Source organism: Strix aluco, chromosome 8, assembly GCF_031877795.1.
Source record: "Strix aluco isolate bStrAlu1 chromosome 8, bStrAlu1.hap1, whole genome shotgun sequence".
In the NCBI taxonomy this organism is placed as follows: Eukaryota; Metazoa; Chordata; class Aves; order Strigiformes; family Strigidae; genus Strix; species Strix aluco.
In genome coordinates, this window is record NC_133938.1 from 33559122 (window position 1) to 33831779 (window position 272658).

Sequence of the window (272658 nt, forward strand, 5' to 3'; positions counted from 1 at the left end):
AAGATGTTCTCGTTGTAAAATTTTTGGGAACAAAGATACTTTTAAGGCAAACTATACCAGAGGTGTATTTAATTAAGAATGAAACTAATCTTATTTTCTTCTTGTTAAAATGGAGATTTATCACATTGTATCTGGATGAAAACCATTTCTAGTAGTTTCAGTAAAAAATGGGGACACAAGGTGGTAAGTGTGCACCACCTGATGAGATACAGCTTGAAGTATCTTGGCTAGTAGAAAGGTATTATTTTTTCAACCTATGCATTTGAGACAGAATCAACCTGCTAAATTCTGAAGTTCACTTAGGATTGAATTTTCAGATGAATTTGGATTGAAGGTCTAGAAGCAGTTGGCTGAGAAACTTGCCAAGCCTTCCAGATCAACTCCACTTTGTCATCGGGCTGCTTTTGACTTGCCTCACTTCTGTGTACCCCAAACAGTGCTGTTTGCTGCTCCTGGTTTTGTGTATAAACCTTGGGACATGGTGGTGTTGGTTCAGTGCTGTGACTAGTCTATGATGTTCTCTGAAAGGCTTGTGTGGGTTTTTTTTTTTCATTTTCTCTTGACTTATTTGTCTTTTCCTCTCTCATCGAGGTTCACTCTTCTTCTCTCCTACTAGAGATGAACTAGTAGTCAAACATAGGGCAGATTTAAGCCTTCCTGCTGCTTGGATAGAGCCCAACTCATTTTTCTTTGAGAAACATTAAAAATTAATTTTAATTCTCACAGAAGGAATAAAAATGTCACTGGATTGCCTCTCTTTAAAACTGCCTCACTCTCCCTCTCTCTCTCTGCTTCTCTTCCTCCCCCCATTACTTTCTTTTCAAAGCATAATAAATTCCTTTCCTTGTTCTGGGTGTTTTCATTCACTTGTAAAATTCACTAATGAATCCTTTGTATAAGTATTAGCCTGATCTTTCAAGCAATAAAGGAAAATAGAAAAAATGACAAAGCCAGAGTTCAGGTTTCTGTATTTCATACAAACCAGTTAATAACATAATATTTAAAGCACAGCATTTTCCTGCATCTGCTTTGTTGTTACTTTAGGTGTTGCCGATCAGCTCTTTGAAACCACAGCTTTGTATTAAGCTGTTGGCAGACATGGGTCTCTCCAGCAGGAGGTTCAGACAGGAGGGAGGTGTAATGTAACAAAAGATGAAGTAATGGCTCATTTTTAACCATCTCAAAACCTTAGTGCATGTTGATGGTCTGTCCCTTTGGGCGAGGAATTTTCTGCTGTCTTGTGTCCTTCCGTTCAAGCCACACAGGGTAAACACGTTTCCCACTCGCATGGATTTTAAACTGTAAGATTTGATGAAGTAATCCTTTACTTACCAGATGGATACTATAACAGGATCCTGTTATACAGATGGTACAGTGCTGTCATAGTTACAAAATTTCTAGTCACAGCAAGAATTAAAGAAAAATTTTTAAAAGGTGGTTTCTTCCAGAAACCCCAGAAAGGGTCTCACATTCAGCGAGTTGGCCATTCTCTCAAAATCAGTGCCTCAGCACTTCATCATTTTGATAGTCCTCTTAGAAATAAAACAATGACCACAAACCCCACTTCCCCTTTAGGAAGCTTTTTTATAAATGACTTCTTTTAATCCCTAGAAAGCACATTTTTCCTGTTTGAGGTATGGGAAATAGAGTCCCTTCTAAATAATAACATCATGTGTGTTTAACGTTCTGGTGTAAAGGCAGCAGTTATGTTTGAGAAAGGACCGAATGCCCAAATCAGACCTGGACATCCAGGGCTAATACATGTGCTCCTGTGGTTTCTCAGACGTTGGTACCAATGGCTGGCTAAATACAGATCAGATAGTCTACACATGCAACAGTCACACAACTATTTGCAGCACACGTATAGGCCAGAGGTGGGAAACAGAAGTAAAAGGTGTAACAGCAAAGGGGAGGAGTTTGGCAACGTTGGTCTGTGTAGTGGGTAAAATCCAGTCACTCTGGAGCTCCAACAATTATCCAATGCAAATTACAAAAAAGTTCGAGTGGCCTTAAAATGGTCATCACACAGCAAAACAAATAGTCTCATTGCACAACAGAAGAAATCATTTTCCCCTGTAAATATTGCCTGTTGATAATATAATTGCTTCTTCTTAAGAAAATCATGAGAAGACTAGGTTTCTTCTGCAATACAAAAGACTTATAGAGTCACTTTGTAAAATATTTCCTAAATATTTGCTGAAAGACACTAAATTGTACCAGTGAATTTCCTTGGTATTGAAAGGCAAATTTCCTTTAGAAGTCCCTTAAGAAGAATATCTTCTGGATTGTTCTTGTAATCTAAATCAAGTTAGAGTTCAAAGCAAAACAAAAAAACAAAAACAACAAGAAACCCCACTTGAGAGCAGCATAAACACACTTGCTTAGTTTCTAAGAGTTATTTTATACAAAAGATAGGCACAATAGAAGACAGTGGTGTTTGATTTTCAGCAGTTTTTGCACAGTCGCTGAATGTTTCATTCCCTGCTTCCCTGGGTATGCCATGAAGGATCAGTTCCCAGAGAGAGTTCAGTTCCTGTTTGGCCCCTATTTCATTAATATTTATGTACACAAACATACTGACATGTAAAACAATGGATTTTCGTACGGTGCACTAACACAGATAGGCATACGTGCCACCAGCAGATTGTTTTCTATATGGCAGGAAACAATTCCTAAGTTTACTTTGCAGTTAGCTGGGAAGAAATGAAGAGTTATATTTTCTTCTGCTTCAAACCTCATCCCTAGATGGAGTCCAGAAGATATTTCTTACTTGTTTAATTGGACAAGTTCATCAGTGAGCATGGGGATTGTGGGGGAACGGTGGGACTTTGCTACTTCTAGGACTGGCTACTAAAAGAAATAGACTTTCTAATAGGATTGAGGGCTGACCTATTTCCATGTTTTGACAGCCTACATTTCCTCCTGGTAACAACTTCTCACTTGAACAACTGGAGTCGCAGCAGCCAGATTCCCCTCTGGTTTTCTCCCAGTGGTGTAAGTGTAGCTTTTCTTAAGACAGTATTCTCTTTTTTTAATACAAAAGTTAAATTCAGAATTGTGACAACTAACTGTCATTCTGTCTTTGAGCCGTTAAAGGTTGAAGTTTCACAGATGAAGTGATCTGGTCAACTTCTATTAGGACTGATGTAGCTGCCTTCCCTCTGTAAACAGCACAAGTTTCTTCAGAAACTTTGGGACATAGATCAGTTTTTGTGGAGTCCTGGTGTCTCTGTTGACTTTCCACTAATCTGCCTGTGCTAAAGAGCTTGTGGAATGGGAACATACTGGCTTCTTTGAGAGCTTCCCATGCCACATACCTTCTGCTTAGAGGACAGATCCCCACTGCTAGATGAGAAAAATAATAAAGTAAAATAAAAGGCTGGATAATCCCCTAAAGTTTCTCACAGGTCTTGGAAAAGTTTCTTGCAGGTCTTAGAAGTGGTGAAGAGTGAAATGCTTTTATCATGATCCAGGTGTCTTCCTACAGGTGGAAAAGCTCTTATAGCCCCACAACACACGTTGCTTTTCCTGAGTTCCTGGGAGCTGGACCTTGGGTTCAACTCACTGCTGATGTTACCTTCCAACAAGCAGGTGAAAGGCTTCGTCTTTCTGTCCTTCATAACAGAGTTTAGTCCTCATTCCTTTTTTATCTCTATTTGTTCACTGTTCAAGATTTTAAAAACCTCGTGGAACTTTTCTATAAGTGTGGACAGGGGAGGAAAGAAAGGAATGTGTTGACCCCCAATGTCTCTGCTAACAAGACAGTCAGGTTTGTAAGCAAGCTGGTGCTTGGCGTATAAGAGCAGTTCTGCTGTCTGTTGTATGTGGCTACTGCACCGTGGGAGATTGAGAAATGCAACAGAAAAAGAAATTTTGAGGGCTTTGAAAGAACAACAAGGTTAGTTAAGTCCATGAAGGTAGTGGGAAGAGGCCCCTCCCAAGAGGTAGGTGGGAGGTTATTAGAAAGAGACTCTCCATCATTACATTAGACTGTCAGCGGTGCCTAAGGACCAGCAACCCTGTGGAGAGGTTTCTCATGGTGACTCTGCCCCACCAGTTACCAACATTGGGATCCTTGTTAGTATTCACAGCACATGGGGTATGTGGTGAGCCATTTCAACTTGAATCCTTCCACTTCAGTGAAAGAGGCTCTAGAGCAAGATACAGACCCATTTTAAATGGGGAGAGTTAGGGGCTGTCATGTGTGATTGAGAAGTTCACACTATGCTGTGGTATGGCTCAAGTTTTCCTCTCTTGGAGCATCCTGATTAGAAGTGTGGGTGTCTCCTGCATTGCTGGAGATACTGCATTTGCTCGGGAGAACCACTGTGGTGTGCACCATGACCATTCGTTTGGGACTTCCAGAAAACAATGCTGGATAGAGAAAGATGGCAGAGACCTCTTGGTGCTGAGAAGGCCAGTTGTATTAGAAGGCCTCTTTTTTACCTTCCCTCTCCCTCTATTTCTCATTCTTGTTCACTAAACCCATGCCTGGTTGGTTCATTCATTTCAGAGTGGATGTGCAGTAGCATTAGTGCGGAGGAAGTCTGCGTTTCAGTTTGACCTGCTGTGTCAATGGGACAACTTTATCATCTGGGACTATCAAGCTAGTACCTTTTAACAGGAGCTCTGAAGTAATTTAAGGAGTAAAAAAAACCCAAAACTATGTCACTTAATTGTGAGCCCATCTTCCTACAAAACTAAGCTAAATTACTCAAGTACCATCTAACCTTGGAAAAAATAACTTTAACAGCAGAGTGAGCTTGAAAGGATGGAGAAGCACAAACAGAAATTGGAGAGAGGGAATGTCTCTGTTAAGCCCCCACATGTTTGCCCTCAATGTTTCTTGTCTCACACTTTAATGACTTGGCACAAATCGGAAGAAAAACTTTGCTGGGCATGTTGATGATCATGGAAAGCAGAGTTGTGTCCTTTCTGTATACAGAGCTCACGATGTAGATATGCATGCAAAATGTATCTCATTTTGTAATGAAAAGGATTTAGTGAACTTTTGGGAACATTCCCAGTTCTTTCTCTTCCTTAATACTCATAATGCTGCTTTGAATATAGAAGTGTAATGCTGCTTTGAATATAGAAGTGCAGATAATCTAACTGTCTTTATTAGCTGCTGGTGATGGGCTCTTTGTTTTCAAAATCATTTGAATTTCACTGAGTTTCTCTTCCATTTGTTTAAGCAAGAACTATTTGCTACTTTACAATATTTCTAGATGTGCAGCGTGTTTCAGTGTACAGCACACTTTGCTGTTGTAAAGAGATACAAACCAAATTTTGACCTTAGCAGTTAGAGTGGCGTAGGCAGGCTGTGAAAGGATATGTCCCCCGGGATAGTTTTGGAAAACGTTCTGCCTACAGATGAGAAGGGATGGCAAGAACACTTCTAGAGGAGAGCAGCAGGAGGAAAGCTGCTCCACTGATGGGATAACATTAACATTTTCTGAGACTGCAGTATGGAAAGCTGCATGACCTCTTGGTCACTGAGAAGGTTTGCTTGTACTCCACTTGGGTTCCACATCAACAGCCATCCAAAAGTTTTCCCCTACTGCTGAGGCGGGTACTTGTATAAGAGGAAGAGTGGGCTGATTAGCAGTGAATTGGATGTACCGAGTTCTGTTTTAACAATGAACTGCAAATTATGACTCTGGCAAGTTCTTTGACTGCTATTTTATTCAGTATCTTCATGAATAAAATGTGCTTTGAGATCTCTAAATGAAACAAGTTACATAATAGACAAAAGTTCTAGAAAGTGAGACACAATGGAGACTATTTTAATGTAAATGTATCATCTGAAAGCACTGAAACTGTTAGGAAAGGAAACGAACAGTGCACCTTAATCCAAGCAAATGAACAAGCCTGTCTTCTGTTTAATGAGGTGGATCTTTTTTATTATTATTATTATTATAGTTATTGTTTAACCAGGTTTGAAAGCTATTTAAAAGACCTCTACTAGTAAATAACACCTAAAACACATACAGTAAAAATAGGTGAGTTGGGACTTCTTGCCAGAAACTAGCATAATTCCAATGTAAAAACACAAAATAGCCTAGCTCACAAAATTTAGTACTGTATTTGGAGATCATCCAATGAGTATCCTTGGGCCTATGGCTTTCATTTGGGCTGTTTGCAGAAAGTCTGGATTCCCACTTAACTTTATGTTCAGCGTACTACCTGATGACATGAAGTGGGAAAACAAACTATGGTATTCAACAGGTAATGAATTAATCACTGTTAGAGTAGAAAAGTTGAAGTTACCTTGGAGGTGTTCCAGGAGAAGTTTGAGTTTGACACTTGGCAAAAATATAGGAAAAAGGCCTGGGGACAGGCAAGAGGTGGTATGTTGGCACAAACTACCTTTTCCTGATCTTTTGGTTCCTGGAATATTCGTCTAAGAATAAAGAAATAACTGTCATTGAATCACAGAATAATTTAGACTGGAAGGGACCTCTGGAGGCCATCTAAGTCTAACCTCCTGCTCAAAGAAGATTCAATTAGATCTGCTTACTCCAGGTCTCGTCCAGTTTAGGTCTGATTGTCTCCAGTAATAGGGATTTCACACACACTGGACATTTTTGACAACCTTCATTGTGAAAAAGACTTTGTACGTAACTGCAATTTCTCATGTTCCAACTTGTGTCCATTGCCATATTGTTGTGCACTTCCAAGAAAGTCTGGCTTTATCATCTCTACACTTTCCCATGAGGTGTTTGTAGACATCTCCCCTTACTCTTCTCCTCGTAAGGCTGAACAAACCCAACAGGTTCAACCTCTCCTCATGTGTCATCGGTTCTGTTCAGGGGAATGTGGTATTTGGAAACTCATTGCTGAATTACTTCATGGGCATTTGCTTGGAGATATAAGACAGTAGGCTTTGTTTTTGAGGTACCTTAAAAATACTGATTAAAATTTCAAGTTGTTTTCACCATCTTCAGCAAAGCAACCTGGGTCACAAAGGAGTTAAGTACCTTCCCCAAGGACCAAGGCTGAGACCAGTATGCAGAAATCTTGAATTTCAGCTGTTGTCCTGTCCTAGTTAATACTTCACAAACTAAGCTTTTAATAGAGGTGGTCACTTGTTTTTACAGTGCTGGATCAGTTTTTAGGTCTGTCCTTACCAAAAGGTGGCCATGTGGATTGATAAGATTAACATGCTAATGCTTTGCAAAGAAAATAATCTTCTTTAAACAATGAAAGTTGTAAAAGTGAATGATACACAGAGGCTGGCCATAGTGTAATGCCCAGGTACCAGCTGCGGCCAGTGAACAGGTACCTTGTTAACTTGAACATATCTTTGGTTAGAGCAGCTTGATGCTCCTGCTTTGACAAATGTATCTGTTCTCGATCAGTGTGTACCATGAAAAGAACTGCTATGTTGTGTAATAAGCTTTTGTAACAAGATGAGCCATGCAAAAATCAGAAGCTTTATAGATTTAACAGCCTCTATGGGTATTAAAGTGGGCTGACTGACAAAGCAGAGGAACAAAAGATAGCTCTGAATGGAATTATTAAAATTTGAACAATGAGGTTACATACCATTGGGTTTAGTGCACAGTAGATGGGTATGAGTCACTGTTTTCAGATTTATTTAGATTTGTGTTGCATAAGGGAGATATCTGGGTAAAAGAGGAAAGTTGTTTGGTTGTAATTATTCATACTTAATATCTAATCCTGGTGATGCTTAAGTCATATGGCAGGCCATTGCTCTTGCCAGTGGAATAACTCTTGCAGTGGAAATTTTTAAGGTAGTTCCTGAAGGAAAAAAAAGTATATGGAAATGTCTTTGAGCCTTTCTGAAAATGCCTGAAATGTTCTACCTGGCAGAACCTAGAAAAGGAGAACTGAGAACAAAAAATTCAAATATTTTTTGCTGATTTTTTTTGGTTCTGTTGCAGTGTCTGAATGTGGTCTCCTGACACTGATTCTGAGTGAGTGGGGGGATATCTCCTCCTGGTCTCTCATGTGTACTGGGTAAAACCTATGCTATAGAAATTCTCTTTTTGCTGAAATGGTTGAAGTCTACAGGTTTGAGTTGTGTGTTCACGACTTCCAGTCCAGATGTCCACGGTATGTGACACTTGTCTTGTCAGGCTATATAGATTTGTTTTGAAAGTAACTTCACGAGGGATGAATCTGAAGCTTGGATATTGTGCTAATATTCATCATCAGTGAGTCAGAAAGAAATCAAATGTCCCTTTTTGTTTTAGGCAAAAACATATCCATATTCATGCCAAGGCTCTTTTCTAAATGGATCTTTCTTTGACTCCCTTCATTACCTGTCAATATTTTTAATACCCTAAAGAAGCATTTTTCTCCTTCAGTCCAGTAGTTCTACATCTGGCAATACGCAAGAGCAATCTGTGGATTTTTTGCTGTTCAGATTCATTTGTTTCTTACAGGTTTGGGCATAAACTTAAAAAAAAAAATATTCCAGGAATTACCTGCAGAGCTAAGAAGTCCATCTGTCTACTGAATGACCAGCTCAGAGCCGAGTTAATACCCACTCGTACTTAACTGGGACCAGCTAATTGGCTTCCTGCATATTTTGTTTGGTTTTACATTTTTACATTTTTTCCAATGTAAATAAACTGACTCCTCTTGTGATCTTTCTTGAAGCCTTCCCCTGTACTTGCTTTCACTTGGAATATTTTTTGTAAGTTTATATGATCAAAATTATATACAAATGAAGTCTCACAGTGTCAGCAAAATGGTACTCGTGCTTCCATGGTTTTAATGGAAAGCTGCTTCTAAGATGCCAATGTTTGGATTTGCTTTTCTTCTTTTCTTTTGTTGCACCACATTAGCAATTTATAGACATCTTTTTTTTTTTTTTTTTTTTTTTTTTCAGATTAATACATTCAAATACATTTTTTCTTTCTTTCTTTTTTATTTCCAGCTGGAAATTTATAGCTGGAAGTTTTGTAAGTGCTCCTCAAGTGTGTGTGCATGACTTTGTATTGTGAAATGTCATTTCATTTCTACCATAATATCCTGAGCCATCCAGTTCTTTCTGGGGATACAGTGATCCTCCCCAGTCCTAGAAATTTACTGCACCTTTACTTCATCTACATCATTACTCTCTTTATTGCTAATGGAGAAAAATGTTCAGTTACTTTAGGGGAATATATCTATATCACATTTAACCTCAATTCCATCCTTGCTGCACAGTGGAAAGAAATTCTCAATCTTTTAAAATCAGCTACTTATTCTTTTTTTGGAAAAAACCCGATATGAATACAGTAGATACTGTATTTTTGCATTTACAACCAGTTAAAATTAGCCTGAATGGTTCCATTTGTTCCTCTGCTTTCCTCTGTTTTACTTGTTTGTTTGCTTACAAGTGTGGGAATGTATAAGTGAGTTTGTTTTCCTGTGTAGTGGTTTTGAGACTACTTGCTGATAACCTGGGGACCACTAATGGACCACAGGTTGAGCAACAGTGATAGAGCAGGTCTGTATTTCCTTTAACCAGTATTTTCGTATGTTTATTTTTATGGATTTTTATTTTAAAACTTCTATTTTAAATATTTCACTTTCATTTCATTTGCAAGGTCTAACTCAACCTCACATAAGCAATTTGTAATTTACCATACATCTGGCCTCCAAGACATGTTTATCATCCCTGTTCATTTATTTTATGTTTCCATTTAAAATTATGCAGTCTTTTGCTCCTTTGATTAAAATAAACCATAAGCCTTGTCATTAAAGATCCTAACCTTATCAGTTTCTGATTTCAATGTGTGGTGTGTGTGTATGAAACCAGTTATTGAGAAAGATCCACTGTGTGTTTAGAACACGAAAGTGTGTTGTACATAAAACTAATTGTAAAGGGAGGTGAATTAGTTGTGTGGAAACATCTGCTTTGATGCTGTTGCAAGACAGGCTCTTGTGGAGTAAGGTTTGCCTTTGGTTTATTAACTGTATACACCTGGCTTTCAAGAAAGTAATACTCTACCTAGTGCAGAAGACCACCTGCTTAGTGACACAAGCAGCTTTGTATATGGCCACCCATTATTTCCTTATTAACCATTTTCCCATCCATTTTTGTTAATATTTATGTAATAAAAGAAGATATTGTACATGGTGAAAGCTCAAGAATCCAAAAACTATACAGCATCCAACACATGTCATCTTATTTTGTAAAATGTCAAAAGGTAGTACTAGAACTGAAAGCCTTTCTCTGTGGGATGTGTTTGGTCTAGGCAACATCTACACAAGCAGACTGCACGTTGGCTCGCTCTGTCTTAGATAGCTTTAGTGTCTTTCAAGCTGGTTCTGGTAGAGACAAACACAAAGTTGAGATATTCCAGATCAACCAGTCATTGAATACTTTATGAAGGCCATTTGGTTTTTGATGCAAAACATGCGCCTCCGGAGCTAGGCTGAATTCATGGATTCCTCTGCTGCTTGCTAGGGAAATAGTCCTTGCTTTTTATAGCAAGTAGGTGAAGACTTGTGCATTCATGAATATAGATCTAATGTAACTTCTGTTAAGAGTCTGATATTTTGCATTTATTATAATGATCATATAGCAATGTAGATTGCAATTGCTGGTCAAAGAGTTACAGAATTACCACGCCTCACATTCTGTTTTATAACTAGTCCCAGATCTCAGATTTAGATGATCACGTAAGAATCAAAATATTCATAAATAAAAAAGGAGTCAATACTATGAAGACCACCCACCCTGGAAGCATCTATATGGTTCCAAAAAAGCCAGTCCTACAGAAATGCCCTCCCCAGCCAGCTAAGAAAAAAGTGAAAAAAAGCAATCACAAATTTTAAGACAATTTAAATATTTGTGTCTCTTACTTGTTTCTTTCATACTTAAAATTGGTAAGTCATGGGACGCAAATGCAACCACTCCCTCTCCAAGGCACAGTCCTTCCAGATCATCCTGAAGGCACCTGCAGCAGAAAGCAATAGAGAATGTTCCATTTCCATTCATTGTCTTATATTACCCTAGCTGATAAATCAAAGGCTGTAATGTCTATTTTTTAACCAAGCCAAATGTGCTCATAAAGAGTAGTGTTGAGATTATATTTTAAAGTTTAAAATCTTACACTACAACTATAGTAATTACACACTTAATTGATGGAAAATCTTATGTCATTTAAAGGCACAAACCTTTCTGTAATGCTGAGTATTATGATAAGAACTGCAAGAAACAGCTACTCAACTCCTAACAGAAGCTATTTTGGATTTATGTCTTGGGTTTACTTAGCTTAAGTGTTTTTCAACACAAAATATTCATTCTTATAAATCATTCATTGACCTCCAATAAAGTGCATCTACGGACCTAGACAGGGATATAAAAGTAATATTTTCACTTTAAAGACAATGTAAAAATATGTCCGTAGGAAAAGCATATCATAGCCTGGTACTTCCTATATATAGACTACTTATAATCCCAGTTAGTGAAATGACAGTTGCTTCACTGTCAAAGCAAAAAGTCAAACACAAGTGTATTAAATCCAATTTTCTGCTCTTCTGCTAAGACAAAAATACAGTGTAATTCAAAATACAAGCAAAAATGTAGGGGAAGTTGAAACAATTCAGTCTAGCTCAGCTGTTTTTAATTTAACCAATTACCTTTGAAATTGCTCAGAACTGTTAGTGTTAACTTTTAAAAAGCCTGAAGAAAATACTAATGGTTTGAAGGTTTGCCATATACTTTCAATATTTAAAAAGAGTAAAAAGGTGACCCAGAAAATAACTGGACCGTTTGCTTTGTGTCAGTTCTGGTAGAAGTCATAGAACAGTTAATTCAAGACTGTATCAGCAAAGAATTAGAGGCTAAAAATACAGTTACTGCCAGTCAGTGGGTTTTGTGGAAGGTAAGTTTTGTTGAAGAAACATAATGCCCTTGTTTGGTAGAACAATGGGACTGGTTGACTAAATGTCATATGGCATTGTGAGTGAGAAAACCTGCACTGGGCAGAATAAAGAGATTGAGTATTAGATGAACTAAAAGCTGCCTTACTGCGAGTGTTTGATTATTATCAAGGCGGGGAGCGAGGCAGAGTCCCTTGGGATCACATTGCTTCCCTGCATTCTGCAATCTCCTGCTGACATCATCAAAAATCAAAAAGCATCTCTACGGTCCCTACCCTGAGCAAAGACCTGGGTAGGGTTTCCTCAAATTCTGGTGATGCCCTCAGTGATGACAGCCACTCAAAACCAGAAGCCTGATGCCTAGCTGGTCATTTAGCTCTTCCTCCAAACCCAAGCAGTCAGGCATCGCTGACTGGAGCTGCTGGTACTTGTTCAGACCTGAAGGGTCTCTGTTAATGCCAGCTGTGGGATGAACAGGGGCGTGCCAGTTTGGCATCTCCCATGAGCATTAAATTTATATTTTTCCATACAATATTGCTAATATTGTTTTCACATTTGGTCATGTCGGTGTACCTTTTAGGTTTGTCTATACAAGATAATGAAGAATTTGACTAACCTTGTCGTTATACTGAGTATTTTTGCCAGTCTTGGGTTAGGAACAGTATCAACCTCATACCTTCCACAAAACTTGTTCTGCCCATAGTCAGGCACTCCCTTGGCTTATTGCTGCCTATCTACCTTAGAGAGTTCAAGGGGGGCAGAAGAAAGAAGTTTGGACAGAGTTGACATCTTGTAGTATGTCCTGTTGTTTCTATTTAAGAGTAGGTGAAGTAAATAGCAATATTAATCATTATAATTTCTAAGCCTTGAAGAAAAAATGAAACACCTTCAAAATAATCTGTAAAGTAGCAAAGTGTAGTATCATAGGTATTTTAATGTTGGAGAAACACAGGTTTAAGTATTTTTTTCAAAGCCACAAAATGAATCTGTTTTGGAAGCAGGGGTTTCTAGCTAATGATTCTGTTTTCTATTCATTTGTTCCCTCCCTCACCCTTTTTTATTAATTAAGGGAAAAGAATAGGAATAGGAACCTATAAAATAGTATAAATGGATATTTTCAAAAGCAAATCTTTCAGCCCCAAGCCACCAATCTCTGACTAAGAATCTCAGTCAAAAAATATAAATGGATTCCAGAAACACACATGAGTTTCTGAACACAAACTAAAGTCCCCTCTACCAGTCAGGTTAGTCTTTGTGGCACTGAATGTCCCTTTCAAGCCAGCAATTACTTGCAGGAAAGCACCGTTCTCATACGCTTCATGTACTGTGTGTGACTCTTAATTGGAGAGAGCAGCACCTGACAGAGCATTTCCCTCTAACACCAGTATTACAGGAGAAATCGTTTATAGGTACAGGTGGTAGCAACCCCAGCCTCTGATCTGCAGGTGGGCATGTGCACAGCAGCCATTACTTTTTGGACTAATCTGTTGTAAAGATCTCCACCTTGTGGCTGCTGCTGTAAAACGTGTAGCCTTTTGAACTGTACGCACCATTAAAATCTTTAAAAAACTTAAAGTCAAGCTGTATGCTTTGCAGTTGGATTCTTACTTTGCTAAGCAGCCTTTTGTGGATTCCTTAAACACATTCAGTAATGTGAAAGATGGCTTGAAAGTGGTGTCTCCTGGGCTCTCTGGGACTCAGTCCTAACATTTATCTGAGTAACAAAATTATGGTGTCCAGATGGGACGTGCTAGAGCTTTACACCATGCCATGTATCAAAACCAAATTTTCAGACTGTGCTCTATTTGCAGGGCAAATTAGTTTCACATCTGCTGATTACCCTAAACCAGTAGAGACTAATTGAGATGTAACGAGACCTCCAAGCCCTTAATTCTGGGATGATTTGCAAAAAGTAAACATCCCGTGTTTAAGTTTTAGAGCTGACAAGTAACAAAGTTGTCTGTGAGTGTATTTGGGATCCAGTTAGGGACAATACCCAAGCTGTGTATAATGCTATTGATACAGTCACTTTTCTGAGTGGATCCTGAGTGAACAATTATGCACAAAAGGAGCACCCATCCACACAGAAATTGTCACTGAAATAGCCAATTTTATTTCGCATTAATGCTTTGTTGGTATAGAGCAAGCCTGTATTTGGTTGCTATTGGTGGGTACTGAGACACAGACTCACACCAAGCGGATGCTGAACCAGAATTATTTCCAGGATGGTGTGCGTAGAGCTGCGCTCAGAGGACGCTATAATCCAAACAGCCTGGTGTTGGTGATCAAATCTGCTATCATGTGCTTGTTCTTCAGAGGTTAGGATAGGAGTGAGTTCAGTTAGAGCAATACTAACCTACTTGATGGCAAGCCAGGTCACTGCACATACCAGGCAGACAGGTCATGCACCCTCATGAGTAAGAAAATAAAAATATCCACCGTATAACATGAGGCAATCTCCTTTTGACTTTCTAATTGGCTGCATATGTCACTCACCATCAGTAGGTTTTAGAAGCCATTATTATAACACTTTATTTTTAGTTTGCCACTAAATGCTGATGGGGGATGCTATAAAAGACTACAGTTTCAGATAGACCTAAGCTTTTGTCTCCCATTATTGTGTGTCATATGGAATGCTTTATTCATGGTGATAGGTTTTTGTTAGAGATAACCTCATAAAAATTTTTGCCAGCCCTGTTAAGGGGAAAAAAGTCAGTGTCTTTAAGAGAGAGCAACTGTCTTCAAAGGTAGCACATCATTTCACACCAGCCTTTTCAGTGGTATTCCTACTGAGAGTTAAAGATGCACCACAATGTTGGTTGCTCACTTGAGAGCAGAAAGAAGCTATTGTGTTGCTGTTCAATGGACAATGCAGTGCTGGCTATAAGCAGTGGATTGTCAAAGCACTTGGTGTGCAATGAAATGCTGCAGACTGGAAGCTCCACTGAACATTTTGCTGAAAAATAATGTCACTGTGATATTTTGACATTTGGAGTCTCCAGACACAACGTGCACATCTGCCAGTGACTCAGTTCTCTGTCATGTTTCTAAAGGAGATTGAAAAGAGGAGAATGCTGTTTGCATTCCTTTCATTGTTGTGCACGCTTTGCTTAACCTTTAGCAGAGTTATGGAGACATCAGTCTGGACTGGCCATGCCAATGTGCTGTGTGATCCTGTATCTACACCCAATTAGGCATCCTACAAGTGCAGATCAGGACTGCAAATCACCAACTGCAGAAAAGAAGAATTCATGGTGGGGGAGAAAAGAAAAGCAGCTGAGGAGTACTGCAGAAAAATACCTCAGATGGCAGAAGAGAGCTAAGATACAAGGACAGATTTTGTATATGGATGTTGGCTAAGAGATGACACTGGAAACTGTTTGTAGAAACCTTTTGACTAGATATAGTTGATCAAGTTTAGAAGAGAAGAATAGAATAGAATAGAATAGAATAGAATAGAATAGAATAGAATAGAATAGAATAGAATAGGAATAGAATAGAATAGTTCAGTTGTAAGGGACCTCCAACGATCCTCTAGTCCGACTGCCTGACCACTTCAGGGCTGACCAAAAGTTACAGCACGTTGTTAAGGGCGTTGTCCAAATGCCTCTCAAACACTGACAGCCTTGGGGCATCGACCACCTCTCTGGGAAGGCTGTTCCAGGGTCTGACCACCCTCTCAGTAAAGAAATGCTTCCTAATGCCCAGCCTGACCCTCCCCCAGCACAGCCTTGAACCATTCCCACACACCCTGTCCCTGGATCCCAGGGAGAAGAGCTCAGCACCTCCCTCTCCACGTCCCCTCCTCAGGAAGCTGCAGAGAGCCATGAGGTCGCCCCTCAGCCTCCTTTTCTCCAAACCAGACAAGCCCAAAGTCCTCAGCCGCTCCTCACAGGACATGCCTCCAGCCCTGCCACCACCTTAGCTGCCCTCTTCTGGATGCATTCAAGGACCTTCCCATCCTTCTTAAATGGTGGGGCCCAGAACTGCACACAGGGCTCCAGGTGAGGCTGCACCAACGCTGAACACAGCGGGACAATCCCCTCTCTTGACCAGGTGGCCACGCTGGGTTTGATGCTCCCCAGGATGTGGTTTGCCCTCTTGGCTGCCAGGGCACGGTGCTGGCTCCTATTGAGCTGCTGCCAACCAGCACCCCTGATCCCTTTCTGCAGGGCTGCTCTCCAGACACTCCTCTCCCAGTTTAGACTTGTAACTGGTTATAATACCTGACGGAAGGACAGCAGAAACTCTGGTAGCATTAGAGAATTATTTTCAAGTTGTCATATCATATAATTATTAGTGTAATATATAAGAGGAACAAAAGTGATAAATGTAAAGTTCTACATGCCTTCATAATACACATACTATTGTTTGACTTTGGAACAGTCTTCTCTCCAGTATTTTTAGCAAGATTATGGCCATCTCATGTGACAGAGAGAGCAGCCTGAGCCAGAGGATGATTGAATCTCTGTTTTCTCTCCCAACCCTGACTAGCCTGACCTTCTGAAGCAGCTATGCTGTGTCCCAAACATGCTGTTTCCAAGAGAGAGACAAACACAACTGCAGTGCATTAGGCCATCCCTTTTAAGCAGAACCTGTTCTTTCATTCTCACCTCCTCCATCTCTGGCTCCTGTCCCCAAGGAAATATGAAGTGATTCTCAGTATAGGACTGTACACGGCTGTGTTTTAAACAGTTGTGTTTGATCATGAAAGTTGGTATTCTGCTGCTGTGTTTGATCATGAGAGCTGGTATTCTGCTGAGATTTGTACTAATTCTAGCTCCCCACTTAATAAGGTCTTTGAATATATCCTGAAAATAGAGCTTTGTTTAAAAAAATTGAATAAAATTGATTTTTGGAAGTCCCAAGGAACTCTGATCACATGAATATTCTCAACTTGTAGGCATTTTCTTGCTCTCTAAAAGAAAAAACCAAACTTCATCAAGGACTCTAACTAGATTTAGCTACATCAAAACCAAATAGATCCTCCTTCTTTGCCAAGTCAATTTTAAAAGAATGTGACAAATCTAAATTCTATAATTATTGATATCAATTAAAAATAAACAGTGGGTAACTTCTTGTTTTCATCCATCTAAACTTATTTGTTTCAATATTATCTTTCTGCAGAAATCCAGTGAGAATGTAAACAACGTAGATATGTATCTAAGTTTCATTTTTGTAGAGATAACCCCCTTTTTCTTCCTGGACCTGAATTCTCTGGCAAAATTGCCCTGGATTGAAGATGGTCACACCACATTCTTTACCTACTGTTTCCATTTCAATGCTCAGAGGATTACAAGTCCCAGTATCTTGATAATTGAGTTGTTGTTGTCCATTCAATATATAGAGAAACCAGCCCTAATCACTAAAACAAAAGTTTTTAGTGGTACTAGTGCAGTTTATATCTGATGGCTTGCCCTGAAAGCAACATCTTATTTCCTGGATATTTCTGAAAGCTGTTTTGTTAGTTAAATAGTTAAAAATGCTGCAGAACAAACTCAGAAGCAGTGATATGAAATGCCTGTGTTTAAAACCAGTTGCTGAAACCTTTGAATATTTTATTTTGCAAGAAATGGTAAACCTGTTTCTAGATGGACTTTTAAATTGAAGACATGTAAGAATAGTCTTTTGATGAGGCCATCTACAGTAGAGCTTATTCTAAAATATGTTTTAGATATTGCATACTAGTATTTATTAATCCAGAAAAAAGATCCCTTCCCAGGTCCTGGAATTACTGAGCCTATGCTGGAAAAGTTACATTATGCACATTGTAGTGTGGCAAATAACAGATTAACTGGATGCTGAATGTTGCAGTTTAGTTCTATATTCTCTCTGTTATACTTGAAAATAATCTGTCATCAAGGTAGACTGCCTTCCCAAAGACAAGTGTGTGTCCCTGCTCAGGTGTCCTGCTGTCATCTGAATGTGTGGACAGCAGGAACTTGGCCTTGGACCTCAGCCTGAAAGAGTCCACAGGCCCTGACCTCTGTCACTGCCTAGGTGCTTCATGAGATGGCCCCACTCTCCCCATCCCACCCTCATGCCACTCTGCCGGAGGGAAACTAAAGCTTGACTCCCCCTTAGATCTCTGGGGGTGAAGTCAACACTTTTTTATACAGGGGAGTAGGGAAAAATGGAAGTTCTTAATCAAGTACTGTGCTTGGGGTCTCCACATTTCTTGGGACTGTGCTCTCTGCTTGTGCCGAGGAGGTTACAGTCATGTGAGAAAGATTTCACTACTTTATTATGTCGTCACTGCCGGATGGGTGTAGGCCATGGAAAACAGCAGTGTGGCCTTTTGGCTGTGTTTGTAAGCATGTATGACCTTCTTCACCATCCTGTGTACATTTGTCCTGGACATAACGCATATTTTCATCTTCTCCCGTTTATATGGTTCCTTAAAAAAAAAAATCTCTGGTAGTTTAAACAGCACATGAAAAAGGAAAGTGTCATTCAAGAAATAACAGCTGAAAATCAAATAGAATTAGTATAGTTACACTGAAAGAAACGTTAAGAAACACAAGATAACAGGGTGTATTTTTGCCCCTCTTTTGTGTCAAGATCCTTCTCTGAATGGAGAGATCGTCCATTAGATGGAGATCTTTCTTGAAGGGTCCACATGCAATCAGAAGACAACTCCTGAAGGTAGTATTTCTCTGCAGTCAATGCATTTACCGTTGTTTTAACCAGTGGATTTAGAAACACTTTAGCAAGAACAAAAGATGCAGCAATAAAAACTTAGTAACTGCAAGAAACAGTAACTTCAATGACTGAAATAAGCATCCCAAAAAGGCTGCAGAGATACTCTGAGCACAAGGAAATTCACAACCCCTGCAGTATTACTATTAAGCAGCAATAAATCTGCTGCATTACATTCCCCTGAATAATTTTATTGTACACACATAAGTTTATATTTGAAGTTATTAAATTGTAAAGATCTTAAAAATCTTTACAACAGCTCAGGAAGGCTGGGCAAATAGAATATTTGTATTACAGACACTTGAAATATACTGTAGGCAGCAATTAAACCATGTTCCCTAGATTAAAAAAAAAAAAAAAAAAAAAAGTTTAGTAGCAATAGTGACTTTTTTTTTTAAAGTAAAATCCTTTTTGTAACTGTTAAAACTCACTTTCATTTAGACAAAATGTAGCTGACACATGTAAAGGACATTTTCCTTCAGCTTCTGCTAGTCTTCAGGTCTTGCAAAGGAGAGGTTTCTCTATATTTTTGTGACTGGATTCCAAAAGTCCTGAAAATGATCATGCTTATTAGTGGGCACAGAGAGAGGTTGAAAGAAGCCATGCAGAACTCTACCAGTGCAGCTACAGACTTAAGCAGCTGTCCTGCTAGTCTAGTCCCTACATTTTTTGAATGACATGACATGACAATATACATGGCATCCTAATCAGTGAATTCAGAAACCCTCACAATGGAAATTAAGTGCACAAATAGGAGAAATGAGGAAGCTGATCAGACTACTTCTAGGCTGCAGTGTAGCCTCTCGTGCAGTCTCTCGTACCAAGGTAGCAGCTTATTCTGGATGCGATCACATTGCCTGTATAAAAAGCAATGGTCTGATCCAAAGATGGCTGAAAATGAAGTGAAGAAGCTCGTTAATCTCAGTGAGCTTCAGTTCTGGCCAGTAATGAGATATTGTATATATTTAACTGCAATCAACATTATTTCTGACACCTTTCTACATAACAGACAACCTTTTGCTTTTAGACTCTTAGACCCAGGAACTTGAAGATGGGAGGTAAAGCTAACACATCAAGAATGGAGCATTTAAATAGGAATTTGTCTTTTTAAGCATTGCCATGATTGTTTTCTTACAGAAACTCAGAAACTTGTTTTGTGTATAAGCCAGCAACTGTAGTTGCAGGAACAATTAGTTCTCCCAGCTCAGCTAATGTTAGTTATTCAGGATGTAAACTTACAAAGATCTGCTGGGGTTCTTCAGAAAGGGCTTGTCATCAAGTTATACAAAGTAAGGACAACATGCAGCTAACTCTTTTGGACCAGAGACAAACCACAGGCAATGACCAAAGCGTCACTTGATGCTCTACTGAGTTAGAGTAGAATGGGCTTGCTTGTCTCACAGGCCACTGTGGTTTGGCTCCAAACCAAGTTTCTCTCTTGCAAGTTAGACTTTATAAGAGAATTTTAGCCTATGACATGGCACTGGCAAATCTCATTTTAAACTGAGGTCTTGAACTAGTGACAGCAACCACTGCTGTGCTGTGACAGCGGCCGAGGGATTCAGTGACCATAGGAAAATCACCGCTGCTGCTTATAACTGGGTTTAACCACTACACTGCTAGCACGTGGGGGCTTTTGCCATGCTGCATCAACCTCGTGAGGTCCATACAGGAACTCATCTTACACCCACTAGAGCTGCAGACAAGCTTGTTGGCTTCAGTATGTAGTTTGTAAAGTAAAGCTGAAAAGCCTGCAAGGGCTGTGTAGAGCAGCTGCAGCTGTGGGTATTTATGCAAACAATTAGATTTTCTCAAGTCTCAGAAAATGAACTTGAAATCTTGCCAACATAAATTGGTTTATAACTTCTCAGATAACGCCTGCTTTTAGTTAGTGTGGAAAGATTATATGAACGGAGCTTTTTAAGGGTACCAGGGTTAGAGTTCAGTTCTGCTCAGTTGCAGGAGCTGGCAAAGCGTGCAGAGAGCAGGAGGAATGGAGGGAAGAGCTGCCTGACAGCTCCGAGCTGCTCGGAGAAGTCTGGCTTCTGCATGTCACAGCATGCTACTGAGTGGGTATGGGTACAAACCAAATGGAGAGTTTGACATTCAATTAATTTTCATTCATCTGGAGTTTTATGTGGCAAACCAGGTCCATTGTTTTAGTTTTTACTTGGGAAATATCATATCCTTTCCCCTGAGTCCTTTCTATAGTCTCTCTGAGGGACTGACAGACTCACAGCCTGAGCATCCTTATCTCTGGAGTGGTAAAAAGAAAACAAACAAACAATTAACCCCCTTTCTCATACCAACAGCTTTTGCAATTACAGATTTAGTCACTAAACACAATACACCATACCATTCTTTCTTTTCTATCCTTGCCTGTTTAAACAGCTGTGTATCATGAAAAGAACACTGTATTCTTCTACAGGAGGAATATAGGGGGAAAGGTTTCTCTACAGAGTGGTAGACTACTAGGTGACTACAAAATAGTATAATCTGATCCTTAATGCATCAGAGTATGTGCTTTAAAGGACACTTGCACACTGAAATAGCACAGATCTGATAAGGATAGTTGTGTATATGCATCGTAGCACCCCAGTAAAGATGCTGAGTGGTATTTGTCGCACATGAAGAATCAAGAGTATGAAATGATTTGTGTCAGAAAGTATGTCGTATGCAGGGAGACCTGTGGCTCATGGTCTCCAACTTTTATAGCTGGAGGGCTGTATGCCACTCTGGCTTTTTTTGGTCAAGCAGACATTTCTCCTGCTTCTCACAGTGCCTCAATAAGAGAAAATCTGAGGCACAGTTCTGAGGGGCAAGACATATTTGTAGTGGGACGGACTGAACTGTCTGACTGGTGGCAAATCCAGAACCTTGTAGGACATACTAAATTTAAAGATTTTAGTCTGACTAAAGCAATTCAGTTTTCAACAAAATAAAAGAATGCAGCTCTTAATAACAGGGACCTGATTGCTTAAGACTGCTCAGCCGATTGAAAGAGGTCAGGATGAAGGGCTGTGTGCTTGGACATACCCCTGCAGCCTGGATGGTGCTGTCAACACCAGGCTAAGCACCTCACCCCACTCCCATCTCCAAGTCCCGCTCTGCGGAGCATGGCTTGGGTTCTCCACTGGGTCTACCCTGCGGCCAAACAGCAGCCATCATCAGAGTGGTATCGGTCCACTTGTGCTGACTCCCTACAGAGACTGTAATCTTTCCTTCTTGGATGCAGAGCTGCCGGTACCGGTGCTTCCAACTCAGGCACCATTTCGCTCCCTGCGTTGGGCTCTGCACTTTTAAACATCCACTCTTTTTAAAATCCGTTCAAGGAAAGGATAAACATGGTCTTATCTGGGGCAATGAGTGCTCTTGGAAACATCTGACTTCTTTTGGTCAACAACAAAATTACCTCAAAGCAGACGTTTTATCCGGAAAATTTCAGACCAGACCATAAGTCTAACAAAACAGAGGTCTGAAAACAGGGTTGTAATGGAAACTGCCAGGTAACTTGATGAAAAATGATGAATGAGCCTAGCCATTTGTGTATGTAACGTGTGCACGCATATAACAACTATATGTTGTAAGGGGAAGCCTTTTTTATCACTGTTCCTTATGAAAGGCTTTTTATTCTTATTATGAATAAAAGCTCAAGTCCATTCGTATTTAACTCATCCCTTTAACCCTAGAAAATTCTATGCCTGACAGAAGTCTCCCATTTCCCAGTAGAAGGAGCATCAGACTATAATGAAAAAAATTATGTGAAAAACATTCCAAGTTTTAAGAACATCTCCATCATGCCAAGAAGAGTGTGACTGTGGAGAATATAGCCCATTTTGGTAGTAAAACTAGCTCTCCACTACTTAGAGGTCTTGGAAAGTTACACTTGGTAACTACTGGTGAGGTGCTAACTTACAGTCTGGCAGGATTTTAAAGGATGCTTTGGTCTTTATTGGCTTACATGTAGAAACTGAAACTGCAGACAAAAAAATCACTCAAAAATGATTAACTTATAAATTGGGTGACCTTGGTTTCTTCAAATGCCAGGAAAACACACTTTATGTGCCTGAAGATATCTGGTACTGTCTTGCTGAAGAAATTTAAAGCAAGATATTTAATAATGTGAGAAATATTTAAATCAGCCAAGTCTACACAAAATAAAAAAAAATTGAGATCGGAACTGTGAGCTAATTCTTGTAACACTTTCATGGGGATGAGGATAGGCAGTGGGATAAGTGCCATGTAGTTTTCATCATAGTCTTAGCCTGTATAGACAGATGCCTGGAATTTGGACTTACATTTGTTTTTAAACAAAATAAATTTCTGACAGGCTTAAAAGGAGTGAAGCATATAACTCTGGAGAATTAAACATTTCTTATTTTCTTCTCTGTTATGCAAAAGGCACAAACACTCAAACTCATCTGTTGTTTAAGGCAATAGTTTTATTTCATGGTTTATGATCAAGGAAGTCTAGATCTCTTTTACTACAGCTTCGTTAGAATCCACCTGTAGGGCAGCTCTGTTAACTGGAAGGCCTTTCTGTCATGAAGTGTTAATACGATGCTGTACCCTAACGAGCTCCTCCTGAGAAATTAAAAATAGAAGAGTTCATTCCAAGGCATGAGGTGCAGTAATTAAGCTCATGGGCTTTAATCTGCCAACTGCATTCCAGCGGATAGCTCCTGGTATGAGAGGAATGGGATGCTTTTTGATGTTATCTATTATTTGAGTATCTATCATTGATTCCAAAACAAGCTTGAGTCTGTGAACCAAAGTGGCAATGCAGCTGCCCTTTGTAACAGAGGATTATGATACTTGAAGTAATTTCCTCTTCTTTCGGGAACTTATTCTGGTTGTCAGCCAGGAAATATTGCTGCTTGCCTGCAAGATAAGAGATTGAAGAGCTATGTTGCTAGACTCATTCTGTGAGAACTACATCAAATATCTAATTTAAGATTCTTCTTCCGTGTATAGGACTTGCTTAAAATATTAAGATGATCAAGAATAGCTCTTCATACTGAAAGTTGCTGTTTGCATGTTGTAGACTATAAAGTGATGGAAGTTTGGTAGATTTTCAGAGTTTCAAGAGTCCATTGTAAATAATTCAAAAGTATTAATGAGACAACATAAAACTACTCACAAATGCTAGATTTTCTCTGGTCAAATTAATTAAACACACGTATCATCGGGCCAGTTTTGAAAAAATATGCTTTAAATAATTTTTCTCTTTTTTTCTAAAATGTAAAAAGTAGACTTGCTTGTTGAATTCTCATATCACTAGAATGTCTCTGTGCAATTAAACTTACTTTCCAGAAAAACTTTCCTGTAGAAGACCTGTGTAGATGTTGTGTACAAAACATTTGGATACAGGGATGGTGTCTGTGTGTTTCTGTGAAATTCTGCTGACATTTTAAGGTTGTTTTCAACCTTAACTGTGAAAAAATAATGTCATATTATATTCTCTAATTTTATTAAAAATTAGAGTAAAAATCCGTGCTTTTTGTAATCCATTTTCAAAACATTTCATTCTGATTTACCAGTAGAGGGAGATAGTGTTCTTGAAGCTCAACTTTAAACTTGTTATTTTCATAATACAGTGTGGTTGCCTAATTGTTTGTAAAGTCTATTAAAAATCCTGACTGGGCCAATAGAATATCTTGAAATTCTTGAGAATACAATCATTGTCAACGACAAAATTTTAAGAATCCTTTATAATAGTGCTGTAGGAGTTCTGCAAAAATTCCTGTATCCAACAGGCAATTACTCAAGCAGTGAAAGCAGTAACTCTGTTGTAGCATTATCTTATCTCTTTTGTTACATCTCTACATCTAAATGTAATTTGATGAAAAGTTCATGAGTACAATTCAATGTACATACATGGGCATTTCTTGGAGAAATCAAATGGGTGACTTGTTGATTCTCCTCGTTGATGCGGGAGATCTCTACTGTATTCTGTCACATACCTCAGTTCTGTCAGTCTCTGCTATCTCTTACAGTTGCAGTGAAACCATCTAGTACTGCTTTATGGAAACCCAACTTCAAAAAGTCTTGGACAGGTTATTTCAAAAAAGACTTCCAGGCAACAATACTGAAATTCTTTATAAAATCCCGCCTTGAAAGTTTAGATTAAACTTCAGAAGTGAAGAGATCTGTAGGTAAAACAGTAAGGACACACACACAGTTGCACAGAACTGTTACTGTACAGGGGGCATTCATCCATCACCCATAGGCTAGATGTAGGTATCTGCTGTGTAATGTCCCTATCTGAACTGGTCACCTCTGACTCTCTTTATTAACCATAAATTAAGGCCTATCTGCCATTCACTATATTGATCTGATCTCCACAGACAAGGAAAGGAGCTTAAGATGCTTAGGTGGATGTGGACATCTCCGGACAGTGGAGATAGTTCCATTTTAGGTGTGACGAAGCCCACACTGCCTCATGCACCTTATTTAATATATGACCACAAGTAAGGTTTGCATGATGACACGACTGTGGGTAAAAACAGTTTGGAATTGTGGATAATTGGCATGTACTTCCCATGTGCAGTAATTTAAAAATTGAAGTATAGGATTTATTGATCTTCATGGAGCTGATCTTGAAAAATAACCTTTATGACATGGTGGTTCTTTTGCTTTCAGTGTATGATACTACTCCCATTGTTTTTATAAGGGAATGCATTAACTTTCTCATTAGATATTTAATACCCTGAAACAGCACTCTAGTATAGATTAAAAAGAAGTATATTCCTTAGTAGCTGTTCAGACATGGCATAGATATTTCTAAAACTGGCAACATTTGGACTGCAATTAAAAACCAGAAGTGATTGTGAGTACAGGTTCTTTTTAGTCAAGAGAATGCCAACAAAACATCTTGCAAATAATACGGAAAAATTTAGTCGGTGGTAGAAACCAAGCTATAAAACCTGTTGAAAGAGACTAGCAAAACTTGTGAAACTTTGCAGTGGAAAAATTTTACTGAACTACAAAATATTTTCACTTTCAAGGCTATCTCTACAGCAGATAACAGGTGGTTTGTATTTTGCTGGTGTTTCCCTCCCTACAAACATTCAAGGGAGAAAGAGATGCATAATCCCCTTTTAGTGCCAAAGAATCCTGAGGTACAGAGAAAGGAGGATAACGATCTTAAGTGAGGTGAGATTTAGGTCTGTGTTCCTCATTATTTCTGCTACAGATTTCCTGTGTGACTTTCAGCAAGTCATTTAGTCCCTTCTCTGCTTTCGTTCCTCATTTGTATGATGGGAACTATAGAGCTCAAAGTTATGGAGCCTACAGATTTTGTAAGGACATGTTGATTAGAAATGTGTTTGTACTTTGTGCTAAGAAGTGCTTAGGCTATAATGCAGAGAACAAAGATCGATAAAGAGATCAAGACTGCTTTGTCCAGTAGGTACAGGCCCCATGACTTTTGATTATTCTGCTTCTCCATCCATAATTTTATCTACTCTTTTTTTTTTTTTTCAAGTAAGCAAGGATGTAGCAGAGCAGGTCCTAACCTGGTCCTGGTCTTGATACATAATTGTATTAACAAAGGCAGCAAGTCTGCTTCTAAGCCAGAAACAAAACTTTTGGCTCCTGACTTTTACTTCTATGTCCTGATCACAGGGTGACCTGTTTTATAGAACAAATGTTTTATAACCAAAAGCAAAGTGATTTCATCTTGCAGATGAGAGATGATTCAGTGCTATAGCAGGGTGAAACGGTCTCTTGGCTCAGGCACATGGTTTATTAAACAAACTACTCTAGTTGCTACAGCTACTTACTGCTTGTGTCTAGCTCTTTTTCACTATTATGCGATATTTTGAAATGTGTTGAACTGTGAATCAAACTGACATTTATATTTAGGCAAACCTCTGTGAAGCAGAGAAGGAAGATTGAAAATGGCAAAAGATTATCTCCGTGGGACTTCAAGATTCTTTACAATGTAAAACACACGGCATCTTAAAAATGTCTCATTTTTACAACCTTTACATTAAGAGCTCTCTGTTGTCTAGAAATGTTTGCAGAACACACAGAATTGATAGCATTCACCTGTCTGCTCTGATTTTGCTGTAAAGAATTAATTGTCAAAGCCATGAAAAATTCCAGCATCGCTGGGCTCATGATGCAGACTGAGTTTAAAAAGAAAGCAGTAACCATAAAATGCAGGATGGTCAGAATTTGGCCAGACATTAGAGGTGTGAACAGTTCAAAATACAATTCTGTCTCCAGTTTATCTCTTTACGCTGATACCTGAAGGGTAGGAGTAGGGAATATAGCTCGTTGCTTGATTTCAGATTCAAACAAACCTTTTGGAAAAGTGGAGATCAGAAACTTGCAGTTCTTCAGAATCTGGATTATCTAATGAAAGCATCCATTCCTACAGAGAGGTGATCATGCTAGAATCCCAGGGTTTGCTTTCCTAACAAAAGCAGGTGGTTTCTAGTCATGTGGATTTGGGAGAAAACTTACAATATATTGAAGATTCAGAAGCCAGAAGTCAAACAAAAGTTACATACATGCCATTTTTATATTAAATCATAGTTTTTGTATTGCTGGCAAAGATAATGTATCTCACAGAAAGATGTGAATCTACTGTGGCTAAAACACTAAGGCATTGAAATTATTGGGTATAAAGGCTATTGTTCTCTCTGCAGAAGAGCTTTTAACTGTATCAGGCAGAACGCTTTGGTCACGGAGAGGAAAGACGAGTACTACAAGCATACTGTCAAATGTGAGACCAGCTGCACAGCTGAAAACTGGAAGTCACTGGCTAGAAAAAGGTCAGTGTTTACTTGATGACTTTGGCGTTTGAACTCTCATCATATAATGGCATTCATGTGACAAAAATCTCCCCCCAAAAGTACTGCTGGCCTTTTCATGGTCTTTGTAGATGAATGTGAAGGTTTTGCCACATATAACCAAAGATTAATCTATCAATCAGTTCTTTCTCTTTTCTACTCCTTGTTTATCTGTCCTTGCAGATCTGTTAGCAGCAGCTCTAGGGAGCTGCCTTACCTGGTTTCAGGCTCTTCAGCATACCTGCTAATTCCTGTTGTAGCATTCCTCTCCTAGGATGGCATTTTAACTCTATCCTTCCCAAAACCAGCACAGGCTCTGCCTGCACACTACTTCAAAGCACAGAATTTGAGACCCAAAGCATTATTTTCACTTTTAGAGTCGCGAATGGCTTTAATAAATACAAAGTTGTACCTCTCATGTGCAGGACTATAGTGTCTATATACATAAAGTACAAAGACGGGATAAAGACTGGCTAAGAAAACTGTCTGTGAACTGGAGAGATCTTATTATACAATACATACACTTCTCTCAGAGAGAGCCAAAGCCAGATACCCAAAACAAACAGCAATGATTCCCTCCGTTTCCACAACAGTTAATCAAGTTCAAACAAAGTAAAGAAAAAAAAGGATGAGACTTTGAGGAGTGGGAATAAAAGCTTTAAATGTGTATGGAGTTCCAGAAGAAAAAAATATTGTCAAAAGTCTGTGACAAAGCAGTTCAGAGTATCTGGTATACGTGCAGAACTTGCTGACCAGAAAAGAGGTGTCGTGAGAAAGAGCTCTGGTAGATGCAGCCTGCTGAGAGTGGTCCATGGGATCCCAGGAGGAGAATCTGTTTTGGTATCAGCAGTTTGCTCTGTAATTAGAGAGCAGCATCAGCTTTAAAAACAATCATTTTGATATTCTCCTTCAGATGGAAACTTCAGTTTTTGAAGTGGATGCTTGTTTACTATGAACAAGAATGAAACCATCAGCTCTTTCTTCATTAGCAGCCATTGGATAGTAATAATTTTTAGCTGCAAATTGCAAAATGGAGAAGATTCAGACACACGCCCAAAGGGCAAAAAGTACTGTAGCTCCTTCCCAATCTTCTAAACTAGCATATTTTCCACACAGCATAAAAATTTTATGCTTTTTATATTTGACACAAGCTAGGAAGAGAGATGGAGTTAAATGACTTAACTCTTTACTCCACCTCATCTAATAATTTACAATTATCCAGGATAAATATATAGTCATAGAATCAGAATCATTTGGGTTGGAAGGGACCTTTGAAGGTCATCTAGTCTGGACGGGTAACACTTTGCTCACACTCAAAGCAGCTGTATGAGTGTGGTGGGAAGGAATTAGACAAGTCCACATCTGTTGAATTGTTCTATGCTACCGAATTGCATAAACAAAATGTCAAATTCCAGCCCCAAAACAGGCATGAAAACAATATCAAGGTTAAGTCAGAAACACTCAAAACTAGGAAGTAAGTCTCAAAACCAACTATAATATCTGTGCGTACAAAAGAGCCGCTGAAACTCGGGAAGGTGGTAGCCTGCTGCGGCAAGGCTAGGTCTGCGGGGAGGTGGGGGACCTCTCCCCCTGGGTGTACCCCGACCTGGCTCCCCTCCCTCTGTCTGCCCCCACTTCCCCATCCTGATAATCTCCAGGTGTTTCTGCTGCAGCATGCTTTGACAGTGGCATGGGCCTGACCTCAGAGTGTTTGTGCTTAGTTATTATTCTGGCATGCTGTCAAAACTTTACTGTAGAGCATGTCAGAAGGAACACAGCAATTTATTTTTTTTTTTCAATAGATGATTCTTTGGCAAACTATGAAAATAATTTCATTGGAGAAGAAGAAAAATTGTTCTTCTTGCTACAGGGCTTTCCTCCTGCAAATTTCAAAGGCCTGCTGTGAATAATAGTGTTAGAGCTTCCAAGCTTCAAGGATATTTTATAGTGGAAAGTGTTAGGCAACCAAAATAAATATCAATTCCCACTGTTATGAAATAAAGATTTGTCTTTATGCTGTACCTTAAAACCCATGCTAAATGACACTTTTTTAGAGATGAAGCAGTATGTATCCAAAAGGGTTATTTTTTCATAGAGACACTAGATTTGTTCTAGCTTGTTTACATCTAAATGAGAAATAATTTAAGACAGAAAGAATGCAATGGCTTTCTTTGTGAGGAAAAATGCAACAGGAATTCATCTTCATAAAGAACTGAAGGAAATCCTTAAATCCCAGTGCTGCCAGTCTGTTGGGTGTTCAAAATACATATTCCTATTTTATGGCTTGAATGCATCTCTACTTACAAGATTTGTGAATATTTTTGACAAACCTGGTCCGAGTTTTCTGCTCGCAGAGTTACAGATGAGGCAAGTTTTCCATGGTTTGGGGTTTTATTGCGAATGCTTTGCACAGCTCTGGTTATGTGCTTCCTTCTCATGACATCAGTGCTGAAGGGGAGAAAGAATGTAAACATCTGTTTTTTATAATTCAATTCCAGGCTTATAACTTGATTAGGATAAGCAATGTTTCTACATGATTAATTTTCCAGTCACAATAATGCACAGTTTTAGCACCAATTTTAAGATTAGTAAAATAAGGAGGGAAACTAATGAGGTAAATTCTGCTTCCTGGTCTACCTTTCGGAGCTGCACCAAATGCTGTGTGCCTCATCCACCTCACTCATCCCACTGGAAACAAAGGATGTGATTTCCCTCCCTCTTGGTGTTTAAAATGATGCCCCGTTGCTCCCCGCAGCGCATGATGCAGCCGATGGGAAGGGAGGCTTGCGATGGCAGAACCTAGGTGGGCTGGAGCAACGTGGATTTGGCTCCTGGCTCTCCCCCAAGTCCTTCCGTGTGGCGCTGGGTCAGCCACCTAGGATTGGGTTTTCAAAAGGTGCCTGCTGGGATGTAGCTGCATCCTTGAACAACTCAGGAGCTCTGAAATATATGGCCTTTAATCTCTTCCATCGCCCAAGCAGGGTTAAAACCCCCCTCTGGCCACTTTCTTTTCTTCATTGTCCAGTCTTTTTCTTGCACTGGAGACTGCCAGTGCCTGGAGCCATGGTCTTGATCACATTTTGGGGTCTTGACTACCCACTTCCACAGTCACTGTAAAAGTATGTTCATAGGAGCTGAAGAAAACTGAGGCTGGAAGGGGCCTCGGGAGGTCTGGCCTCTGGTTTTCAGTTAGTTGTTGTGGAAGTGTAACAGAAGCGAGAGGAGACCCAGGGCAGCAGTGTTTATAGTCGCGCTGTATGCACCAGTGTTTGTATTGTGTGTTTATAGTAATAAACCAGTAACTACACAGATCTACACTGCTCGGGATGAGCTCAAGCCAGCATGGCCCTCCTCACCTCCGCAGCAGGTCTGTGGGAGGCAGAATCACAGAATCATCTCGGTCGGAAAAGCCCTTGAAGCTCCTCCAGTCCAACCATGAACCTCACCCTGACCGTTCCCAACTCCACCAGATCCCTCAGCGCTGGGTCAACCCAACTCTTCAACCCCTCCAGGGATGGGGACTCCCCCCCTGCCCTGGGCAGCCCATTCCAACGCCCAACAACCCCTTCTGCAAAGAAATCCTTCCTAAGAGCCAGTCTGACCCTGCCCTGGCACAGCTTGAGGTCATTCCCTCTTGTCCTGGTGCTTGTTCCTTGGTTCAAGAGACTCATCCCCCCTCTCTGCACCCTCCTTTCAGGGAGTTGCAGAGGGCCATGAGGTCTCCCCTCAGCCTCCTCTTCTCCAGACTAAACCCCCCCAGTTCCCTCAGCCGCTCCCCATCAGACCTGTGCTCCAGACCCTGCACCAGCTCCGTTGCCCTTCTCTGGACACGCTCGAGTCATTCAACGGCCTTTTTGGGGTGAGGGGCCCCAAACCGAACCCAGTTATCGAGGCGCAGCCTCAAATCGAGGTGCCTCAGGGCAGGTCTGTACCTCACCCTCCGGCGCCCCGTTCCCGTCAGGGAGCTTCCCCGCGGGGATCGGCGGCCGCCGGGGCCGGGGCGGCTGCAGGCGGCCAGGTGCGAGGGGCGATCCCGCCCCGGGCGGGGCCCTGAGGTGAGGGCAGGGGCCGCGGGAGGCGGGGCCGGGGCGGGCACCGCCTCAGCCGGCAGCCGGGGCTCCTGAGGCGGCAGCCGTAGCCCCCCCGGCCGTGGCGGCAGCAGCTCCCGCGGCATGGCCGGGGCTCAGCCTTCTCCCTCGGGGCGGCGCTGCCCCAGCCCTGCCCGATAAGAAAGGCGGAGCGGGGCCGCAGCCGCGCGCAGACAAAAGCGGCGGCGCTTCCTGCGCTCCGCGCTGAGGGGAGCGGGCGGGCGCCGGTCTCGGGCGGTGAGTGGCCTCTCTCGGCCGCCGCGGGAGCCGCGCGGGCTGCGGGGGGACATGGCTCCCCGCGGGGCGTGGGCAGCGGGCCTGGGCGCGCTGCTGCTGCTCGCCCTGTGCCGCCGCGCTGCGCCCGAGCCCGGCGGCGAGGCGGTGCCGGAGGGAGCCTCCACCCTGGCGTTCGTGTTTGATGTGACCGGCTCCATGTACGACGATCTGGTGCAAGTTATCGAGGGGGCATCCAAGATCCTGGAAACGTCGCTGAAAAGACCCAAGAGGCCGCTTTACAACTTCGCCTTGGTGCCTTTCCACGACCCAGGTAGGGATTCCTCGCCGGGGGGTCCCCGACGGGGCTCCGAGGCGCGGCACAGGGCGAGCCGGGGAGCGCAGAGCAGGTCCCGCTCAGGGCTGGCTTTCCTAAACGCTGGCTTTTTACAAACGCTGGCTTTTCCAAACGCTTCCCGGGGGCTGGAGCCTGAGCGGGTCTGTCCCGTCCCAGCCGTGCTTGCCGCTGCGGACACTTGCCGGGAGCGAGTAACGTTTTCGGAACCCCCTCCCTGTCTCCGTGCAGGCAAGTACCAGCAGACAGACCTTCAGGACAGGCTGGAGTGGACGCCAAGGGCACTGTATGCGCCGAAGAGTAGTTCAGGGGATCACATACTCTTACTAATTCTGTTATGAGCTGAAGTGGCTTCAGTGACCTTCTCTCCGAAAACTACTAAGTTTTTTTTTCAATGCCCTCCGCTGGGAATACACATGAACACACATAATACAGTCGCACTTTTCTTCCAGTCTTCTCCCGTGTTTAAGTTCAGAAACCTGCGCTGAAACGATCTAGAAGCTTTACATCATGTGGGGTTTGGTTTGGGTTCTTATTTCCCTTATTTTACCTTTTTTTTTTTTTCCTTTCTGCTGTACATCATGCGTTCCTCTCTTTCAGCATCTGTTTTCTATTCCCTTTCTATCCCTTTTCTCTGGCTTTCTTCCTCTTTCCTTGTCAAATATCTTCTGGTGACTTGAAGAGGAAATAGCAACAGGATGCCCCAGGCTGGTGATGTGTGCTGTACTATGCAGTAAAAACTTTTTTTTTTTTTTTAAGAAAATAAGAAAAAAAATATCAAAGAGTGGGAAAAAGCCCTTGAGAATTATCTCTCTGGTTCTAGTTTCCATGGAGTATCTCAGAATACAGTATTCCAGGTCAACTCTTAAGAGTTCAATTTTTGCAGGAATGTCATCAAGTAAAAACAGACCCCCCCCTTCTGTTTCCCCCCAGTCATAGCTAACTTCTGTTAACAAGATATGTGTTTGCTATTCTTATAAATACCTTAAACCAAATGCTTGGAAAATTAGAGAAAACCTTGTGTTTGCAAATTTTGCTGTTTTGTTATCAATAAGCTTGTATAGGTTGTCTGTTTGGTTTTTTTTTTTTTTCCTTATAAAGAGTCCATTGTTGTATCAGAGGGTCCTATCACAAGTGTGTTTATGTACCTTACTGGTTTCACCTTGGTGTCACTTTTTTTCACCCCTCTTTACCTTTCTGTTATTTTATGGGGCAAACACATATATGGGACTTAAAGCATCATGACACAGAAGTAAGCAAGAAGGAGAATATTTTGGTCAAGTGTAGAGCCTAGAACTCTTCTATCCTTTTGGAAAATCCAGCTGATAGTTCTCCTTGGAGCTCTTTTTTCCTTCGATGAGGCAAAAAACCAACATGATGGGTTGTGAGTGTTTTGGTTTTATCTTCTTTCCATAATTACACTGTATATATCTTCCCTTTCCACTCACTGAAGTGATTCACGATAAGAATTGATAGTTCTCTTTTTCAGGGGGCTTGGGTATCTATACCAACCATGAGAGCAAGAAGATCTTGCATGGTGCACTTTCAGTTTGCACGTTTGTGCAGATGGTCCTTTTTTCTTGTGCGTTCCTGGTAGAAAGAAGTTCCAGCTTTTATATCACGGGTAGTTCCAATGCTTAGCTTTCATCGCAGGACGCTGTCAGATCCTTTGTTTGAATAGCTACGTTCTTCTTTCTCATCCCACATGTTTTTTCTTCCTCATTTGGTTTTTCTTCTGTACATTTTCTCCTTTTTATTCCTTTTCTCCCATCTCCCTGATCCTCTTCCTTCTACTGGTTCTTCAGGGTCTTTGCATGTGTTACAGACCAATTCTTTTAAGCACACCTTGCAGTGCCACCACCTTCTTGCTCTGTGCATACCTCACTAGCAACAAATCCACTGCCACCTTCCCCTGCTTGATTCATGTTTTTTCCCCTCACAGACTTCTTGTTTCCTTGCCTCTTCCCCCATTACCTCTTCTTCCACAGGAGATCCCTTTCTTTGGCAAACGTTAGATTTCATTCAGTAGAGTAACTGAAACTTAAACTTGCAGAGAGCTGACCTGTACAACAAAGAACTGCTGGCAAACATAGGTTGGTGTATCCTGTTACATGTCTCTATGTGGAGGTCTGACTTCCCTGCACAGCCAGAGGGGGCCTTACTTTTTAGCATGATGGATAACTTGTGAGGTCGTAAAGCTGTTTGAAAGTGGAGAATGTATAATTTTAAACTTAATTTTGCCTCAGTTTCTGAAGCTTATTTCTCTCTGTATTTCTTAGAAAAACACACCACAGTCCAGTGTCTTGAATTTTATGGATGTAGCAGTTCAGACTGCTGGTAATCTGGTGTCTTGCATATGATGATGACCAAGCCTAGGCACTTGCAAAGAAAATGCAAGAAATACTGTTGTGACCAGTTCTTCAACATCTTTTTTGAATCTGTAGAGAAGTAACTTTTCTCATAAATCTAATAAAAATATTGCTTGGATTGTATTTCACAGTGTCCCATTCACTTACTTAGTGGTGTTCTTTCTGAAGACTACTCAACTAAATTGATGAGCATGAGATTATTTCTTTTTTTTCCCCCAAGCTGTCTGGTTATTTGCTTAACTGATAATTTTTCTTCAAAAAGAACTGCTTCACAGACAAATTTTCTTGATATTTTTGTGAGGTACTGTGGTCCATGAGGCAAATGGGACTCTACAGGGAGTGCAGTGTATAGCTGGACCTCAGATCCGAGGAACTTCTCTTTGTATAAAGCTGTCCTGATCCAGATACACTCTTTATTGATAGGTAATTACAGTTTAAAGTTGGTGTAGATCTGACTTAACTCCACTGTTTTCCTAATTTATGTTGCACAATGTATGCTGAACAGTGCCCCAGTCACTCACTTTGCAGTACTGCTTGATTCCTACTGATTAGTGAAACAGCTCGAGTGCTTTTTAAGCACATAAAGAAAGAGTTGACAAGGAGAGTGTATTCAGCAGAACCATACAAGAATCTGCCTTGGAAGGGTACTTAACATCACACAAGGTATGAATGATAAATAATTCGAGTTATTTACAAATCCTCCTATATTCTACTGGACTACACTGTTGCCAAAGTGCTGCATATTAATGCTGTATTGTGATATGCTCACACATTGTGGTCTTTGATGGTAGATTTAAATGTAGTGTTACTAGTATTGCAATGGTATTTTGCTCAGGCTATGGTATTTTGGTAAAACAGTAATTAACAAGTATATTTTTTAGTATCAAACCTTAGGTTTTTGACATAGAATTATGGCCTACAGAAAAAAATTTGTAAAGTGTTTTACATTCTGATACCACTGTAACCATCTGGTGGTATGCTGAGATCTCCATTTTGAAAAAGCCTTTTTTTGGATTCTGTTTCATATATAAGCATGTGCAATGCTTCAACGGATTACAGGACTCTTTCTACTGTGGTTTTTCAGTGCCTAAACATGATCACAGAAGTTTTGTAGATAGTGGAAAGGGCTGTTGACATAGAAATCTCTTGCCAGACTTGTGTTCCATGGAAACATGGAAGGGGGGGAAAAAAAAAGTCCCAAATTAAGAAGAGTTGGCACAGGAAAATTTTGAATTGGAGCTAAAGCTTAAGATCAGCAAATGCTTTTGTAGTTGCGTGTTGTGGGTCCTGATCTCCTACTAACTCCCATTGTATCCTGTGGAAATGGGATTGGACTCAGAATGTCTTTATTTAACATCTGTGGCCAGCTTTTCTATTTTTTTTATGCCATTAAGGAATTTTGGAATGGAAAATAAGCCTAAGAGGACAAATTCATCCCTAGTATTTTTCTGTAAAGCTAATGGAATTATACCAGTAATAACTCTGACTCGGAGTGATTTAATCAAGTATTCCTTTAGTGTGGATGACTACTTTATAGACCAAACTCTAGTAATTAATTTTAATTGCAAGACAAATGAAGGGAATATATAACCTCTGGACTTCTAATGCACAGGGTGATATTTGCCTGTTAATGCTCTGCATGTCTACAAATCTCTGGTATGACCATCTCCCAACCCTTTTTCTTACAAATCAGATAGGCAACATATTACCTATGTGAGAAAAGGGAAAACATTAATACTGCTTTGTTCAGATGGGAAAATAGTATTGAACTTAAGTCATCCACCTAGGGTCACATAGTAAATGTGTAGGAGAACTAGAAATAATTCCCCCCCCCCCCCCCCCCGGGATCCCACTCCTCTTTTTTTTTGAAAATAAAACTCTGATTATATCATGGAGTAAAGGCACATAATTATGTTTAACTATATAACCTGGAGTCTCCTTTATTTAACAGACTTGCAGTGCTATATCCATAACAACGGTTAGGCTGCTGAGCCACATACTAGCTTGGAACAAGTTCAGAGGGTCATATGAAGGGTCTGAGAATTTTGGTTTTTGCAGGTTTGATAGTTTTTTTGGGTTTTTTTTTTTTTTTTAGAGGTTATAAAGAAGAAGAAATAATGTATTTTCCAGAGGAGGAACATAAGAAATTAAAATTAAGCTATTAATGGAATTAAAATTTTTCATACTTCCTGATATAAGAAGTATTGTGGTTTTACAAATGGATAATAAAGGGAGATGGAAAACTGTGCTGAAATGAGAAGTATAAGCTTTCTTTTACATGTTAACTTTTGCCTTGAAAAAGGCACTGTGAGTGATGAAGAATAAATTGTCCTCTGAGTGTAGCAATAAAACTTCCACCCTGCTCAGCTGAAATTCTTCCTGTTTTTAACTTAATTGCAGTGGCTGCGTGGCCAGCCTTCCCAGTATGAGCCACCACTTTGTTTCTGCATCTCCAGGTACAGTATCTCTGCCTCTTTGCTGCCCAGCAGGTTTCTTACATCGGACTCTGCTGCTAGCTTTTCTCCAACGTGTGGCCCTGCACTTAGCCTTTTGCATTCTTCTGTCACTTGAGGGGTCTTTGGCCTCAGGCTTTACTCTCAGATTTATGGGTGTCTATTTAAGTTTTCAGCTAAAGGCTGAATGTATATAAATCAGTTGTCCGAAACCTTTTCCCATTTGGGAGAAGTTGAATGGTCCTTCTGGTGTAGCCTGAAGAAGGCAGTCATTGTCTTCAGGATTCCTTCTGCTTCCTTTGGCTGGGGGAAGAGATGCTTCCAGACTTGGTATGAGTTTCACTAAAGAACAGGAACACAGCTGTGGAAAAACTGTATGGCAGTAGCTTTCAAAGCAGGGAGGACAAGTTTAAGGGAAATGCAGTTATTTTATACTGGTATGTGAGTTTGCCAGCACCACAGAAGTGGCGTGTGTACAAGGGATGGGGGCAGCACGAGGAAAGTCTGGGAGCTCTTCCCTTGCAGTTCTCCTTCCAGGGGTCACGTAGACCTGTTGGTGTCATTGTGTTTGTGGGTAAGGAATAGCACTTATTTGAGGTTGGTCTGTTATAGGCCATGCTGTGGTGTGGTATAAACATCCTTAGTACTTCAGCAGGTGACATTCAACACTGTGTGGGTGTAATACAGTGGTTATTAATTGTTTTGTGAAGTAACTAGAGGGGTTAGAGAGGAGGTGGAGAAGGGATATTGACAATGTTTTACAGTATATCTTTTGCTTAAAGAGAAAGAATCAGTGGGTCGCCGCTGTGTGCGTGTGTTCTGGGCAAACCTCACATCAGTCTGTTGTATTCTGCAAACCACACAGTGAGATGGAAATGGGAATCTCTGCTCCTCAGGAACCGAGGACTTGGTGGGTCCTGGTAGGTCTGCTTGGGCAGGGGCTCTTCCTGGCCACATTCAGTGGGTCTCCTTACCTTCCTCAGTATGTAAAAGTGTTTGAAAGCTGTCTAGTATTTGACCTAGACAAATTATTAGGTTGTTAAGGAGGAATAAACTGCTTGCCATTGAAGTTCCTGGGGGCAAATGTTTTGCAAAAACTGCATACTTATCAAAATCCTGTAGTTTTTATAGGAAGGAAAGAGAAAAGTTACCCCACTCTGCTTGGTAAGAGTAAGGTCAGAGGCAAAGAAAATTATTTTCTGCACTTAATTCAAATAGTCATCTTATTTTGAGAGTTGAATGGGTTTCATATCATTCCCAAAATCCAAAGTCGGGGAGAAAAGTGTGCTAATTTAACAAGTCCAATCTCCCTGTTCTGGTGCTGCAGCTCTACTGATGCATCACAGAATATCAGGTTAAAGTTGTCATGCTCATCTTCCAGAGCAGTGTGCTTTGGTGGCCTCAAATTTCTGACCATCCTATCTGGAAAACTCCAGGTTATGTAAGGTTTGGGCTTTTTTGGGACTTGGTTTATTCTGGACTTCCTTAGATATGTAGTGACAGCAATAATGAGTGCATGTCCAAGTTTTGAGTTTTTGTTTCACTTTTTAGGAGACACAGTGTAAATTTACAACTGTTCAGTGCTGTCTTGGCACATCTGAAGACAAACGATAACCAGAACTGGGCATAATAACTGTTAAATCTGCCCTTTTTTACTATAAATGTTGAAGTGTTACTTATTATTTCACCATTGACAATTTCAGCAGGAAATACTGTTTCCTTAAAGCTCAGATACTGCTTCTACATTGTTGTCACTACTACTAAGTTTTATCATTACTGTTGTCAGTTGAATGACAGCAGTACTATGTAACAGTGAATGACTCGGAGCTGATAGTCTAAAGCACCTACAGATATTTTCCATCTCTGCTGAGACTTCTATGATAACCATACTGACCGTATGTGAAATAAGTGTTTTGAAAACTTATTGTTACCTTTAACAGAGACATTGTGATATCTATAAAATCAATTCTGTGTGATTATATGGCTGCTTTCTTGATCTTCTGGAAGGATTTATCTGGGATCCCTCTAAAAGTAGCTGTTGATGTGGATTACAGAAGACAGTATTGCCAGTGCTAGAAGCTCCAAAATCTGTAAAACAGCCAAAATGTGCCATCATCCAAAAGCCTGCTAGAGCATCACTTACACCTTATTTTTCCACTGTCTTAACTCTGCCTGTCCAGCCCTGAAGGTATGCACCATGGTGAATTTTGACTTCTTGAATCTTTTTTGAAGGGAAAGGTTTTTTATCCCTGTTTTTACTTGAAGATACACTGGAGAATGTCTTTTCCTTAGGAAAAAAGTGATAATGCCTCAAATATGTCATTCTCTTCTGCTTTGCATTATGAATGATTTGTCATGTTACATTTGAAATTGTTTCCTACTGAACTTACACAGAAGCTACTTGTATTTTGCTGTGCTATCCCCAGCTCCAAGTGGTGACGATTACATGAGAAGCTCATGCATCCCAATGTTATTCTGTCCCAATAATTGTTACTGATGTAGTATAGCAAGTGAAGCTTGCTGCTCAGAACTGTATGCTTGCTCTCTATAGTTTCTGGAGTTCAGGTGGAGGATACTTTCTCCGGATCAAATCCTTCAACGTGTTGCTGTTTCTCAAACAGCAGTAACTATTAAAGTGCCATTGCAAACTCAGCCATCAGGTATGCAACAATGCAGCAAGTAACTGTACAGAGTTTTAAATTCACTCCCAAATACAGTGGTTTTTAACATGAGAGCTTTCTACCGCTTGCCTTAGAATCTTTACATTACTGTTATCCTTAAATGCACCGAAAAAACCTCTTTCACTTCCCAGTGTAGTAGGTTTTCCTTCATATCACTTATACTATTGTATTTTCTGAAGACTAGTAGATAGCAAAAAGTAGACTTTGCTGGAGGGTCACATGCCTTTCTGAGTGATCACACACCACTGCTGGTGATGTGTAGGTTCTGTAACTTCCACTCCAGATTGTGTCTTTAGATCATCTGCAGTGAACTGAAGCTGTTGAGAAGCCACTCATCACTGTTCTTGGGGACATCAGTGCAGAACTGTAGGCGTACATCACAAAATACACATTTAAAGAGCAGCACAAATCCACACAGTGACAGTGTGAAGCTCTGCTTGGTCTTTCAGATGCTGCTGTTATGCACAAAGATTCGTCTCTGCCTTCCCATTAGAGGTTGCTGCCCCATTATTTCTGCCACTTTAACTATTTGCCAACTGATCTTGAAGTAAGTATCATGCAATACTGAACCAGATTAGAAGGTGATCAAGCTGGTACCAGTTAAACTGAAAAACCAGTGGACCCTTGCCCCAGACAAAAAGTGGCTGTTCAGCTGAACATGTGGCTGTGAAGCCGAACATGGCGTACTCCCTCTGAAACGCGGTGTGGACGGAGCATCTGTTGAAGCTGTATTCTCTGCCCACTGGGACAGCTGAGGACTGCACTTTCTCCTCCTTGTGAAGCAGGGAATGGCAGTTACTCTCATCTAAGGTAGCAATCTGATAACTGGGAGCAGTGGGGAGAAGGTAGATACCAACAACGTAAGAGCTGAATTTGTAGTCTTCTGCGTTCCACCATTCTCTCTCCCCTCTTCTTCCTGTTTTCCATTTATTTCTCAAAAGTTACCGTAGCTTGTGTTTCCAGAGTCATGTATAGAAGCCAAGTTAATCCTATTCATGGCAATAATTGTTTAACAGTAGGCCCCCTTGGCTGTGAGTCTTGGTGGGAGCATTATAGTGTGGAAAGAAAAGAGAAATTTCTGATGATGTATGCATCTACTGAATTGGTTTAAATGCCCACATATCAAATTTCTAATGATTTGCAAAGAGGAGGTATTTGATGCAGATCCTCAAGTGCTTTTAAGCAGTGACTAAGGTGTCCTTCCCCGAGATTGACATGTTCTTTCTCATCTGGAAAAAACAGTTATTTTCTGAGAATGCACAGTGATGAAATGAATAAGGAGGAGTAAATATTATATATATCTTTATCTCACTTTAAGTGAGGCAATAGTGTTCATTGTAAGATGAATTGTTAGTGAAATACATAGAGGGAAGTCAATAAGGAAGCTAACCAGAGAATGCTTGCCTCTTGAAATGCCAACCTTGCCTTTTTAAAGTGGTAATGCTAGAAGATAACTATGAAAAACAATGCCTTCTGTGGTGGGCAATTAATAGCGAAAGCCTTTACTGAAGAGAGGAGCTTGAGTTCTCAGAGGAAAATGAAGGAAAAAAACCCAACAACTGAAGACTGCTGGAACTGGGACTGTGATTCTTAATCCTTGCCTCATGTGCTGTGCTACCATCCAGCAGTGCCAGCTTGATTTGGCTCAGGCTCGAGGACATGTTCACATGCCTTCTGAAAGCTCTAGATTGCGTGATACAGAGCTGGGCTGTGTGTTAACTGCAGGAGGGTAAACAATACTTGTCCTGTGTAGGGGGGCATGGAGTGATGGGACTCCATTTGCTGGCACAAATTGTGCTTGAACTTTTCTTAACCAACGGTGAGCAAAATGAGTTTATATTGGGTCAGTGTTTTGTTATGTGTCTGTGACGTTCTTCATCCTGCTGTACCAACTTGTTAGGAACCTCAGAGCGATTTCCGTTATGCTGTGTGCACTTGAGGTATGTGTCTCTAGTCTTTTTCTGACGTGTGCTTTATACTTCTTGTGTATTTTGTGTGTATTGGAGGCTGCTTGGAATTTATACTAGAGTGGCTTCAATTCAGTCAGTTGAGGATCTGGATGAGCTGGATTAAGGAGTATGGAAAAGGAGCAGATACACTTAATTTAGTTAATGGGCTTTGAATGTGGCCTAAAGAATGACAGGAGGAACCCGTTAGACAGAGAAGGCCCTCAGATGCCAGTTGGTATATATTTTCCAATCAATTATTTGATTTTTGGCATATGCTGTGGACTTTGCTTTTGAAGGAGATGCATACATCAGAGAAAATATTGAGAACATATGTTTTTCAGTTTGCAAATGGCAAAACAATTTCTCTGTTGAAAGAGACTGATGGTGTTGCTTGATTGGCTCACCATGCCTTGATAATCAATGGTTTTGTTAGAAATAGGATGGACTTAATGAAACGTGCTCTGGGCGGGCTGCTTCACAGGCTTTCTTTACTACTGCCAGGGAGAATGTGGTTTACCCCTCAATTACATTGTTGAGTATAATTAGCTTTTTATAACTGTTGCCAGTGTTTCGGATTTCCTGGTTTAGGTGTGTTGTGCTCAGGTCTGATTTATGAGACCCTTCAGTTATTCCTGTTGTGAATTCATGCTCTGCAGTTGTTGGGTGAACTCTGGGTCCAAGATCAGCATTTTGTATAGGGATAGCTTACAGTGTTATATTTTTTAAGTGGGATGAGAGTGATTTAGGTCATGCATATCCCCTTGTGGTCTATGGTTAAACTTCTCTTGTTGCCTTTTGAAGAACATATGCAACCTATTCTTTGGTAACTGTAGATGTGAGCTGAGCTTTTCTGTGCTTTTGCCAGAGGAGAAGCACAATGACTTCACGTTCCTGAGGGACTGGAATGGGATCATATTATGTCAAGATACATGAAGCCATGACACTGAGGACAGGATTAATCCCATTTCACTTTAGGCACTTAACTGAAGAATCTCAGCTGAGAGACTAGCTACCCAAAGGCTCTTTCTGTAATTCACAAAAAGAAACTGGCACCTTTATGGAGCAGTTCATTGCTTGTGAATTTTTAAATACTTTGGAGGTCTCATTTGCTTTCATTGGCTGCAGAGGGAGCAAAGGTTAGTTCAGTTGAAGCCCTGAATTTAGCAGGTATGAAGTCAGGTGAGAGGTTTTCTGCTTTCTAGCTTTTTCCCGCTCTGGAGCTGAATGTCCAGATAATAGTCCCTGAGATTTGTTTCATTGTGTTTTTCAACCTACCATATGGATACTGGGTGCTCAGATGAGCCTAGGCTCACACGGGGGAATAGGTTGTGCCCATACAGTGATGTGCTCCCTGGTTCTGATCTTACCCCTGGCCTTCAGCCCTGCTGAAGACCTTCCCCTGGCAGGGCATTTTGAGCTAAAATTGAGTAAACGCTCAGAGGCAGACTGCAGGCAGCTCCAGCATAAACTGAGGGACTTCTGTGAGTCTGCTTTGCAGAGGGTGTTGGTTGATGCCCACTGATGTGGCTAATCAGAATGTCTTGCATCTCATTTGCCCTTACCTCAGGTTGTCAGCAGGGTTTGAACCTTGGGTGTTCAGCAGAGACCATTCTGTATAAGCTGAAGGAGTAATACTGGCAGCTACGAGGCTGATAATCTCGGTGGGGATAAGCCACAAATGGGGGCTGTGATGCACATTGTTAATGTGTATTGCAAATGTAAACAGGCTGTGTGTATTTATGAAGGTATGTTACCTTATTGTTCTGTATCCCATGTACTCTTCCATCTTGATTTTCTTTGGCATCCGTGGTACTCCTCCTCACAGAGGAGCTCCAGTTGTAGCCCTTTTCCTAAAATATCCTTAGCCACAGATTTCAGTCTGTAAAACATTACCGGTAAAATATATACATATTTGAAAATGACATGTTCCCAGACACCAAGCCAACAAGCTGCATACATCACATGCAACAAAAGATAATTGGAAGTGTTGAATTTATTTTCTGTAATGTATCCCTATTAGCAGTCTCATCTGTTCACTCTGGAATAGTGGCTTCCTTACCATATGCTCTTGGTAATGTGACAGTTAGTGTGTGATATTAGGTACAATGAATCAACCACATAAGTGTTCAGAGCCTGTGTATAACATAATGGGACTCCCAAAATAAACTTGAATGCGCGAGCGTTGTGCAGAGAGGATTTTAAATTATTCTTTCGAGGTGCCTGCGTGAGCCGGCTCTTACAGAAGACAGCTGGCCCCCTCACGGCACAGAGCCTGTTGCAGAATTGCAATTGAAAGGGAGTGAGCTTTGTCTCTATATTTCAGTGCTTCAGTGTTTTCAGGGCATCTGTAATGCCTCCTTTCTCTGCTGTTTGTTCCCAGCCATAGGACTACAAAATATAAAGAGAGCTTTAAAAGACAATTTTGTGTAGCCTGACACATAGTTGAGCCAAATTCCCAATATCAACTTTATAACTATGGGATAAATTACCACCAGTGGAGCTGTTGTGCAGTGAGATGTTACCAAAAGCAGAATGGGACCTCAGGTTTTCAGACTGGAAAAACTCTGCTGAAGTGGAGTGAGTGGGGGTGGGTTTGCATAATTAAATGAAAATGAAGGAATGTCTTGTGTTGCTATAGTCCCAGCTAAATGTCTGGTCTGTTTGCTCAGGATAGCAGCTCTAATCTATGACTATAGGTTACTGCTGGATTCCTGCCATCTTGTTTAAATTAGATTCATAGCCTGGGGGGGTTGGGGGGTGTAAGCAGGAAGCCATTGTAATTTTCATGCTTTGGACACCAGTGTATTTTCATGAGCTGAAGTTAAGTGTCTCTGGGGATGCTGAATATCACTGAAACATTTCCTGAGTTCTCTTAAGCTGTACAATGGTATGTCCGAGTCTGTTTTCCAAAGGACAGAGCTTTTTGTTTAGTTAGTGAGGTCTTAGTTAGTTCACCGAACTAGTATGCTTTTGCACGTATAATTTATTGAGGAACAGAAGAAGAGGAGGAAAGTTGTGCAGGCAAAATGAAGTCCTCTGCCTTAAAAGAGCTAGGAATACTGTGGTTTCATTTAGGCCCCCATATTAATTTATGTTTCTATTTACTAAAATCCTCAAGAGATGGTGACTTCACAGCTACTGTGTCAGAGCTATTTTTTTAGGCTGTGAATAGGTGACAGGGTTAGACAAGCACATGGTTTTAGGTAAAAGAGTAATAGCTGGAGAACCCACAGACTGATTGCTGCCAATCTTTGGGCAAATTACTTTGCATTGTGGCACTTTTCCATTTTATGTCGCTTAGCTTGTACAGCACCAACACAATAGTAGTGTGGTTTAATTAGAGATCTTTAGCATCACTGCGCACACACTAGTACAGTCTTTTACCAGAGGTTGTCCCCAGCGAGTGGCACAGGCAAAACCAAGCCCCAGTGTCAGCCCTGGTAGACGAATGAAGCGAGACATGGTGTGCGCTGGTTGGGATAACATTTGGACTGCTTTCCTACAGCATTTGGAGATCAGAACATGGTGCTTAGGCAGTGGTGCGTGTCCAGGAGTGTTGCCTCCTCATTTAGCAAGATATTACTTAAAAACCTACTTCTTGGTGTCATGACTTTTCAGATGAGTGGGTTTTTTGGTGTTTTGGGTTTTTTGTTTTGGTCATGTCTTCCTCTTCTTCTTTTTTTTTTTTTAAATTTTACATAGACTGAATCAAAGCACAGGGAATTCATGTGACTTACTCCTGAGTCACAGTCCTCTGTGTTAACCATAAATGCACAAATCACTTATTTGTCCCTGAAATGTTTATTCCTCGTTTTCCTTTCTTTCCTAATCTGTCAGACTCCCACATCTTTTTATCTTTGTTGTCTCTGCCTTCAGCCCATCCCTTCCTCAAAATTTCCATTGACCCTTTTCACCGAGAGGTTCAGTGTCCCTTCTCAGCACTCCCCTCCTTTATCTCAAGATTTCTTGGCAGTCTGGAGTATATTTTGCATACACAGACTGGATGCTGGTGATGAAATGTGTACTGCTGAAGGCAACATATTCTTGCTCTGAAATAAGTGCTGTGTTAGCCACTAATAAGTTTGTGCAGGAGATGATGGAGAAATCTTTTCCTCGTTGCTTTCAGTGTGTCTGATGGCTGATATTTGCCTTAGCGTGAATGAGGGTGGTAGCAAGGACAGATATCATTCTCACTTTGCATGTTGGCCGTGTGAATGAGTGTGTTTCTAGAGTTTATTCTGGGTCTGAATTGGACCAACTGACTTTAATATTTTGTTCTCTGTAATTCTGGCTGAATCTGTGGATTTACATTTTCTTAAAGGTGTAGCTGTATTGCATGAAAAAATTACTGCTCTGCACTGCTGTCTGGTTTCTTCTTCTTTGCGGTTCTGATCCCTTTTCTGATTCCCAGCCACGAGGATTCCAGGTTCACAATTCCAGGTTCATTCCACAGTGATCCAGATTAGCAGCAACTGCTGAAACACTTTGTGCTTGCTAGCTTGGTTAAAGTGTTCATGACCCATTTTGGTGCTGAGTAGAGGTGGTGATGACTTGTGTTAGGGCAGATCTGGAGAGCGTGGCTGGCTGTTGGTTGGGCTGGCATAGCTGCGGTGGGAAGGGAATGAGTGTCCCCAGCGCTAATGAACTGAATCGAACTGGAAAGATTGAGCTACCCAGGGTCTGTGTGTGTGCAAATCTAGGCAGACTCTGTGAATGCTGACAATGGGAGGAAAAAAATGTGGCTGCTTTGTGTTTCGAGCTTTGTTGTAAATATTACTGTTGTTGCTCATGCTTAGGGTGTGAAAAGTGGAGATCATGTCATTATTGTAAAAACTCAGCCCTTTCCCCACCCCTGAAAGTGTAATTGAATATCGTTCACTTACCTAAAGTGAGTCATGGTATATGAAGATAAAATCATGTGTGTTGGCTAAATTGCATTTTGAAGAATTTGGCAATTTGATCACTTCAAGCAAATCTTTTAAGCTCCTGGTGGTTCGGCGTAGCCACCTATACTGATACATACCTGTGTTTTTTCTTTTAGGGGGAAGGCACAGAAATACTCTACAGTGTAGAGGTGTGTGGTAGCTTATGGAGATGGAGCTCTCTTTTAGCAAGTGGTATGAGAGGATGAATTTGCTTCTGTAAAGGGCATGAGGGAAGTAGCTTAAGAGATGCTGTTGCATGCCTACTTCATAGGGATGAGTTCTGTTTTGTAAAGAGATGAAACAAGCAAACAAGAAAAGCCCTAAATAAGTGAAGCATGTTTTGAAGTAACTCTTTAATTTGCATAAAGCTTGTTTAGAGGCAGATTTGAAGTGCATAAAACCTTTCAAACTTTAGAAATTTTGGCTGTGGGTGTTTGTGTGATGGCTCAAGCCCATCTCACCTTTTGTGTTGTAGCTACATAGCATTAAACAGTTTCTTAGTTACTTGCAATGAAATGTCCCATTGTGTAGATATAAAAGCCATTTTTTCCACTTTGATATTCTGTCTGATTGAATGGGTTTTGATCTCAGTTAACATGGAGTAAATCCAGAGTAATTCCATTACAGCCAGTGATGTTAGTTTGGATTTACACCAGCATAACTGAAGTCAGAGTCTAGCTTTGGTTGTCTGCTTTCTTAATTTGCTGAATATTACATATTTCCCAAATACCCTTTCACATCTCCTCTTCAGACCTTGCTCAGTCCTCTTACTTTCCCAAATTCCAAGAGTAACAATGTAGGTGAAATTTACTTGATGAAAGATTGTTTAAGCAGGGTCTGTTTTTTATTAACTCAGCTGTTTTTCATTTTTTCAGCACTGTTTGAAGTTTCATTGTACTCAGGGTAGGATCTGAATTCATCATGCCTTTCCTACTTGACTCAATTTTGTCAATTAGAAGTGAGGTGTTTTAAATTATAGGTTGCTCTCCGACATTATCAGTGAGTAAGAATTGTATGCCTTGGTGATATTTCAAAGCAGTTTTTAACTCTGAAGATCAGAAGAAGGAAAAAGGTTGTGCCTTAAGGCACTACTGTTAATCAGCAACACGACGTGTTTGAAAGAGCTTAGTAAATGTGAGATGTGACTTTGGAGAATGGGGTGAATTAAATTTTTCCTGTTTTTGTTTATATTTCCTGACATTACGCTAGCTTTGTAGAAGTGTACTCTGAACTTTATTGCAGAGTATTTTAATTTACCATGTGTGAGAGACATCTGGAATTTCATCTGAGTTATTCTGTTAGTTAAATTGGGTTTATTATTAAGGTTAGATGTTTGGACAATTTTATCTGTGTTTATATAGTTTAGTTGGTATGCTGAGGGCTTGGTCCAGATAATCATATCAGAAATGAATCCATAACATTTGTATTAATGTTTTTACAGTTGGATCTCTACTGTTACAGTATCTCTACCTTCATATGATGATAAATAATTCTGCCTGGAATATTCAGCTCTTAGTCTAGGGATAAAGAAAGGATGGGATATGGGGAAACACCACCACCTTCACAGAGACTTTGAGCACAAGCTCTGACTAGTTAAACAAAACACTTAAGAATGTTTTTGTATATATTCTCTTGATTTTGATATGATTTTCACTATGCTTAAGCGTTTTCCTGAGTGAGGCCCTGAAGATTTGCCTAGGGCAACAAAGAGAATCTTTGACAGAACTAGTGACTTAAACTTGAGTGATACAGTCTTAATAATTTAGATGCCATTTTGTACTGCAGACACCTGAACAAGAGCTTTACAGAAAGACTGAATCACTGTTCATGTCTGTACCTGAATCTCTCCGAAACTCCACATAGTGATAGTCTTCACCATGACTATACCAGTGGGCAGTTTGTAAAAACAGATGGTTCCCTGATCCTGCAGAACGGACTGTAGTTTAAAGAGTTAGTCATGCACTTATGGTCTTTGTTCCTTGGCATTAGTGTTCAAGAAAGGTAGCCTGGCTATTAATATACGTAGGAATTTCGTGTTGGTTTGTGAATGCCATTAAGAACTGCATATTTTTGTGGTGGTTTTAAGCCTTCTTTTGGATGCAAGAAATAAGGCATAAACGAGAAGCTCTGAGCAGCTGTAGCACAGCCATCAGTTCATATACCTGTGCTTTCTTCTTAGAAAAGATTGTGCTATGGGCTGGGCAACTGCTCTGGTTTCTCAGGCAGTCAGTGGTGGAAGCTTCATGGCTGGAAGTTCTTGAGAGGATGTTCAAAAGCAGAAAGGAAGTTGGCAGAGGCCACCTTTGAAGAGACTGCTCTTTGAGGAAGAGAAGCTATTCCATTATGTGCTATCCTGAGGCCTGAGACTTGCAGGAGGCAGTGACATCCCCCTGAAGGGGGTGGCATGCAGAAGTATGTTTTCTTCAGATCTGGACTGCTAATGCTGTTTAAAAGTGTCTAGTTAAGACATTCCTTTTCTAGGACTGCACTTCCTTGCTTTATGACTAGGCCATGCCTGGACAGCATAACTAGCAAACCAGAGCTCTCATCACTAGCAGACCTTTTTTTGGAAAAGTGTGTAAGTGGAGGTGAAATGGGCAGTTGGAGATTCAGTGTTGAGTGGCTGGATGGCCGGGCTATAGTCTTGTTGCCTATGGAGGACATCAGGCATGATTTGGCACTGGAGGTCGTGCCAGAGAGACCTTGCAGCAGGAGCACTAAGCAACCCACACCAGAACGGAGACAAAATCCAATCTTTGAGGGCAAGATCAATCTATTTTAAGGTTAACTTCAGCTGGAAGAATATATTCTGAGATGTATAACTAGTGCTCTTGTTCTTTAAAGAAGGATGAGTGACATGCACTGTGTGACAGTTTTGGGCCACTTAAGTTATTAATTCATACAGTCTATGAAAATTATTCTTTTTCCATTCTACTTTTAAGGTGTAGAGTTTTTAGATGAGTGTTATTTTTTAGCACTGATGGAATCTTATCAAGCTCTCATAACTTTTAAAAAAAATTCCATATTATATGCTAAGCCACTTTGCTCTGAAGAGGCTGAGGAGTGCTCACTTGCCAACTCTGATACGATGATAGTGGTGAACTACTTGAGGGTGGACATTGCTATAGGAACATCTAGAACAACTGCTGCTGTTTAAGTCTTAAGTCTTGATGATGTTAAAAGACTAGATGTGTTGTGTCAGTCTGACAAAAAAATATGAGACATGAGAAGCCCATGGAAAATGTAAAATAAAGAAAGCATGCCCTTACCCATTCAATTCTTTGCTAGCACAGACAGGGTGGGAAACTGATAACAGGGCAGCTGAAAAGACCATCAGTTGAGAGCAAACTGCAGCTGATGAGATCAGCCTGTGAGCCCCTTTATTTCTACTCAACAATGGTGAGTGCCAAAAAAAAATCTCGGACTGCACAGTTCTGATGTTCACGGGTGGCATCCTCAGTTGATGTACCTGACTGCCAGCTGCAGCAACTAAGAAATTAGCACACACCTTTCACTTGTGTTGACTCACAAGGGGAGTGGTTACCACTTAAAATATCCCAGCATGAATTCTCAGAGTGTGTTTGAAAGCACCTGCATATTCAGAGAGTGAGTGTCTGCATTGTGTCTGGAAGAAAATATGCTTTTGATTGACCTACATAAACAGTACAAGTCAGGTTGTAGCATTCATTTTTTGGAGCTTGATGGGTTCATGACCACAGATCCAAATTCTCCAAAGAAGAAAGCTTTGTGCTCTGTTTTTCTAGTAGGCAGCTGAGTATGTCGTCTTGGACCAGGCCAGGCAGAAGGTGAAATTGGGAAATACAGGGATCAAGGCAAATGAGTTAGTCTAAGCTAATTTCTGCCTAAACATAAATAATGGCTTTATTGTGAAAATTTTAAAAGATGAGCAAACAGAAAGCAAGGTTTCTGTGTAATGTATTCCTGTTTAACCTATTTAAGTCATCCTCATGTGAGAAGAAAAAGATTGTTTTGTTTAGGGTAAAAAAGTTAATGTTCTCATCTTTTTTTCCTCCTCTCTCCCTCCTCACATCTGCTTTTTGAATTAGTTTGGAGCATGCTTGCATTTTTACACTAGTAAAACTCAGTGGAATTTTATAATCCACAGATAATATTTAATGTTTCCCTCTCTTCCACAGCTTCCTAAAAACTACCGAACACTCAAACCTGCATCAAGAGCAGAAATATTCTCATGATTTTCCTTTTTCTTCTTCCAAAGTCATGAAACAGCTTTCCTACAGCCATTAACCTCGTGGTCTGTTGAGGCATCCCACCGCACATTTGGATACGCAATGTCATGTTCTCTGCGGTCAGTGCCAGGGCAACGAGCCCTCGCACAGGGGCGATAGAAATCTGCACAGAATGTGCTTCTGCTCCTGCCGACGCTGCTAACTGCAGCCAGTTGTGCTGAACTGTGGTGTGTAGATAAGCGTGGGTAAATCTGGATGGATTAGTAGCTACTCAGTTAAGCTGTCATGAATCTTGCTGTAATGAGCTGCCTAGAGTTATTGCTTGTGTAGAAGAGTTGGCAAAAAGGCAGTGTATTTGTAAGCAAGCTGCCAGTGAAAAGGAAACAAATGCTGCTTCTGGGACTCGTAGATGGCATCTCAGCACTACCGTAGGCCAAGTGGCAGTAACCTAGATGTATCTGTTATTTTTGTGAGCTGTGCTTTGTGGCCTTAAAATTAGTTTCTTGTAAAACACTTCTGGTGGCTTAATTTTTGGCTGCCTTCTCACGTTGGTAGCTGCTTACACAGGGAGTGAAGACACTGCACTGTAGTGCAAGTGGTTAGCAAAGGCTCTTGCTTTACCTGCTCAGAGGGTGGCAAGGGGTAACAGGTAAAGCTGAGGGTGTTTATTTTTTAGCTGTGGAGTCCAATAGTCTATTCAGCTTTAATCCATACAATTTATGAAAGTCTTGTGTTTGTATCTCTTCTGTGGAGACACCAACAATGTCCTTCAGCTTGTCTACTTTGAATACTAATCATGCCCAAGAGATTTTAGGCAGAGTCTGAAGGATGATGATGACTGATCAGTGACTTCTAGGATGCTGGCTCCTGAGTGGAGCTCCCTCACGCTGAGATGGTGACATGCTCTGTGTGCATGGCTGAGCTATTGGTGATGAAACCCCAGAGCTGCTGTTTCACAGCTGGAGAAGCAAACTGAAATAGGGGCTTTCTGAACAAGTGCACGACTTTCTTCCTGCCTTGGTTCTCTTCTAGTCTTTTCTCAGGTGATTTTTAAAATCATGTTGTTGTATTATGTGTTTTGCTAGCTGAGATCTCAGTTTTACACACCAAACGACTGTTAGCAGAAATGATGCTTAGACATGAATTGGGGGATTGTTTACGTACCATGGAGCTTACATGAGGTCAGTGAATTTGCAGATTTTCTTTACAAAGTGGTGAGTAAACATGTCTGGCTTGCAACCAAATTCATAGCAACAGAGTCAGAATCAGAGACTTCTGCGCAACAGGATTTATTTAACAAATATTCTCAGAGATTGTGTGCCTACTGTGGGGGCAACTCCTGGTTTTTGATTGTTCCACCAGATTGAAAGGATGAAGTAGGTGCAATGCTACAGAGGGGGGACGAAGAATGTTTTCTTACTTCCCGTGTGGTTGTTAAGTGGCTCCCAGCAGCTAAACTTTTGGGGACTGCAGTGTGCTGGTTGGGAGAGGTGGCTATGTGGCTGATCCTCCTCTGTGCAGCCTGTGCTGCTGTTCCAGGGGGAGAGCTGGGAAGAACCAGGAGCCACACCGCAAGGCATTTTCACTGGTTTGGCTCACAGAAAGGAAGGAGACATGTAAGACTGTTGTCACCACCAAGCTATTCTGGCAGGAGATGCTCCTCAGCCTGGCCGCGTGACTCCTCTCCCCTCTCCTTGGGGTTCTGGTGGCCGTTTGAGTCTCTCAGGCTTGGTTCCCTATAGTTCTGCAATAAGTTTATCCCTTACTGGATCATTTCTGCTGCTTAAAAATGTTTTTGTTGGTGCCTTTTAGAAAATTACACAATTACAAGTGATACAGGCAAAAGTTAAGGGATGGGAGAGAGCTGCTTCCAAATGCCTTACAAGTTACCAAAGTAAACAGTGCTCTCTAATGAAGGTTTTGAGAGGCTTATCTAGCCATGAAAAACTTGCTATATCTTTCTTTTTAAATTGACATTTAAATCCAAACCATATTTTTTTAAAAATAGAACTAAAATGTTTCCGTATCCTCTTCTGCCCGTATTGGCTCTGTCAGATAAGCAATTTTGCAGTTGTGTTTTCTGCAGTTTTTCCCCATTGTTTTCTTGTGCAATACAATCCTACAAGAGGCCAGGTTGGAAGGGACCTCAAAATCATCTGGTCCAACCTGTCAAACAGAGCCTCACCAGGAGTAAGAAATGTGTCTAAGTGGAAATAGAAAATGAACAATTTGCAAAGTCTTCCCTGTTAAAATTAATAATTTTTAAAAGGACGAAAAAGTTCACTTTAACCTGGTACACCGGTAACTGACCTTCTTCTAGTATCTTTAAATAGATGCTTTAACTGATGCTTCTTTATTCACAGCACTCTTTGAGGCACTATTGAACCATTGTTAGAGCTCTGGGGGTAATATTCAAAACAGTATTATCAGAGTGAATAATCAGTGTACACAGACAATGTTAGAAGCTGTAAAGTTCTGTCAGCTGTGTATGGACTAGTTTTGTGAAGTGGACACTTATTTAGAATGATGCATAGAGATTTGAATTTGCAGTTATAATGGCTAAAAGGAAACGGTTTGGGTTGTTAATGGCTTTACGGTGGTAATCCTTTAGCAATTCATTTTATAGTGTAAGACTTGGAGGGGAGCTGGGGCCTGTTCTAACAGAAATCAATAAAAGCTCTGTCATTGGCTTAAAAAGAAAGCAGATGCATTTTTAATAGTAAAAAGAAAGAATTTTTGGTGCAGAATACTGGGAATTTTATACCGAATGTGACACAACTTCCTTCTCTTAGCAGCTGGTCTCAGATTGCTTTATTTTTATTATGCTTGGAAATCTCCATCCTCAAAGGATGGCAACTGGATACATCATAAAGTATTTTATAGTATTGAAATGATGATGTTCGTGTATGTGTATACATGTGTGCACACACACACAGAGAAGATGTCATCTCATAGAAGCCTGTTTTTATTCTCCTAGAATCTCCTAAAAGAAATATCTTTTTTTTGTCTTCTTTTGAGAGACAGGTGGCTTGGCATGCAAACTGAGGAAAATTTAGTTGTGTTTTAATTCTGCAAGTGTAGGTAGGTCTGTAGTTAGAATGTTATCTCTTTCTCTTTGTTTAGGGCTAATTGATTAACTATGTGGTTTGCTGATAATTTTCAGAGCAAAACTCATTTAAATAACTTTTCAAGGATTGTGTCTGGCATCTGAAGGAATTTTAGGTCAGTCTTTTTACTTTTCTGTGTTTCTTCTATCCTCTATGGAGGAAAAAACCCTAAAACTTACCACACTGTGTATGAGCTTTGTATCTAACAGTTGTGCTGTTCTGCTTTGCCCTAGGTCGGGTAACTCGCTCTTGCCAGAGAAACCCCAACAGACCCATTTAAATATGATACACAATATTCCATTTATGATTTAAAAAAAATTCTTTCACCATGTGAAGGTATTACTGGAACATAAGCCTGTTAAAGAACAGCATAGGATTAATATGGTAACTTATTCTGGAAAGTCCTTGTTTCCATGGTCTCTTGAGAGTTTTAAGCACCAGTTGATTAGTGCTGTGGTCTCCAGAAAGCTTGTTAGGAGAATGGCTCCTTCAAGAAAACATTGACTCCTGGTTTATTAATAACTGGGTAGTAATGACACACATTAAGTACTCTTCCTGACGTGGGATATTGCTATATGCTACATAGCGTGAATGGAGAGTATTTCTCATCATCAGGGACTGAGCAGTACTGGGTTGTCCTGCTCTCAGGATGCTCAAGTTACTGTTGGTAACTTTATTTGCTTACGTGGTCTGTTTTTATGTAGATGTGGGTGCTGAGTGCATTAGTAATTCCATACCCTTCATGAAAGCAATGTGGCTGCAGTTTTGGCGGGACAGAGCCAGTTGCTTTTTCAGTTTTGATTATGTCTCATGATCAAAAAGCTGACTTGGCTTGAGTAAGGTAGCCCTCTCCAACGATCTTCCAAGTCTCTTTGAAGGAAGTGATCTGTGAATATAATCTTCCAAGCAGCATACGATTTTAATTAGACTTTGTAATTGAATTCATCTATTCTGGAAAAATAAAAAGCTGTGATTATTTACTTTTTTTTTTTCCCCATGGTGAGATATGTATGGGGACACGGTGGGAACCAGAGTCCAGTGAAGAAAGAGAAGGAGCCTTATGGGTGAGCTTGTGGTAACCTGCAGTGCCAAGAGGCTCCCGACGGTGGAGCTCGGCTGTTCCCAGCCCGCAGCAGCGCAGCAGCAGTGTGGGCAGCAGCTCGAACTGGATCTTCGCTAGATGATGCAGTAAATAAGTTCATTTTGTAATGCAATAGCAAGTATAAATTAAAAATTGGGTTATAAACAGTGTTTGATTCAACTTCAATGTGTTAAGGTTATTAATCACAAAACAGCACTGTGAAATTTGTAGTTGCATTCCTTCCTGCCCTAGTCTTCAGTGTAAGTTGTATCCAGCCCTGTTACAAGTGTTGAAGGAGTGTTGCCAAAATACACAGAGCAAGAGATGAGACAGAAATAGACCTGGACTGGAGTTCAGTCTGGAGAAAGAATTTAAAGAGCATTGTAAATTGAATTTTACTCAGTTCAGATTGTTGTTAACAAGGAGAAATAAACAAAAACAGAAAGTAATCTGATGACCTTTTCAGATGTTTGGCGTGAGCTAGGAGTGTGGGCCAGCTTCAGTAACTGCCTGCTGCTCCCATGCTGTACAGTAAGGAAGCCATGGCTCTAGTTCTTATCAGCTGTTTAGTCTTTAGACTGAGGGAAGTGAATTAGTCAAAGCTTGCATGCTGTATAGCATCAACAAATGATGATTTTTTAATTTTTTTTTTTCCCCCCTTGTGTCTGCTGGTGCTTTGTCTTGTCAGAAAAGAAAAGAAGCAGTGTGAACGTCTGTGCTCTTGGCAGTACTGGAGTGACAAGCATAAAACCAAAACCCACTGGGTGCAGAAGAGATGCATAAGAGCATGGGCAGCAGTTCTGTATGTACTTCATTCACCGGGATGGCTCAAGGCTCGAATGTAGGGGACCACCTGGTTGTAAGAGACTTGTGTAATCTCCATGACCCTTCCAGTCCTTTGGCCTCTCTTAGGGACTGTCAGCCGAGTTGCCAGCTGTGGCTGTTTTTTTTGTGATTTGGGCAATCATCCATTGAGAGCTGGCTAGAGGCAGCCAAAGTCATTTCAGAAATGATGGCTGCTGGCCCCCTGATGAGAACAGACCTCCGGGGTTGGTCAAAGAACCAAGGGGAGGGAGGAAGAAGATGGGTCTCCTGCAGATGCCAGGATTCAGGATGTTTGCTTGTCCCCAGAAAGGAAAAAAAAAAAAAAAAAAACAAACCCAAACAAAAACCGAACTTGTTTTGTGTCAGTCTTTTTAAATTTGGGATATTTAATGGCCACTGGCATTACTTTACATTTTAACCACATGAGTCAAGTTTTTTTGACTCTTTGCCTCTTATCTGTGCACCAGCAATAAACAATCTTCTGATGTATCAGTGGAACCAGAGTGGATGTTCAAGTGAATTATTTTTTCAGAACAAAAATCAACCTGCTTTTTCTTATTTCCAGCCTGAGGGAGTAGACTTTCTATCAGTGGTTCCATGGCATGTGTGATGTTTGTGCCACCCATGCTAGGGGCTCCAGAAGCTCTGAGTCTGTTTTGTGCGTCACTCATTTAAGAGAGAATTTGTAGCTAATCTAGGTTTATTCTAATGGTCTCTGGGTAGAAGAGGTTACTCTGCATGTCCTGTGGCTTATGGCTGTAGCTCTTAGAAGGAAGAGTTAACAGTGTGCTAGTTGTTGCTGTGCTGGGCAAATCAGCACTTGATTTTTATTATTTGCTATTGCATTTGGTTAATAACTTTTAGACAACTGCACTTGAGGTCCTCAAGCTAAACATAGTGCTGGTTGCAGTAGACAAAAGATGATAATATTAGATTTTATCCACTGTGGGTCTCCAAGCTAGCTTTTCCTTTCCAAGAAATGTAAACTTATGTAATGCCCTTTTTTTACCATTGTTATTTTCCTTTTTAAAAAGGCTCATAAATGTTATAACAATGGGTAATAACAATGCAAACATGCCACTTACTAAGGCACATTTTTAGTAAAACTTCTGTTAAATCTTTGATCTCTGAGTTTCATTCAGGCTTCGGCTGCTGCCCTGAGGTGGCTGGTGAAGAATTTGATGTACAGGGGTGATGACCATTGCCACCCATGAGGACGGAGCTTCAGTAGGTTAGGCACCTGAGCAGTGCTTTGCAGTTTGCACAGACTATCTGTTTATTTGAATAGCCAACTAAAGAAAAGCTCTGTTTGCAGTCTGACTCCTTCCAGTCAGTTGTTGTCTTAAGCTAAAGTTTGCATATTAAAGTTAATAGTCATAAGTCATGCGACTGAAAAGCTATTTAAAACAAGAAAGAAAAAAAGTGACTGCATTAAGGAAACATGTGAACTTGCTGGGTTGGTTTGGCTTTTTTCTGTCTGGTTAAGAATCTGGTAAAAGTTGTTCACTGCAGTTCTTGAGCTGTTTAAAAAATTTAATTATACCCAGGTTAGAGTCTGAAAGCTAAAAGTCACAAGGGGATATCATCTGGGAAGAAACTTTAAATAGCTTATTACATCTTCTAGTGCTAAGCACCTTGGCTTACTCCAGTGCTCCCTGAGTCCGTTGGGAGGGTCTTCCCAGTGGGGTGTGTGTTGGCCTTGGGGGACTCATTGTGATTGTAGGCAGCATCTCCAGTGCTACTTGCACTTCTGGAAAAATTCACACAGCTCCCATCACCTTTAATACAAGCTGAGGGTGTCCTTCACTTCAGAGCATGAAGCAGAAGTTTGTCGGGTTTTTTTGTAGGTGGTGGTAAGTAATACTTACTAGCTTATATTTTCAGAGTCAGCTACTTGGGTTTAGTAGTCTACTAGAGAAATTTGCAATCAGTTAAAAGTGGAGCAGCATTTTAATTGCATTAATGGTTAAAACATAATCATAAAAACTTTCTGTTTCTATGTACGTATGTTTGTCAGCTGTTTGAGGAATAAAAATGTTCACTATAACTTGAGATGACAATTAAAGGTATTTTTATTTAGTTGCACCTGTGATGTTATAATCTGGTGTTGGAAGGGACAAGGGAGCACTGTGACACAGTTCTAATGGCAGCTCATGAGTGATCTGTAGTGAGGTGAAGTTCAGATGTGTAGGACCCAATTTGCTGTTAGGAAATTAAAGGTTTCTGCTTATGTGCCCTTAGCACAGAAATCTGGCTGGAGGCTGGTTAAGAGTAACTCTATCATTATTGTTATTTTCTTAATCCTTGGCAGGTAGCTATTCCTAAAGGTCTTCAGAAGAATTCTAAGCAGAGCTTTACAATTAATTGGATACAAAGAAGGAAGCTTGAGAAGAGAGCATTAAATCAGATGAAGCTCGGTGCTCAGCACTGTTAGTAAACAGTTCTTATGGAATAATTGTATACCAGTTTCTTTTGGCAGCAATCCTGGCTTAGGCATTTTAGCTGTCCCAGCTGATCATTCCCAATCTTTTATCATCTCTTCACTTGTGGTGGTAGAAGTACTTGAGAGCATGTGCAGGAAACAAGACTAGAAGACAGATCTGATAAGAAAAATTATTTTTGTATATATAAATAAAATATGGGCAGGCAGGGGTGTGTATGTATAGATGAAACCCACATTAGTCTTCTGATCTCAAAAATTGTCAAAATTGCCATAGCTAGGAAGCAGCACTCAGATGGAAAGGCAAGATGGGAACTGCTTAAACTGGCACTACTCATGAAATGAACGTATGTAACCATACCCAGTGTGCGATTTTTATTTCTTCTTCACCATCAGACGTACATGTCAAGAAGTAAGTCTTGGCATGTGTTAGAAATGTATGCTAGGGTGCCTCCACTGGCTTACCTAATTCCCATTTGCATCACTGAAAAATCTTTCCTTCCCCCACCACACCCTGAGCCTTTTGCCATATGTGTATTTTCAATGATCCCAGTAAATCAGAATCTGCCAAAATTGTGTAAAAAGAAGACATTTATTTGACAGCCTGAAGATACAAATAACTCATTTGCATAGTTTAACCTATACGTTCTTATACTATCTCACTTGAATTATGATACTTACAGTGGATGGTGAAAATTTTCTGATGCCTAGTGCTAAACTTGTGAATCCACTCTATCGATCAAAAAGAAATGTGGAAGATAATTGCCACTCAGGTATTCTTTGTGTTATACAGTGGGGAAACTATATATTCCTTGAGCTGTATACTATGTAATGAAGAAATAACTAAATATACTTTGATCTGTTCAGTTCCAGGCCAGAGGGCTACACTTTCACTCCATTGCAAAGATCTGGCACTGGTAAAAATCTGCACAACTCTGACATTATACCAGTAAAGTAGTAGAATTGGGATGACGCATCATTGTGCGTGATGAAACAGGAATTTTGTAAAAAGCTGTTGTAATTACCTTTGCTATTAAAATATCATTTTTTTCTTACTGTTCAGTGCTTTTTGGGTTTTTTGGGTGTCTTTTTTTTTTTTTCACTTGTAGTGTACTGGTTCTGATGTTTGTTTTCTTTGGAAGTATCCAAAGGTGTGGGAGCTTTTTGGGGGGATGTTTTGTTTTTAATCCTGGATATAGTTTTGCATCAGGGAAACATCCTTGTTCTGAATTAGGAGAAGGAATTCTGTGGGTGAGAGTGCTCCACGGGACTTTGCATCTCTGCCGAAATTCCTTCACCTAGCAAGTACCAATTAGAGCTTTTTTTTTCCTTCCAGAACAAACAAATTCAGTGTTCTGAGTTGATGAGAAAAATAGGCAAATGGCTTCCATATTCCTTTGCTAGATCTCCTAAAACATCCAGCTGTCCAAACCAGATATTTGGTGCAGATGTTTTACATGGTCAGGATTAAGGGAGTGCCAAATTTGCAATCACCCTTGGCAGTAATTATGTATGATTGTGTGTCATTGGGTAATTTGTGGTTTTCCCAATGTGCTTGCTGTTCAGCTTGTATATAAACATGTAGCCATTTGAGGTGTGGCAGAAAGTCATGGAAAAACATCAGGGCCTTGAAGAATGTCCAGTTTCCTAGGTAACTAGGGACTTTTCTCCTTATTTACAAAGGAGATGGGTTTTATCAAATTTGCCCCAGAAAGGAAGTATCAAGAGTCTTAGTCTCTGTCAGATGGACTGGTACTCGCTTTTAAGTTGTCATATTTAAGTGCTTAGGTATGAGCTCAAATATCATAGTGGTTACATTGAGTTTTATGATTTTAGGAAGTCAGGGCTTTGTTCAGTGATGTGCAACCATTCCTTTAAAATCCTTCCTTGCCTATGTTATCAGTTTTAGGTGGGTGTGCAATATTAAGTCTTGGATCGCCAAGTCGTCCTGCAAGAACTGATGTTTAACGTTGTACTTCAGCTGCTGCCTAGCAAGGCACACTGTCTTGCTGTGTCTGTGTTGGGTTTTTCACCTCTTGCACAATCACCTCTAGAGGGCCCGGACAGCTTTGGAGTGATGAGCAATGGGGAGACAGACCTCCATAGCAATCTAGTCCCAAATACTCCCAATATTGGTGCCTAAAAATGGATTCATATTTCAGTATCAGAACAGACATGCTCTGCTAGAGTATTTCATGTGTCAATCCTTGCCTAAAGAACTAAGGAAGTTTAAAAAAAGTATTTTTTTTCTTCTGCTTCACCTGGTGTGTTTGCAGGACCTAGTTTCTGAGTAAATAATCTGTAGTTAGAATGATACATTTGTAACTATGCTTGATTTGAGGAATGTCTGATTTATGTGCTTGACCTCTGCATGCAGTTACTGAGAGTTCAGGCAATTTTGCATGTGGCTAAATGTTCAGTTGGACCTATGAGTTGACTGGCTATATGCGTACCATTAAAGATGAGCAAAAGAACAAAGTTGTGCCTTCACTGCTTTTCTTGGACACCAAAAACTATTTTGAGCACTGACACGCTGGTCTTTTTCTTTTTGCAATGTCTACTATTTTCTGTTAACTTGACTGTATGCTTGTTTGATGTCTTACCTTGGTTTAATGCCACAAAGCTTTTCAGCATTGTTTAGATGAACGCTCTTACACGAGATTAACTTGTACAGTGTGGTACTGTAAAACTGTTCAACCCTTTAAGTTCCTCAGAAACTCTGCCTGAACTGATGCTTCACAGCTAGCATCTTCAAAGTGCTAAGAACAATTCTCCATCACAGTCTATATAACTCTTTTTAACAGCGCTGTAGTTTAGCGTTGCACAGGCCTTGGTGTCTCAACTGCACTGAGTCTCAGACCTGCTTCTGTGCATTCATTCTACGGAGCCACGTCCAGATTGATGACTGCAACTTGATTTAGACTTTACAGTTTTTGAGGTTCTTACTGTATCAGTAAACTAACCTTCTACAAGAACTTCCTGTGGTGCTTTGTGAGAGAACTTGCCATTCTTTCTCAAAATCGTTTTTGGAAATGGTTCGGAGCTGGCAAGTAAACTTAAAGTACTTCTGGTAATGTCTTCTCACTTTTATCTATCCTGAATGCTTTGAAGGCCTGTGTTTACCTACACCGATGAAACAGCCTTGCTTGGGGTTGTGGTTTGAGGTAGCAGAATGAGGATAAAAGAAAATGAACTTGAAGGTTATTACAGCGTTTTTGCAAGCGGGTCACATCAGCTGGTGGCACAACAGCATGTGAAAGACAGTAGATACTGTTTTTTTTGGTACAAGTTGGTGAGTGTTCAGATGGTGAGAATTGGTCACGTCACTATTTAGACCTAGAATGATGGGTTTGTAAGTGACGTGAGATACTGAATAACCTTCATACAAGTGAGAGGAGATCTGATCGTGCAGATGGGGGGAGCAGTGCCAGCCCAGAGCTGGATGGTTATTGCCATTCCAGACACCTTCTATATCAGTAATTGATTAGTTTAGTGTTGGCAAACGGACTGTAGCTGTAGGTTTACATGAAATACTAGCATCATTGCTTGCAACTGGAAGTACTCCTGATGTCCCTCAGATGGGGGTGCTCCTGACACTCCTCTGTCCTGGAAGTACTCCTGACATCCCTCTGGGAGTGCTGGTGTCATTCGTGTTGCCCCTGTTTGTCCCTGAGAGGAGAAGATTATTCCTGAAGATGTGAATGATCTTATTCACTCCTTTCTGGGGCCTTGCTTGACCTCTGGGGAGGTGGGTGAACTCTGGCCTTTGTTGCAGAATTGCCTGGGGAGATCTGCCCTCTGTACAGCTCCTGCGAAGTTCTCAGTGCTGTCCTGACAACAGATAACTCTCTACTTGATGCTGACTAGGCCATACCCCCTCTCTAACTTCTAATCTAGGTGCCATTTCAAAGATCTGCTCTTTACCGAGCTCACACCAGAGAGTGGCCAGAGCCTTGGCATGATCCTGCGGCGCGCTGGCCAGGGCTGGGGCTTGGCATCCGCGTGCGCTGCTGGAGCGAGCCCTTGCTGCCTGCTGAGAAACAAGGCAAAATTCTCATCTGATCTCAACTGCATGTGCTGTTTTAGCTTAGCTGGAGTAATATTGCTTTTCAGATCTTTATTTTATATGGAAAGAAAGCCTTTCCAAAGGATTTAATGTTCTAGAATTGATAAATGTAATCCCTCAACTGACAGGGAACAATAGAGCTAGTGGTTTTACTGTATGTTTAAAACCCGTTCTATTATATTCTTTAGAACAATGGTTGGCAGGGGATAGATTTGAAGCAAAACAATTTGGAGATAGCTTTATTACAGGCATTTGCTTTAAAGAATACCCAAAGGAGGATGATACCAGGTAGGAGCGGGAGCATGGCAGGATGAAATATATGGATGAATATTGAGTCCTTATAATGGCTCTTTGGATGATAGTGTAGCATTTTAGTAAATAACCTTCACAGATAAATGACTCAAAGCCATACAAAAAAAACCCCCTTAAGACCATTTAATATTCTAGGAAAGGTTTTGTGTAATCTCTTGGGTGACTTTCAAACAAATTAAAACCTACACTTAGCAAAAGGCACTCATAAATAGAGCCCCCCAAGCAAACGTGTGTGTGATATAGTAGACTTTAGTGATGGCTGTTGTTGAAACTCCCATGAAATAAAACTTTGGACAGTTTAAAAAAGAAAAATGTCTCGATTATATGGAAGATAAGTACATATTAACTTTTACAGAGCTTGGAAAGCACTATATGGTCTGCTGAGGCAGCACTTCCATGTAAGCTACAGCTGTATTAAATTGGCACCACTCCAGTTCCATGCTTTTCTTTTACCCTGACAGCATAATTGTACTCCATCTTGTATGATAGTACTCAGCTGATCTCTTTGAGTTGTTTGGGGCACTAAACTGGCAGAAATCTATTCACTTTTTTCTTTTTCTATTTATTTATTTTTGGCTTAGGACCCTGACCCAGCTGGCTGAGCTAAATGAATGCCATTACTGGCACAAGGACAGGGCAGGAATGCCTGCCCAGGGCAGGGAAAGAATGAAGTGCATGAGTGCCAAGACAGCTTAAGGTGAACCATCAGGAAATCACAGCTATAGGAAAACAGCTGGTTAGAATCACATTTGATACCAATTAGGAAAGCAATTGTTGAGGGGGCAGAGAGAGGCCTGTGGTACAGCTAGTGTGATTGGGAAATGCTCAAATGTGTGCTGCCATTGCTCCCACACCCCAGTCCACAGCCCAGTTGACTTCAATTTGATGTCCTGCTGTTTCTCAGTATACAAAGACATGGCAAAAACCACAAATAAAGTTGATTCTGCTTCAGTTCTTTCTGGCAACTGCTGCTAGATACACTGAGGTTGAGCACGCTCACATCAGGCTTTTCCAGCTAGAGGGTATATATATTCTTTCAGGCAAGAGATTTTTTTTTTTCATCAGTTAGTGAGGTTAGTGTGTGTATTCTGTTCAGAGGCACCTTTCCTTCACATTTATCTACAACTGTTTCTGGAAAAATACATTATTTTTTGCAGCCACATTTGTTTTGGGGATGTTTATTCTCTTCTGATTACTAAGAGCAGTTAATGATTGGTCAAAATCGAATGTGAGAGAAACAGACCACAGAATGCTCTATGTGCCTATAAGTGTTTAAGACACCCAGAAGTTGGTAGTACCAGAATGGTGAGTTACTAGATTTGGAATCACAGATTTCAGTGCTGGGTATATCAGTCCTAATGATTCCTTTCTGTTAAATGCTTTTAGTTTCATTTTTACCATTTTTACTACTTTTATGAATCTGAAACAGTTAGCTCTTCACTTGAAGTTGTCTTTTGATAACTTTGTGTTTTCCTCATGTCTTCCAATTTTTTTTATCCTAGAAATTGGTCCAGTGACAATAACAACAGATCCCAAGAAATTTCAATTTGAACTCAGGGAACTTTATGTTCAGGTGAGTAACTTGTTGGTTGTCTGTGTGGTTCTGGCAAAAGCCCTGTTCCCTCCCTCCAATCTTTCCTCTCATGTTGATGTTTCTCTTACAATGCCTCATCAGGATGTAGGCCGTTTATCTCCGTCATTTTATCTGCACAAACTGTCATTGTCCTGTCCTCTGGTCATCTTAATTTATGATTAATTACTTTGTCTTAGTTTACATCATTGTATGGGGAGTCAGTTCAACAACACAAGAAAGAATAGTTAGATAATGCTAACGTTTATTTTGCATTTTAATTAGTCCTGCCACTTGTTCACAGACACTTTTATGAACTGTTTACTGTGTTTTTCATTAGCTTTAACTAGGTACGAAAGGACTGTAAGACCCATTAAGTATTACTTAAATATTGTCTTCACTGCCATGTGTTCCTTAGCACTGACTGATTCAAAGGCATCAGGTAGACTCAGGTACTCTTGTCTTATGCAAACCCTGTGAGTTGCTCAAGAGACAAGTGGCAGTTTTTGAACTCACACACCAGTATGTCTCCCTTGGTGATCTTCCCCTGGGTGAGGATGAACCACAAATGAGATCTGGATTGGGTGATGGAAAGAAAGCGAAGCATTGGAATGGAGTTACCCTTACTGAAAGAAAATATGATCCTATTGTCTTGTCTTTTAATCAAGCAAAATGCTTCTGATCTGTGGAGAACCTTGCTGGAGAGTCAATAGTGCCAGACAGACACTCCCTTATAAACTGGCACATGGTGTAATCCCTGTATAATAAAGATTGTTTGAAAGCCAATAGTGCTAGCTTGGGAAGAATAAGTAGCTTAAAAGTTGGCAGAAAGATTGAAATTCAGAGAAAACAATAGTAAATTTTCAAGGAGGCAGAAAATGCCAGCTGTTATGCTTTTCTCCATCATAGGGAAATTTAAACTTTAATAAACCTTTTACTCTTCAGTTTTTGTTTTCCAAATAGCTATACTGGAAAATAATTGCAGATATTTCTGAAAGGTATATGATGAAGCTTTTAGGAATTTAAAACTCCTAATTTACAAACAAGTTGTTTAAAAGTTACTGTCTAATGAATTTAAGATTTCTTTAATCCTGATTGATTGCATATTTCATAATTACTTTCAAGATGTGCTCATTCAGCTGAATTAAGACTTCCACTGATTTGCATTCATTCATTATATTGGTGAAGGGCCAAAATATAAATTAAAGTGATTAGAACAGGACTGATAGGTCATCTTGCAGTAGTTCTCCCAGAAAATGTGAACACTTACTACGTGTTTGTTATTAGCATTTTTCCTAGAAAGACAGTTAAAAAGTGCAAGAATAAATAGTGTGGAGGTAGGGGAAACTTTAAGGGTGGTTCATTTTGAAAAAATGGTGTAGAGCAAATAGGCTCCTTAATGAACAAAGTTAAAATGAAGGTGGAGATAAATTATTTTAAGGAGTCTTAGGTATAAAACGTATTAGACCAAAATATGCTCTCCAGGAACACTGCAAAACTTGTTCCCCCTGGACGTCAGGATAAGCCCGATCTTGTTTTGCAACAAAATTAATTTGGTCACAGAATGATTGGAGGGTCTGTACATGACACTAGAAATAGGCTTTTGGCTGGAATTTGACATCAGGCAAAAATTAGTCTGTATACATTTCACTGAAGAAACCAGGCCCTGTTCCTTTTACACTCAAAGTGATAAAGGAAGTGTTCCTTTGACACCTCATAAGTTGATCCTATATTGCCTGTGTTTCATCTGTAATTAATTGTGTATCATTCTTATGGACAATAGGATGATAACTTGTACTTGGGCAGCAGTGGTTTCTTTTTTTTTTTAATGAGTTAAGCAGTTTTTTTTGTGTATTCTCATATTAAATACAGTTTTCACAACTGACACTTATTTGCATAAGCAATATACTTAAATCTTGTCTATATAAAAACCTTTTAAAGTGTATTTCCATAGTTTGAGTGTTATATGATTCTATAATACAAATGCCAATACACTCGCATCAATAGTTATGAAAAGGCCTTATTTGAGTATTTCTCAGTGTAAAAATGACAACTTAACGAAAGTAGTGTTCTGCAAGAGTTGATAACACTTTTTAAATCGGATACTAAATTTATCTGCTTGTAAGTGGGTGCAATGCCATTTAAGTAAATAGTTATATAGATTTTAAATTTAGGCCTACAAAATGCCATATGAGCTGAGCTAACAACCTAAATTTCTATGTCCTGTCCAAACTGAATGGAAAATGAGATTTGTTGAGCTTTACTTACCTATGTCTTCCCAGAAAATTTCACAAGGTAATCATAACCATATTTAATTGCAGTTTGGAGAGAAAGGCAGGAAACATTTAAAGGAAAACTTTCTTCTTTATTTTTTAAATTAAGCTAATACGTTTCTGTTTCGTAGTTCTACCTAGTTGCCTTTTGAGAATACATCTCTTCTACATTATGAGAATAATAAAGTTCATGCTTGTTCTCAGAATAACCATTTAGCTGAGCAGTGCTTTTTCTATTATATGTAGAAAATAGATGCTGCCATGTAGAATATTACATGAGACATTCTAGTAGAGATTTTCCTGTTCCAAGTAGGTGTCTGTAGAAATTGGCTATTATCTTGACTTTGCCTATAAATTAAAGCTTTACGTGGAAGAATCTTCCCTGCCCTTGCAAAGTGAATATCATATTCAGCAAAAGAAATAACTGGCCTATACAGATCTGTCCCATAGGATTGTATAAGCACTGTCAAGATAAAGTTCTGACGTGTGTCAAAAATGTTTCAAGAATGGTATCTTGAATTTTAGGCTGTCTGGAGTCTACCACTTGCTTTTCCCACAAAAGTAAGACTATGTTTAGAAAGGACTGACTTACAAAAAGAACAGTGGCGATGTACCTATTCTTTAATGTAGAGGAGTTTATTGATATTCTTGCTTTGAAATTGGATTAAAGATATCGATAGATCAAAAATTATTACTGACATGAAGATTTCATTGGGGATAGCTGAAACTCTTAAGGGCTGGGGGACTGTGGGAGGCAAGGTTTTTTTCAGCTTAGTGTGAATGTTTAACCTCAAAACAATTTTTGATGGCGTCTCGAGAATTAAAAATAGATGCAACAATTGCATTATTTTTTTTCTTCTTTCTTCCCAGTGTGTGGAGATTTGTGTCTAAGTATGTATGAAGGCATGTCAATTATGGAAATAAAAGATATAACTTCTATATTTAATCTTGAAAGTGCAGAGATCTGTTGCTGTTTACAGGGGCAGGTTTTACAGTTTGTATGCAGCTCTCTGGAAAGTTCTGTCTTCAATACGCCAAGTTAATTTTTATATATGTTAAAGTGAACTTTTATTTAAACAGTATTTTCCTCTAATCCTTAATTTAGGAAGAGAAACCGATCCTTTCATATAAAGTTAAATAAAGTCATACTTGGAAGCATTTTGACTGAACGAACACATGGTGTGAAAAACCTCCAGCTGCACAGCTGTCTCCTTAGTACAGGTCACTGGCAACACATCACCTGTGCCCCCTCTGCTCAGCTCCCTGCACTGGCTGCCCTGCAGTGTGAGGTCTAGGTCAAGTTCTTGTTGTTCTGGTATCTAAAGGTCCTCCTGGAGCTCAGCACTGCTTGGCTGAGATCACTTCCCATCTGCATCGATGACCATGACCTCCCATGACTGCTGCATACTACCGGAGCAATTAAATTCTCAGCCAGTGAGGGAGCGTGTGAGTATAGGAAATGGAGCTGCCACAAGAGCTGGAGCTAAACAAAACATGGTGCTCCCAGAAAAGATAAGAGTGACCGTGACACCAACCATTTTCAGGGCTAACCACAACCCTTCCTTTGACGTTATTTTCCCTAAGGAATTGTTGCAGTTGCTGCTTGTGAGTGTGTCTGTGCCAGCACTCTATAGCAACCATACGATGCTTAGGATAAAAAAAATTATTAGAAGCTGAGAAAGTATGTCTTGAATGTGCAAAAAGTAACTTATTTGGTATGTTACTTTTTCTTAGAAAAATGCTTTGTTTTTCTTGATTGCGAACAGGGTGGTGGAGACTGTCCAGAGATGAGCATTGGAGCAATAAAGATCGCTCTAGAAATTTCTCTTCCTGGTTCTTTCATCTATGTATTTACTGATGCACGATCCAAAGATTATAGACTTACCCATGAAGTACTTCAACTCATTCAACAGAAACAATCACAGGTACAGAAGGGATTTACATTCTGAGCTGGTTTATGTATTTAATGCCCTGTTTTCTCAATATTGAAGGGTAAAATTATTCTGTGTGAGGCTCAGTGAAATATTTTTACAGAAGGGACCATAATACTGCTGTTCTAGGGAACTTTTTTAAATAGAGTTAACTGATCTGGTTAAGAAAAAACTTAAAGGAATATCCCTTTTAATATTGTGAATTAAATAGTGCAACTGAACCTTCTACCAGTATATGTATTCTTGATCAGCTTACCACTTACGTGGATGTTTTTATATTGGTTTGAAATAAGTATTCTGTAAAGTACAAGTGCTGATAGATGCGTAACATTTCTAAAGTGATTCTTGTCTGTTTCTTTTCTTCTTCATTACTTTTACCATCAGTAGTAAGTGCAGTACAGCTGTCCTTCATGCAAAGTAATATGAACCCACGCCAACTGAAACAGTTCTTTTGTTGTCATGCATTATGTCTTAATGCTGTCTTTGCAATGTTTTCCTGAAGGTTGCACCATGTACCAAGTGATTTTGTTGTTTTTTGTTTTGGTTTTTTTTTTTTTGTGTTTTTTCTTGTTTTGGTTTTGTTTTTTTTAATGCAGGTAGTATTTGTGTTGACTGGAGACTGTGATGACAGGGACCATATTGGTTACAAGGTCTATGAAGAAATTGCCTCCACGAGTTCTGGTCAAGTTTTTCACTTGGACAAAAAACAAGTTAATGAGGTAACTTTGCTTGAATTTGGCAATATATAGAGAAAACAAGGCAGGGGCTTATACTTTAAATCTTTAAATGGTCTGCTCATGGGTTAGGGAGCATAAGGGGAAATTCTAAATGTTCTACTGTTGGTATGTGGATTCTGCTCTACCTTTCCCTTCCTTGTTTTTCCATCTGCTATATCAGAATGCAATTCTGCAACTTTTATTTATGTTAGGGAAGTGTGAACCGTCATATCTAAACAGAACCTCACCAACTTCTGTCTACCTGTGCCAGGAGGCTTCCAGGAGGAGAGCCTTTAAAATAAGGAGCAGTTCTGTGCTCTGAGTAGCCCAGTGGCTTTCTACTTTGAATGAGAGTGCAGTATCAGCTTTAAATGAGCACTTTGTTAGCAAGCAAAAGATTGCTGATAAGCCTGGACAAAAATGTTTCTTACATTATGGACAGATAAGTGTGAGCTAGCAGGTTTCCATTGTTCACAAAGTAACTGTGGTAACTTTTTAAATGAGGTTATTGTTTCAATACTTTTGACAGCTCTGCTGACCTACTGGTAAATGTGATTGCTGACCCACAGTCTTGAATGACTATTTGATTTGAAAACTCCAGTGAGTCTTAGGCGGAAATGAAATTTCAATAGTGAATGAGAAAATAATTTGGAGAGAGATGAAACCACATGTTCGTTATCTGGGGAGCTGGAATTGTTTATAAATGTTGTAAACACTTCCCTTTGACTTCCTGTTATGGGCAATAACTAGATGAGTTTTTTTTTTTAATAAAAATTTACTTAGGTTTGTTCCTTTTTCTTTCTTTCCTAGAATTTGGACAATGACAGCTGTTGGAAATAAATTGGTTTTCTACTGTTGTTGCCTAGAAAAATTAGAGTTCTTCTTGGGGATGTTATGAGGTATTGGCAATGATGTGAAGGTGATTAAAAGGAGGAACTCCCCAGAGGATTTATCCTCCAAAAGTTAGATAGGTTAAAAGTAATCAGAAAATAAATTAGCTGTTCTGACTGAGCAGTTCCCGACCTACATTTTGCTATTATTTGCATATGAAGGGTAAAATTTGTCTCTGTGAGATGCCATGCAATCCCTTTATACAGAAGGGATCATGGTACTCCTGATGGGAAATGCTCTTTGCCATGACTGAAGTTTTAGGATAGAGTTTTTATTTGATTGTTTTGGGTTTGTTTTCTTCTGCTTTTAGGAGGTAGAAGTGAGCAGAAAAAGCCACTTGTAGGTGCTGAGCAACACCGTGTTCTTAAGTGGAGCTGGTATGCACTGTTCTGTCAGCTGCCTGCCTCTGCTTTCTGAGCTTCTTGGCACTTTCCTGTTTCTAAGAATACCAGCTTCTGCTTGGATGGTTAGTCTGTCTTGGAGTTTTGAGTAAGTTTTGAAGCAGGGGGTTTCAGTAGCCACTTTCACCTCCTTCCTGCTTCATCTCATTTCCTTTGAACAAATAATGGGGTCCTCATCTGTGGGCTAGGCAGCCCATGCCTGCACAAGAGCAAGAGATTGAGATCAACAAGTGATGATATCAGTAGGTGCTATTCTTGCAGGGTTTTTTTGAGGGGGAGGGAAGAGTAGGTGCTTTATGTAACTGCACCTCCTTTCAGTGGCCACAGGCTGTAAGAAATTGCCTAGGTGAAAAACCCCACCTCTAAATCACTTTCAGAAGTCTTCCATGATAATTGCTGAACAATTTGCATTAAAACCAAAAGACTGAAATAATTGTAGTGATCGTTGACCTTACATAAAGCTGTGTCTGGGCTAAGGGACTGTGAAAATAAGTTTACCAAAACACTGTCATCTCAAATAAAACCTTCACTGCAGATTTTGGTTCTGGATCAGAAATCCTGTTTTCAAGGAGCGTATCCACCAGATGCAGATGAACAGGAGATGTAGTAACTTGCATCAGCTGTTTTAAGGTATATCCTTCAGGCAAGATTCAACAGAAATAAAACTTGCCCTCCTTTTTATTTGAGTAGTCAATGGTGTGTAAAGAACAAAGTTTATAAATACTAAAACATAGTCACTGATTTGGGCCCAAGACAGCTAATGCTGAATTGTAGATTAGCAAAGAGCTATAAAGTCACTGACACTGAATACCCTGCCAAACCAATGTCTTGTTTTGTTAAAACATTTTTGATTGTTCTACCCCCAAAAAACCCAAACAAAGCTATTTTTAGTGTATAAAGTTTCAAACCATTACTCTTATGCTTGCTCTTTGTGCATTAAGTGGAGAATGAAGCAATATTACAAGCTAGCTACAGGGAAACAAAACAAAACAATACTTGATACTTATCCAGTGCTTGTGTTATCGAGAAGACTAAGAAAACTTATTGCCTTTTTTTCACTTCTGAAAGAGATGTTATGATCTCAAATACTACAATTAACTTAGTCAAATTTATTGTTGATTGACAAAGTTGTAGTGGGTTCAGTCCAGCAAAGTGTGAAACATATAAGTATCTCCACTTATTTATTGAATGAAGCTCTTCTAACAGTATGAGAGGAAAGTTGTATTTTGACAAATTTGCCATGGTTTCTATGCATTAGATTAATAAGCATAATCTTAAAGTCCCGAGCACAAGTTTTGGTTTTATTATCTAAAACTCTTCTAGATTTTTTTCCTTTATTTGGGGTATCAGCTCTACCGTCATCTCCAGAGGTAACTCTGTACTCAAAAAACATGACAGGTTTCTAATAGTAAGAGCTCAAATACATTTTCATCATATTCAATAAGATTTGATTAATTATCTGATTCCAGACCTATAAGGGAGGAAAAGTATTTTGTGATCAGAGTCCTTAAAAGGGAAAGGTTTGCTGTTCAAATTCTGGTTTTGAAGTTCTACTTCCTTTAACAACTTGTGAATACTACTGTACTTAACTACAAATTAAGTCGTCTTCAGTTTGAAATTTTTCAAACTACTCTCTAGTTTTGAGATTTGTTTTTAATCCTATTGAATCAATTCTAAAATGAATGTCCTTCTGTCCAAAAGAATGGTAGCATTCTCATTTTGTCTCTAATGTCTTGGAAAGGTTATTGTGCTTGTTTTATCAAAGCATTTCAGTCCTAATCTTGAAAGGTGTTTCTCTAGGGTGAGATTTCTTTGGTTGCAGTGAGGTTGCATGCTGCTTTTGTAGGCTCAGGGCTTAATTTGCAGTAATTGCTCAAAATTAAAATGCATTGAGAATACTCCTCAAACATGGGTTAAATTCTCCTGTTACGAACAGGTTCTATGTTTTCATAACTGTATCCAATTTTATTTGTGTCTTTCCAGAAGGTACTAATTGTGACTTGAACTGAGGTTATATTACACCACACTTACTTATTCCCCTCATAATGGAGTACTGTAAGGAAATTCCTGTAAATGATTCTAATGCCCAAAAGTTTGTACTGCTGCCAGAACTGGTGGTAAGATGAACAGTGATGATCAGCAGAGTATGAATATGGCACAGCTTAAAAATAGTGGAGATTAGTTAGTCATTGGTGGTTCAGATCACGCCTCCAGGTCATTTTGATTGTTTGTAGTAAAAATGAGTCATTGCTGTGTCTGAATTGGACTGATTGGTATAGCTAAAGCTGGGAGTTCACAAGACCTAAGCTAGTGAGTAGTAGCTTTCCATTTTTTTTAGTATTGAAACACTTACTTGATTTTTTTCTTATTCCAACCTTCCTGTAAGAATGGAAAATTTTCCCTAGACTGCTTAAAAATACGGCTTTCTTACTGGTTTTTAGAATAAGTAGGAATGGTTATTCCATATACACAACATTGATGGGAGGAGAACTGAGTGACATGGCATTAACTTTGGTGGAAAAAGGGAGTAGTGTTGAGTGACTTGAAAGGTGGATGAGACTAGATGGGGGGGGGGGGGGGGGAAGTTTGAAATTTGGGTGAGAAGCCTGTGAATAAAAGCAATGATGTGAATGAGAGGAGATTGGGAGGGGACTGAAGATAGGGTTAGGACAAGGCTGATAATGGAACACGTTAAAAGGAATGGTGCAAAAGGGGTCATTCTTGTGGAGAAGGTGCAGAAGGTTAATGTCTGTAAGATCGTGTGGATCTGAAATGGAATCCAGTATTCTTCACACTCATGAATGCTTTGCTGTGAACAGAAGTCTCTAAAACCCACTGGAAAAGCATCCTATTTTTCCTGGCTGTTCGTCCTCACAGAGGATGTCAACCTGTCAATCGTGTAGGATTTACACCTACACGACTCAGTGTTAAAGGTCCGTAGTGTGCATGAGTCAAGTGTGTGTTTGGATGATGCTACATGAGGAAGCAATTTTTAAAATTTTGTTTCACTGTTAAAAATGTAAAAGGCTTCTCCACTGCTTTACAAGACTAATGTGGAGGTGACAAAGTTAAAAGCTCAAAATTACAGTTTAGAATTAAGGTTTTTTGCATAGCCCTGTTTCTTGCCTTCTCTTCTCCCTCTGTCCCAAACAGTCAATATCCATTTTCATAGAAAAAAGAAGGAATGGTTTCATGGGAGAGGCAGCTGAATGCTGCCTTGGAGACTATGCTTCTACTCTGAAGATAGGTATCGCACAGTGAGTGCCGAACAAAGAAGGAAAAAAAAATTATAGCTGTCTTTTCTTGTTTTATATGGAACTTGGACTCTCTGCAGTAGACTGTGATCATGTACATAAGGTCTGTCATAAAGCAACTGCAAAAGGATGTTTTAAAGACAGTTGAAAGCAGGCAGGTTTAATTCTTGTGTTTCCTAACTTTGAAGAGCTTGAGATTCAACACGGAGGAATGTTTGTCATGTGTTTTTTATACACGTAATAATTGTTATATGTATAATTTATTATTTTCATAGTATAATCTTCACATGCACTGTCTCAGTCATAATTTTAGATGTCCATTTAAGAGCATTATTAGAATATTTTTCTCTTTGGGTGGAAGTATGAACCTACATATACTTAAGGGATGAAACAGTTAACTTCAAATCCTGTTGCTTTGACTGTTTGAGAAATATTCTTGAGACCCAGAATAAACAAATGGGAATAGAGACCATGCTCTATAGATTTTCCAGGTTTCAGTATGCATTCCAAGAAATGACCTGCCAGCAGGGCAGGTTGCAAGAGCAAATTCTCTGGAGAAGTGTTATAAATTATTTCTGTATTTGCCCTTCCCCCTCTTATAATATTCATCAAGTCACATTTTGGCAGAACAACAAAAGCTGCTGTTGTTTTGGGGGCTTTTTGTAAGGGTCCCAAAGGAAAAAAAATAATCTACTTCCAAACCAGTGTTACAGCAGTTTTGCAAACCTCTTCGGAATGACAGGGTTGGGAAATGGATCTCCCAGAATTGCCTATTGAACTTTGGGGAAAAATTTAACTATACAAGCAAGTTACTGCCAGACTTGAGACAGCTGGGTCATTCTGTTGCCTTCCATTTTCATTTTTGAACTTGAAGAACTCTCAAAAACTGAAGTCGGGTTCCACTCTGAATTTAAGACCCTTACTCTCTCTCAATAACTTTTACTTCTGATACATACTTGGATTGAAAACAAAGTGTTCTTGCTTTCTTTTTTCTGAAACGGCAGTTGCACAACATAATTCTTCCCTGGCATGATGCATTTTATTTTTAAGAGTAATTTCTGCTATAAGAGAACTCCTGGGTAGCCTCAGGGTCATCAGCCAGCCTGTGTACAATTAATAAACTGGAATTTTAGCTGAGGTTTACAGCAGTTGCTGTAGTATATAAGTATGTCATTGCTGTATCTATTTGCATAACACTGTTGAGATAGAAATGTGGTGGCATTCCCCTTTTGGTTAAGGAGTGTGAAGAGATTAAGGTGATGTGGCTAATGTAACAATTTGGCAGTTATACAAAGTAGTTGCACAACTGAAAATACAAGAATGAGGACAGAACCCTTGTCAGCTTAGTCAATGTACAGTTATAGGAACCAAAGGGTCTAAACCTCATACTTTATATAACTAGATCAATATTTATTTATATAAGGAAATACATTTCCATATGCCTAAGGTCAGGCATAGTTGGCATAACGTGTGCTTGAGAGCCCGTGCCTAATGTTTACTATTGATTGGACTTCCCTGAAGATCTTGAGCCAGCCCCACTTTACTTTGTAGTCACAGTAGGGTAAAATATAAAATGTGTTTGCTTGCTCTTCAGAAATACTACACATTTTTGTAGCCCTACTTACTTTTGCTTCATAGATTTTAAAAGTGGAAGAAGATGCAAACTCTTAAGATTTATTTTTTTTTTTCCCCAATGTAACAAATGATGCGAACTACAGAAGTAGGAGGCACTTCTTTTAGAATCCTGGCAGTGATTTGTATTCATGCCCTCATCTGACTACGTAGCTGGTGGAATGAAAGAAGAAAGACCAAACTCCCATTAAAGGTATACCGGGTGGAAGAGTTCAATCCATGAACCACTAGCTCCTTGGGAAAAATCCATGCTGACTGGTCTCTGTCACCTTCCACTTCATGTGCCCAGAAAGATAACAAATAACTGTGCGTCATTAATACTAAAAGATAATCAGAACCAGAAGAACCTCATGGTGTGCTTCAAGAGCAGATAAATGTTCTCATTCCGTCAGATACACAGGTGGAAACCTGTTATACATCTGAGAGAAAACTATGGCAATCCTTGTCTTTTACATCTATTCCATTAGCTGAATTATCAAAGTATAGCAAATGAGTAAAGGTGTTTAGAAAGCTCTTGCATAGTGGAAGACTGTTTTCATTAAGAACAAAAAACCAACTTGGTAAAGATTTAAAAAAGAAAGGTTTCAGCTCAATCTTTGTTCTGGATTTAGATTGGATCTTGGTAAATGTTCAAATATTTTTACATCCCCAGAATTTGTTTTCATTGTCTGCAAATTATCTAGTTCCAGCAGGGACCACAAAACTTAGTGTGTACTCAGCCATCCAGTTGAAAATTCCCTTAATTCAAACTCAGCTGGTTTAAATTGATCTAAAAATCCAAGACTGAATTGTGTTTTTTTTTTTTTTCTTTGAAGCTGACATTTTGAAGCCTTCTGAAAGCTAACTCAAACCTTAAACTAGTCTAGTGGATTTGGATAGTTTTCGAATGAGCATTCTTATTTGTCAGATGAGAGTCAAAGATGGGAGCGGAGGGAGGAGGGTGGAGATAGAGAATTAGCTATGTTCTCTTTCCAAGAGAAGGGAACATTTTCCTCTATGTTGAGATTTCTTAAGGAGTCTAGTGATAACAATTTTGGTGGTCTTCAGTAATGTGAATACTTCTTTGTGTACTAGTAGCTGTATGTTCAAAGCGTTATGTCTCAGATATGTCACCTCTCTGACTTTCTTAAGAAGTAGTTTTATTGACAGACTTTCCCAGCTACACTGGGAAATGCCATAAGGAATCACATTCAGCATGTAATGCTGGAAATCAGTCAAATCACATCACTGATTTACAACTTCTGAAATGTCATTTGTGAATGAGTACAAACTTACTTCTGTTTTTATGCAGACGTCTGGATCATGTAGTGGTAGTTCAAGCTGCACTCTGACAAAGTGTTGTAGAAGCTAACCCCTTGGACCCATGTTTTCCATTATTAACAGATTTGGTGAGACAGCTAAATATGTGCCCTTCAGGTTAGATTTTTGACCCAATTTGATTGTGTACCAATTAAGTATTTACTGGCTTTTATCAGGGATGCATAACTCCCTTTTCTGCTAAGATGTATCCCCAATGTGACCACAACCAGCCTGGTGACATGCACTGAACCCTATGCTAGATTGTCTCAACAAAGAAACCAAAACCTTACAGTTTGTTCCCTTCCACGCCCAAAAATGATTGATGCCTCGTCTCTGCAGAACATGCCAAGAGGTGCTGACAGTCTGTGATGTGGAGAAAGGTGGCCCAGCAGAAGTCAAACCGGTCTTTTTATGCTGTATGTTTTTTTCTGTCTAAAGACCAGCAATTTCCCTTAAAAGAATCAGAGTAGCATCACAGTTGCAGGTACACTGGTTGTTTCAGCAACAGACCTGTGAGGAGTTGAGGTGCGAGGCAGGCTCCTTTTTCCCCAATGCTATTTGAATTGGTGTTGATATTTTTGTGGCAGTGTTGTCTGAATTGACTTTATGGTTAACTGAAACTACTTTTTTGTCATTGACAGGCCAAAGGAGTAAAAGAAGATTGGATTTACTTCAATTTCTTTACTGAAAATTCCTTTTCTAATTTGGATTTGATTTGCTGTGCATCATTAACTATTGCTCGTGTTTCCAGTGATAGGCTACAAGGCCTCATATAATTACCTTTGAAAGAAAGTAAGCTTTTGGAACAATTTCCATGGCTCAGCCTGTCTGCCAGAAAGGGTATCTGGGGCTCACAAAAGTATTTGTTTTGATTAGATTTTTGTTTTGAAATAAATGGTTGCATGCTGATAAACTTTCCACTGGAGAGCCTTCCCACTTGCCTCCCAAGTTTGTTGCCGTGACATGTTCCAGCAGTGGCTTGAAGTGAACTATGCTGTGTGAAAGTGAGATTTGTTGTAAAGGAAGGTAATACGATGTAGTAAACTGAGATGCAGTTAGGGAAAAAGCCCCACAACAAACACAAAAGTTTTAAAGCTGGAAGGACCTGTCTTAAATTCATTTGCTGAAGTTGTGTGCTATGGAGTTTTGGTGACTGTGGCTTAAGACATTTTCCTCCTCTTTGGGTTGTTTTCAATCCAGATCCTTTTAATTAGGATCCTTTTAATTATGATTCTAATGATTGGCTTGCAGCCTGACCCCAGAAACAAATAAGTAGGGGCAGTGAACTTTAGGAAGGAGAATGAGCAATTGCAAGGAGGGAAGAGAGGAATTATTTATGCTGGTTTCACCTCGGAAACAATTCCTTCATGTGCCTGTACATATGAACAACATACAAAACCTGAGCACCCCAAGGAAGTAACCAATGGCAAGATGATAATTTGGCTCCAGGTGCATTTTATGATCAGCATGCCTGATGTTAGGCATTGCTTTATAACTTTTGATAAGAGCTGCTGGAATAGTATTGCCAGTACTCTGATTTTAAGATGCATTTTTCTTGTTGCGGTTGCTGTCAAAGGTCAACAAAGTGCTTTGGGATCACTGAGATCACGTATGCTCTCAATTGGTAGTTTTATCATTAGAATTCTAACAAACTCAAATCCTTTCTCATTCAATGCAGGAGCACCTTAGAGCAATGCTAAACCAGTATCTTGTGTTGGTTTTATAATGCAGAGAGAGAGAAACTGTAGGAGTTTCAATAAGGCCAAATGCCGGGTGCTGCGCTTGGGCCACAACAACCCCCAGCAGCGCTACAGGCTTGGGGAGCAGTGGCTGGAGAGCTGCCAGTCAGAGAGGGACCTGGGGGTGTTGATTGACAGCTGGCTGAACAGTAGCCAGCAATGTGCCCAGGTGGCCAAGAAGGCCAATGGCATCCTGGCTTGTATCAGCAATAGTGTGGCCAGCAGGGACAGGGAAGGGATCTTACCCCTGTACTCGTCACTGGTGAGGCTGCCCCTCAATGAGTGGGTTCAGTTTTGGGCCCCTCACCCCAAAAAGGCCATTGAATGACTCGAGCGTGTCCAGAGAAGGGCAACGGAGCTGGTGCAGGGTCTGGAGCACAGGTCTGATGGGGAGCGGCTGAGGGAACTGGGGGGGTTTAGTCTGGAGAAGAGGAGGCTGAGGGGAGACCTCATTGCCCTCTACAGCTACCTGCAAGGAGGTTGCAGAGAGCTGGGGATGAATCTCTTTAACCAAGTAATAAGTGATAGGACAAGAGGTAATGGCCTCAAGTTGTGCCAGGGAAGGTTTAGACTAGATGTCAGGAAGTATTTCTGTCCAGAAGGGGTTGTTGGGCGTTGGAATGGGCTGCCCAGGGAGGTGGTGGAGTCCCCATCCCTGGAGGTGTTTAAGAGTAAAGTTGACATAGCATTTAGGGATCTGGTGTAGTTGGGATCTGTCAGTGCTGGGTTAACGGTTGGACTGGATGATCTTCAAGGTCCTTTCCAACCTAGACGATTCTGAGATTCTGTGAGATGGTTTGTAAGCTTTAGTAGTGACTAGAGATTGATGTGGGTAGAACTGCATGTTCTTCCCATCTGTGTTTTCTATTGTAGGTTATTTTCATTGTGAAATAAGGGCTTTAATAGAAAACTGGACAAAGGAGAGAATCTTCTCTCATGAGGCTAGAGTATGAGAGTGAGCTAAGTTGCTGAAGGCTTGGATCTTCTCTTTCCAATTGTGAGAACTCTTTCCAGTGCACAGAACTGGTCCAGGAGTGCTGGATGGGTGGGCTCCTGTCTCCACCCTGATGGTTGCTGTGGTTGCTGCTCAGGAAGAGGCATGTCAGGTTGATGGTCATGAGTTGGGAATGAGGTAGTGATGACTAGAAGACCCTAAAAATGTGTCATGGGAATTAAAAATGTTACCTAATTTTGTTGTTGTTGGGTTTTTTCTGAAAAAAGTAATTTAGGAATAAAAGATTTTCCCTCCCCCTTTCATATCTATATTATAATGTCATTTTACCAAATTTTCATCTATGTAATATTAACCCTTCTGAGCTTATGAAAGAATTTTGTGTATAAATACTAATGTGATTCCAATTCTTTTATATATTGGCAGAGCTTCTGCAATGATGCTTTACCTTGTCACTTGATTTATTTTGCTGAAGCCTCTTGAAATCAGTTTAAGCTAGACTGGAAAATTCCTTTCTGCTGAAAATTCACATAGGTTCATTAAGCTTTACAATTTATTTAAAAATTTACCTGCGGAGTTGAGATCCTGGAATTAAATGGAAACTTTTCCATATACCTAGTACAAAAAAAGTGTCATACTCATCTCAATATATGTAAGTAGAACAGATCTGAAATTTCTTTTAGAGCATTTTTGGATCCAAATGTATAATTTCTAAAGGTAAAACTTAAAATTAGTTGGATCTTTTTGAAGCCTTGTGATTTTTATTCCAGACTTGCCTAAAATAAACAGAGCTGCTAAATAGCTGGTGTCACTAGCTGTTGCAGAAACTGTATTTCTCTCTTGGGTCACATTACTTCAGGAATTTTGAGTAGTACAGTTAATTTTACTGTGACTTCTGTATGGTTTTTTGAAAGTATGACTAAGTACCTTGCTTATGCAGACCCTTGTGGAGAGGGCACGTGGCGCTGTTGTTACCTGGTCGATGCTGTTTCACTTCACATTGTGTTGGGAGCATTCAGCATGTCTCAGGTGAGGCATTACTAGTAGTGCAGGGATAAGAACTTATGAAAATGTGCCCTCACCATTTCAAATGCATTTTGAATGATGTCTCCACTTGTTTAAACTTCTTTCACATTCGTACAAAGGTTGCTGGTCGCTCACAGTATAACATACGAGAACAAGTACATTTGTATTTAAAACAGGCTGGAATCTAGTTTCTATCACAAAGTTATCTTGCACAGAAATCTATGGTAGAAGCCATTTTTTTAAATGGGGAGAAAATATGCAAATTACGCCTAAGAAACCAAGGAAGAGGCTCTTTTGGGCTAGTGTGTTGAATTGGGTCCTAGAGCTAAGGACTTACTCTTGGGCCCTCCACTGCTGATGGATGACATGTCCAGGTTATTGTTGGTTTCCAGGTCTTGTATACCAACCAGTTGTACTGGCATAATCGAAAATTCCTTTAAAAGGTGTTTCTGAATGCAGCCATGGTTAACTGTAACGTGAAATCATGGTTGAATAATACTGTGAATCACATTCACAATGTTATACAAAACCCATATTGCTTCAGTGGGATTAACGTACAGAGCCGATGTAGTATATTCCTCCTTCCTCTCCCCAGTGCCACAGGGGTTGTGGTCAGTACACGGGGGTTTCTCTCTGCTGCTCTTTGCTCCTCACACTCTTCTCCTTCACTGTGATCTCTCCCATGGGCTGCAGTCCTGTCAGGAAAAAGCTGGTGTGCAGTCCTCCACATGCTGCAGGGAAATACCCTCAGGCTGCAGGGAGATCTCTGCTCCTCCACCTGCAGCACCACCTCCCCTCCTTCTCTCACCTGGGTCCTGTAGGACTGTCTTTCACACTTCTTTTCCTCACCCCTCACTGCCTAAGCAGCACTTTGCCCTTTCTTCAATACATTTACACAGTGGTGCCACCAGCGTGGCTGAAGGGCTCAGCTGTGGCTGCGGCGGGGCTGTTGCAGAACTGACTGGGGCAGCCCCTGATCTCCTCACAGAGGCCACCCTGATGTCAGCACCTTCCCACTGAGACCAAGTATATGGATAAATCGGGTTTTATAAACAAATTTTGTAGTAGTGTCATCTGCCTATATTATTCTAATTTTATACTTAGGCAAAATATCATCTCATCTTCTCTTGCCTACCACAAACCTGAGGTAAACCCTGTAAAAAGTGCTCTGGGAAATCTGGCATCACTGGTACTGACCCCATTTCTGTCAGTCTGGGTCATGTTACTGGTGCTGGGTGATCTGATAATGCTCAACTCCAGAGTTAGAGGTAGCTGAAAGTGTATAGGAGAGCCCTTAGACTCTGCCTGCGTTTTGGCTATCTTTGGTTTTTTTGTTATTTTCACTTGAAATAGGTGATAATGTAGACCTCTGCTTTCCTCTTTTTTAAAAAAAAAAAAGATAATTATTGCTTAAAAATGTTTAAGGACTATAATTCTGTAAGGCACAAATTTGGTATTGGTCACAAGAATTTCTCTTCTAAAGCATTGTTCCCCTCTCTTCTGACCTGTATGCTCTGCCTAACAGCATTTTGTATTTAGGGGAAAAAAAATTGAAAAAAATCATAGATGGCAATTGTTCAGTACATCTGGATGAGAGAGTTTTCCTTCTTGCTTCAGGCAACTAATAGTTGGCTGATAACCAGAAATACGCATAGATTTGTATCCCTAATGCCTTTTTAAAGGTGTATTTGTGGATGTTGTGTAGAGGTGTATCCAGGTCTGTTTCTGACTCCTCATCATGCTGATCATGGCTTCAGTAATATCTTCTATTAAAATTGCATATTTTTTAGGTATTGTTATAAATGTCTTTGCCCTCATGTGGCAAATAAGCCTATTCACTTCAGAACTGATAACTGCACTGGTAAGACAACTTAGTTTTGGTCCTTGTTTTTTCCAGGCTGTTTTGTCTTATCATGTATATTGATTCTTAAATTGCATGGTAGAAGTTGAAGTATACCTTTGCTTTGATGTTGGTGCGTTGTTTCCTGTATATTCCTGGCATGCTGTTTTTTTTCTTTCTATATTCCTGTGCTCTTGGGTGTTCCTGATACAAGCTGAAATTGTGTTTGTGCTGACTCCAGAGTATCTTTGTTGAAATGGATGCGGTGGGTGATTGTATCAGGGAAGTCCTTTACCCTGCTGTGTGTGTTCAGGGTGATGTGGTAGCTGCATGTCATCAGACACTAGAGTCATAGGTGAAAGTAGTCCTATTATAATAGAAGTTAACATGGAATCTCTACATGACAGTAGAGGCAATATTTCACCAGAAGATATTTCAACAGCAAATACTGTTGACAGTATAATAACAACTGTTATTTTCTCTTCTAGGTATTAAAATGGGTTGAAGAAGCAGTTCAAGCCTCCAAAGTACACCTTTTGTCTACAGACCATTTGACCATGGCTGTAAATACTTGGCAGATCCCTTTTGATCCAAGTCTGAAAGAGGTTACAGTGTCCTTGAGTGGTCCTTCACCAGGAATTGAAATTCACGATCCATTAGGTGAAGTAGTTTATACCTTCTTTTGTGATAGCAAAAAAAAGTGAATGAAAAAGACAAGTCGTCTCTACTGTCTCCGATAAGGAAGGCTGGTTTTGTGATTCATAAATGTCTTTCACATTTTGAAAACAGGTATCAGATTTTCAAGATATTTTTAAATTTTACTTTATTTTTAAAATACAGAATCTTTGGATATATGCACTGCTGATATTTATATTGTTCCAGATGTACCATTTTTTTGACTGAGAGGAAACTGGAAATCCTCCCTATTCTGACCACTTCATCTCACCTCCATCTACTTTCTTACTGTTTGTCCTCACATTCCAAATTTCTGGACATTTTTGTTTTTCATGTATTTATGTAGTTACTGAATCATCAGTTAGGGGTTATAGGTGATGGTTGTTTCTTATTTGTTGAAAGGTAAGCCAAAGTCTGGATTCTTTGAACTGTGAGAGCATTCAGAATCAAACCCTGTCTCATGTGCCCATCTCTAGCTGAACAGTGTGTGATGGGAAGTGCAGTGACAGATTTGGTTGTGAATTTGTAACTCAAGATATTTTGAACAAATCTATTGTTCATGGTTATGCTGATGCCTTAGGAACCTGGAACAGCACTCCAGAAATATATTCAGATCATACTTTGTATTCTCTGAATGACTTTTGGCTAAGGATATAGCTTAAGTTTTAGTATCTTGGAAATATTTTATCCCTGCAATATAATCTGGTCTGTCCTCTACTGAGGCATTCTTCTTTGTTTACAGGAAATTTGCTCAGTGTCTCTCTTCAAACCATGATAACACACAATCCCGGGTGCAGCTGTCAGGCTTAGCTGAAGCTTTGACCCCATCTATGCGTTTTCCTTTCCCATAGGTCAGCTCGGTGCATCTAAATCCACATAGTTTCAGTAATGTCAGTTGAGGCATGTCTAAGGTCTTAAAAATTGACACTGGGGCGTCCCATTCTCAACTTCACCTTTCCTTTTAGTGTTCTGAAAGAGCAAGATGTGTTTTAGTGCTGATGGTGCTTCATAGTCAGCCCTGAGGGAGCAGAATGCCTCCATAGAGAGCCAGTTCCTGCGTACAACCATCCATGTGTTTGCATGCGTAGGTGTACATATCAAGTGTGGTATGGTGCAGTATGAAAACTGGCTCTCTTTTATTGATGTCTAGGATGGCTAACAGCCTAAATTCCCTGTGAGGATCTTGTGTGCGTTACCCCACTTAATCACATGCTAATGCCCATCTGCCAGAAGAACCTGGCTTATCAGTGTTTTTACTTGTGGAGTTTATCTTGCTTGACATAGGTCTAGAGGATGGAAGAGTGAGTGGGCTGGCAGGTAGGTCAGGGTAAGTATGCTCTAGGATCTCCTTTGAGGGAGTTTGCTTCCATGCTGCCTCCTTTCACTGAGAGCAGAGTATTTTCTGTGAAGAGGAGAATTTGTTTTACTTACAGTTTCTGGGTTTCCCACAGCTCTGTATTGTTGTAGGCTGTATTAAATTTCCCAAGTGAATGAAAAGAGGGAAAATAAATGAGCACTTTTAATACTTGGGCAAAGAATTACAGGGAATTTTGACTGTTCTAAATGTCATTGACCACTAAGTAGCCAGTAAGTGAAATATCAAAAATACATCAGTACAGAAGAACAGTATTGTATTTACTCTCTGTGTTGTTTTAAGCAATACTGTATTTACTGGGGTTTTCTTTTTAGGCAAGCAGATCAGTAAAGGATCAGGACTGAATGAGTTGCTAAATATCCACAACTCTGCAAAGGTAGTAAATGTCAAAGATCCAGAGCCTGGAACATGGACAGTTAAGGTAAAGTTACTGCAGAAATCATGTATGACTTGTCCTATAGCTTACAAGGGGGTTGTATAATGATTTACTACATTATTTATCATAGGTATTCATAGAAGAGTTTGTGTTATAATAAATGAACTTTCTGACCTATGTGTTGTGACCTATTCTGAAGGTAGTAGTATAAAATTCTCATCAAGATAACATATTAGACATTATTATCTTAAGTCAAATCCTTAGGTCATCCTTTTCCTTTGGATGGAAAAAGGATGAAGTGAGCACCAAAGTTTTGGAGTGTAGTGAGCAGATACTCTCTGTAGTGAGCATGGGCACAGAGGGGCTGTGCTGTGGAGATGATGTGCACTTTTCAGGCCAGAGATTTCATTAGCACGTTCACAAAGTCGATAAATACACATTTAATTCAAACTCCTTATCAGTAAATTATTTAAATACTACAGCATGTAAATAAATTTGCTCATGTGAGTGCTATCCTAGCACATACAGTTGCAAAATGAACCCCGAAGGATTTGGAAATGCTAAGAAGTTAAGATCAACATGATTAGCAGTAATAACCAAACAAGAAAGGATCATTAAGACTCAGAGGCTAAAATGGTCTTCTTGGAACTGCCTGTAGCAACTTAATGTGACCCCTTGATCAAGCTCCCTAGGCCAAAGGTTGCTGCTCCCACAACAGTCTGTAGGAACGTTCCCCAGGTGTTTGGCTGAAAGCTCCTTACACTGAAGACGATCAGTGTGCACTGCAACAGATGAAGAGCAATCCTTCCTGCTGGTTCTGAGAGTTGTAGCAAGTAGCCAGCTCCTGGGTGAAGATACATTAACATACTTCCTTCTGAAATGAAAGAACAAAATGCCCTAGTGATGAAAGGGCCACTTGGAGCTATGGTTTTACGGGATGGGTGACCATGCTAGTTTCAGCGTTTGCTGTTGGTCACGTGTTCCTGTGGGTGCCATGTCATGGTTGAGGCATGTGGTGAACAACGTGTGTAAGTGCAATAACCTGCAAGAGCACTTATGACCTGTTGCTGCACAAAGAGCTTGGAGCTGTGAATTGAAGCCAGTGTAGCTGAAATCTTTACTCTTTATAGATCAATAAATGTATGTATAAAGTAGATGTAGATTAGGAACAGAAAATAAATTGCTTTGACTAGCCTTAACCCCTAATTTAGCAGAAATTCCAGTTAATACCTTGCTTAGACTAGTGTTAACCTCTAATTTAGCAGAGATTCCACTTAACACAGTGTATCAGGCCAAAAGTTGCTTACCTGCAGCTGTAATAAGGAAAGAGGATAATCAAGAGCACTCTTAGAATAATCCAGTAAACTGGAAGATGAAGCTTGGGACTTGGCTAGACTTAGGCAGCCTAATGTACGTATTAATAATTTTGCTTTATACAGTATTCATTATGTCATTTTAATCAACTGTTCAAAATCTAATTGTACCAAATGTGAATGAACTGTTAAAACTTAAAGGATTGCGTTATGGATAACATGGTATTTACAGAAACTGAAGAACTAGCCCCAACATTGGTTTTATGGCTGGATGCTGATGTTTCAAAACACTGAAATGTATTAGCTAACAAATGACACCCCACTACCACGCCTTAAAATCTGTGCAAGACCTAACGGTGGTTATGTAGAAATCACACTATTTTGTGGACAGACTATCTTCAAACTATTTAAATAAAGTTGAATCTGTACCTTGAGCTGGTTCGTAGGGGGCAGCATGCTGTGACACATGTGCTTAGAGTGGGGGAGAGGAAGGGAGGTGTAATGAACTGTTAAGTTTTACATCATCTTCTCAACTCTGTGATGTAATTGTAGCCTAAACTGACTCATGCTTTGTCTTGCTGTTGTATACTTCTTTACATAGGTAAAGCAGCATGATCCCAGCTATCCTCAATTGATGTGGAAACAATCATACTGGTATAGGTCCCTTCCAGTTGAACTGTTCTATTCTAGAAGTGTAAATACTATATTGTCGTTTTTGGAGGGGAAGTCACCCGTGTAAGATACCTTTATAGCCAATTTCACAATGAGGTGTGCTGAATGGATGCATGCTGTGTATTGTCTCTGCTATATGCACAGACGTAGTTTGTAAAGGGTCACTAATTCGCATACAGCACTGTAGGAAACTATTGATGCTGCTGCAGAACTGGAACTAGAAAAGCATGTTGAGCTCAGCAGCTTTATAGAGAATTGTTTGAATGTCTGTCTATGCTTCCAGGACCAGAAATGCTGAAAAACTTGTTACAGAGACACCCTGATGGTCTGTTAAAAAGATAAAATAAATAAATGGTTTGGGTCCTGCTGGACTTAGTAACTGGACATACTGAGGACTCTTCCTACAGTCAGTGCCTTAGTGTTCAATTCAGTAGCTTGTTGGAGGCTTTTAGGTTAATTGTGCATTCTAGTAAATGTTCAGTGCCCTAGAACACAGAGAAACGGTGCAGAAAAAGCAAAAGCGCTGTGTGCTCTCTCCCTGGCCCTGCATGGCTGTTGCTAAGCCTTTCTGGAGCTGAGCCATGTGGAACCACTTGTGTATGCCTGCACTGCCTTGCCCAAATTTCTGGATTCCAGGAATTGCTGAGAGAAGAGCTTGCCACTCTTATAGGCTCAGTGTGTAACACCCATCAGAGCTAATAAGCTCTCCTAAAGCCGGGACTGGCACTTGGCATGGTGCAAAGTGCCAAATGGCTCTGCTGGAACCAGGCCAGCATGCTCAGCTAGATGCAAGCCAGTCCCAGCCAAAGCATCAGGCTGCTCCTACAGTGAGGGTTTTTAAGGTGTTTGGTTTTTTTTTTTTTCAGAGCTCAGCATAATGCTGTCTCCAATTCTATGGAGAATAAAACAAATATTTTGAGCTTAAAAAAAAATTGTCTTGAATATAGCTGAAATATTTTAATTACTTTAACTTTTATGAGCAAACCAGGTCATATTTAGGCTTGTGCAAACAGCTTATATTGGTGATTGTCATGTGGAAGTGCAAAAAATTGCCCTTTTAGTATGGTAACAAATCATGGTGAGCTAAACAGTATTAGCTGCTACTAAATCAACTGGAGAGTGATCAGTCCAAGAAGATTCCACCTTAATCCGTGAACAAGTGTTAGTGCAGTTTCAGTGCTCAGTGAAGTCTTTTAAATCACAGGTTTGGGTAATATAAAACGCACAGTATGCAGTCCAGTTGCCTACTGTGCTTCAGGAGGCTTCCAGTTGCCTTCGGGTACTTCAGGACATCAAATCTGGGCATGCATGTGTATTTTGTATAAATAAGTTTTCCTTTCAGGTCTGCTATAGTACCCTTGTTTTACAAGGTGACAGGAGCCTTTTCAAAGAGCAATGACATGAGGTGAGCACGTGGATTTTCTCTCCACAGTGGATCAGTGAACAGTACAGGCTTTGTGCAGAGGGAAGCATACTTCTTCAGAAAGATGGTCCTGCTGTTGCATGTGTTTTCTGTGCCTCAGAGCTAGCTGTGAGATTAAATCTACCTGCTGGTCCTACTGCTGAGATACCTACCAAGAGGTGGGCCTCAACAGGAACAGTCTGACTCGTTTAGTAGGTGAAGAAGCATCAGTTTGCTTTTGCTAAATCACTCCTGCAAAGACCTGTCCTATGGACTCCTCGTCAAAGATTTCTCTGGAGCAGTTTGGGAGGTGTCCAACATGTTGCAAATAAGTTACCTGCAAGCCCCAGGACAGCAGCATTAGAAAGCAGTTGTGTTTACTCCTTAAAGGCCTTGCCTGCCCTGCGTTTCCAGCCAAAAAGGCTGGTGAGTGGTGGAGGTGTATCAGTGGGAAGAGGCAGAGGTGAGAAGCCATCAGTCAGCTGCTGGTTTGTTCTGGGGTTAATCAATAGGCTGTAGCTCTTCCAGCTCAGCAATGCCACAAAAACTTCCCTGCTGCACAGAGTTAAATGATGATCTGTGTGATTGAGGAAAGGAGAGGAAGAGCAATGAGAAATCGGCAGAATCACACAGAATCACAGAACTGTCTAGGTTGGAAAAGACCTTGAAGATCATCCAGTCCAACCATTAACCTAACACTGACCGTTCCCAACTACACCATGTCCCTCAGCGCTATGTTGACCTGACTCTTAAACACCTCCAGGGATGTGGACTCCACCACCTCCCTGGGCAGCCCATTCCAACGCCTGACTACCCGTTCTGTAAAGAAATGCTTCCTAATATCCAGTCTAAACCTTCCCTGGTACAACTTGAGGCCATTACCTCTTGTCCTATCACTCATTACTTGGTTAAGAGACTCATCCCCCCTCTCTGCACCCTCCTTTCAGGTAGCTGTAGAGGGCCATGAGGTCTCCCCTCAGCCTCCTCTTCTCCAGACTAAACCCCCCCAGTTCCCTCAGCCGCTCCCCATCAGACCTGTGCTCCAGACCCTGCACCAGCTCCGTTGCCCTTCTCTGGACACACTCGAGTCATTCAATGGCCTTTTTGTAGTGACGGGCCCAAAACTGATCACAAGAACAGCAGGAAGACTTGGCTGTTCTTGTGATCAAGACATGTCTTTAGTGACTGCTGCTGTTACTCCCTTACACCTGTGTAGTGAAATGCAGCTGGTTCCATGGAGTGTAATGACAAGCCAGCCCAGAGTGATTTCCACTGAATAAGAATGTGCTTTAAAGCCTAATTCAGTTATGTATCTCCATCACTGTAAATATATATATAAAAATATAGCTGTTGCAATTAAAAATTATTTAGCCATTGTGGCTGGGTTTTTCTGCTGTGTGAAAATTAAGAGTTTGTTTTACAAAACCCCATGCATTTTGTCATACATTTGTTTATAGAGATCTGCATTTTGAACAATTTTGTGTTGTTTGTAAGACAGGAAAGCATTTTTCTTCCTGACATCTGTGACAAATATACATTTGCTCTTTTTGTCATACTCATCGAGTCTGGGAGGAAAAACACTAATGTACAATACCAGTAATCCATGTTAAACTACAAATAATGAAGAGAGTCTTGACAAAGGTACTAATCAGAAGGCCATCCTTTGGGATGAAATTTTTTCTTTGGTGTTTGCATAAGAGTGCCAGCTCATAGGCATGACAATAATAGCTGCATTTATTGTTACTGTAAATGGTAAAATTTTATAAGACTTATTCTAGCCTTAAGAATTCACAAGTATCCAAAGGTCTGAATAATTAATGAAGAGAAATAACTTCCCATTGTGTTTTTCTATGGAGTGTTTACTTGGCTTTAGTCGCTGGCTTGTTTTGTTTGCACTAAGATTTTAAGGATTTTAATTGTGACTGAACACTTAAAAAAAAAAAATCTTTGAAAAGTTTATCCACACCATAAATTCCTTATACAGATGCACAAGCTATAAAAAGAAGAAACTGTCACTTGGTTTGTCTAATGAAATTTTAACTGCCAATTAACGCTTGATAACATGAGTTGTTTGCCACACTTAAATATTTCTTTGTATTGTTAACAGCTGGTTTATATAAAAAAGGCTTTAGCAGTGATTTTTGAGGTGAAAGGCTAACCAAATAGAAGCACATAGAGGTTGTTTTAATCAGATAGACGTCGATTTGTCAGTGTCTAAATGGCTGTCCCTAGGCAGTTAGTTATAAGAAACAACTGTTTAACATTCATATGCAGCTGTATTAGAGGTGGTTACTGAACTGAAGGAATCATGTATTTGAGAATGGATCAGATAATACTCTATAGATAGATAAAGATCAGTGAAATGATTTTATTTTAACACTTATTCTCTTTCACATTGCAAGTCTTGTGTGCTGCATTGTCTCCCTGAACAAAAACTCAGAGTCAGTTCTACTAACTGCTGATTTGATCTTGGTATGATATAGCTTAGATATCACTCTTTACAGCCTTCTGAATCTTTTTTTTTTTTTCTGCTGTTCTGGCTGAAATTATCCATGGGTTTATCATTAAGTCTGTCAAAATCTACAGAACTCCAGGCTCAGTGTGGTGCAGCAGTGTTTTGCTGTGGGGTTTTTTGTTTGTTTCTAACACCTGAAGGGTTTGGAAGTGGGTGAGGACAAAAAGCCTTGGATTCCTGTGTGCTCTTGGCAAGTAGCGGTCATCCTTTTCTTTCTCAGCACAGAATGATAGAAAGTAACTTAAAGAAGATAAAGTAATTATAAGACTGAGGACTTGCATATAAGCTCCTCTCTATGCTCAACATAAAGTTGAGGGTTTTCAACAGTAGGTGGACAGGTGGAGGTTTTTTGTGATTTATTTTTTGCTGATTCAACCAGACTGACAAGGTGGAGGGGTGGATGGTGGAGAGTAGAGGTGAGAGGTACTTCTGCTTCCTCTGCTTTTCCACTGAGATTTTGGCTGGGAGAGAGAGGAACCTCTAATATACTGTACTGATTGAGGTGGGTCTGTACTTGCCACTTGTTTCTCGATATGCAGTGCCTGTGATGTTTGCATATGCCTCATGGGTCAAATTAGTTTTGTGTGTATTTAAAAAGGGAGCTTACTAAAAAATAAAAAGGTAAGAAATTATTTTAGAACTGGAAGTAAATTGTTTGTACATATCTTAACAGAAAAATCAGTGTAAAATTTTTGCTGATGACTTCTGTTTCATTTACTATTTTGTAGTATACTTTATAATGGTCAAAATCCCAACTTTCAGACAGTCTCCCATTACAGTCACTGGCATGTGACAAGTAGATGTTGATATTGTATGTCTGTGGTGTGATTTACCTCCAAGACAAATTGTCTCTCTTTGCTGACCCCACAATTGTAGGGTCTGGTATCTAAAAGTAAAACTTTGTTAAAGGTGTTTTTACCTACAGCTTTTGACATAGCCCCCCTTTCTGTCTTGGTTTTAATGAAAGCTGAAGTCTGTTTACTGAACTCAATGGGTACATCAGAATCTCTGCAATTCCTGAAATGCTAATTATGCACATGGTCTTTCACTCTTGCTTTTTCAGACCTCGAGCAGTGGAAGGCACTCTGTTCGCATCACAGGTCTCAGCACTATTGACTTCCGAGCTGGATTTTCTAGGAAGCCAACATTAGACTTTAAAAAAACATCCAGCAGACCAGTGCAAGGTTTGTCTCCATTTTAGTCCATACTAAAGAATAACTGACTTGGGGCACCCAGAATCGAGTAGAACTATATGATGATGTGTCTGGTGAAATCTGGGGCTGCTGTTGGTTGGTTCTCGGGCCTTGAAAGTGTGGGAGCAGCCAAGGTTCCTGTTTTATCATACTATGGTGTTATTTTGTATTAGCTTGGCGTTTTTTTTGTGTCACAAATCCAGGTATTTTTAGCTATGAAATGCCTCAAAATTGCAACACTGTTTCTGTTACTTTTGGAGCTTCAGAGAAAGCCTTTGGCTCTGGGGCATGGTGAGGAGTTAATAAAGAGGCTGCTATTTTAGAAACACCTGTTGGACATCAGTAATTTAAACCTGAATCCGTGCTGTGTCTCCTGACAGCTAATAAGCAGAGCACAGCTTAGTACAACTTAGTTTTTTGCTGCTTAGTAAGGGTTGAAACTGAATGGTGCATTCATGGGGTAATAAGCCATACATATGGAATTTAACCTTTCCTTTTTTTAATTATTTATTATTTTTAGCACTTAAAATTGCATGTTTCTGTTTTTCTAGGGATTCCTACCTTTGTGCTGCTAAATACCACGGGGATCTTTCTTCCAGCTAGAGTAGACCGACTGGAACTTCTGAGTATTACAGGGGAACTTCTTAAGACCTTGCCTGTGAAATACTATCCTGACAGAAAGCCCTATGGACTATGGAATATTTCTGACTTCATTCCACCAGATGAAGCTTTTTTTGTTAAAATAATGGGCTATGACAAGGATGATTATATTTTTCAGAGAGTTTCAAGTGTTTCATTTTCTAGTATTACTCCTGGTAAGAGATTTTAACTTGAATGTACATTTGCCATATCTGAATCAGTTAAAATTGATACCTACTATCTTTTTCAATCTTAGACAAGTACTTTCTGTGCTATTGCCTGCTAGAGTTCTATCTCTAGATTGTGATGGACAAGCTAATGTTATTATCTAAGTGTAACTTTATCAGAAGTTGAATTTCCTTTTAATAAAAGGAAGAGATGGAATATATGTTAGTAGCTGTTAATAATCTTTTGGGGAATATTTGCTTTCTTCAGATGCTCCAAAAGTTACAATGCCCACCAAGACTCCAGGGTATTATTTACAGCCAGGGTCTGTTCCTTGCCACGTAGAAAGTCTTATACCTTTTACTCAGCGTTTTACTAAAAATGGAGTAAAGCTAGGAGTGGATCAGTTCTTCAAGTAAGTAGTGACATTTTTTTTCCCAATACTGTTTCATTTCCTAGTTATATCCTGTGATTTCCATTTACTATTTACTATTATATACTGCTTGTACCCCATTACTTGCATTCTGTTACTTTTAGTGATATTCATTAGGGAGTCTGTATTCTGTGGTGAGATTTATAATATATATGCACATTTGAGGAGGGTGTGCACTCTGCATAGATGATGAGATTACATGGTTCTGGCCAAAATCCTCCTCAAATGTGTGCTCTTAAATTGGGTCTAAAAGTCTAGAAGGCAAATGCTTTTAATTTTTTAAAAGTTATGTAAAGTAGATCAGTAACTAGCTTTTCTTCTGGAACACACCCCTCGCACCCTCTCTGCCCCTCTCCTCCCCGTGACACATAGATGATTACATAAATGATTATGTAACATACATTAATTGCTTTCTTTTTAATGGCCTTCCATGGATGCCCTAGAAGTCTGTCTTATGACCTACCCTAGAAAATGTTCTTCTTCGTGAAGTCTCTCAAAATAGGAAAACTTATGCTGAATATACTGGAAGGCTCTTCAGAGTTCTGTGTAGAAAATGGATTGCATGCTCGTTCTCTGTAGAATGAGATAAGAACAGAATAAAGAAAAGAAAGAATTAAAATGCTTATAAAGTCCATCTTGTAATTCTGGTAGCTGAAAACAAAAGGGAAGTATGTATTAGAAAAGTGTTGGCAGCCTCTTGTAAAGCCTGAAGCACTTCAGGAGAAGACTGAAGGCTAAGTTTAATGTTCAATAGCAGGTACATGACTACCAAAATAAATATATTCTGGAGCTCCCTTGTACATTGGCAGTGTGAAGTGCTGCAACTCTTTTTTTTTTTTTTTTTTTCCCCTCTAATGAGGTGCTCTTTACATGTAGTCAACCCTGGCACGTAGTTTAACAGCTGTGTAATTTTTTCTATTCTTTAGTTATCAAACCACACACTGCTACTCCTTACTTTTCACATGTCCAGCACCTTTATGACTTTTCATTTTCATATTACAGACCAGATGAATGAACAGATCGTCCCAGTTAATTTAGCAAAATATATCTCAAGCCAAATATTATTGTTCACAGTTAAATAGGATCTAATTTGGCTTGTCTTGTCTGCATTTTATTAGTAGTGAAGTTCCATACAGGATTTGTCCAGTTTACTAGTTCAATGCAGATTTGAGCTGCATTATTGCTCTGCATTGAAGGAGTTTCGGTTTTGTTTTGGTGACAAGATGTCATCTTTACTCAATTTTTTTTTTTAAATACTTATTTCAAAAAGTAAATGGTTTATAAGCTGAACTTTACAGTTCTATCATGACAGTTGTCTATGTGGAAGTACCATTAGGATTAATCTAGGTTAAGGGTTCTTGAAGTGAACATACTTTAAAAATTTTTTTCTACTTTGATTCCAGAGGTACTATAAGTAATGCGTAGGAAAAAAAAAACAACTTCTCTAAAATTGCAACGCTTTGTTTTTCTAGATTTTGGCATCCTGTGGTGGTCTAGTAAGAAAATTTGGAATTTAATTAATATCCCAGTGCATTTCTGACAAGTCTGATTTAGGAGACCAAGAACAGTAGTTAAACATCTCATTCCAGCGGGAAATCAGTGGGAACTGAGAATAATGTGTCTTTAAAATCCATTCTGTATTGTAGATGGCAGATCCAACCAACACTGCAAAGGTCAGAATCAACAAAAATAATGTGTGACATTCTGACAAGAAATGCAATCCATTTAGTTAATTAAAACAATAATTTTTTTTAAATTACTTTGAATCAACTGATATTTGTGGTTGTCAGTCAAGTCTAGTATCTGATCTGCTAAACCATGCAGATATATATCCCTCCAAACTAGGTGTTAACTAGTGTGGTATGAGTGAATCTTAGGCTTTGGCTCACTCATGTGAGCCACAGCCTGCTGCTGGGAACTCCCCAGGTGAAAATGTGATAATGAGTGTGGTGATTTGTGGTGACCAAGAGGGAAGGTTAGATGCAACATGGATATCACTGTGCTCTCTGCCAGTGTTTCTGCAGTAACTAGTAACGAGGATGTAATTTGGTCTTTGGATTTTGCAACTTGACTAAGGGAGCACGTTTGTATTTTCCAAACCGACTAGATAAGCAGCTTGAACAGCAAATCACATATGTTGTAAAGTGATTTGGGTAAATAAACGACTTGATGCTAAAAGGTGCTGCGTTATCCCAATAACACGTTGCAAAGAGTTGTGTGCAGTTACTGCTTTTTAGAGTCAGTGCCAACGTGTGTAGCAGATGTCTGGAGGTGTGTGTTACTGTTGCCATTGTTGTATTTGATTTTTATTTATTAGACCACTGCAGGTCTGTTTGCCATGCTTTTCCACTCTATAGACACATTTCCTTTTATGCTTCCATTCTCAAGGCTTACATGTTCCACATCTGGGGCATAGCAGAAGTTGGGAATAAAGAAGAATAGGATTGCATAACTTCACTTTTGACATATTTTCCATGAAAAAGAGTTTCTCACTTTTTACTTGGAAGAAACATGACCCTGTTCTTTAGTGTTGGCAGTTATTGCCATGTCCATTTGCCAGCATTGCACTGTAAAATGTCATAGATTTGATGTATGATATATTAGGTTATCTAGAGTAAGTATGAAGTAAAAGAGAATCAGTAGGAAGCCATTTAAGGTCACTCTATACTGTTTTCATTTGTGGTGTAGTTGGATTGTCTGTCTCATGGTGCTCCAGCATTGAACTTTCTTGAATATTCCAAGTCTCTTTTGTTCTTTCTGTACCCTTTAAGAGTTGATAAATCAATCTATTCAGACAAACAAGAGACAGAGGATTCACTTATTTAGTGTTTTCCCATAACATGGCAATTACTTGCCAAAGCTATCGTGGATATTTTAGTGCTCATCAGTTTTGTTTATATGCCATAGCAACAGGCCACAGGGAGCACTGGGACACTGCATAAGAACCACTGTTTTGCTCATTTATGTCATCATCTGTGTGTCTGCACCATTGTATAAAACGTGGGTTTGAATGCTTGAGAAGCTGTAAGAGTGTTCAGTTTTTAAGCACATGTAACCACCAGTCAGTGTAGTTAGACTTTTATTCTCTTCTTGGCTTTAACATTGTATGTGATAGGCAATAATACCATGTGTCTATCAGCTTTGCCCTTGCTGTGATTTACAGAAAAAAATGCAAGTATTTCTCTGGATTCCTGTTATATTATCTTGCATCTCTTCTGTACCCACCCTCCATTTTCTGTCTTGAATCTGTTAATTCTGTCTTTATATGTGTTGCACTGTTTGTTTTTGTATGGCTATGCAACCAATGTGCACAATATTGGGTTATCATACTTATTGCTGGTCATAAGTTCAGAGGTGCAGCCAGCAGAGCAGAAGTCAGTCATCATCTTACTGATACTTCACATTTTGTTGGATTGTAAATGCTTGGGATGGACTACCTGTCCCTGCAGTTTAAAAAGTACAGAGAGCTGCCTGGATGTAGCAGTCATCTTGTAGTAGGGTAGATGCTGCCCTCTGTATGAACCTAATAGTGGATTTGCATATAGAGGGGAGGAAAGTAGATTGTATCTGGTAAAGGATGGGGTCTCCTTTATGTGTAGCCCCTATCTGTACCTGTGAGCTTGAGAGGCTCAGGCTGGGAGGACGAACCCTTGTTGCTCTTGCTGGTAAGACCCACAGGTTTGGTACCACGTACTGGCTCTATGTAGAAACCTGTTGGTATTAAGGAAAGGTATTATCTCGAGTAGTAAAGCTAACAATAGAGTATGAGCAGCTGAGTGAATGACTCCAAATACAGTGGTTTTAGTCATTATGTGACAACTGTTGATATATGCTAAAAGCATATTTGTAGATGTGCAAATGAGACATTCTGCAAAAACTTAGATTTCTGACTTAGCAAAAACTAAGAAGCCTGACAATGTACATATAGTTTCTTTAAATAAAATCCATAAAGCTAGATCCAATGTGATTCATCAGAGAGTCTGTTTTTCCTCTTAATTATTGTGAAAATCTCCTGTATCTGTAGTCAGGAAACCAAGTTCTTGTACCTCTTGATTCCTTCAGGAATTTAGATAGTATGCACTTTTCTTCCTCCAGAGAATCATCTAGTATGAGTTGGGAAATTGCCCAGGTCTCCTTGCCTGATGAAGGCTTTTATGAATGTATGGCAACTAGCAGTGCAGGAACCGGCCGTGCACAGACGTTTCTGGATGTATCAGGTGAGTAGCAGTCCATCCTTCGACACTGAGATGTGGTGACATATTGTGATGGAATGCTTAACAGAGAGCAATGGCACTTGGGGCCAGTAAAATACATTTCCAGTTCTAAATATATTGTGTTTTTTCTCACCCATATACACAAATGTGCTGATGTTGTTTTAAATATTAACATTGAATTTATTCTAATTAGTTCCCACTATCAATTGGGCTTGCAGAATAGATGTGGCCTGTAGAAGCAGAAATAGAAATCTGAGATTTCAGTTGTTCTCATTTTTATTTCAGGCTGTAGCAATTGTATGTTCACTTGATTGAATGTATACATGAGGAATTATGAAAGTTGTATTCAAAAGTTTTCTGCTTTTTTTTTAAACAGTATTCAGTAAATTGTTGGAAATCTCATCTATTACCTTGAATTTTTTAAAAGCGAGTAACTAGGATGAAGGAAGTAAAAATGAGGAATAAATCGGGCTAATCACAAAGATAATTTTGAATAAACAGTAGTGTTTGGTTACTAGCTTCAAAATGGCTAGCAATCTATCCAATAGATAATTTTAATCACTTTTAAAAAAAAAAAATGTAAAATGTTCCTAACTTCATAACTAGTTGTCCTTTAAATTGAGATTTTTATAAATCGGGTCATCCGCTTAGTATGAGTTGTTGTGCCTTATGTGTTAAAGCAGTTTCAAAGCATAAAGCTCAGATACTCCACTTGCTGAGGAAGAGGGAATTTTCCTTATATAAGTTAATGACCTGTTGAGACTTGGGGCACTAAGTTATTATGCCCCATTAATTATTACTGAAAGCTATTTGTAGTAAGAAAATCCTTCTGAAAAGTGAATAGTGTCATCCTGGTTAAACTTTGGACATAGAAATTTGGAGTGGGATAAAGGGAGAGAGTAAAGTTGGCCTTCTGTGAAGGGGAAATACAAGGCTACGCTGCTTGTGTACTTGTGACTGCTGGGCTATGGGGATGTTGTTGCCTGTGGATTATGATGTTGAGAGTTTCCATTGCAGGTCAGTTAGAAATGTTTCCCAAAGTAAAGCAACAGGCTTTACTTCAAAAAGTTAATCCTTTTACTCTGTCAGAAGAATTTAATTTAAGTAACTGTAAACCAAGATACACCCCAAACGCAATTGGGGAAAACATAAAACCAGGCGTGATCTTGAACTGCTTCAGCAGGCAGTAGAGGTCGTCTGCAGGAAGATGACTGGCAGGAAAAATTAAAAGTTTATGCATGTGGGTGGGTGGATGAAAATCCTCTCCATACTATAGCAAACTTTGTCACTTAATTTTTCACAGTTGCAAAGCAGTTTGAGGGAAAGGGAAAAATAATTTCTATTTTGAAACAAAAATCCATTCTACGTAGCCTTCTGTTTGTGTTGCTCAGGTATCTGTCCTGCAGAAGTGTAAGCTGTTGCTCTTGACTAGGGAAAACACTGGAGCTGAGTCAGTTAATTTACAGTGACAGTGAGGATAGAGCTCTGAACAGCAGTTTGAATTCAGCCTCGGGGTTTCATATAATGGCTTGAAATTGAAGTTGTTTTGTCTTTTATCTCCTGTAGTAGCTAATTCAGGTTAGTTAACTTGGTTTACAAATCATGGTATCGCAAAGCAGTTTAGACTGGAGGGACCTTTGGAAGTTACCTAGTCCGGCTGACAGCTCAAGCAGAATTAACTTTCAAGCTTGATTGCATTTATCAGGAACTTGTCCAATCAAACTTTGAATGTCCCCAAGGATAGAGATTTCACAAGTTCCATGGGCAGCCTTTAGTGCTTAACTACCCCCACTAGGAAAATATTTTGCATGTCTAGTCAGAATTTCCCCTGCTGCATATTATGACCACAGAGTCTCATCTTTTTTTTTTTTTTTTTGTGCTCTGAGAAGACTCTAACTCTGTGTTCTCCAAAACAACCCACTCAGTAGTTGAAGAGGGTGACTATATATCCCTTCACCTTCTCTTTTCCAGGCAAAGATGTTCCTCTCACTGCAGTATGAGCAAATCCAAAGAAACCAGTGTGATATCATTGATTCCATGCAAGGCAAAGTTTGTAGAGAAACAGCCTTCTCATACCAAGTGGTAAATTTGAGGACAGAAACATCCTTTTGGTCAGACAAAGTACTTGAGTAGAATAGAACAGTAACATCAATCCTTCCCAATCTCTAGAGCATTGGTTTATATTTTGGTTACAACCAGGTGGATAGGGTATTCCCATGTGCTTTGGAGGACAAGAAGCTGTTGTATTCTGCCCCAGAAATCATGGGCATAAAGATTCTTGGTTGGGAAGTTGCAACCATCCTCCTCCTCACAGAGAAAAGTGAAAGAGAATCTTAACTTTTTACTTGTGATATTGGTAGCACTTGGAAGTCAAGAGTGATGAGGGGAAAAATTCCAGTATCCTCTTATTTACAGAGCACTGAGAGATCGACTGAGACTGACTTACTATGTAAACATGAGCAATTAGCTCTGGTTTGAGCCATGCAGAGGATTAATGTGAGGGAGATGCTTTGAAATCCTTGTGTACAAGTATTTGGAAGAAAATTACTTGAAATTTCTTCTTTAAGCAATGTAAACAATCTTTTCAAGTATTCTTAGTTTGCCCAGCTGACAGATGGTATATCACAGATAGTCCATTTTGTCAACTGCTGGGTGAAAGGTATTGGAACTGTGTCAACATTTTCTAGTTTCAGAAAAAGTAAACACTTGAGTTTGACTTTGTCTTACTACTATTAAATCTTTAAAATGTCAGATGGCTTGTTAGCTTGTGCAGGCACCTTTACTGGCACTTCAGTTAAGAAGTGTTCTGAATGCAGCTTACGGTTTGGCTGGGGGATTGCTGTGTGTGTGCACTGTTGTGGTAAGAGGCTGGTGTAGTCCAAAAGATGTCGTGCCCCACCGGACTGACATTCAAAAGATGTGGATTTTAGTCCTGTATGGGCCTTCATCTCTTTTCTAAGCTTCTTCAAGTAACGTACCGGGGAAAGCACGAGATTTGTCTTTTCTCCCAAAAAACCCAAAACCTAGAGTGCAGGGGAGAAACTTGATTCTCAGTGAGCAAGTCTGGCTTTTCTCTTGACTCCTCTACATGTGTTAAAATACAGAGTTTTGGTAATAAGGGTGCTTGCTGTTAGGGCCTGTGTGTGTTTGTAGGGAAGCAGCACAGCCAGCGTGCAGCGTATGGGCGATTTGTTACTGTGTGGAGATCTAACATAAAGCTTGTGAACCTCATCGGAGACCCCACATGAGATGTAAATGAGGAGGGGGTTATGGCTGGCTGTGATCTTAGGAGTTACTTTCACCCTTGATAAATAAAGACTTTTGTTTTATTCCCTGTTATGCTTGCTTTTCTTAGGATAATTGTTTTTTAGTGTGTACTGATAAAGATTTGGTCTTGCTCTTACAGCTGTCTTATTTCTGCTAAAGCATCCTACTCAGAATATTATTCACTGCAGATCTTTCCTTTTTCAAGAACCAGTCTGGGGGGAAACAGATGGAATATATATATACATGCTTTTAATGGGAATGCATAAAGTGATACATAGTGTGTTTTCTTTCTCGAACGCTTAAATGTTGCCTCCTTTCAGTGATATCTCAAGAAGGATCAGGATGGCTGCTCCTATTTTAAGCATCTGTGGCTTCAAAGTTTAGTTCCAGTATAAAATTATTACAGCTGCTTTCTTCCAGGAGTGTCATAGAAGTGTACAGATGAGTAGAGTGCAAAGCGAGTAATAACAAATAATGGAAGTTACAACATAAAATATGTACAGATAGGAAGGAAAAGATAATGAAATTACCTAAGATATGAGTAGAAACTGTTAAGGGAATGTTGTAAGTGGCTGCTGCTTTGAGCAGCTCCAGCCTAGGAATTCCTCCTGCCTGGCTGCTGGAGCTCAGCCCCGTGTGCCCAGGGACCTGAGGGGGTCTTTCCCAGACGCACAGACGCTGCTGCCGCTCTCCTGTTTGCACATTTATCAGTAGTGAGCTGAGCAGTTGTCACAGACACACAGAGGACACTGGCACAGCTCCACAGACTGCTACAGAGAAGGTGCTACCTTCCACAGCAGCTACATGCAGGACTTGCATAAAGCTTGGGACAGCCAACTCCCCTCCTCCTCCCCACCTAGTGACTGATGGTCACTAGTGAGAGCACGTACGCACCACCCTCTAGAGCCACGTGCACATCTGCAGATCCCTTGAGTGCTGCCATGGCCCCTCTGTGCCCCTGGTACCCCTGCCCACATCCTGGGCCCTTTACCTGCTTCTTGCCGGCTGTTCCAGCTTGAAGTTTGCTAACAAACTGCACCTTCCCCTGCCACGCATGCCTGGTTTGGGAAAGGTACAGAATTGCCTGAGATCCTTGCCTGCTCCAGTCGCTGGTACTCAGACCCCAGTCCCTCTAGTAGCTGATGCCACTGGCCTGGGGTGCCTACACGCCCTGGTCTGACTCCAGTAGCTGGCACCCAGTCCACTCGCACCAGTCCCCCCAGTAGCTGGCACTTAGTCCTTGCAGGACACACACAGAAGGGATAGGGAGTGAGATTACACAGATAGGGAGTTAAGAAAAGATTTAATAAGACAGGACAGACTGGTGATCAGGCTCAGGGCTCAGTCAGGCAAAAGTACTGTCTGGTGGTTTACATGCAACAGGCCCCTTGTATGCCTCTTTCTGCCACCTCCCTTCTTTGCTCCTCTCTGCTTCACTTCCCCTGCATATTCCTTCATCAGTTTGCATAGTTTGACAGCTCCCCCCCCGCCCCCATCTGGGACCCCCAGGCTTGTGTTTTTATCTGTTGCAAAGTCGAGGTTGGCCCCTCTTTGAAATGATGCTTGTAGATGCTTGATAGCCCATCGGTTAGCATGGCCAAGCTTGTATCTTGTCATTGTCTCTGCTGTTGATGTCTGTCAGGGCGATGTCTCTGTATACTATATTTATTGCCTCCTATTTTCCTTATCCCATTTGATAAGGTCCTTAATGAGATAAAACTTAAGGGAACAGATGTTCTCTCCTTCTGTATTCCCTTACAGAAGTGATCATGAAACGAACTTAATGATGCTTAGAGCAGCTGTTGGCTTGGTTTCATTGTTGCTGTAAGAGCTGCTTGCTAGTAATGTGTCTTTTTTTTCATACAAATCCTGTAAAAAATCTAGTGCATAGCCCATATTCCAGCATGCGTGGTCACACCTCAGAGGCCAGACTGAGACCTGGTGGTGGTCCTGTCTCTTCCTTCTGTTGCTGTGGTGCTCTGAGCTCGTGCTGCCTTTCCCCAGTGTGAGATGAGCTCAAAGAGCAGAGTGCTGCGTCCTCTCTCGTACATTATGTGGTCTTTCATTCGATGTGATACAATAGCTTTTGACCTAATCAGGTGTGTTCTTGTGATGCAAGCTCCTGTCAGACAGCTTAGCACCAGGGGGTGAGGATGCTGCCCTGCATCCTGTTTCTTGGCTTCAGCAATGTTAAATTAAACTAAATATTAAACCAATATTACTGTTTTTTTTTTTAACTCTGTAGTGTACTTGAAATTGTTTGTCAAGATCCACAAATGGAGCAAAGATTCCCACATCTTATTTTGTTGTTATTCTGCTCTTTCTACACAGAGCCACCACCCATGATTCAGGTTCCTAATAATGTCACGGTTGTCCCTGGTGAAGGAGCCATCTTGACCTGCTTAACGTTAAGCACAGTGCGTTACAATCTCACCTGGCAGAGAAACGGCAGGGACGTGAGGCTTAAGGAGCCCCTGCGAATAAGGATGATGAGCAACCTGTCTTTAGAGGTGAAGACTGTAAAGCTCACTGATGCTGGCAAGTACAACTGCATCGCTTCTAATGAGGGTGGATCTACCACAGCATCAGTCTTCCTTACAGTGCAAGGTAACAAGGAAACGGAATGTTAAACTTACTCTGTCAAGGTTTAGAACTTCTTTATCATGTGAGCTGTTTGTCTTAGTAACTTTTGTGTTTTATTTATGCCCACTGATAAAACTGCTTGGAGACTGACAGAACATCATGTAGTTCTTGCCTGTTCTAAAACGGCAGTGGGAGTCACCAAACACCACTAGTGCTCCTTTTGCGAGACCGCCTCGTGCTCTGTGTCTCTGAGTTGTGGTTTGATCCTCCTCCTATAGCTGCCAGTTTAATTGCTGAACAAGGGAATGGAGCCTGAGGTAGATCTGTTGTTAGTGTCTCCTGAAGGTAGAGCACAGAAATAGCCACACACACACACGTGCACACCACTCCTCAATATTTGCAGCCAGCCTCTTCTTTGGGAAAATTTGCAGGCTGGCTACGTGGATTATTTTAAATTTTTTTTGCAGTAAAACTATAACTATATATAAAACTAAATTGGTAAAAGTTTCTGTGTTCATGTGGATTATTTTATATCTCTTTATAACAGAATATTACTTCTAAGTTTTTCTGTGTACTATGTTATTGTGTATCTTTTATAGTGCCAATCAATACAAGCTAAGAATTAATCACAATTTTTTGATTTTATGAAGATGAGAACTTGGAAAATATGTCAGAACTGAAAAAGACAGCATGGGTGAGACCAAACAAAGTCTAGATCTGTGCTGTTGCTGCATACCAGAAACAAATTTAAAAAAAAAATGTATAAATGCAGTAATTAAAAGTATTTGCTCCAAGACAAATTACTGCAGGTTTCTCTCTGCCTTGGTCATGTGGACATTTGAACCTTTGGTTCCTAGCTGCCTGTCGGTGGGTAAGAAGAGCCAGAACTCAAAATGTTTTAGTAAGAAAACTATTCTGTCTGCTTGTAGGGGACTTCTGCAGGATTTCTGCTTGCTGATGGTACTGAGACATATTCTGTGCAGAGTGGGTAGCTTCATTAACTTTGCTGATGTAATTGTAGTACTTGGTTAACTGATGGAAAACTTAGAATTATGGAAAAAAGAAAAATCCAATGGAACTGCCTGCCTTAAGGTACTCCAAAACAGAGAAAGGTCAAAAATGGAGTGGTAGCACTTACCAATAGGATGTAGTTTTTCTTACAGGAAGAGCATATTGGTTTGCCAAGGTGTGGAATAAGTAAGTGTTGCAACCAATTATGTAGGACCTATTACAAAATACATCAGAATGGAGTGTTTCTTCATGGATCTGTTCGAATTGCCCTTAGATGGCTACAGCAGAGTTATAACCATTAAATTTCTAGCAAGGCTGAAAGAAAAAAGGCCATGAAAAAAACTCAACCATCATACATTTGGAAAACTTAGTTTTAAATTCTACAAGATTTTTCCATCAAAACACTCATTCAAGCATATCAAAGGCAACAAGAGAAGTGCCCCCCTCCCTCATTCATCTCTTCCTGGGATTTAGATTTTCCTCCCTAATGTCTGTAGACCAGCTGGGAGCTTTAACACAGTGATCAGATTACTTCTGGCAGCTTTTTATAATAAAGCTAAAGAAGTTTTCTGCTGCCACAGCAGCATATTGAGTTTCAAATCACTTATATATGTAGAATGATTATATCAAATAGTTGGAAATTACGTTTTGGCTGGTACTGGTATAGCTAGCAGGTTTAAAACATGTCTGTGAGAACCCTCTTGAACGGTTTGGACAGGCTTAGTTGAGAGTCTGAATTGTGTTTTCTTTAATTTCTGATGAAGGATGCTTAGAACAGAATAAATACATAGAAAATGCTAAGCTGCAGCTGAAAGCAGATTTCTGCAGTAGTGTCTGCCTCTGGAAAAAGTAATCTACTGCCAACCTTTCAAATGGCTATATGCAGAAGCTGAACAGTATCAAGATGGTTTTATGTGCTATTATGTGTGACTATTTTATTTTGCTTGGACAAACTGATTTCTGTCAAGTTTCTGGAGGTACTCTAGTGTGTGATTGTCATGTACAACCCAGAGTGCTTGATAGGGTCTAGAACAGTATTAAAAAGAACAGTTTGTTTGGCAGCAAAAGAGTAAAAGGTGGCTGTATGTAAGAAGCAAAAGCTTTATAGGTTGCCATTATTAACATTCTGAAGAAGGAAATTTGAAGTCTTGTTAATAGATTGAGATGGTTCATGCTTTTGTGGAGTTGCAAGTAACTCAGAATGTCAAATTAAATTCAGATTGAGGACCTTTATTATTGCTGGGACAGTTCCATGTAGATCTCTGCTTTCATCCCCATTTTCTTTCTGGAGTGGGAGTTAAGGCAGAGAACAAATGTTGGTAGCTCTAAAAATAACCCAGCATCTGCTTTACATGCTTTAGTGGATTGTAGTAAACCCTTGTTTTGAAAGCTTTCAGTTTGATGCTGCTGTTTCTGAAAGAGAACATTCATCTGATTTTTTTGTGCCAGCAGCTGTACAAATACAGACTGAAATCTTCAATGAGAGTTGACTTTTTCCCCCAGTTGCGTGTTCTGTGTTAAGAACATCATACTATACCGAGTCATTAATTGTCCCCCACTAATGCTGAGCACAGCAAGGTGAAGATCCCGTTTAAAACTTGTGCCTATATGTGGGGTGGCGGTGTACTGCTCAGAGTAGTCTGGAAGGGCACTGAATGCAGTTTTATACATTTCAAGGAGTATAAGGTCTTGAGCCTTCTAGGATTGTGTTGGTGCTTATTGAGTGCTATGACTAACTTTTAAAGTACATGCTCATCTTTGGAACTCGTTAAATGGTGGCTATGTAATGTGAATTGCTTAAGTCCTCCCAACAGATTGGTTTTATATGGAAACATAAATGAATTTGTAAGGGCATTCATTACTTTTTCAGATGCTTCACCTAATTTATCAGAAGCCTGGAGGGAGCATACTGCAGTCGTGTGAGGCTAGAGATTGGGCAGGAGTGTGAAACATTGATGATCCTATGAACTTTTTAATGAAATTTTCAAAATTTCAATGAAAAATGAAAATTCCCTCACTGATGAGGGAAATTCCGTGAGCATGTCAACTTCTTTCCAGTTTGTTGCAGTCTTGTAGGCAAAATATGAGTTTGCTATGTGCGTATTTATCGGGTGGAATGAATATCACATTTTTTGGTAGCTTGATGTTTTGTTCTTGATGTTTTCATACACATAACTGGTATTGAGTTGGGGCGGATTTTGAGGAACTTATGCCTTTTTTTAATTGAAACAGCGTGTATGCCGAAGAGATTGATTTGTGGTGTTTTTTTTCTTTCTGTCCCCCTCCAAGAATTTCAGATACACAGTTAAAACTCAGATCCCTGAAATTCGGGTGATGCTAAATGTGATTTTTATGGTAGTCTTGGTTTTACATGTTTTCTGGTGTAAGTAAGAGTGGACAACGAAGCACTTCTTTAATGACTGCAACTGCCTTTTGCCTCTACAACACAGCTGTATAGTTTGTAGAAACTTTTATGGCTTTTGCTTGTGTTTATGTTGGCAATTAGTAGAGATGTTTGTGTTTAGTAATCTCAGTGTATGATGAATTCCAGCAGCAGATTAAAAAAGTGAGGCAATACTGAACTTTTGTCTTATTGGGAGCCATCTAAGGTAATCCGGTGCCAGCCGCTGTGCATTGAGCTCATTGATGAACAGCATGCAGGTCAGCATTCTATTCAGGTGTATTTCTTCATCTTGATCTGTTCTAATTGACAAGCAGCTGAACATGAGCCAGCAGTGTGCCCAGTGCCCAGTGTGCCAGCAAGAAAGCCAACGGCATCCTGGCTTGTATTAGAAATAGTGTGACCAGCAGAAGTAGGGAGGTGATAGTCCCCCTGTGCTCTGCACTGGTGAGGCCACACCTGGAGTGTTGTGTCCAGTTTTGGACACCTCAATACGAGAGAGATCTCGAGGTGCTGGAGCGAGTGCAGAGGAGGGCAAGAAGCTGAGGAAGGGCCTGGAGAACAAATCCTGTGAGGAGAGATTGAAGGAGCTGGGGCTGTTTAGTGTGAGGAGGAGAAGGCTGAGGGGAGACCTCATCACTCTCTACAGCTCCCTGAAAGGACATTGTAGAGAGGTTGGTGCTGGTCTCTTCTCACAGGTGATTAGTGACAGAACAAGAGGGAATGGCTTTAAACTCCAACAGGGGAGGTTCAGACTAGACATTAGGGAAAAATTTTTCACAGAAAGAGTGGTCAGAGAGTGGAATAGGCTGCCCAGGGAGGGGGTGGAGTCACCATCCCTGGATGTGTTTAAGGGTCGTTTGGATGAGATGCTGGGGGATATGGTGTAGGGGAGAACTTTGTAGAGTAGGGCTGATGGTTGGACTTGATGATCCCAAGGGTCTTTTCCTACCTGAATGATTCTGTGATTCTGTGAATGTCCAGGTAAAATAAAATTGTACGTGCTGTAGTTACTGCTCTGTCCATAGCATGGTGGGTTTCCTTTACCTGCTTATTTGCTGAACATTTAATGTTTAAACGCTTGTCTAAGATTGCCATCGTGACTGACAGGCATTTTTAGCATCTGCTTACAAGTAGCACTGCTAATTCAGAGTGATCTGTGCTAGCAGCTAAGTGCTAGAAGCACCTAAGCTGCCCCTGCAAGGAATAAGCTTGCATATTATGCATTCCACTTGCCCACATAAGAAATAAAGTGTATGTTTAAATCCGGGCACTGAAGAATTGTCATGGATGTGATAAGTCTAAGTGACCTTTTGTCAAGTCAACACATGCCAAGAGTGCTGTCCTGCTGTATGAACGGAGTCAGCTACGTTCCAGGTGCGATGGGGGAAAGCGAGACCTATGAGCCTGACCAGATGCAACCTCGCTGTCTGCTGTAGGGAACTGATGTGGGCACTTACCAACTAAGAGCTTGAAATCCAGGTTGAAAAAAAAATTGCCCAGGAGATGGTGTATGTGACTTGGCTCAACCAAAGCAACGGTAATACTCGGGTACATCCCAGACAAGGAGCAGAAACCAGAACTGAATGAACACAATAGGACTTTCAGCATGAATGTACTTATAGCTGGAATAATACCAGAAAAGAGACTGGCTAGATGGACAAAAGGTAAATTACCTCCTTGGCATAACCCAGTGCTTTGTTCCCTGAATTTCCTCTGCTCTTTTCTCTGATACAGAAATAAACATCATAGTCTTTGAGATCTCTATAGAACTGATCACGTGAATATCGTTCACTTATCACACGGATATACACGCTGTAATAATGGGGCAAGGAGAAATTTGTTAGACTGTACCGAATTCTTTAAACACAGATAAAACAAGAAAGGGAATAAAATTGAAGTATTACTGCTTTATTTGTGGTTTCAAACTGAATTAAATGCAAGGTATCTGTCCTAAAGAATGAAGGGCAGTTTAGTGCCTTCTGCGTGTCTTTTCTAAGCTGTTATTTGGAACTGTCTGAGAAGATAAGTTGGTATTTTTTTGGGGCTGTGTATTTTAAAGTTACTACCTCAAATCTGTTATCACTGTGGCACTTCGACCCCTGTTAGAGCAGGAAATAAAACAGTTGAACTCTCAGCAACATTCTTTGATGCAAAAGTCAGTATGCTTTGGAAGAAAGAGAGCTGAATCAGTATGTATCCTAGTTGCTAATTATCATTCACAGCAGGCTCAATGATAGTCATTAAGCTGTTTTTCAGAAACTAGCCTCTTGCACAGGAGATGCAGGTTAGCAGAAGGGGCAGGAATTGCCTGAGCAGCCTCTCTGGAGTTCTTTGCTGCTCAAGAAAATTAATGAGCATCCCCAAGTTCATTTGTCTTCTCCACACTGTCGCTGTTTGTAAGAAGTTATTTTCTATATTCGGCGGAAGGGAACTGATAGGGAAAAAATTGTTTGTGTTATTAGACCAATCACTCTTACGGCCTGATTTCGTGAGTTGGCCTGAATTTATTGTTTGGGAGGTTTCTTTTAATAATATTCCCTGAGTGACATTCTCTACAGATCAGTACAAAAGCAGGACAAACAAAGCTCTCTCCAGCTAGAAATATCTTTACGTTTTCTTTGTCTTTAAATTTTCTTTGTCACAAATTCAACGAAATAAGTGATGATTAAGCTTTTGTAATTTTTTATAGTGTTCAGGTTATGCATCGTAGGAAGAGTCCTTACTCCAAAGAATTTAACTCCAAACTTGATGAAGGATAAAAAATTAGGGCATTAAACAAAACAGAAAATTAGTGTCATGCGTCTTAATTTCTGTCATTTGATTTCATGCTCATTATTTTCTTGCTATTTCTTACAGAAAATTTAGGCCTTCAGAAGGATTTCTAAGAGGAGTTTTGGGGGAGTGGAACCATAACATGTTTAGAAATCAGTACTTCTAGATGTCTTCTGACCTATGCAAATCTCTGTTTCAAGGCAAATATACCATGCAGATCTCTTCGAAACTAGCTTCTTGCAGGGTATTTGGTCTCTGTAACAAAAAGCACAAGGAAATCATTAATTAAATTGTGAAGTATTGTACTTGTAAGTATAAGCAAGGTGTTTGACTAGCAACCCTTCCAGGAGGGCTGGGTGCAGTGCTTGGTAATACATAGGAGCATAAACAAGTTGAATTTACATTTCAATAAAGTGAAGTGCCTCTCTGTCATGTGAAGATGGGAACGCATCTCCTGAGAAGAGCCCACTAAGTTCCAGAGGTAGAAGTTCCCTATTTCACTTTGTGAAGTACTGGTTTTCCAAGATGATGTCTCTTTATCTGCAACATGTCAGCACTGCTCTGTTGGAGCAGGAAGCCTGACTTTTTAATTTTCTTTTCTAAAGGTGTTCACCACGTGGTTTTTCCTGAGTCTACCAACTTCTAGGGCTGAGTAGAAACTTGGGACAGGGACACAACAAGGAAGGAACCCATTTCCTTTTCTTCTGCAGGTCTGTCTGCTGCAGGGAGGTCATTGTAAAGGCCAGGTATGTGGTCTGTATAGTGTCAGATGCTTTCTTTATGGCCTCTTGTTCACAGCTGGTGAATACTTACCATGTGCTTAATTTTTTCTGATAGAGTCTGCATATGGTCAGTGAATGCCAAGTTACAGGGAAGTGCAGGGATGTTATGAAAAACAATTTTGGTGAGAAGACTCTTTGTAGTGCATATCTGCATGTCTTTTGGGAAGCAGCAATTTTGCCTATAGAGAGAAAATGGGTGGTCCTTCCCCTGTAGTTTTTCACAGCACAGTGCTGGGGGTGTGTGTGTGTGCTAAATGGTGTATCAGAGCAGAATAACTTGTTCTATCCTGTGGTAGCCAAGGTTGCTGTTGGCATTGGTGAAACTGCAGCTTGCGCATACTTCCCGGCCGAACAACAAGATGATCCCAATAACACTCGCCCTCCACCCTATAGAAGTTAAATTTGTTCTCGGAAGCTTTGTGGAGAGTCTCACAAAAGCAGCCGTGAATGCTCCTGCCGTGTATCTTTTACCTGAGCTAATGGTTCAGCAGTTATGGAAACAGATGTTTCCGCAGAGCGCCAGGGCCCGGGCTGCTGCCGGCCGGCACGCCCTGCGCTGCGGCGGGGCTGAGGGTGTGCGGGGGGGACATCACTGGGAACTTGGCAGCTAAGGGAGACGTTTGGCAACGGAATGAAGCAAGATGATTATGTCCAAAGACAATATTCCTTTTTAATTAGGTTCACTTGGTTGATGCCAAAAGTACAGATGAATGTGACTGGCTGATTAATGCTGAAGGCTACTTTTTGTTTATCCCTATTGAATGTTTTAATCTTTATTTATGCTGTAAGAAATCTGTTCTCAGCTTGCTATTCAAACAGGAGCCTTTGTCAGTTTTTCTGTTTATGTGCAATTTTTCTTCGCTTCTTTCATTTGGCTTGTGAACAAAAGTATAAAATTGAATATTAATTCCAATGCATATTGCTAAAACATGATTTCGACTTAATAGAAATCAGATGAATGGAGAGGATTCCTTTTGCGAATGTAGTGACAGGTTATGTGTATTTGTGTTATTATTTCATAACATAGATATAATGAGAATTCTGTTCTTGGTCTGACATCAAAGTAGAGATCTACGCTCTGGGAGGAATGCTTCATAACCCGTCTTCTGTCTCACTGACGTATCTTAATAGCTATCAAAATAGTAGTTGGATATTTTTCTCCCCCCTGCGCCTTCCCGATGTGCACTCTTGACACTAACATAATGTAAGTTTTTAGATAGTTTGAGATCAAAGCCATTCAATTCCATTTATAAGTTTCCACATGGAAAAACTAAGGCATATCCATAAAACTCACAGTAACACAAGAACTCACAGACATCACTGTGGTTACACAGGACTGAAGAGAATTAATGCTTCACACCAACTCTACAGTTCCTGTATTGCTAAAAGCAGGGCTTTGTGATAAGCATCTGCTCTTGCAGTGTCTTGGTAGTTAGAAGCCCAAGTAGGTCAATTCAGACCCATTTAATTGATGTTAACAAGAATCGGGTTGTAACTATAGAGAACTGCTGATGAACAGACTGGACACAGGGATTGGGGCTTCATCTATTCTCTGCCAGTATCTGTGTATATGTAGGAGGGTCTGGATAATTACTGTACGGTCTTGAAGTGAAATATTATGAAAATCAAATCCTTGTAAAAATTTGCAACAAACGTGTGCAAACTGCTGCAGTGGTTGCATTCTTACATGGTGGTTTTCTTGATATAGATACATTTAAATACCTGTTCTTATTTAGCCTTGTTAATGTCAGGTGAGTAGGTTAAACCATCGAGTTTTCCAAAAAATACTCTTAGTGTAAAAGGCAAGAAAGGATCTTGAGAGTGCTGCACAAAAATATTGATAATTTACAAGTAATGGGTCAGTCAGATACCATCTGCAGGGTGGCTTTTGGGGCAAAGTTTGTGTTTAAAAAAAAAAAAAAGGCAAGCAGAAAGTAGTGAAAAAACATTGGCAAGAAGTCTGGTTTTTACTAATAAAGGGTGAAAAGAGGGTTTTTCTATTGTATGAAATAAAAATTTGGTATTTGCTGTCCCTTTTTCATGCCAAGTTTAACTGCTTCAAAGGGTTTTCATGAATACTAGGGCCAAAGATAGTTACAGGTGTGAATGCTTCAGACCCTGAAATCTTCACACCAACCATTCTCTTAAGAAGCTTTATACATGATCTATGTTGTTTAAAAGGTTTATTCTACAGCCTTGAATGGGATTGGCACTGTAAGGAGCTTGTGCTTCTCCTGCCCACGTACAGTTCTTCTCCCCTATGATACAAGGAACACAGCTAAAGAAATCATATTGACCTGTCACCCAACAAAGCCTGTTCTGTGTGCCTGCCTGGTTGCTGGCCTTTGAGCAAGAAAAGATGGTTAATTAGTTGCAAATGCAGTGTTGCTGATACTCAAGCTGCCACCTAGAATTACGTCTGTGTATATGGACTTTTTCCAATTCATTTAATTGATTATATGTTAAATACAAATATTTTTTCCACCTTCTTCTGCTCACCTGATAATATAATTGTGTGAAAATAACTGCATGGGCAACGGTGTGTTGCTGAAGCATGATGTGTGATTGCCATCTGAGACAAACAATTTCCTAATATCAACATGAGGAGACCTTCCTGAAGACCAGAGCATGCAGAATATCTCCCAGGGTCTCTTGGCAGGATTTAAAACAAAATAAAAATAGCTGAGAAAGCTGTGCACATCATGAATCACGTGAGGACAGCTCTTTAACTTGCATCCATTTCTTGCCTCTCCGTGCCCCTTCGTATCTGGATTTAATCCTAGTGCTTCTGGAACTATGGCTCTGCCTTCCTCTGGTATCTTTCCTCTGAGAGCTCAGAGGTTTCAGAGCTGTTATGAGACACAGGAGGGACTTTTCAGGACTCTGCAGCTTTATTAAATAGTCTACTTTACAACTGAAAGACTAATGAACTGGAGGAAGGTTAATGGACATATATTTAAGAAAGGAAATGCTAAGGCATTATATACATGTATGCTTACAATTTTGCAACTGTGCAAACTAGTTTCTGTTTATTATTTAATTTATTCTTTCTCTGGCAGTGTAGTTGTGTGGTTTTGCACACACTTTTACTTAAAGATCTCAGAATCTTCAGTCATTAACATCTAGTTAATGGCTGAAAAGAGTCATCAAATCCTGGCAATATAGTTCTGTTCCCCAGAGCCTTCCTCAAAACAGCAATTATATTTCTCTTTGAAAGAGATGTTTTATGTCTTTAGTAGGGGCATGCAGATAAGTTTGCGTGAAACACTAACAGATGTGACTTATTCATGAAACTCAAACACAAAACACAGTGCAAATATTTTAAGTAAGTATACTGAAATGGTTAAATCAAAGTTATGTCCATGACTTGTATACTGATGTCACAACTCACTGTATTTCAAAGCTACTCGTTTTGGCAACCTTGGTCTCCTATTCAGTAAGATGTGTTGCAGGACAAATCATTCTATAGTAACTGTGGCTGGCAGACAATAAAAGGTCTCATATCCATGGGACAGTTGTGTCCACCTTACCAATTTGCTTTGGACCTCCAGAGGCACAGATACCTCCTTAAAGTCAGCAGAGTGTGACTCAGGGGATAATATCTAGGCTTGCCAACCTGTATTTCCCAAACCTCTGCTGCTCTTGATAAACTTTTCCATATAAAGAGTAAAGAGGTCTCCTGCTGTTCTTATCTGTGCTCTTAATTTCATGTTTGAGCATTTGAAAACCATTTAATTTCTCTATCTTATTCTCTATCCGTCACTAATCCCTTCTCATCAAGTGTGCTGAGACTGGGGGGAGGAAGATTGTTTTCTAAGTTGTATGTTTTAATGCCATTGGGTTAAAAACCTGCTGACTAAAACCCAGAGAGCTTCTGGCCAGCCAGGAAGCAGAACCTGCCTCATCTCTGTCCTAGAAGCAGCACAATCTTCTGCAGGGAGAGTCTTCTTCCAGGCCTGTGGTTTTTAGTTAACAACTTTTTAAACAAATGGTATTACAACACAGAATTTAGACAGTAATCTTCTTCCCCACAATGATAATGAGAAGGGCAGGGTATTAATTCTTCCAGGAAGGCATTTGTAGTAGCACTCTGAATTGTTTCTGTTTGCATTATGACAGACTGAACTAGAAAGATTTATGCTGTTCATCTGGAAGTTGTACAGCATCACACCTTCGTCTTGTCCTTGATGGATTATGCCACACACACGTAGATTGTGTGTACTTGCTCTTGCACACATTTTTCCTTAGCAGCCATGAAAACATGTCAGACATCACTTGAGTCTATAGGATGGTGTAATTCCCACTGAAGCGAATAAAAGGGCCATGCAGAGCAGCCCTACACTCAAGGTACCTCTGTGTTACACGTATTTAGCCTCTGTTACTCTCCCAAAAGGGACAGTTGGGCTTTTCATTCTATGGTTGCTAGTAAAAAGAGCAGCTGCAGAGGAATATACGTTAATAACTCAGTGTGTGATTAGCAAAAGGCAAAGCTCCTAAGATGAAGATCAATACTACTGATCTAATAGTAGCCAACCTCATGCCATAACTAAGGTGAAGTAGCACCGGTTAGTACTACAAGTTGCTACTATTTCTTCCACTGTGGTGTGGTTCCTTGTCTTGCTCATCGTGGCAAGACAAAATCATGTGTACAACAGAAGAAAATGGCAGTTGCCGCAGTGAATTGTTTTGGTGGTCATCTTTACTGAGGAAATCTGTCTAAGGATAGAAGTGAATGAATTCTGTGAAATTCACCCAATCACCTTTTCAGTGAAATGCAACTGAAATCTATAACATCTACTGCAGATTCAATTGTCTTCAACATGATTTTGCTGTTAATTTCTTTCTCTGTGTATGCAGATATAGTGTGACTCCTGTTTTTATCACTCAGGTTATATTCTTACCCTTGGCCTGCCTGAAGATTTATGGTCATTCACTTTAGTTTTCAGGAGTCTGCACAAATTTGTCTTGTATTTGTCAAAAATAGCTCTGTTGCTGCTTTGAGTTTTAAGCATGCATTTAAAAATGTATGCTTAATTATTACACAATATACAAATTACACAACATAACAGACGTTAATTATTACATAATTATTACATTCAAGTTGAATTTGTGTGAAACCACTAATGTTCTCATAGTTTCTATTCAGAATGATGACCCTGTACAACTTACGCCCATTTCAGCCTGGCTTTGTCACCTTGATGGGTCACGTTGGTGAACTTTGCTTGGTTCTGGCAGCTTTTTGTCAGAATTGGTGCCAACATTTGGGGGCTTCGAATTCTGTGTCTCGGAGAAAAGTAAACTGTGTAGAGGTGTGAATGAATTTAGTCTCTGTACGTTGAATCCAGACTTACTAACTTTTATAAAGGTATGCATGTTTTATGCTGATGAATTGGCAGACTGTGCTAGAGGAAGTGAGGAAACAAGTGGATTTTGACCTTTACTAGGATTGTTTTCTTACTGTAGAGCTGTTTGAAAATGGGAATAAAGTTATTATTGTAATCTGTGTTTTCTAAACAGATATTTTTAATTGCCATTTTTAATTTCTTTTACTAGAACCGCCTAGGGTTGTCATTTCACCTAAGAATCAGACTTTTACAGAAGGCTCTGAAGTGTCTATCAGGTGTTCTGCAACAGGTTATCCAAAGCCGACAGTAGTATGGACACACAACGATATGTTTATTATTGGTTCAAGCAGGTAGGGATTATAGCTTGCTTTATTTATTTTTATTTTTGCCTGTGTGAGAGAGAAGTTTTGAAGGATGCCAGAATACTCTTGACTATTTTTTCTACAGGAGTCTGAGTTTTGGAAATAGTACCTCAACCTTCACTTTTATAACTTTTAATTTCAGTTTCCTCATCTCTAAAATAGAAATACTTTAGTTTTCTTTTTCAGAAGGCTTTTTACAAGATTAATTTAAACACTTTTCACAAAATGCACTGATACTCTCTGATAGATATAATAATACTAATATTGGTGTTTATCTGGAGAAAAAACCAGCAATGTCTGTTTATAAACCATCTGCTCATGCTGCCGCTGTGGCTGCTTGGAGTGTGGGTGTAGCTGTTACTCTCTTTTCTTTAACTAATCATTTTGGTTGGTCTCCTGTGTGTTTCCAGGTATAGATTGACCCCAGAAGGCACCTTAATCATAAGAAAGGCAATTCCAAAAGATGCAGGAATTTATGGTTGCTTGGCAAGTAACTCTGCTGGGACAGAGAGACAGACATCCACCCTTACATATATCGGTAAGTGAAAGAAACAATGTAGTGAAATTAAAAAAGCAAGCTAATACATCATCAGGGAGGAACTGTTCAAATTAGTGGAACCATGCAGAACATACTGGTAGAAATTTCAGAAAACTTGGAAAAGATGTTGAGCAGGTCACAAATGTCCCTTTTGTTTTCTATTCAAATCTGAGTAGTATTGTTGGGTGATATTTGGGGCTTAATGTTTCTTTTTGCACTGTTTTGGAGAAAACAAACTAAAACTGGGTGTGAAAGTGGGGCAAGCTTGCAAACCTGACTAAGCCTTTGGAAAGGAATCATATAAATTCCATCAGTGTGCTTAGCACTCTGGAGTCCTAATCCAAATTGTGTCCTCTAAACACTGTGTTAATATGTTAATAGCAGAGTACTAAAATTCTTGATGACCAACACCAAGCTGGAGAGGGAGAGTAACTCTTAATCTTTTCACTTCCTATGTGATCTGACTTTTCCTATTCTATCCTTAAATTCCCTGTGTATTCTGTGTATGATCTAGGTGCTCTGGACCAGACTTCACTTTTTCATGTTTCCCAGTGTTTATCTGTCACCTTACATGATTTTTTAAGCCTGTTTGGTGTTTAATGCAAATATTCTTCCATATAACAAGAGAAAATTAGAGTCTTTCATGGTTTATGTCTTAAAAATGGTATATGCTTTGGATGGGGAACTCATTTTTTTTTTTTCTATATTGTTTCTTTTTAGAGGGCCCAACATTGACTGTAGTTCAAAGTGAAATTCTGGTTGCTCTTGGAGACACAACCATTATGGAGTGTAAAACAACTGGAATCCCACATCCCCAGGTTAAATGGTTTAAAGGTGCACTTACTACTTTGTGTTTGCTTTATTTACTTTAGTATGAATATTTAGATCAATGATCTTGAAGTGACTTCATTTTCTCAAAAGCTTTATTCAACTAGTGACTGACTTGTGAAATTCTCTAAATCTAGAAGATACAGCAGTTGACTTCTAGGGCGTAAATTCTTGCTCCTGTTTAAATACTGTGAATGTATATACTGTAGCATAATCAATTAAAAAAAAAAAAAAAAGCTGAGCCTCTTGCTTATTTAAATAATGTTCATTCCTCTGTAGAAACTGTTTAGCTATATGGTACAAAAATCACAAAACACTTTTCTGTTTTTCCCATCAGATGTTTGCCTGAATTCCTTTGCAACACCTAGGGAGTTTTTATATGTTCCTTCTTCTGAATCTCAGAGGTGTCTCTGACAGTTTCTTTCATAGTGAGGCAGTATATTGGGTATCAGAACTGTGGGAGCTTTTCTGGAGTTATGTGCAAGTCAGAGAATCCCACGTCTCAAGAGTGAACCTTTGTCCTCAGAAGAAGCAGCTGACTCCTGTATGTGGTTGTATAAACCACCTGCCTGCTGATTTTCTGGAAAACCAATAATCTTGTTAGATAGAGAGTGCCAACAGATAGCTTATCCAGTCCAGTATTTCATCTCTGACAGTGACTGGGGGGAAGCACCAAACTCTTTGTTGTCTGTTTGCAGATAATCTTCCCTCAAAGGAAGCGCGTTCTGAACTCACTGCAGTTAGTGGATGGTTTGTATTTTAAAGCAGGAGTCAACAGGCTTTTTGATATCATCCCAAAGCGTACATGTGGGCCAGTTCTGAATGTTACACATCAGTATTGTGGCTCCCGCTGAGCTTGAGAGGTAGCAGAGCTGTTTTCTAGGTGTTGTGGAGTTCTCAGCTTGGTACAGAGCTGGCAGACAAGTGACCGCCACACGTAGCCTCTAACGTGGGAAGGAGAAATACAGCCTAGCACACTGTCCTAATGCTGGTCTCTGACCAAAGCTACTTGGGTTTGTGTTCCCCTAGTGAAACAACTAAATAAAAAAGATTGTATCTAATGAAGTAATGAATTTTTCCACTCAGTTGAGTAGAAGTCAGAGTACTCATTTGCTAAATGAATACAGCCATGTTGTGAACTACTCTCAAAACTGGACATTGTTTTGTTGGAATAACTTTGATAAATGCCCTGTTATATTTCAGTTGGTTTTTTTTTTTTTCTGTCTGGTCTTAGGTGACTTAGAGTTGAGGGCATCAGCGTTTCTCATTATTGATACTCATCGGGGTCTTCTGAAGATCCAGGAAACACAAGACCTGGATGCTGGTGACTATACCTGTGTGGCTACCAACGATGCAGGCAGAGCTTCTGGAAAGATAACTCTAGATGTTGGCTGTAAGTAGTTTGCAATCTAGACAGTAAATACCCTTAATTTCAGTGTTTCTGTATCAGCTCAATGGTGCCTTGGTTATCTGAATCTTTCTCACAAATACGTGTAAGCCTGTGTGTATGCTGAGAACACCTCTTTGGTGGTGTTCACTAAGCTGTTTCCTTGTCCTATCTGGGCTCCAACTTCCCTTTACACTTCTTTTGCAAAGCATAAAAGTTATGAGGAGGAAGAGAGAGGTAGAGGAGGAGGAAACTGAAATCTCAATGAAGTTCTCAAGTAGAGAATATATTATACTAACTTAAGTTACTAAGTAAGGTTATTGTAACTTAGCCCTTCCTCTTCTCTTTTCCTAATTCTTCTAACTGCTTGTGGCTGACACGTCATGTCTTGTTAAATGCGTGTTCCTGTCAGGCACACGTGCTTTTGGAAGCAATGAGCAGTGCTCTTTGAAGGAGATGAGGAACTTAACAATGCTAACACTTGAGTATGCACGTTTGTCTGATGGGGGTGGCTGTATCTTCATTTTTTTGAGATGTTTAGCCCATTTCTGAGCTCCCCATTGGAAGTACAGAGCATGCGAGGCTGCTTTTGTAAGGTGTTGCTAGTTGGGAATATGTTGTTAGAAGAATAATTGTGTATAAGGAGACATAAATTTAGGTTGTCAATAGTGCAAGCAGAATGCTAATATTACGTTGCAACCCCAATTCACTTTCTGTGTACTCTTTTTTTTTTTTGGTTGGTTGGTTTTTTTCTCTTTCCAGCTCCTCCAGTTTTCACGCAGGAACCCAGTGATGAATCTGTGGATATTGGCTCAAACATCACGCTGCCATGCTATGTTCAGGGTTACCCAGAACCAAAGGTTAAATGGAGGCGGCTAAATGGTGCTTCCCTTTTCTCCAGACCATTTGCAGTTAGTTCCATCAGTCAACTCAGAACGGGAGCTCTATCTATTAATAGTAGGTAGACTGAACTTATTTTCAAAAAAAGATTCCAGAAGGAAATATGACATATGCAATGCATTTAGGTTACTGTACTACTTTATAAAATTGATAATTTTGTAAAAAGACTGGATTTTTATCAGAGAATGTGTTTCTGATAGTGACTTCATTGCTTTTGACATGCAGTTCATTTTCCCATGTGTTTGTGAATTCAGTTGTGTTTGGGCATTGACTTCACTCTTCACAGAAATTATTACACCTTTGTTTAAATATACATGGGTTATGGTCTCTGATACTGAGGAGCCGTGGATTTTCTTCTTTTCTTTTTTTTTTTTTTGAGAACTGTTTCTAAACTCACTGTTTTAGACAAGTCCTAATTTGGGTAATAACCAAAAATTCCATAAGTGGCTTTGCAACTTCATTTACCTGGAACGTTTCGGTCACCCTTGCACTAAGTGAAGTTACTCTGTTTTCTTAATTAGGGTTTTCTAATTCCTTTCTAGACATAAGTTGGGTGAAGTAATTCCTCTCTACTGTACATGCAGTGCAGTAACTCATGTCTTATGTACAGTTTTGTGGGTGTCTGTTCACATACAGACACACATTGCTGTATGCAGTGAGCACTATTCCATAGTAAGGCACTATGTGATAGCATATGTAGATTTATAGTATACTACTGTATATTATTTATGCACATTAGTATATACTGTATTAAAGTATATGCAATATGTACAGTGATGAAAAGTATCATATATATGTAAATAATGCTTTTTTTACTCTGTAAAATAGTCATTGCTTCTGTACTTGGTGACCTGGCCAAAACCAAATATTTGAAACTGAAAGACAAAAGCATCGGGTGTCTGTGTATTGCAAACCTTGCAGTATCATTTCAAATGCTGCAATTGGATCTCTTTTTTTTTTCTCCCCTCTAGATTTGTGGGTTAGTGATGAAGGAACTTATATCTGTGAAGCTGAGAACCAGTTTGGAAGGATTCAGTCACAGCCAGCCACGCTCACAGTAACTGGACTGGGTAAGACTGGTTAATGTCAGTGATGGCAGTGCGAGGGAAGACTGGCAGCATTTCAGTGCCTGGAGTACACTGGAGGAGGTGATAGTTGGTGGTGTTTGTACAACAAATAGGATGTCTGTGGGTTATGTACATACGTGGTGACGTACCTATATGCTGTATTTACACGTATGTAATCCACACAAAGAGAATCAGAAGACATTTGCATGGAATATTGTAATTAATTTCAGTGAATTTTACATGTTAGAGCATTGTGTCTTGACTGGCTACGTTAATTTGAATTAGTTCCATCTACACTTTATAACATGGACCTTAAAGAAGTGATTTATCCTGACTTCTGTTTCTTATTCCGATGTAAATTTATTAAGGAATGAAAAATCACCATAATGATGAATGCTAATGATGGGGTTTCTGCCATTTAATTCATCTTGGGGAAAAAAAAAAAAGAAAAGCAGCAATGAACATGCTTAGGTCAGTGTGTTGATATAACTGGGAAAGAATCTTAGTGATCCAAGAAGACAGTAAATGTCTAGCTTTGACGATAGCTGTGCTATTAAAGAGTTGTTTATTATCTCCATTGGACAATTGGCAGTAAAAGGAAAAATAATGCTATGGAATGTATACATTTGTGAGAGGATAAGGATGGAGTCCATCTGACATCAAAGAAACCAATTGCTAACTTAAAACATTTAGTGGGAATCTGTAATGCTGGTAGTATTTGATAGACATGTTTTTACCTATTTAAAACTGTTATTTAATCCCCATTATTTAAAATTAGTTTACCAAGCATGTGCACAGGAGCACTTTCTGTTGGCTCTTTACAGAGCTTGAAGAATTTTCTGCTGAGCTCTTGACCTCTATTCTAATCTTTTAAAATTTTATGCCCAAAGGAAATTACCACTTATGTTTTTGTCCTCTCCAAACCTGCTACTTTTGTTCTTCAGTATTTTGCCCAAGAAAGGAAAAATAATATATCAACTTGGTATGAAGGGAACGTGAGTTTTCAGGGAAATACTGGATTGGATCCAATTTCAGCTGGACAACATCTTCCATTTGCTGCCATTCCTTAGTCTTAACATCATTGTATGTGTATTCCTCCAGCTTCCTTTCTCTCCTATGTTACCCCACCCCTTCATTTGTTTCGTTCTTTTTTCCTGCCTGCACTGTTGACATTTCAGACACCAGAATCCCATCTGGTATTTTTTGTCATAAAATTAAGTATGTTGGAACTCCTGTGCTGTTTGTTGATGGCAACGTGTATTTCTTCCTTCCCTTTCCTTCTTTCTACTTAAATTGTATAGTTTCCATTGTAGAAAATGTTTCTTGTTCTATATTTGTATAGTACCTTGCAGAAGGTCACCTTGTCTGATGGTGCTGCAAGTAGCATTAGTGACAGGACTAATAATTGAAATTTAAAACTTTACACGAATATATAAAAATTGCTAATAACTTGTTCTAATTCTTTCTTTTGTTCAAGTTACACCTCTGATTGGAGTAAGTCCAGCCACAGCCAATGTAATTGAGGGCCAGCAGCTCACTTTGCCATGTGTGCTGCTTGCTGGAAACCCCATCCCAGACCGGAGGTGGATTAAAAACAGTATGGTGGTAAGACTGTTTTGTTTCCTGTAAGATTTATTGGCAGAGAAAATCTGCAACTGACACTTGAAGCCGTGACGACAACGTGGTTTAATGTACAAAAGTTGATGTACAAATAGACTTTATGCTTACAAATAAAGATGCTTCATGAGATTGGACCGGCTCACTGGAAACGAGGATCCGGTGTCTTTGAGGTGAATTACAGCAGACAGCCACCACTCAGCAGGAGCTGCTGCTGCTTCAGGAGAAGCCGGTTGGCTGTATCTGTAAGGCACTACCTGCTTCTGAGTTTCTGCAGGTGCTGTCATTCATAGTACAGCCATTTATTACTCTTCAAAATACGAAAGCCTCACTGGTCGTGACCCAGGCTAGGAAATTTCTAACTCTGAAGCATAATGAGGGAATAGGAGATGGTAGTGGGGGGTGTGAAGGTCTAGAAAAGAACTTGGAACCAAAGTATTTGTGAATTGTCCTTTTATCTTCTGTTTTACTTACTTTCAAAGCAGTTTTATGCATTCGCATTAGCTCTTGAATTTCAGCCTTGGGCTCTGAATATAGAGGCTAGTGGAATATACCTGCCAGAACGACAAAATTTAAACCCTGGTAACTGAAGAGCATTTCTTTTCCCCTGTTTTTTAAAAATAAAGACACCAGGAAATTTCTGTAGATTAACTTTTTTTTTTTTTTAATGTTATGACTCTTACCGTTGTTGATGGGATGAGATAAATGTCGGTATCCCTGTACCATATACTCCTTTCCTAGTGGTGCACTGCTCAGAGCATGAAAGGGTGTATTTTCTTTCCCCCCGGGAGCATACTGTTGCCAGTTTATAACTCCTGCAGACAGAGAGGTGGTGTTGATACAGTGCCTGGGCTAGTTGTCTGAGTGAAATGTAATTTCTTCGGTAGTAGCTGAATTTCTGACTTTAAGATCCCTATGAAGCTCTGCTTTTTATCTTGCTTGTTAATTTCTCCCTAAAGCCCTTTTTCCACAGCTGTAATTAAAAGAATGATAGCTAATTTTTCTATTTATTATCACCAAGCAGAACCCTGGCACTACCTGACCCTTCAATTGCTAGAGTTTTCAGCTCAATTTTTTTTATCACTGGGAGTCATTGACCTTTTCTTTAGACTGTGTAAGTGCAAGCAGCACAGGCTGTAACTTCTGTATGAAATACTGGCAGAATCCTCCTTGTTGAGTTGCTAATTCCTCTGTACAGTAGTGCTAGTTTCCTGTAATTGTAAGCTTGCGGCAAAAACTACGCTCCAAGGAAAGTGTTGGAGTAAGTTATATTTAGAGAAGAATGCAGCTTTTTCTGAGCACGCCGTGACTGGAACAATTTTGCATTCTAACAGCCTTTCTGTAAGGCAAGTCTGTGTTGCAGAGACGGTGGATTTTTTTGATGTTGCTATAGGGTATATAACTTCTAAAAAAAATTATTCTTTGGTGAAAGTTGTAACTTTTCTTTCACAATGGTATGCTTCAGAGCTGAACTCTTCTATGTGATGCATGTGGCAAGTTAAAAGTTTTTGATAACTGTGGGGGAAAAAAAAAAAGGAAAGGATCTGTTTGTAGGAGAACAAGTCATTGCACTCATCAAGAGCTTGCCTATGGTCAAATTGGGTTACTGGAATAACCAGTAAAAAAATGCAATAAAATAATTCAGCTAAATTTGTGTTGCTTTGCTTCATGATTCTAAGCATGAGTGGCAGTTCTGTATGTGCTGTGGCAGGGCAGAGTTGCTGTTGCAGATCTTAATCTCCCTCCAGCAGTAAATAAGAGGTGCTACCAAAAGTCTTATTTAAAATTAGCTCTTTATGAAAGATGGAAAGTAGGAGAAGCTCTAGTAAAATTCTCCAGGAACATACAATTTTTAAGAATGTGAGGTAGTCAAGTAAAGCCAAGATGCATCCCAAAGTAAATATTATCAACAAGTATTTGCTTCAGTAAACCGTTGCATCGCTCTTTTGGCAGGTGGTTCCCAATCCCTACATTAATGTTCGCAGCGATGGAAGCCTGCACCTGGAAAGAGTTCGGCTGCAGGATGGCGGCGATTACACTTGCATGGCCAGTAATGTTGCTGGGACAAGCAACAAAACTACTGCTGTTAATGTGTATGGTAAGGAACGCTGTCTCGTTGCTTTTGCACTGAATGCAAGATGAGAGTGCATTTCTTACAGCAGATTTCACTACAGCTCTTTTGTTACAGTTATGCTAATTTCTCAGATTTCCTTTTCTGTAATGATGCTACTTCATGAAGTAACGTGGTGGGAAGTTGGATCCACTGCACAGGAAAGAACTGAGTGATTGAGACTGTTTTTAAAATAAAACAAAGTTAACGCCATTCAGTGGTCGTAAAAGATCCTCATTTTAAAACATCTGCAAAGGTTGGGCTGTGCAGTCTTCATCTCTAGCTTTATTAACAAAACAGTGTAAGTTTACTGGAAAACCATGAAAAATGCTGTCTGTGGGTTTCGTAACTGATACAAGGAAGCACAACTCGTGGGAGGATGAGAATTAAAATGTTTGGCAAAATGTGTTTGGGTTTTTTTTTCTGCCTTTTTTTTCCTCTTTAATTAAAACATAACAAAAATTACAGTGACAGCAAGACAAAGCGTTAGCATTGTGGTAACCCATGCATATTTCAGCTGAAGATACTTTTATTAACTCTGTGTGGGGTCACAACCACTTCATGGTTTACAGCCTGAAATTTTCTCATGTGTTATATTAATCATGGGAGATTAATTTTAAGCTTCGCTGAAGATGCTGGGACATCCTTTTATGATAAGAATAGCTATTATTTTTTAACACAGGCAAGTACTCAATGTCTGATAAGGTCTTTGATGTCAACACTAGTTTTTGGAATATTTTGGAACTTGAGAACAGAAAGGAATATATTTGTATGTTTTTAGAAAGATCTAGTTTTTGATATTATAGCCTTAAATCTGATCTTTTTGCTGTTGTTAATTCAAAACCAGCTCAGTTAAGTTGGGGAACTGGGGTTCTTGTTATCTCTCGTTACCGATTTTGTGACGTGATCTTGTATATTTATTCAAGTTCATCTAACAGTCAGTCCCTGCAGAAACCATCACTGCAGCTAGCACAACTCTGTAGTATTTATAACAAAGCCTAAATGAGCTTGGAGTGTGATCAGCTCTTCACTCTCACAACGGCTCTGTTGTAAACGTTGTCCATCGATGGGAATTGATTCAGCACCAAAAATGCTGAACCTGTTCTCATGAAAGGTGCTGTATAGGTCGAATCATGTACAGTATCTTTTCAGGAAGCCTAAAATGTTGTCAGAAGATATTGCAACAATCTTTCTGAAAGGATTGTTGTCAGCTATGTGAAGTACCGCAGTTAGTTTAAAACTATATGTACCTAATCCACTGATCAGCCCGTGGCTGGCATGCTTTGTTATGAACAGGGATTTACTCTGTCATGAAAGACTGGAGAGTGGAGAGGAAAGTGGCTGGTCAGTGTTAGGGTTCAGAGAAGAGGCTGAAAATTCCCAAATCCTGCTGCCTGTATGAAGTAGTAATTGAGTATTTTGTTAAGAATTTTATTGTAAGAGTTATGCCATGGTTTGAAATGTCTCCTACATGTGTTTAGTATTTGCATTTATTTTTAGTTCTGCCTGTTATTCAGCATGGACAGCAGATCTTCAGCACCATTGAAGGAATCCCAGTAACATTACCGTGCAAAGCAAGTGGAGTTCCTAAGCCGGCTATTGTCTGGTCCAAGGTAATTTCTCATCTTTGTGCTGTTCATGGTGAAAGATGAATTGAACACATCATTTAGTTGTCATAAAAACTATTTGCAAGAAACTTGGCCAAAAGCGTCAGTTGTGATGGAAATCTCCATTTATTCATACCTGCTTTTGTTTCTTAGAACAGTGCTTTCTGGCCATGGTCCAGCCATAGGTCAGTGTTCTGTTCTTTGGAGGGGCTTTGGTTATTGCTCTGTCTTTGTTTTTAACACTTTAGAAATTTTTCATGTTCCTGTTGCATGTTGATAATTTGAGATTAGGCAACCTGCCATGGATTGAAAGTTCATTTTTGTTTTGCAGCCTTACTTTAAGATGACTTTTTCCTCTGAGGGCAATGTCTAATATAATGGCATTTTGGGGTTAACTTGTCACTTTTCAATCATGTCCTTGACAAGAGAACCTCAACATTTTTGGGAATTTGTCTGAAAGTCAGGCTTTGGTTTTTTCCCTACTTGAACAGCATGATTTCTGGTAATAACAGTTATTTGGGGTGTGTTACAGCTTGCATGATATTGCTGTGGAGGCACTGCTGTGCCTCAGAAGTTGTTCAGATGTAACTGATTGGGACCTTGTGAACAGCTTTTGTTTAAAAGAAGGAGTAGAACAGAATTAACTCTGTTGGTTTGGTATGGGAGGAAAACATGGGAGGAGTGTTTTTTCTTAATTATCACTTACAATATTCAATACTGTCCATGAAGTGTCTGATGCCTAAGAAACATTTTATATAATATATACAAGATCCATTTTGACACCAGAAATCAATGTCAAAATTAACTCAGTTGAAATCTTGATTTTTTTTTTTTTTTTAAATTTTCTTGTAAGAATGGGGGTCTGTAAAATGTAACAAGTTGTCTGCATAAGAATCCCTGTGCTTCTGCTCTTGTTACTGCTTAGATAGTGACACTCAAGGAGTAAGAAAAGTTAGTTGGTTAGTTAATTTGTATGGATGGAATTTTGGGGCCAGGCTTCTTACTTAATATAAAATATTTTGTCCATCTCAGCCATAAACAATAGAAGCAGTACTGTAATGTAAATTAAAATATTGCTCAACTCAATCAGACTGACTGTAGATAGTTTTGTCTACAGAACTGTATTAAAAAGCACATAGCATATTGCACAGCAAAAAATCAGACCCAGTGTTATATTAATAATACAGTATTCTTTGTATGAAGAATCAGTCTCAGCAATGGGGTAAGCTAGGGGAAATTCTACAGGCACTAAGAATTTTTATATTCCTTTAATTTTAATATTTTCATTAGATGTTATTTTACTGCTGTAAGCTTTAGCTTTTATTGAAAATTATTGTAATTTGGTTTATTTCAGAAAATCCAGATGCTGTGGACAATTTTTTGTTTTTCTTTCCACAGAAAGGAGAAGTAATTCTTGCCAGCAATGTGAAGTTTTCTGCAGGATCTGATGGAAGTCTGTATGTAACTTCACCAGGGGGTGAAGAGACTGGGGAATATGTGTGCACTGCAACAAATGCTGCTGGCTATGCTACACGGAAAGTCCAGCTGACTGTCTATGGTATGTATGAGCTAAAATCAAATACAGTGTCGTCTCTCTCCCCACGTTGCATTCTACTTTAGACTGTAAAACCCACTCAGGTGAACTGTGAACTAGGATACCCACAGTGCAAACGGCATTTAAACTAATCTCTAAGTAGTGCTTTTGACTTTGTCCTAGATCACTGGATCCACATACTAGGTAATTTTACAGATGGCTGATACTGAAAGGCCTATCCTTCAGCCATTATGATTCTCTTGAAATTTCCTGATACCTGTTACCTTGAGTTCATGGACTAGGATCTTGGGCTGATCATAATTTCATCTTTTATGGGAGTGGGTAGGAAGTATCTGTGGAGGAATAGAAATTCCTGCTGATAGAAGAATGAAGATCCATTAACCCCACAGGTCCCAAAGCTTCCTACCATCTCCCAGTAGTATTAAAAAAAAAAAAAAAAAAAAAAATTTAGGTGTAGGCTTGCTTTGCAAGGCTTTTATGGCTTGTAGGCATCGGTGCTGAGGTGTAACATAGTTCAGGTATTGGTTGCAAGCTACCTAGGCAATACAGAGCTCAGCATATGCATGAACTACATATATCTGTCCCTATCCATCTTTTTGGGTAGATAGTGTGGTCTTGCTGGTATTTGTGGTATTGCATGTAGGCATCAGCCTGTGTCTGAGCTACAGGCACTGTACATCAACATTACAGTGATTTATGTCTATTGCAGACATGTCATTAAAAGTAGGATTCTAATGTTACATACCTGATAAAAAAATAGATGTTTAAACTGAAGTAAAATTGTATGGTGTTGCATTTGTACAAATACATATATTCATTGCAGCTTCTTAACGTGTTCCATGTTATAGTGAAACCTAGAGTATCCAGGCCTGGAGACCAGCAAGGAAATGCATATGATAAACCCATAGAGATCTCAGTAATTGCAGGGGAAGATGTCACACTTCCATGTGAAGTAAAGAGCTTGCCACCCCCCATAATTACCTGGGCCAAAGAAATGCAGCTCATATCTCCATTCTCTCCAAGGTAACAATGTTTGAAAACAAAAGAAAAGTGAAATTGCGTCTAAGCTTTCAAGATTTTGGAAGGGTATATAATTTCTAATTGCCACAGGATCAATCAGAAGGTATTAAGTTGTCCCGCATGAGGACCCTGTTTTACTAGGTCTTGATACTCTCTTTCCCAAACCAAGCATATGTCTCTTTCCGAAGGATACCAAGACCATGCATCACTGTACAGCTTCTGTTCCAGTGCGTGTTTATGCGCAGTCTCAGGAGGCCAACATGAAAGAGATCCTGTTATATTTGTACTGTGGTGGTGCCCAGAGACCCACATAATCTGTGCCTGATTATAAATGTTTAAAAACTGTTTTTCTTAAGCACTTCATATTTATGCTCAGGAGATCATTGTCTGTTTATTCATATGAAGTCTGGCGTGCCATTAGAATACAGATGATGATAAATGTTTGTGAGTGCTTACAAAGCTCATTGCTTGCTGTGTTTTGGATCCAAAAACTCTCCAGATATTCTTGAACATGTGAAAACATAGCTAAACACTCATAAAAATGTTGAGTTGACAACCTTAGAGAATGAAGAGTTGGTGACTGTCTTGTATATATCATGGGCCACAATGTTGGAGTTCTTCCTTATTATTTTAGTATGGTATGAAATAAGAGAGGAGAGGAATAGGTAATTATTCTCTGTTCCCAACTGAAGTGCTGGATACTGCCACAAGGTGTACTAGTGCTTTCTAGTCTTCAAGATACCTCAGAAGGGGTAAAGGCTACAGCTGTGTTCATAAACCAGGAAATGGTAACCCTGGCTGAATGCACCCCATAGCGACTGCTCTGCCTGACGTCCAGTGTCTCTCTGTGATCCAAGGGGAAGGAATTGGCCAGTGTCTGAGCTGAGTTAAGGAATCGTGCAGGCCTGAAGGCGAGCCTCTTTCCCTTGTGGCCAAGTCTGCCCCTTGGAGCCACCCCTTCCTGCGAGTCTGCGACAGCCTCAGCCGCTAACAGCTGCTGGGCCAGCATATGTGGTGAAGGAGGCTTGTGCACAGGGAGCTGATTTGTTGTTAGTAATCTTTGTGGAATTTTCTGCTGTGTTCTGTGAGCACGTTGCACGCACTAATGAATCTGCATTCTTGGTCCCTTACTTGTCCTCATTTTACTTCAGGACACGTTGATAAATTAGGCTACTTGTTCATGGCTGTTGTGGAGAGATCCAAGTTGTCCAGAGTAACAGAAGTCCAGCTCAGCCCATTCCATAAAATTGTTTACAGATGACAGCAAAAGTTAAAGAATTAGTCCAAACAAAATTGCTTGAGACCACCCAAAGATGATGTTAGAAACATCACCAGTAAACAAAAGAAGACTGAAGTCAGAATGAAGGAACTTTTATCAAAAAACAAATGTAATTAGTGGACAAAATAATGGAAGATAAGTTGCCTCAACAATCTATCTCTTGGGGTTATTAAAAAAAAAAAAAGGTTTGAGAAGATGTGGGCAGCAGAGGAAGAATCATAATATTTGACAGTTTTGGGTGGCCTGGAGGAAATACACTTCACTTTCTTTCCATTCATTTCTCTGGGCCATTGCAATCCTAAAATTCACCACTTCTGCCCCTATGATGACATTGTCCTAATTAGACAGTGCAGAGAAAGGAGGACAGATGATACCACTGATTCCCACCAACTTTGCCTAAATTCTGTATATAACCTTGAGGGCTAGACTTGAATTTCTTCTTGTCAGTTCTTAGCTGTCATTTTTTTCCTTCCCTCCTCATTTATTTTCCCTATCTCTCTTACTTTTGACTTCTACATAAGATGACTTTGGGTTAGCTGGCCAATGTATCTTGTAATGTTACAGGCCTGTGACCAGAACTGTAGTAAAAATTAATGCTGTGTAGTTAACTATTCACTGATGAATAATGACAATTTCTATGAACACCAGAACTGGCAGTTTTGAATCTGAATACTCTTCAGAATCCTCTCTTCCATCTTGAATCAACATAACATCTTTTTTTTTGTCCAGATGAAGTAGTATCAAAAATTGTTTAACTTTCTGACCCCGCTGACCTGGGCTAAGCAGAAAGTTTTGACAGAAGGTTGAAGAGCTCCATTTCTCTACCTGTTGGGTTTTGGTGGGTGTTTTGTTTGGCTGGTTGTTTTTTTTTTTTTTTCCTAGGTCTAGAAACAAGACAGATTTTTTTAATATGTTCTGTAAGTAGCTAGAACCAAATTTTGTAATTTGGATCTTCTATTTCAGATATTTGCTGTGTATTCTGAATGTAGTAGCTCAGTAAAGAATTATAAAAATGAGTGAATGTAAGTTCTAGTTTAGTAGTATGGCACAGCTCAGTGTGCCCTGTAGAATGGTGATATTCTAGCTCATAGCAATCATTAGCAATGTGTAAGTAGAGGCCATTCACCTTTCAATACATGTTTAGACAGTGCATCTGCTTCTTATTTTTCCAGACACACTTTCCTACCCTCAGGGTCAATGAAGATCAGTGAGACACAAGTTTCAGACAGTGGAATGTATATCTGTGTGGCCACAAATATAGCTGGGAACGTGACTCAGTCAGTGAAGCTAAGTGTACATGGTAAGTTTTAACCTGAGGGATAATCATCTGCAAGTTTTCACATGGAATTTAGCATCATGCAGAGCTTTTCAAATGTTTTTCCGTATGTACATTAAATGCTATTGACCTATATTCTTTCAGGTCGTGTTATCTTCATATGCAAGTTTTTGTTACTGATTATGTGGAAAGGAAATAGTGTATACATATATACACACACTCTCCTTTAATGTTTCATAGACTTGTGGAAGAATTACAGCACAACATGACATTTGACTTTTTTCAAGTCAGCCAGAGGCCTTCTAAGAACTGAAAACTGTTGTTCTAATGCACTTGGATGTTCTCAGCAGTAGGTTTGCAAACAGTGGCTGAGAATAGCAAAGTTGGCTGAGGCTTACAGGTGTCAAGTTTCCACCAATTTGATGGGAATTACATATCCAAATCTTCTGGTAACAAATGTCAAAGTTTGCTTGCACACCTGCGCAGGTGGTGGTGAAACCCGCGTGCAACTCCGTCACTGTGGGTAGGCAGCTCCTGTCTTTGAGCACAGCTGTATGCACGTACATTCTGCTGTACCCACCTTTGAAACTGCTACCTTAACCCGTCTTACTGTGCTTGTGCCCACCTTCCTCTCCCCCTCAGTAAAGGTGTTTAGTCGCTCTTGCTCAAGCCAGGACCCACATCTCCTTTCCTCTCCCTTTTACCATTGATCATCGCATTCTCTCTCCTACTCTTCCCATACTGGGGCCCCAACGACTTACACAATATCACGTCTTGTTAGCTCCATGCTCTCTCATTTATTCCTCCTCACCTGTGTCAGCCAGGAACACAGGTTGTGGCACATGTACCTCCTGCCAGTGCTAAAGCACGTAGGAGAGTGGGTACAGGAGCCGTGGGCCGGCGCAGCCCGGACGAGGCTGATCAATAATAATTGTGGGTGTATAGAAGTTCTCCCGTGGTTCATGCAGAGTTTGGAAGTGTTGCTGCCAGTGCCTGTTGCCAGCCCACATCTTTGAAGTGGATCACATACCATGAATTTACCAGATTGAAACTCCTGCCTCCAGCAGCTCTGAAACCTTCAGACTACGCTAATTCAGTTACAATGGCTATAACAGACTACTGTCTGGCTCTGTGTGTAGAGGAGTCTGCTATCAGTGCACATCTCTGTTTATCTGTAATTGTACATTAACAGCGAGTCTGGAAAAATGGCACTTGTTATTGTTTCAGGCATTCTTTATAAGTCTTTTTATTGTCAATGATCCTTAGAAAGAAAAACATTGTGGCAAAAGAGTTATGTTGGATTTATATTATTCTTCGGGACCAGCAAAATCTTTTCCAGTTATAATTTATCTCCTTGTCCAAACTTGTGTTTGGAGGCATAGAAAGATCAGGGATTAGGGGAAGGAAATTAAAATGTCAAAAGGAAAATTAACTTTATCATAAAAGCTTTTGAATTATTTTCTGTTATCAAGAGCCAGTACCAATAGCTCTTCAAATGTGCTCAGTGTAATACCGTTGCACTACTCATATGGAGGTCATGCGGTGGAGTTTGAAATGTAGCTTCTTCAAATAAGTTAAGCAATAGGGTGTCGTACATCCCTATCCTATGTAAAGAACATGCAGGTCTGCTTCCTCAGTCACCTGAGGGAATTTGGTTTCAGTGAATAAGGAAGGGCATTTTCTAAAATGACTAAAACGGGAAATAATTTTCTTCACATTACTGTGGACTAAACTTGTCTTTCTTAGTTCCTCCAAAGATACAGCGTGGGCCTCGAGTTTTGAAAGTCCAAGCTGGCCACCGAGTTGACATACCCTGCAGCGCCCAGGGGATCCCTCCCCCAGCAGTCACTTGGTTCAAAGGCAGAAGTGCTGTGCCGATAGATGGTGGGCAGTTTATCCACAGCCCCGACGGAGCTCTGGGCATCAGCAACGTTCAGCGTCCTGACGCTGGAACCTACAAGTGTGTCGCTAGTAACGTAGCGGGCAGCGACGCATCAGAGATAACAGTACAAGTTCAAGGTATTTATATTAGGGCTGTAGTCCTGCCTCCTGCCCTGGCTAGGGATGATTTCATGCCAGTGCTGTCTGGTTTATGTTTTGGAGGCAATGGTCTTTGTTGACTGTTGCATGATGCAAAATCCAAATCTGTTTTAGATATTATGTTCTGATGTTAATTAAGGAGAATTAGAATAGGCAAATAGTCTTTGGAGAGTTTGCAGAAATAAGAAAAAGAAACTCAATATATTAATCTTTTAATAAAAAAATCTTCAAACTACTTATGATTTGATTTTGTAGTAGGTAATTAAAATCAGATTCCAGTATGGGAAACCTCTCTTTCAAATATTATCTCCATGTGTTCAGATGTCTCACATTTTCAGAGACTATTTCTGAACCTCAGGCCCTGGTGTCACAGCTTTAAATAGAATTGGAATTTTTCACGAGCTGAAATTGAGCTCTTCAGTCAGTATGCTTTTGAAATTGTGACTGGGCAACAGTGGTCAGTGTGCCAATTTAAATATGTAGTATAACTCCTCACTTGATGGACTGGCATACATCAGCGTAGCATGACTGACTTAAGCTAAGCAGGATCTTTTTCTTCTTTTTAGTAGTCTAAAGGTAACATTCCGATCCCTTTGAATAGAGGTGCTGAGAACTGCTTGTTACAGACAACAAAAAACTATCTGCCAGTAGCTTTACTTAATTATAAATAATATTCTTTGTCTAGATGCAGTCCGCATACAAGTTCCAAATGGGATGCAAGAACAAGGGATGGAAGTAGTACTAATATGTGGTATCAGGAAAATCAGTTTAAATAGTATTTTTCAGATTTTGCAGAAACACTTTGCCTTCAAAACAAATATAGTGGGTTTTAGAGAGAACCAGTTTCAGTCAGATTTGAAAGCCTCTTTGTACTGCTTACTTCCTAAATGTTCCCATTGAAATCAAGACTGCTTGTATAGTACACTTCATCAATGTAAAGAGGGTTATTGGAATCTGACCTTGCATGAATGAGGAAGACTTAGAAGTGTTACGTATTGCCAGACTATATTTTCACATTTGTGAGCAGAGGGCAAGAATTTAGGGCTCTAATTTTCTTTCAGAGTCTCCTACTATCGAGGTTCTGGACCCTCCATACAATAGTCCCTTTCAAGAAAGAGTGGCAAATCAGCGCATTGCATTCCCATGCCCAGCAAAAGGTGTGTATCATTGTTGCCACTTTTAGTGGCAAAAGTATATTTTTCCATTGACCGTTGAAAATTACTAAGTTTCTGTATACTCCTTGTCATGGTAAAAATATACAGTCTGCACAGTATTTTCCATATATACTTTATGTGGAAAAATTCAAACTAACGATGATGTAAATAACCACCACGTGCAGAAGTTCTGTGAAAAGTCATTGCTAGCCAGCAAGGATATTATAATGTTTAGCACTAAGATTTTTAATGTTAAAACAGTCAGGCTTCCTCTAAGTTTGAAAGCTCATGGCCGTCCTGTGCATTGTAGTAAGACTTCCAGAGCAGTGGGAATTGTTTGAATCTTCCTTATTCTGAGCTGAGCGAACTGTTTCTTGAAGTTTCACCTTTTTCTTGCTAGGTATTCCAAAGCCTGTCGTCAAATGGCTACGTAATGGAAGAGAGCTGACAGGCAGCGAACCAGGAATTTCAGTTCTGGAGGATGGGATGCTGCTGATCATCGCTTCTGTTACACCTTCTGATAATGGAGAGTATGTCTGTGTGGCAATCAATGAAGCTGGAAGTACAGAAAGGAAATACAACCTGAAAGTGAACGGTGAATAATAATATTGGGGAACTGTTTTTGAAGAATGTGTCTTTTATTGTTGGAAATTGCATGCCCCAAATCTTCCAATGTGCAGTTAAATTAGAAAAATCTAACCGGAGTACTTGCATTTCTATTATTCTGATACTCTCTGTATTTCTTCTGTTGTTTCTATTCTCTGTGACTATGCGTGACCCATCTTTGTTTTGCTCAGAGCCAGGTGTGTCTCATTTGTAGAGGGCTCTAGTTATACTTGAAAATTTTAATGCAAATAACATATGAAGACTTTTGTACTGTAGAAATTAAAGATTGGTGATAGATCTGCATTTCAAATGTAAGTATGAGAAGTTACTTATCAGAATGAGCATAGGAGAGTCCTTGTTCCTGATCTTCTTTTTCCAGAATCCTAATTGGAAAATAAGAACTCTACAGGTGGCCTTAAGATATGTTTTGATATTTTGCTTCTTAGAGTATTTTTATTCCAGCCTTGTTCGCTTTCCATGATAGTGCTGATGCCTGAGCAGGATTATATCCTTATCTTTATTCTGAGAAAAGCAGGAATTCCATCTTGTGCCAGCAGGGCTGTTTGAACTTTGAACAGCAGTGGGGTTTGAACTTTCTAATCCACCACATAAGGCCATTCTCTTTGGACTCATAGTGGGACAAATGATAGGCAGATGTTCTTGGGCATGACTGAAGCAGTGAAGAGGAAGGATGACTCTCTAGAATCTGCTCCCTTTATGTGCTAGGCAAATAACATGGGATTTTAAGATTAACTAAAATTAAATTTAAAATGAAATTTTAAGATTATTCTCTTAAAATGTTGATGGTGATTGTATTTGAGTGTGTTTCCCTGGGAGTCTGTTTTGGGCAAGAGAAGACTGTTTTTTGACAAAGAGAAGAAAGGACACGGAGGTATGTCCAGATCCAAAAGGCAAATGGAAACATTGGGGAGGGAACGAAAAGGATCTGAGAAGTTTAGGTTACGGAGGTCCTTGACTTGGGGGGGGAAGGAGGAAGTAGGAAATCACTGGAATAGAAGGTTTAATACATGACTTTGAACTTCCTTGTAGTTCCTCCTGAAATTAGAGATCAAGAAAAGGTGACAAATACATCTGTAGTTGTTCATCACCCTGTAAGTCTCTTCTGTGAAGTATCTGGTAACCCCTTCCCAATCATCTCCTGGTATAAAGAAGATATCCAGGTATGTCTGATTAACCTAATTGAAGTAACATAGTCATCATCAGTCAGTTCTGTGTTGAATTTTGAGTGCTTTGGTGTGAGAGCTCATTTAAAGTAAATCATGCATGTGCCTTTATGTATATTTACACTGCACTGAGAACACGCACACAAAGCCAGCTAAATATGGCTAATCCATTAGTTCAGCTGTTCAATAAGTCAAAAGTAAACTCTTTAGTTTCAAGATTCCCCTAGGAATTAGCCTCAGCAGTCTCCCAGTGTTGTAGATGCCAGAGTCCTTGCAGAGGGGACCAATAATGGTATTTTCTTTATTCTATAGATGGAGAAATAAGAACTCTTGGGAGGTGATTTGAATTCCTTGGGATTATCCTTGAGTGCTGTGCTTCTACTTGTAGCTGATAAGTGATGGTTTAAGATGAGGAGAGACCCCTTTATGCACGTTTGTGACCGTTACTGATAGACAAAGAATTTCTTTGGTTTCCCCACTCTATTGTATTTTGAGCTGCAAGTCATATTAAATAGATTGCAGAATCTGAGGAGATTAGTGCTGTAACTGAAAGGGGAAACGCATTATCCTTAGACTAAAACGACCATTTTCTTATAAAAATCCAGCTGTGATACTTGGCTGATGTAACTTGGATCGCATAAGACTAATGTTTCGGGTTCTTTTAAGGTTGTGGAAAGCAGTACTCTCCAGATTTTGCACAATGGGAAGATACTGAAGCTCCTTAAAGCTGCTACTGATGATGCTGGACAATATTCATGCAAAGCCATAAATGTAGCAGGAAGTTCTGAGAAGCTGTTTAACCTAGATATACTAGGTTAGTTCTATATTTTTGTTTGTTTGGTGGTTTTGTGTTGCTGTGTTGTTTTTTTTTTTCAAGATGGTGATCTGAAAAACAGTTGATATTTAAGAAGCCAATAAATTTCAACTCATAAATAGATTCTTCCTCTCACTGCCCATTAAATATTGGCTGCCGAAGCACTCATCGTGATGGCTTTTGAATACTTAAAATTTGCCATTCTTGTAGTAACACAGACAAAATGCTGCTTTTCTTTACTGGATTTTGGTCTTTGATACTTTGCTTTGTATTTTGGGTGCACAGCAGTTTAATGTAGGAGCTGCTTTACGTACAGTTCACCAGCACAAGTGTGGAAGTGTTTGTTGTGGTAGAAATGATGTTGTGATATAGCAGGAATCACTTTGCAGTGAAAACTAAAGTTGTTTCAAGGGAATCTTACGATCCACTACTGCATTTCTTCCAGTTTCAGAGCATACCTTCTCTGGTTAAATACCAGTTCTTCCTGTAATGTTTGTCTTTTTAAAGTTCCACCCAGTATAATAGGTGCTGATACCCCTGGTGAAATTGCAGTCGTCCTCAACCAGGAAATCAGTCTGGAATGCAGAGCCAAAGGCTTCCCTTTTCCTGACATACACTGGTTCAAAGATGGCAAGTAAGTATATTACAGCTTTCCTGATTTGTGTCTAGGTTATTCCTCCCTTAGAATATAGAAGGTGCACTGTACCAGCAAGCTCTGCTTCTAACTATTTAGTGTTAAGTTAGTGTCATCGGATATAATTTGTGGGGGTGTGAGGTGGTAAGTTCTTTAATCAAAAGTTAGCATCCTGCTTTTCTTTGTGAACCATCCCATTACTGACACTGGCACTTGCAGAACAAATCTGCAGTATTTGAAGCCAGACAGTGCTTGAACCAAGATAAACGTAACCAGCTCTTTGAGTTTATTCTATGTATTTATTCTGTCTGGATTATTTTAAACATATCATTAGTTAAAATACAGTTATTTTGCTGACGTGATTTTTTCATTGGTAGATGGTACCCATGTCAAACATTTTTCTAGCTAGTGCCTTGTGCAGTTCTGCCTATATACATTAAAGGTTCTAAAACATATGTAGCCTGCATGTTTCAGTTCAACTCATCTTCCAGGAAAGCATACCAAGAGAAGAATTCTTGGCAGCTTAAATATTAGCTCAAAACCAAAATGGTCTGTAAATGTTTTTAAATAGTGCTCATGTTTAACAATGTAGTTCCATGTAGACATTGGCTAGTACTCACAGATATTCTGATGTGACGGTTCCTTACTCTGGTGTTGATATGCTGACACTTTCATCTGGTTAATACACACATTGTGTTACCAGCAAAGGACTGTCATGACCTGAGTAATTAGAAAAAGGAACTGAGATCAGGAGTAGGACTCTGGCTCTGATGCTGGCATCCTGGATGACCTGAGTAAAGTACTTTTGTGTTGTGGTTTCTCCTAAAAACTAGGAATAGTTAATTATAATAGTTTGTCACTTCATGGTGGTTCTTTGGGTTAATGCTGTTGCTCTAGTGCTAAAGGTACTCTTTAATGGTACAATTATATCATTAAAGGACAACTTCTTATTACTGTCAGTTTAATGATGAAAGGATGGGGTCAGAGTTGTGAAGCAAAGTAATCTCTATTCCAGGCCCTTGTTTTTGGGTGATCCCAATGTTGAGCTTCTGGACAAAGATCAAGTTCTGCACATAAAGAATGCTCGAAGGGTTGACAAAGGCCGTTATCAGTGCAGTGCCACCAACACTGCTGGCAAACAAGTTAAGGAGGTCAAGCTGATCATCCATGGTAGGTTTATAGAATGCCTTTAATTTTACATATAAGATTTCTTTTCTGAATGGAGATACTCAGACAAATATAAATTAAGGCTCTGATTCTGCAAATTTTGTGTGTAAACATAACTTTTTGAGAATTTGTATATGTCAAGTTAAGTATGGATGTAGTCTTTGCAAGCTTGGCCCTTAAGTGGCTTTATTAGTTTCTAGTTGGTGAAAGCCAAATACCTTGAAGGCCCTTCTCAAATTTTGCTATTAATAATTTTCAACTAAATTATGTTAGTATCACATCGACTTCATTATTTTTATCTCTCTTATGGAGGAGAAAATTAAATAGAATATTTTTATTTTAATACACTTATGGCCTTATTTTTTTTAACCTTGTGCTGGGAGTAAATTCAGGCAGGAATAAGTTAGTGCAAAAGTATAAAGTAAAGTGCAAAAGCAGTAAGAATCAGACCCAAATAGTCTTTGAAAAATAATACTCCAGATGATCTTCAGGTAGTGTAGTATGTCATCTTGCTTAAATTGGTGTAAACTGAGGTAATTTATAGCAAGAGAAGTAGCACTAGCATGAGATAATGATGTTGCATTATTATTTTCGTGAAGTTTATAGCACACTGGGTATACTTTTTGTACTTTTACAAGCAGTGGAGTCTTAGTAAAAAGACATGGAGAACAGACAGTTCCTGTGATGAGTGTAGATAAGTTTAATGTAAATGAGGCGATTCATTTGGGAGAAAGGGAGGGGAAAGATTCATGGAAGAAAGAAGTAGCAGCTTTTGAAGGAAGACCTCAAAGGCCACAAGAGGAAGAGTTTTTCAATTTGAAAAACAAAGAACATGTGAAAGCCCAGTCAGACCTGAAAACAGAGAGCACAGTGCTAGCAGAAATTAGGGGGAAGCAAGTGCAGAAATCTATAGATGGCATAACACTCTTCTACCCTTCGCACTCTGGGCACGAATTGGAATCTGTGAGCCTTTAAGCTGATGAGTCCTGATTTGCTTCTGAAGCTTGTATGTCTTTCGTTCTGATACCTGTGAACTTATATGTTATTTCCCTCATCTGGGACTCTTCTGAATCATGGAGCAGCCACATGCACAGAAATATGCCTGTACACCAGTCATAGCGAAGTCTTCTTTTCATCAGGAACAAAGAAAATGCTGTGATGACTTGCAGGTGATTGTGGCTGTTGAGGTAGAGGAATTAAAAACCCCACACAAATAAAATCCTCACGGATGAGTAGACCTTACTTCAGGTTCTTCAGAAGAGAGAGGTGAATTTGTGATAGCAGAATGGAATACCTCTTTACTTTTAAATTTCTCATTAACCCTGGCTGAACAAACAGGAGTCCACGGAGTAAGTGAGGAACATAGATGCTAATTCTTGATAGTTCTTACTTTGTTTTAGCTGTTTAGCTCTACTTTAAGCTTTGATATTTTCCCAAAACACGATGTTAAAGCCGTTCCCAATCTCTGTGGATGAAAGCATTTGCTGATAGAGAAATGCGTTTGCCTTTGAACTGCGTGTGTTTTGGCATATTTTATAGGTTTGCGGGTTTTTGCACACAAATTATTTAATTAGGAAAATATTTCATCATGGTTTGATAATCTACAAGACCCCTCTCATAAGCGTAGGTCCATTCACTGGCACTTTGCTTTACATTTCTCCAGTGGCATTTTAAATGAACATTCCATGGAAGTTAGTGGAAGTCTAGGATATACTGAGCATGTTTGGCAGCAGAGGAGTTAATGTGTCTGCCAGATGTGTCTGGTACTTTCAGCAGTCGTAAATTTAGTTGTTGCCAATTGCACTGTGTTTTTATTACTTCTACAGAGATTTACGAACTCTTTATATTGGCTGATTTACACGAGAGCTTGTTTGCTAGAAAAATCTGAGTATTGCTGCCTAGCGAGCAAGGGAAATGACTATAGGCCAAAAGTTTCAAAAATAGGAGCATAAAGCTAGACTGTTAAGCTCATATTTAGTCTCAAAGTAAGTGACTTCATCTTCAGAAGTTTTGAGTACTGAACAGTTCCCACTCCAGTCGTAGAGGCTCTTGGATGTATTTGGTATTTTAAACAGCAGGTTGCTGTTCCTTGTTGGGAGGATGCACCTCCCAAGGTATACAGGGATTGCTCTTTACCCCTCAGAGACAGGGAATGCCAGGGCCCTGCCCAAATGCATTGCAGGATTCATGGAGGCCCAGCTCCTAACTTGTTGGGAGCGTAGAAGGTAAAATGTTTCCAGGTACCTCTAGTGGGGCAGCAATGCTTTACAGTACCCCTTGCTGTGGCACTTGTCTCTTAGGTATATGGTGGCCCTTTGATGTCAGATTCCATTTCTGTTGTGTTGTCTTCATGCTTTCAATTCTGTGTGCTCCAGAGAATCGTACAGGCGATGTATAACTACTGTGGAAAATCAAAGACAAAAAACACCAGGAAGAGTTGGAGGTCTGATGAAGCTCAAATCTTTTATTCTTACAGCGTTCTAATGTTTAATCTATTTAAACCTGCACAGACTTCGTATACTAAGGTTTTAATACTGTTGTTTTGTCTTTGAAATAGTCCCTCCTAGTATTAAAGGAGGAAATACTACCACAGAGGTGTCCGTGCTTCTTAATAATCTTATAAATTTGGAATGTGAAACCAAGGGAATCCCTGTTCCTACCATTACATGGTACAAAGATGGACGACCAATTATTTCCAGCCCCCAAGCTCTGTATATGGATAGAGGGCAATTCCTGCAGATACCTCGGGCCAAAGTATCAGATTCTGCAAAGTACACTTGCCGTGTGACCAGTGCTGCTGGAACTGCTGAGAAAATATATGATGTGGATGTCTATGGTAAGCAAGAGTTGATTGAACTTGGTTATTTGCGGTGTTATGGGAAGTGCATTTTGAAAGCTTTGCTGCCTTCGTAAGGTCAGCAGCCTTTGCAGGCCTGGCAAGGGTGAGCAGCAGTCAACAGTTGTGTTTGAAGGCTGGCCTGTGTTAGCAAGACTATGTGGAGTGAGCTTTACGCCCTGTGTTTTATGTGACTCAAAAAGCTCTTGACTTCAGGGGCCTTGATACCGTATCACAACTATTTCTTCTCCATGTATCCTTTCTTACATGTGCATGCTGAACAACACTTACTTGAAATACCCACTGTGTGTGGGATCTTTAGCATACTGTTTTGAGACCTTCAGATTTAGTTCTTCCATCTCAAAGCCCTGCAGAGCCTCTATATTATACAACCAGTCAATACTGAAGTACATCATTTTACTTCTCTGTTTCCCCTTTGTCTTGGCTTGCCTCAGCAGCAAATTCTCACATGAAATTGTGCCTGACATAATGGCATATAGAGCCAAAGTGGGTGGGGAGGAACTAACCCATTTGCTCTTAATACATTTTCTGGCTATGGAATTAATCACTTGCAATGTATTTTTTCCTTTCTACAGTTCCCCCAGTAATTGAGGGCGATGCTGACACAGCCCAGAACAGGCAGGTGGTTGCTGGCAATTCGCTGATGTTAGAGTGTAAAGCTGCTGGCAACCCTCCGCCTCTCCTTACCTGGTTAAAAGATGGTGTGCCTGTGAAAGCCAGCACCAACCTCCGGGTTCTGTCTGGTGGGAAGAAGCTGGAGATTCTGAACGCTGTTGAGGCTGACCGGGGCCAGTATTTGTGTGTGGCCACAAGCATAGCTGGAGAACAAGAAATCAAATATGAAGTTGAAATCTTAGGTGTGTAAGCAACAGAGCTACTGATTTACCAGATTTCCATAAATCTAACAAAGCTTGTTTTTATTTTTGTTGGTATTGTTATATGAAAAATGACTCAGTCAAGTTGCATACTTAGTTAAATGTGGATGCTGCACACTTCTTCTGTCCAGGGTTATGCAACAGCTTGAAGACTCTTACTTTCAGGTTAGTTCTTGAAGAGTTTTTGTACATGTGGTAGGTAAAGACTATTCTCAGGAACCTTTACAATTTTTCTAACTTGTCTTTCTGTAAGAAAATCATAGATATTAAAGAAATCCATTTAAAAGTATCACTGACTAGTTGCCTCTGGGGTAAGAATACCTTTCTCTGAATTTGAGCTGTATTGTGCAAATTTTGAACCTTACACAAAGAAGATTTTTTTTTTTCTATTGAATCCTTTACCATGCTCTGAATCTCATCAGTCTTTTCTGAACGTCTCTAGGTAAATGAATTATACAAATGTTAATCACAATTTCCTGACACAGAAGGGTTTATTTAAGAACTTTAAAAGCTTGATTTTTAGGCTTTGAACTGCCTTCTTGAACGTTGTATACGGTTGCGTGCAGATGTAGAGCATGTGTTCTGCTGCTCCAGGTACATCTCCCTGGTCTTTGCTAGTCAGTGAAGGACCTGGGAGGAGCTGTATGGCGGTGCTTCCTCCCCAGCTCACCCACTCCTGCAAGAGAATGAAACAAGGTGAAGATGACCTGGAAGAGGGTCCTCTGCACTATTGTTTTCTCCTTCTGCTGACAGAAGATGCTAAAAGTCCCCATCCCCTGTTGTCCCCTGCTTCATTCACAAGGTTGTTCAGACAGAATCTGGAAAAAACAAGAAATGATAAAAAATGAGTGAGAAGAGTGATTTGAAGCCACAAAATAGCATTGGGTAGATGTTTCTCTTCAAAAAGGAACAGTGGTTCATAATGAACTACAAATCAGTGCGTGTCCCAAAGTGAGATGTATGTCGAGATTGTTTTGTTCTTAACGTTACTATTTGCGATAGACTTTTAGGATATTTCTGTTGCTTAAATGTTTCTGTTGATGGATTTTTCTCTCTTACAGTCCCGCCATTTGTGGAAGGTGGGGATGAACTCTTGGACTACATTGTGATTCTCCATAGCCCTTTGGAGTTGGATTGTTCAGCAACAGGGACACCGTCACCAACTATCATGTAAGGGGATTGGTATGACAGTAGAAAGAAAAATAAAAATCTGCTAGTTGATTAGGTGAGCTGGGAGGTAGTCTTTATGAACTGCCCATGTTATTTAGTGATGGTTAATGTGTGGAGAACAAACTCCTGGCTCCACTGAAGACAGTGTCAGGCACACACATGACAGGATCAGGATTGTATTTTAAAGTAGTTTTGTATGTTGTGCCAGTATACATGTCCTGGAAATTAGGGTAGATAACAAGAGCTGACAAAACTCTCATTCCCTTGATAATGCAACTGTGCACTTTTCATCTGCCACCTTTGACTGCTTTTGCTTTGGAGATTTCTGTGTGCCTCTGTTGGTGGCATTGGCTTTCGCTATTGCTTCCCAGCTGTCAACCTTTCTGGCTACTTTAGTGTCTGTTCCCCTGTACTCCCTTATCCAGATAAAAGTTTTTGGTATGTGGCACTCAGAAAAACAGAATAGTACCTGACCTCTCCAAACCTTCCTAGAAATTCTGTTTGTTTAATTTTATTTTAATTTTATTTTAATTTAGGAATGGTTTTGGCCTTACTTTCATAGAGATCTGAGATTGTACTTTCTTTTTGGTAGGTGGTTGAAAGATGGTCAACCAGTTGAAGAGGGGCCTGGACATAAGATCTTATTAAATGGACAAAAGCTTCTCATCTCTCGAGCTCAAGTGTCAGACACTGGCCGGTATAAATGTGTGGCTGCAAATAAGGCAGGAGAACATGAAAGGGAGGTTGACGTTACTGTGCATGGTAGGTTACTCCAAGGGGCATTGGGGGGAAGCAGCAGACTGCCTTTATTATAAATTACTGGCAAGAAGGTGCTCAAATTTTCTGTAACTATTTATATTGAAAAATTGGAAATGAGAGTAAATGAAATAGAAGTAGAGCTGCTCTTACCTGTGGGGTATTGCTTCTATATGTTTAAATGTGTATGTTCAAGTGATGCTTCGTTTTTGTTTCTGGTGCTTCCTGCAGTTCCTCCAACCATCAAATCGGCTGGGACTTCTGAGCGAGCTGTTGTGATACACAAGCCTGCGACACTGCAGTGCATAGCCAATGGCATTCCCAGCCCTTCCATAACTTGGTTAAAAGATGGTCAACCAGTAAATACAGCCAGAGGAAATATAAGAGTAAGCACTACTGTTTTATGGGATCCAAACAATGAAAGATAATTACAGTAAATTATACATGTTAGTGCTTCTTTTCCTTTTGCTTCCCCCGTGCTGTGATATAAAGATGCTAAAGATCCATCCTGAGGAGCAATAGGCTTTTTACCTGGATAGGGCAGTATCTCGGCAGTGTTTAGTAGACTGCATCCTATTAGACATCTCCATATCAGAAGAGTCCATGACTGTAAATTCAGCATCTGGCTCCTTTCAGTTGTACTTTAACCTTCAAGGTATGGTTGTGTGCCAGCTGAGGCGGCAGAGGTGACTTTCCCCACTTGTCACTGTCAGGTGGGCTTAGATGAGATTTTCTATAAGCACTGCCATTGCAGCACCTACCTATACGTTCCCTTCTCACTGTGAGATTCTGACTTTCAAGGAGCAACCCTTCCCAGTTGCTTGCATGCTCCCGGGGGTTGAGCGCTTGTCATGGCTTTGATTTACTTTAGGCTGGAGCAGTTTTTGACATCTTGCCAGTGGCAGCTCTCTCTGCCTGCAGCCTCCTCTTCACTTTGCTTGCCTGCCCCTCTGTCATCTAGGTCTCCTCACAGCTGTCCAGCTAATAATCCTGATGTCCCAGGAACACTGAAGTCTCTGAACTACCAAGACACCTCTTGCATGAATATTAGCCCCAGGTTAGAAGAAAGATGAGACTGGCTGTATTCAGTGTAAATAATCTGCTTTGCCATTACGCTTAGCAGCTCCGCCTGGGATCGTTGTGTAAAGTGGTTCCCTGCTCTCTGTTTTGGTACAGCTGGAGTCTTCAGGCCGTATTCTGCAAGTTGTCAAGGCCCTGCTGGAAGATGCTGGCCGATACACTTGTGTGGCAACAAATGCTGCAGGAGAAGCCCAACAGCACGTTCGGCTTCATGTGCATGGTAATGTTTCTGCCTCTAGTCAGAAGCTAAACATGGCTGTTTTAAGGCAGCTTTTTTTTACATCTGTATTCCTTTCTCTTTTAAGCTCTGGCATTTTTGTTGTCTCTGCACATCCATCCTTGTTTTCTTTCTTTGTCCCACTCCATTAGTAAGAAGTCAGGGTAAAAGCTGTCTGTCTTGGGATGTAGCCTTTCTCCTGTGGTACCAAGGGGCACAGAAATGAATGCCTTTCCAGTTAACTCTTCTGTTCAGAGGTGTCCCGAGAAGCCAAACACATCGCTACTAACCCACCACTCAGAAGGGTACTTTATGCTTCTGAATCAAGATGTGATGTACCACTGTCGGCATTGTTAATTTGATCCAAGTGTTCTGGGAATAACAGCATTCTCTGTGACCTTGCAATGGGGAAATTTTACAGGAATGGCTTTTCTGGGAAAGAAACATTCTCTTACGAGGGGATTTTTCAGACTGTTTAAAAGGAATTTTATTTTGCAGCTAAAAAGAGTATAAAAGGAATCAGGAAAACTTGAGAAGCTGTTGTTTGCATGTGAAGTTAATAAACGCTCTCACCATGATTTACGTTTCTTTGCCTCAGAAGTGGTTGCAAAGTATCTTCAAAAGATACAGGAGGTGCAGGAATGGACTGTGGCAAAATGCTCATAATGAGTATGGTTATGTTGGCTTTTATTGTCCAACCAAGTCAGTAACTGGAAAACGTTAAACTGAAATGAAGAGAGATTGCAGTATCTCCATAGATGAGACGTAGAGCAACTGCACTCATCTTATACTGTAATAATTGTATCATCATTAATTGTAGTGTCAGTCCCATGCTCACAAACACCTCTTTTGTGCTCAGTGTTCATGTTCAAAATGTCATTATCTGGTCTTTCTGTCATGTTGTGGATTTATAAACTTTAGTAAGGTAAAGAGTCTTGCTTTATTAGTCACATACAACACTCAGTTTAATAATACCAGTTCAAGTGAGATGAGCTTGCCACATTAGAAGAATTACTGTTCTGTGTTGTGCACCCATTTCCTGCAAGTCCATTTGGAGTATCATTTTACCTGGAAAAAAAAAAAGTAGTAAAAATAATGTTTTATTCCTCTTAACACTAATGAGGTTATATAAGTAGAAGAGTATTCCCATTTCAAAGACAAACTTTCTTGAGAAATTCCTCTGTCATCCAGCAGTTAGTTGAAGCTTATGCAGTTCATTGCCCAAAGTTTCTCAGAGGGCAGATTACTTTGTGATTGGATGTTTTCCTAGCTGGGTGGCTGAATTAATGAAAACCTGATGCCTTTGTCTTTTCCCAGAACCACCCAGTCTGGAAAATGCAGGGAAAATGTTAAATGAAACAGTGGTGGTGAATAATCCAATCCATCTTGAATGCAGGGTGTCTGGAAACCCTCTGCCAGGTATGCACGTACACCTTTGAGAACATAAAACCTTTTATCAGATCTGTTTTCACTTCTACATGTCTTTTGAAAGTACTGGATATTCTGAATGTGAAGTTAATTCTGTGGGGTTTTAAACTAGCTAGAAACTATTAAATACTACGTATAATGGGAAATAATATATCAGCTGATGTGGAATGTTGAGGAACTTGGTAATCCCACCATTTTTAATTAAATGAATGAAAACCAGAAGGATAATCTACTCCCTTGCATGTACAGTGATGCCCTGTCCATGGACAAGAATACTGTTAGTCTTCTGCTAAATCAGCTTTAAACACATCCACTCTTTTCCCCTGTCAGATCAATATTTTATAATGTAGGGCAGACTTAAAACAGTACCTTGTGTACTGAGTGTGCCTGTCAAGTGTGGCCATGTCTAGGACCTTATCTAAAGTCTATTGAAATTAATAGGAGGCTCTTTGTTTGGTCTGGGCCCTTTGTCTGTGAAAATGAGTAGATTTTCTGGGTGGTACAGTGCTTTCTGTGGCTTGCTCCAATGATAAATTACACTAATGAATTTGTGGGTTCTCCTTATGTTCTAAGCTTTGAAAACTAGGCTGTGTATATCTGTGTCTTATTTTCCTCACATTTTGTGGAATTATAATTTTTTTTTTTTTAAGGCAAGTTTCCCATAGAAGTCATAGGCATTTACCCAAGTGAGAGATGAAGGAATTTGGCTCCTGTTTAGACTGATGGATCTTTTGAATTGTTTTTGAACTGAAAAAATTCTAAAGCGATCTGGATTTTAGCTACTTCATTGCTGGGATTCTTTCAGTTGCTAGGGTTTTTGCATTAGGTCTTTTTCAATTAATCTTTTTTTGTTGTTGAGATGTGCAGATAAAAATGTATTTCCTTCTTTTTTTCTGATGTGTATGTTTTGTTCCCACCTTATTCTGATGGGATATAAAAATAACATGTTAATATGAGAGTAATTCTCCTTGTTATTGTACAGCAAAACTTGGTGAATAGTGTATAACTAATATCTTATTTGCAGTATTAGCAGTTTATTCTTGTGCTAATGATAGTCCCATTTTCAGAAAAAAAGTGTCACTAAATTTCAAACGAGCACCTGGGATCACCTTCTCTACATTACTAAGAATTAATTCTCCGCAAGCTATTATTTTATTATTTATTATATTATTATTTATTATTTATTTTATTATTTATTAGCTATTTATTACCTGCATAAAATAAAATTTGAAATTATTGGGGGAATATGTAAAATTTTATAAAAACATAAGGATTTTATATCCATTTTGCACTCTTTTTTTTTTTTTCCCCCTCATCAAATTGTCAGTTATTTTAGAACAAACAAAATTATGGAGTTCATATAATTTATACAATAAAACCAATTTGGTCGCCTCTTCTATGTATGGTGTGATGCTACATACTAATGTCAAGATATGACATTAGCTAAGAAAAGTGATAGCACAACATCACACTGAAAAAGAAAGAACCTCTCATGCAGTCTTCTTCATTGGTCAGGTCAGATTATTTCTTGAATGGGTGTTTTTCACGGAAAACTTGTGTGCTACAGAAAATGATTCAGTAAGTAGCAGTTTCATCTAACTGAATAGTGAAGTGATGCCAGTAGAGCATTAGTTACACGTTCTGCTGATGGAGGGTGCCATCTTTTGGCTGAGATGCAAAAAAGTCCTCAGATTTTGTTGGTAGAAGTTTTTCTTTTGGAGTAAGAGCGGTTTCTGGGCTTCATTTTCAGTTTTTCACTCTGTCAGTTGAACATTGATTTGGTTGCTTGCATTTTGGTTCTGTAAACTCTCCCAGGTTGTTCAGTTTAATGTAGCAATACTTTAGGGTAAAAGGTGAAAAAGTCATATTATTGCATATTTTTAAACAGCTGCTGTTGACCTTGGTATGAGATAAGTAAATCCTCTGTGTTTTGTGTGATAATTTTTTGACTTCAGAACACTTTTTCACAAATATATGGTGCACATGGATGATTGTGTTGCGTTTTCTATCGAATTCTGTAGACCTAGTCAGTATTTTGCACGAATGTTACTAATTTCCTCATTTTCTAGTTACTTTTTATTGTTATTAATTACGACTAATACTGATATTGGTTTGTAAATGTTGTTGTTATATATCTGAAAACTTAGATGGAAAGTTTGAAGGCTCTTTGGCCCCACTGTTTGTAATGGGGGTATTTTTGGCAACTTTTCCATCTTTCCTTTCATTACGCAGCTATCACGTGGTACAAAGACAATCGTCCCCTTCCCAGCGCTGCAAGTGCCACTTTCCTGAACAGAGGGCAGGTTCTGCAGATTGAGGGTGCTCAGATCTCTGACACTGGTGTTTACAAGTGTGTGGCTGTCAACACAGCGGGCACAGCTGAGTTGTTTTACAGTCTCCAGGTTCACAGTAAGTAGTATAAAACTTGTGGAAAACATGTACATACAGTTTTCAAGTTTCAGGTCTGCTTAGCAGCCTTACCATCGCTCATCACACCGTCGTACTGGAAGAGATATGGCAGGGGTCAGAGGGAAGAAAATTCACTCTTCTGTATTTCTGTGACATTAGAAGACATGTTTTGAATTAGGAAAATGTGGTAAGGGAAGTCAGTTCTAGGAAGAATGAGCAGAGACACCAGATTTGTGGAAGAGGTATTTATACTATCACTTCATCAGTTTGGAAGGCCTTGCAGTTGCTGGGTTTTGCTGTAGATGACTTTAAAGCTCACAGTAGATAAAGAAGGGACAGAGATCAAATGCACTCTCATAATCCAAGAGTTTTAAAGAAAAATGCACTGTGTCTAATAAGATGAAGTGGACATGTGGGTGTTTGCAGACATGAGACACCTGATCAAAGCCAAACTGGAGCTTTTCCACTGATTTCAGTGGCTTTTGGATGGGGCTGTAATCCAAATTCTTATCTTTGATACATGCATATGCATGTAGCTGGCTTTCTGTGGGATTCTTCCATGCAAAACTATGGCCCGAGTTTGGCACAGTGTCCCCAGCTGAGATGCACACAGAGTATGTAGTTCTTACTAATGTTAATTAACAAATAATGAGTTGAGCAATACATTTCCATGGAATTAATGACCATCATGGGGAAAAACTGATGGCTCAAGACATGGTCAAAGGCAATTAACCCCACCCAGTGATTAATTCCTATGAAATATTTAGAGCCAAGGTCATTATTCTGGTTAAACCGAAAAATGAAAAATAACTCCGAAGTATATGTGTGTCTTTATGGGTGGTGGAATTTCAGTGGATATGTCTGGAGTTTTCTAGGGAACTAATACTTTCTGACTTAGCCACATACAATTGTTTCCCCTTTGAAAACAGATTATATGCAGTTGCAGCCAGAACTAATTACATCAAAGGAAGCTGAAACACTTATCCATGAACCTACTTAATTCAGCTTGTGTCATGCCAGGCTTACAACAGAGTGCTTTTTGAATTTACCATGAACATTTATCATCCAGTTTACTTAAGAGTTTTCTCAAACTTGAGGTTTTATTCCCCTCTTAATAGTGAAAGGAAGAATGACTACTTAATGGAGAACAGACTCTGAAGTGTCAAGTACAGAAAGTTCTGCTGCATGTACTGAAAGCCAGCTCTAGGTTTCTGCATGGCAGTTGACATTGTGGATGAGCACCTGTGGTGGCCGATTATGGGTCATATCCAACAACTTCTGTTGTTACTAGTGTTGTGGATGCAGTAACTATGGTAGAAATTATCAGATCTTTTTTGCATTAAAAACAATGCTTGATACTGCAGGCTTAACATTAAATGTTAGGCAGGCCTACTGAAGGAAGCATTTGAATTCCAGTTTAGTATATTCATATGATTTCATTGTTATTAACTTTTTCCACTTCGTGCTCACCACTATAAATTTTTTAAACATTTGACAACAATGGATGCTATTGTAGTGAAATAAGGGAACTGTGTGCATGTGTGTGGGGGGAAAAAAGATTATAAATAATCACACTTGCTTTTTTTGCCATTTCTGCTATTATGGGAATTTTAGATATCTAAAAGTAGGTAGCCTGAGTTTACAGGCTGTTAGAGCTTGCTGAATTTATTAATGAATTTTATTTTCAGTACAGAATTTTATACTTTTTCCTCACATAGGATATGTGTGAGTAGATCACATTGTTCTCATATCTTTCTAAGAGTGACTTCAAGTATTAAGTTTTGTACTGATACTGACTGTAAAGCTTTAATACTAAGGTAGTAGTAGGAGCAAATAAAATGGTTTTGATTCTCCTGAAAAATGAAGCATCTCCCTTTTTAATACTTCTTGTCTCCCTTTGTAACATGGCTCTACAAAATTTGCTGGACTGTACTTCTATAGTAAGTGTTTTGAGATGTTCCATTAAGCTGTTTTTTATCATCAGACAGCAGATGTTATACAGTCTAATCTGGTAAATGTTCACATATGCTCTGCACAGCCAATTTATTACTCGGAGTATGTATTTGCTTTATGCAGTTTATATGATAAACTTCTTTCTTTAATCCCCACCACTCTTAATGCCTTTTGAAAGGTCTAAATGGAGTATTATAAAGGTTTGAGGGAATGTTTTTCTGGTTTTATGTTGTGGTTCCTGGATTTCGCAGCTGTCCTCTGGGCTGTGGGCCTGGTCCTGCTTACCTTTCTCACAGTAGTTTCGTTGAAGTTATCTGACTGCTTATGCAAGGAAAGAGGGGGATTTGGCACAGAGCGAACAAATGACAAGAGTTCAGTAGGAGTAACATGAGAAATCTTTCCAACAATGTAGTGCCTTGCAGAAAGAGAAATGATGTCCAAAAGTAAGCAGCACATTAATTTCCTTGTGATTAATACTGTTATGTTCGTTTTCAGTCCCACCATCAATCTCTGGCAGCAGTGACATGGTGGCAGTGGTGGTTAATAATCTCGTGCGACTGGAATGTGAAGCAAGAGGCATCCCTGCGCCTATTCTGACGTGGCTAAAGGATGGTAGCCCTGTTTCCAGCTTCAGTGATGGACTCCAGGTACTGCCATCAAATCCTGCTATCTGTGCTGTTCCCTGTTGTGGTAGGGGGCTTTTAAACCAGAGCAGTTGAATGGTGCAGATTAAGTTAGAGGATTTGGAATGAAAATACAAGTCCAGTTGCTCTAGGTTATTGGTGCAAGTTTAGCTCTAGTAATTACTGTGTGAAGTGGGAGATATGGAAATATTGAAATAAGGTGGTCCTTTCAACTGATTTCATACTGTGTAAGAGTTTGCATCAACAATTTTTTCACTTAACTGGCCAGAAGAGAAAATTGGAGCATGTTCCTACGCTGAGGAGATCCATAGAGCTCGAGATCACGTAATATCTCATTACATAAAACAGTAATTTGGAAAAAAAGAAAGGCCACTGACGTAAGGAGATATTTCAGAGTTAAAAGGAGGGGGCATGGTTGGTTTTTGAAAGCTAATTCTATTATCTGAAAGGAGGGTGGGGAAATATGTATACTCTGTGGACACAGAGCACAGACAGAAGGTGTGATGGGATGTTTGAAACTGGTAAGAGGGAGGAATGTCTGGATCCTGCAAAGATGTGTGAATGCCAGGAGTTCCCTGTGGACTTGCATCGAGTTAGACTTCTGCAGTCAAAAGAGAACAACAGAGTGTGGGAAGCAGTGGCAAAACAAGTATTTAATTTTGAAATGAAACCTAATAGTTCTCTCTGCTTGTGTTTCACATTGAGGCCTGTATTCGCAGTGTGTCGTGCTTGTATTCCAGGTTCTGTCTGGGGGCCGAGTCTTGGCATTGACTAGTGCTCAGATCAGTGACACAGGAAAATACACTTGTGTTGCAGTGAATGCTGCGGGCGAGAGCCAGAGAGATATTGATCTCAGAGTTTATGGTGAGATTTTTCTGACAAATCCCTCTATTTTTTTTTGGTCATGAAAACTGTTCATGGAGCTTTAATTAAACACACTGTGGCCCAGACCTTTAGCAACATGGAAGAAAAATTGTTACAATCCATACTGAAAGGCAAAGGGACAAGGTGTGTGTGCGTGTGTAAGTATATATACATATGTACACATGTATTAAAGTATGTATAGATGTTCTTCTGTGTATCCTTGAAGAAATGTAGCTACAACAGTGAAGTTATAAGTTTAATAGGTAAAGGCTGTTTTATAAATGATAGGAGAAAATGTGTGTTTGTGTTTAAAAAAAAAAAAAAATATATATAGAACCCACAGGCAAAAAATATTACTGGGGCCAGAGCTCAGTTGTCTTTATTGAACTAGAATGAGTCAAAGTGAGTTTGCCATAGAGCTCTCCAGTTTCTGCTGCATTTTCCAGAGCTTACTATGCTTGCCTAAATGGTGGTGACTATTTTAGTGCTAACGATGACACTGTATTAAGCCCAACCAGTCAACTTTGTCTCCTTCAAGAAGGAGGGAATGTATCTTTAGCTTTTGTACTCTGTCAGTTTTCCAGATTATGTCAGTAAGTTAATTCTGAAATCTTATGGACTGAACTCATGTGAATTCATCCTTCCTTCTCATTTCTTGTAACTTGTATGAGCTTCATCCTGATTTCTTGTGACTTGTATAAAATGCCTTTTCATATTCCTTTCTTAGTGATCATTGGTGATGTACAGATATCAAAAGGCCAGGAGGAATGCCAGGGACTTTGACTGTAGCAAGTTTTACGCTTCCCTGGACAGCTCAGTGGTTTTGTACACCAGTGAAATGAGGATGAACAATGATCTGCCATTTGTTTTAGAAATCATTATGGTACCAGATGTGGAGAGAGGGGTTTGGAATTGAAGAACCTTTGTGGTTTTGCTTCTGCTTTCAGTAGGTCAGTGGAGAGAGGACTGATTTGGGTCTGCCAGTCTCTGGCTTGATGGCAACCATAAGCAGAAATCTGGAAAATCTTGCAGGAGAAGTTAGAAGTTTGGATGTTTTCTAAGGTGAATAGGGACAGCTGGCCAGGTTATTTGTTTTTGAGTTTGGCTTTCAGAATTGACTTCCTTGTAAATGCACTGTGGTTAGAATACTCGTGACTTGAGTCACGGCTGCTCTTGCATCTGCAAGGGGCAGTTCAGAAGGTCAGGTCTCTGGCATGACGAGCAAGCTCGAGGTTAATGTAGGCTGGAAGGTTTTATGTCTACAGCAAAGCATATGAAAGTGCCTTGTGGAGTTTGAGGACAGGTGTTTATGTGTATGTAACCATGAAAGTAGCATCGATATATTTATTCTTTCTCTTATTTTGTGGATGCTCTGTCCATTTTAGCTAGTTGAAATTAAACATACACAACTAATGCTTTTAAAATTACTCTTGTATTAGGAGCTGGCCAGGGTTGAGCTCAGCTGCGGGGCCATCTTGAGTGAGGCTGTCACCAAAAAGTAATATTACTCGCTTCATATGGGTAATCTAATTAAGAAGTCACAGGAGGAAAATAATTTGGAGTGCAGTTGGAGCTGAGATGGTCAGAAATGTGCGGTGTGCTGAGCCAGCCTAGGAGTTGGAACAGTCTGGCTAACATATAGTTACCATGAACATAATTAGATTAATTTTAAACCCTGTTCCTTCAGAAACAAATGCTTTAGTGTCTGTCTCTGTTTCATAAACTCACTTTCCTTTTGAACACATTTCAATTCATTTAGCTGAGAGGAAAAGTAATTGGTGGAAAAGTATTTGGAAATAAATTTGCCTTCTGCAGTAATGGATCAGCTTCCAATTTTCAGTTCCACAACACTCGTAAAGAATCTGGGCCTTTGTGAGTTCTACAAAGAAAGTAAGATAGACAGATTTTTTTTTTGTTACTATATTTCTTATCCACAGAGACCAGACTTTTCCCTAAATTATTTCCAAACTGTGAAATCAGCTGTTCTGCTTAGTGCTTCCTGTGCAAGTAAAACAAAGCTTCATTATTAATGTTATTTTTCAGGACTTTCAAGATTTGTATTGCTCGTTTACTGAGTTCCACTTTGGGACATTTTATAATCTCATGTGTACTAATTAATTCAGTATCTTCTTGTTCAGAGTGAAGCCCAGAGTATTTCTCACAGAGAGTCCCACTGCTTCCCTTCTTCTTACCCCAATATTTTGTGCGATCAGACATCCAGTTTCTGGAGTAATGGGCTGCAAAGCTAAAAAGTGAAGGAAATGGGACAGTAAAGCTTCTTATATTTGGCCCTGGTCAAATTTTTTGGGGCAAAGTGAACAGTCTTAGTGCACAGCAGGCAAAAAGATCCCACTGAATACATATAACCAGGCAAAGTAATTCTTGCTAGGAGAGTTTTGATTTTGTAAATCTTTTAATTGCAGATCTAACGTGGCATTAATATCAAGAATTTACAATGAATGCGCTTTATGTTTTTAAATGACAAGAAAGGAAAGGGAATCCCTATGGGTTGTTTTAAGGATTTAAGAACATTAAGGCCACGAACAGGAATTCTTTTCTAGATCATGCTTGAGCAGCCCAGTAAAAGCAATTCTGCTCTCCCCAGTTCGCTGTCGTCACCTGTGCTGGTGATGCTGGGACCTGCCCTGCTGCAGCCTGCACGACAAGCGCTTCCAAGTTCTGTCCCACGGGCTCTGATCTACCAGAGGGAACCTCTGGTAGGGAGCTGGTGGTGAGCAGCAGCAGTGGAGGGCAGAAGAGCCTACACCACTGCCAGCATGTGTCCCACACGAGCACTCTTGCTGTGGCAGTGTTCTGTCAGCAGCTCAGAGCTGCCTGATGAGTCTCAGACCATTTCCTCTGACCGACGGTACAGCGTGCCGTAACCAAAGGACGTCCAGTTCAGCCATGAATACTGATACAAAGCCATAGATGGCAGGTTTTGGTCTTTAACCTTTTCATTTAAGCTCATCTTGTGAGTCTAATATTTCCTTGCCATTTTATTAGACTCCAGCCATAAACACTTTCCCCATGGAAAATTGCTGACTTGCTGTGTTCCAAGGTTTAGTTCTCAGTTGCTTTGTTTTTCTGACTGTGGAAACACAAATACTTCTAAAAATGGGGGGGGGGGGGGGGGAAACATGTTTTCTTAAATCTGTTCAAGAGCAGCTAATTTCTTCTACACAGAAAACTTTCATTCCAAAAGCTGATTTTTCTACGCTATAATTAGGAAATAATAGTGTAATGATGAGGTTTTCACTGAAATGGTAGTACAAATCTAAATATAGTGCTCAGTGCCAACAATTGCAATAATTAGCAGATACCAGACAAACCAGATAGACAATAAAGTAATTGTAGATTTTGACTTGATGATTAAGTCATTAACCCATTCACTTGGCTGCAACCGTGTAAGTTCTCATTCTGTCTTCTGTATTTGGCCATCTCTGGAGAAAATTCTTTTTAAAGTCAGAGTTCTCCTTAAAGCCAAGTATCCATCTTGGCACTGTCTGGAACAGTTTAAGACATTTTCAGCTTCTGGGTCTGATCATTATCTTGTGAGCTTTTTCACTCATCAGCTCTTTTTCTTTTTTAGCAGGAGTGTACTTCCCCATTCTTTATACACTGGTGATTTTCCTTTCTAGCTATATTTCAAGTACATTTTTGCTAGTCTTGGCTTACCGACATGGTTTCTCTGTAGCTGATACTTCACTAGCATGTATCTCATGTAGAGGATATTAACTGTAAGTAACAAAAATTATTCCAGTGCTTTTTGTGATATAAAGGAGGCTGAAGTTGTGTGTCAGAAAGGTAGTAACTGTCACTTTGTTAAACGAAAACCGTTAGCTCCACAGTATGTTTGTTCTGGGAAGTCTGCAATGCCCAAAGGTCCTTTGTTTTGATTTATTGCTGTAGTTCCACCAAACATCATGGGAGAGGAACAGAACGTCTCAGTGCTCGTCAGCCAAGCAGTGGAGCTGCTCTGCCAGAGCAACGCTATTCCCCCCCCTGTGCTGACGTGGCTTAAAGACGGACGACCCTTGCTGAAGAAGCCAGGTCTTAGCATCTCTGAAGATGGAAGTGTGCTGAAGGTAAACTGGGCAGTCAGGCTCTCGTGGCGAGTGCTTTCTGGGGAGTTGTAGCCACCGTGAGGGCACTAGGTACCCGTTAGGGATTGGACAGCATTAGGCCCTCTGGTGCAACAGACAGGAGTGGGTGAGGAGTGAGGGAGGTCACAGATACCTGGATGTTTGTGTACAGATTTTGCAGGAGTTTATTAATATTATTAATAATTAGGGAGACAGATGTGAAAATAAAAATTGAAACCTGAGCAACCTCTCCCTGTATAACAATGTAAGAAGAAGAAATCCAGGTTTTCATTTTCTTCCTAGATTGAAGGAGCTCAAGTACAGGACACTGGCCGTTACACTTGTGAAGCGACAAATGTTGCTGGGAAAACTGAAAAGAACTATAATGTCAATATTTGGGGTAAGATTTATTAAGCTTATTCCAGGAATGGGAATGGAGCTCAGAGTGAAATTATAATGTGAGACACTAAAATCCTCTGTAGTTCATAAACACTTAATTGCTGAGGTTCGTGCAGGGAGATGTTGTTATATTTGCTGTAGTTTAACAGTCCCAAGAACACACATTTTCCAAATTGCTTTGGTTTGGTTCTAAATTAATACCCGCTACTCCGTAGGCCTTTGTCAGGCTGGGTTTGCATGTGTGATAGTAGTTTAGAGATATAACTAACTGCTTTTGTATCCATAGCTCCTATCTGTGCACTCTAATGCTATTTAAAGTAACCTACCAACTTCCCACTTTAAGCGTGGAAATACAGATAAATAAAAGCCAGTTTATCTAGCTTTATTTGCTCTGCAAAGTCATAAAAATAGCTGTAATGACATTTTTCTATGGCTAGATGATGAATGTGACTTAGGACATTTATTTTAAGAATTGATTTTGGTTGGGTTTTTTCCACCATCATTTTCTCCCCATATGCAAATCGAAGTATGCCTTTTTTTGCTATTACAAATTAATTTCTTGCTTTGAAGTCACAAGACTAGAATTATCTAACAGGGTTTGTAACAGTAAAACTACGATTTTTAGTACAGAATTCTGTCATTATTTTTTAATAAAGAACATTTCTGGTGTTTAAATTAGAGGTGGATGTTGTTAGTACCATGCAAGACCATGCAATTTTCCCCGTGCTAAAGCATATACCTGTTTGCTGTGCATGTCATCTTCAGCTCTCATCTCTCCCTCCCCAGGTTGGTAAGATCTGCAGTGTTGCAGAGGACCTTTGCTACTGGAGAGATAGGGATTTGTTCTTTTGTGCAGTGAGACCATTTCAGTAGGATTTTGAGAGGAGGGATAGTTCTTTGCTAGTTAGCAGTTTTAATGGAATAAGCCTAATAGAAACCAAAAGTTGCCTGTGAAGGTCATCTAACTGTTTAGAATGGGAGTCTTTGTTTACACCCAGGGACCAAAAGTCCCGCTTGCTGTATTTTCAATCCAGGAAATTTATCATTCTGAGGATTGGTGAGACCTTGAGAGCCAACACCAGTTCCAGGAACCAGCCCATGTGTTAAATGTAAGGCGTACCTCCCTAGAGAATGGCACAAAGTTTTTGACTTAGAAGCAGGGCAAATGAAAGGTTGAAGCCCATGCAGTACAATAAAGCTCTTTGCAGTCACTTGTTCCAAAACCCATACATCTGGTTGTTGCTAAATAAAGAGTAAGAAGTGTGAGAAGCAGCTGTCTACTGTCATGTGCATTAAAAATGTGCTGGATAATTATTCACTAGTGAGATTTTATTCACCAATTTCAGCCTGTGTTCTCCTCTGCTTTTTTTTTTTTTGTGTCTACGTACACGATTTTCCTCTGATGCAAATGGTTGCCTGATTTCAAGGAGGCAATTATCCTTTCTCTAGTCGTGGAACCAAAGTTAAGACTTTGAGAATCAGAGAGGAAACCAGTGTTCCCTTTTGTCTGCCTCTGGTTTACAGTCGCAGAGCTGAGGAGCAAAGCTGGCACCCTGCTATAGTAGGGCAATCGAAGGGGTGGGCTCCTTAGCGTTGGATGTGGCAGCCAGTGTGTTGATGCAGGAAAAGTTCAAAGGGAAAACTTAGGCTGAATTTTAAAAATCACTTTCTGTCTAATGATGATATCTGTAGGTTTATTAGCTAGGGACATGAATGAGGCAGGCTCTTAGAGTTGGAGTCCGCTTACGTAATTCACAGAAACAGCTTTGTCCTTTGAAGTCCATTCAGAAGCCAGAAATAGAGCCTGTGCATGCACCAGACCTCAGGGGCTGGAAGGATAGATGCAGTCATTTACAAGTATATTATTCCCTACCCAGGATCTGGCTTGCATTGTCAGCAAGAGAATACAACCCTTGTAATTGCTTCAGAGCATAATGGGACAAATTTGTATGAGGGTTGTTTGGATCTTATTGTTGGCTGATAATGTTTTGTTTCAAATGCTGCAATTCTTTGGCATTTCTTTTCAGTGTCACCAAGTATTTATGGCTCAGAGGACATCTCTCAGCTGACAGTAACTGAAGGGAGCTTGATAAGCCTGATATGTGAGTCTAGTGGCATCCCTCCACCCAGTCTTACCTGGAAAAAGAATGGTGGGTAACTCTTCGTTGTCTGTTTCGTACAACAAATGTCATAATTCTGACCTGCCAGTTTTTCTTTTTTCCTGTGAACATTTTAGATGGTGCGTTCTGTTCTGAGGAGTTCAAGCTTGCAGATATCTGCACAGTCCTGATACTGAGTAAAATGAACTACAGTAGTAGATTATTCCCTTCTCTTTACCTCATCCCTTCTTGGAGTAGGTGTCGTTATTCCTAAAGGGGGGCAAGAGAAGCACGGTGAAGAGATTCCTGAACTGACTTAAAAATGGACTGTGAAGCACTTAACCCCTCTCACTATGCTTATTTACCACAGTGCAGCAAGGCAGCATCAAGACTTACTTGTGGGTCGCAGCCGGCAGGGCTGTGAGTCACTCTGAAGTCCCGTGGTGCTGAGTGGAGGGTCTCTGCCCTGTGATCCACTGCATAACACAGACGTGTTCACCGAGTTCTTTTTAAATTTGCAGCCATAGCATACTGCCAAGTGATGAAAACGTATTGAGTTGTAGTAATTGCTTTTGGGATTGAACCTTTCTCTCATCCCATCTTAATATTTAAGAGTAGTCTGCACACCTTTTTGCTTTAGGGGTTAAAGGAACATTGACACAAATACCTTCTTATGAATCAGTAGACAAAAGCAGGTATTTTTAGCACCTTCTTTTCAACATGGACACTGTTGCAGACAGAATATTAGACAAAATAAGGTGTTGAACTCTTCCAGTGTGGTATTTCTTGTGTTATTAATCAATCTTACCTATTCATCTGTGTTTTTCTAGATGGCACAATTTGGTGTGGTGTGTGCCTACCTTAATTTTGGCTTGTGGAAAGAGATTTTAATTACAAAACACGTTTTCTGATGCATAAAATTTTCAGAGAAAATGAAGTTTATCAAGTTCTTTTTAAGCCCTGCCTAAGAGGAAGCCAAAAAGGCGTTGTATAACATGTTCTAATAATGTACTGCAAAGCTAAAGTGCATACACTTAAATGGCACAAAGGAAACTTAAACCTGTTGGAAAGTCTGGAAAGGCAGTTAGAAAGTAGTACAGTTTGGAACGTTACTCAAGAGCCAGATTTTTCATCTGGTGCATTTGGTGCACTTGTTTGTAGAGAGGATTTTAGATGCACAAGTGGAAAATGAAAATTCAGCTTGTAAAAATTATCAGTGGCAAGTGATTTCCTTCTGTCGTGAAGTCTCCCTGCAGTTTGTAAAGATGAAGATGGCTGCCTAATCTGAGGTCTCCAAGACTGAAAATTCTGCTCAGAGAATACAATATTATTTTGCTGTCATGTTTCTACTGAGGATTTCCTGGGCAGAAGTCTAAGCACGTGTGCTGTGTGACACACAATACACGGATGGTCCGGCTCTGAAAACTAAATTATGTATTTGTAAGCACTGACTGTGCTGGGTGAGACAATTATACTGGACGATGAGTCATATTTTACTGAAAGTGTTGTATTTTCTGCTCAGTGGAAGTGTCCAAAACTTTCTGGATGGATATGAGTGTGGTAAGAGTTACTGTGCTTTAGCTCAGTTTGCTGTATGTTATGAAGTCAGCAATTAATATGAGAAGTCTTCAGAATGTGCTTGTGTGAAGTTTCTGATGTCTGGGAAAACTCTGATAGAGCAGTTCTAAAACGGACAATTACGCAGCTCAAGTAATTTTTAAATGAGCCAGTGGACTTTATACCACATGAGCAAGCTCATTACCATTTTCTGTGTTTTTATCTGAAAGAATGTCTCTTGCAGGATCTCCACTGGTGGCTGACCTTTCAGGAAGGGTGCGGATGTTATCTGGAGGCAGACAGCTACAAATTTCAATTGCTGAGAAGTCTGATGCTGCATCTTACACTTGTATTGCTTCAAATGTAGCTGGAAGTGCAAAGAAAGAATACAGTTTGCAAGTATACAGTAAGTTACCCTGAAAAATTCTGTTCATAGTTTACCAGTTCTGCAATAGAGTTACGTTATGAAAGTGTTATCAGTACAGTGATGTTGAGCTGCCAGATTTTCGGAGAGTGATGTCTAGATATAGGACAATTTAAGGGTACTCTCAGGAGAATGTTAAGTAGTTAAAATTTTGGCGACTTGGAGCTTGACCAAGACATTGCATATACCTGTTGAAAGTGCATTTGACCACAGATGATTACAGGGATGTAACCTCTTTAGGTAGTGTAATGTTTGTTTTCACCAAACTGTAGTAGGGATGACAACTAATTGAACTTAGATTTCCCTTAGATTTTACTGCTGCTGCTTTATTTCAGTCAGGAATAAAAGGAGGTATTTTAAAACAATCCCATGAAAGAGAAGATCTTCAAAAATCTGTAGGGATTGACAGCATTTGGGGCAGTCTAATTTAATTCTTTCTCCAGTTTGCCTTTTTAAAACTGCCTGTAAGGTCATGTTTGGTGGGGTTTGGTTTGTTTTTTTTTTTTTAAAAAGTACTTTATGGGATGGAGGGGGTGGGGGAGTCTTTTCTCGGTCCTGTGTAAAATGCTATGAATTGCAGAGTGCCCCTAACTTATTTGCCAGCAGTAACCTGCAATAACTGGTCTTTATTAAAATGTTGATCTGGTAAACTTGATTGTTGCTCTGTTCAGAAACAGGTGAAGATTCTGAAATGTAGCTTCCAGTTGACTTTCTATACTGTGTTTCTTTTTCTTTCATAGTTCGACCAACCATATTAAATAGTGGTAGTCACCCATCAGAAGTTGTCATCACCCAAGGAAATGAAATTTCCTTGGAGTGCAAGGTACAGGGCGTTCCAGAACCAGCAATAACGTGGCTGAAGGATGGCCGTCCGCTGGCCAGTGGCAGGGACGTAGCGATCCTGCAGGACGGTCGCTTTCTTCAGCTGAAGAACGCCCAGGTGTCAGACACCGGCCGCTATGTCTGTGTTGCTGCCAATGCAGCAGGACTGTCTGACAGAAAATATGATTTGAATGTTCATGGTGAGTATGTGCCAAATGGGGCAGGCATAACTGAAGCGCTTTAGACCTTTAAATTCACCCAAGGACATCCAAGAAGTAGTTGTGTAGCTAAATGCACCACTCTATCTATTACAGGCTTTACATGGGATGCAGTTTCAGTTGTGGATCAGTGATGCAGTTTCAACTGCAGTGTTACAAAAATCCAAATTTGATTTTATAACTCCTGAATATTTTAGAATCTTACCTCTGTCCTGTTAATATCCATCCACCCTCAGTTGCTCCATCTCCCAAGAGGAGAAAAGCAAGATAGGGTAGAATTTTATACAGTATTGGGGTGAGGGTCATGGTGGGAAATATTCTGTTGTGGGAGACAGAAATCAAGGTTTAATCAAGAGCACCCTGCTAGTGGCTGCTAGCAAAGGACCATTACCTGAGGATAGCCAGTATCTCAAGTAGCTAATTATCAGGTTCTCTCATTTTGCTCAATCAAAAGAATCTAAAGATGGTACCTCCAACTATAATTCATCTCCATAATTTGACTTAATGGCATTGATCAGAACATCACGTTATTTTACAGCCACTGTAATGCTTTTGCATAGGACTTTTTACTCTTCGTCAAACACTGAACATTCATATTTTACTGTGAAGGTAAACACAGGAGTTCTCCTTATTGAAAACGAGAGGCTGAAATTATTTACCGGTTTGATATTTTACTTGGAATATTCGCTGTATTGTATGATCAAACTTCTGGGTAGTATAGAGAAAATTCAAACCTCCTCAAGCTACTCAGAGTGCTGGAGGATGTTGGTCAATTCTTGACCCCAGGCTTTATGTTCTGAAGTCTGAACTGTAGAACTGCAGAACTGCTTCCAAAGTGGAAATACTCTTATTCCTACCAAAGAAAAGCTAAAAATAAATGTGTGATAGGTTTTTAATAGGGGGTTATTCTTTCCATTAGAAAAAGCATGTGATTCTGTCAGTGTTAGAATTTTCCCTAGTGTTTCATTAAATACTAGAAATTATAATTGGCGTAGAATGGACAGAACTACTGTAAGCTCTTACTTGCTATGGATCTTAAGCCATAAAATAAAGGTAATAGAACTGAGATAATTTAATTCTAATATTTCCATGCCATTACACAGTAAGAAACTGTCATTAATATAGTATTAAATGTCTCCATTTCGTAGCTGTTCACTTGCCAAGTTTATCTTAGCTTCAGTGAATTATTAATTGGATGACAGAATGTTTTGAGAGCAGAATTAATTTTTATTTGCTCCGAAGTATGGCTTTTGTCTACTCTTTTCTGTAGTGCCCCCAAGTATTGCTGGTTACCTGCAGATGCCTGAAAACATCAGCATTGTGGAGAAGAATCCCATCTCTCTGGTTTGTGAAGCTTCAGGAATTCCCTTGCCATCGATAACGTGGCTCAAGAATGGGTGGCCTGTCACTTTGAACAACTCGGTGCGAATCCTCTCAGGTACAAAAGCTGTAATTGTTAAAAAAAAAAGGGGGGGGGAGGGGAAGGGGGTGAAGGGCCCTCTGCATCTACAGTGTAGGTATCTCCCATGAAAGAAGGTTTGGTTTAATAATCTGTAGAGACAGAGAAGAGAAACTGTTATTCAATACCAAGTTTTTCAGTAAATGTGGTCAGATTGGCTGGAGTGCCTGGTGAATAGCTGATGTAAACTTTTAAAGTTGTTACCAAACTTTATGTGCGTGGGCCAAAGGCATGGTAATTGTTTGGTCTGTTACATGGAATAAGCCATAATTCTGGCTGTTAGTGTATCTTAGTCCAATGCTTATTTCCAGAAATATGTCAGGTGGTACCATCTTGCTTTGTCAGTGCCAATGTGTATACTCCATTAGCACTCGCATATGATTAGTTTTCTCTACCTCTTCCTCTTGGCAGTTATTTTACCTTTTAAAGAGGAAAAATATTTGAGACAATACAAATGACGATAAGCAAAACACATCTTTCATTTCTGTGGGTCTGAATATAAAAACAAAGGGAAGCCTGTTAATGAGCCTCAAATTAATGCATGTAAATACTTCCTGGCCTTAGAGCTAACTGAATCTGATCTTCAGAATGTCATCTAAGAAAAGGTGATCTGCGTTAGCAAGAAGACTAATCCAAGGGATCTGGAGAAACTCATGATAGGCAAGCAGAGAAACAGATCCAATTCATCAGGGACCTCGATTTTTAAGCTGGAATAACCCACAAAGAGCTAGTTTAGATGCCTTTTATGACAGTAGTAGTTGACAGAGGTGTCCCAAATAGGAAGGGCTCAGTGCCTGTTCCTGTAAACCATCTTCCTGCAATACCACAGGAAAGTGAGAGTGCTTGCCTGGCAGCTGCATGATGTTAAAACTTTGTGTTTACAATAGGAAACTAAGTTAGCAGCCCTTGAGACTACAAACAGCAAATGCATACAAAGCAGGCAATACGTTTTGCATTGACTTGGTGTGTCTGGGAATCAGCTTTGTGGAGTGTGTAGAAGTAATTAGTTATCTGCTTGCAACTGAGATGTATAGATGACAACAGAGATATTTCTTTGATCGTGGGTTTGCCACTCACAGCTAGAAATCTCATGAAAATAAGTTTTAATGAAGCTTCTCTTACTCTGATGTAGCCACCATGCAAAGCCAAGCCATCCTACAGCATGACCACAAGAAAACTATCAGAGAGGTAGAGGAACTGGAAGGTGTTTAGAGCTCAGCTAACACTGGATTTGAAGCTGAAATTTTTCATCAGTGTAGCTTTTAACATTGCAGATAGTCCTGTGTTTTGCTTTCCCATTTGTACGTGTGGCACATGGAAAAAGGAGTGGGTGTCTGGTTGTTATCTGGTGTAAATATGACTGTCTGAGTTGGTGTGCATTCCTTCTTGTGAAAAGTTGCCATCAACAAAAATAATGTCTTCTGGGCTTGATTGTTTCTGTTCTGTCTGTTGATTTCTACACCCACACTAATATCACCACCCATATTGCAGAGTCAGGAAGGGTGAGAGACAAAAAGATGTTTATTGTCTCTGAACGTTAGCTGCAGTGGGAGTGGGGAAACAGGCCAGAACTCAGTGCTTTGTTTTCCAGCAAACTTTGTGCTTTTGAGTAGTTCTTCAGAAAACGACACATTGTGGTAGTGAACTGTAACCAACATGGCATTTGGAACTTTATTTGTGCTTCTACAGCTGTAAAAAAAACAACAATAACAACAATATTCCCCTCTGACTAATTTAAGAGGTAAAATACTTTGCCAAAGCAAGATTTTGGTTCTGTTGATTGAAAGCATACTTGGCGTTGCAGATGATTTAAATGTGTGGACACACTGCTGGCAACTTTGAATCTGTTCATTCAGATACTATGCTGATGTTTCCTTTTGATGATGCTTCCTACACATCCTTTAGAAAAAAAAAAAAAAGAAAATTCCACCATACCACATCTGCTTTCCTTGCAGACCATGCACTAAGCCACATACTAGCTTTAGGAAGGAGAAAACTTTAAGTTTTAGCTAAATGTAGAAAATAATATCCTGCCTCAGCACTGGAACCCTGGGTGTGCTATGGTATGTGATGCCAGAGAAAGTGACAGTCTCCTGCAGGCAGATATCTGCTTCGTTTTGCTGCTTATGGCTTTGTTCAGGGTGTGGGTGGGAGAAGAGATCATGGTGACATGAGGTTGCAAGAACTGAGCCTTCCTCAGTCTCACAGTACTTTCTCCAGCAGGTAGAATTTCTTGGGCACATTCATTAACCAGGTCAGCAGTTTATTCCTTCAAAGTATTTGACCAGGAACATAAATTTCTGGCGTATATCCCAATAATGAGACCCTGTGGATATCTGCAGGCAGGAGATGCATGGTTCGGATGTGATGGTAATGATTGCTAATGGGAGAGCTGCTAATGAGAAACTGGAAGAAGCTGAAGGATGGCTACCACATTTGTTTTCACACTTAAATGCTCACTGATGTTTGTCTTGCTGTTCCTCTGCCAAAAAGGAAGCAAAGAGAAGTTATTCTGCTATGGCAGAGTGGGGATATTCTTGGTCCTTTGGTCAAACGTACTTGCTAATCTTCTTTCTTCTAAACTAGCATGTCTGTGCAAATGTGTTCTGAGAACTGCTCTGCTATAGTGTGAAGAGAAATCTGTTGTTTTAAAACATTCCATGTAAGCCAGTACTGTTGTCACTTGTTAATTATTGATGGCACAATTAATACAAATGCTGGAAGAAAGGAGTGGAGTTTTATTGCTTATCTGTACATGTGAAAATACCTTTAAGGACTGTTTGTATGTGTTTATGAAAATAAACATAATTTTTTATGTGTACACACACTTCCCCCCCCCCCCCCCCCCCCCCCCCGATGAGGCTCTGATGAGGCCAGTCAGAGAGGGACCTGGGGGTGTTGATTGACAGGCGGCTGAACAGGAGCCAGCAGTGTGCCCAGGTGGCCAAGAAGGCCAATGACATCCTGGCTTGTATCAGCAATAGCGTGGCCAGCAGAGACAGGGAAGTGATCTTGCCCCTGTACTCAGCACTGGTGAGGCCGCACCTCGATGAGTGGGTTCAGTTTTGGGCCCCTCACTCCAAAAAGGCCATTGAATGACTCGAGCGTGTCCAGAGAGGGGCAACGGAGCTGGTGCAGGGTCTGGAGCACAGGTCTGATGGGGAGCGGCTGAGGGAACTGGGGGGGTTTAGTCTGGAGAAGAGGAGGCTGAGGGGAGACCTCATGGCCCTCTGCAACTCCCTGAAAGGAGGGTGCAGAGAGGGGGGATGAGTGTCTTGAGCCAAGGAACCAGCGCCAGGACAAGAGGGAATGGCCTCAAGCTGCGCCAGGGCAGGGTCAGACTGGCTCTTAGGAAGGATTTCTTTGCAGAAGGGGTTGTTGGGCGTTGGAATGGGCTGCCCAGGGCAGGGGGGGAGTCCCCATCCCTGGAGGGGTTGAAGAGTCGGGTTGACCCAGCGCTGAGGGATCTGGTGGAGTTGGGAACGGTCAGGGTGAGGTTCATGGTTGGACTGGAGGAGCTTCAAGGCTTTTCCAACCGAGATGATTCTGTGATTATTATTCCTGTATATTCCTCGAGATTCTCAGTACAGCACAGTCCTCACGTGAATGAAAATCCCACATATTGCAAACACAGTGTTCCTGCCACATCCAGAGCGCCTGCGCTGACCAATGAATTATGTAGTTTGAGTGACCTGTGTGGAGCAGGTTGAGTTTTCTCTGCAAAAACTCTACAGATGTGTCTCGAAGTTTTCAGTGATTGTTCTGGTTGCTCTCTGGCTTCCTCCAGAGATTCTCAGAAAGTGTCAGAATGCCTCAAAGTTAATTTAAATGTAATTTCTGGAGGGGAAAAAACATGGGATATGTCGGGGTAGTTTGGAAGTTACTGACTAGAAAGAATAGTATGATCAATATCAAGCACAGATCTAAAAGTACTGAGGAGCTGAGGGCCTGAGCAGACATACAGAAATGATGGGAGTAGGAGTAAGGTCAGTCACTTTCTCTTACTGTTTGTTCAACAAAACACAGCACATTAAGTGATAGACCACATTAAAAAATTGACAGCCGTAAATTTAACGAAAACAGAAAAAAAACTAAGAGCGCAGACAACTTGGGAGCATGTTGGTTGGAGCAGGACTTCGATGATTGTGTGTTTTTTGGCATTCTTCTCAGGGGGCAGAACGCTCCGTTTGACACACACAAGTGTAGCAGATGAAGGTCAATATACTTGTGTAGTGACCAATGCTGCAGGAGAAGTGAGGAAGGATTTTGACCTTTCTGTTCTAGGTAAGTATGTGATAATTTTTGTTGTAAGGGGGGGTCTACTCTATACTTTGCTGGTATTTTAAAAATTATTATGTCAAAACATATGTCCTTAGGGGGGAAAAAGTGAATTTGATATCATGGTCAGAAAATGAGGTTTTAAAGAGGTCACTTCTACATGTGAATTTGCTGTTTGTTTAGTTTTTAAAATTAAGGTGGTTCAGGCATAATTTGGAATAACTGGCCGCTACTTCTGTTTTGTGGTTTGTTTGTTTCTCTTCTGAAAAGAAACTCTGTCAGTGTAACTGGCTTCAGCTGGGTTGTTATTTCAGTCAGATAGAAGTCTGGGAGATGCCCACAGCTGGACTCCCATCCTCTCTTCTGTTCCTTCTTGCTCATAGCCTCACCCTCCCTTGGGCATGATGAACAAGGTGAAGCAGTTTAGAGGTGATCTGGGAAGGTGGGGTTTTTGTGTTTTCCTGGTCGGGTTGATTTTCAGCCACATCAGTTCCCTGCTGGTTCACCACACAGCCTGTAAATGGCAGTATTGGTGAAAGGAAGATGATGAGAGTGAGTGGTCAGGGGAACAGGGCTGTTTCTTCTGGCACCGGCCTGAATTTAAGCTGGATTAAGTCACAAGAAAACTACAGCCCCAGGAAACCATATGAAATTCATGTGAATCTAGTGCATCTAACGCTCAAATACAGAAAGCTGCAACCCCGTATGATAGTACTCGTGAATTAAAACCAGCATTACCAGCGCTGGGTAAAACATGTATAGCTGAGTGGCATGATGGTAGTATCTGTTGTAACAAAGATGTGAAGGCAAAGCCAAAACCATCAGGGAAATTAAACACGAGCTGGAATTGTTTTTGCAAAATAGACATCTCTGATCCAGTGGAAACCTTCAGTCAGTGGAGCCTTTGGTATTGTAACGGATATAAACCAAGCGTGGTAGTGGGTGATCCTGTATTTAGGCAAGGACTGGTACAGCTGGCTCTTTAGAGGGCTTTTTGGAACCGTTAATGTGCAATTTTGTCACGTTAATTATTTTTAAAAAACAGTTATTTTTTCCCAGAAAATGCTTTACTTTTTGGTTTAGTAATTGTTATTTTTATTAATAACTACCAGAGCTGATGCAGGTTGTTTTACAGCATTACTGTATATTATTTTCCTGTAATTTCTTTTCTCTAAGGTGCTGAGCACTATCAGCTTCCCTTGCCTTCAGCTGACTTATGCATATTCAGCCTGTAAATGATAACTCGCATTCATGTCAGTTCATGTTTATTTGATGAGCTCATGGAAGTGTAAGTCTGGTAGAATGGAAGAGATGGATAAACACTGAAAAGCATTCATTGTTTTACTGTTTTCTTTGGAGGGTTTTAGTAGCAGGGTGTTCTTGAGGGTTCTGGGAATCTCTATTGCATAGGCTTTGTTTGCCTTGAAGAAAAATGCTCAGTGAAGCTGATTTCAAGTGGGTTAAGCGGAAAATTCCATTGTACAGTCTTCTACTCCCTCCACCCAGTAATTTCTTTGTCTTTCTAGAGGAAAGTTACTGGAATGTGGCCTGATAGCGACACAGAATATTCACCAGCTTACTGTAAATAGAAACCGTACCGAGACATACCAGTGTTCCTCTAAATTGTTGTAGGAGGTGCAACAGGCGAGCCAGTTTGCGTGGAGAGCTTGGTGTAACAAGCGTAACATTTAAATAAATATTGGTGTGGCTTTGTCATATTTCTGAAATTCATTTTTTTTGACATCTTACTCTATTATTTTGGGGGCAAAGCGATGAGTTGCTGTTTGTTTATGAATTGTAACTTTTGGCCTGACTTAGAAGTCCTGAACATTATGATTTTAGGTTATATTTTAGGTTATATTTTAGGTTATATTTTCCCCCATCTAATTCCTCCACTAGTTCATGCATCTTTCTCTTGCTGCATTTGGACACTAGAACCCATACAAAAGTCTGGTTTGCATTGTTTGTACAATCACAGAAGGGAATTTGATCATAACTGCATCACAAGTTGGTGAGAGTGCCAGTACTGGCCACATCCTTCTGCATACTGAATTCTCCTAACCCGCATCTCACCATGTGTCCTGTTCAGAGGCCAACTTTTAGGCATGCTGAAGTTTTTGCCATTCCAGTCAAGTGAGATGCAAACCTCTTTCAATCATTTTTTTTCTTCCTCACTCTAGTTTGTACCCTTCATTAGTATCAAATATCTGGTATAACATTTTTTTGGTTGACAGTGAATTCTGGATATTACCACGATTCTTATTTTTAGAAAACTTTTGCTTCCAACTTAGTGGTAGATCACAAATAAGATGCTGAATATATGTTAATTCCTCTTTCTTTAGGTCTTCTATCTAGGCCAAAAGTTTTCATTTTGTAGGATTATTAAAGTGTAGTATCTGGCTCCCTAGTCCAGCATTTTTGTTACAAAACTTTCCAAAATCTCTTGGAGACTGGGCTGACTTTCTTCTAACTGCAGGCCTCCTTTTCAACCTATTATACTCCATGTCTACTTTGATTTGTAGTGCCATTTTCTTTTGGCATGAATCTACAAATGCTCTACTTTGAAAGGAACAGTTGATCAGAGCTCTTAACCACCACAGCTACTCACCAGCACATTTGTCCTCTCTCATCCAAAAGCACAGGAGTCTGTGTAGTCCAGTTGACCAAGATTATTTGGAAACATGTCACCAAGTGGTCAGTCATACAGTCTGTAGAAGAGTTTCCTTGTAGTGAGTTAGCTGTTTGGGAGGTGGATAGGCATTTTAAGGGTATAGTTTTGTCTTCTATTTCCCTAGAGAAACATAGTTTGTACCTCAGCAAGATGCCTTTAGACCTATGTAGTTTGTTCATCTGCCTGTATGGAATTAGCTGTATTTGCATAAAACACATGTATGCCTTTACCCAGCATCCACTTGATGGTAATCTATTGTATTGCTTTAAGCATGCTGGTAAGGAAAAAAAAACCCACGTGGTATGTGAATAGACAAGCTGACTCTTTTTCTATAAATCAGTTATTTCCCTAGAGTTCTAGATAGATGCTTTCAATTACTGTTGGAAAACAAACAACTCTTAAACTTAAGCACATGGTTTTGAACAACTTGCTGCTTAATATGGGTGACTTAGAAAACATGCTGGTGCATAAAATCAAACCTGGCCCCACTAACAAGTGCTCATCACCGTTGCCCTACTGACCATACACAGAAATACTGCCCTACAGACCATGCTGCTCAGCTCTCTGAGGATCTCTGTAGCACTGAAGACAAAGTGAGGTGAGCCCTTTATGGGTCTGTGGTCCTCTCTTGCCCTTTGCATGGACTTGTATGGTTGAGGGGTGCAGAACAGAGTGCCCATCTGTTGTCCAGGCAGGTTAGCTCCACAGTGTCTCACATCTGGACTTGTTTCTGGTAGATCTGAGCTGCTCATTAATTGATGTGATTAAGGGAAGCATATGCTGAGATATAGCCTGAGTGTGTCTTTGTTGTATTTAAATTGCTTGCAAGTAACACTTGCTGATGTTGTTGTCTTGTCTGTTTGCAGTGCCTCCAGGGATTGTGGGTGAAAATAAATTGGAAGATGTGAAAGTGAAAGAGAAGCACACAGTTACCCTAACATGTGAAGTGATAGGTAAAAGTATACAATATTATCTGTCTTTGGTGATCAAACCTGTGGTATTGATCATCATTGGTTCTGAAGAGCATGTTTTTAATGGAATTTTCTATTCAGTGGAATTTTTAAATGACAGATTTAATGATGGTGCTTATTGTAGGACTAAGCACTCTTTCTTATAAAGGTTGTATAAAATGTAATCAAGAGGATAGTTGCTGTGATATTTCTTCCCTAAAGGCCTGTGGAATTTAAGAGGAGGTGTGTATTAATTCAGGAGGTTCTTTAGAATACATACTGCAAAACATCTCCCTAAAGGATATATTTTAAAAGGGCATCTGAAATGATATTTTCCCATTTTTCAGAAATCTTGGCATATCCTAGAGGCTGTGCAACAACTAATATCTGCAATTTTCTTTACTCCATTCAGGGAACCCTGTACCACAGATCACCTGGATAAAGGATGGGCAATCACTAACTGAGGATGAAGATCACAAGTTTCTGTCCAGTGGGCGTTTCCTGCAAATCACCAATGCACAAGTCACTGACACAGGGAGATACACATGTATTGCATCCAATACAGCTGGAGATAAGAGCAAAAGTTACAGTCTTAATGTACTTGGTAAGACAGCTGGGCTGGCTCTTGCAGAGAAGATAGTCATCTCGGGGGGGGGAGGGGGGTGGCGGGGGGAACATAATCACATTGGAATTTTGTAGCACTTATAATTATTGCAATGCTTAAGTTGCCTGTCTACAATTAAAATTTCATAGCCTAGTAATTGATAAATAATAGTAGTTCAGTAGCAACAGCAGTTCTGTGCTTTAGACAATATAGAGCGAGAAAATGGGGAGCTCTAGCAGCATTCTGTATGGAATGAGCAGGACAATACACTGGCTTACTGTGATTAAAGGAAGGAGTATCTGAAGAGCACTTCAGATCGTGATCTCTTCATCAAAGCTGAAACCATCTGCGGTTTGCTTTTTTCATGACGGTTATTGCATAACCAAATGCAAACAATGGCAAGTTTGTTTTCCACATCCATTTCATAGGCTCATGTCTCCTACCAGTCTGCTGCTCCCAGGAGCATCAAGCAGTGGGTCTCCAGCTGCTGCACAAGAAGCGGTGGCTGGCTTCCTGCTGACCCGTGTTTGGCAAAGGCTAAGGGTGGATGGATTCCACCAACGCGGGCTGACCATTGTCTTTAGGACAAGACATAAAACCAGATGAATGTTGTCCGGTTCTGGGCTTCAGTGCACCTCATAGGAATGCCTCCCAGCTAGTTAAGGCTGCGACCGGATTCCTAGACTGACCCGGGAACAGAAAACTGGCTTTTCACAGAGGTCTTTGCTCTGGTTAAAGACTTTGTTGTTCCTAGTGTCTCCAACCATTGTGGGTGCAGACAGCCACGGAAATGCAGAAGATGTCACTGTTATCCTCAACAGCCCAACATCACTGGTTTGTGAGGCTTACTCGTATCCTCCAGCTACAATCACCTGGCTGAAAGATGGTAATCCTCTAGAATCAAACAGAAATATCCGCATTTTGCCAGGTAAAATTTTTGTTATTATTGACAAATAACATTTCATTCTTTCATTGCTTAGTTTCCTCTTTACAGATTTTTTTTTTTTTTAAAAACCAAAGGATATATTTCTCTTAAGGGCAATGTTTGTACTTTCGTAGCACTTCATTCCAATATTTAAGTGCTTCACAATTAACTCTTTACTTGTATTTTATTGTATTCAGGTATTTATTCTTTTGTTCCGTAAAGCTAAATGATGGCAAACAATTTTATTGGAGTTAATAATGAATGGAAATAACTTGAAATTCAGTGTGGAAATTAGACGGAGAGTGATATAAACAACAACATTAGTAAGAGGAATGAGGTGGCATTTTTCTAGGTCATTAGTAGTTTGCCATGTTTAATTTCTGGAGTAACTCTTACCTAGCACATCTGTGGAGGTGGGAAACAAGAACAAGCTTCACTGGTAACACTGAAGTAATGTAAATGAGCAAGTACGTTAACATTGTTAACTGCAAGTGTTCAGAGGAGGAATGAGTCGATACCGATAGCAAGGAATTGAATTACTACATGGGGGGACAATTTCTAGCAATGCAGTCTGGAGAGAGCTGCAGCCTGATTAAATAGTGATTAATCTCATCAACAGTGAGTCTGTTGAGGGACACTGAGGTGCCCATCTGCCATCCTGACAAGGAATCACGAGAGATATGCTGCCTTCCAGGAGTTAAGGTCCAAAGTGTTGCCGAGAGGGTGCCACAGCTCGTCAAGAGCACAGACTGCTGTCTGTTGCTACTCTTCCATGTCAGCACAAGTGACACTGCAAGCAGGAACCTGGGCAGAATCAAGGAAGACTACAAAGCCCTGGGGGTGCAAGCAAAAAGCATTGGTGCCCAAGTTATCTTTTCTTCCATTTTACCAGTTAGAGGAAAGGTGAGGTCAGAAATAGACGTGAATGAAAATCAATTTCTGGCTTTGTGCCTGGTGCCACCATGAGGTCTTTGGCTTTTATGACAACGGGACATTCTTTGACCGTACCATGCTAGGGAGGGATGGGATCCACCCATCTAGAAGAGGCAAAAGAATCTTTGGCAGCAGGGTGGCCAACTTAGTGAGGCAGGCTTTAAACTGGAGGACTTGGCAGACAGAGTCCAAAGTGGGGACACTCACACCGTTGCAGCCAACTGGGGAGTAATTCAGGTCAACCAGAGCAGTGACAAATCTTCCTCAGCTGCCTCCCAAGATGTGAACCAGAAGACCAACCACCCCAAGCCTATGTATACCAACGCATGCAGCCTGGGGAACAAACAGAAGGAACTGGAGCTCTGTGCCCAGTCAGAAAGTTATGATATCCTAGGAATAACTGAAACGTGGTGGGACAACTCGTATGACTGGAGGATTGCGATGGGTGGCTATAGGCTGTTTTGTAAAGACAAGCAGGGGAGAAGAGGTGGAGGAGTCACACTCTGTTAAGGAGAACCTTGAATGTGTAGAATCCAACTATGGCAGTTGTGGAAACCCCATTGAATGCTTCAGGGTCAAGATCAGAGGGGTCATCTCCAAGGGGGATCTTACAGTAGGCATCTGCTACTGACCTCCAAACCAAGAAAATAAGGCCTACAAAGAAACATTTGGGTCACTTAAGCAAGCTTCGGGTCAACAGAACCTGGTTCTTATGGGTGACTTCAACTACCCAGACATTTGTTGAAAGAACAGTACAGGAGCTCACACATCATCCGTGAAGTTCCTGGAAACGTGTAGAGGACTGCTTGCTCATACAAATGTTAGATGTGCCAACCAGGAATGAGGCACTGCTGGACTTGCTGCTCACAAACCAAGAAAACCCACTTTGTAATATCTGGGTTAGCGATAGCCTTGACTGCAGTGATCACTATATTGTGGAGTTTGAGATCCTGCTGAACACGCTGAAGGTTTTAGATTTTATAATAGCAAACTTCAGCTTGCTCAGAGCTCAGTTGGGAGGGATTCCATGGGAAGCTTCTGTGGAGGATAAAGGAGCCAGCGAATGCTCTGAGTTTTTCAAGACTGCTCTCCTGGAAGCACAGAAACAGTTCATCCCCTTTAAAGGTAAGGGAAACACGCAGAGGAAGAGACCTCCCTGGCTTAACTGCAAGCTTCTGAGTCTGCTCAAAACCAAAAGAGAAGTGCACCGACGATGGAAAAGCGGAGGAATACCTGTTGAGAACTACAAGGGTGTGCAGAGATGCAGTTAGAAAAACAAAAGCTCAGCTCAAATTGAAATTGGCCAGAGATGTCAAAAATTACAAGGAAGGGTTCTTTAGATATGTAAACAACAAGCAGAAACAGAAGGAAAGTATTAGCCCACTGTTAAACAGAAGTGAATCAGTCACCAACAATGCTGAAAAGGCAGAGGTTCTTAACACTTTATTCATCTCTGTCTTTGATGGCACTATTTGCCCCACGCCTTGGGAGCAAAAATCCAGGTCGATGCAAACACAGACTCACCATCAGTGAAGGAGGAGTTGGTATGTGAACTATTACAGGAGCTTGAGCCCTACAAATGGATGGGCCCTGACATTATCCACCCGAGGGTGTTGAGAGAGCTGGCTGACGTCATTGTGAGGCCACTCCATAATCTTTGAGAAGTCATGGAGATCGGGGGACACCCCAGAAGACTGGATGGAGACTAAATGTCACCCCCATCTACAAGAAGGGCTTAAAGGAGGATCCAGGAAATTATAGGCCCATCAGTCTTACTTCAATCCCTGGGAAAGTTATGGAACAAATCCTCCTGGGGGCTGTCACAAGTCACATGAAGCATGTGATTGGGAAAAGCCAGCACGGATTCACCAAGGGCAAATCGTTCTTGACAAACCTACGACAAAGTAACCTGCTTGGTTGATGTGGGGTGACTGGTGGACATTGTCTACCTGGATTTCTCCAAAGCTTTCGATATGGTTCCCCACAGCCTCCTCCTACAGAAACTGGTGCCCTACAGTCTAGACAAGTGGTCTGTGGGTGGGTGGGGAACTGGCTGACAGGCTGCACCCAGAGGGTGGGGGTAAATAGCTCTTTTTCAGACTGGCAACCTGTCACAAGTGGGTTCCCCAGGGATCGATATTGGGCCCAATGTTGTTTAATATCTTCATAAGTGATTGGGATGATGGCATCAAGTGTACCCTGATGAAGCTTGCTGACAATACCAAACTGAGTGGGGAAGTGGACACTCTGGAAGGGAGAGCCACCCTGCAGGAAGACCTGGATAGGCTGGAAGAGTGGGATAACAAGAGCCTTATGGAGTTCAGCAAGGATAAGTGTAGGGTCTTGTACCTGGGAAAACACATTCAGGAGTGCAGCATAGGCTGGGATCTACCTGGCTGGGGAGCAGCTCTGTGGAAGGGGACCTGGGGGTCCTGGTGGAAAACAAGCTCAGTATGAGTGAAGAGTGTGCTGCTGTGGCAAAGAAAGCCCACAGGGTGCTGGGTTGCATCAACAAGGGCATCAGCAGAGATGATGAAGTCGTCATTATCCCACTCTACTCAGTGTTTGTCAAGCCACACCTGGAATACTGTGTTCAGCTTTGGTCCCTGCTATACAAAAAAGATGTGGCCAGGCTGGAGAGGGTCCAGAGCAGGGACACAAAGATGATCAAGGGACTGGGCAGCCTGTCATGTGAGGAAAGGTTGAGAGAATCGGGTTTGTTCAACCTTGAGACGAGAAAGCTTAGGGGTGATCTTGTCACCATGTTCTAGTATTTAAAGGGGGGCTACAAAGGAGATGGCAACTCCCATTTTACAAGGAGTCACATGGAAAAGATGAGGGCTAATGGGTACAAGTTACTCCTGGGAAGGTTCTGATTGAACATAAGAGGAAAATTTTTCACAATGAGAACAATCAGCCACTGGAATAATCTCCCCAGGGAAGTGGTGGGTTCCCCAGCACTGGACAATTTTAATATTCAGCTGGACAAGGTGCTGGGCCATCTTGCCTAGACAGTGCTTTTGCCAAGAAAGGTTGGACCAGATGATCACTGAGGTCCCTTCCAACTTGGTATTCTATGATTCTGTGATCTCTGAGAATGCAGACAATATAAATTATATATAAACAAATACTACAGGGAGGAAATTCATGGATGTCACAGTTGTAGAGGCCACTTGAAGTCCTAAATTCTACCAATTGTTTCATGTTTACACTTCTCACATTGTGGTTGTTCCTTCTGTCTGTTCTCTGGAGAGAGTTAAGGGCCTCTTTCTTATGAAGTACTGCACTGAAAGAGAAAGGCAGTTTGGAGGCTCTCATCTACCCCTGGCATGTTCACCAGGCTGGTTTTGCTTAGTCTTACTTATTATGCCTCCTTTCTCTTTTTCTGTGAATGAAGTGCAGAACCCTAAATTGCTTCTTCCTATTGAAATTTTTTGTACAGAACTATATTAACAAATTTTCCAAGAGTCTATAAGCAACAGGAGTTGTGATCCAAAGCATTCCTGTGAATTCTGCACGTTTATTACCCAGTACACATAGTGGTAAGCAGTCAGTTTTTCATGCTCATCTAATGGCAGAATTTGGACCAAAGGGTTGAAAATATGCTGCAGACACTGTTTAAATAGTTGGGAAGCAAGAGCATAACATTGATGCTATTAAAGAACGATGTCTCTTGGCAGGCGGTCGAACCCTGCAGATTCTAAATGCACGGGAGGACAACGCTGGAAGATACACCTGTATAGCCACGAATGAGGCTGGAGAGACTTTGAAACACTATGAAGTGAAAGTCTACAGTAAGGAAATACTTCTAGTGTGTTGTTTGGTGGTTTTGGGTTGTTTTGTTTTTTTTTTTTCATTCTTCTGTGTTTTCCCTTTGTAGTGTTACCTGTCCAGGTAAACAGAAGGATTTGTGCTAGTGGCTCTGTTTAGCAAACATCTGCATTAGCTCAGGCATTGCTTGAGGGAAGATACTGGAAAAGTTTGCTGGTGCAACTGTTACAAATGTTGCTGTTGTGCTAAAAGTCTTTGTACTGCCCATTTAAGAAGATATTTAAGAAACGTTGAACTCCAGTTTGTTCTGAAATGCTTGCTTGGGAATGATTTTCAAATCAGATGAGTGTAGCACAATGGGAGATGTGAGCAGAGAATCTCATGAGCAAAGAAACTATTTTAGAAGAAAAGTGGGGGAAGGGACCCATAACATCTAATAGGAAACTTTCTTGAGTAAGGTAAAACAGGAGGATACTATTTTTATATCCTTCCATAAAATACCACATGCACAAAAGCCTTCTCCTTCAAGGCTTCCTGTCAGCACATTGTCCCTTGAGCATCTGTGCCTAATCCTCTATTTTAGTGCTCAATCTCTTCATTATGGGCTCATTCAAGCATGATTTTTCATCTTTTTTTTTCATTTTTATTTCCTAGTCTGAACTGGAGTTTGGTTTGCTCCCTCACAGTAACCATGCTGTTATTTTAATTACGCTAAGTCCCTAATGAGCCCCACTGGATTCAGAATAATGAGAAGATGACAAAAGAGTTCATTATTGAAGTATGGCTATGTAGCAACATTAAGCCCCCCACCCTCAGATGTCATTTCAACTCTCAGTTATTATGGTATTGTAAGCATTAGGGAGAATTTAAAATGTCTTATTGAAAAAAGAACGGAAAATGCTTTGAAAGCATTTAAAATAATTTAAAAGATGTTAGGAGACCGAGGTGGGGGGGTAGCTTAAGAATTTTGAAATGTTCTGTTTTCATTCTGATTCAGAAGGAAACAGGATTTTGCAACACTGGGATTTCAATGGAATGGAAATGTTGAGTTTTGACCAGCTAATCTGAGTGTGGACTTCAGTTCGAACACATGTTTCTGAGAATATTAGTTTCCATTAAAATGCTTTTTAATGACTGCAGTGCACTAAACTTTATAGAATTCAAGCCAAACGTATAATGAAGTGCTAAAGCTAGGTAAGGCTATTGCTAGGTTTGCATGTCTAAAACTGTTGAACAGTTTTATATGTTTTTATACATAAAACATATACTAAAAATAGTGTAAAATACACAGATATATATTTATTTTATATATATAAAAATAAAAATTCAGCTAAGGGAAAGAGACAGATTAGAGGGGGAATGCACTTGCTTTCCCTGAAGTTATCATCAAAGTTTTCCCTTTGCCCATTTAATTTTGAAATGCTACATAAGACAAAGTCATGAAAGTCCCTCTCTCTCCCTTTGTTTTTGTGCAGTTCCACCCACCATTAACAAAGGGGATATCTCAGGGATGGGTGTCTCTGCTAAAGAAGTGAAGATCAAAGTAAACCACAGCCTTACCCTGGAGTGTGAAGCTCACGCCATTCCTGCTGCTGCCATCAGCTGGTACAAGGATGGACAGGCCAGTCACAAACTTAATTCCTTCTAATGGGTGGATTTCATACAGAAACAACTGTGTATTTTTGCTATCACTGTTAATGAACATTCGTGCAGCGTAACAGGCTCACTTGCAGTGCTGAAGTCAGCAGGCAGTCATCTTCCCACCATCCTGCTGGCAGGATCACCCCGCGCATGTCTTAGGATGTTTGCTGTAGGCCAGACCTCTGCAAATTGACACGTTTGCTTTTTAGTGGGTGCTTGGCAGTGCCACTGAGACACGGCGTTTCCAGGGCCTGCCACTGGCCTGTGCTTTAAAGGGGGAGAGCCCTGCCTAGTGGTAGCATCCCATGGTATGACCACGTGTCCCTTTGCCATTGTGCAAAGTCCCCAAAGGCCCTGTTACAGAAGGGCCCCCTGCTTGGTTCCTCTAAGTGCTGCCCCCGCAGAAGTTGCAGAGAGCCTCCCGCTTGGTTCTGGCCGAGCTCACAAAGCCACAAAAGCATCTGGATTCTTGGCGAGGGGGAACGAGGTGTGGTTCCTGCCACACACAGTCTTCACAGCAGCATCGGTCTGGAGGGGAAGCAGTTTGGAAGGGCAGTGCCACAGAATTGTACTGATGTGCAGTCTGCTGGAGGCTGGCTATTAATAAAAAAGAAACAGTGCAACTCTTCGGTATGAAAGGAGAATATAATCTCTTGTTTTAGCTGTTGTTGGTAGGGCACTTAGGTGGCAGACTGCTGCACCTCTGCAGCTGGGCCAGCCCTTGCTGGCTTTCCGGAGCATGCAGAAACAGCCTGGAGTCACAGGAGAGACTCTGTCTACACCATCCATCTGTTTCAAGCATATACTGTAATTCTAGGATCTCCTGGGTGTACTGATTACACTGCCAATGAAAAATGATGTTGGGGAGAGTGGAGACATCCCCAAAGACAGTAGCTGTAAGCAGTTTGCTACCACTGTCAGAGCAGCAGCTGCTTCTTCGGTTGCCCCTGGGTAAATGGCTTTCACTCACATCCATGAACTAAATTAATTGTCCCTTGCAGGCCAGGAGTTCAGTGCTGACTCCCTAATCTGTTCCATTTTCATTACTGAGAGATACAGGTTGTATTAGTGCAGTCCCTACTATCAGGTGTGACATAAATTCTAGGGACTGTAGCATCTAATCCTTTGTATCTGCATCGCTGCTGCATCCATTTCACACCATGTCTTTGCTGGGCAGCAGATCCTAGTGGTTGTGTGGCTGGAGGGTAAGTTAGAGCTGTTCACCTTATAGAAAACTGATAGTTTTCTTTGTGTGGGTTTTCTGTCAGCTCATGGGCTTGGCCAGTGAGTTCAGAGATTGAATCAGCCTGATTTTAATCAGATGTCACAAGAGCCTAATGGGGATGGCATTATCCCTTCAGCAGCAACTTCCAGCTGGGGTTAGGAGTGGTGTTAAACCACATCCTCTTAGGAGACCAGCTACCAAGATCAGAAAGGTGAAGATGCAGAGTTTCTGACAACCATCAGAAGAAAACTGTCTCCAGAAACTTGGAGCTTGATCAAGTTTACTCAGGGTGGAAAAGGTTTTGGTCTGAGGGAAAGGAGGAGCAGGTGAGAGGAGAGCTGGGCTGCACTACCTGTGGCCAAGGCTGCCATCCCAGGAGCACCTGGCGTAGGACTGTGTCCCAAGCAGTGACCCTCAGTGATGTGGTGTCCTAAACAACTGCTTTCTTTGCATAGATTGGAAGTGGGCCTTACTGGAAGCATTAAGAAAAATCAAAGGATCTTCTGTTAGTAGTGGTATCAAAGCAGAGGAAATACTGAACCCAAAATATGCTCTGACTCCCAGTGTACTGCCTTAGGAAGGATTTTGAAACAACCTGAATTTGACCAAAAAAGAGATGATGACATATTGCTTCCACAAATATGGCTATTTCTAGTGTACATTTTGCCAAGTATGAATTTCCATGTGAAATTACATTACAGCCACTTAAACCAGATGATCACGTCATCATCCAAGCTAGTGGCCGTACTCTGCAGATTAAGGAGGCTCAAGTATCAGACACCGGTCGTTACACTTGTCTGGCATCCAACATTGCTGGAGAGGATGAAGTGGAATTTGACGTAAATATACAAGGTAAACAGAGTTCTGATAATAAAATTCTTCTGGTAGCCTCCTTTTCTAATGTTCTGGGATGTTGGAATTCTTTATAAATTTCTGCTTTACACCTGCTTGGTCTAACTCAATGCTTCTGTGTTTTGTGTGATTTTTATTTCATGTATATTTTGCTCATCTTTAAGAAATACAGTATTCAATTATTCTTTCATATTTGGTGATATGCAGTGTTTCTGAAGTCAGTGGACTGACATAGTAACTCTGATCTTCCTCTAAACGACATGAAAAAGTTTTAATTTAGCTTAACCTAAGATGTCGTATTTTATTTATCTGTATTGACTAGTACTCAGAGACCCCAGGCATAAGCATTTTGTTGGCCTACACACTGTGTGTAAATACAAAAAAACAATCATTAGTAATTTCTGAAAATTTAGACAAAATTAGAACTTGAGTGAGACCAGATAGCTTACTGTTTAAGTATTATTGCTGATTAATACCCTCTCTGTGTTTTGTTATCAGGTCTTATATGGTTATTTAATAGTCTTAAGAAAATATTCAGTAGATTGAAAAGAACTGAATTATCCTGGGTAGTTTAAATTGAGGGAGGTGCTAATTTAATACACTTAATTTTTACTGTTGCTGTTTAACAATTAAAGTATCTTTTCATTTCTTGACTTTAAAACTGTCTTTTTCTGCTGTAAAATTCAAACGTTTTCCCCCTCCTCGGTTGTAGTTCCTCCTAGTTTCCAAAAGCCTTACAAGGAATGGGAAGCTGGTAACACGGTAGATGCAGGAAGAGGTGGAGAAAGTAGAGATGTGATTGTCAACAATCCCCTTTCACTGTACTGCGAGACCAGTGCTGTTCCTCCTCCAGTTCTTACGTGGTATAAAGATGGCTATCCTCTGAGCTCTAGTGATAAAGTACTGATATTACCAGGTGAGTGTTAAAATGTCACTCTGACCTTAAGAAATGGCATTAGTGTTAGTATTTGTGTAGTCATAACAAAGTTTTCCCTTTCAAAACACTGCTTTAATGTTCTTTTCAGACTTTCTTGACTGGAAATGGTTTCTCTCCAGTCCTTGGACTGAAGTTGCTTTCTTCTTTCATTTAAAAAGTAGTCTCTGAAATGGTGTGAATGTGACCATTCAGCTTTCATATGATACGTTGAAAAATAAAATGCAACGATGATACCTTCTCTCTGATGTGTTCCTGATTTATTTCCTTTTAAGTTCTGCTTTGGCAAAAATCATAATTGGAGTAGAAAAGCATCTGAACCAGGGAGTAAGGCATGGAAATAATGTTTCCAGCAGAAAAATGGCCATGAGCCCCTACTTAACCTCATATGGGAAAGAGGTGTTTGTAATGCTGAGAGTACAAAAAGGGAACTTTTCTGAGCAGAGGATGGCTGGGGGTGGCGTGTGTAAAGAAGGGCAGTGGTGGGCATAATGTCTTTTTGTCTACCTATGGCTCAGCTGTTGAGAGACCCCAATGACAACAGCTCCTCAAATGTATTCCTAGTATGTCCTTTCTTTCTGAAACTATTTCTGTGCTTTAAATGAGGAATAGGGTCAAGAGTACCTATAAGCTTCAGCAGTCAATTTTTTCGGTTTGGAACAGTTTTACCAGAATATTCTGTGCTTATGTATTTCCTTTTGCCTATTAGTTCTCTGTCCCCTTGCTGAGAAATATTTCTATTTTTGATTGAAGAATAATGCCTGGCTGCATACTGCTGAAGAAATGTTATTCCTTTATGTGGAATTAATTACTCTTTTCTAACATTTCAGTATGAGCATTGCTGAATTCCACGTATCTGCCAGTAGAAAAAGTAGCTAGGAAATAGAAGTCTTTAGTTACTTATAATTCAGAGCAAATGCTGACCATTCATAAATTTGCTTGCTCAGGTCTCTAGTGAAATGTGGTGTGGAAGTGATGGATGCTGCATTTAAATCTTGAATGCCTTTTCCTTCCAGGAGGCCGTGTGTTGCAGATTCCACGGGCACAGGCTGAAGATGCCGGGAGATACATGTGTGTGGCAGTAAACGAAGCTGGAGAGGATTCCATTCATTACGATGTCCGAGTGCTCTGTGAGCTTTCCTGCTTTGCTTTTTCCTTTTAATGACAAGAAAAGAGTTCTGTGGAAAGTAATAAGTGTTATAGTTCAGGTTTACTTATTTTTTTAAAGTTTGTAAATTCTGCATATTTGTAAGCTATGAAATTAATGTGTTTATGTAAGGTGCTAGAGTTTTGTAGAAGTATAGAGAAGTGTGCATGAAAATAGCGTTAATATTGTTAGTTCGGTATGTTTTTAGGTTATTGTTATAGGAACTCAATTGCATTACCCCTATCACACTTCACCAGATTGAAAAGTATATGTAGAAATCCAAGTTTTACCTTGGTATCTCTTGTTCCCTACCCAGTTTCCAGTTCAAAATTCCAACCTAGACTTTTCTCTCTCCTTACTTTGGTCATCATTTTCTAAAATACCTGCAAAACTCCCAAAGGCTTAAGGGAATTGATGATTTAGATCAACAGTTGAATGCCTGCAGAGTCCATTTTGTGTGATCTGTTTACAACCATTGCACAGAAAGCTTTTCTGTGCTGCTTGCATGGTCTGTTGATGTACTCAGGGTTTTCACCTTGGGAAACACTTATTTCTTTACCTCTTATTTCTGTATCTGTCACTGAAAGCACTGATTTATTGTTAGGAAGGGGTCCTGCCTTGGAAATCCTCTTTTGTTCTGACAGCAAAGAACATGATGGACTAACTAGAAAATGAGTTTTCATCTCTTCTTTATGGCAGCTGTGACCAAGCGTAAACAACAGAAACCCCTGGGAGGTACTGAGTCACAGTATTCTTATCACGCTTTGCTCTTTTGTAGTACCACCATCCATCAGTGGAGCTGATGGTGATCTGCCTGAAGAAGTGACTGTGCTTGTAAACAAGGTTGCAGTGATGGACTGTGTTGCAAGTGGCAGCCCTTCTCCAAGTATTACCTGGCAAAAGGATGGCCACCTCCTAGCAGAAAATGACAAACACACATTTTTGTCCAATGGAAGGAGGTTACAGGTAGCTCTTAGTGAAAAACTGATTTTTAGCATTGCAAACACAAGCTGCCCATAAAGACAAAACTGTTTAGATTTACTGAGTACACAATTCTGAATTAATTTTTTTTTTTCTACGAGGTGCTGCAGACCTAAGGATGAGTTGTCCCTTGTCCCTGTCCCTCAGCTGCTGCTTCTCCCTCCTGTATAGTTCCCTCAGTTGTGCTGACCCAGCTCTCTGTGGGGTCATGCTGTGAACAGCATCAGTAAAATCACTTGGCTTAAAATAATGTTGACTTTTGTGGAGTCAACCCGTCCAAGTTTCCCTAACAGAATTTAATTATTGCAAAATACATGACTTTATTTTTAAAGAAAATAGCATATTCTGAAGAACTCACCCTTCCTATCAATGAATGAAATTGGATGAACCTATTAAAACAATTAGAGAGCTGAGCTTAATTCTCTTCATATTCTCTGATAGTAAGTTGTCTTATATATTAGCTCAACAACCATCTTTTTGTTTTTCTTTTTTTTTCCTCTTAGATTTTGAATTCCCGAATAACAGATACTGGCAGGTACGTCTGCATTGTGGAAAACATAGCTGGCAGCACCAAGAAGTATTTTAACCTAAATGTTCATGGTAAGTACAGTAATCCATAATTTTCCAATTGTCTTCTTTCAAAAGTTAGTTTAGCTTGAATGTGTTAATTTTAGCAGAGTGCTTGGGCACATGCTTAGCTTTATGCATGTAAGTTCTCTTATTGGGTGAAATGGAAATTCTGACATACCAAAAATCAAATATAAGTTTAAAGTACATTGACAACACATGGCTTTTGATACCACATGGCTTTAGCTCCTTATTTCTATTCCACATAGGTGGAAATTATTTCTGAGGGAGCCTTGTGTGGTGGCTGTGTGTGTACACTGTGTAGGGGTTGCTAAACCCTGAAATCATGAATTACAAATAGGTTGGATTATAGTCTGGTTTGATATGTTCATAAAATGCATTTTTCAAGAAAATTAATGATTAGAAAGCATTAAACAAAGACATACAGCACTGTAAAAGCCTACTTTTTAAAAACTTGCCCTTTAAGATTCCTTTCTGTTGTCTATTTTTTGTTTTGTTATGGAGTTAGAATAGGGTTAAAATAAATTTTGGCCTAATAGAAATACAATCTAATAGAAAATACAAATTTTGGCCTAATAAAAATACAATCAAGAAACTAAGACATTTTCAATTATTTTAAAAAACAGTCTCTCCACCACCTTCCCTTATCTCTCCTGATAGCTTCAGAAAATCAGGGTATCACTAACTAACATTTCAGCCTAACTTCCTCTCTTATTTCTGTCCACTCTTCATCCCACCACTTCCAGCTTTCCATTCTGAATTGAAGACCAAATAAGCATTATTCCCACAATTTCATCTGTACCATTACATTTGAAAACCTACCAAGGAGTACTGGCAGCTACATCTTTATCTGCTTTCACAGTACAATTTGGAGACTTATATCACAGTCTTCTATAACGATCAATAGCCTTTTTCACATCCTTGTTAGCTAGCTAATCTCCTGTATTACATACTAGATAGAAAACAATGCTCTCTTCTCTCTCTTGCTTAAATATAGTACCAGCATCCCAGGAATCTGATGATTCAGGTTATTACATACAGAAGAAATAATTTTTTTTTCTCATTCACACATGCAGCAAATTTACTTACTAAATGAAACAAATTTATAGTGCTTTTTTCTACTCAGTAACACAGCCAAAAATTGTGTTGTCATGGGAAGAATTTGCCCTGGAGTCATTTTCTGAGAAGTTATTTTCTTTCAGTGGAGTCTATCTAGATTTCCTGATGTTTGAGTTTTGTTTTTAAATCAAAATATTTTGCTTTTCTCGACATTTGTGATCTAATTTAAACTTCATGTCTTTAAAATATTTGTTTATAGTGTCTACAGTCTAATACTATTATTTTAAAAGAAATATTTGCATGAAGCTTCAGTTCTACCTTACCAGCATTACCAATTTAGGTCTATTATTCTCTAGGAATGCAGTTTCATTTGAAAAATTGGACTATAGCTGTTCAGGAAAGGACCACACAGGGTGAAGCACTGATGAAAATGCATTATCACTAAGCAGCATGATCTTTGTTTTGTCGGTGTCAAAAAAAGTTATTTTCCAGCATTTTTGTATGTTTCTAATGGAACTGCTTTCGTAAATTTAAGTAAAACGTTAAAGATGATGCTGTTTATTAAGTTAAAAAATTCACTACTTGTCTCAAAGGTGAGTAATAAAACTAAAATAAAGCCTTCTAAAACGCTGAAAATAAGCATCCAGTTTTAAAATCTCAACCTCTAATACATAATAAATAGGTAATTTTCACACTGGATACTAGAATTGAGCCCATTACTGCACCTGTATGCACAAATACATTTGTGTATGCAGATTACCTGTGGTGCATTTGTGAGTGCTTTGCACACGCAGTGGGAGCTGCTGAGTTTGAAATCTACCACTTGCACAGTTCAAGCAAAATTCATTAAAAGTTAGCTAGAATTGGCCCTCTATATTTAATTGGCCATTGTCTTGCACTGCCAATAATCACATCTGTGGGAAAGTAACTGTAAAAGTAAATAAATATAAATAACTATAAAATGTCATCAGATCAGAATTCATTTATTCTAGTGAACCATTTTATGCTTATCATCAGGGAAGTAACCTTCAGTTATTCCAAGCTGAAAAAATATGGACTGAATTCACCCATTTACATTGACTCCTCTTGTTTCTGCAGTGCCACAGAGGAGCAATAAACTTGGCTTAATGGCTGTTTTGTGTCATTCAAGTGACAGAAAGCAGCTGGAGTATTTCTGGTGGATATGGTCCAAAATATTTTAACATTTCTGTCTTTGAAGAAGAGGATTCCATGTGTTCTTTGGAATGATTTTTCCACCCAATGGAGCCAAGAACATGCTTTTGCTTTCCTCTTAAGTGTTTTATATATCCACACTGCAAAAACATGGAAACTAAAACTTGGGTTTATTAAAAGGAAGAGATTTACGGTTGTTTCATTTTAAATAGTTCTTGTAGAAAGGTCAAATGTCAAAATATTCTTGTATTTGGAAATACTGGGACTTGTAAGGTTAATAACACAGCCCTTAGAGCAATGCTTGCGTGCCAGAATCTTAAACTGCTTAGCTCACTATTTAACAGGTTTGTCTGGTTAACAAAAGAACTGTATCAGGAGGAATCATTTTTTATTCTCTGTAATGAGAAAATGGACTCTTTTGGAAAGAATATGAGCAATACAATATCAGGAAGAAATGATACTTAGTCATCCTACATATCCTGACAAGGTACATTTAATCTGTCCTGCCTTACATAGCAAGTGTCCTATGAGTACAGCATCTTAAAATTGATAGTGCATTAGTCAGGAACTGCAGGATCTCTTATAAGTTAATTAGTCTTCCCAAATCTCAAGCACAGAAGGACTGCAAATCAAATCAGAGAAATTTTTGTGAATTACAGGAACAGGAATAACCATTAGATTGGCTTCAGTCACATTTCCAGAAAGATCCAGAAAGCAGCAGATCCATTCATAGGATGTGAAAGATTTTTGCAACTTGGCCCTTTGGGAAAACTCAGCAGTTCAGCCTTATTTTAGTAAATCGGGATCTTGTGGAATATTGTTTGCTGATGCTGTGATAGATACTACTAATGTTTGTCTCTCTGCAGTTCCTCCAAGCGTTGTTGGTACTAATCCTGAGAATTTGACTGTGGTGGTGAATAATTTCATCTCTCTGACTTGTGAGGTCACTGGCTTTCCACCTCCTGATCTCAGCTGGCTCAAGAATGGAAAACCTATCAGTTCAAATACCAACATTTTCATTGTGCCTGGTGAGGAATCTCAGCTATTTCTACAGCCTTGCGACTCAACTTCTGTCTGTTTTCTCTTGATAAGGGCGATGGCCACTATTTGTGGAGCCAGTATATTCTTAGTATTGCTCCGGTGAGTAGGCAAGACACGTGGCCTACTGTGTTTAATAATTTCCTGGCTGTTGTGTGGGCTCAGTTTTAAAGAAAACTGACTCAGACTGAAAGTGCTGAAATAAACTGTGTGGAAAAGACTGGAGGGCAAGACACTTAACAGAGGTGCTCTGATATAGGAATTGATTAAAGTTGAGTCACTTTGACTCACCTTTCAAAGTAAATGGTCAGAAATTGTGACACAGGCTAAGATAAATTCTGCTGGCTTAGATGACAAAAAGTAAAAACGTTTCCATGGATGTCAGTGGGAAACTGGATTAACCCTGCTGAACTCTCAGGAAGAAATCCTTGTATTCTGAGCTCTCCTTAACCAGTTAAAGCTCCTCACTAAATCAGGTCTGTGAGCATCTGTGCCATTTCTGCTCCTGCCACTTCTCTTCAGCCCAGGGTATCAAGCGAAGATCCCTTGCTGTGTTGCACAGCCCTGTCTTGTTGGTGTAATGTGACTGGGGGCTGTGGTACAGCACAGACCAAGGCACGGACGTGGAGATTGCTTAATGGCAGTGGAGGCATCCGTGCAGGTTAGAAATGTGGGCACAGGCAGTAAGTAGCTTCATGAATGGAGACAGGTGAGACTGGGGAGTAAAGAATGTGATAGTGACAGTTAAGTGGAAAGGGCATAGTTAGGTTAGGAGACAGCAGTTAGGAGCTACGAAACAAATGGGTCTATAAAGAGCATTTGTGATCCAAACTTATAATTAACAGCACTAATGAAATTTACCCTAAAATTTTAGTTCTCTTCATTGGGGTTTTTTTTTTTTTTGAGGATTAATGAACCTTAAAAATCAATGGCAATGAAGTGCCTCTTTGAATCTGAGGTTAATTTAGTGCCTGTGCTCAGTCTGTTGCGCCTGCAACTTTAAAATAGCATTTGAGATCGATACAGTAACCACAGAATAAATCTCAGGCCTTCTCTCTTTACTTCAGGTGCTCGGACTCTGCAGATTCCCCGAGCCAAACTACCAGATGATGGTGAATATACTTGTGTTGCCAGAAACCAAGCTGGGGAAAGTCAGAAGAAGAGTTTCCTAACTGTCCTTGGTTTGTTTTTTACTATTTTCTGAAATACTGCATCTTCAAAAAACTATATATTATTTTGTATTTATTTTTATTAGGTTGTTTTCTACCTTCTCACAAAACAAAGTCAGAAATAACTCTGAGCTTCTTCTACAGTGCCCCCAAGCATCAAAGACCATAGTGGAACCTCACTGACAGTGCTGAACGTGAGAGTGGGCGCCCCGGTGATATTAGAGTGTGAATCCAATGCTATTCCACCCCCAGTCATCACCTGGTACAAGAACAGGCGCATAATTTCAGAGTCTGCAAATGTGGAGATCTTAGCAGATGGGCAAACATTACAAATCAAGGGTGCAGAGGTAGGCCAGGCTTGTGGGATGCTTCATCTGCTACTACTCTGCTACTGTTAAGCAATTATTTTGCTCTTTATTGGTGTATTCTACTAGCTGTCCGTAGGAGATGTATTTGCTGGAGGCAAACCTTGAGTTGGCAGAGGCAAAGGCTGTTAATATCTCTAAACTGTAGCATTAAAATAAGACTCCATAGTAAGTTGTTTTTATTTTAATTTTAGGTTTCTGACACGGGCCAATATGTGTGCAAAGCCATAAATATTGCAGGGCGAGATGATAAAAACTTCCATCTTAATGTTTATGGTGAGCATACTCTGCATTATCTACAGTAGTTGTTATAATACCACAGACATTGTAGACTAGACGATTCAAAATCAGTTTACAGAAATATTTGGTAACCAAACCATTCTTATTGCTTCCATTCAATTTATAGTGCCACCAAATATAGAAGGCCGGGAACAAGAGTTGGTTAATGAAACTATCGGTAATCCTGTTACCTTCGTGTGTGATGCTACTGGAATTCCTCCACCAACATTAGTGTGGCTTAAGAATGAAAAACCAATAGGTAACATTCTCTTAATTCTCTTTTCTGCTCTTTTTTTCCCCCCTTTGGGGCACCACTGTGCTATTTGCTGTCTATTTTTTGTTTCTCCCTCTGTCTCTAGACAGACTCTTATGTTAACTGATTGGAATCTTTGTTTTGAAATTTTGATGAAAAAGTTTCTCAAGATGGGTTTGCTCTCTGTGGCCTGGTTTGGAATGACTACCTGTTTACATATTTTCAGAAAACTCCGATTCTCTTGAAGTTCATATTTTATCTGGTGGAAGCAAGCTTCAGATTGCTCGCTCTCAGCTTCTGGACAGTGGGACCTACACATGTATTGCCTCAAATGTAGAGGGAAAAGCTCAGAAAAGTTATGTGCTCTCTATCCAAGGTAAGTCATGAGAGTGAAGTGAGCAGAACTGGTTGACAATCAGTTGAGTATGACACTGTCTGTACTAGAGACACTGAATTAATGCCAACTAAACATGTAGAAAAGTGCACAGTTTGGACCATTATTTCTATCACTTGCAACCAGTGGGGAAAAATGGTCAGAGGATTATACTGTTAGTCAGAAATTTGCGTGAAGAAAGAATATTCTTCTGTTTGTAGGAGATCTTGAAAGCAATTGGGGAGGCTGTGTGTGTTTGCTGATCTCATCCTTCCTCCTGCTGGATACTGAAGCTGAGTTGGTTGATGGAGTGTGGAGCACCACACGTACATGGTTGCAGAAGCAGTGATACCTGTTGCCTTTTTTGCCACAGCAAATAGGAGATAGCAAAGAAATACTGAGAGAATTTCCTTAATGATTTTTTTTCCCCCCACTCAAATGAGAAACCCTTATTTGTTATGGAATTGTCTTCTGCCTCGCTGCACATCACCCTTACACTGCAACTATCTTGTTTTCCTCTGTTTCTCATGACTCAGCCCCATTAATTGTGCTAGTTCGTCCCATGTCCAATAAGACACCTATTGTATAGCATCTCCAGCTTTCTCCCATCGTCCCTTCCCAAGCTGGCACTTGCTGGTTGAGGAAGAGGCAGCGTCAGCTATGAGCTGACACACCCATGTGTGATAGCTGGCCATCAGCAGGCCAGTCAGAACTGGTAACTGTTTGGCATAGCAATCGTTCTTTGGGAGTGCTGCTTTTTGTGTGTGTCTCTGCCTGTCAGTTTTCCCCTGAGCTTGGGAACTGACTATCAAGCTGCTTGTTTGATCAAATATGACTGAAATTGCTTGAAATGCTCAAAACTTACTAGTGGGACTGATGGTCTTGACTTGATGGATGGCATGACTGTAATCCTTGTTCTTTAGGAGAACTGGCTAAAAATGGCTGCTGGTTGGGATGGAGTAAGTGTGTGGGTGGTCACAGGAATACGATGGTCTTGGTGCAGTAGAGCATTTGTGAAGTAAGCACATGCTGAAGAGTTAAACGGGGATGTAATTGTTACAGTGCATGGGGATGTTTAATGAAATGGGATTTTGTTGTAATATTGTACGTGTTAGCATTGTTTGCAGATAACTGTAGATATGATACATAATGGCAAAGATGCATGTGTGTTATGATTTTGTAAATTAGCTGTTTTAAGGAATGATTAAAGTGGCTTTGAATTCGTGTCAGAACCGCCTTTAGAAACAATGTAATCATATAATTTCTAAATGAGATTTGAATGAAGGTACTGCAATAAATGCTAGTACTCATCAGCTCCTGCAGTGTAAGTTTTTAAAGTTTAGATTATGTTTCTTGCTGATGAATCTTCTCTTCCTGCCATCACGCATTTCCAGTGCCTCCTAATATTGCTGGCTCTGAATTGCCTAGTGAAGTCAGCGTCCTCCTGGGAGAAAGCATCCAGCTCGTCTGCAATGCCAACGGGGTGCCCACGCCTGTTATGCAATGGCTTAAAGATGGAAAAACAGTTGCCAGTGATGATTTACAAAGAATAAGGCAAGCAAAAATTAGCAGACACTGCATTATCTTCTTGTAAAATTTTAAACCTCAGAGGGCCCTAAGGAGGGAGTGTAAAGACAGCTTAAGTCTTAGCTGGGTTAAGAACATAATCTCCCTCTTTAGCTTCTATAAATCTAGTATACTTTGTTACTACTTTGATTATTTTTTTTAATTTTTTTTTTTGGTACAGTGATAAGTATGTAATATCTATTTCTTTCTCAGTTAATAAATTCCATTAAAGTTCATCAGGTTCATTAAAATTTGTTAAGGTCACTAAGTTCCATTAATTTCCTTTGGAGGGGAAAGATCTGAGACACGGCAATATTTTACTCTTGATGCTTTTCATTATGGGTTCTTCAAAGGCCTGACTGGAATTGAATCTTAATACAAGGGTAAACTGGACATCTTTAGGAAAAACTTCCTAGCCTATCTCTAATATTTTGCAAAAAACAATGGTTCTCTCACCGAATTCCCAGGAGGATAGAGGCAGTTGATTTAAATGTACAAAACTGTTTATTTGCCAGGTCATAGGAATACGTAAACAAGCTCACTGTGTTTTATGACCTTCCCTGTAGAGTAACTCCAGATGGCAGCACATTAAACATTTTCAGAGCTCTCAGTTCTGATACAGGAAAGTACACTTGTGTGGCTACTAATCCTGCCGGAGAGGAAGACCGAATTTTCAACTTGAATGTATACGGTGAGTTTTTACAGATGTGAAACTGAAATCTGGCCCGTAATCTTGGCACTCCCAAGAGAGGGCCAAGAAATGAATGCCTGTCTTCAGTGTAATACTACATGCATGTGTTTCCAATTTCATGTACTGTAGATATCACAGTATATTACACAGGATGTTCTGTCAATGACAAAGCGATTGAAATCACTGGTAAATGTGTTTTGGGATAAACAGAAATTAATTCCTTTGGTGTATTTCATAATAAAGGAATTCTGCTTGCGGTGATTTTTTTTTTTTCCTTTCTTGTACAGAACGATACACTTGGGGCTGATTTATTATGATACTGCTTTTTTGTTGTATTAGTTTATCTTCAGTAATTCTAATCAAAGTACATCAGCTAAAACCAGACTAGTATGGTAGGGAACTAATATTTAAAGGTCCCTAGAGTTTAAAAGAAAAATTACAGAGTTTTGGATGAAATTCTTCTCTTGCACAATTTGACATACAGAAGATATTGAGTGTAACTCTTCTTTAGCAGTGTAGAGAGTGGACATTTTAATTTGTGAAAAATGTGTACAATCACTAGTGTGAAAGAGTGAAGAGTTCTGCACAGGCAGCGTTTCACAGCGGTGTGTCTGTCCCAGTTATACAGAGACTCAGAATCAATTGGAATACGAGCATGAGCAGAGTAGTAAGAGATGACCTTTGACATAATAAATAACAATACTGAATGACCACATCGTATCTTCTGGGGACAGAATAGCACTACACAACAGTGGAGGCTTTTTTGGTCGGTTTGTACTGGTTGAGGTTCAAGCAATTAACCAACTTAAATGGTCTTACCTATGCAAGTGCCATGGTCTGTGATGGAATCTTAAGTCAGTCAGAGCTCGGAGCTGCATGTGGCTGGCCTTCTTTATATAGCGAGTCCCCTCTTGCCCCCAAGACCAAGACTTTCAAACTACCATATAAAACCAAAAAACCCCAAAAACCAGTTCTGTTAGAATAGTCAGCCAGAATATTTAACCAGGCATTTTGAGTTTTTCTGTATTTAAAAATAAAGTCAGCATATACTTCTAGAAGTTAATAAACTAACATTCCTCCTGCATGATTCTAACTTTCATTTTATTTAAGATTTATTTAAGCAAGTAAGTTTGAGTGGCCCTTAAGCGGTTCAGTCCATTCCCTCTAAGGGTTGACCTCTTGCTTCTTCCTGCCTTGTCATTCTCTCCTGGTGAGCTTCAGGCTCTGAGCTCCCTTTTGTTTGCCACAGCCTGACAAATCAAAGAGAGAATTCTGCTGTCATTCTAAAGTGCATCTGATTTTGAATATGTGAATGGATAATTCATTAGTGCTCAATACTATTATTAGAGGACTTCCTCTTTTAAAAAAATGGGAATATTCTTATGGAATTGCCTGTGGGGCATTAGGTGCAGGATTTCCTGCAAAGTAACACGTGCGGAATGATTTTAAGAGCCAGTTTTAACATCTTCCTTTTCAACATTTACAAAATGTAGTTCCTCCAACAATAACCAATAATAAAGATGAACCAGACGACCTCACTGCCCTTTTGGACACCTCCCTAAATATTGAATGTACTGCTACTGGAACCCCACCACCACAGATAAACTGGCTAAAGAATGGGCTTCCTCTGTCTGTCTCCTCCCAAATCAGGTTGCTGTCAGCTGGGCAAATTCTCAGGTTGGTTTTCATCTATTTTAACTAGCTGAGTTTTCTGTTCTCTTTTGCTATATCAACATAATTCTGCTGGTATTTTTGGAAGCAAGAGCAAAATTTGATCCAAACTATGCCATAATAAAGATAACATATTCCACTTACATCTTGCTTAAAATGATTTTCTCTTTAGACTTGCCCGAGTGCAGATAACTGATACTGGTGTGTACACTTGTGTAGCATCTAACAGGGCTGGAGTGGACAACAAACACTACAACCTTCAAGTTTTTGGTGAGTTTCGCTGAAACGCTTTATGTAAACAATCTTATTTCTTAATTTCTTAGACCTAATATTCAGTTTTCTTTCTCACCAATCCAAAGTTGCAGACAACCACAAGTATATCTTACATAGGCAATCATTAGGGAGACATTAACTTTTCACTGGTTTTTGTAATAGGAAGATGTTTGAACCTTAGAAGAGTCCTTACTTGAATTGGCATCCATAATGTGTCACAGGTTTTTTAGAAAGAATAAAAAAGTATAATTTCTAAGTGTATAATTTTTTAACACGTGTTAAACGTGAATGTAAGCGGGGAAATGCAAAATGGTAGCTGCGTTCCAACTTTTTTATGTTCAGAATTAACACCTGACTTGTACTCTGTGTGAATCAGATCTTTGTTTCTTGGCAGTACCACCAAGCTTGGATAACGCAGGAGGGACAGAGGATGTGACTGTAGTAAAAGGCAGTTCAGCTTCAATGAAGTGTCTTGCTGGTGGCACTCCTGTTCCCACTATGTCCTGGTTTAAAAACGGACATCCTTTAAGCCTCAGAGCTCACCTGACGTCAAGTAACCAAGGAATGGTCCTTCATTTTGTAAAAGCAGAGATTGGTGACACAGGCAAATACACTTGTGTAGCATCCAGTGAAGCTGGAGATATCAGCAAGCACTTCTCCCTAAAAGTGCTGGGTAAGTGGCAACCTTGGAGATTAACAAAACGCAAGCTATAAATGAGTATCTACTCAGGACAACAATTAAAAAAATCTCTAGGGATAGGGAGTATTTTCAAGAAACATTTACTTGATAAATAAGAGAAACAAGGAAATGGAAGATACCTGAAGATGTGTGAATGTGTAATATAGCATATACTTTTGCCAACATTTCACAAGTACTGAAATATAATTAATAGTAAACTAATTTACAATGTAATTTGGTTTAAATGAATAACTTCGGTTAGTAGAAATTGAGCTTGACAGGGTGATAGCACAGCTGAAGGCGTAGCTGGAGGCACAACAGCTAAAGGGCTAATAACTGTATTCACTGATATTATATATTTTACTTGGGATTATGAAAACATTTTCTAACTAATAATTCCAGCTTGTAAAACATGCAAATTAATAGACAGAGGCAGATGTCAATAATGTGAGATACTCAGTGAGTTCATGACACACGCAGAAATAATTCTAATGTAGACTAATTCTACAAACTCTAACCCCAAGGCTGTGTATCATGTTTTATATGGTTTTTTGAGTCAATAAAAAACTCGAATGTTTTTCCTCCCACAGAGCCGCCTCACATCAATGGTTCAGATGAACCAGAAGAGCTCTCTGTCGTTGTTAACAACCCTCTTGAACTTCTCTGCATCTCTTCGGGCATTCCAGTCCCCAAAATCTCATGGATGAAGGATGGACGCCCGCTTCTGCAGAATGATAATGTTCATGCCTTAAGAGAAGTCCTTCGAATAACCAGTGCTCAGGTAGAGTATTTGTTTCAAAATAGGCTCAGTTTTGCAAGCCCTGGAGGAGTGGGCAGAACTGTCTGCTATTAGGACCATCCAAAGAGATGTCCTAAAAAGCCTCTATAAAATCATCCACCTGCATTTGCATGATGACACGTGACATATTTTTCAAGCTTTGCCTTGGAGTTTGCCATACAGAACAAGCAGAGTATTATGGGTTGAGAGTGCCCAAGTGCTTCTGCCTCTTCTGAGCATTATTACCTCAAGTTCATTACAGGCTTCTGTAATTTTTTTTTTTTGTTGGTGCTTCTTGTTACAAAGCAGAACAATCAATGCTAGGGACTCACTTTTTCTGGGGTTATTTCTGGTTTTAGTCTGTGTCTGTAATCAGTTCTTGTTCATTTCCTACCTATTTGACTCTTGTTACTGTCTCTTTTTTTTCTTTTGTGTTTTATAGTTCCTCCTCAGCATTTCTTCTCTTTCCCTTAACTCGGCTTTTTCCTAATATCCATTTCCTTCTCACATGTGTAAGTCAAATTACAGAGCAAAGCTGCACTTGTAGTCATCTCTGTGCAAGTTAAGAAAAAATAAAGACGATGGAAAGATTTTCAGATTAATTCAGACAGTAAAAGAGTCCAGGGAAAAATAACCATTAAAAAGCTGCACCAATAAACTGGAGCTGTATTCATCTGTGGACAGCCAGACTGAAGTTCACCAAACAGAATTGGGAGAGGGCTCGGGACTGGTTGCTGCTCATTTTGTTTGTAAAGCAAACATTTCTTATCTTTACAATGAAGAGTTTACAGGAAGGAGAAAGCATGAAAGTATTAATGAGTATGTGTGCACAAAAAGATTTCCTTAGTACCCAAAACTGACCCTTGCTTAGATGGATACCTATAACCAGTTCCATCTTTATTGATTACCTGTTGCAAAAACCATCACAGGGTTTTTGCTGGAGACACATTATCCAGAGAGATTTTATGGGGTCCTGCAACTCCTAAACCATGTCTGTACAATCGCACCATGGTAAAATCAAGAAGTTTTCAAGAGCTTCATTAATTTATTTTCAGGCGTTCTTTATCTATTGTGTTTGTGTTCAGGTGCTGCCTGTTATATGTTTTTGTCCATGTTTGTATTTCACAGTTTTTCTGAATTGTTCTCATATTCTGAGGCTTCTGCTGAAGTTGCTCGTGTGTTTCTAGGTGGAGGACACAGGAAGATACACGTGTTTGGCCTCTAGCCCAGCTGGAGATGATGATAAGGAATATTTAGTAAGAGTGCATGGTAAGTTTAATTTAGGAAAACAAATCATTTCTTCAAAGTGTAAACTACTCAGGTACGTATCAGTATCTCATTTAACAAGTTACATATTATTAAAGAAGAAATATTACGTGTTTGATAAAGTAATATTACACCATATGTTCATCATTAACTGAATAACCTGAATAAGGGTAACTTTTCTGAACATGATACACAATTAAAAGGGAAAGTTCCACCTGATACAACTGATTTGTTATAATTCCAAGTCTTATGTTTTGAATACCTAGGAAGTTTATAGATACCAGTATTCAGTTGGATTGACTTTGTGCTGACTGAATATCTATAATCATCTTAGTTTTTCAGTAGAAGGTAAGAAATGTATTTAGAAATGAATACGTAAAATATAATGACATGAAGGAAGTATATATGGGACTTCTGCAGTTCTACAATATGCCTCAAGTTTCTTCTTGAATATTATAGCTCCCATGTTTATTGATTAATAGTTTATGGAACTTGGGTGATCTCTGCTCCATCTTGCTTAGATGCTGGTGCTCTCACTGAGAATGGACTTTAATTTCTGTCACAGTAGTTTTCATGTGTGACTTAAGAAACAGATTCACCAGTTAAATGTGATATATTTAACACAGGTATTGAAAAGTAGAACTAATTAATGATACTGTAGCTTTGCATTTATTTAAAACTTAAGAAATAAATTGGAAATTTTCAATGAATAATTTTAATGGTAGCTCATATGTGTGGTGTTTATTTTTTTCTTAATTTTTGTAACAGTTCCTCCTAACATTGCTGGTACCAGTGGCCCACAGGACCTCACCGTGTTGCAGAACAGACAGGTCATACTGGAATGCAAGTCAGATGCTGTGCCACCTCCAACAATCTCGTGGCTTAAAAATGGAGAACTTCTAGAGGTATAGTGGCTACATTATTAGTACTAGTCTTTTGCTCCCTTTATTTTTTACACACGGTGCTTGAGGTTTCTTATTCTGCTCACTTGCCCCTTCAGTGCAGACCAAATTATGGTGCCTTGAATTCAAGAGAAGCTGAGTAGCCCCAGTACAAATACAGTTAGTCCTAAATGAGTACCTGAAGCTAGCAAGCATGTGAAGTGGCCATCCCGCTGTTACTTGTTCTTTTTTCCTTTAGGGGGATCCCTTGCTCCTCCTGGATCCTCTGAACAATGCTAGAAGCCTTCGGTATACTCCTGAATGGCTTCCCAGGAAAGGTAGCTGAGAAAAGACTACACTATATGTTTCCTTTGGGTATATTATGCATCCTCATATTCTAGTAGCATTTAGAAAGGAATTTAAATTCTTTACGTTGGAAAAGAAAACGGGTTGCTAATCACCATAGTTTTGTATCAAATGCATCTTTTTCACTCAGAATTCCATGTAGTGTCATGTTAAGGCATCAAGTCTTTGCTGGTTGAGAGACAATTAGCAAGATGAGCATGGTTTATACAGAAAGGATTTTTTACTTCCCATCCTCTTCCTTGGGTTCACTCAGAAACCAGGTGCTTTCCAATTGAACAATTTAAAATCAGTTGATAATTGAACTTAATTAATTGGTCACTTTCCCTCAATTGATCTTTATTCATTAATAAAAAGGAAACAAATTCAGCTTATGAATTGTGTCTTCCTTAACTGTAGTCCATCCGTAGTCTTCACCCAAAGTTCTGTTTATTTGCATTCCCTCTGACATGCCATTCCTCAGACTCTTTCTCGATTGTAAATTTAGAAGAATTAAATATTAGTGGAAGAAGTGAGAATATGGTGGGTGATTATGCCTTACTGAGTGCTGCTAGGGAATGTTACGTTGAATATAGCACAAGAACTAGCTGGAAACAAGTTTAACAGAAACACTCTTCTTCTGAATGGTTAATTCTTTAATTGGGTAGTGATTTTTTTTTTTTTTTTTTTTACGAAAGCAAGGTTGAACAAGGCTTGGAAGTTAAGTATGTGAATACTTTTTGCCTCAGTCTTCCGTAGAAAGCTTGTGTTTGAAAAGCAGTAGTTAACCAAAATAAACCATGAAAAGAAGCCACTGTTAACAAATATTCACCAGGAAATAAGGCAATAGAGGAACACTATAATAGACATAGCTACTCAGCTGATAACCTGCAAATTAACTTCTGTAATATTAGTTCTCTTGCCTCATGACTTCATGTCAGTATGTGAGGGCTGAGGCATCTTGTTTGTGCAGTATGATCAATCTCCTGCTTTTGATTTATAGTAGAGTAGGGAATTTCAATCTCTAGAGTTAACTCTCCTCCAGCACTAAATTTAGGTTATAAATTTAATTCAGACATGGCACTCTTAATTTGTCATGTGTACTTTATGTGGCAGGCTTAGGTTTATTCTGTTCCCTACCATCCTTTTCATTCTTCAGGTTAGCATATATAAATATATATACTCCAGATATCAGGAAAACATTAGTTCCTCCTGAATGCCTGGTTGCTTTCTCAACCTCGAAGAAATGTAATAGCCTACTAATATCTAAGCAGCTGGGAAAGAGCTCTCCTTGGGTGTGGAAAGAAGGGTGCTCTGTGGCGTGTCATCCTCCTTACCTTGGAAAAATTGAGGTTTCACAGTGACAAGAGAGGGTTGGAGAAAGTCAGGTTCTCAGTTTGCAGTGTTATATCAATTTAAATCATCACTGCTTTTAGTGAAACAGCCTTGCAGTGGAGGGTGTCATTCCTTCTGGTTTTGTTGTCTTCCACTGTGCAGGTTTTGAGGCCTACTCTAGACCTCTGTATGCTTAATGGTGTAACTGTGCAGCTCCACTGGTTTTGGTAGCAGAACTATAGAAAGAGCTAGTCTCTAGAGGCTTTGGAGTCCTTGCACTCTTCACTGATTTGGAAATGCATGTTGAGTGTAAAGAAAAGAAGTAGGAACTTTTTGATGTAATCTGGCTTTACTTAAATATTAAAAGAATTGCTGAATTTATATTTCTTCAAAGATGGGGTTTCTGACATACCTTGAGTAGAGCGTAAGGATTAAATGATAGCTTCATTGCCTGTCGTTGTCATTTACATGCTTCTGTGTTTAGACACTATAGCATAGGGCGTGTAGTTATACCAGTATCAGAAATACCAGTTATTACCCAAAATCTGACTGTAGTCCAACCTGGTGGTGAATCATTTCACCCGTGAGGCTCCAGCACTGCTGTTTATTCTGCATTGGTAGGCTTGCTGAGTTGATGTAGTAGTATGAGATCAGTGTACTAGGGTACTAGTGCAGAGGGGTGTGTAACCAGAGCAGTTTCACCTATCTGTTGTAGTTGCTATTCTCAGGTCTTCTAACCAAAAGAGTAGATTGGAGTGCCAGCTTTATATTTCATCCAAAATGTAGGTAGCACATACTGGAAGAGTTTGAGTTTGTGTTCTTTTTCTACTGTTTCTTATCCAGTCAGATTTTTGAACACTTGTAGTTGGTATTACTCTCAGTCATTCATGCAGATATGACCCAGAATATTTGTGGTAAAAACGCTTTGACTTCAAATGTCTACCTAGCGGGTGCTGTAGAGTCATTGTAGAGCTGAGAAGATCCTCATATTCAGAAATGCTGGCTGGTGAACTTAGTGTAGGCTAAGATTATGCTGGCTCCCACCTGATCAAGACTGTGATGTTTGAATAATAGTGTAGAGAAACTTGTATTTCTTCTGCCTGTAGTGTGCATGGATTTTTGAAAAATAAAATTCATCATGTGCTATTAGCTACCCCTTTCCATGAAAACTTCAAAAGCCCTTTGGCTATATAATCCAAAAAAGCTGTCCTGGGCACAAGCCCCAGTGGGGGTTTCAAGGGAGAACCATCAAGCAGTGATAATTTTTTAAAACTTTGTTTCCCCTATTATCTTTCTTCATGGATGTTAATAAAGTTAAGCCAGCAAGGAATTCAGTCCCTGGTTTATCTTTGGCCTTCTTTTCATGGCTTTTATTACTCTGCAACAAAAGAATGTTCTATCTTCATAAAGAGGACAATGATAAGGTTAAATTTGTCAAACTCTCTCTTTTCCCTTAGGGAACTCCTCGAGTTCGAATCCTCTCTAATGGGCGATACCTGCAGATCAACAATGCTGACCTCAGCGATACAGCAAGCTATACGTGTGTGGCAAGTAATATCGCAGGAAAAATGACCAGGGAGTTCGTGCTGACAGTACATGGTAAAATCATGGATCCAGTCTTGTGCATTTTGATCTTTGCATGGTATTTCTGCAGGTGTTGCAAACGACAAACAATTGGTAGTCTCTTTCAAGCCCCTCAGGCTGTGTCTAAACTGTGAGGCCATGTGTATTACTTCGTGTGCCACCATCTGAGACCACAGTTGTCCCCACACTGAAGGACCTGTGGGGGGCTCACCATGGCTCACTCTCCATCTCCTGCTGATGGAGGGTGCTGTGCATCTGGCCATCATCCTGATACGGAGTAAGGATAGAGCCAGAATCAACACCCAGATCCAGGACTGAGAAATGCTTTTGGACAAATTTGGAGAAATTCTTAAAAGCACTTGACTGGCACCTTTGGGGGACTCGGTTCATAGCTGGCTTGGCCACCAGTTTTGCAGGTTACTTGAAAACTGAGGCTGCCTCTCTGCACCTGTAAGCAGCAGGTAGCAGGAAGACGGGGCTTGAAGGGCCCTATGCATCTTCATACTCGTCCTGTACTACCGTAGGCCTGAGTTTCATTTTAAACATATTTATTTTTTCACCTCCAGTGTGCTGAGAAACTCTTCTATTTTCACACTCAGGTGATAAGAAACTTTTTTCTGATTTCTATTCTGTTCACAACCCAGTCACATGCACTGTGCTCCCCCAATGCCTGTCCTTACTGGTCCAATTAAAATTCTTTTTTCTCCTTAATTTATAATTAGGAAGAAAGGATATCACCACAGCCTTATTTTGCTGAATTAAATATGCTGAACTCTTTTAGTGTTTTAGCTATGTGATAACCTTTGCAGTTACTTGCAAAGATGATCTTTACAGTGCATTTCAGACAAGCTTTCTCTTTCATTCCCTACTGCATCATGGCAATTATCGTGCACTACACAAAACGGTAAGAAAGTTGTTTCTGTCTTTGCAGTGATCCCTGTACTGTTACTGCGTCTGTTTTCGGGTGTTTAGTTTTAATCACTGCAAAACAAAGGGTTTTTTCTTTGTATCATCAGCAATTTTCCCTCTACAGTGGCTCCTACAATCCAGAGCAGTCCTCAGACTGCTGTGGTGCACATAAATGCTTCTGCTGTTCTGGAGTGTGTTGCAGAAGGAGTACCAACCCCAAGAATTACATGGAGGAAGGATGGGGCTATTTTTACTGGAAACAATACAAGGTATTGTCCAGAAGTCAGCATAAATATTCTTCATTGTTTTTTAAGAATATATTAATTACAGAAAGCTTAATTAGACCTCTGTGCAAAAGGTTTCATCCTTTTATTGTTAAGAAGGACAAGCAACTTTAACAACCAAATGTAGTAATAATTTTTCTGATATTAAAGATTTTCATCGGTAAATGTGAAAGATTTTTTATATTTTTATATATATGGAATTTTGGGATGAAGCCAAGCAATTTCATTCAGACTTGAGTATACTTTGTAGTTTCTAATATATAAAATTTTCTATATGTGTTCTAGTATCAACTTTTATTATAGGGAGTGGTTTCTGCCTTTGAATTGTTTTAAGGGGATGTAGTTTGGTATTTTCTAGAACTGAATAAATGCTAAAGAATTCAGATATATTTCAGACAGAAAATAAAATGTACAAGCATTAATTAGCGTTTTTTAAGGTTAAATGACAAACCATAAAAAAGAGCTTTTGGATATTTTCTGCAAATCCGTCATTGTTTATGTGGAATCAATATGTCAGCTATATTTCCTAATTTCTCTGGATGTGCTGGGAAACAGTGAAGTCAGAATAAGTGCAATAAATGAGAAAACTCTCTGTGCCCAAAGACACCATGTGTTTAGGCTATGTGTTTTGTACCCTGAGTCATCTTTTCCTTCTGCACTACCTGGATAGCCTATGGTTCTGTTGATTGGATAGTAGAAAAAAAATATATGGCTTTCTTTCAGATATTCCATGTTTGAGGATGGATCCCTACACATCCACTCAGCACATGTTACTGACACAGGAAGATATGTGTGCATGGCAACCAATACAGCTGGCACTGAACGCAAACGAATTGATCTGCAAGTTTTTGGTAAAATTTTTGGTTTTAGATAAATATATGTGTTTTTACAAGTCTGAAGTCCAGTTATGTCATTTTTCTTATTCTGCCAGATCCAATTTTAAGTTTAACCCCTTTTTAGCTGCTCTGTTGGGTTTTTTTTTAAAAAAAAAAAAAAGTAAAAAGGAAGAAATTTATGGCCTTAGGAATACAAATAAAATGTTCATGAAAAGAAAATATTCCTTGTGCACTGGAACTAGAAAGACTTGATGCATCCCATGCTACATGTTCAGTAAGTTTACTACTGTCAAGTTACTCTTTATAAAAGTCAAGTAAATGTGTTCAGGCAGTTCAGCTCTATATATACAGGTATGAGGGGGGTGTGGGGGGCATATGTATATAATTATTCTGACTAATTAAGTTGCGTTTGTCCTTAGTTCCTCCAACTATTGCTCCTGGACATACGAATATTACAGTTACTGTAAATGTGCAGACCACTTTGCCTTGTGAAACCTCTGGAATTCCCAAACCAGCAATTAGCTGGAAAAAGAATGGGCATCTGCTTAATGTTGACCAGAACCAGAATACATACAGGTGAGAGATGTTTTCTTTCCAGCGTGGGTTTAAAGTTTTCAGGGGTGATTTTGGCACTTTAAAAATCCAGCCATGCTTAAATGTAATCTTGTATAGCCAGCAAATTCAGTGGTCTGATTACCTGAGAAGAAAAGAAGTATTTCAATGGCTTTTACTTTCTTCTCTTTTCTTTGTTCAGACTTCTGTCTTCAGGTTCCTTAGTAATCATTTCTCCCACTGTGGATGACACTGCTGTCTATGAGTGCTCTGTGTCAAATGATGCAGGAGAAGATCAAAGAGCAGTTGAGCTCACTGTTCAAGGTAGAGGGGATATTGCTATTACATGTGTATGGCACCCAGAATTTCTTTGGGGCATTCCAATGTTGAGATGAGATGTTTATATCATTCTTTTATGATACTGATATACATAACTCTCTGGTATTCACAAGAAAGATAACTTATTTCCAAGAATTCATAAAAATGGGCAAGTAACCTTTACACTGATCTTCATTTTCAGTGCCCCCATCCATTGCAGATGAAGCCACAGACCTTTTGGTAACAAAGCTGTCTCCAGTAGTAATTTCCTGCACTGCGTCAGGGGTTCCTGTCCCCTCAGTTCACTGGACCAAAAATGGCATAAAGTTGCTTCCCAGAGGAGATGGCTACAGAATTCTCTCTTCAGGTACTGTGTGTGACTGGAGCTCAGCTGCAGAAAATCAGTGAAAGGGTGCAGTTGTGCACATTTAGAAGTAATTAATTAAATAAATGCAAATAATCCCCTAAACAACCCCTCTCCAATTTCTTAGAATAAAAGTATAGACCTCTTAAGAGAGTTTTACTGCGAACACAGGTACTGCTGTATGTTGTAACACACTCTCTCTGCTGCAGGTGCTGTTGAGATACCTGCTGCTCAGCTAGCCCATGCGGGACGGTACACCTGTGTGGCCCGGAATGCAGCTGGCTCAGCTCACAGACACGCCACTCTTCATGTTCAGGGTAGGATGGGAAGCAGAAGAGAAACTGCATTCTGTCGGTAAACGTTGCCCATTCAATACAGACGTATGGTGCAGAGTAGTGGTGAGGCCAGAATGGACCATCACAAGTAGTGTCTTGCTCAGCTGAATTATCTTGTGGGTGCACTGATTTATTCACAGAGTCACTACTCTGCATGTTACAACTCTGTACCTTGCATAGAGGCCCCCAGTCCATGCTGCTCTATTTTATTTTTGTAAGATTTTTGTTTCTTTGCTTTCAGTAAGTTAAAATGTATCTGTGATGGCAAATTGCACGAAGTAAGGCCCTATTCTATACCCATACTTGTGCTGAGCGTGTCTGTTGTATTTAAGTGCACTTCCACTGAGCTCTTCATAGGGATGGCAGAATACAGCCATTGCTAATTCAGCCTTCTTGGACTCTCAGGTTATGCAATTTTAGTATCTTCTGTATTCTCTAGACTTGAAGGTTAAACCTATTGCATTTTCCTTCTTATTTTGTTCCACAGAACCACCAGTTATCCAAACTCAGCCAGGGGTGCTGGACGTCATCGTGAACAATCCCATTCTACTACCATGTGAAGCGACGGGTACACCTCGACCCATAACAACATGGCAAAAGGAGGGCATCAACATAGTCACAACAGGTATCCTCTTAAACCTTGTAACTCCAGCCTCCTTGCTATAACTCAGAAACTTCTCTTCCCTTTCCTGAATGTTCAAACTTAGATATATTGAACCCATTCATTTAAAAACAAAAGTGTCATGCTTTGCTTATATTTGTTTTAGGCAACAGTTATATGGTTCTTCCGAGTGGCAGTTTACAGATTGCAAAATCAGCTGTTGAAGATGCTGGCACTTACATGTGTGTTGCTCAAAATCCAGCTGGTACTGCTGTAGGGAAGATCAAGCTGAAAGTTCAAGGTAAATCATCTTTTAACCTCTTGTAGCGATTTATAAACAAGAAACTTGTGCATGCTTTCTGTTAGTCAAAACACAATTCTGAGCAGTAGAAATGGACCTAATGCTTTCCTATTTGATGTGACACTGAGTAGAGGCCAGGAGGCTTTGTCTGTCTAGTTTAGGATCAAAATACACTTTTAGGATTATTTTCACGAGGAACTGAAGCATTCCAAGCTTCTTACAACATCTAATTCTTTAAAAAATTTTCTTAATTCTTTTCAGTTCCTCCTGTTATCAAGTCCCACCTCAAGGAGTATGTTGTTCCTGTTGATCAGTCTGTCACTCTGCAGTGTGAGGCTGAAGGCTACCCTGGCCCAGAGATCAGTTGGCATAAGGACGGACAGCAGATAACAGAGTCCATTAGAAGAAGAATTCTTAGCACTGGTGCTCTGCAGATCGTGTTCGCGCAGCCTGGCGACACCGGCCGTTACACGTGCATAGCAGCAAACCTGGCCGGGTCCAGCACTTCCAGCATGGAGCTGGCCGTGCTCAGTAAGTGGGACTGTATGGGAACAATGTGCTTGGTCACAACGTGAACCTACGGAGGGTGAGGAGCTAGGATGTAAGGGAGAAGTTCAGGAAAATTGTGCTACTTAATCGAGTGAGTTTTATTGGGTTAGGTTCAGGCCAGTTGCTTGAATTTAGGAAGAACACTTCCTTAACTCGGTTTGTACTATGTTACAAGTATTTCACACATTTCTCTGGCATGCTTAATGGTGGTCATTGATACAGACAAGAAACAATACAGAAGATCCAGGCAATGGTTTCTTCAGCCCAGTATCGTGTGCTTTTACAGGAGTGCTTGGATAATACATAGAGGTAAATCTTTTTAATAAACCTTCTCCCAGTTCCACCCAAGATTCGCAGTACGGAGGCACAGTACACAGTCACGGAGGACTCCCAGGCTGTTCTGTCCTGCGTGGCTGATGGGATTCCAACACCAACAATAAACTGGAAGAAGGACAATACGCTGTTAACAGAGGTAGTAGGAAAATACCGGGCTGTGCCAGATGGAGACCTCATTTTCGACAATGTTGTTGTAAGTTCCCTAAATCTAAGCTATGACTTGACAGGCTTGGCAGTAGTAAGACCTTGCTTCTCTTCATTTTCACCCACTTCTGGATTAGCCATTGTTTTATTTTGTTTTCTTGTTCTTAATGTTCCAAAGTCTTTATAAACGTTTCTTTTCCACTAAGGAGTAAAATCTGTGAAGAATTTGTGGTGATAAATTCTCAGGAAGGGCGAATAGAAGCATAGGTCACCTCTCAAATTTAGAGGAAGTGAAAGACTTCAGATGAGCATTTCTGCTGAATGCTTGTTCCAAACCTTTTGAAATTCTCTTGTCATTACAAGTGGTAGTGTTTTGTAGGAGATATCACATATATCCCCAACATGCTTTCTTCCAGCCTGAAGATTCTGGCAGTTACACCTGTGTTGCTAACAATGCTGCTGGAGAAGACACACACACTGTCACCCTGATAGTTCATGTACTTCCAGCTTTTACTGAACTGCCTGGAGATATAGCTTTGACCAAAGGAGAACAGCTCAGATTAACTTGCAAGGCAACTGGGATACCTGTACCCAAAATAACATGGACCTTTAACAATAACATTATTCCAGGTGGGTAACTTACTTGGTTATGGTCTTACTTGGCCATTCCACTCTTAGAGTTGTTTTCCCCCATGCAGCATTGCAGTTAGCTTAGGATAAGGAAACAAACTTGATAGGCAGTGATTGTGTGAGGAATATCTTCAGTATTATGCAATCATATAATTAAATTGACTCTGAGACAAAGCTGTAAGCATGGTAGTTAAGAAATTGTTCCTATTCTGTAGCCAATAATGTAACTCATTAAAAACATTCAGTATCTGATGATGTTTACTCAGCATCCAACAACTAATGCTATTTTTCTTAAATATGAAGAAAACCTCAGCAGTTCATAGAATGCAGATGCACAAAGCTCTGACTGAAGGGACAATTTAAGTGAATACATGCATGTGGGCAAATGTCATAGCAGTGACTTTTCTGTGTGTTTCTGAGGTGTCTCAGAAATGAAGTGGCACGGTTCCATTGAGCTGTGTTGCTGAATAGCACTGTAATTCAAACAGTCTTATATATCTCAGTGACTGATATTTTTTGTACGTTTAAAATCGTTGAAGTAACCCTTTACTGTGTGTTCTCCCTTCAGCACAATATGATGATGTAAATGGACACAGCGAACTTGTTATTGAAAGAGTATCTAAAGATGACTCTGGTACCTATGTATGCACAGCAGAAAACACAGTTGGCTCAATCAAAGCTATTGGTTTTGTGTATGTCAAAGGTATGTAAAATAACAGTAATTGTGGTCACCATTGGACAGTTTCACACAGCCATCTGTTTTGATAGTAGAATCATAGACTTGTTTGGGTTGGAAGGGACCTTCAAAGACCATCTAGTTCCAACCCCCTGGCACGGGCAGGGACACCTTCCACTAGCCCAGGTTGCCCAAAGCCCCGTCCAACCTGGCCTTGAACCCTTCCAGGGAGGGGGCAGCCACAGCTTCTCTGGGCAACCTGTGCCAGGGCCTCACCACCCTCACAGTAAATAACTTCTTCCTTATATCTAACCTAAATCTACCCTCTTTCAGTTTAAAACCATTACCCTTAATATTTGGTACCTTGTCTATGGCTAAATGGGAAGAATTTAAACAGGTTGAACTTCACACTTCAAAAAGTCAGAGATGAATGATCTCTACCAGCAATTTCATTACGAGCATTTTATTTTGATTCTGCTATTTCTCTGCCATCACTTGTTTTTTCAGAGCCTCCAGTCTTCAAAGGGGATTACCACTCTAGCCGCATTGAGCCCTTGGGTGGCAACGCTATGCTGAATTGTGAAGTCAGAGGAGATCCACCTCCAACCATCCAGTGGAGCAAAAAAGGAGTTGGCGTTCCGATTAGCAACAGGATCCGACAGCTTAACAATGGTTCTCTCGCTATCTACGGCACTGTAGTGAGTCACTGGTCTGTTACGATGTGTTTCTGCATTGTACTTGATTAGCAGAGGTATTCCAGATCGTATTGTTTTGAGAGAGTGGGGCTAGACATTTAATCCACTTTTTGCTTTCACCTTTAACGAATGTTGTTTTAATTCAGAGTAGAATTAGACTCAAATTATTGTGACAAAAAAAACCCAGGGGGGCTATCGTTCTCTTTAATCGTCAGAAGGACTGAATCTACATGCTAATCATTGGTGTGTGAAATCCTGGTCATGCCCAGTTAAATGGGACTTATGCTTTAGACCTTAAAAGAGCCTGGGTTCTACCCAGGTCAGCTGAAAAGTCAATTGTGTTCTCCTTGTGCAAATCTCTTGGCATCTGAATTCCTAATATGAATGGCAAGATGCATTTTATCTCTATAAACCAATGCCTGTATTTTGAAATGGGGTTAAAAACAGCAGCTCCATTGAGTTCATTTAAATTAAAAAAAAAAAAAATTACCCTCAGAATTAAGGAGTTGAAAGAAATAAAAAATGGAATAATAACAACAGTAAAAATAATTCTGAATATCAGCTTAATGTTAATAAAAGCGAACTGTTAGGATACTCTAGAATCTAACTGGGTGCCTTTTAAGATCCAGTGCATACCATGGTGTGTTGCAGAAAATTCACCTACAGAAGGGCACTGTTACCTGAAACCCTCAATATGTGTTGACAAGTTCCGTGACTACTTGATTTTCATTTCTTTAGAATGAAGATGCTGGTGACTACAAGTGCGTGGCTACCAATGATGCTGGTGTGGTGGAACGCAGTCTGACACTAACTCTTCAGAGTAAGACTCAAAGTGATAAGTTTAATGCCGCTAGATTGGAGCGATAACCTACCTTTGGATAGGTGTATGCAGCTCCCATGGAGGTTTTGGAGACTGGGCACTGCACTGTAGGTTAAAATTCATCTCATCTTTCATCATTACTATTTAAGATTCTAGTCTAAGCTAGTGACTGAGGTCAAAGAAGAGAAGCATATAGAGGGCGAGTCAGCCTCATTTTAGAAACCAACGTAGAATGGGGTGAATCACTTCCTGAAAGGGCCCATTTCTCTTAGTTGACTAGAGAGGATGTCTATACAACTGGATTAGACTAGACTCAGCTTTTAATTTAAGAAAGTTATGTGAGATGAATCCCAGCTTTCACTGACAATATTTTTGGCAGAAATAATATTTTACAATTATTTTTTCACTAGTGGTAGAATTTCTGAACATCCCTTTTCTATTACAGCCTCAAGCAGTATGGATCTGTTACTTATGTCTCAGTTGCCTCTGGGCATGATTAATAGCATCTTCCTGCAGGCTTTATGAAAAGCAACACATTTTAGCAATAAAGATGACTGTGCTTGCATAGTCAAGCCTCACTCCGAACTTTGGTCCTCAGATTGATACGTATTAAAAATAGCCTATCATTATCATTTTAACTTGCATATATTTTGACAGTGGAGGATCAACAATAATAATTTTAGTCAAAGTAAACTGACCTAAGATTTTTTTTTTCCCTCGTTCTGACCAGACCTTTAACATTCAATACAACGGAAAAAAACGTAACCATGTGCTATTGCCTAAAGAAACCTTTGTGTTTCAGGTCCTCCAGTCATTACTGTTGAACCTGTAGAGACGGTTACCGAAGCTGGTGCCACAGCCATGCTGAACTGCCAGGCAAATGGAGAGCCTCCTCCAACCATCAGATGGTCCCGCCAAGGTCATCCAGTTGTGAGCGATGAGAGAGTGACTGTCCTGTCTAATGGCTCCTTGCGTATTGTTGCAGCACAGAAGGAAGATACAGCTGAATATGAGTGTGTAGCGAGGAATCTGATGGGATCTGTGCTCATTAGAGTACCACTGACTGTCCAGGGTAGGTGCACAAAATACAGGGTTGTGATTATCAAACTGGTAGATTACAGCATTAATTGAGATTAAATGTTATAAAGCTTTTATCTTATCCATAAAATATGGATTTTATCTTCCTTCCATATATGCATTAGATACATGTTAAGCCTAGTTTGAGATGTCAGTGGCTTTGTTTCATGAAACTTTGTTCCATTATACTCATCCAGATGTGTGGGACAGATGAGTGTGAAGGAGTGAGAGACATAAGTAATAATGAAAGGATCTTGAACGAGATCCCATTCTCAGAACACATACCATAACTTAATTGTACCTCAAAAAAAAGCATTTAGGAGCATAAGCAATAATTATTTCAGAGCAGCTGAAGTGTTCTCTGAACTGTAGTAAGATATTTCTGCAGTAAGGAAGACGTGAAGTGAGCTGGATTTCCGAGTATGGCTTATGAAGTGCATTTTTCACTTTGCTGTATCAATCTAAGAATCATAAGCACAAGCACATGACAAACAGCATCCTTTCTCCCATTGCAGTACATGGTGGATTTTCTGACTGGCTTGAGTGGCGACCTTGCAGCGTAACTTGTGGTCAAGGTGTTCAGGAGCGAGTCCGTCAGTGCAACAACCCCCTTCCAGCAAATGGCGGGAGGAGGTGTGAGGGGCCTGATACAGATGTACGCAGCTGCCACAGCAAGCCGTGCCCAGGTATTTCCCTGGGGAATGGATTCTCTTAAGGCACCTTACGTTAAGTGCCCTAACAGTGAACCAAATCTGCATGACAGATTAATTGTTCTAAGAAGTTGGAATTCATTTTGACTTTTGTGGAAAGAAAAAGAAAAATTTACTAAATGCCACAAAAACATTTTTTAATGAAGACTGTGGGATTTTCTTGTTTCTTAGTGGATGGCAACTGGTCGGAGTGGGGGCTATGGGAGGAGTGTTCAAAGAGCTGTGGACAAGGTAACAGGACCAGAACCAGAACCTGCAGTAACCCAACAACTCAGCACGGCGGGAAGCCCTGTGATGGCAGTGCTGTGGATTCAGTCATGTGTAATATTAGGCCTTGCCCAGGTAAGAGAAGTTTGGTTTAGAATTAGTTGCATAAGGGGGTTTCTGTATAGATTTCTTTCTTTTTTTCTTTTTCCAAACCTGAATTCTCTCAGCTTGTTTCAAATTATCAAATTATAAAAAACTAAACTCTGAAATTTTTTATTTTAACATTGCTTGTAATGTATTGAATGGCAGTAGCTCTTGGAAACAGAAGTTACAAAAGTGCAAGGAAAATTTTCAGCAATTTCTCTTCCCCCCCCCCCAATAAAAATGTTAATTTTGTATTTTGATATTTCCCAGTGTTTGTTACACATGTGCTCAGAGTAAAATCTCTAAATCTATCGTGCACAGCCAATTGAAATTAAAAAAAAAACTATTGAAAGGCCATGTAAAACATAATAGTTAATAATTTAAAACATTATCAGTATATTTTCCTCTGGTTTTTTTAAATTTTTTTAAATTTTTTTAATTTTCAGCCATGTCTTTCTGCTAACTAGATAAATGTTCAGGTTTCCTTCCTGTCTTGGTGTAGTACTTCCCGTGTTTGACAGATTATAGTTTCATAACCCTTCGCCACTGGCATGTTTCCTTCTATACAATTTTTGTTATGTTGATTTTTCACTGGCTTTGCTACCGCCACAATACTAAATGTTCATCCACCATCTAGAGTTTAATTTCTCGAGATCTTGGCAATGGACTCAGTTCTGGCTCCTGCTTACTGGCAGGCACTGGAGCTGTGTGTCAGCCCGTAGCTAGCATGCCCCTTCCCTGGCTGGGACCTGCAGCCTAGCACAGCGCAGTCAGAGACAGGTAAATTGTGAAAGCACCAGATGTGATCAAGCGTTCAGTTCGGTTGTGCCAAGATTGTAGTGAGGTGAAGTGATGTATTCAGAAAACAAAAAGGAAAGAATTAATCTCTCTTTTGCAAACAGTTGATCCATTACAGCTGTTGTTCAAGGAAAAGGTTTTTTTCAAGAGCTGTTCAGAATATTTCATTTATTGATATTAAACAGTGTAGCTCCTTTTGCCTTAGGCTCTGGAGCTGTAATTTCAAGTTAAATCAGCTGTAGAGCTGAAACAGTTTTATAGCTGTGCTGCCTTTGCAGTTGATGGTGAGTGGAGTTCTTGGCTGCCATGGGCTCCTTGCAGTGAGACGTGTGGGAAAGGTACTCAGACACGACTGAGGCTCTGCAATAACCCTCCTCCTTCACACGATGGAGCGCACTGTGAGGGCTCTGATACACAGATGCAGGTTTGCAACAAGAGACGCTGCCCAGGTAAGATGTGTCAGACACAAAGAACAACGACAAACTTGCCATTTCCTTTCCAAGTTGTACTTAATTTGTATCAAAAGCTTTCCAGTTCTGAAAAACTTCCGTTCAAGCCTTTTACTGTCACTGGCGCCTGTTGCTATCTTTAGCATCCCTCTATAGACCTAATGTACAGGATTTCTTCTCCTATCCTTGTCTCTCTTCCTTTACCTTACCACTGTGCACAAGCAGCATTTTAAATGGCAGTTAAATCACAGGTTTCCTAAACATTTTATTTTTTTTTAAGTTTTCCTAGGTTTTGTATCCTTTTCTTCCACATTTCAATGGGTCCTTCGTGACTGGATAGGAAAACACACGTTTTTGAAGTGTGACCTCTGTATTTGGCTGAGTACAGGGTTAATGAAGGGAAATTTCATGAAGTGGACTGTGCAGCAGTTCAGACTAGATCTTTCTGGTTTCATGCTCAGTTTTGCACGTGCCAGATCCTACGCTGAGTCCCCACTGTAACTATCAACCGTTAGAAGAGAGAACTGAGCGTGTGGTAGTTGAGCAATTGAGGGCTCAGTGTTGTACATTTACCCAGCTCGATGTGCTGCTGCTGAGGACGCTGCTGCTTACAGCCAGCCTGTGGCTGCTTGGCCTCAGCCACCAGCTCCAGTGCTCACACGGGTGTACCCGTAGTGGTTTGTGTCACCATGTCTTTGGGAGATCAAAGACTGTACTACTCAACTGCTTAGACCTGCCTCATGTGGGATAATTTAGTAATAGCTCCTTTAAACAGCTGAGCCAGCAAATCAGAGGTTGGTTAGGAAGGAGTGGGGAGAAGGTGGTGATGATTACATCTGCACCAGCTGCAACCAGAGGAGAACGCACAAGCGAAGACTGGGTTTTGGGGATAGCACTCGTAGTGGCCATCTGCCCAGTGTGGTAATTTCAGGGACTACTTTGTATGTGGTTTGACTGGGTAACAGATACCTAAAAATGTGAGAGTGACTGGGCTTGAGGACTGAGTGATCCCTGACCATGATTCTGGTCAGGCTTACAGATTACTTAAATGACAGATCATGCCTTTCTCCAGCTTTCACTCCTGGAAATCCCTGTGTAGAAATCCCTGTGTAGCTGAGATGTTCTAGAAAGTCAGTAACACCCTACAGTCAGTTTTACCCTGATGCAGCACTGATTTACTCTGTTATTTCTAATGTCAGAGACTGTAACTGTACCATGCCATGCCTTTCTCACCAGTGGATGGGAAGTGGGCCATGTGGAGCAGCTGGAGTGCCTGCACCGTGTCCTGTGGAGGAGGCAGCAGGCAGAGAACGCGCCACTGCTCAGACCCAGCCCCACAGTTTGGGGGTCACAAATGTGAAGGAAACGACATTCAAATTGATTTTTGCAACAGTGATCCGTGTCCGAGTAAGTGCTTTGGGTTAGGCCACTTACCCACCTACTGGGTTTGTATGTATGCATGAGAGGGAGGAAGCTCTCCAGAAGTCACACACTCCCACAAAAATTAGGGGGTCTCAACACAGACAAGTGATACTAGCTGCCTGGCAGGAGTGAAAGCCTCTCTTCATCAGTCAGCACGACTGGGACATTTTAAACATTAACTATTAGGAGCACAAACCAATAGCAGCTGGTCCATAAGGTCCTGGCGGATTGTCAGAGGTCACACACCTCTCTAAAGTTACATCTGTCCAGTCAGAAAGTACTGCAAAGTGAACCTCTCTGTATCTCTCAGTAGAGTATGGTGTCTCATTTGGTTAATAAGAAGTGCTGCATACTTTCCTATGAATGATGACGTTCTGGAGTCAGTTAATATTCTCTGAGAAATCACTGAATGCTGGACAAGATAACTTCCTTAAATCTTTAATTGTCTGGTTTTTTAGTCTCATTTTGGAAAAAGAAATTTAAAAGTTAATCTCCAATGGGAATATTTTCCTGTCTTAACTGTCTGGTTTTAAGTATCGGTTATTAAGACAACCTCAGATAAAATCTGATTTGTTTTTACAGTTCATGGCAACTGGGGCCCGTGGAGTAGTTGGGGCACTTGTAGTCGAACGTGCAATGGGGGCCAGATGAGGCGATACCGGACCTGTGACAACCCTCGCCCTGCCAGCGGTGGAAGGGCGTGTGCAGGGGCTGACATGCAGATCCAGAGGTGCAGCACTGAACTGTGCCCCGGTGAGTGCTCAGACTAACAGAGAAATTAAATGCAGCTTTCCTTGGAAGACCTCGGGGTTTACGTAACGTGAGATTTTCATATTATGAAAGGAAAGTAGAACATTCCTGTAATTACTTACAATTTCATACAATCTAGTAATCCACTCTCACTTTTTTGCTTTAAATGACTGTCACCTTACAGGGTGACATGTTAGATTTCCCCCTTCACATGTTAGATTTTCCCAAAATGACGTGGCATAATTCAAAACAGGAAATAGCATATGAAAATCTCTCCTACACCTAGTAATTCTACTTAGTTTTTACAGTAAATACAGTTTATGAGGCTCCCAGTGAACTCTTGTAATGTATTCCGGAAGCAGGGAAAAATGCTCAGCTCAAATGCTTTAAATAAAATGACAAAGCAGTTAATTGATTTATTGATTATACATAGCTATTGATAATACATAGCTAATTGGTGAACTTACACATTCAGGATCAATATCAGCAACACAGAAGATAAACCACAATGCTGGAGACTTACTGAACACCCACAAATTTCTAAACACCCTTCTATAACTCATCCCAGAAAAGGATTATTACTATATTATTAATAATTCTGATATAATTAAGAAGTATTAAATCCCTCCTCTGTGTGCACCCCTTTACACACCCTCCTCCTGTGGGAGATGCAGAAGCTCCAACTTTATGCCTGTCTGTGCCACATTCAACCCCCTGCTGACCTATGTGCAGGTGACACAGCCCCTGATGAGGCCACATCCACACACCCAAAGTGTGGGCCCCTGTTGTTGCACCCCATGTCATCAGCCCCCACTACCTGGGTACCAGCTGCTCGTGGTGTGCAGGGACAGTGCTTCATTAGGTCTCGATGGAGGTTACAACGTCAAGCCCAGTCTGACTGTTCCTTGTTTACCCTTCTCTTGCTTGGGTTTATCCTCCCCAGTCACAAATGTTCATGATGCTTTTATAATTCTTTTCTATTCCGTTGTTACTCTTGTTTTGGCTAATGGTTGTCTTAAGCAAAGTTTTAATTGTTACTTTCCTCTTATTATTGCTAGTTTTGGGCAAATGTATCAGATCAGGCGTTTCCAGGTAACTCTGTTCAATGTGCAGTCGTGTTCTATTGTATCACCTGTTGTTGTCGAGGCCATGCAGACTCCCACACATGTGTAGTTCAAGCCCACTCTGACCTCTTGTGAGTGTTTGGATAGATAGAACATGTGTTCTTTCTTTGCAAGATTTATGTTTTGTTTGGTTTCTTGTACTCTCCTATCAGTTCTATACCTGTCCAATCTCAGATATTTTCTTTGTAGGAGTAAAAGCACTCAGAGCTGTAGACAGACTGGTTGTCCCTAGTGACAGGCTACCAAAAAGTATGACAGGAGATTCTGAATATCGACAGCTGAGCTTTATGAACTGGTCTGTGATGGGTCTGCATAATGCAACAGTGTTTTCAGTTTGAAATCAGTTTCTGTGGGGCCTGATACTTTCAGGGAACAGATGCAGAGATGGGTGGGGGTCATCTCAGCAGAACCTCCTGGGGAGGACAGCTGGCCAAAGTCAGGCGGTGGCTGGTCACTTGTCTCCCCACAGAGTGATGCTCAGGAAGCTACCCGGAGCCAGCTGAGCTCATTACCTGCACACTGGACCTCAGTATGCTGCCCTTGGGGAGGACTTGCGTGACTGTGCAGAGGGACACGTGTAGTCTACACTGCACAAAGCTTCCCTGGGCAGCCATGAAGTGGTCCCTCTTCAGCATGACACAGGGAAGGATTTCACCTAGCTCTTGCTAGATCCCCAACCCTTACACTGGACACATCCCCTGGAGGAGCCTCCTTGTTTCCAGTACAGCTGGAAGACAAACAAAATTTTAAAGGTGGTGTGTTTCTGATGGGAGACGTGTTCATGCCTGCCCATTAAGTTGGTTTTGTCATCCTCTGAGATACTGATTTTCTCTGTCACGTTGGTTCCATCAAGAAGGAATGACACTAAAGCATCGCTGATGCAACCTGATGCATTTAAAATGAAAAGTCACTTTCTTCATTCTTTATTTCTTCAGTGGATGGAAACTGGGGGCAGTGGCAAACATGGAGCCAATGCTCTGCTTCTTGTGGAGGGGGAGAGCAGACTCGAATACGCCTGTGCAGCAATCCAGCCCCGTTAAATCGTGGACGTCCTTGTCCTGGAGACTCCTCCCAAATATCCAGGTGTAATACCCAAGCGTGTCCTGGTGAGTTAACTTACAGCCTGCACGTGATGACAATAAGGTGAAAGCCTGTGGCACTCCTAATGTGACTGGTACTCTCCTGTGTTTTGACCAGTTGACCAAATAATTTCATTTTTTTGGGTTAAGTCTCCCCTACAACTTCAGCTGGATAAATTTTTTGTTAACCTGTTACGTAGCACTACAAGATGCTGTTAACAATTGTTACTTTTCAGACAGAGGTGAGCTCATAAGGTGATTCCCATGTTATTGTGCATATATTTCAGACCACATATACACAGCATCCTGTTACTTGCAGGTTGTGAGCTTTACTCTTGTAAATAATGAAGTAATATACGCAGAAATATCCTTACTTCTTTAAATGCTGGACAATATTTCTAAATTCTCCCTCCCCCAAAATATCAGACAGCAGAGTTTTCACATTTTTTTTTCCTTCCTCCCCTACACAGGTGGGCCTTCACGTGCCAAAGGCAGCATCATTGGAAATATTAACGATATTGAATTTGGAATTGCTTTCCTGAACGCCACAGTAACGGACAGCCCCGACTCTGAAACTAGAGTAATACAAGCAAAGATTACAAACGTCCCTCGGAGCCTTGGTAGGCTTTTTCTTACTTTTTGTCACCTTTTTCCTTGAGCCAGGCTGAATTCTGTGCAATGTCAGTTTTCATCACTATATTTCATTGCACCTCACTGATCTAAACTTTCCATAGATAGAGAGAAGAAAGGACGATCTCCAATATTTACTTCTAGTACATCAGTATTTGTTGGTATATTCAGAGGAGTCATTTTTACATACTTTTTTCTGGTTTAAATCTTAAGGGTTACACTAGTTTTAGGTCTTCATATTCAACTCCTACAGATGTGGGTTACATGATGTTAGGAGAAAACCACTCCCAATGTTAGGTTGCATTTCTTTCAGGTCCGGCGATGAGAAAGCTTGTTTCTATACTCAGCCCAGTGTATTGGACAACTGCAAAGGAAATTGGAGAAGCAATGAATGGGTTTACGCTCACTGATGCGGTCTTCAAGAGAGAAACTCAAGTGGAGTTTGCAACTGGTTAGTTACCTGTGATATACTATTTCCAGTAAGCTTGATAGATACTGCACTTAAAAAAATAGCACATAACTGTTGCTGAATTTGGAGTCTTGTGCTTACACCAATATTTTCTGAATGACTGTGGCTTTCTGAGGCTTAAATACTGCTTTTAGAGCTGTAATTTGAAACATGTAATGTTTTCTATTATAGGCATGGTACGCCTTATAAAAATACAAGTGTAAAATTAACTGGTTAAGGATCCCAGTTCTCATACTGTGTTCCTAACAGGAGTCTCTGGTTAGGATGTTTTATAAATCAATGTGCTCTTAAAATTTGTAGGTGAGATTTTACGAATGACTCATATTGCCCGGGGCTTGGATCCAGATGGAGCCTTGCTGCTGGATGTTGTTGTGAGAGGCCACGTGCTGCAGCTCCAGTCGGTAGCTGATGTTAACGTGAAGGTAAAAAGATAGCACCCCCTTCTCTCATGGATGCGTGCTTCCTCTCCTATCTGTATTAAAGCAGTAGACACTGAGTCCTGAAAACTGTTTTACTGTACATAACTTATTTTGTGCCTGGTTTAACTGACAGATGTTCACATTGCCTTTGAAAACAAAAAGTTGTTGTCAGGAAGATACTATCTGTCACTCAAAGTTTTTAGAAGTTAGAAGGTGTTATTGAGAAGTGTCATCAGGGCTTTATAGCACAGGCAGGCACGTCAGGTGTTGCTTTCAATAAAGCTATAAAGGTGCATCTTAAGCCTGTCGGACTTTCTGGCTTCCCTGAATGACACCAGCTCTTTTATACCATGGCACCTTGCAAAAATTTTTTAATATTACTGATGATTTGTTTGCAGCTACAATTATGCGTAGTCTGGCAGAGAATCATTCCTGTGGCTGATAAAGTTGCAAAAACAGGGGATTAACAGATTCTGTACTGGATTACGTCACAGGGTATTTTATGTGTTCTCCTCATGCACACTGTCATGCTGCTGTTAGTGATGTGCTCCTTTCCCTGCTATAGTATCAACACTTTTTCTTGGGGAGCTATCTATTATGGCAAACAGTCCTATTATACAATAATAGGCCAGCAGGGACAGGGAAGGGATCTTACCCCTGTACTCGGCACTGGTGAGGCCGCACCTCGATTACTGTGTTCAGTTTTGGGCCCCTCACTACAAAAAGGCCATTGAATGACTCGAGCGTGTCCAGAGAAGGGCAACGGAGCTGGTGCAGGGTCTGGAGCACAGGTCTGATGGGGAGCGGCTGAGGGAACTGGGGGGGTTTAGTCTGGAGAAGAGGAAGCTGAGGGGAGACCTCATGGCCCTCTCCAACTCCCTGAAAGGAGGGTGCAGAGAGGGGGGATGAGTCTCTTTAACCAAGTAATGAGTGATAGGACAAGAGGTAATGGCCTAAAGTTGCGCCAGGGAAGGTTTAGGCTAGATATTAGGAAGCATTTCTTTACAGAACGGGTTGTTAGGTGTTGGAATGGGCTGCCCAGGGAGGTGTTGGAGTCCACATCCCTGGAGGTGTTCAAGAGGCGGGTTGACATAGCGCTGAGGGATCTGGTGTAGATGGGAACTGGCAGTGCTGGGTTAATGGTTGGACTAGATGATCTTCAAGGTCCCTTCCAACCTAGACGATTCTGTGATTCATCTGAAATATTTTACAGAATTTGCTTTTTCAAAGGATGAAACTTCTCTATGAACTTCTCTGTGACCTTTTTCGGGAGTGATTAGAGAGGGCAGTTTGCATGATGGTATGAGGAAAGGTTATAATCCTGCTACTGAATTCCTCTGCCTATTGTTTCTAGGAGATATTCTCTATTGCTCCTAGTAAGATAGCTTCTATCACTGACCTTGTACTCCTGACAGAAAGGTGGAGTTCAAAAGAACTGTTTTTTCTATCCTTCTGGTTTAGTGTAAGACACAAAAAATATTTTGCTTAATATACGTGGTATTAAAGTTTTGGTTTCAAACCAGGTGTTTGATAATTGGTTTTACTATAAAAGAAAGAATGTTCTTTCAGGTTGTTTCTAGAAAGGTGGTAATTTGTGGTAGGTAACAAGTGAAAATGTTTAAATATATTAACCCCACAATACAGTAAATACACAGGAAGTTCTTGGTATTTTGATACACTGCAATATGTAGCATGTCCAACACCCTTTTTCAGTGGTAGAATTTTTCTCTATTGATTGTTTAGCACATGTTGTCAGCATCTGACTTAGAAAGGAAAAAAAATATTTAGGCCTCAAAAGATTGCTATTGAACAATAAGATCATTTTCAGGTTTTTTTGGAAATGCTTTGCTGTGGCCCCCATCGTCAGGATCCTCATTACCCCAGCCTGTTTAAAGACATATGCCAGATGCTGTTAAGATTCAACAGTTAAGAGTGAAAAAGTCATGTGTGGTGTGAAATATGATTTGTTCAGATGTTGAGGAAAAAAATCTTTCCTGGAATAGCTCTCATACCACTTTAAAATACGAAGACCACAGTGGTGTTGGCTGTACTTGGTGGCTGATGCCTGAATCTTGCTGTTTCAGGATTACACAGAAGACTACATTCAAACTGGCCCTGGGCAACTGTATGCCCATTCTACTCGTCTCTTCACTATAGATGGAGTTAGTGTTCCCTATACGTGGAACCACACTATCACCTATGATTACACTAAAGGAAAGATGCCTTTCTTGGTGGAAACACTCCATGCTTCCTCTATTACAGCAGAGTACAACCCCCTGGAAGAAACTCTGGCCTTTAAAATCCACACTTCCATTGCCAAAGGTATTGGTTTAATCTTTCACAAAAATAAATCAACGGGAAAATAATATCCTAGAATTCATTACCTATATTCTCAAAAGCTGGTTATGGCCTTGAAAGAGGAAATGCTGGGAAACTTGGGTAACTTTATTGTAGATCCTGGGACCTACATGTCTTGCTAATACACCCATATTTTAGTATGTAAAAGCTGTTGCAGTTTGCACTTACTCTTCACCTGTAGTTCTCATGGGTGATGCACGTCTGCATTTGCTGACGCTGCTAATAGCATCACTGGTAGCTTCAGATACTCAGCCTAAAGTATTTATTCATTTCCTTGCATGTACCTTTCATTCTCTAAAATGACACTACTGTCACTTTCGTCTGGGGTCAAGTGTTGGTGGGTTTCTATGTTTGGGTTTGGTTTTACATAACTATTAAGAAAAAGGATTGTTTATTTTCTTCTCAGACCAAACCAGGTAAATGTAAGTAAGATAGTAATGAGGTGGAAGAACATTCAAAATTCAGCACTAAAATGGGTAAAATGTCTCAAGTCATTCCTTAGATTGAACTTCTCTGGAATTATTTGGCATATACAGAAAATACAGTGCTGAGCTGCGCAGTGAAAACATTACTGGTACTTCATGGCTGTATTTTTTTAAGGCCAGATATGAATGGTGGCCAGTTACACAGTGCTGTGTAGACACATGCATATGTATGGTCTGTAAATCTGGTGAGTCCTAGCACAGAGGTGGCAAGCTAGTAGCTCTGTCATCTGTTGTACTGTGTCTTAGCATTACTGGCTGCTGGCTTTTATTAACCTTTTACTTGAGCGATCTTAAGGAATAGGGCATATATTTGTGTGAGTGGGTTTTCCTTTGAGAAGTCATAATTGGTTAGCAGAATGTCATGTGATCTCTTATAATATTATTTGGGGGTTTTGTACATAGTAAGGCTTCATTAACATCATCTTTCAAATGAAATAACTCATGTTAGAAAGTAAATGAAACAGTGGGATTGGCTATCTCAGTCTTTCTTTTCAATAACAATATTCTAAACAAAGTAAAATAATGATTTTCACACTTGCCAGACTATGAGCTCTTTGTGCAATTTGAAAACCAAGTTGTTTGTTTTTTTTTTTCCATTTTAAAAAGAGGTCCCATAAAAGGAAGTTTCCACATCAAGTTATGCCTATGCATAAATCTGGCCAAGCCTTTACTGAACTTGCATTTATTTCCTCCAACGATTAATATACCGCTTTTTTAAAAATTTCATAGTTTTTGAATCAGTTTTCAAGCAGCAAAATACATGTGGTCTTCGAGCAGTCTCTACCAGACTTTTCCACTACAGTACATAGTATGCACTTGTGTTCATCTACAGTGACTTCCCACAGTCTATGACATAGTGATTTGTTTGGTTTGGGTTTATTTCCTTCCTTTTACATGAAGTGAAACTGAATGATCTTTATTCTTTTAATAATGAAAACTTTATGGAGGGACTTTGCAGAATGTATTAGTCTGGGATGCAACTTGCAGTCACACTGAGGGAACCCCCCCCACCCATTTAATGTTCTTCAAAACAGTAAAAAACATGTACTACTGACTTCTAGTGCCCAAGTAGAAAAAACACTGAAGTCTGGATTTTAAAAGTTTCTATTTTAGTGTCCAAGTATAATAAGTCTTTTATAAATATCTGGGCTGCAATTCTTAATGTTAAAGGGTTTCTTAAAAGTAATACCCATATTTTCATCCACAAGTAACATGTGCTTCCTTTACCACACAGGAGATCGTAGCAATCAGTGTCCTGCTGGGTTTGATTTGGACTCAACTGGGCCTTACTGTTCAGGTAACGATGTGACAAGGGTAGTGTAATCACAGACTCATAGACTCATAGGCTGGTTTGGGTTGGAAGGGACCTTTAAAGTTCCAACCCCCTGCCATGGGCAGGGCCACCTTCCACTAGCCCAGGTTGCCCAAAGCCCTGTCCAACCTGGCCTTGAACCCTTCCAGGAAGGGGGCAGCCACAGCTTCTCTGGGCAACCTGTGCCAGGGCCTCACCACCCTCATCATAAAAAATGTATTCTTTATTTCCAATCTAAATCTCCCCTCTTTCAGTTTAAAACCATTACCCCTTGTCCTGGCCCTTTACCAGGGCCCCCCACAAGCCCTGGTAAAAAGTCTCTCTTTCTTGTAAGCCCCCTTTACATATTGAAAGACCACAATAAGGTCTCCCCGGAGCCTTGTCTTCCCTGAGCTAAACAACCCCAACTCTCTCAGCCTTTCCCTGTAGCAGAGCTGTTCCAGCCTTCTGGCCATTTCCGTGGCCTCCTCTGGACCATCATTAAGAGGTTCATGTCTTGTGCTGGAGGCCCCCAGAGCTGGATCTAGTACTCAGCCACCAAAATCTACACCACCTTTATCTAGAGTTTCAAAGTATGCAGTACCTACTTCAAAAAGTGTAGCTTACCATTGATAAAAGGGTCTGGATCCAAAGGCAGAGGAAGACTTCACTTCTGTACTCATCTAGAGTATAAGTAGTGCCCAGATAGCTCTTCATCAGTACCTCAGATCCAACTGGGGGACACTGAGCCACAGTATCTGCTGAGCCTGCAAAGCAATGAAGCACTTACCTGATCGGTGTGGAGGGAAGCACAAATGTTGGCAACCTAGACAGTAGCCCACAAGTTCCTGCTTGGGGGGTGGAGGTGAAGAGAAGGTTATGAGTGTTTTGGCTGTCTCCTCTAGATCTCTGAGTCACACTTGTTTTAGAGAACAATCATCCAACACACTTCTGTGGACTTATTTTATTGCCCCTTGAAAGCTTATAAATTAAGGAAGTCATACAAGAAGCAACACTACACCATCCAAAAGGTTTAAACCCAGGAAAACTGAAAATAAGGTTGCTAAAACAATTTTCCACTTGCAGTATCGTGTGTAAAACAGTATGAGTTCTAAAACTTTAATATGGGACATGTAGTAATCTTTGCAGATGTATCTAGGAAATCTTAACACTGAAACCCTCTGTTGTAAAGAGATTCTCTGGAAAAGACTGTATGAAATGTTCATTACTGCAGCAGTGACCCAGTCCTGCGGAGTTAATGCAAGATTCCAGCAAGCTGTGTTACTGTAGGTTTGGTAACTGTAAAAATAACCGTGGGGAACACGCTGCTGAACCGTTTCTGTGAAGCTGCTCCAGTGCTAGATCTAGTTTTGCCCTGTGGGCTCTACCAGACATACGCCTCTTACGAAGAGTTTGTTTGGTATAGTTTCTTGTAAAGTCTTGTGCAGTCTCACCGGTTTTTCAAACGTTTCCTTGTTCCAGATGAAGATGAATGTGCTGTGGGAAATCCTTGTTCCCATACCTGTCATAACACCATGGGATCTTACTACTGCTCCTGTCCCAAAGGCCTCACTATCTCTGCGGACGGTAGAACATGTCAGGGTAAGATAGTATTGCTGTGGACAGGTTGGGTACAAAAAGCCCCATGGCACTTAAATCACTAGGGAAATGTTTTGCTTGGGCTGGACCATTTTCTCATTATACAAATACGATTTATTGCTGGTACTGTGGTTATTTCATATCTGAATATATCTGCTATCAAGTATTTCACAGTTGATCATGCTCAAGACACAGCTTAATCTTTGTTTCATTTTGACAGAGTGAGGTTTACCGCTTGTTTTTAATTATAGATATTGATGAGTGTGCACTGGGTGGACATACCTGCCATGCTGGCCAGGACTGTGAAAACATCATTGGCTCGTACCGCTGCGTGGTTAGGTGTGGGAACGGCTTTAGGAGGACAGCTGATGGATTTAGCTGCCAAGGTATGGAGAGGCCTTTGGGTTTTGGTGTTAGCTTTCATAAACTGAAAATGCTGTCTTTCACTCAATTGAAAGTAACTTCTTAAAAGATGCATCTCCACCTGCATGATGTCTATATATTTCCATTAAGGTTGTGGTTGGGGGGGAGGTTGTTTATCTTTTGTGGTGTTTTGTTGTTTGTTTGTTTTTTTAAACCTTTTGCTTTTTCCATCTTTAGAAATTAACATAAAGTACTATCGGGGAATATGGTGCAGTTGGGAACTGTCATTGTTAGGTTAATGGTTGGACTAGATGATCTTCAAGGTCTTTTCCAACCTAGGTGATTCTGTGATTCTGTGAATAACCTAACATTCTTGCTTTTGTGTCCCATGTGCATTTTCTTTTACAAAGAAGTGAGAGGAGAAAACACTTCTGAACATACCTCAATAGCGTAATAACTAGAGCTCAAAGCAGAGTCCAGAATGGTGACTCAACCAAAACACTGTTCAGGTAAATGACGACAAGGCAATTCACAGCTGTGGTATCAAGGATTTGTATTGTTCAACAGATGTTAATGAGTGTCAAGAGTCCAACTCCTGCCATCAGCGCTGCTTCAATACTATAGGAAGTTTCCACTGTGGTTGTGATCCTGGATACCAGCTAAAGGGCAGAAAATGCCTGGGTATGAATGAATTTTTGAATGTTCATTCCCTTTTTTCAATGGATATAATTCAACATTTATTTGTCGCTATATTTGGTATCAGAAACCTTTATGAATGAAAATCTTACTATGGATCATATAGTTAGTATGTATTTCTGAATTTGTAAAGCAGTACTAAAAACCAGAGGAAGTAGGAGCTGAGCTGACTGATAAATGTGCATGAAATGTATTCAAATGCATCTACACAGTATAATTACAGCTGGATTATTCTGCTCTTTAGGAATTGAGCATAAGAAAGGAAGTTTATTTCCTTTCTTTAAATATTTTATTTTAAATAATTTAAAAATTTTATTTCCTTTAAAAAATTCAAAAATTTTATTTCCTTTAAAAATTTTATTTCCTTTCTTTAAATAAGACGTAAATGAGTGCAGGCAGAATGTATGCAGGCCTGATCAACTTTGCAAAAACACCCGTGGTGGCTATAAGTGCATTGATCTGTGTCCCAATGGAATGACCAAAGCAGAAAATGGAACTTGTATTGGTGAGTAGAAGTGCTAATGTACTGTACAATGATAGTAAACACAGGGACAACGATGAATTTTTTTTAAAAAAATAAAAATCTTGGAGATAGTCCATTGCCAGTTATTAAGATTTGCACGTATTAAGGCATCAAGTTTTTTTAATTTATGGGAGCATGCTTATTTAAATTTTTTGTAATTGAATAAAAGAATAAATGTATCCTTGCCACTTCTAGTTTTCCATTGCTCTTAAGAAAGAACAATAAGATTTTCCTTATCTTTTCTGCATTGTCACCTTGAATTCTACAAATTGTTCATTGACTGGAATGTTTTGCTCCATGTGTGAATGCTTTCTTAAAAGTTTGTCTCAGAAACTCTGAATCAAGATCACAGGTTCTTGCTGCTTATCAGGGCTGCTTTTAAACATAACCGATGTTATATATACTACCAAATCTTTTTTTCTAGTGGGATATGACAGGAAGATGCATTATGTCTCTTTGGAGAGTAGCTGATCGCATTGAAACATCAGTGAAAAGTTTTGAAAATTAATGGAAAAAGCGTGTGTAAATGCAATATGGTTGAAAAATGTATCTGTGTCTGCTCAAAATCTGCTTTCAGATTATGAAATGCAGATTGTGATTCGTAACACAAACTGTTGTAGAGCAGTGTCAGAGCAATCACAGCAATTACCTAATCACGGCACCAGGTAAGGAGAGTGTATGTTCAGAGGCCAAAACTATCTAGAGGGCCAAATACACTTGTGGCTTAACTGCATTCCTTCTACATTAAGAAATTTAAAGCTGTAAGAAGTTTCAAGAAAAATCTGACTGCTCCCCCTTGCTTTACTGCTTGCAGACATTGATGAGTGCCGGGATGGAACCCACCAGTGCCGCTATAACCAGATTTGTGAGAACACACGAGGAAGTTACCGTTGTGTGTGTCCAAGAGGGTATCGGTCCCAGGGAGTTGGAAGACCTTGCGTGGGTAAGCTGTCCAGTCACAGTAGTATCTCATGTTTTCTGCTACTGCTCTTGGCTGGGCTTTCTGCTGTAACATATCCACCAATGCCATTCCATTTGAAGACTACGCTATAGAGACAGATCTCCTCTGAAGTTCAAAGTTACCCATCTAAAACAAAGCATCCCATTCAAACCAAATAGTCAAAACTAAACGATTCTAAGCAGAGATTGTTAGAGGTCCATACTTTGAAAACAAAGCATACAAGGGTCTCAGAGCACTGGCGGATGGATGTGGCAAGCTACCACTCCACAAGAGGCCTCATTTATAAAAATCAGGTCAGATTTGTTAGTTGATTGGACAGTGAAATGTACCTGGCTGTGCCCTGGACTGCATCGATTCACTCCTGACAGCAGTCAAGCAGGGAGTGATGGGGAGTGTTTGCAAACACACCTAAATGAAGTGTGTTGCAAGAGGCACGATGCACCCCGACCTCACCTCTGCAAGCGAACGGCACAAACACCCCTACCCACCCGATGGAACCGTGAAGGGTGTTCCCTGGATGGGCAGAGCGGAGGGAGCTGATACGCATTTATCTCTCAACGCTCCCCTTTCTGGTTTGGGTGGATCACAGCAGGAAAGGGGGATTTCTGTCAGTCACAGGAATGCTGACCACGCAGTTACTCCCCTGTTGCTATCTACGTAGAACCTTTTGGCATAAAAACACGTGGAGCTTTCTCCCACGCACACGTGCCCAGCACTGCAAGGACGCTCTCATAGCTCTAGCGTGGATAGCCAGAGAGTTTAATGCCTGGTGGCAGTGCAAGTGCATAAAACACTTCACCTGGCATTTAGTAGACCTCAGGATGGCACTGGGATCATTTAGATTCACGCTTTCTGTACTTACGTAGAATATTTAAAATACGATAGCTGATCCACCCTGATAATAATGATTCATGAGTGTGAGTATATGACGCTAAGTGAAGTTGATTTCAGTTGCTCCCACGTATCATATCAGAGGAGCATTCCTCCATGATGACTTCTTCAGGATTAGCTTTCATAAGTGATAAATAGCTTCTTTGGAGAACAAGTTTTATTTTTTTTTTCATTTTAAACAACCTAATATTTTGGACTACCAAAAGCCAGGAGGTGTTTTGTTTGTTTGGGGTTTAAGACATTCAGTTGCAGTAAGAAACTGTTTGGCTGTAGACCAAGACATTATTTCTACCAGCTGCCTCTCTACTAAAACAAAATCAATCCCAGACTCCATAATATATATTAAAACCATTTAAATTTCTGAGAGTAATAAGCTAGATAAAGTCTAGTACTACAGATTTTCACAAACCACTAGCAGCTGCCCTAAAGCTGTCTTCTGACCAAAGAGCACTGAAAGCTCCCTCTTAAATTAAAGTATGACCTTATGCACCTCTGAATTTTTATCTACTTAAAAATATATTTTACATATAGATGCATCAAAGATACTAGTTCACATGTGTTAATAAAACCCAGTTTTTATTGTTAATGTTCCTAGTGAGCACAGTGAAGAGTTGAAAACTAAGCAGGGCCCCAGACTGAAACAGAAGAATTGAACTTTGTTCCTTCCTGTGCCACTCCTACCCTGTGTAAAGTCCTTTGTGCCACAACTCCCTGTCTGTTAGATGGGGATGAGATGCTCATTTGTCATCACAGCACCCATAGATATATGCATGCCCGTTTAACTAAATTACAGTATTTCTCTGAACTGTGTTGGATCTCAACATGCCATATCATAGATGGAAGGGCATTATCAAAAGCTGTTACAAGGCGTTTTTGCATGTAACACATGCAAGGCTATCTAAAATTTAAAATCAAGTATTATTATTCAAGTTAAAGAATGGATGAGAATTTAGCTATTTTAGTTTCAAAGTAATTTCACCTTTTTCTCGTAATCATTTAATATTCCTAGTGCATAATCAAAGGGATACTGTCCAGTGGAGACTTAGGCTTACCTGTCAGTCGATGATCACTTCTCACAGGGATGGTTATAAATGCAGTGACTTGCTGCATTCAGTTTTGCTTCTATTGCACAGGATGATCCTACGAAAGGAATTGCTCAAATTTTCACCTCTTTTCTTTCATCTTTTCTATGATAGTCTTGCTTATGCACAGGACGTTGGCTATTGTAAAGATGTTAGTGCACATACCTACTGTCTATTTTATGCAGGTAAAGAATGTTAAACTCAGCAATTTGAAAGGAGTTGAGCCCTAAGGAAATAATGAGTTTCTGTATTCTTTTATATGTGTATGTGCAACACGTTTTTGTCTTAAAACACAATGAAGGAATATAATCTTAAAATTTGTATTAGTCGTTGTCGTATTAAAAATGAAGTTCTCTTGTTGATAACACCTGACAATATTACCCTCATGATATTTCAACTAATATATAAAGTTTCAGTTATCTGTTTGTGAAATAATAATAATTGGAAAATACTGCAGTACTCTGCAGTAATGATCCCTGGATTTCCAACTCTCAAAACATGTAATTATTGATACCCCCCAAAATTCTTTAAAACTTTAAAATATATAAAGTATTAAAAATGTAATAAAAATGCAGTCTAATATTCTACGTTTCTGAACAGTATTACTTTTTCAATACAATTATCATGCATTTGTGTCTCAGAGGGTTACAAATTACGCCCAAAATTCTATGTTCAGAGGGAATCAAAGTGAAAGTGTAATAATGCTAGCTTAATGGTATTTTTACAATAATAATGTAAAGAATACACACTTTCCAATAACGAAATAATTAAACCCTTATTGAGTCAACATTAAGATCATCTTTAAATTCTAGTAAAGTAGTTTATATGACAGTTATAGATATGTTGTTGTGTATGCTAATATCAGGTTATTTATTTCTGGTCATTGTGGAGTTGCACATTCCTGTTTGGAATTAGCAGGTTTTTGTCTTTTTCTAGTAAAGAATGAATGTGAGTTTCAAAAGGAAGACCGTGTATGTCAAATTTTCAGCTGGGCCTGAAGTAACTTGTTGAAAATTTCAGAAAATTTCTTGCTGGTTGTGCTAGAGAGACTGTGGGAGAAGGCCTGGTTCTACAAGTATCCAAGAGCACTCATATTTACTTTATTTTGCATGAAGGACACTCATCATGTTATACCCTTAAGCCCTTTACCATATTTTGTATGCTCACTACATTGTTTTGATTTAAGGATGGATATTTACTGCTAAGGTTGCTCAAATTACTTTGGATTACAATTTAAAGGGAAATAACTTTTTAAAAATAAGCATTCCTTAGGCGGGGGGGGGGGGGGGGGGGGACACGACACACGACACACTGTATGTTTTAATTGTACAAAAGTCAATTAATATTTACTGTTAAGTCTCCAACCTTTCATAGTTGGGGTGACCAATAACATGAAGGGTTAGAACATACCTGACCTCCTTCCCCTGTAGCCCTGTGACACGTCCTTGAGACCCGATTTTTTTTTTTTTTTCCCCTGACACAGAGTACAATAACCTTCTTAAGGTTCTGAGCTTCTCTCAGTGCCAGTTTGAATGAATTTCTATCTCAAGAATGCTCCGTGTTAAGTATCCTCCTTTAAAGAAGGGCCTGACAGCTTTTCCCACTCCTGTGGAGCACTCAAGAAAAAAAAAAATAATTACTGAAGTAGCAGTGAACAGCTTAGGCTGAAACAATGAGCAGCGTGGGCCCTAAGGGCCACTGATTTCTCAGAGTGCATCTTTTCTAGTAACCAGCAGGGACTGGAGTTGGCAGCTTTCAGGCTGTCACACAGCCCTGCTTCTGCAAAAGTCGGGGAACAGGCTTGGATCCCCCTTTCATAGCCCCAGCCTCCCTCAGTAACGCTGGAGACAAGACTTGCAGCAGAGTTCGTGTCCTGCCTGGAGCACAGTCGTACATCCCCAGTAGCCTTGCAGGAAGAATAAAGGTATATATAGGTATAAAGGTACAGGATAGACTAACCCGCCTGCTTGGCATTGTGTTGTCCATATTTTACTGCCTTCAAGATCTCACTTTTGTGTCTTCAGTTTGTTCCACAGACTGAGATAAGTATATATGTATATACATACGTATAGTTATGTGTTGTTTGTTTGTTTTTTCTCCTTTCCACATGGTTTGTTGCTCTGGATCATGTCTCATGAGCAGACATTAATGAATGTGAACAAGTGCCTAAACCCTGTGCATTTCAATGCACCAACACCCCCGGCAGCTTCAAGTGTATCTGTCCACCTGGACAACATTTATTAGGTGATGGGAAATCTTGCGCTGGATTGGAGAGATTGCCAAATTATGGTGCCTATTACAATAGCTATAACTATGCTCAATTCTCCCCTGTGAGAGACAACTATCAACCTCAACAATATTACAGGCACTCCTCAAATCTCTACAGCTCCTTCTCAGAGTATAGAAACAGCAGAATACCTTTCTCCAGGACTAGAAGGAACGTTAGAGAAACTTGTCCTGAAGGCTATGAGGCAAGAAATGACAGATGTGTAGGTAAATGTCAGTCATCTCTATGCAATTCTCTTGTTGTGGTCCTTATTCTTAGGTTACTGTTTCATATATACCAGGGGCTGATGGTTTTGTGGTGCTGTGATTTTTTTTCATATTCCCCTCATAAATATTCAGAGTGTTCTGCATGTTCTTGTCTCCTGAGCATGTTGTAGCAAAAATGTTTTCAGACCTGCTCCTTGTAACCTCTTGTTGTAATTGTGCTGCTTATTGTGTGTTTGCAAATTATTTCCCTCTGTTGTTCCCTTTTTTCTGATTATTGGAGCTCACCTTTGTGAATTTTCTCACACTTCAAAAAACACCAGTAGACCCAGTCTAGTCCTGGGGATGTTGCCTTATGTCAGACTCCCACTGATGGTAGTAATAATCTGGTTCAAAAGGTTTTGAATAAAGATTTTAGAATTGAGCAGACTAGGTCCAATGCCAGCACTCTTACAGGACCGTTTGTCACTGCCGTATGGGCAATATAAGCAGAAGCTTTTAAATTATCTGTAGTTATGATACATAGTGGATTGTAATGTAACTCACTGAGCGTGGAGAGACTGATTATAAATAAACAAGTAGGGGATTTGTCATGAGTTGTGACAATGACACTTCTTTTTCCGTGATGAGGAGAGCAGGGTAGTTATGGTAACTGGCAAGCTCTGCCCCAATTTCATTTTTTTTTTAAGAGGTGCAAAGCCTCAGAGCACACTCTAAGACCAACAGGAAACCAAGGGATTTGGCACCTCTATCAAGCACTTAGCTCACTTCCTCCTTACTCTGTGAGCTTTTCTGAGGTTTTCCAGTGAAATGCTGCTGTTTTCACAGGTATTGAAAATTTAATTCAGCTCTTCGTGGAAGTCAAAAGGAACAGCAGCCTGTATTGTTCATTGACTGATCAGTACTAAATGTGAAGAAATTAAGAAGTTAAAAAAACAACCAACCAAAAACCCCAACAAACTATTGCTCAAAAGCTAGAAATGCCAGGTTCTCCTCCTGCAGCAGTAGTTTGTGTCAGTGGATCTAAACCCTCTGTAAGTGCTGGTCTAGAGCCAGAAAAGGGGCACTCAGACCCAGCCTGCCCCGAGCACGATCCCCTCCCTGCCCTCGACATCCTAACGGGCCTGGACTGAGTCAGGGCTCGCCTTGTCTTGCAGGAGGGGTCACCAGACCTGGTGCTTTACACAAAGGACAGATAGGGATATAAAAAATTAGTTGATCTTTTGAAATATGCTTCTCTTAAGCCAGGTTTTGTCCACTTAACTCGCATTTTGAGGATCTTAAGAAAAAAATAATTACTCAGTTAAGTTATTTTGTGATAATACGACTGAGTTCAGGTCCAAGGGTACTGCAGTCTAGGCCTTGCTAGAGCTTGTCCCAGTGCATTTAAGATAGTTTGTGGTGTGATGGCTGTGTGCCTCAACCTAGTATATATGCCAGGGATGCTTCACAAGAGGCACAGTGTACTTCCAGGATAAGTACAGGGGTCTGCAGCTAGATTCTAGCAACCAGAATTATTGTTACAATTATCTAGCAATATATAATGTTGAAAAATACGAATATATTTTTATTAATAAAAATTACAGATAGGCAGACATCAGCCCTTGTATGACTACTGAAAAGTCTCCATAATGTAAATATACATGCAGTTTGTTATGGGTATAGCAGTTTAATGGAAAGACCTAGGGATATAGCTATCACTGATGAAAGGCTTAAGCTCAGATCTATGATCTTCACCCCAGCTTCCAGTTTGCATTAGTTAATATTCTTGTACTTCTGTTTCATTGGAATAAACATACATTTAAAAATTACTGTTTAATATGAAAAGTACACCCAAATGATGCTTTTTTTAAGGAAAGTTCTTTCAATAGACAACCACCAGGATTTGATAACAAAATACCATAAATTTCTAGACACGTGTTTCCCTTCTGTGTTTGCATTTTTATCTAATGCAACCCCTGTGAATTGGACAAAGAGAGGGGAAGCAAAGACCTACCTTCCACTGTTTTAATCATACAAGTCTTAACTCTTGCACGAGACTAATTTGAGTAGGGAGGGTCTCTATTACTGTCCCGAATTAGGCAGATGTTTCAAAAGAAATTATAATCATATATGATCTGTGTCTAAATCACACTAGTCTGCTTTGAAAATTTTACATAAAGTGGTCTGGTACTTCTGTATTTGAGAGGGAGATTAAAAAAAATAACATTTATTGATAGTCTTCCCAGATACTGAGCTTAATTCATACCCATGGCACGAGGAAGATCAGGTTGGAAAGGAAACAGCTTTGCCTGAGGAGGGATTAACTGTAATAACAACTCCCCCACTGTCAAGGCTTCCTCTGACAAGATAACTGATCTGGACATTTCCTAAGCATATTGCCTAAAACCTTATTATCAGGCAGCTCAGCTTGCTTTTTGGGGCAAGGCTGTATAACCTCGTCAATGTATCCAGATTGCACGTCCCTCTTTCTTTCCAGAGCTCTGTAGCAGGACTGGTCTCTTCAGCTAGAATACATATTATGGTTGCTTTCAAAAAAAGCTGACTTAATTATTAAAAAGTTATAAAGGTAAGGTGTGAAAGGACTTGCTAGTCTTACACATTCAACCCCATCAGTAAACAAAATCCAGACAACTTCCACCAGCTCTGTCCATACGCGTGTATATAAATAGAACAAAAAATACTTCAGTGCAATACCAGGTTCAAATAATTCTGATGTGTGTGTGTTCATGTTTCTTTTCCACAGATATTGATGAATGTGAAACCAGAGATACCTGTCAGCATGAATGCAGAAACACCCTGGGAAGTTACCAGTGTACTTGTCCATCTGGTTATCGCCTTATGGCCAACGGCAAAACCTGTCAAGGTACGGAGATCCCCTTGGGTGTTCAGAAATAGGTTTGTAAATAAATTAAAACACAAATCATACTCAGTAGATGTATAAGCCACGTCTTTGAATTTGCTATATGAGATTTGGCATTCAAAATTTCAAGTTTCAGAAGTTTTTATATTTCACACTTTAATGTTTCTTAAAACACCATCAAATTAGATAACTGCAACTTCTTGTTCTCTGGAGTTTCCTCACGTGACCTTATATTACATTTAACTCCAGGCAAGTAGATGGCAGCTCTAGGGCCAAACGCAATCCTTAACCCACCTCTGTTAAAAAAAGGTAATCAGATTTTCTGATCCACAAAAAAAGAAAATAAATTGACCTAACTAGCCTCTGTTGATAAGACAACTGCGGTTTTTGTTGGATCATGGTTGTAGGACAGCTCTTGCACAATATGCCATCCTGTGCAGTAATAAAATGCCAACAATAATAAATGCATCTTATTGGTACTAGTGGCTCCAGTGTCTCACAAGCAAGACAGGATTCTGAAGGATTTCACTGTGTGTAGAGATGAAAGAGCCTCTGCAGTCTGCGCAGCCTTTACCCAGTTAGGTTTTTTTAAGCCTTAAATTCTTCCATCAGTAACTTACGACTTGCACGTTTTTTACATTCAGATATTGATGAGTGCCTCGAACAGAACATTAATTGTGGATCAAATCAGATGTGTTTTAACATGAGAGGAAGCTACCAGTGCATAGACACTCCTTGTCCACCAAACTATCAGCGAGAGCCTCTTTCCGGGTACGTCTTATTTTCAGCCCCTTTTCACCCACCCCAAGGTCAGATCCTTAACCTGTGTTCATTAAAGAAGAGACTTTAAGTTTGACTGATAACAGTAAAGCTCATCCTAGCAAAAGGTAAAGCACTGATTTTTGAGTTGATCATCGGTTTCTCGAGCAGCAGCAGCATTCCATGTTTCCCCTGCAGCAGAACCAGAAAGTAGTGTGTGCAGGTGAGCTGGCTGGCACTCAGCATCCACACAGCATTTTACTATTAGTTCAAGAGGAAATAGCACCGAATGTTCCTTTACTAAATGAACCCCAGCAGGCAGCGTGCTGCAGTTCTTTTTGCTGATCCAGTGTCCTTCACCTGTCACTTATGGGGCTGCCTTTGCATCTAAGTTTTCTGACTGACTTCTGTAATGGCCTAAGCTGCCGTCACTTTCAAAGCATTTAATATACTCTTTTAGTCATGAAAATAATGCGACGGTTCATGGTAAGTTTTGTTATTTTTAAATTACTCTATTTCCCTGTTCTGGGAAAAACATATTTATTTCTTTTAATATATTCAAAGGAATAGCTTGTCTCATAGTCAGAAAACATGTTTTGTGATCCAGCTGAACTGGAATGACATTCAAGTTGAAATGGGTAATGTTCTCTGACCTCTGTTAGTACTGACAGGCAGAGCTAGCAAAGATCTCCTATTTTGACTTTTGATTAACAGAAGTAAAATCTACTCTGCCCTTCTGAATTCCAGATTTTTTTATTTTATGCTCTTAACACACAGACACCACAAATGGAGCTGCCTGGTACATTTTAAACCAACCTTTCCAACTCTAAGAGCAAGGTCACTAAAACACACCGTTGACTTCAATGACAAATATTGTATCCAGTATCTTTGTTACCTCTTGGTACTGAGGTGATCCTGTTGAGGGACAATAAGACATTAAACTAGACTGCAACTTTAAAGGAGCAATGGATAAAGAGTGCATGAGCGTGCTGTCTTTATAGAGAAGCTTTAATCTGTGTAGTGCAACAGTGTAAATGAGAAGAATTTCTCCTTTCAGACCTATTGCAGTACATGATATCATGCCTTCTCCCTGGGGTAAAGTGCTCTGCTTATTCCTAGGTTCTGTCTCAAGAACTGCCCAGCCAATGACTTGGAGTGTGATCCCAGTACCTACGCCTTGGAATACAAACTCCTCTCGCTCCCCTTCGGCATAGCTGCTGGTCAGGATTTAATCCGGCTGGTTGCCTATACTCATGACCAGGTCATGCACCCAAGGACAACTTTCTTGATGGCAGACGAGGACCCAGCAATCCCGTTTGCCCTGAGGGATGAGAATTTGAAAGGAGTCGTGTTCACCACCCGGCCGCTGCGAGAGCCAAAGACTTACCGCATGGGGGTCAGAGCCTTGTCCTACAGCGTCGATGGAAATATTGAGTATCGGACAACTTTCATTGTTTATATAGCTGTGTCAGCCTATCCCTATTAAACACCCAAACGACTTGACAGTAGTCACAGTATTTTAACCACGTTCATAAATGCCGGTGGGTGTTACCACTTCCAGACTGACTCTGCTGCCTGCCAAACAGTTGTGAACCATGTCACTTGAAAGTGGTGCTATGCTCTTTTCTTTTTCCCTCCTTCCCCGAGGCTGCCCATTCAGTCCCAGTATTCCAATTCAAGAGGAAAATCCGTGGCTTTGAGGACCTGTTACCACTTGCTTTATTTATTACACTGGAGTAGTCATTTTCCACAGTTTGTTCTGAAAACCAGCAGAAAAATCAAAGTATGAGCTGAAGTATGTGGTCAAAGCAGTAAGCAAGGAGCAGCCTCTGTTGAAAGCAACTAAAGAAAAGCCTAACCAGAAGAAAAAAAAGAAACATAATTTCAAGTGGTCTACATATTTTAAAGGTTGCGAAGTGTTTTACAATTTTATATCTATTAGATTTTTTTTCTTATCAAATACCTGATAGAATTAGGGCTGTAATATACTATGTCGTGTGCTCAAAAACAATAAATACCTCTGTATCTAATGATTGCAAATGCTGAAACAAATGATATTAAAGTTTGTTTTCAGCTGTAGAGTCTGCAGTAGAATTTGGAACTGGTACATTTGATTTTCATGCAAGTTTAAAGTTGTCACTATTTTTTGGAAGAAGAAACAACATGGCTACTTCTACTTTATACAGCAGGTATTTTATAACTTTTTGTTTTTTACTCTGACATTCTGGTATAGCCATTTATTTAGCTCAAAACCATATCCATTTCAGTACTCCCAATTCAGTCAGTTAAAATGTTTTGGGTTTTTTTGCAAATGGAACATATTTCTCCAAAGATGGTGTAAGTTTGGTTCAATAATGTCAATACACTGTACACAAGTAACTTTGCCAAGATGTATTCTATTTTTATGAAAGTGTATATATGTTTTTTCCTATGTGTATTTTCTATGCAGTATCTCAAGAGTGTTTTACAGTTAAGTTTGCATAAAATGGCAATGTCAATACATTGAAAATAATCAAAATAAAGGTTCCCATTGCCTTTGAGATTGCTGCGCGTTTTATAATTGAAAAAAATTCTTTCCCATTCATAAAGTGGTTGCCTTCAGTGCCCGTGGAGAAAGCAGAAGGTGAAGTGCCCAGCAAACTGGGGAGCAGCATGCACATCTCCAGCCAAGTCTCCTGTTCATTGCGCTGCTGGCTTCCCCACATCCCTCAGGTTTTCAAAAAGAAGTCAGGGAAACCGATGCACTTACCGTAAGAGCTCTTATTTTATCCGGAGCCTACTGACTAGGAGACATCTCCTTTCCTCAGAGGAAATGAGTTTTGCCAAGAGTTAAATTTTAGCTGCATATAAAGGCAGTGTTTTTCATAAATAACTCATTCCCAAACTTGAAATAAGTCATTATAATTCCAGTGCATATATTAAAAAAAATAAATAAATAAAATTGAAGGGCATTAATATTAGACCCCACTGGGAATTACCAATGTTCACGGAAAGTTTTGCCGTTTTCAAAGTGAGAAAGAGACATCAGCAGAGTCCCTCCTGTTGAGAACTCCACAGGGCATGAACTGTAGACTCTGAGGTTTGTATTTCATGATTGGGATGCAAGGAGTGGATCAAGAATAACTCGTTCTGCTCATTTCACTCAAAGTACATTTTTAGAGATGGGATCAAATTGCTCCACGATGGTATTTTTACTCCATACTTTGATATTATCAAGCATCTCTAGTGGAAGCCCCCCCAGTTTTCCCCTAACCTGGCTCTTCATTCAATGTCCATCACAAGTGAGGTAGTCCTGCAAAACAAGGACAACTTAAAATCATTCTACTCTTTATACAAATTTATAGAAGGGACAGACTTCAAACAAAACAGGTTTGTTTCTTGGAAGCCTGACTTTAAAAATAAAAGCAGTTTAGGAAGAAAAAGAAGATAACATGACAAAGACATGAGGGAAGGAGAAATGAGAGTAAGCTATAGTAAGTACAGGTAGTTACCTCTATTTCTTTTAAGGATGAGAATCACACTGAAAATTATATCTGTGAGGGAATTTAACTCCACTGTGAGACAGGAAAAAAAAAAAGAAAATTTCTATTATGATATGTTTCATGATAGAAAAAAAAGCCCAAGCAGTGGCAGAGTTAAAATGCTTTAAGGTGAATCTATTCCTCCTTTTAAGGTTAGGAACTTACCAGGTGAAGTCACTTAAACACTCCCAGACACATCCAGAGGTCACTTTCCACTATTTGCTTTCTCATCTTGTGCTTTCCAGGTGCCCAGCTGGAGCTGAAGAGGGAGCAGCCACTTGTCTAATGTGGAAGCTCTTAGTTACGCTGAGATGATGCCACAGGACTGAGGGATCAGCAAGATTGGTGTTACTGCGAGCTTTGTGGTTTTCACTCATTGACTGCCTGAAGGGAAGTTATGAGTAAAGGAGAACTTGCGCCATGCCCTTCTCTTCCTTGGACATCAGTCCAGTGAAGTTCCCGCTGACTAGAAAAGGGGAAACATAACCCTCATTTTTAAAAAGGGAACTACAGGCCAGTCAGTCTCACCTCTGAGCCCAGCAAGATCATGGAGCAGATCCTCCTGCAAGCTATGCTGGGGCACATGGAAAATAAGGAGGTGATTGGTGACAGCTGACATGGCTTCACTAAGGGCAAATCCTGCCTGACAGATCTGGTGGCTACCTATGATGTGGTTACAGTGCTGGTGGATAAGGGAAGAGCAACTGATGTCATCTACCTGGCTGGTGCGAAGCATCTGACACTGTCCCGCATAATATTCTTGTCTCTAAAGTGGAGAGATATGGGTTTGATGGATGGAGCACTCGGTGGATAAGGAACTGCCTGGATGGTCGCACTCAGAGGGTTGTGGTCAACAGCTCGATGTCCCGGTGGAGAGCAGTGACGAGTGGTGTTCCTCAGGGGTTGGTGTTGGGACCAGCGCTGTTTAACGTCTTTGTCAGCGACACGGACAGTGGGATTGAGGCACCCTCAGCAAGTTCACCAACGACACCGAGCTGTGTGGTGCGGGGACACACTGGAGGGAAGGGATGTGCCATCCAGAGGGACCTGGACAGGCTGGAGAGGTGGGACGTGCAAACCTCATGGAGTTCAACAAGGCCAAGGGCAAGGTCCTGCCCATGCGTCAGGGCAATCCCCAGCACAAATACAGGCTGGGCGAGGAGTGGATTGAGAGCAGCCCCAAGGAGAAGGACTTGGGGGTATTAGTGGATGGAAAACTGACTGTGAGCCAGCAATGTGCGTTCACAGCTCAGAAAGCCAACTGTGTCCTGGGCTGCATCCAGAGCAGTGCGGGCAGCAGGGTGAGGGAGAGGATTCTCCCCCTCTGCTCCACTCTCATGAGACCCTCCTGCAGTTCTGGGTCCAGCTCTGGGGCCTCTGTTGCGAATAAGATTTTGTTCCACTACTTTGGTTTAGCAGCAATGTAGGGATTTATTAATCTTTTGAGACAGATAACGAGATTAGGTTGTGTAACTATTAACAGCACTTAATCATCTGCTGACTTAACAGAGCAATTTAATGAAATTTGTTACGATCAAAATAGTGATTACTTAAAGATTTGAGAATGACAAGGGTCACCTGAAACTTACAGCAGGGTTGCACACACAGGTGGAGGTTAAATCAATTAGATCACATGTACAGACAGGCGAACAAACAACTCTGAATCAAATTACCCCCACACAGACAGATTTAACCTATGATTAAACTTTCCCTTTTCGTGAGTTTCATGAATTGCTCACTTTTATGTGCCAGCATTCATCAATGGACAGCTGGTGAACCTCGTGACATCAGGCCTTTGAGTCCTCCTGAAATTGTTGATGGATGATATTTCAATCCTCGTGAAATCTATCCTGAGAGGTATCCCAGCTCAGGGAGAGATACTGGGTCATGTTGCAGTCCCAGAGAGCTCAAAGGCTTTCACTTTTGGATCACTGTTTACAGGATCTCGAGATAATTGACTCTGTTCTGTATTCTCCGATGGCCAAAATTCACAATTCGTCCTGAGTCATTCTGGTAGACAATTCAGGCAGCAGATGGCCAAGGTGAGGCCAGGGGGTGCCTGGCCACCCTCGCTCCAGGCTGCTCGCTGCGTTTGTATTCATGATAACAGCACAATGGGAGTTTTCCCAAAGCTTGCATGGGGCATACCCTGATGTACCGTTCAGGCAGCAGATGGCCCAGCTGTGGCCACGGAGTGCCTGACCGCCCTAGTCACTGCACTTGTATCCAAGATAACAGCACAATGGGGCTTATCCTGATGTCTCAGAGTGGCCTGGGGGGTGGCTGCACCACCTCAGCCCCCAACATCAGAAGGACACGGACCTGCTTGAGCGGGTCCAGAGGAGGCCATGAAGATGATGGGGGACTGGAGCACCTCCCCTGTGAGGACAGGCTGAGAGAGTTGGGGGTGCTCAGCTGGAGAAGAGAAGGCTCCAGGGAGACCTTAGAGGGGCCTCCCAGTGCTTAAAGGGGCTACAGGAAAGATGGGGAGGAACTCTTGATTGGGGAGTGTGGTGATATTGTGAGGGGTAATGGTTTTAAACTGACAGAGGGGAGATTTAGATTAGATATAGGGAAGAATTTCTTCCCTGTGAGGGTGGTGAGACACTGGCACAGGTTGCCCAGAGAAGCTGTGGCTGCCCCCTCCCTGGAAGGGTTCAAGGTCAGGTTGGACGGGGCTTTGGGCAACCTGGGCTAATGGAAGGTGTCCCTGTCCATGGCAGGGGGCTTGGAACTAGGTGATCTTTGAGGTCTCTTCCAACCCAAACCAGTCTGTGATTCTATGATAACCAGGGCTGGCCCCAGCAGCAACCCTGGCTTTTCTAGAGGAACTCCATTTATGTTTGCATCTGTGCTGAAAGGGAACTGCTGGCTCTCTGCTGGCCTTATCTAAATCATCATGATATATTTTAATTAAAAAATGCACCAAAAAATGTTGGAAATTAATGACTTCCTAGTTAAAAGGCTGCTCATCATTCATCTTGAGGAACAGACACAGCCCCATAGCTATCTCTTTATGGTCAGAATTACATAGCCAGCGATGCGCAATGGGGAAAAGTCCTCACTGAAACTAGAGCCAAGTATCTGTAGGGTGTGATACAAAGAATCAGGAACCCTGTTAACTAGTTAAACTGTAGACGTGATCTCTATCAGAGAAAGGAAGAGTGAAAATCCTTTAATTAATTTCTGGCTACATAATTGCAGCGCAAACACTCTCCCTAGCATGCTAATGTGGTATATAAGACTCTCAAGTTCTTACTAAAAAAGCCACACCACTGCCACAACAAATAGTAGTGAAGTATGTTGCCATTCTTTGTAAAGAATATTGTATGGCCTTTAAATGCGTGTAACTAGTTCCTGCTGTTTGTCCCAAATTCCAATGTTATTAATGTTACTGCTCAAATCCTGGAAGCATCAGGAGACAGAGTCAATATTTGCTGGTGTTTTTTTCAAGAGGTAGAGGGAAGGAAGAGCATGAAAGGACCTTAAAAAAAAAAAAAAAAAAGAAAAAGGAGATCCCACCAAGAGCAATTGTTTTGGGGTAGTTCAGATGTGCTGAATAAGCAATTAACGCTTCAGTGCTGCCTGGTGCCTGAGCTACCATCCCTTTGTGCAAGCCTACCATTTCCACAGCCCATTTGATTCCCCAGGGGAGGTAACAAGCATTTCCCCCTGACCCTATTCCTGACCCACCCTGCAACACTGCCTACCTCCTTTGTTCCTGGGCCTTACCTAGGCACAAACGTGACAACATTTAATTAACTACATTACTGAGATGAAATGTACCCTAAGAAAGATGGCAAATGTGTTTTATGCATTACAGGGATTAATTTATAGCTACTGGTAGTATGTATAAGTGTGACATCTTGTGGCATTCCAGCAGCGTGCAGCTGGGCACACAAGGCTGCCTGAAGCTCCCCTCCAGGGGAACACACAGTAGGTACCAGCTACCCGCTTGCTGCAGCACTGCCCAAGACTGCTCAGCCCACACACGTATTCCAGGAAAACATCCTGCTATGTCCGAGCCTTTCCCGGGGCACAACTAGACCAGCTTTTCCTCCTGGAAACAATCCTTCCTCATCAAAGCCAAAAGGAAACTACATGCTAAAATGCAGCACTTTTGCAAAAAAATTGTGCAATTCCTTCTGAATATAAGTTCTAGCAGGGGAATAAGGCATCGAAAAGGAGTTAAGGGACAAAACCTGGGCCAGTTGCCAAAGAGAACAGCAAGTCCACAACCACCATCATAGAATCACAGAACTATTTAGGTTAGAAAAGACCTTTAAGATCATTGAGTCCAACCGTTAATCCAGCACTACCAAGTCCACCACTAAACCGTGTCCCTAAGTGCCACTTCTGGAGGAATCCAGCCCCCTCAGCCAGATGATAGAGACTGGGAGAGCGACCCCCCCGCAATCCAGGAGAGAATCAGTGACCTGCTACACCACATAGACACACACAAGTCTATGGGACCAGATGGGATACACCCAAGGGTGCTGAAGGAGCTGGCTGGGGTGCTCGCCAAGCCGCTTTCCATCATTTACCAGCAGTCCTGGCTGACCGGGGAGGTCCCGACAGATTGGAAACTGGCCAATGTGACGCCCATCTATACGAAGGGTCGGAAGGATGATCCGGGAAATTACAGGCCTGTCAGCTTGACTTCGATACCCGGGAAGCTGATGGAGCAGCTCATCCAGAGTACCATCTTACAACACATGCGGGACAACCAGGGGATCAGGCCCAGTCAGCATGGGTTTATGAAAGGCAGGTCCTGCTTGACAAACCTGATCTCCTTCTACGACAAAGTAACCTCCTTATTGGATGAGGGAAAGGCTGTGGATGTAGTTTACCTTGACTTTAGCAAGGCCTTTGACACCGTTTCCCACAACATTCTTCTGGTGAAACTGGCTGCTCGAGGCTTAGATGATCGCACACTTTGCTGGGTAAGAAACTGGCTGGATGGCCGGGCCCAGAGAGTTGTGGTGAACGGAGTTAAATCCAGTTGAAGGCCGGTCACGAGTGGTGTCCCCCAGGGCTCGGTTTTGGGGCCACTCCTGTTCAACATCTTTATTGATGACCTAGACGAGGGGATCGAGTGCACCCTCAGTAAGTTTGCAGACGACACCAAGCTGGGTGGGAGTGTTGATCTGCTCGAGGGTAGGGAGGCTCTGCAGAGAGACCTGGACAGGCTGGAGCGATGGGCTGAGGCCAACTGCATGAGCTTCAATAAAGCCAAATGCCGGGTGCTGCACTTGGGCCACAACAACCCCCAGCAGCGCTACAGGCTTGGGGAGGAGTGGCTGGAGAGCTGCCAGTCAGAGAGGGACCTGGGGGTGTTGATTGACAGCCGGCTGAACAGGAGCCAGCAGTGTGCCCAGGTGGCCAAGAAGGCCAGTGGCATCCTGGCTTGCATCAGAAATAGCGTGGCCAGCAGAGACAGGGAAGGGATCTTACCCCTGTACTCGGCACTGGTGAGGCCGCCCCTCGATGACTGTGTTCAGTTTTGGGCCCCTCACTACAAAAAGGCCATTGAATGACTCGAGCGTGTCCAGAGAAGGGCAACGAAGCTGGTGAAGGGTCTTGAGCACAGGTCGTATGAGGAGCGGCTGAGGGAACTGGGGTTGTTTAGTCTGGAGAAGAGGAGGCTGAGGGGAGACCTCATGGCCCTCTACAACTACCTGAAAGGAGGGTGCAGAGAGCTGGGGATGAGTCTCTTTAACCAAGTAACAAGTGATAGGACAAGAGGGCATGGCCTCAAGTTGCGCCAGGGAAGGTTTAGACTAGATGTCAGGAAGTATTTCTTTACAGAACGGGTTATTAGGCAGTGGAATGGATTGCCCAGGGAGGTGGTGAAATCCCCATCCCTGGAGGTGTTTAAGAGTAGGGTCGATATAGCGCTGGGTGATATGGTGTAGATGGGAACTGGCAGTGTTAGGTTAATGGTTGGACTAGATGATCTTCAAGGTCCTTTCCAACCTAGTTGATTCTGTGATTCTGTGATTCTACAAATCTTTTAAATACCTCCAGGGATGGTGACTCAACCACTTCCCTGGGAAGCCTGTTCCAGTGCTTGACAACCCTTGTGGTGAAGAAATTTTTCCTATTATTCAATCTAAACCTCCCCTGGCACAACTTGAGACCATTTGCTGTTGTCCTATTGCTTGTTACTTGGGAAAAGAGATGAACCCTCATCTCCCTACAGCCTCCTGTCAGGTAGTTGTAGAGGGCCATGAGGTCTCCCCTCAGCCTCCTCTTCTCCAGACTAAACCCCCCCAGTTCCCTCAGCTGCTCCCCATCAGACCTGTGCTCCAGACCCTGCACCAGCTCCGTTGCCCTTCTCTGGACACGCTCGAGTCATTCAATGGCCTTTTTGGGGTGAGGGGCCCAAAACTGAACCCAGTCATCGAGGGGCGGCCTCACCAGTGCCAAGTACAGGGGTAAGATCCCTTCCCTGTCCCTGCTGGCCACGCTATTGCTGATACAAGCCAGGATGCCATTGGCCTTCTTGGCCACCTGGGCACACTGCTGGCTCCTGTTCAGCCGGCTGTCAATCAACCCCCCCAGGTCCCTCTCTGACTGGCAGCTCTCCAGCCACTGCTCCCCAAGCCTGTAGCCCTGCTGGGGGTTGTTGTGGCCCAAGTGCAGCACCCGGCATTTGGCCTTAGTGAAACTCCTCCAGTTGTCCTCAGCCCATCGCTCCAGCCTGTCCAGGTCTCTCTGCAGAGCCTCCCTACCCTCGAGCAGATCAACACTCCCACCCAACTTGCTGTTGTTTGTAAACTTACTGAGGGAGCACTTGATCCCCTCATACAGATCATTGATAAAGATATTGAACAGAACTGGCCGCAGTACCGAGCCCTGGGGGACACCACTCGTGACCAGCTGCCAACCAGATTTAACTCCGTTCACCACCACTCTTTCGGCCCGGCCATCCAGCCAGTTTTTTACCCAGCAAAGCGTGTGCCCATCCAAGCCTTGAGCAGCCAGTTTCACCAGGAGAATGCTGTGGGAAACGGTGTCAAAGGCCTTACTGAAGTCAAGGTAGACAACATCCACAGCCTTTCCCTCATCCAATAAGCAGGTTGCCCTGTCGTAGAAGGAGATCAGGTTTGTCAAGCAGGAGCTGCCTTTCACAAACCCATGCTGACTGGGCCTGATCACCTTGTTGTCCTGTATGTACTGTGTGATAGCACTCAGGATGATTTGCTCCACAACCTTCCGTGGCACCAAGGTCAGGCTGACAGGCCTGTAGTTTCCCAGATCCTCCTCCAGGCCCTTCTTGTAGATGGGCATCACATTTGCTGACCTCCAGTCAACAGGGACCTCCCCAGTTAGCCAGGACTGCTGACAAATGATGAAGAGTGACTTGGTGAACACTTCTGCCAGCTCCCTCAGCACCCTTGAGTGGATGCCATCCAGCCCCATAGACTTGTGTATGTCTAAGTGGTGTAGAAGGTTGCTAACGATTTCCCCTTGGAATATGGGGGCTCTATTTGCTCCCTGTCCCTGTCTTCCAGCCCAAGGGGCTGGGTAACCCAAGAACAACTGGTTTTACCATTAAAGACTGAGGCAAAGAAGGCATTAAGTACCTCAGCCTTTTCCTCAGCCTTTGTCACTAGGTTCCCCACCACTCTGCCCTCCACCCCCACCCCCATCTAATAAAGGATGGAGATGCTCCTTAGCCCTCCTTTTTTTGCAAATATATTTATAGAAACATTTTTATTGTCTTTTATGGCAGTAGCCAGACTAAGTTCCAGTTGGGCTTTGGCCCTTCTGATTTTCTCCCTGCATAACCTCATGACATCCTTGTAGTCTGCCTGAGTTGCCTGCCCCTTCTTTCAAAGGTTATAACCTCCCTTTTTTTTCTGTTCAGCTCACTGTTCAGCCAGGCTGGTCTTCTTCCCTGCCAGATTGTCTTTTGGCACATGGGGACGGTCTGCTCCCACTCCTGTAAGATTTCCTTCTTGAAAACTGTCCAGCCTTCATGGGCTCCTTGGTCCTTCAGGACTGCCTTCCAAGGGACTCTGTCAATCAGGCTCCTAAACAGGCCAGAGTCTGCCCTTCAGAAGTCCACGGTAGCAGTTCTGTTGTCCCCCCTCCTTACTTCTCCAAGAATCAAAAACTCTATCATTTCATGATCGCTGTGCCCAAGACAGCCTCCAGCCACCACATCACTCACAAGTCCTCCTCTGTTCGTGAACAGCAGCTCCAGCGAGGCACCTTCCCTAGCTGCCTCCCTCAGCAGCTGTGTCAGGCAGTTCTCTTCCACACACTCCAGGAACCTCCTAGACTCTTTCCTCTCTGTTGTGTTGTATCTCCAGCAGACACCTGGTAAGAACACGTTCCCCACGAGAACAAGAGCTAGTGATTGTGAGACTTCTCACAGCTGCTTATAGAATACTTCATCTGTCACTTCATCCTGGTTGGGTGGTCTATAACAGACTCCCACCATGATATCTGCCTTGTTGGCCTTCCCTCTGATTCTTACTCATAAACACTCAATGCTAATCGTCACCATCATTAGGTTCTAGACAATCAAACCACTCCCTAACACACAGGGCTACCCCGCTGCCTCTCCTTCCTTGTCTATCCCTTCTGAAGAGTTTATAGCCATCCACTGCAGCACTCCAGTTGTGCGAGTCATCCCACGTTTCTGTGATAGCAACTATATAATAGTTTTTCTGCTGCACAGTGGCTTCCAGCTCCTCCTGTTTCTTGCCCATGCTGTGTGCATTGGTGTAGGTGCACTTCAGTTCGGCTACTGATCCGGCCACCTTTTTTGCGGGGAGAAGCCCTAATTCCTACGTGACCATTCTCAGGCACTTCCATGGTTTCTAACACATCAATAACCCTTGTGATTTTGCTGCTGCATGGATTTCCATCCCCTCCCTCCACTGAGACAGCAGACCGAAGGACATCGCTAGAACCCTGTCCCTCAAACATCGGCATGCTGTCCCCAGGTTTATCTCTGGTGAGCCTGGTTTCATCCCTTGCCCCCCCTTCAAAGGTAGTTTAAAGCTCTTTCAATGAGCCCTGCTAACTCCTGCACAAAGATACTTTCCTGCTTTCAGACAGGTGTACCCTCTCTGTCACCAGCAGGCCTGGTGTCATGTAGACTGACCCATGATCAAAAAACCCAAAATTCTGCTGGTGACACCATGCTTGGAGCCAGGTATTGATCTGCTGGCTCTTCCATTTCTTCCCTCATTATTCCCTGCAAGTAGGACAGAGGAGAACACCACTTGTGTTCCTGATCCCTTAATCAGTTTTCCCAAGGCCCTGAAGTCTCTTGATTGCCCTCCGAGTTCTTGTTGCAACTTCATCCCTGCCTGCCTGAAAAATCAATAATTTGAGGGCATAGCAAGGTAGGAAGCTTTCTCTTCACATCTTTAACCCGGGCCCCAGGGCAGCAGCAGACTTCCCTAAGAAGTGGGTCTGGTCTGCATATTGGGCCTTCTGTTCCCTTCAGAAGGGAGTCTCCTATGACAATGACCTGTCTTTTTTTCTTTATGGAAGCAATTTTGACACAGGGCATGGGCTGACTTAACCTCGGCGACACCTCCAGCTTGGATGAACCATCGTCCTCGTTATTGTTCAGTCTCACTTGCAGAGTCTCATACCTGTTATGCAAGGGCACCTGGGAAGGTGGGGGTGTCACAGAGAAGATGTACTGGGCAGGAATTCGTCACCACTGCCCCTATTCCCTGTGTCACTGTGTTCAGCCAGATGGAGAGACGATAAGGAATCCTCTGTATCATGAGTCCTGGCTGCCTGGGACACAAGGCAAGGTGTGGTTGCAGTCTTTTACCTCCATCTCGCACTCCTTGATACTCCTCAACCTACTCACCCCTCCCAGAGCTCTGTCGCTAAGCGGGGAGCTCCTCTCCCCGCAGCAGTGCTCACTGCTGCTGGCCTGTGCTGCTGTCAGAGCCTGGCACCGGGCTGGCAGCGCGTTCCCACCGCCGCTCTGGCTGTGTCAGTCGTGGCGGTGCAGAGCTTAGGGAGGCCATGCCTTCCTGCCGGGTGGATGCTCTTGCTCCCTGGTTGAGCTGGCAGGGCTTCAGCACCCTTCCTGCACTCCCTGCCAAGCAAACTGCCACGCAAACTGCCGTGCTATGCCCTGTTTGCCCTCCTCGGTCACTAGCGCTTCTAAGGGGTTCTTTTATACTTGGGGGGGCTTGGCTGCCGTTGCTCCTGGCCCTGCCCAGGTCCTGTCAGCCTGTGCCATGAGCTGCCGGCTTCTGGGAGCTCTCTGCTCCCCCTGAGGTTCCCCCATTTCAGGTAGTCCCCCTGTGCACCACGCTGCAGCGTTCCTCTGCGGATCCTGCCGGCTCTGGAGCTGCTCACCTCAGCCACTGAAAGGCCCTGTTATGTGGTAGGGTGGGTACAGTTCCCCCATCACACCTTCCTTAGAGATGCAGCTTGACAATCTCTTGAGAGAGAAGTGCCACTGGGTTTTTGTTTTCCTTTGCGCACTGGCTGAGTTTGTAATCTACTGAAGAGGTACAGCGATGAATCGAAGCAGAGTACATAGCACTGTGGGTTAAAGGGAAAACAAGTTATCAGCTGAGAACGATGCTCAGGAAAGGTGGGAGTAGCAGTGCTTGACAGATAAGTGTCTACTTGCCAAGTAAGATCCAGACAGTGGATGCTGAACTAAGAGAAGGATAATGAGTAAAGCGGTCGTCATCACTCTCCCATCGGTGTGGCTATTACTGGCAGGACTCTTGGGGTGCAAGTGGGAGCTCTGGTACCCTTTGACTTCAGAGGCATTTCTACTTCTGGCAGCTCAAATCTAAGGCTGCTGCCAATAAAAACTTGGCATATTATGACCTTTGAAATCCACAGATTAGTTTATGAGGCTGGAATCCAACCGCCCACCCCCCAGTTGCACACAGGCGGAGAACAGGACATGCAGCACTGTGTGAGGAGGTACGAATCGCCAGCACCACGCTGGTTGTGCTTAATCACCCAGGCAAAGAGATGCAGAAGAAAACTGTCTAGAACATTTCCGTTTAAACTAATCCCTGCCAAGATGCTGTGATGTATAGGTGGGTGAGGGTTGCTGGGCAGGTCTTGTGCTTTGTTTCTGGGGAAAGCCAGATGAAGGCTTCTCTAGCCTTCTGGGCTTCAACTCTGCTTCAGATGCAATTTTGCTGAAGTCCACAGAGTCAGCACATGGATATCATCTACAACGATTCAACGCTGTATTGAGAAGTCAAACACTGAAGCCTGGAAGTTTAGAACACCACCTACACCAATGTCCATTAATGCTGAAAAGCCTGAACAGTCAATGACTTGCTTAAGCACAGCCTTATTTCTTGATGGGAAATCAGAGATGGTTTGAACTCCTGCACATACAGCAATGCTCACTTTGTCTGAAGCTGTTGCTCCACGTGAGCTACAGGACACCCTTAGTGAATTACTTGATTTGTCCTTTCATTCCCTGGACAAACGTTCTGAGGCCCAGAGTAGCTCTGAGTGTGAGCTGAAGCAGAAAGGAAACTCCAGAGAGGGCCAGCCAATTGCCAGAGCTAAATGGGGTGTTACACATCCAGCAGCACTGCACTAATAAACTTAACATCCAAGCACAGTGTATCCAGCTGTACCCTGTGAATAACATTAAATGTAATCCCTAACTGGCAAGCAGATTTTTATAAACACGTTTGCATGCCTGGACACACTTAACCCAACTCCAATAACTTTTCAGATCATTGAGTTCAGCTATTCAGCATCTTCAGCAAACTTCACTTCAGCATGCACAGCTGATTCTTTTGGTTTGAAAAATTTATTATTAGAAAGGGAAACAAAGGATACCTGCTAACAAATAAAAGCATATGGATAAAAAGAAGTGTTCTTTAATATTTTACACGAACAGATTCAAATATAATTTATGAATAGCCAAATGATGGGAGCATCAGAAACATGATCAAGCCAAGAAGTTGTTCAGATTACAGAGCAACTGTTCAGAAGTGCTCTCAAGTAATGTTGTGCAATTGCTGCAAGGAGTAGAGAATCTGATGGAAAGATAACCTCAGTTAATTTTTCACTGTATGGGAGGATTATAAAACTGTGGCCATTTTGGGACTGAGAACAAGTTGAGATATTTTTTTGGATAAAATGTGTGTAAGAAAAAAAAATGGTATAACAAATACAGCACTTGGCTTAACACTTTCCTAAAATGGGAAGAGCTAGCACACAAAAGTCGAAGACTGCACAATTCTTATTGTTCTTGATAGCTTAACAAAGTGGTTTGAAATTTAGTGAGATGCAGCTGACTTTCTCAGTAATAACTTCTCATCCTACAAGTCAGAAGAAGACATCTTGAATAGAATCTCTCTCAACCATCATTTTTTAAAAAAAATCTGTATGCTGCCTATGAAATTGCACAGTAGATCCGATGTGCTTGGATCACAAGAAGTATCTCAAGGAAGCCTCTCTTAGAGAATGCCTGAGAGGTATCACAAAGTCTGGGCTGTTTAGATATGAGTTAGCCCTTAATTAAAGCAAGGCCAAACTGTCTTGCTACAAAAAAATGTAGCACAGCCACTGGCAAGTACTTAAAATAGTAAAAGCTTCAAAAAAAGAATGTATTTGATTTTGGGTCCACAACTTCAGAGGCAAAAACCATCCAGCATCCCTAAAGACAAGAATCCTGTAAGTGGCCCTAGTTACTACTACCCCTAGTAAAGACAGTGATACATAAAACATAGCTAGGCTCCAAGCAACGTCAACATTCCTCTTGCTAACAGCCTTCACCACCATCACAGGTTTTTAGTCAGGATGCCTCTAGAATCTGATGCTGTAGATCTAAAGAGTGAAGATGAGGATTGACACTGGGAGAATAATGAATTCCCGAATGCCACAGAAATAACTAAAGTTTCCCAGCTCTTCACTGAAAGCAGGCGAACGAACAGGACTTCTCCATGTCCGAAGAGGAAAGTGCACAGTGCTCTGATGCAACCGTGGGAGTGACTGAAATTGAAGCAAAAATACCATGAGAAAACAACATTAAAAACACATGCTGAAGGGACTGCAGGAGCCTTATTGATAAACTGGGGAGGGCAAGATACTCTTGTACCAGCACAGTACTGTTTCTGCATTAATGTCCGGGTGGTTCACCACCTGTGGGCAGATATTAAATACTAGAGAGCTTATGAGTAGGAGACAGGATAGTTGTTCAAATCTGCGACAAAACTATGACTGCTTCGATTTCTCGTCAGCTTAAAGAAACTGGACTTTGAATACAAACCTTGTAATAACTTATTACATCAAATTTATTCATCCTTCCTCATCATCGTCTGCTAACAGAATTAGCTCACAAATCTTCACATATTTACCAACCATACAGGTCAGACAGCTCTTCTCAGCTCTGGCCTTGTTTGAAAGAAAATATTTGTGGTTTGCTTAATGGTTCCTTTGCAATGCTCTCAGCGATGTGGAGACTGATAGAGAACCTCAAACTGGGTGTAACCCTGCAAAGCCTTTGCCAAAATATTACTGCTAACATTTCACAGCTTGTGTTTTGAAAAGAGTTTGGGTGCATAAACGATGTTGTCCTTTAATAGATGAGGCTGTAGCATGGAAGTGCTTTGTGTTCAACCACTTGTTGCACAGCGAGGTAATATGGTGGTATTTTACCATGTGTAGTAGCTTTACTATAGACAAGTAAAGACCCATTAGTGATTACCAAAGAGTCGCATTGAATGAAACCTTGTTAAAAACCCCTGCCTTAGAACTGGACACCTCATCTAATCAAAATATCTCTTAATCATATAAACAGTTCTCAGCAGATACTAAGAAAAATAGCAAAAGTCATTTTACTTAGAGCTAATGTAAAATGAATTTTCCCGATAGAAATTTGAAAATGATAAACAATACAAAAAGGATACATCTCAGAATCAATTACCACAGCATGAAAATGAGCATCTGCAGAGCAGCTAGTAAAAACAGTCTGCATTTTGCTGAGAAGTAGTGTTTTTGAGAATTTGTTATTTGAGCAGTCAGGTTCAGCAACGAAGTTCAGCCCTTGTCAGACTAGCCATTGTTTATTTGTAAAGCTCTGTTGATTATTTAAATAAATCACACAGCGCTGGTTTTGCTCCCACCTTGTGTGCTAGAAAAGAATTAACCGAAAATAACAATCACTGGATCTCCAGCCTGAAACTTGAATCTAAACCAGTCATGCTAAAATCTGAGACATTTTCATAATCTAGAAACATGCGAATAAATTAACAACCAGCAGATTTTTACAAGTATTTGTATGCGTGAGAACTGGCTGTGTCTGGGCATTTAATTTGCATAATACTTTGTAATGCACACTGTACTATCTTCATCAGGATAGTACTTTATTGAGGCCTACTACATAGCTTGCCATTCTATGTCTCTAAATCAATTTATTCCATACTTAACACGACCCCTTAGTGCCATGGTTTGGTACTTGGCTAGTTTTCTAACAACGACAGTCCTAAAAGTGGAAGATGCAAACACTGATAGCATTTTGACAGAGACCTCTGACCACTTAAAGATGAACAGAGGAAAACCTATACCTTTTTCTTCTAGCTAGAAAAAATCTCAGCCTGACATCCCCGGATGGATGGATGGATGGATGGATGGATGGATGGATGGATGTCTGCTCAACCTGGCAAAACCAAAACTGTCTCTTTATGGACTTTTCTGCCAGCCTTTGTTTCTTTCAACAAATGCTTCTGATACTCAGATACATGGCCAACATCTTCAAATTAGAACTTTGGTCTGAATTACACTGAAGTTTTTTTCCATACACATCATAACAATATGGCCATCTCTAGTCACACCTAAAAAGCTGTGATGTCTATTACAACATGAGCTTTATATGCCTGAACATCGACTTTCCAGACAGCTCAATAATAGCAATAACCTTCTCTCAGATCACAGCAAATCCTTTTTCCCCCCACTCACAATAATTCTGATCGCTGCTACAAAGACCTTTGTCTAATAACATGAGCTACTTCTTTGCTTTCAAGTCCTCTACAGCTTTTCTTTACTGTCAAGAAGCTGCCTTGCTCGACTTTCAAATGTGTTTTCTGTGCCTTTGTACGTGGCAGAAGTTCCTCACACACAGAAGCACTTCATTTTTCTCTCTCAAATCTTTGTCCAGAATACTCCTCTGTTAGGATATCATTCGAGAAAAAAGACAAGAAGATAGTGAAATGCATAACTACATGAAAGGACTCTAACATCTTTTGCTGTAGACTTTATCTAAAAATTTAGTTTTGGAAAGTATTAAACATCTTCCAATGTAACATCATGTTGGTAAATAGCAACATGATTTCTCTTATGAAAGGGTTGGTTATTGAGTTGTTTTTCTTTTTCCAGTTTTACAAACTCTGTAACTAAAGTCAAGATAAACACCATTCCATTACAGACAGAAAATGCACAAGATGTGTGTGCATGGATTTTAAGACCTGTTCTTCCATGTTCTCCTAGGGAAAGGGCAGGGTGTTCCTCTGGGTCGCAATATAAATGATGCACTGAAATTTGCCCACTGATGGTGCACAAAAACCTGTGCTGCAGAATACTTTCTGAAAATACCAGCACCGATATCAACAAAACCAGAGTTTTAGCTGACAGGATATGACTAAAATGAGTCCTTGTTGCTGCTAAGTACAAGCACACAGGAGTGGCAGTGACAGACTAGTGGTGCCGTAGGGAAGGAGCCAGGCTGGTACGATAAGCTTTGGGCTGCAGACAGCCTGATCAGACTTTGCCATGTACTGCAAATAACAGCTGCTGCCACCTGCATTTGCAGGTCTCAAATGATGGTCACAGAGAAGAAAAATTCCATGGATCAGTGAACATCAGTGAATATGAGTGTCTCTCATCAGTACCAAAAAACCCCAGTAATCAAAGAAAGACCTTCTCTAGATTTAAATCAGAAAGGGCATAAGCAAACACTGGATCACGTTTCATATTACAGCATTTAGTCCACGTCAGAGCTGTCACTGATTCCTGACAGCATCCTGAGCAGCTATTTGCAGAGTATGTGAGCACTTACAAATGCAACCATGCTTTCACAGCACACTGGGACAATTTCAAATCACAAAACAGAATTTCAGTCCATATTTGCTGAAACAATGGATAGGAAATTTTTTTTTTTCTAGTATGTTTGGGATTTTCTTCTTTTGTTTTAATTTTTCTGATGAGAGCAGAACACATAGAGCATCAAAAAGCTTTGCTACTTAGCAAGCACATCTGCACTTATGGGTTTGACCTTGGTTCTGAACTTGTGGGATGAAATTCTAGCTTTTCCAGTGTTGTATGGAGCATGGAAGGAATATGCATTGTAAGACTGTCAACAGAAGTAAACACCTGGCACTTCTTTCATTCAGGCTTCTAATGGTGGAGAAAAATATTCAATTTTTTACTCTAGTTTACCAGGCTAGACTTCTTTCAACTGCTGTTTTGGTTACTATTTAGTTGGAATTTTTCATTCAATAAAATTTTGCAAGGGCCCGTTTTGGTACCTGAGTTATATGTTTCTATTGGTGATCAGAGCAGGGTGAATATTAGCAGATGACCCAAAAGGTAGAGAGAAAAATTAGGGTTAGAGTTGCAAACAAAGTTGATCAATTGAAGATACTCTCTGCCAAAACCCAGGACGCTGTTAAAAGATCAAACCCGACACATTACACGTTAGACAGGAAAATACAATTGTGTAAAGATAACATGCACGATGCCTGGTTATGGGTGCTTTTCAAAAGGAACCAAGGTATTACTGAGGATCACCAGCTACACAAGAGTTAATGTTGTCACACAGAGACAGAAAAAGCTTCCTACTGCTACCTGAACAAAAGCACTTCATGCAAGACATGTTCCATTCTTTATTAGTTATTATACAATTTCATCTGGAATATCATGTCCAGTTTTGGCCCTCTGTTCCAAGCAGGCAGTAGATCACCTTTGAGACTGATGAGAAAAATAATCATTGCTATTGCCTGAATTATCACAAGATAGATAGATCTTTTCTGCAGGATGTTCTCAGAAGACACTGATTTATATTTATTAGATTCAATCTGATGTACTGCAACACCAAAAAAAAAAAGAAATTGTAAAAATTGTAATTTCTGATGTCGGTAGCAGCACTGATATGAGAGTTATTCAGTGACTTTTATACTCCAGTTTTACATAGATAGAGTTTGTAAGTAAAGAAAATATTTGATTGTATTTACCTATTATGCAGTGGAGTTTTTTAAGCTGTTTTGGACCTATTTAAAATAAATTAAATAAGTTTACTTTGTAAGATGAACTACTTGTAAATCAGAACATCTGGTAAAACCCTGCAATCTGCCAGACAGTCTTGTGAAAGAGTAATCATTCCAAATAAGTGTTATTTGCAATGGTCTTTAATATTATTCCAGACACAGTGATTATATAAATGTAAAAAGCTTAAAAGGATGGAAGTAACATCATATCCCTGAAATCATCACTAAGCGTCCATATTTTTTGAAGTTCACATATGAATCACAAATGAACTACCGTCCTGGCAGAAGTCAAAGGTCCCAGAGGGTGAACAAGCATGATGTTCACAGAAAAAAAAAAAAAAAAGAAAAAAGAAAAAGGGAGCAAAAACTACAGGTATTTATCATACTCTATGGACATCTTCATAGATTGACTGAGACAGCTAAGTTTGAGACTCATGAATTAAACTGCTTTCATTAACGAATGTAAAGTTGGAATGGACTTCAGAAGAACATATCCTTGTTTTACAGTTGGGCCAATATGAGCATTGCCTTTCATTCAACAGTTATAAGCAGGGTCTAATGGCAAATATATACACTTTCTCACTCTTCACTCTTTAATGATGCGATTTTGCTACAAAATACATGAACTGGGAAAGCTGCATTTAAATTATGTTGTATTAACCTAAACTAGTATTTCAGAGAGATATTTTTCAGAGAGATCATCTTTGTCATTAAGATATGTTTAAATTTAGCTTTTATTCCAAAAATGGGTTAAAAGGCAGACTTGTACTGTGATCAAGATGCTCTAACAGCATCACCTGCAACAATAATATAATCAGCTTAAACATTTCTTCTGATACTAAAAAAAAAAAACCTGGGTGGAAAACCGTGCTGAACAGCAAGAATGAATATTTTATAAAATTTTATATGACACAGAAAGTTGCAGATGCTACCTGCCTTATCTTTCACGACTACTGTGGTACCTATGGTTTTTCTTACTCTTACTCTCACCAAAATTTGCTTGAATCTCAGAGTTAACAAGAGAAACCAGTGAGTGAAGCACAGAGTTCACAGAAGTGGAAGGACAAAGTTCAGAGAAACAACTGAGGAGTTGTCCCCTCCTTGCCCCAGGTACCCTAAGCCACTGAGAAAGTTGCAACTACCACTAGCAGGAAAGGGGTCGAAGTAAAATATTAGGGCCATCAGCGTTTGCACTCTGGCGTCAGGGAGCTGGGAAATGACTGTTGTTGCCTCTCCATGTAATTATGTAATGGCAAAGTTTTACTGGCTGCTCAAATAAGACTCTTCAACAGATGGCCGTGATACATGTCTTAGTAAATGGAAATTAATCAGGTCCATTTGTAGTGAAGTAATGTCTCTAAAATAACCGTCCCCACTCTACTGTCTTACAGTAATAGGCTCGCAAAAATCACAGCAGGTTAATAATACAACCTCAGTTTCCCTGTTCTCTTCTAACGATGCAGACCGAGAGGAGAGCAAGGGAGGGACAGCAGGAAGGAACTCCTGTGCCGCCGAGATCCTTCTCCCACAGCATTTCACCTCATTCAAAAATGCATCCAGCTCCATCTTAAAACGCATTTGATCAAAAGGCTGTTCCAAAACCTCAGTGATACAATGCTTAAGAACCTTATTCTAATTTCCTGCATAATCTTACTCACAAACTGCTTAAAACTACTTAACTTTTGGCTGCTGTTGCTCTTTAAATAGCTCTCTTGCTCTCAGTCCCCCAGATCTTTATTGCCTGGAGGTATTTACACACAGAAATCAAAGCCCTTCTTTGCTAGAATTAGCAAAATAAACTCTTTTATGGTTTCTTCTTGCATCTTTCCATTACTTTATTATCACAGCCTCTCTTTTCACCTGTCTTAGTTTCAGTAACTTGTGCACAGGCAGCCAAAAATGCTCACAGTATTCCATATCAGGCCATGGGGTTTGGTTAATATTTTTAGACTGCTTTCTCTGACTTTCACTGAATCCAGGACCCTGAATTTCTGAAAAGTGCTGGTCTAAATGTCACCAGAAGAATCTCAACAACATGTCACAATAACGGCGGAGTTTTATCTGGCCACATAATTAACATCTCTGAGTAACCCGAGCCCTCAGGAGAACACTAGGGCGTTACCATTAAGTAACGCAGAGTCATCAGCCCAAGCCAGAGCCCTGGAACAGAATGTTATGAATATAACATCAGCCCTAAAATGGTGCCAAACTTCCGCAACCTTTGCAAATTCCACAGCCATCTCTCCCAACCCCCATACGATTCCCAAAGACAAAAACACATAAACCTATCTGCTGGCAGCGAGGGCCATTCCTGTTTCCTTCATGACGGTATATTCCAGTTAGTCCCCACTGCCTACAATTTGGTAGCTGGTCACTGACGCCAAATTCTACTTCTCCTCACACGTCCTGTGTCTGCAGCCCAACCCATTACCATCAACGCCCCGTTGGCTAAACAAACCAATACATCATCTCCACCAGTACTGAGGGATTCATTTATGCTTTCAGTGCCTCTCAGTCTTTAGCTACATCCTCTAAGATCTCCTTGAACTTTACTGCTCCAGGTTCAAGCTTGTCTGTAACACTGCTGCTAAGCTTCTCATATGATATTTAAAGTTTATCTTAATTGCCCCAATTTGTTACTGGATCTAATAATGCAGCTGGTCAAAACAGAAGGCAACTACCAACACTGTATACCCTCTAGTCACCAAGTATTTCAGTGAATTCAGCTGAAACAAAAGGTCTCACCCCATACCTACACCACATACAAAACAGGATAGTCAGATATTGCTGCCAGTCTGTCCTTCATGTTTTCCTCATCAAGAATGCTGGAAAGAAACACCACAATACTCTCAATAAAGCCTCAAGACAGTATTCAGGATTTGTAGATATTCTAAAACTCTTTTAGAATGAGAAACTATTTACCTTCTGCATAACTTCTGGCAACTTAAAAACATTGTAAGGTCTAAAGTTTATTATACACGGAGGTAAAAAAAAGGCTTGGATCTTTTGTGGTTTTTCAGTAAGACATAACAGGCTGGGATATATTACAATATCTATTATTTTAGGCATGTCTTTTACTGATGTAAATAACTAATTTAGGGAATTTTCCTACTTGATGCCTTCCTAGGATCATTAATAATTACTTGTAGCAAGGTTTGAAATGAAACATTTATCACCACATTTTAAAAGTACTGCATATAACTGAGTTTTTCTGTTTGTTCTTCATTGTGCAAATTAGGCACAACATTTACACACTCTTTCCAATGTACTTTTAGGAATAAGTGTTCAAGCTTCATCAGAGGTTGAAGAATGTGCAAATTTGTTCCGTCTTCCTTATAGAAAGTGAACTGAATGACGCTCAGGTTTGCACTATGTTAATATCTACAGGTTTGAATTTAGGCCAAGTTGGAGAATGATTTACTTTGCTGCCAGCCGTACTGAAAACACCAGCAGTCTCAACTCCTTACTAAAGTGTTTGAGATAAAGTTTCATGATTAGAAAGTCCTATGTCAAGTACAAAGGAGAACACTCCATAAGTTCTGTTGCAGAGTGATGCCTATATTCTGTATTGCTCATACCCGAGCAATGCTACATCAGCCCATCTGCCCATTTTCCTACTGGTCTGCTGTGGCTGACAGAGACAGTTCAAGCCACTGTGGAATAGTCTTTCACTTGCAATTTGTGATCTGCACCTCTGATGAAATAAACTTGAATATCCTTTGTAATACCCTGTGTTTTTTTCAGAAATATAACCCTTTAACCTATCCTATTCTCACACCTCTAGTATTTGGATATAAAAATCTCTTTAATGCATTAAAAGTAAGCATCAAATGGGTTTGGAATTTAAATACCTATGCCTGAAATGCTTTGCTTATAAACCAATTTTTACTCAAGCCAAAGTCACAAATTTACCCTTCTCTAGGCCTAATAGAGCTAAAAAACCCTCTTCATAGAAACAGATAATAGCACATACACCCAATTGAAAAGGTCACAAACTTATGCCTAAAAGCTAGGAGCAGTACCTTATCTATATTTATAGTTTAGATCTTCCTGGTTAAAACTTGTCTCATAATTTCACATAAGAACAGATTGGTTTATTTTAAATACACTCTTCACAGGAGCTCACTCTTTATCTGCAAAGACAAGTTGCATATTGTTGGGCATTCTGAAATTAATTTCCTAGAATTTGACAGACTGTCTGCAGTCCAGCTGCTTTAGCTTCTCTGTCCTTACACATTTTCTAATAATTCTTCCTATTAGAAGATATCAATTCTAAGGATTCTAAAGAAAATTTTGAAAGTGTGGAGATCATATCACATTTACATAAAATTACTTTAATCTAAAAGTTAAACTAAACATTTAGAAGGAATTGTTGTTCTCTTGAAAAGACTGTCAAATTTCGAGCGTATTCTTAATTAAAACATGCTATATTCTTAGATACTTGATATGACTACTCTTAGCATATTTAAAGAAGAATCAAAGAAAAAAGATTAATTAAAACATCAGGAGATCTGAATTTCTATTGAGCTTGACATGAAAGGCTAAGCAAGCTGCTTTCCTTTTCAACTCATTTTCCTTTCAGTGGATTCAGGACAACCAAGAACTGATGATCAGGTCCCCCAGAGGATGACTGTTATAGCATCTTTCTTTGGGCTGTTCTTACTCCTGTGGCCACCAAATTAATCTCAGAGTTAGTTTTCACTGTTATTTCACATCATTATAGAGTCACTAAGCTCACGTAGGAGTTGGTTTTGGCATGCTGTTAGATTGAGCTTTCCCATAAAGTCTGTCTGTCCATCCAGTTCATTTCTCATGCGCTGGACTTAATAGCAGCAATAATTGGTTTGAATCATTTACTGAAGTATAGGCAGAGCAGTGACTATAATGGCTGTTGTCAATATTTCAGCACATACACCTACACTTCACGCTCAAGCTTTTCACTCCTCAGCAGAAAAGGAAAGAATTAACAATGTAATTTCATTAATGACGTGATTTTTGGAAGGTCATGTTTTTAAGCAGTATAGTTATTGTATATTATTTTGGTTATGCAAATTCTTTGATTTGGATTCTGATTAAGGCTTTATAGATTTGTTTCTCAGGCATAGCATCTGTAAACAAAGAATAAATGATGTTGTCTTATAAGAGCATTCTTATGTCATAGAATCACAGACTGGTTTGGGTTGGAAGGGACCTTAAAGATCACCCAGTTCCAACCCCCCCCTGCCACGGGCAGGGACACCTTCCACTAGCCCAGGTTGCCCAAAGCCCCGTCCAACCTGGCCTTGAACCCTTCCAGGGAGGGGGCAGCCACAGCTTCTCTGGGAAACCTGTGCCAGGGCCTCACCACCCTCACAGGGAAGAATTTCCTCCCTATATCTAATCTAAATCTCCCCTCTTTCAGTTTAAAACCATTACCCCTCATGACATCACCACAATCCCTGATCAATAGTCCCTCCCCATCTTTTCTGAGCCCCTTTCAGTACTGGGAGGCTGCTCTAAGGTCTCCCTGGAGCCTTCTCTTCTCCAGCTGAACACCCTCAACTCTCTCAGCCTGTCCTCACAGGGGAGGTGCTCCAGCCCCCTCATCACCTTCGTAGCCTCCTCTGGCCCCACTCAAGCAAGTCCATGTCCCTCTGATGTTGGTGCCCCAGAGCTGGACCCAGCACTGCAGGGGGGGTCTCACAAGAGCAGAGTAGAGGGGGAGAATCGCCTCCCTTGCCCTGCTGGCCACACTGCTCTGAATGCAGCCCAGGACACAGTTGGCTTTCTGGGCTGTGAGTGCACATTGCTGGCTCATAGTCAGTCTTCCACCCACCAATACCCCCAAGTCCTTCTCTGTAGGGCCGCTCTCAATCCATTCATCACCCAGCCTATATTTCTGCACGGGATTGTCTCAGCCCATCTGCAGGACCTTGCACTTGGCCTTGTTCATCTTCCTGAGGTTTGCATGGACCCACCTCTCAAGCCTGTAAAGGTCCGTCTGAATGTCATCCCTGGGTGACCACACCACACAGCCTCTGTGTGTCAGCACAACAATATGTCAACACATATTCTTTATCAGCATCCCTATAATTTTCTCTTATTTTCAGAAAACTAAGTTTGAGTAAAAGATGCTGACAATTCACTAAGCTTGATCTTTCTGGAATAGAACTGTCTTAAGGGTGGTACATCATTTATAATTTTAATCTTTAAACCAAATGCTTTGCTCACTAAAACATATGACTCATTTTGAATAGTATAAAGGAAAGATGCCTGTAAGAAGTACCATCCTCCAGATACGCCTCCGATTACGTACTAGAATTAAATTGTTAGATGCACAAGGTTAGGACTTTTTTCTTGTTCGTACTGAAAGGCACCTAACAGATTCTAGATATTATGAAAATATTGCTATGAAACAAAAGTAGTTAAAAAACCTGATGTACTCAGGAACACTCGCTTACACAACCACATACAAAAAGATAATGGTTGCCAACGTAAGAGTGCCCAGCAGAGGACAGCCCGCAAGGGAATACGCTAGCAGAGGTATAAAAACCAAGGATGAGATTTTCTTTGGGAGAACAGAAGTTTATAAGGATGACCTGCTACTTCCTTTAAACACCTTCTCATGGCATCCCAGTTACAAATGCACCTCCTTCCTTATTTCAGAATCTGACATCCAAAAGTGTTCTAATTTTTTTGGGGGAAAAAAGGGAGATTCTTTCCCACAGTCTACACTAGAAAGGGAATCTTCACAGTCCAGCCAAGGAAAATAAGTCATTTTTCAAACTAAGTTTTTCTTGCAGGCAGGCATTACCTATAAACCTGGCACCCCATTCAGAGAGCGATGCAAACACCTGAGTTATCTACCCACTGTTGAGATTTCCTTCTACTTGCACTCCTCATTACAACCCAGAGTTCCTGAAAAACAAGTTAAAGAGCCATCAGCAAAGAGAATACTGTAACAGAAACAGAGCAGATGTTTGGTGACACTAAGCTACTGATTCATTCTCAGATGTTAGTTACAGAAAACAGAGGAATCTGTTGCCAGAATTCAGTGTCCTTCCCTTCATTTCACAATGATGCCAACCGAGGTGCGAAAAACCTGGCAGATGCACCCACAGTTCAATGTAGTGCCTTAAGGAAGAGAAAGGTGCCTTAGGGAAGAGAAAGGTGCCTTGGGGAAGAGAAAGGTGCCTTGGGGAAGAGAAAGGTTGCTAACTGAAGATCAATAATGTCCCAGAGCATAGAAATTGATAGTCCTTGTTCTTCTACTGCCTAGATATGCACCGTGTTCATATATTCTACAAGGGTGACAGTTAGCTGGGATGGGAAGATGCTTCTGTTTTCTCTTTCTGAGATCACTGCAGGGGTTTGCTCCCTGGCTGTTATTAAGGCTACGCTTTGCGACAGGTTTAGTCTAAGCGCTGGATGGGATAAGTAATACCAATAACAACAATCAATAAAATGGGTTTCTGACACTGTAGTTACCTAAATGTTAAACTGGAATATAATATACCCATCTCTGCAGTAAAAAATATTATTACATATTTACAGCCAATGACTGACATCAGCACAAATTATAGCTCTGTAAAGTACATCAAAAAAGCAGAGTCTTGGGACTTCAGACTCCAAACACGAAGGCAATCCCCAACTAAAACTAAGGGGCAGACATGTCAACAGTCAAATATCTGCAAACTTCATCTCCAGAATCTATATCAGAGAGGGAATACCTGCTCCAAATTTCATAATCTGAATTTATAACCTCTAACCCTGAGTTTAAGTACCAGATTCATCTATTCAGTTAAAGACTATTGGAGTCTTTAAGACTCCTACTAATACCAACTCTTCCAACCCTGTTCAACTCATCAATGAACAAGGCTCCTGGGGTGTTGGTTTCCCAAACCCTAGTGTAACCCTATGCCTAAATTAACTAAAAAACATCTTAAAGTATTATTTGCATACTAAACCAGCATATAAAGCACTAGTCATTACAATGCTAAATCATCTTCTTTATATCTTCAGAATATATGAGGGCCACAGATTTCTGGCCTTTGGGTTGCCAACTTTTAATCCTAAGTATGAGATTGATATATGCAAAACCAGCCCCAAAACATGAGACATTATCTCCTACTAACATCAAACCATCGCTTAAGCATGCTGTGTCTGCGGAATACAATATGGCACTAAAATCACTGAAAGAATGAAATAATTCCTAATCCAAGTATAGTTTTACCCCTCTATGTATTTAACAGATAAAATCAGCCTTGAAATTTTTCATACTCCTACCTTAGCCCACTGTAACTAATTTATGGGATTCAATTTTATGGACTCATTCAAACACTGAAAGAAAACATTAGATGCTAGGGGCTTACTGGTACCAGGCAACTTCTGGAGAACCTTGCAACAGTACATGCTCTTGAAGAGTTGGATTCTGAAAGTTTTCTGAAATCTTTATTCAGCTCCCACCACCCACAGATTCCAGAAGGACATCAGATTTTCACTTCTCAGATTTCTCCTAACTCTAACCTTATATCTGAAGTTCCCAGATAACATCTATATTGAGCTGATGAATTGTTAAATCCTTGAAACCCAAACCCGATCTTCTTTACAGCCAGAGTTTAATCCCTTTATAAAAGTAAAATACATGGCTGTGGTTAATGTCTGCCCATGCTTATTGGTTCTTAAAGCTGTAGATGCTGAAGTATTAACTCTAGACCATATCTTTACGTTATCCTCAATTATGACAAGGCCAATCTTTACAGAAAGTGACACAGGAAGCAACTGAAACAGACAAATATCTGAAAATGTAGATTGAAACTGAAACATATAAATTGAACATTAATGAAATACACTGAAATGTTATTACTAAGCATATACTGAATGTAGCCATAAATAAGGATCTTAATAGCACGAACCCCCCAAATTGAATTTTACTTTGGAGATCAATTCCTACAATAACACTGAAGATAAGATCAATCAGCTTCCTTTTAACCTCTTAGCACCTGATCCTTCAAAACCAGAAGTCCTAACTCTGCGACCAAATATATGCTTAGTAATACCAATATTCTGATTAATCCCTACAGTAGAGGAGGTGAATGGGCTGTGATAGACACCTCTCTAAAACTGAAAACCACAAAGTTGAATCACTTGACTCTTCTAACTTTAATCTAACTTCAATTCAAACTATAAACTTAATTTGAAGTCTAGAAGGGAGATGAATAATTTAAACAGAAAAAGCCTAATCCCTACTACTGCCAGCCTTCTTTTAACTCTTAGGGATTTTAAAATCCACTGAGTTCTTGAAGACTCATCTTTCCAAAGCTTGACCTTGACCCCATTCTCAAGCATAGTCACACCTGAGGAAGGATATGGGGACTAATTCAGATCCCTAACAGCAGTTTTTAATTATGGTAGTCCATGCTGTGAAAGAGGATTGTTTAGGGGAGGTAAAGACCTTAACTCCCTATCAGAAGGGAGCTCCTACCATTCATGCTCCCAGCTACCTTGAGAAACAGGTAATTAAATGAAGTTTCTGTTTTAGATTTCTAAAACCTAATACTTAATTCAGTTCTAACCTCAGACTTAATTACAGGCAAACAAAGACTAATGCCTAGAAATTTCCTGATATAGCAGAGAGGTATTTGGATGATAAACAACTAAAGCTGGTTATTTTCTTAATTTTGCCTCATTATTCCCTTGGAGATCAGGTTAAGAATCCTGCTTTTGCTACAGATTATTCCTTTTTCAGACCTAGATCAACACTACACAACCTGTGAGGTACCACAGTCATGCTGAGTAATTTACATTTTTGCAATCATTTTATTTGTTCAAAGAATCTTGCTGTTATATTTAAACTGCAAATGGGTTGCTGTGTTCACAGTGCCCTGTTCTGAGCTGCTGCAGTCGTGCTGTGAGTGTGCAACTCTTGAGGAGGATTGAGAAGAAAACTGAGTTCTCAGAGGCAGAGTTCATTTTGAATGCACTTAAAAGAGAATACAACTATTTCAAAGATCATTGAAAGTGAAGGAAAAAAGAGTATTTTTCCTTTTTTTATATATCTTTACCTTTGACAAAGAAAAGGGGATTTATCATGCTGAGACAATCCACTCTGCCAAATACCCAGTCAATTCTTGTTCACTGTAGGTGTCTTTTACACATCAGGTGCCTAATAGGCAAAAACAATGTACTGAAAGTTCAGATGAATAATTCAGATTCTTGTATAACTATGAGTGATCAAAACCAGGTGTTTACAATAAGGAGAAAAAAAGGCAGCTTCCACAAGCCTCTGGCAGCTTTAACTAAAGCTTTTTCTACTAATATTAATATACAGTATTCAATATTGCCAAGAGAGCTTTTCTGTACATGGACTTACTTGACATTCAAGACCTTCCTGTTGGATATACATCGGGAGTGTTACTGTTCCTTTCTCACTCTGAAGTCAAGCAACAGCAGAAAAGTTCCAAAAAAGAAAAAATAAATCTTCTCAGAGAAGTATAACTTAACAACTACTTGTTGCTCTTGTGTACAATTATGCAGATCCAGCAAGTCCTTTCCCCTTGAATATACATATTTAAACAGACCAATATTGCTTGAATACAGCAGAGGTGAAAGCTTGAGAATGCGTTACAAGGATTATTTATAGTAGCCTGAGTGAGATGTCTAAGAAAGGTGATTCTTCATGTTACAAGAAAATGACTTCATATCAAGTCTGAAAACCCCCCTGTCTGACACCTTGTCACTGTTATTTTGCCAAAGCAAGGGTGTTATTCTTCGGTCATATAAAAAGTGGTGACTGTTTCTGGGAGTCTTTATTAGCAGTCCTGTAGGTGGTGATGAAATAACTGTGGGCTGAATTAATTTTCTACATCTTTCTTTCACATATTAACCAGGAATCAGTGATAATTCAACTACTACTGTTTAACTGAGAATTCCTTGTTTAACTGACAAACGTAATTTCTTATGTTATAAACAGACATGTATAACTTCTTGCTCTCCTAGATTTACCTTTCTCCTACCTGAAGCACGCTTTCTCATGTTAATTTTCCTTGTGCTTATCATATGTCATCCTTTGAATTAATCCAATCTTGCATGAAATTTTTTTCTTCCTACAGTTGAACCTCTTGTGTTCTTCCAGCTATTACTCAGTAGAACTAGTCCATATACTATATGAATAAAAAAGAACAAACAATATGGAATATAATTCATTTTGTGAGGCATTTTTATGAAGCAGTAGTCACTTTTCATTGAGGCTATCTGGATCCAAATCAATAACCATTTCACTAGACCGAATACTGGGAAAGAAAAAAAAATTGAATATTTCTGGCCGACATTCTCTGAAAGATTTTTCCCTGTAACTTTCTGTCATTAGAAGTCTGCCCTGTTGTAGGAATCAGAGCACTCATTCAACACGAAATGAGATTCCAGCCTAGTTCAAATAAATCCGTGCTCTAGCTTTAGTAGATTGTTAGGACCCACTGAGAAATACTATGACAGCTATAAAGTGATGGTCTTAGGGTCAAGGCTCCAGAGGACATCAAGTTATGTACCTCTGTAGATGCAAACAGCCAGCAGATCTGCTCTTTCTCCTCCTGCTCTTCAAGATACTCAGTAGTGTCTGCAGCTGTACTGAGTTTAAAGGCTTTTCTGGAATACAAAGATTTCCCCTAGGTTTTGGTAGTACTATAAAAATAACACAAACAAGCAGATTTTATCCTTCATTTTCCACCTATTATTTGGGCTCACCTCTTATCTCTGTGAGGACAAATAAAATTTCTAAGTCGTATTTTTCTCTCTATTTCTTATTTTAAATGATTCTCTCAACTTTTTTAGGAATTAGAAATGCAATAATTCTGTATTTACATCAACTGGATGATGCATGTGACCATCTGACCCTTATTACAGAAATTTGCTGCAGAATTCATTGCAATACTACTGCTATTCATACTAGTCATAAATCACAAAAAAATTGGTATTAATATTCCTCTGTCTTAAAAGCCAGCATACTTAAGTGCTCTTCAAAGTTAACATTTTTTTGCTATAATCAAATAAAATAAGCCAATGAAATGTAGCCAGTTCTGGCATGGAAGAAAGCAACTGATTGTAGAAGGCAATACAGGGAAGCATCCTTTGATGAGTTATCAGATGTCCCAGAAGAATTAACTGTAACCCATGCCCTTTCCACATTAGGGCTTCTACCTCTTCTACATCGTTCTCCTTCCTTACCCCTCCAAGACCGTAAGCCTGAAACTGTGTCAGTTCCTCCAGCAAGAGCAAAAGTTTTCTGTGATTCTTCAGAATTTTTCTTAGCAACTCATTTAATGAGACTTCCAGCACTCACTTAACTTTCAATTAAATTTCTTCTAGGTTAAAGATGAAAAAGAGGTACCCTAATCAGCGAATATTTAACAGGCCAACACTACTCTAAATACTTGCTCTTTTGTTTTCTTTTCACTTTCTTCACTCTCGCTCAACTCAGCTTCTCTAAATAACAACTTTTGCTGGGACACCCCAGCTGCTCTTACAGTCAACTGAGTTCTCACAGGGATTAAGATCACTCCAAATGTAACTTAGTTTTTATATGAAAATTACATGATATTTTGAGGATACTGATGGGACAACAATGGGGATCAGTGATGGGACTGAAAAAGCAATAAGGCATCTGTCAGATCAGACCCAGGTTAAAACAACCACCATTTTCTGGGATTTCACTGGCTTACATTTTCCATGTGATCCCCAGTGGATATGAGCACATCCCAAAACCACTATCACAAGTATGACTGAATGGTGAGCTTCTGAAAAAGCCAAGGCCTGAAGAGGTATAAGGATACAGCTGAGTCATGGGCATCAATGGGCATTAATCCAGAAATAAGAGATAACAACAGCAGTACTGTAACTGTGATGATCTCAGTACATAAGAAAAGCAGGGTGCAAAGCAGGGTTTGTAGGCAAAGGTTTATTTTTTTTTTTCCCTTTTTAAAAAGAATGCAATCAACTAATGAAGTTGGGAAATACAGATAAGATTTTGAATACACATGACAAGATTTAATGAAGGGTTTACATTGCCTGAAACCCTTGCCAAATTAAATGACTGGTCAGTTGATATTTAACTGAAGCAAAGAAATGTCCAATAAAAATAATGTTATCTCTTTCTGATTGGAGTGGCTAACCACAATATTAGGTCCCATACATTGCTCCAAGATGAAATAAAATGGTGGTGAAGCCATTTATCTGTATTTACTCATCAGGAATGTAACTAGTCCTGTTTCCCTAAATGCAGCAGAAATAAAAATAAGGAAATGAAACATTTTGAACTCTCCCTTTTTTTTATAGCTCCAAGTCCACCTCAGATGAAGCTCAACCCAAAAATGGTTGAGATGTGTGCCCCCCCCCCCCTCCCATACCCATGCAGCTCCTTGCTTACTGTTTCACTGTTACTCTTACGGCCCTTTTCACTGCCACACAAACCTTTACATAACAGTAGCAAGTAAACTCTGTCCATCATGAGTGCCCTGACAGTGTCCATATTTGAGAATATTTCTTACTGCCTCCCAGAAAACATAATAATTTCAAGCAGGATTTCAAAGTCCATCCCTGAAAATAAGGGGAAGACCAGTAGAAGCTGGTCAGGGTACAAACCCCACCTCACTGATGTTTGACCACGTGCTGTGAAGCACCTGCATTTCAATGCAACTGAGACACTACAATTTAAAGGTGTCTTAAGTGCTTTTCATGTCCTGTTAATCCACTTACAGAATTATTATCTTCTCATCACTCAGACTTTGCGACACCATGTCACCTCTGATGTCCAAAAACTTAATTTGTAAGAGAAATGAACCAGTACATCCCTACCAAAATGAATGTATCCTTAGCACATAATAAATGTAGCAACCAATCGTGACTACCCATATTTTCAAGTCATGTATGTACCTAATTGTCTTCGTATGACTTAATCGAGTACTGGCATGTTAACAGAAGCAGGATAATAATTTTGATCATCTGTTGCTTTTTATTTACTTCTTTATATATATTATTTCACTGGCTAGGTAGCTAGACAGTATTAACTGGGACTCACAGCTGTACTGGCTGTGAAATGATGGAAGAGTCAACAAATCTTCTCCATATCATAGATATCAATACAAGGATATACTCAATGATGTCTTAAATGTTTTGCTTGATTAAATTATGAATTATTTAAGCTATGAGGATTTTAGTACTTTTCAAGAAAACCTATATCATCACGGTGATCCTGTTTAGCTACCCTAACAAGTACTTCTTCCCTAGGCCTTAAATATCCTTATACAGGTACCTTTCTTCTCAAACCAGAGGGCTTCTTTATCAGTCAAGCTTATACTCAACTCAACTAAAGACAGCACCGAAGTCCTTGTTATAAGACATGTAATATATATTTCCTTCTGTGTATTACTTTGAATAAACTCCATAAAATCTCAGAGCCTTGGGTTCCCTTCTCCACAAAGTAGAGTAACAGTTACTTCATAAGCAGGTTGGCAGTGGGCAGAGAACCTTGAACAGCAAATCAACACTATGTAAGTGCTTCCACTTAACACTTGTCTAAATAGCTCTAGAAACTTTTACAAAGATTATATGTGTTCCTAGAGCAATGAAAAAGCACTCTTTTCTTGACTGGAATAAATTAATTGAATGAAAGCAATTAGAAGTATCCACAATGCAGAAAGATTAAAAGAAACTGCCTCTATTGTGATAATACAGAAATTAGAAAGAAATTCTAGCATAAAAATACTAAAGTTGCACAATCATTGAACCAAGCGAGGAAGAAATCCAAGCACATGTCTAAACGCACTCCTTTTCAAAGGTGTCTACATTATTCTCCCTAAGAGACTCAAGCTCATTTTGAGTGCTCTCCTCAATTGGGATCAATGCCTGTTGCACCAGATTTATTATTTTGGGATAACAGAATTACTTTGGGATTGAAGTAATATCGTAAGACAGAAGTGTCAATGTTTCCTGGCCTTTAGGATAGTTTCTGAATAAAAAAATCCCTTCCAAACCCTGAGAGTCAGGACCATTAAAAGTTTCAGTGGAAACCCCCTTTAGCTCTGAGAGAGTTACAAATAACCATTTCCAGTATCCTGAATCTGGAACCAATACACACAAAGACCATTGAAACATTATAGGTCTCATTTAATTTTGATGCTTTACATATAATATGTTTAATAAATTTGAGTTTTGGCTAAATTCCTTGTTTTCTAGCCAATACCTTGGCAAAATTTCCATTCAGTTCAGGGAAAAGTACTATATATTCAGTGCAGAATTGGTGAATTACTTATGACTGTATGAATTAGATCTCAAAACTTTTTGGAGAAGATATACTATCAGTAGCAGATAATATTGCATAATTTTAGGCTACTGTCACCTAAGCTACATTTGACAGGAAAGAATATATAGTCAGCATTTGCCTATAATGATTTTTTATTGCTATGCAATAATATCTAGTACCTTCCAGATGCATTCAGGACAATTTGTTCATTTCACTCAGTAATCGAAATTTGTTTTGACTAGTAAGTCCCCATTTAGTTTTTTCTGTAATCGTTTTTCTTAATGGGAGTATTTTCCAGATGTTGTGTTAGGCTAGTCATCTGGGACCTCTTCCAACTCATGTGGAAAGTTTGCTGTCATAAGCTGTCATTGGTGGTTTTGTTTAACAAGCTGTCTAATTAGTTAACCCCAGCATAGTTATAAAGCAATATATAAGGCATCTGAAACATCACTGAGAGCAGACATATTCTTTGTTAGGTAAGTGTCACACCTATCTCTACTCAGAGCATTTTGATCAAAGTGCTCTTCTTCAAAACGAAAATTATGAACTGAAACAGAAAAATCAGATAAATTTTCCTTTTGAAAGAAGACACACTTTTATCCTACATTTCCATTTGACATATTTAAACACTAATATTTTAATGATAGATTATGATTTATATCATTACATTGCTTAATAACTAATGTTTTGACGGTATTTTTTTTACTTTATAACCTTAGAAACTGTTGTACTGAAGTGAATCCATGTTAAAAGAATATTGTGACTGTAGTTTTCACGTAATAGAATTCTGCAAAAATTTACTTCAGTTATTTGTTA

The 272658-nt window shown here is 40.3% G+C and overlaps 1 protein-coding gene across 1 annotated transcript; it reads left to right on the forward strand.

Annotated features, from left to right (window-relative positions):
- The first annotated feature begins 31664 nt into the window (after positions 1-31664).
- Positions 31665-238344, forward strand: HMCN1 (hemicentin 1). Its single transcript, XM_074833139.1, has 107 exons — positions 31665-31982; positions 63922-63992; positions 68029-68187; positions 68790-68912; positions 82432-82603; positions 84308-84414; positions 91335-91455; positions 92016-92279; positions 92539-92683; positions 96797-96918; positions 102514-102789; positions 115288-115429; positions 115852-115979; positions 116700-116813; positions 118042-118200; positions 118957-119151; positions 120066-120164; positions 121639-121766; positions 123732-123876; positions 125389-125501; positions 126894-127053; positions 127899-128073; positions 130522-130649; positions 132372-132644; positions 133727-133822; positions 134220-134414; positions 135476-135606; positions 136276-136423; positions 136931-137057; positions 138073-138227; positions 140782-141060; positions 141657-141938; positions 143018-143126; positions 143719-143888; positions 144114-144268; positions 145059-145182; positions 146497-146598; positions 148840-149016; positions 151465-151616; positions 152354-152477; positions 156390-156565; positions 156866-156962; positions 158989-159111; positions 160862-161023; positions 161782-162063; positions 163352-163519; positions 167711-167824; positions 171356-171442; positions 171852-172043; positions 172798-172971; positions 177582-177695; positions 179148-179293; positions 181240-181390; positions 182103-182306; positions 183341-183454; positions 184250-184437; positions 184956-185052; positions 188139-188300; positions 189378-189491; positions 189624-189826; positions 190039-190120; positions 190251-190382; positions 190603-190752; positions 192144-192303; positions 192882-193006; positions 194500-194683; positions 194850-194947; positions 195345-195623; positions 196220-196410; positions 197595-197676; positions 198442-198578; positions 201689-201830; positions 202849-202993; positions 203732-203859; positions 204264-204420; positions 204599-204720; positions 204917-205081; positions 205288-205395; positions 205901-206038; positions 206181-206315; positions 206577-206846; positions 207203-207393; positions 207761-207974; positions 208543-208677; positions 209158-209348; positions 210084-210165; positions 210968-211237; positions 211758-211928; positions 212124-212294; positions 213380-213550; positions 214787-214957; positions 215555-215725; positions 217782-217952; positions 218396-218545; positions 218869-219006; positions 219325-219446; positions 221528-221765; positions 223521-223583; positions 225060-225179; positions 225428-225562; positions 226107-226220; positions 226615-226740; positions 227573-227701; positions 231835-232185; positions 234929-235048; positions 235690-235816; positions 236924-238344. The coding sequence occupies exons 1-107, from the start codon at positions 31724-31726 to the stop codon at positions 237288-237290; spliced, it is 16911 nt and encodes a 5636-aa protein (XP_074689240.1). The 5' UTR covers positions 31665-31723; the 3' UTR covers positions 237291-238344.
- The last annotated feature ends 34314 nt before the right edge of the window (positions 238345-272658 follow it).

Coding starts and splice junctions, on each gene's coding strand:
- HMCN1 (XM_074833139.1), top strand. CDS start 31,724: ATGGCTCCCCGCGGGGCGTGGGCAGCGGGCCTGGGCGCGCTGCTGCTG. Junction 119,152..120,065: donor GGGAGCTCTATCTATTAATA/GTAGGTAGACTG, acceptor TCTCCCCTCTAG/ATTTGTGGGTTAGTGATGAA. Junction 215,726..217,781: donor CAGCACTGAACTGTGCCCCG/GTGAGTGCTCAG, acceptor TTATTTCTTCAG/TGGATGGAAACTGGGGGCAG.